At 42.0% G+C, this 286,652-nt stretch overlaps 10 protein-coding genes, 2 long non-coding RNA genes and 1 pseudogene across 17 annotated transcripts in view; 6 read left to right on the forward strand and 7 right to left on the reverse strand.

Annotated features, from left to right (window-relative positions):
• Window positions 1-22,012: 22,012 nt before the first annotated feature.
• LOC142367805 (uncharacterized) lies at window positions 22,013-29,888 on the reverse strand. Its single transcript, XR_012767180.1, has 3 exons — window positions 29,041-29,888; window positions 27,867-27,956; window positions 22,013-22,606 (listed from the first exon to the last, which is right to left on the reverse strand). It is a non-coding gene; the product is annotated as an uncharacterized LOC142367805 (long non-coding RNA).
• A 136-nt stretch (window positions 29,889-30,024) lies between these two features.
• On the reverse strand, window positions 30,025-79,158 carry cfap69 (cilia and flagella associated protein 69). Its single transcript, XM_075449090.1, has 23 exons — window positions 78,602-79,158; window positions 77,378-77,437; window positions 77,235-77,300; window positions 66,793-66,902; window positions 66,633-66,709; window positions 63,747-63,845; window positions 62,520-62,672; window positions 61,861-62,038; window positions 58,396-58,519; window positions 58,241-58,289; window positions 58,026-58,147; window positions 47,857-48,088; window positions 45,342-45,506; window positions 45,144-45,259; window positions 43,713-43,831; window positions 42,116-42,197; window positions 41,769-41,961; window positions 34,869-35,006; window positions 34,599-34,675; window positions 32,129-32,326; window positions 31,894-31,980; window positions 31,713-31,778; window positions 30,025-31,590 (listed from the first exon to the last, which is right to left on the reverse strand). Exons 1-23 carry the CDS (start codon window positions 78,689-78,691, stop codon window positions 31,483-31,485), a joined length of 2,709 nt encoding a protein of 902 aa, XP_075305205.1. The 5' UTR covers window positions 78,692-79,158; the 3' UTR covers window positions 30,025-31,482.
• Window positions 35,127-38,081, reverse strand: LOC142367146 (E3 ubiquitin/ISG15 ligase TRIM25-like). The gene has a single exon (XM_075449092.1). The coding sequence runs from the start codon at window positions 38,079-38,081 to the stop codon at window positions 36,408-36,410; it is 1,674 nt and encodes a 557-aa protein (XP_075305207.1). The 3' UTR covers window positions 35,127-36,407.
• LOC142367148 (uncharacterized) lies at window positions 66,724-75,188 on the forward strand. Of its 2 annotated transcripts, XR_012767027.1 has the most exons (3): window positions 66,724-66,936; window positions 67,590-70,295; window positions 70,371-75,188. It is a non-coding gene; the product is annotated as an uncharacterized LOC142367148 (long non-coding RNA). The 2 variants fall into 2 exon arrangements; XR_012767026.1 differs by having other exon boundaries at window positions 67,590-75,188.
• On the forward strand, window positions 79,011-105,557 carry kdm1b (lysine demethylase 1B). Its single transcript, XM_075449091.1, has 21 exons — window positions 79,011-79,204; window positions 79,493-79,635; window positions 80,003-80,124; window positions 80,199-80,288; window positions 80,397-80,508; window positions 80,594-80,707; window positions 80,792-80,830; window positions 80,986-81,178; window positions 81,938-82,122; window positions 82,250-82,420; window positions 82,519-82,593; window positions 82,682-82,816; window positions 82,896-83,067; window positions 86,047-86,174; window positions 86,389-86,520; window positions 86,612-86,686; window positions 88,415-88,531; window positions 88,673-88,798; window positions 98,187-98,309; window positions 98,698-98,850; window positions 104,552-105,557. The coding sequence occupies exons 1-21, from the start codon at window positions 79,189-79,191 to the stop codon at window positions 104,633-104,635; spliced, it is 2,505 nt and encodes an 834-aa protein (XP_075305206.1). The 5' UTR covers window positions 79,011-79,188; the 3' UTR covers window positions 104,636-105,557.
• A 98-nt stretch (window positions 105,558-105,655) lies between these two features.
• LOC142367147 (uncharacterized) lies at window positions 105,656-112,466 on the forward strand. 2 transcript variants are annotated; one of them, XM_075449093.1, is made up of 10 exons: window positions 105,656-107,178; window positions 108,454-108,588; window positions 108,684-108,791; window positions 108,882-109,004; window positions 109,102-109,245; window positions 109,339-109,485; window positions 109,565-109,702; window positions 109,806-109,955; window positions 111,277-111,423; window positions 111,501-112,466. In XM_075449093.1, the coding sequence occupies exons 1-10, from the start codon at window positions 107,139-107,141 to the stop codon at window positions 111,572-111,574; spliced, it is 1,206 nt and encodes a 401-aa protein (XP_075305208.1). In that variant the 5' UTR covers window positions 105,656-107,138; the 3' UTR covers window positions 111,575-112,466. The 2 variants fall into 2 exon arrangements, with proteins under 2 accessions (XP_075305208.1, XP_075305209.1); XM_075449094.1 differs by having other exon boundaries at window positions 108,684-108,770.
• Window positions 112,467-114,378: 1,912 nt separating this feature from the next.
• On the forward strand, window positions 114,379-132,812 carry LOC142368202 (putative C-mannosyltransferase DPY19L4). 2 transcript variants are annotated; one of them, XM_075450339.1, is made up of 19 exons: window positions 114,379-114,751; window positions 114,863-114,994; window positions 115,919-116,043; window positions 116,153-116,243; window positions 116,317-116,438; window positions 117,782-117,927; window positions 119,953-120,076; window positions 120,147-120,281; window positions 124,651-124,782; window positions 124,900-125,001; window positions 125,082-125,155; window positions 125,251-125,409; window positions 126,915-127,034; window positions 127,130-127,250; window positions 127,359-127,415; window positions 129,063-129,145; window positions 129,236-129,368; window positions 129,750-129,908; window positions 130,674-132,812. In XM_075450339.1, the coding sequence occupies exons 1-19, from the start codon at window positions 114,658-114,660 to the stop codon at window positions 130,836-130,838; spliced, it is 2,274 nt and encodes a 757-aa protein (XP_075306454.1). In that variant the 5' UTR covers window positions 114,379-114,657; the 3' UTR covers window positions 130,839-132,812. The 2 variants fall into 2 exon arrangements, with proteins under 2 accessions (XP_075306454.1, XP_075306455.1); XM_075450340.1 differs by having other exon boundaries at window positions 115,922-116,043.
• Window positions 132,813-133,353: 541 nt separating this feature from the next.
• ints8 (integrator complex subunit 8) lies at window positions 133,354-150,012 on the forward strand. 2 transcript variants are annotated; one of them, XM_075450337.1, is made up of 28 exons: window positions 133,354-133,444; window positions 134,692-134,830; window positions 134,928-135,102; window positions 137,023-137,163; window positions 137,343-137,414; window positions 137,524-137,575; window positions 137,673-137,852; window positions 138,769-138,876; window positions 138,952-139,104; window positions 140,632-140,732; window positions 140,815-140,956; window positions 141,053-141,123; window positions 141,206-141,381; window positions 142,241-142,371; window positions 142,453-142,563; window positions 142,660-142,864; window positions 143,514-143,635; window positions 144,339-144,523; window positions 144,608-144,641; window positions 144,724-144,783; window positions 145,757-145,818; window positions 145,955-146,073; window positions 146,219-146,322; window positions 148,154-148,204; window positions 148,310-148,383; window positions 148,459-148,523; window positions 148,604-148,647; window positions 149,802-150,012. In XM_075450337.1, the coding sequence occupies exons 2-28, from the start codon at window positions 134,698-134,700 to the stop codon at window positions 149,916-149,918; spliced, it is 2,988 nt and encodes a 995-aa protein (XP_075306452.1). In that variant the 5' UTR covers window positions 133,354-133,444; window positions 134,692-134,697; the 3' UTR covers window positions 149,919-150,012. The 2 variants fall into 2 exon arrangements, with proteins under 2 accessions (XP_075306452.1, XP_075306453.1); XM_075450338.1 differs by having other exon boundaries at window positions 134,692-134,821; window positions 149,802-150,011.
• On the reverse strand, window positions 149,942-165,982 carry LOC142368204 (G1/S-specific cyclin-E2-like). Its single transcript, XM_075450341.1, has 12 exons — window positions 165,902-165,982; window positions 161,928-161,959; window positions 161,785-161,842; window positions 161,622-161,672; window positions 161,426-161,544; window positions 156,360-156,489; window positions 154,902-155,048; window positions 154,724-154,819; window positions 153,017-153,130; window positions 152,822-152,933; window positions 151,988-152,139; window positions 149,942-150,536 (listed from the first exon to the last, which is right to left on the reverse strand). Exons 2-12 carry the CDS (start codon window positions 161,939-161,941, stop codon window positions 150,459-150,461), a joined length of 1,071 nt encoding a protein of 356 aa, XP_075306456.1. The 5' UTR covers window positions 161,942-161,959; window positions 165,902-165,982; the 3' UTR covers window positions 149,942-150,458.
• An 8,215-nt stretch (window positions 165,983-174,197) lies between these two features.
• On the forward strand, window positions 174,198-197,403 carry LOC142367852 (T-cell differentiation antigen CD6-like). Of its 2 annotated transcripts, XM_075449867.1 has the most exons (13): window positions 174,198-174,351; window positions 176,567-176,656; window positions 177,944-178,222; window positions 179,963-180,277; window positions 182,189-182,503; window positions 185,955-186,017; window positions 186,180-186,326; window positions 191,690-191,806; window positions 191,969-192,091; window positions 192,292-192,360; window positions 194,293-194,466; window positions 195,310-195,399; window positions 195,477-197,403. In XM_075449867.1, exons 1-13 carry the CDS (start codon window positions 174,297-174,299, stop codon window positions 195,509-195,511), a joined length of 1,872 nt encoding a protein of 623 aa, XP_075305982.1. In that variant the 5' UTR covers window positions 174,198-174,296; the 3' UTR covers window positions 195,512-197,403. The 2 variants fall into 2 exon arrangements, with proteins under 2 accessions (XP_075305982.1, XP_075305983.1); XM_075449868.1 differs by lacking the exon at window positions 191,969-192,091.
• Window positions 197,404-205,279: 7,876 nt separating this feature from the next.
• LOC142367685 (E3 ubiquitin/ISG15 ligase TRIM25-like) lies at window positions 205,280-206,328 on the reverse strand (annotated as a pseudogene).
• Window positions 206,329-261,546: 55,218 nt separating this feature from the next.
• Window positions 261,547-264,565, reverse strand: gdf6b (growth differentiation factor 6b). Its single transcript, XM_075449766.1, has 2 exons — window positions 264,212-264,565; window positions 261,547-262,500 (listed from the first exon to the last, which is right to left on the reverse strand). Exons 1-2 carry the CDS (start codon window positions 264,549-264,551, stop codon window positions 261,608-261,610), a joined length of 1,233 nt encoding a protein of 410 aa, XP_075305881.1. The 5' UTR covers window positions 264,552-264,565; the 3' UTR covers window positions 261,547-261,607.
• A 562-nt stretch (window positions 264,566-265,127) lies between these two features.
• pkhd1l1.1 (PKHD1 like 1, tandem duplicate 1) overlaps window positions 265,128-286,652 on the reverse strand; it is an 82,468-nt gene continuing 60,943 nt past the window's right edge. Inside the window, exons 57-77 of the mRNA XM_075449038.1 lie at window positions 286,403-286,521; window positions 286,186-286,315; window positions 285,919-286,092; window positions 284,720-284,823; window positions 283,251-283,377; window positions 282,262-282,383; window positions 282,075-282,165; window positions 281,827-281,975; window positions 278,982-279,104; window positions 278,419-278,530; window positions 275,890-276,006; window positions 275,637-275,802; window positions 274,305-274,537; window positions 274,000-274,164; window positions 269,521-269,678; window positions 269,298-269,433; window positions 267,998-268,342; window positions 267,762-267,910; window positions 267,534-267,680; window positions 266,053-266,206; window positions 265,128-265,930 (exon numbers count right to left, since the gene is read on the reverse strand). Coding sequence (XP_075305153.1) covers window positions 265,695-265,930; window positions 266,053-266,206; window positions 267,534-267,680; window positions 267,762-267,910; window positions 267,998-268,342; window positions 269,298-269,433; window positions 269,521-269,678; window positions 274,000-274,164; window positions 274,305-274,537; window positions 275,637-275,802; window positions 275,890-276,006; window positions 278,419-278,530; window positions 278,982-279,104; window positions 281,827-281,975; window positions 282,075-282,165; window positions 282,262-282,383; window positions 283,251-283,377; window positions 284,720-284,823; window positions 285,919-286,092; window positions 286,186-286,315; window positions 286,403-286,521 — 3,257 coding nt within the window. The 3' untranslated portion in view covers window positions 265,128-265,694. The remainder of the gene's footprint in view (window positions 265,931-266,052; window positions 266,207-267,533; window positions 267,681-267,761; window positions 267,911-267,997; window positions 268,343-269,297; window positions 269,434-269,520; window positions 269,679-273,999; window positions 274,165-274,304; window positions 274,538-275,636; window positions 275,803-275,889; window positions 276,007-278,418; window positions 278,531-278,981; window positions 279,105-281,826; window positions 281,976-282,074; window positions 282,166-282,261; window positions 282,384-283,250; window positions 283,378-284,719; window positions 284,824-285,918; window positions 286,093-286,185; window positions 286,316-286,402; window positions 286,522-286,652) is intronic.

Below are 286,652 nucleotides of genomic sequence, written 5' to 3' on the forward strand. Positions count from 1 at the left end.
CTTAAACCAGAGGTAGTTTAGTTGCTGCTATTACTGTGTGTAGGTTTAATCATTATATTTTATTGGTATTGATGTTGTAATTAGTAGTATTATTGGTATTAATAATGATAAAGCTGTTTTTAATTATTTTTTTTATTTTTAATATTATTTTTATCATTTTCCAAATGGCCCTGTACAAAGTCAGCCTAGACATATCCATACAGAAAAGTGTGTATAATCTCATATTTTGAGATACAGATATTAAATATGGAATGAAAACATTTCTAGGACCTGTTGGCACTGTTTGAGTCCATCTTTAAGGCCTTTTAGCTATTACAAGCCTATTTCATGTTTTTTTTTTTAAATCTAGGCAAAGGTAGAATAATCTACAGTGATCGTTTAAGAAAAAGTGCAGTTTGCAGGCGTTCCTTCAGGCAAATCACCAGGAATGCTAAGGAGTTAAGGCAGTTAAAATACAATCAGATGCTACGGTAAAGTACAAACATTCAAGAACAAATCATATATATATTTTTTAATACTTTATTGTGTCATAATGATAATGATTACACTTGACACTTTTTTTTGTTATCACCCTGTGAGTGAATGAAAGGCTTGAAATCACAAATGACCGACCAAGGGGAAAAATACAATCAACAAAAGGAAAAAAAAACATAATAATAATAACAGTAATAATAGTAATAATAATAATAATGCACTCTCATTCAAAACTATTCATTAATAATTTTTTTAAAAAGACAGAAAGAAGATAAGTAAACAAAGCATACATATAATCTGCAATCTTTGGCTTTGTTGCATCTTAACTTTGGTACAGGTAAAAGAAGTAAGAGGAAACAGTCTATATACATTGAAATGGCAATTATAGTGAGGATGCAAAAGTGCAAGCACAACCTAAAAGTTGTTTTTTCTGGCCTTCCTGGATGCGAACTCTTCCACAATGTCTTCATAAGAGATTTTCTCTCCAAGGGCATGATTTATGCTGATCACAGCAAGGCCACTGAGCCGCTCCTGTGACATTGTTGACCTAAGATAGGTCTTGATAAGTTTTAGCTTTGAGAAGCTCCTTTCTGCCTGAGCCACAGTGACAGGTAGAGTGGCAGCAATTCTGAGACCAGTCCAGAAATTGGGAAAGATCTCTGCTAGCTCCTCCTCGTGCATGAAAGTGATCAGCTCAAGGGGGGGTCATAGATGCTGATGGCAAGTCAGGAAAGTTCCTGATCTCCTGCACAAGCTCTTTGCCATTCAAGTCAAAGTGCCCCCCAAAATGTAAGGTGGTGGCTAGCGCTTCACACTTGTCTGCCAGCTCCTCGTTTGACAGATTTTCAAAAGCAGTCAAAACACCAAATCTGTTTCCCACATTTTCCAATGTGGAAAATCTTTCTTTAATGGCTGCCAGGGCTGCATCCACAACCACATTGAAAAATCCAAACTCCAGCTTCTTCAATGCGTCACTGAGGGGTTCATCATGAGATTCATATGAGAAGTGGTCCTCAGCCTCTTTTGTTTTAAAACAGCCTCCACATTCATTGCTTCACACATGTCTTTGGCTGCCATCTGTGCTGCTGCAAAGCCACTTGCCCTGTAGCTCTGGAGATTTTGCTCTGCCTTCTCCAGAAGACTAACAGCCAGGCCCACCTGCATGTTGGGAGACTGCATCAGTTTGCTGACATGCCGCGTTGTGGATAGTATGTCATACCACACAACAGTGCAAATGCTGAATCGGTATGACCCCACCTCCTCGGACAACGATTGAGCCTCTGCCCTTACTACTGGGTCTGTGGTGGTGTTCCGCAGCTCCAACAAAGCCTCTCTCACTCCAGCTCCCTGATATCTCATGGGCTCAACACTCTTTATTTTGCTTTCCCACCGTGTGTCTGCCCACATCTTCAGGGTAATTGTGGCATGTTTTTTCAGTTCTGCCCACCTTTGAGTTGAGCCTGAGAAAAGAGTGTACAGCTTCTGTAGGACACCAAAGTAGCTCATGGCATCCGTAGAGTACTTTGCAGCATCACACAACACCAAATTCAAAGTGTGTGCCCCACATGGCACAAAAAGAGCCCTGGGGTTCTTCTCTAGGAGCCTGGCTTGAACTCCCTTTGATTTCCCCTTCATGTTGGCCCCATTATCATACGACTGTCCTCTGCAATCTTGAAAGGGTATGCCCAGTTCTTCGAGTCTGTTGAGGATCATTGATGCTAAGTGCTGGCCTGTGGACTCCTCTGCCTCCAAAAATCCAAGAAAGTGCTCCATAATCTGTGGTGTGCCCATCAGTGAGACCACCCTAATCACCACCGATAACTGTTCGATGTGGCCGATGTCTGGTGTGCAGTCCAAAATGATGGAGAAAAATTTTGCTTTTTTAATGTCCGTCATGACGGCAGACATGATGTTGTCACTTAGCAAACCAATGATCTCGTTCTGCACACGTTTCCCCTAGGTAGCTGTTGTGGTTTGCTCCTCTCTCAATGTGGTTAAGGTGGTCTTTCATTATCGGGTCAAACTTTGCCATCAGTTCAACCTCTTTAAGAAAGTTTCCATTTGAGGGAGTGTGCAGTGTTTCCGTGTGCCCCCTCAGAGCAAGATTTCGAAAAGCCAATGACTGCACAATAGCAGTCAGACGGGTAAGGACTGCTCTCCATCTTGCACTGGATGGAGCAGCATGGTGGGGTGACATGGCCTCTTCCTCAGCAGTGGCACTGGATGGAGCAGCATGGTGGGGTGACATGGCCTCTTCCTCAGCAGTGGAGCAGGGTTGTTGTTTATCTCCAGCCATTCCTAACAGACACAAGATAGTAATTACTAAAAGTATATAATAACAGTGTAACTAACTCATACACATCATAAATCATACATTACATTACACAATACATTAATCGTAGATAATACATATACATAATAATAATAATAATAATAATAATAATAATAATAATAAGAGAGAGAGAGAGACCCACCTGACAGCTGAGATGAATAGGCAAGTTGGTGTTCTTCAATGTCCTGGCTTTCTTCTTGGTGAGTGGTGGGGGAGAGGGTTGGTGGTCTGTCCACAAGGGTAGAGGTGGAAGACTCTCCAAAATACTTCAAAAGAGTCCCTGAAATCACAATGGAATGGCAATTTAAATTAATAGCCATCAAATGACATCTGTCAGTGTGTCATCACCAGACGCTAGCGGCTAAGTAGTCACGAAATGGGCGCAGCAACAGCACGCCTGTGTCCATCACTCCTGGGATAAGATGCCATTTTTTATTTGAAATAATAGGCATTCGTGTTTGTTTGTGTCCATTATTATAACACTGTCTAGCTTGCTACTGCAAACCATGTGCAAGCATGCCGCGATATTTGAAATGACATTTATTTGTACCAGTAACACGCTGTCAAATAATGCTCCCCCTTCTCAATGCATTCATTCACAATGATGGAGCAGAGTCACCTAAATAAACAGAAGTGTCCCAAATACAAAAATCAAATGGTGAATGACACCCCATTTGTGCATGTTAAGATAACTGCTTGTTAATACAATAAGTGTTTTATTTCTTCCAAAGAGAAAATAATCAGAAGCAGGGTAGCAAAACATTATGGGAGTGAAAACGAAACTTAGAAAATCGGCTCGGCGCATGCACAAAGTAGTAATTCTCGACAAGTAGGAGAAATCGACTGAACACCGGCGTCTATGGTATTTTCCAAACCAAGAGTGACCCACTCCCCTAGTACGGCAGCCTCAGCAGATGCATGCGTTCCCAATAGAAACTGCGCTCGCGCGTCCCACGCATATAATAATTTGGCGCCCCGCGAAATAGATGGTAAAGTTCCTCATTTATCATCGGCCAAGCCGGCTAGTGAGTTTTTTTTAATACACGCCAAAAATAACTTTCACCCGCATTTGGCGGGTGTTAATTTAGAGCCCTGCGTACAGGACATACACAGGATTGAAATTACCTTTCTCTCAGACTCAATAGTGCGGCGGTAACATGTTGTTGTCCGTCCGATTTAGCAAGATTCACTTGCCTAGGCTAATTCGTCATATCACACTCACTATTAATCAATACAAACATAACTCGATACATACCTTTTTCCTTTGCTCTTTTCTCCTCTTCTTCTTTCTTTTTCTTCCGAAATTGGGCACCCGATGGCTTAGTTCGTTTCCTATGAATCCTATCCATTATGATTATGTCTGTGTCTGTCTTCAGTCGTTTATTGACCAACGAACACCTAACCTGACTCAATTTATCTGGCTGCTTTCACCAACTACACGCGGGGGCGTTCCCTTTCCTCACACAGCCATCTGAGGAGACTGGGAGTCAGGTAAACGAACCCCCCCCCCCCCTGCAAAAACTCTGCACTGTGCTGCTTTGCTCAACACGAGAGGTGAGATGCTCACGAGGGGAAGATGGGGGCGCCGTTAAACGTGTATTGATGATGTGTATTCTGAGTCTGGCCAAGGGGAAGAGCCGAGGGGAAGGGCCGAGGGTAAGAGCCGGGGGGAAGATGGGGGTGCCGGCGCCGCCCGCTTTGCGTAACCACGAATATACACCCCCCCCCCCCCCCCCCCCCCCCCCCCAACAATCTCTTTTTTTTTTGGACTTTTTTTTTTTTTTGGACTTTTTTTTTTTTTTTGGGGGGACAAGCCGCGATGCCGCCCCGGGCGCCTGCCCTGTCTGCCCGTCCCTAGGGCCGCCCCTGTGTTTAACTCTCAGATAAGGAGTTGGCATCAAAAGTTTCTCATGAAATCTCCCTGAAATTTTCCGTTTCGATTCAATTCAATTCAATTCATTTTTATTTATATAGCGCCAAATACAACAAATGTCATCTCAAGGCACTTAGATAATAGAGTCCAATTCAAGCCAATTGGAATTCAATTAATTGTAATCATAATTATTAAAATAATCCAATTCGTTCATATAGAGCCAATTCAAAAACAATTTCCTAGCTAAGGAAACCAACAGATTGCACCGAAACTTGTCTTCAGTCCAATCTCCCGGCCTGAGCGTGCCTGAGGCGACTGTGGAGAGGAACGACTCCCTTTGAACAGGAAGAAACCTCTGGCAGAACCAGAACCAGGAAGGGTGGCCATCCGCCTCCACCAGCTGGGGTTTGAGAAGACAGAAAAGAGGGGGAAAAACCACTGTAGCACCATTCAAAGGATATCTGTTGGAACAGGGAAACACGAGTTAAAGGATAACTCCGGTATTTTCAACATTAAGCCTCTTTTCTGAGTCGTCTGCAATGTTTTAGAACCCCCCTCACCGCTTTTTTGATGTTTACTGCTGTCTCCGGTATTTGCCTAATTTTGATTCATCTCAACCTGCTTCAGAACGGCAAGTCATGTGCATGTCTTAAAAGGTCCGTAAAAGCACAATAAACGTCCGTTTTCAAAATCATCAACTCACGGAGTGGTTACTGGTGTGCACTGGTAATCCATATCAAATTTCGTTGCGAAAAGTTGCTTCTGTCGTGTTTTATTTGACATTTTGTAAATCCCATTGAGTTCTATTGAAGACTGGATGCTCGTTGATATTACTCCGCCATCAAGTGGTGTGGAGTATTAGCCTGGGAATTCCCATACTGCTTTGCGCTCGATTTCATTCTCACTGCAAAGTCAGCCTGGAAACCACCGCCCTTATTTTTGCCTGAGTTTGGGAACCAATCACAGAACGGGGGGGGGGGGGGGGGGGGGGCGGGGCAGCAAGACGATGACGACGTCTATGCGCTACACCGAAGCTTGTAGAGTGTTAAACCAACATGGCAGCGGACACAACGTTACCGTTCGATGCAGCCTTAGTAAGTGTTTCGGAGTAGATTCACCCTTGGGTCATTTGAACCGTGACATCCAGCCAAGTAGCCCACCCGAAGTTTTTTCGATATTGGCTGAACATCAGCCGAGTTACTGAGTTATCCCGGATAGCTTAGTACAAGCGCTAACGGACCCTGGCAGTATCTCCAAAATTACCACACTAAAATCACATGCCATGACACCAAACTTCTACAGTAGTACAAATATGGTCTGTACTCACAAAACGATGCATTTGGAAGTTTGTACATAGTCCAGGAGTTTATTATTATCAACACAAGCCTGATAGCTTCTCTGCTGCTAAAGCTGCGTCAACGTCACTTCCTTGATCTGGGAGCTTCAAAGTAAGATGAGGGTTGATCTACTACTGTAGACAACAAAGCAAGGCTGCTCAATTTCTCCATTGATAAAATAAATTCAATACTCTACAACATAAAAATTCATGTAGAATATGGCATATATTATATTATATTATATTACATATTATTATTATAATATTATCATTATTTATGTCTGTGGCATGCGCTCACTTAACATAGGCCTACCCAGTCCTACAATAACAAGATATTTACAGTTGGTTTATTAAAAATGCTTTTCAGTAAAAGTTAACAACAATAACTCTCATAACAAATGATCATTTAATTCAAAATGTATTTATTCAAAATGCTTAAGTTAACTATTCCTGTAATGAATGAATAGCACAATGAAAGAAATAATGTCTCATCTTAACAGCAAAAGTTAACAATAACTCTCAACTCCAAATAACACACGATAGGCCTACTCACTTAGCCTCTGTAATGAACAAAATTGTTATGGACTGGGGTTTTCTGTTTTGTTTCCGTTTTCATATTATGTGTTGCTGTGTATGTTTTGGGGTTGTTTCCTGTCTGCCTGCAGGGCAGGTGCTGGTTCAGGGGGCGGGGCTGACCTACTTCCCAGCGGAGCTAGGAGCACAATGGATCACACCTGAATCATATCCAGTAATCACCTCACCACTCCAGAAAAGCCTGGTTCACCTGGGATTGAAGGAGCTAGCTTAGCTAGAGGACGGACGTGACGTGGAGTGGATTTGAAATCGTAGTTCGGAGGAGTTGGAGGTTTGGAGAGACGTGGCGGTAGGGCGGTTGGCATAAACTGATTTGTGACTGGATTGTATGGCGTCTCAGGGTGAAGATGAGGGAGATGATGAAATGGAAAATGGAGATTGGAGTCATGTATGTGGTAGTGGTAGGTCAGGAAAAGAAATAAGGACAAAGGAAGATAATATGAGGGGAACGCAAAGTAGTAAGCGAAGTTTAGAAGGAAATAGTTCAGACGAAAATAATACAGTGTGTAAGAAGGTTGTCAGGGAGGAAACCAAAATAATGATAAAATTCAGGAAAGAAGATGAGGGTATTCAACTAAGTCCATTAAATTTATCGAGGGAACTAAAAAAGAAGTTTGGTGAGTTGATTATGGCTAAGATTCTGAGCGATGGGAATCTTTTGATTATTGTTGGGAGTGAAGAGCAGAAAAACAAAGTGTTGAGTATTCAGAACATTTGCAAAAAAATGGTGAATGAGACAAAGATATTGGGTGAAGCTAAAATAGCTAGAGGGGTCATTTATGGAATACCGGTGGAAGAAGATCTAGAAAAATTCAGACGTAGTATTAGTGGAAATGAGATAAACAAAATTAAAAGATTAATGAGAACAGTGGAAGGAAAGAGAGTGGAAAGCCTGTCAGTGATGTTAGAATTTCAAGGAGAAGTTCTTCCGGAAAGGATCAGAGTTGGATGTATGGTCTTTCCTGTTAGGCCATACAATTCTCCTCCGGTAAGATGTTTTGAATGAATTGGATATTATATGTATTCAGGAAACTTGGCTTAAACCTAGTTTAGATTTTGTTATTAAAGGATATGAAAGTGTTAGAAGAGATAGAGAGGGAGGGTCTGGAGGAGGATGTATAATATTTATAAAAAAGGGAGTTCAATTTAAGAGTAATAGCTAAAGGAAAAGAATTAGAATTAGGGATGCAAATGATTAATCGATTTTAGATTAATTGTCGATCAAGAGGTTGCTCGAACAAAATTTATTAATCACGATTAATCGTGAAAAAAAAAACACGATTAATCGCTAGAGGGCGCTACTGTCTGTAGTAACTTGAACAGAGCGTGAGAACGAGAGGTGAACAGTGATCCCTCGCGAGATGTGTTCAGTGAACACATCTCGCGAGGAACCAGGGTTGAAGACAAAATGAAGCGGGCGAAAAGAAGTGCTGTGTGGGACCATTTCAACATTATTAATGCAGGCAAAGAAGTCAAATGTTCGCTGTGTCATGCGGTATTGAAATACAACAGTTCAACTAGCTCACTCAGTTATCATTTGAACACCGTGCATGGAGCTGTCCTGCATGGCACCCGTGCACCTGGTCAACCTACAATCAAAGCTACACTGGGAAGGCGAGCGTGTGATGAGAGAAGGGCGGAGGGCATTACAGAGAGCATATGCAGCATGATCGAGAGAGATTTGATGCCAATCAACACAGTTGACGGTGCAGGATTTCAGGATCTCATTGCGATCCTGGAGCCAGGCTACAATATCCCTTCCCTTAATTTATTTCTTTTTTTTAAAAACATTTTTTATTAAAGAATGTATTTTGTTATACCATAAAAAAACATGTCTGCTTTCTTTTCCTAATGCATAATTACTTGAGGAATATGTAATATAATATAATACAATATAATTATCATAATATAATATATACTTTTTGAATTCAGTGTTTTAACTAGCTGATATTTTTAAAGGCCCTATTGAAACACTGAAATTCAGGTGAAAAACGCCGCTTATCAATTAATCGTAAGTCGATCGATAAGATCAGTCAACTAATGATTAATGAATTAATCGATAATTTGCATCCCTAATTAGAATATATTATTATTGAAATTTGGACAACAAAAGGGAACATTAAAATAATAAATTTTTATAATCCATGTAAAAAACTATCTTTAGAGTTAATGGAGGAATTTGGGAAGTATTTAGAGGGTAAAGTGATTTGGTGTGGGGACTTTAATGGGCATAACTCATTATGGGGCAGTCATAATGATCATAATGGGGAAGTAATTGAAGAAATAATGGATGTCAAAAATTTGGTAGTATTAAATGATGGGAGTGGAACAAGAGTTAATTTTAGAAATAATACAGAGTCAGCCATTGATTTAACAATAGTGTCAAATTCTTTAGCAGGTAAAAGTTTATGGAAAGTACTTAATGAAACAACTATAGGAAGTGATCATTACCCTATTATGATAGAAATTAAAATGCATATATATATATATATATACATATATATATATATGTGTATATATATAAATTAGTGGTGGGCCGTTATCGGCGTTAACGTGCTGCGATAATTTGAGAGTCTTATCGGGCGATATAAAAAATATCGCCGCTAATCTATTCTCAAAGTTGGGTTGGGAACTGGGTTAAAATAGGTAAGCAAACTGTGATGACTTTTACCTTGATATTTTAGCTAGGGTGTAGGCCGATGTACTTTGTCTGCCGTTATGAAAACAGAAGAACGCCACTTTGCAGAAGCCTGTGCTAGGCAGTTTATGGAGGTCGGGGATAGTTCAAGTGTCGTAAAATGGTGGGACATTTCAAACACAGTCCGGCCAATGCAGACGAGCTGAAAGTCCAGCAAACCTCCCTTGGGCAAGTTCAGGAGCCGCTCGTGCAAGATGTTCCAACACGGTGGAATTCCACCCTCGAGATGATCAAGCGCGTGAGGCGCAACAGAGACGCGCTGCACACAACGCAACAGCAGCACCACCTGGCCCTCCCAACAACTGTTATGTAATGATCAGTAATTTTATTGGAATTGTATAATCGAATTTGGGAGGAGGGAGACTTACCAAAAAGTTGGAAAGAAGCTGTGGTTATACCCATTAGAAAGCCAGGGAAAGATGAATCAAAACCAGGAAATTATAGACCAATAGCTTTAACATCCAATATATGTAAAATAATGGAGAGAATGATAAATGAAAGATTGTTATATTATATAGAAAGTAAAGGACTTATATCAAGGGTTCAAAGTGGATTTAGAAAAGGGAGGAGTACAATGGATCCAGTAATATGTCTAGAGCATGAAATTAGGAAGGCTCAAGTAAATAAAGAGAGTGTAGTAGCAGTATTTTTTGATATTGAAAGAGCGTATGATATGATGTGGAGGGAAGGGTTATTAGTTAAAATAAGAAGAATGGGTATAAGTGGTTGCATGTTTAAATGGATTAAAACATTTTTAGAAGGAAGAAAAATACAAGTGTGAATAGGGAAGGAATATTCTGAAAATAAATTTTAATATAGAAAATGGGACACCACAAGGAAGCATAGTAAGTCCATTATTATTTTCTGTGATAGTCAATGATATGTTTAAGGAAACAGAAGGTGGAATGGGTTGTTCACGTTTTGCTGATGATGGCGCAATGTGGAAAAGAGGAAGGAATTTAAAATTTATTGTAAAGAAGCTACAGGAAGCAATTTCAATGGTGGAAAAGTGGTCATATAAATGGAGATTTAGGTTTTCAGTGGAAAAAACTAAAATAATGTTTTTTACAAGGAAAAGAGTGGATGGAGAAATTAAGTTGAAAATATATGGTCAGGAATTGGAAAGAGTTAAGCAATTTAAATTTCTTGGGTTATGTTTGGATGAAAGAATGACTTGGGGTGTACACATTAAGAAAATAATAGATAAATGTAGGAAGGTTTTGAATATAATGAGATGTTTAGTTGGTACTGAGTGGGGGGCTGATAGAAGGTCATTGAAAGCTATGTATACAGGTTTAATTAGGTCAGTATTGGATTATGGGAGCATAGTATATAATTCAGCTGCAGATACAAATCTACAAAAGTTAAATACTATACAATATCAGGCTTTAAGAATATGTACAGGTGCCTTTAAAACATCTCCTATAGCAGCATTACAGGTGGAAATCGGTGAAATGCCTCTAAAAATGAGAAGGGAACAGTTATCTTTAAACTACTGGTCAAAATTACAAGGACAGAAAAAAGATAATACAACAGTAAAAGTATTAGAAACAGGGTGGGAAAAAGAAAAAATTAAAAGTTATGGAACAATAGTAAATGCTAAAATTAGGGAAAAATATTTAGATAAAATAGATATAAGTCAAACGATTCCATTACATACAGTTCCACCATGGATAATACCTGAAGCAAAAGTAGATTTATCATTATTAGAAAAGAAGAATAGAAATAATTTTAGTTTGAATAAATATATTGGACAGGAACATATAAATCAATATTATAATTATGTACATATATATACTGATGCATCAAAAACTTTAGATGATAGGATAGGGATAGGTATGATTGTACCGCAATTTAAAATTAAAGTGGGGAAAAGGGTAAGTGATGGAGTATCAGTATATACTGGAGAAATGATTGCGGTACTTTTAGCAGTTCAATGGATAGAAGAGGTTAAACCAATAAAATCAATTATATGTTTAGATTCAAGTTCTTCATTAGTTAGTATTCAAAATAGTAAGTCAGAAAGTAGACCAGATGTATTAATAGAAATAGAACAAACGCTATATAGAATTAATATGATGGGGCTTATAGTTCATTTTATATGGGTACCAGCGCATTATGGAGTTGAGGGAAATGAAATGGCAGATAGAATGGCAAAACAGAGTGTAAAACGAGTAATGATTGATATTAATGTAAGAATGAGTGTAAAAGAGGTAAAGGGTATTATAAAACAAAAAATGGAAGAGAGATGGCAAAATGGGAGGAAGAAAGAAAAGGACGTTGGTTGTTTAAAATACAAAGGAAAATAGGGAAAATGAGAAGAACAGAAAGAAATAGGAGAGAGGAGATCATCATAATGGATTAAATAAAAACCTATATATGATAGGAAAACATCAATCAGGGAAATGTGAGTGTGGGGAAGATGAGACAATAGAACATATTATGATATATTGTAGGAATTATCAGGCTCAGAGAAACAATTTAATTAGAAATCTTAGTAGGATGAAAATGAAATTAGATATAGTAGATTTATTGCAAAAAGAATCAGGAAACAGATGTTATCAGGTAATTTTTTATTATTTAAAACAGTGTAGGTTATATAATATAATTTAGTATAGATAAAGTATATAAATGAGGGTATATGAGTAGGGAATATGTAAAAGTGTAGGCATAAGTAGAAATATGGGTGTATAGATGAGTGTTTATGTATAGGTATATATATATATATATATATCTGTATATATATATATATACAGATATATATATACAGAAGCCTGTGCTAGGCAGTTTATGGAGGTCGGGGATAGTTCAAGTGTCGTAAAATGGTGGGACATTTCAAACACAGTCCGGCCAATGCAGACGAGCTGAAAGTCCAGCAAACCTCCCTTGGGCAAGTTCAGGAGCCGCTCGTGCAAGATGTTCCAACACGGTGGAATTCCACCCTCGAGATGATCAAGCGCGTGAGGCGCAACAGAGACGCACTGCACACAACGCAACAGCAGCACCATCTGGCCCTCCCAACAAGTGCTGAATATGAGAAGTTGGCGAAGCTAGAGAAACTGCTGGAGCCATGCATGTGAATAAGCTGGGTTAGTGACTGGTAGAAGAAGGAAAAGTAGCGCTTGGACTGATTAACAAAAAGCTACTGATGTAAACCTTGTAGGCTTACCGTACTCATTTCCATGTTTAACTGAATAACCCGTTTAACACAAGTACATTTTATTGAGCATGTTTTTTTTTTCTTCACCAAATATCAAAGTAGAACAGCTTTCTCAAGCAATCAGTGATGGGTTTTGGAAACAGGAAATGAGCCCCTGGTTTAATGCACCCCCTGTATTAAGAAACCCTATCTCAAAGACTGATTTTTAGTCATTACTTGGGTAGCACGCATATTCTGAATGAGCCATTTTAATCTAGATTAATTTCAAGATTTCAGTGAGATTAATCTAGATTAAAAAAATTAATCTATGCCCACCACTAATATAAATATATATTGAACGGGTTTATATAAATATAGGGATATAGATAAATGTCATGTGATCCACACTCCATATCAGTAGGTGGCGGTAATGCTACTAAAAGTTGTTTGCCAACCGCCATTAAAAAAACCGAAAGAGAGAGAGAGAGAGAGAGAGAGAGAGAGAGAGAGAGAGAGAGAGAGAGCCTGGTTCACCTCCACAAGCCCCGTCAGATGATTCAGTCTCCAACCCGTGCCTGAAGCCTTCACCGCCTGCACTGACCCGAGCCCCGCGTTTTCGTGATTATTATTATCCTGAGAGGAAATCCACCACACCGCTCCCCAGCAGCTCTTTGAGTTTTTTGGATTACAAATAAACCTTTGTTTTTGAACTACTACCTGATCTCCTGCCTTTTGGGTCCTCCATGCTCACAAACCATCACAAAAATAATGTCTGTTCTGTAGGCTATTGGGAAAAAAAAAACTCAAAATGTACCAAAAAATATCAATAGACCATCTTTACTTTCCTACTTAATCCTTGTCTTCCTCTTCATCTGGTTTTTCCTCCTCGTCCTTCTTTGCCCATTTATATTTTGCTGTAGAGCTGATCTTTTTCAGCAGTGTCTTGTGGCTCAACACGTACGTATGAAAGTCCTTGCAAGACATATTTTTGAAATTGTGTTGCACAAATAGGATCCCTTTCAATGATTCAACTGGGAGCTGGTTCCTCTCCTTTGTCCACTGGCTCTGCATCAGTGAAAAAACTCTCTCCACATTTGCATTGTGAGGAGGAAGTGCAAAGACAAACTGTGCAATCTTCAGCAGTTCTGAGTAGTATGCAATACTTTTGGCCTTCTCAAAGTATTTGGTCCACTTCTGGTGCACCTGCAGGCCCATGAAGTTGTCATCACCACTGCAGCTTTCCATGAATTTCTTCAGGTTGGCAACTTGGTCAAAGCATTTAACGTCATCAATTGGCACCCCCTTCCCTCCAAGGTACTTGATGCAGGCTTCCACATCATTCCACTTTGGTGGCTCATTCATGTCCATCCACATGAATGGTGAGAACTCTTCCATAGGTGTCAACCATTTCTCCAGATACTCCAAACATGAACTATACATGCCTAGCATATCAGCCATGAACTTGTCACAGCCCTCTCCAAGTCCTCCTCTGCGGTGTTCGGCCAGCAGTCCCTTAACTTTGAGTATCCCTTGAAATCCCATGATCATCATGGGTGGCTTTTCCTAAGATGAAAAGAATGCTTTTAAAGCAGGGAACATCTGCACCATCCTCTCTTTGCCGGGGAACAGAGAGAGCCACCTGGTCTTGCTGTGTGACAGCATCCTCCTGTATTCAACATCCACAAAATCGCAGTACTCTGAGGGACTCTTGTGCACACAGTGTAGATGTGGAAGTACTGGTAGATTTTAAAAATTATATTTTCAATGTCCACATCAAGTCTGTCTGCCCCGTGATGGACACAGTTGTTAAGGATATGTGCTGGGCAACCCACGCCAATCAATGTTTTGTTTTGTAGCATTCTCTTCAAATTTGCAAATACATTATTTCCCCCTTCGTTACGCCGGGTTCCACCAAAATTAGTATTACAATTGTCGCCGGTAAATGCGACGCATTTGGAAGCCAAATAGTTTTTTGCCAATGTTTCCATCAGGTAATTGGCGATGGTGGTTGCATTCTCGTTGGGTGTATCTTGCACTTGAATTAGTTTACTCTGAACACCACCCTCCTTCCAATCAAAATACTGAATAATTATGGGGAAGATTTTCACCGCACCATGATTGCTCCCATCAGTACTTACACTGTTTCAGATCGTGCTTTATTAGAATGCCCACAATGCAACCGTACAGCCTTTTTCTACCCTGGTGTAATACAACATGACCACAGGGTGGCAGTGTCAACACTAGTAACTTCCATAACATCTCCCTTTCTTTAGATTACAGTTCTGTTAAAGCTGCAGTCTGCAAGATTTGTTGTTGTCATACGTAAAGTCCTACTTTTTGGCATTTTAAGAGTTTACATGATCTATCAGAACGCTTGAAGTTGAAAACAGTGACCTCCGTAGTCGCAAAATGCAAGAAATGCTTATTTTTTAACCGAAAAATAAAAAGTTATTCAACTTCCTGTCCCGCCCCATCAAAACACATGAGAACTCGTGCACATAGACGTGCACGCCAGATGCGCCTACACGACTCCTCCTTCATCAACTCACCTGTCATTTGCGATCATGGAAGACACAGTAAGTAGACTAGGCCGTAATGAAGTTCAATAGTCCAGATAAATAAGCGTGGGGACGAGCCTACCTTGTATCGCGCGTGCACAATCGGTGATTGACAGGCAGCAGAGCCCAGCTCGTAAACCTGATTGGTTACCTTTTACCGGTCCGGTCTGCAACTTTGTAAACAAACCTGCTGGCTTTGGAGGGACCTAGCGGGACATATAGGGGACCTAGAGAACTCTTTTTTTTTGTATTGGGGTATTTAATGTACTACTTTCAGAATCCCCGGACAGTTCCAGGCATTATGCTTGAAAAAGAGTTGCAGACTGCAGCTTTAATAAAGGGAAGTTCCTGAGTCCTAGCAATAACAATATAACATATATAACAATATAATCTAATATAAGATATAGCAATTAATTACTGGCAAAACATCTTTAACATCAGTCAAAACTAATCGCAGTAATCACTACACTTTACCATTAACATTAACTCATCTTCCAACTCTTTTTTTTTTTTTTTTTTTTTTTTTTGTGGTGCGTGCAGTGGTGGTGCGTGCGTGCGTGTAGGGCAGTGGTAAGGGCAGCGATCCGCCTACACCCTAGTAGAGCCCGTGTTTTCATGTCATGTGTGAGTGTAGTGTTATGTGAAACAAGTCACCAGTTCAGTCTTTGTGGTGGTCGCGAGATGCGCCCACTACGCCTGGAGACTGTGCGACTTGGTGTGCCATTTTGCCTCTTTGGCGTCGGGCACAGCACAGGGCGAGGTGTGCTCGGAGCTGGATTGCTTGGGGTGTGTGGCACGTTGGTACCCTCTGGTTCGTCGTGGTACGAGCCATGGCCGGTATCAGCTGGGGTAGGGCTCTCAGCAACGCGTCCCTGTTCTGGCCGCCTCAGCTCCAGTCTGTTGGCTGGCTGCGCCTCCGCCGAGCGCTCTGCCATCCGAAGATCCACCCGATTGCACCTGTAGAGCGTGCCATTGACCTCCACGACGAATGACCGGGGGGCCACTTTCTGAACGCATTGTCCTAACTGCCACCTTCCGGTGCGGTCCCCTGGCAGTGGTTTCATTCTGATCCGGTCCCCCGCGATTAGCTCTGGGAGATCTCTGGCGGATTTGTCGTAGGTCGATTTCGCCATCCGCCGTTTCCACTGCAGTTTCTCGGCCACTCCGGCCACTACTTGTGGTTGCAGCAGGCTGTCTGCCACTGGCAGCGAGGTCTTGAGTCTGCGTGACATTAAGCGCTGAGCAGGGCTACTGTCCATGCCTTCCTTGGGCGTGTTGCGCCAGTGGAGAATTGCCATCCATACATCTGTCCCGTCTGCTTTTGCCCGCTTGCCGAGTGATTTCACTATCTTCACAGCTGACTCGGCCTTGCCGTTTGACTTTGGATGGTAAGGGGAGGATGTGACGTGAGTGAACCCCCAACTTGACGCAAACGTCTTGAATTGCTCGCCGGTGAACTGGGGTCCGTTGTCGGTGATCACCTTGTCAGGCTGCCCATAGCGTGCGAATTGTGCCCTGCAGCGCGCGATAAGCGTGTTGGCGGATAGGTTAGGAAGCATGTCGATTTCCCAATAATCCGAATAGTGGTCTACTATGATGAGGAATTCCTTGCCCGCGTAGGAGTAGATGTCCATACTCACGGTTTCCCAGGGGCGCGTGGGTATCTCATGTGACAGCATGGGTTCTCTCTGCTGATTCTTCGCGTACTCATTGCATGAAGAACAGCTGGCTACGAAGTCTTTAATTGCGGCCCTCATGTTTGGCCAGAAGAGCGTGTCCCTGGCTCGCCTGTAACATGCTTCACCACCTATGTGGCTTGTGTGTATGCGCTTGAGGAGTTCTGCTCTCAGTGCCTTTGGGATGACGACGCACTGCCCTCTGTATAGCACACCATGCTGCACATTTAACTCGTCCAGGAAAGCCCAGTATTCCCGCACTGCCAACGGGGTGTCCTCCTTGAAGTCGGGCCAGCCGGTCATGAGCACGGTCTTCAGCTCTTGGAGTGCGTCATCCGTATCTGTGTGTTGAGCTATTTGACGGAGTCTGAAATTGGTGACATTTAAATGCTGGGCTTGGTCGAGCTGTGCATACTCGGCTTGAGCGGCGAACACTGCATGACGCACAGGGGTTGTGTCGGGCCCTCGGTGCGGTAGAGTAGCACGGCTTAAGGTGTCGCTGACGTACATTTCTGGCCCGGGCTTGTACACCACGTCGAGGTTGTAACACTGGAGCTGCATCAACATCCCCTGGAGATGTTTCGGTGCGCTCAAGAGAGGCTTCTTGAAGATCGTGATTAGTGGCTTAGTAGGAAGCCAGTGCTAAGGTCTCTGCACTGGCTTCCTGTCACTCAGAGAATAGACTTTAAAACAGCTCTGCTTGTGTACAAGTCTCTTCATGGTCAAGCGCCAAAGTACATCTCTGACATGTTAAAGCCATATGAACCAACTCGGGCTCTGAGAACCTCAGGGAGGGGACTCCTGCTGGTGCCCAGAGTCAGGACTAAACAAGGTGAGGCTGCGTTTCAGTTTTATGCTCCTAACATCTGGAACAGTCTTCCAGAAGATGTGAGACAGGCCTCAACTCTGACAATGTTTAAATCCAGGCTGAAAACAGTTCTATTTAGCTGTGCATATGACACCTGAAAGTATTTTATCTGCAATCTTCACTTTTTAATTAATTAATGACTATTTTAATGGGTTTTTAATCTATATATATATTTTTATTTTTAATTATTTCTTTTTAATGATTTTATTGCCTTGTGATTTTATGTAGCTGTGAAGCCTTGCCTTGCCTTGTGGTCTGTCTCTGCGGTGACCGTGTCTCTGCCGTACAGGTATTGATGGAATCTGTGGCATGCAAAGACTATGCTCAGGCACTCTTTCTCAATTTGCGCGTAATTTTGCTCTGTTTGGCTCAAGGCTCTCGATGCAAACGCCACGGGCTGCCCTCCCTGCATCAGGCAGCATCCCAACCCATTCATGCTGGTGTCACTCTGGATAGCGTCGGTGGGGGGTGGCATCTCCAACACCGCCTGTGTCTTCTCTGGATCGATCTTAAGCCCTTCGGAGGATAGGATGTGTCCGTGGAAATTGACCTCTCGCCGTTTGAACTGCAGCTTGCGTTCGCTCAATCTCAGCTTCACGGCTCTGCATCGCTCCATGAGCGCCAGTAGGTTGTTGTCGTGGTCGCGTTCCGCCTCCGCCTCTGTGTCGCCGCACCCAACCACCAGGATGTCATCGGCTATTGGTTCGATGCCAGCCAGACCTGCCAGTAACTCATGCTGTTTGCGTTGGTAAATCTCCGGTGCTACCGACACACCAAAAGGAAGCTTGAGCCACCTCATCCGGCCCCACGGCGTCCAGAAGGTCGTCAGTCGGCTGCTTTCCTCATCAAGCCTACACTGCAGAAAGGTGTCGCGGGCATCCACCAGCGTGAAGAGGCGGGCTTTGGGCAGTTTGTACAGTACATCCTCCAAGGTTGGCATTTGGTAGTGAGACCTCAGTAATGCCTGGTTGAGCGGCTTAGGGTCGATGCATAATCCTATTCTGTCGGGTTTAGCGACTGTCACCATGTTGCTTATCCAAGAGGTGGGCTCACTCACCGGTGCAATGTTACCTGCTTTAATATGTCTGTCCAGGTCACCTTTGACTCTCTCTCTCAACGCAACCGGAACATTCCGAGGCACGCATTGTACGGGAGTGACGTTCGGGTCCAGCTCGAAGTGTATCTCACCTGGGACTGACTCAATGGGGTCAGTGAAGACGTCGGCGTAGGTGGCAAGTAGCTGTTCTTTTGCAAGTGGCGTGCACTGGTCTGCCTCGACTTTATGTAGCTCCTCCGGAATGGTGAATGTCATCAAGCCTAGGCGCTGGCACGTAGCCCCGGAAAGGAGAGGCTCCTGCTGTGTCTCCACTATCTCGAAGACCAGGCTGTGCCCTCCTCCTCTGATGACACAGTCTGTGTGAAATCTCCCCTGTGTTCGCATTGTTTTGCCTGAATAAAGTTTCAGTCTAGTTGTGCTTGGTTGGAGCGCCGTGCCCGGTGACAGCTTCTCCTTAATGTTGCAACCCATGACATTACAAGTGGCGCCGGTATCGAGCTGACATGCTTGTCTTTTCTTGTTTAAACGTAAGTGCACGAACCACTTGAGCCCTTTTGAGTTCATGCTGCTGACACATTCTGAGGCTAAAAACATGTCGTCTGTATCGTTTTGCTCAGACTCTTCCATAACATTGATTTTCTTTGTTTTGCTAGCTTGGCACACTTTAGCGAAATGATTTGGGACGCCGCACGCACGGCATCTCTTGCCGTAGGCGGGGCATTGTTCTCTGCCCCTCTTGTGGCTGTTCCCACAGTACCTGCAAGCCTGCATATCTCGCCCTCGTCTGTCTTGATATGAACGTCTATCATTGCGCTTGTCTGCAGCGTTCACAGTCTATCAGTGTATGTGGGCTCTCCATCTCTCTCATCCGGCTTTCGTTAAGTTCCGCCAGGCGGCATATTTCAATAGCCGTTGGTAGCATTAGCTCCCGTTCACGAAGCAAGCTCCTTCGAGTGTTCTCGCTAGCTACACCTAGCACGAGCTTGTCTCTTATCATTTCGTCCTTGAGCCCTCGATATTCACATGACGCGGCGGCTACTCGCAATCTAGTCAGAAAACTATCAATAGGTTCATCATTCTCTTGTTTACAGCATCCAAACTAGTATCGCTCATAAATAAAAAATTTTGCTGGCTTGAAGTACTCCTCCACAGCGTTAAGTATAGCAATAGGGTCTTTCTTTTGCTCATCTGTTAGCATGACATTGTGCATGTAAATGTGACGGCATTCGTTACCCATTAGCCTCCTCAGCGCGGCTGCCTGCACTTCTCCAGACTTCTCGTTCAGTCCTGAGGCCAACACATAGTCCTCGAACTCCGCCCGAAAAAACTCCCAGTTTTTCGCCAGATCGCCGGACATCTGCATGCCGTCCGGCGCTGGAATCGAATTATTGTATGCCATTTTTTGTCTTTCTAGCAATTGCAGCTAGACCACTTCTGACACCATGTTTCAGATCGTGCTTTATTAGAATGCCCACAATGCAACCGTACAGCCTTTTTCTACCCTGGTATAATACAACATGACCACAGGGTGGCAGTGTCAACACTAGTAACTTCCATAACATACACCACAATATGGGATGTCTTTTAGCGCTTCGTGCGCCACTTCTACAGAATGCGGTGCCACCATCAACAATAGCCTCGGTCTTAGTTCGGGCACAACTAAACTTTTTGGCAGTGTCTGAATCGGGGAGGGTCTTTTTTCAGCAATGAACTAGTGCAGTCCATGGATCTATAACTGTTGTGGTGTTTCACTGTGTGAAATGACCATGCAGCCTCCGCTGCATGCACTGCATCCTCGTTCCCTGGTTTAACAAAGTACTGTGTGATCGAGCCAGCACTACTCTCGCCTCGGACAGCTGTTTTGTGCTTCTCGGTGTTCAGGTGGCTTTTCAGATCTCTTGCACCTCCATTGGACACCGAGATATGTGCCCACAGGGGTCTCACAATGAAAAAAATTAACCCGGTAGCTAGCCTGGCTCTCACGCAGACCCTTCGTGCTTCGTGCATCTTCGTTACACTTCGTGAGCTCGCACGAGGATCTGGGCGCGCCTTGTTGAGCCCGAAGTCTTCGGTTACCCCATAACCGGGCCCGCCTCTATGCCTAGATCCAATCACAATCGTGGGGCGGGGTGTTAACAGATTTGCTGCTGCTAGCTCCTGCTTTGCTCGCTGCTGTTGTGTTTTGTTTATTTTCCACCACAGACCGAGAGACTGGTCGCGCTCCAACGCGTCACGTCCGCTTTCGATATGATTGGTCGAAGTAGTACGTGACACACACATTGAATTCTCCAATCAGGTTCGAGAGGTTTTTGAATACAAGCCCCGCCTACTCACAGCAGAGAACAGCTAGGCAACCGACAAAATTCCAGATGGATGAGAAACATCCATCTGCGTGAGAACCAGGTTACCCGGTAGCTGCATCTACCCAAAATTTAATTTAGCCTAACCCATCAGCGGAACCAGCGGAAATGTCATTTTTCCGTTCCGCCACTAATTCGACTGAGATCGAGACTCGTCAGACCAGGCAGTTTTTTTTCCAATCTTCTACTGCCCAGTTCTAGTGAGCCTCAGTTTCCTGTTGTCAGCTGACAGAAGCAGCACCCGGTGTGGTCTCCTGCTGCTGCAGCGCAGCTTCTTCACGGTTCCACGTGTTGTGCGTTCAGAGATGGTTTTCAGCCCGTCTGGCACCAACAACATCGCCACGTTCAAAGTCACTTAAATCCCCTTTCTTCCCCAGAAAAAGGCTGCAAAGTGTTGCTTGTTGTCCAAGGATTCTATTAATTCATTCTTAGGCCAGAAATTTACCTGCTTTTTGATACTGCGGTCACGCCATCTGCGCAGCTACACTTGAAAATCTAGTGCGCGTCTACACCGTGTCGTACGGTAAAGCGTTTGAGCCCAATGCACGATGATTTTCAAGTTCTTTCACTGCATCTTTTTCTAATAAACTGATGTCGAAATCATTCCCAATGCATGTATATGGCTAGATTAAAAAAAATCGTTTAAAAAAAATCAATTTAAATTGTTTTCTGCAAATTCCACCAGATTCTTGTTCTACATGTCCCCAGCTACCTTTGTTGTGATTTTCAAGTTCTTTCCCTGCATCTTTTTTTTAATAAACTGATGTTTAAAAGAGGTTCAAACTGATCCGTTTTTATTGTACTTTATGAACTTTTCTGAAGGGAAGGTTTCTAATTATTTGTGGTATTTCCTTCCTACCACAGAGCAATAAACTCTCGTCTCCTGTCACACGAGCTGCTCCATGCAGACTAAACATTTCCCACAGAGGAGGCGTGAGAAGCACAGAGAACTCTGACAACACCAACCTGCACTCAGACTCAGATAATGTGAACATATTTATTTGTGTTTTACAAAATCCACTGAGAGCTGTGAGACTTATTCCTCTCTATCTGCAGACATTTTTCTTGCATTAACGTGAAATTAAAGTCATAATTTAGCAAACATGGTGTTTAAAACAGCTGCTGGGTGAATCCTAAAAACATCATTTACATGCAAACTGGAAACATGAGCGTATCAGTATCAATCAGAACAGTAATTTCTGACAAACTTTTCTGTAATTTTTTGTTTTGTTTCACTGTAAGTTGCAGGAAAGATTACAACTATTGCTTGTTCATTGCTATACAATAAAATCCCTCATTAGAGATGTCCAAAGTACGCAGTCTTTATCTTACAGGCTCATATTCACATGCTAAATATCTTGATTCAGAAACAGCAATCCTGTTGCCCCGGGCAACAGCTGGCCCTCTCCCTCTGAGACACCCACAAACATCCCACCTGTCGGCCTTCAAACATTCTCTGACGTTCACAAACATTCACTCTGTCACATCCCACTGAGCTGCTCCGTGATCTCCCGCGTGTTTGGCTGTCATCTGCCTGGCGCTGTACAGAGACACGCCCATCCCCACCGTGGCCATCGCCACGGCGATAGGCTCCATGACGCTGCTGTACAGCTGCACCCGGACCTCACCTGACATCTGCCTCTGCAAACAGGTGAAGGCAGGTTGTTAACCCTCTATGGTACGACGTTGCCATTTGGCAACAAACCCATTTTAAGCCTTCTACTCATAGACAATACATATCCAGTTATGATGCAATGCATTAAAAGAGAGGTGGGGTTCTAAGTAAACCAATAGCAGTGTTTAAATCTGTCACATGACTTTCTGGAGGCTATTTTGAACCCCTTTTCTGCAGACATCTTCACAGGGAGGAGCCTCAACAATTGACTCCTCAAAAACAGCTAAAAAAAGTGTTTTAATGACATTTTTCAACTGGTAAAAAAATATATATTCAATAAAAGGCGAGTTAAGTTCATTATTCTGTAGTTTATTGCACTGTACTTGATCATTAAATAATAGAAAAATGTTAAAATGTGTATGTTGCCATATGGCAACACCGTACCATTATGAATTGCTAGCCTGGCATGTTGATAACATTTTGTATTTAGTTATAGGCCTATATTGTTCAAAAGCATCAATCAACCATCAATTTGACAGATACACATTTGACTATTGTAGTAAAGTCAATAGAAATTTCATTGGTGTACACTGATCTTCTATAGTCTACTATAATAATGCACTTTGTGAATCCTTTCGGCATTGCATATTATGATATTTGACACATCTTTCTTCACATCTTTCTTCCATTTACATAATGAATGCAACAATATTTTATGGTTTCTCACGGGAGAAAGCAAAACTAGCCCTCCCAGTAGATGGTAGTGAAGATGAATTAGGATTAAGTGTGCAAGTGGCAACATCGTTTTACGACTTGCGAGCATAATCCCAGACAACCAGTCCCACAAGCTGTTTTTTGATAACTGGTTCAGCAGTGTAGATCTCCAAGTCGCTATTGCACACAGTGATATAGCACAAAAATTTGAATTAAACTATGACAAATGTCTTTTTAAATGGTTTTTACTTTCAAATGAGATGCATTCTTAACTATTCAGGCTACTGGGGATTGTTGAGACTATAACATGAGTTTTTAAATAAGTGTTATTACAATTTTAAACAAAACTCTCTTGTTTTCATTACTTTCCACTATTGTACCATGTTGCCGTATGGCAACAAACCCTAAAAACTACTAAAAAAATAATATTTTTTAAAAATGTCTCTTGATTAAGTTTACTTGGTCTATTTTAAGACAAAAAAACACCCAAAACATTTTTTTACCAACTGGGATCATAATGCGTACCATAGAGGGTTAAAGCCACCCTGTTCTCACTGAAATACTCAATTAAGTTACTTTTTTTGTCAGGAAAAATGCAAAAAATTATAAATGTTTTCACGCCAGCAGACAGAAGTAAAAAAAATTCAAGTAAAAAAAACCACAAAACTGATCAATTCAGTTGAATAAAAACAGGAAAAATTTAAAAATGATAAATGTTTTCACGCCAGCAGACAGAAATATTTAGCGTTTTGGAATTCAAATAAAAAAAACAACAACACAAAACTGATCACATCAGTTGAATAAAAACAGGAAAAATGTAAAAATGATAAATGTTTTTACGCCAGCAGACAGAAATATTTAGCATTTTGGAATTCAAGTAAAAAAAAAACACAAAACCAGTTACACCTGTTATATTTTAATGTTTAAGATTGTTTTACTGGTGCACAATTATTTAATAAATAAGTAATTCAGTACGTTTATATCTGTTTATTTGTCTTTTAAAAAATAGGAAAGAAATGTTTAAGTCAAGTCTGATGTTGCCTTGCACAAAAGAATGATCCCAGTCCTTTCCACACAATGAAACTTACGTTTGTTACCATAATTCCACGCCGTTTTTCAATTCAATTCAATTCAAAAATACTTTATTTATCCCAGAGGGAAATTAAATGTTGATGTAGCTCAATTAAATCAAAGAGTTATTATAGATGCTGATGGCTGTGGGCAGGAAAGATTTCCTGTAGCGGTCCGTTTTGCATCCAAACTGAAGAAGCCTTTGACTGAAGAGACTCTGTTTTCCGATAACAGTCTCATGGAGAGGATGTTCAGGGTTGTCCATAATTCTCTTGATTTTATGCAAAATCCTTCTTTGCATTATTGTCTCCAGAGGTTCCACAGTCGTCCCCAGAACAGAACCAGCCTTCCTTATCAGGTTGTTGAGTTCTAGAATGCGCTGCTGAGGGTGGCAGCACGTTGGAGTAGCTCTGTACCTCACATTGAGATTTTTCTTTTTTTCTAAATTTCATTCCTGTTATTTCTTGGAAGAAATTGCATTTTTTGGACAACTGTTCCTTCCTGCCTTGGATGCTGTGCAGCTGGATTAATTTTTCCCAATACTTTTGTATATTTTACTCTTTTGTCATGATGCATCACCATAGCAACAAGGTGGTTTACAACAGGGAGCAGCTGAATAACATTGGAAAAGCAGAAATAATTCGACAACTGAAGCCAGAAATCCCACTGGAATTGAAAAGGAGGCGTCGTGGATGCAGAGCAGGAGCAAAGAGGAGAGAAAGAAAGAAGAAGAAGTTCAAACCATCTCTGCCATCCTGCATCATGGGAAATGTAAGATCGTTAGCTAACAAGTTGGATGAACTTTTAGCCTTGATAAGGACTCAGCAAGAATATCGGGAATGTAGCATTATGTGTTTTACTGAGACATGGCTACAGGATCATATACCCGACTCCAGCGTCTCTCTGCCGGGCTTCCTGACTGTACGAGCAGATCGAGATTTAAATAGTAGCAGGAAAAGGAAAGGGGGTGGATTGGCAGTGCTTGTCAACAACAGATGGTGTCACCCAGGACATGTTACTGTGAAGAGTCGTATCTGCAGTCCTGACATTGAACTATTGGCAGTAAGTTTTCGTCCATATTATTTGCCAAGAGAGTTCACCAGTGTTGTTTTGGTGGCTGTTTACATTCCACCCTCAGCTGTTGCCGACACTGCATGTGATGTCATCAGTTCCGTTCAGTTCTGGTTCTGATGCTGCTGCCCCAACAGATGACGCAAGAGGAAATGACGCTCTCAACAACAGACTTGTAGAAGATCTGCAACATCTTGTTGCAAACCTTGAAGGACCTTAGCTTCCTCAAGAAGTACAGTCTGCTCTGTCCTTTCTTGTAGATTGCTTCACTGTTGTGTCTCCAGTCCAGTCTGTTGTCCAGATGAACACCAAGGTATTTATATTCCTCAACCACCTCCACTTCTTCTCCCATGATGGAAACAGGGTTTGATCTGACCCTGTTTCTCCTGAAATCTACAATCATCTCCTTTGTTTTGTTAACATTCAAGATGAGATGATTGTTCCCACACCATGCCACAAAGCATTCCACCAGCTCTCCGTACTCAGCTTCTTGTCCATCTCTGATACACCCGACAACTGCAGAGTCATCTGAATATTTCTGTAGATGACAGGAGTCTGACTTGTACTGGAAGTCTGAAGTGTACAGAGTGAAAAGGAATGGGGAGAGTACAGTCCCCTGTGGTGCTCCTGTGCTGCTGATCACCTGGTTAGACACACAATTCTTCAGTCTGACAAACTGTGGTCTGTTTGTCAGGTAGTCATTAATCCAGGTGATTGTTGAGGCCTCCACCTGAGTCTTCTGGAGTTTCAGACGAAGCAGATCAGGCTGGATTGTGTTAAATGCACTGGAGAAATCAAAGAACATGATCCTCACAGTGCTGCCTGCTTTATCCAGATGACAGTGGGTTTGTTGAAGCAGGTGTATGATAGCGTCTTCAACTCCAACTCCATGGCGATAAGCAAACTGCAGGGGGTCCTGATATGTGCTGGTTTGCTTACACAGGTGGGTCAACAGGAGTCTCTCCAGGACCTTCATGATGTGGGATGTCAGTGCAACAGGTCTGTAGTCATTGATATCTGAAGGGTGAGTTTTCTTTGGTACCGGAACCAGACAGGATGTCTTCCACAACAGTGGTACCTTCTCTTGGGTCAAGCTAAGGTTGAAAAGGTGTTGCAGAATCCCACAGAGCTGCTCTGCACAGGCCTTCAGGACTCGGGGGCTGACACCATCTGGACCTGCAGCCTTGTTCCGGTTCAGTCTCTCCAACTGCCTCTTCACCTGACTTCTAGAAACAGAAAAGTGGGAGGGGGAGGCAAAGGGGACAGCAGCATCTCCTGATTGGGTTGATGACAAACTAGTGGAAGCAGAAGTATCCATGACTGAGGTGGAGGTGGAGATGTTACAGGAAAGCTGTGGGTCAGAGGAGGGTGGGATGTCTCTTTGGCTGGGAACAGGAGGGGAGGATGGTGAGCTTGTTCCTGAACTGAACCTGTTGAAGAATGTGTTCAGCTCATTTGCTCTGTCCAGACTTCCATCCATCCGATCCTCCCTCTGCTTGAGGCCTGTGATCTTCTTCATTCCTGACCACACATCTCTGATATTGTTCCTCTGCAGTTTACTCTCAAGCTTCTTTCTATACACCTCCTTGCTCTCTCTGATCTTGACTTTGAGCTGAGGGCCTCGACCTCCTAGCTGGTGGCCGGAGGGTTAGCTTCTAGCCTTCCTAGTGTGTTTTCCAGAAACCCCAGGCGGCTCTCAACGTTGCTAGTTCGGTTAGCGATGTCGGCTAGCCTACTCTCTGTGGCGCTTGTTGTAATGCAAATCTCTTCAAGTTTCTTATCATGGCTGTCCGATTTCTCCAGCATAAGCGCAGTAAGCTTAGCCAGCTCCCGTGCTACCTCACCAGGTACACCGGGAGGCTCCACCGCGGGCGCCGCCTCCATCTCGGAGCGTGGTGGAGAAGAGGGAGGTCTTTGGTTAGCATTAGCCTTAGCTTGACTCGTGCCAGCGACCTCGGAGCATTTAGTGCTCCCAGTTCCTGTATTTGCGGCCGGTTTGGTTGTGCTTCTGTGTTGTTCGGCATAGTAGCAATAAAAAAGGGTACCATGTGTATTATGGTCGCTCCTCGTTGCATCAAAATGTAGAATCAGGTGCGGGAAAGGCGTAGAGCGCTCTCAAGCAGCCATACTTACCAAGCGCGTCACGTGACTCCTCCCCTAAACTTGTTTTAAAAGGACTCACAAAGCAACAACACAAAGATTTAACCCTGACCGAGGTGTCAGTCTACCTCTGATACATGTTCATCTCTCCTGAGGTGGGGTCAGCCGGTTATATAAGATGAGCTCGTCAGCTCTCTGTGAATAAACTATCTTCATGAAAAATGCATTAATTCAGAGTACAGGCAGCATCTTTCCAGAGATGGTTAAATAAAACATGGTTGTAGATGTAATAAGGAAATCATGGCATCGCCGACACAAACAGACTCTCACCTGGAGGAGCCGGAAGTATCCTGGCGTCAGTCTTCCCAGTCTGATCATCATTCCTGTCGCTGGAGCCTCTCAGACGAGTCAACGAGCTTCCTGCGCGAGAGGAGGGCCGTCATTACTCCTCCAGCATCACGAGGGATCGTCTTAATTCACGGTGCCTTAATGAGCTGGTGCTTCTCACTCATTTATACAAAGATCATGTCTTCATTAAGGCTCGAAAAGCCTGAAAAGATCAAACTGTGACACATTCTGTGGCTCCAGATGTGTTTTTGTTTTCTATCCCGTTCATCATGACGGGATGCCGCATAAACAAATGATGCAATGAGTTTGAAATCTGGGATTAATAAGGCACAGTTGAGGTACATCTCTGATGTTCATGTAGCTTCTCTACTTTTATTAATACTGTATAAGAATTCCACAGAACACAATTGTTTGCCGTGTCATCCACTTTAAAAAGCTACTTATGAACTTTTTCTTGCTATAATCCACCTTATTTCTCATATCTGACATCTAAAACACATCCACACTGGAAAAAATCTAAGTCTTACCAAGTATATTTGTCTCATTTCTAGTCAAAATATCTCATTACACTTAATATAAGACACATCTGCCTAACAAGTACCATTTCACCCAGATATATGGTGACTTGTTTGAAGACAATACATCTGGAATATCTTGTTAAATGAAAAAGTCTTGAAAACAAATTGTTTTGAGTTGGATTTCATATGAAACAAGCTTTCTTTTTACATTTGAAGAGGTTTTTAAGCTAATTTCAAGATCACTTTTATCTCAAAAGTCCCAAATATCACATCTTATTTCAAGAAATCTTGACAAGCCGATTTTCACTAGTTCCATTGGCAGATTTATTTTGCTTATTTCAATTAAAAACGTCTTGTATTTGTTGTTTTTTTACTTATTTTTGGATAAGTAAGCATAAGCATTTTTTCCAGTGCAAGGTCTCGTTATCGTTGTTTTCGCCTCATCACAACAAACACAGATAGGTTTAAAACCCACAAATGAGCCAATAAAACAAAAGTGTACCTAGATAAATAATCAAAATATTCTTGTTTCTGTTTCTAACTACATTACAGAGTCTCAAACATCACATATTAATGACTTTAATAAACATAAAGAAGCTCCACAACATCAACAACCTTCAGGTAAGACAAAATCTCACGGTTTTGTGTAGTTTCCAGCTGCTCGGACAGGTGCGTCCAGTCTGGATCCAGGAGAAGATCCCACGCTCGTCTTCATCGACTGCTGCAGCCACAGACAGACTGACCGCATGTGAAGCCCCTCATGCTGCACTGGGACGGTCCCGTGTGTCCCTGCTCCTTTGTACAGTGTGAACGTCCCAGTGAAACGGCCTCAACACACTAACACAATCACTGACAAAGCTTCATGAAAAGCTCCAGCCTGTCATGGATGATTTGACCATCCAGCCGGTAAAATGGGAAGAAGAAGCGGCTCTTTGCAGCGTGTCGCACGCTTGAAGGAACATGTGTGTTAATGTGCTGCAGTGACTTATGTAACCTGGAAAATACTTTCAGAACTGTACCAAATTTAGAGAAAAAACAGCTGCTGAAAAAACGACTTTTACTGGACATATTCAGGTTTTTTTAAGAGATAAAACCTCTGCTGTGATGCAGTGTTGATTGTTCAGGGTGTCACTGTTCAGCATGTTGGAGGAAGAATCCTCGAACAAACCTAAGAAGGGGGGAAATTTTATATTTTGTAAGGCTGGGCAACGATTAAAAATATAAATCTAATTAATCGCACGATTTTCCTGATTAATCGCGATTAAGCGGATTTGTACGCAAAATCCAAAAATGAATCCAAAAGTAGTGTATAGCTTTCAGCATTTAGTTTTATTTTAAATGTGCTGCCATATGAATGAAAGTGCCATAACATTTGTTGTGCAAACACACTTTTAACATCAGCATCTTTATGTAGTTCTTATGTAGAAGCCTCGCTCCACTGTCTGTTTCCTTGAATGACTTGCTGCTATCAGTTGTGTGTTTTGCCTTTAAGTGATATTTTAGACTGGAACTACTACGCTGAGAAGACAATTCAACTTGGCAGTGTTTACAGATGACTTTGGTTCTGTCGACTCCGCCGTCTGGAAGAACTTTAAAATGAAAATGGCCGAGTAAAAGTTCCGTACCCTTCTCCGTGTTTGGTGGATCCGCCGATTACTTTCTTTTCCGGTTCCACAGCAGACAGCAACAGACTTTTACAAAATAAAAGCCTGTGAGCAGCAGACTTTTACAAAATAAAAGCATGTGAGCATGCGTGCTGTGTAAACCGTGCAGACCGAAGTGCAGACCGAGCAGTCCCCTGCTTCTGAGCAGTAAACACCTTAACGGGTGTGGCTGTCGGCAGGTGGCTGAACGCATTGATATGAAGGGAGAGAAAAATAATGCCAAGCGATTGTGAGGTCTGACTTTTTCCTGGAGAACGATTTTGTGATGCAAATGTATTACTCTTTTGAATGCATATTGTTTTGAGAAGCAAGACGCTTTATTTTTGTGGCCCCAGGCTCACAGGACGCAGCAGGGGGTAAGAAAATGTTCAATAATGATGTTGCTAATATGGGATGTCATACAGCTTCATGCCAACAGAGGCAAACTATCCCTTTAAGGCTACAGCTAAATAATGGTTAAATTATGCATCTGTGTCACACGTCTTATTCAGCTGAAGTCAGTTTAAAATGGCCGCCTCTGCTCGCCGCTCTGGTGGAACAGTGGAGGTGAATGGAGGCCTCAAGTGTGCAAAGTGGGAAATGAGATCACGGGTTAGCTGAAGGGGATTTACGTGAACGGAACAGACCATAAACAGCAAGCAAGAACTGTTGTCCTTGCCTTTCTGTAAAAAAATAGGTGATGTGTTTTGTTCCTCAGGGCCACCGTACCATTGGGTGAAGACGGCGTTTAGCATCAGCTCATGAATTATGTTCAGGTATAAAGAAAGCTCGTCAGAGTTTGAGTTATTCTCCAGAAAATGAAAGTGAGACAGCGTCATGACCTCTGATGTGATGGAAGCTCTCTGTGTGCTTGTTTCAGGGATGAGGACCAGACAACAAGCTTCTGATTGTGCACATCGAGTGACGTCGTGTCTGTATTTTCAGCCAGTTTACTCAACATTTACAGTGAGAGGAAACAATGTGCTCTAAAGTTCAGTCTGTTTTTGGATGTCCAGTACAATTATAAACATAAAGAGGAGCGATGATCACTTAAAGGTGTCAAACTGAAGCTAAAATAAGCTAAGCTAAAATAAGCTAAGCTAAGCTAAGATAAGCTAACCTAAACTAAACTAAGATAAGCTGACCAAAGCTAAAATAAGATAAACTAAACTAACCTAAGATAAGCTAAGCTAAAATAAGCTAAGCTAACCTAAGATAAGCTAAACTAACCTAAGACAAGCTAAACTACCCTAAGATAAGCTAAGCTAACCTAAGATAAGCTAAGCTAGCCTAAAATAAGCAAAGCTAAACTAACCTAAAATAAGCTAAGCTAACCTAAGATAAACTAACCTAAGCTACAATAAGATGAGCTGACCTAAGATAACCTAAGATCAGCTAAACTAACCTAAGATAAGCTAAGCTAACTTAAGCTAAAGTTCATGTTGCTGTTTCAGCCCTGATCGGAGCTCTGGCCAGCGTCACCTTCACCCCTTCAGGACCCTGAACACCTGTGCTCTCCACTGCCACGATGTGCCCGATGAAACGCTGAAACACAGAGCAAAACACGGCTCCGCTAAGGTCTAAATTCTAAGCACTGAGATGAACTCCTCAGTGATGAACAACACACGCGTTTCACATGAAATCAGATAAAAACTATCAGTGGAGACCTCTGCGGGACGCTTCAGTTTGGATCTGGTTGAGTCGACGTATTTCCCCCTCTGAGCTTTTTCTTCCTGTGTTGAAAATGACAGAATTACAGTCGTTATGTCTTATTATAACAGCACAGACTGAGCGGATTGATCCTTAGGATTCGGGTTCAGTCTAAGAATATCTAAAGAGAGATGAAACCTTGAGGATCTCGTAGTTCGAAGTCCTGGAAACGTATTTGTCCCAGAACTTGGCTGTGAGCTCCTGTTGCTTCCTGTGAGACTTCATCTGTGACAAAAAGACACAAAAATACACAAATGTGACTTAAAAACACCACATCCATCTTTTTGATTTTAATTTTAAAAAAAGGCTGCATTTGATGCTCAAATCAAACTTTGTGAGGTTCTTTATACTGGAGAGAGCTGACTCTCAGCACCTCTGTGTACATGAGCTGCTCCTCAGTGCCGTCCTCCTTCTGCTGCTGCTCCAGGATGCTGTTCTGTTCAGCCATTATCCTCTTTGCCTTGTCCTCTGAAATCTTACAGATGGTGCTCATAGCCTCGTCGTCAGGGCTGGTTGGCCTCACCCCATCCAAGCTCAGTTCCCTGCAGATCTCATCCCACACCTCACCAACCTGCAGCACCAGAAGGGACACCTCACTCTTTAACATTTCCAGAGTTTTTAAAAGATCTCTGAGACATGCTTTGGTCAAAAACCGCAGAGATATGGTGCAACAGCGCCTTTTTAAAGCATGTGTTTACAGCTCAGCCGGTTTTAGGAGGAGCAGCAAGCTCGACTGAGCTCTGTCCTACGATCCAAATGTAAATGTGGACACAAATGACCTGAATGAAGCGCATTAACGGTTGAGAGCGATACCTAACCTGAGGTTTTATTCTTGAATACTTACATTTATCTTGTCTGCAGCTCGCCCACAGACAGCTGGTATTGATCTGACCCCTTACTGGTGCATTTTTTTTCATGTTTTAGGGGACGCACGGTCACAAAAACAGGGAGACTTCCACGTGATTAGACTCATCCTGACTTTAAACACATTTTAACAACCAGTGTGAACCTGGTTAGTGTCAGAATGTGTCCATCGAACCTTTTGCAAAGTTTAAATCTGCAACCAGGAATGTTTCGGCTCTGCATTTGATCTTATTTGACTTGTTTTTGCTACTTGAATCAACACACGAGCTGCCTTTCAGCGAGTCAAATTAATATTTGTAGCTCTGCAATGTTAAAATGGCCGCTGACAAATCAACTTTTCAGGGCTCTCAAGTTTCACGCAATGAGCGTGAGACACATGCATTTCAACAAGTTCACACGCTCACACGCCACACATGCCATTTCTCACGCTGAGAAATGATCAACTTCGTCGCACAGAAATTCTAATGGCCTATACTATAAATGAGTCAATGGCAGGTTACTGTGCGCTCGTACAGCTCAGAATAGCTCTGGTACAGCTGTCTTGATTTAGCAACCCATCGGCAAATCACAAAATAGAATTTCTCAGCCAATCAGAAAACAGAATTTCTAGTTGCTGGGGAGGAACAGATTACAGTTTGATAGACGGCATCAGTATCCAATCATTGTGAACGGACCGTTCACAATGATTGGATACTGTTTTTCCTAGATTGTACGTTCTAGAGGCCACTAAAACTTTTCACATTTGTGTCAAAACTTTTAATTAATTGGTTGCAATGGGGGTTTGACGAGTATTTCAAGCAATATGTAAAAAAATGTTCCAGAAAAAAATCCCCTACCCCGCCTTTAATGAAAAATGAAAAATATGTAGGAGTGTAATTAGGCTTCCGTGGTTAATTTTTTCCCAAAGGTGACTGGTATGAGCAGATTCCCAAGGCTATCTACAATTGCCAAACTGGTATTAGTTCTGCCACACTGAAATGCTGATGCAGAGAGGGTTTTTTCCATGGTGGGGCTCAATAAAACCAAGACCAGGAACACTTTGTTTCTGAATGGAACTCTGTCATCCATCATGGCTGTGAAAATGGCTGGGCTTTAAATGGGAGCCCCCAGTATCAGTCATCAAGCATCAAAATCTGCCACAAACACTTACAACAACACTTTGCATAAGACTTTGCATACCTACAACAATTTATTTTAAAATATAGCAGAATTTAGTGTAAAAGTGAAGATTTGTGATTTTGGTATTAATAAAACAATTTCTTTGTTCTTTAAGTAGCTAGTTTATGGCGATGGGATACTGCAAGGGACCAGCCCCCCCCTCAAAACAGAATGCGGTCAAAAGAGTAATACATTTGCATCACAAAATCGTTCTCGATGGAAAAAGTCAGACCTGACATCGCTTGGCGCTATTTTTGCCTCCTTTGATATCAATGCGTCCAATGTAAACTGTGCAGACCGAAGAGCAGACCGAGTACTCCCCTGCTTCCGAGCAGCAAACACCGTAACAGGGTCGGCTGTCGCTAGGTGGCTTGACGCATTGATATCAAGGGAGGCAAAAATAGCGCCAAGCGATGTGAGGTCTGACTTTTTCCATCGACAACGATTCTGTGATGCAAATGTATTACTCTTTTGAACGCATATTGTTTTGAGAAGCAAGACGTTTTATTTTTCTAGCCCTAGCAAACTAGCCGGACTACCTTCGTCAACACCAAAACGAGGCTGGAACTCTGCTCACAGGACGCAGCAGGGGGTAAGAAAATGTTCATAAATGATGTTGCTAATATGGGATGTCACACAGCTTCATGTCAAAAGAGGCGAACTATCCCTTTAAGTTGGGCTCGTATCCCTCTGTTGGTTTTATCTCATCATTAAAATAAGACCTGATTTGAAGATACCTAAAGAAATCCGATTTTTTCCAATCCATATGTATCCGAAATTTTCTGAAAACAAGGATCTTCATCCTTGTCGATCATTGTTACCTTGAAGTCCAGATATCTCTTGACAATGCAGAGAGTCACATAATCTTCTGTTGACAGTCCAGGAAGCTCCTGAAAACCTGACGGTATGTAAGCGAGTCATGAATCAGATGAGTCTCAGCAGTGTGATGATAACAGAATAAATAAGAGGCTACATTTCCAGAAAACATGTGAAATAACATTCAGTTGTACATCGTTCTGATTATTTAATGCCTGGGCTGAAGTTGAACTGCACGGATGTTCAAATGAAAACAGTTCTTCAGTCACTCTTACCCAGACAGCAGAGGATGGAGTAGATCTTTGCCCGCTGGTTCTCTGATATTTCCGTCACCGCTGCACTTGGCATGTTTGCAGGAAATGACAAACTGCTGTCGTCCTGCTGGAAACGACTGAGGATGGGCCTCTGGGGATCTTACAGATAAAACAAAAAAAGATGCCAAACGTAATATTCAGTATGTTGTATGAAAGAAGAAAGGCAAAGAAAACTCTTTGTTGGACACATTCAAAGAAAACTGGACTCGTTTCTCTGTGATGAAGCTGTTTTATTGAAGGAAGTCAAAAGGACAAATATTTCCTGCTCTGAACATGAACTCTGGACTTTGTGCTGTTACAGGAAAACTGCCTCAGTTAGGCTACATGCCCACGACAACGCTCTGAAGCATAAACGCAGATGTCCGTTTTTTTCCTCCACAATTTATCTGCGTTCTCATGAGCGTCTTGGGGTGGATATCTGTCTATCCATGGGAACAGGGAAAATGTATTAAAATCGCAGTTTGCCGATGTAGTATGCACGCCCCGGACGTAGGTGGCAGTAGCAACAATACCTTTGGTATTGTTATATGAGTTATATATATTAATAAATATGAGAAATGCCTGTTTTGTGGCTACTTCCTCCGCGTCAGCAGCAACAACAGTACGCCTTCAAACTTTGTTTGGACAGATGATGAGGTCCAGTTGCTCCTGAACATGACACTGAACTACAAAGCCAGGAAGGCAGTGGATAATGTGGATTGGGAGAGTGTCCAAAATAAATATAGTGAGATATGTGAGTCGTTCATGGAGAACTACCCACTTAACGTGTGCAAAAAACGCACTTCTGCGTTTTGAACTGTTCCTACGGCGACGAGAGGTTGGATCGTTTTCAAGATCTCCACTCTGGAGGGCGTTTGCGTTTTCTCCGTTTTGAACTCCTAAAAACGCCGTCGCCGTGTGCAAGATAGGCACATCTGTCGACATGTTCTGCGTTTATCTGTCGTTACCGTTGTCGTGGGCACGTAGCCTTAGACCCTCATATCAATTTGACATTTTCTCCATCAGATTTCACAGAAACTCTGAAATGAAGACAAAAGAAAACACTTTGTTCCTTCCTTCAGAGTCGTGTTTGCTGTGGAAATCTTCACTGGTTCTCACATTAAAGCTGATGAAGGATCTCTGATTCCTTCTGCTCCTGGAAATGACAGTTTCTGAACACCTCAGAACAGACTTCCTCATCTGTTGGTCGGTTCAGAAAACAGCAACAACATTTGATCTCTGAAACAAACTAAAGGAAAGGTCTGCTGATTCCTGTGTTGGGCTCCATGAAGTGGAAGAGAAACAACAACATACAGACACACCAACACCAGGATCCGACTGATATTTAGAGCTCAGAGAAGTTTAGATTTTCATGTGGAGATATATTTCTGTGAATCAAACTCCTCATCAGCAGTGATATCCTCCATGGCTGCACAGACACAGGAAACGGCAGCAAATAAACAGCAGAACAGCAGAGACATCACAGCAACCAGCTGTCAGCAACAAGCTGACTAAATACATTTATTTCACTTTACACAACTCTGCTGAGGATCCAGAAGAAGAATAAAGCCTGATCCCAGCACAGAGCGGCTGAGTGAATGTGGTCTGGACTCTGTGGAGGAGAGTCATGGTTCCAGAGACGCTGTAGAAGGACAGAATACCTGCTCTGTGGTCCAGGTACACTCCCACTCTGGAGGCCCGAGGACCTGAGATGGAGGTTTCCATGTTGTTGTACCTAAATGAATACCTGTTTGGGCCACAATATAATGCCCAAGATTTGTCATTATATCCAAATATACCATCATCCCCACCTCCTGCTCTCCTGATGTTCTTGTATGCGACTGCTACACCAACTCCTCCTCCTCCCATCTCCACCTCCCAGTAACAACATCCAGTCAGACTCTCTCTGCTCAGGACCTGAAACCATCCAGTGAATCTGTCTGGATGATCAAAATAAAACTGAGGATAATTCATTAATGTCACTTTTCTCTTCCCCTCTGACAGTAACAGCAGTGTATTTGCTGTGTTTGGATCCAGTGTGATTTCACATGAATATCTTAAGAATCCAGCTCTGCTCGTTGGTTCTGGTTCTGGTTGTGGCAGTAAAACATCCACTTCAGCGACTCTCAGTGAGATGTTGGTCCATTCCTCTCTCAGGATGTCCTGTAGTATATCTCTGAGCTCTGACACAGCTGCTGTCACATCCTCAAAGTGCCTCAGAGGACGGACATCGATGCTGGATGAGTGTGGAGACCCCCTGAGTGCTGCCACTGAGGGGCAGCTGTGCAGAAACTGGCTGTGATCCTCTGTGTGTGAGAGCTGCTTCAGCTCAGCATCTTTCCTCTTCAGCTCAGTGATCTCCTGCTCCAGCTTCTCCTGAAGCTCTTTGACTCGACTCCCTTCAGCTTCCTGCTGGGATCTGATCTGCTGCTTCACATCAGAGCTTCTTTTCTGGAGGAGACGGATCAGCTCATTGAAGATCTTCTGGCTGTGCTCCACTGTTTTATCAGCAGACCGATGGATGGCCTCCACCTCCTGCTGAAGCAGCTCCGAAACTTTCTCTGCGTCCTGGATTCTCTGCTGGATCTGCTGCCGACTCCCCTCCAGCTCTCTCTGCCTCTCAGTCCTTTCTGCTGCAGCTGACACTGTGTCGTGGACTTTATGTTCCTCCACAGAGCAGAGATAACAGATGGACTTCTGATCAGTACGGCAGAACATCTGCATCACCTCACCATGAACAGAGCAGATGTTCTCCTGGAGCTTCTTGGAGGGCTTCACCAGCTTGTGTTTCCTGAATGGAGCTGAATCATAATGAGGCTGAAGGTGTTTCTCACAGAAAGAGGCCAGACAGATTAAACAGGACTTGGTGGCTTTCAGTTTTCTCCCAGAGCAGACATCACAGGCCACATCTTCAGGTCCAGCATAGCAGTGATCAGCAGGAGGTCCAGTCTTCTTCAGCTGCTCCACTAAATCAGCTAACATGGTGCTTTTCACCGGGACAGGCCTCGGTTTGAATGTCTGCCTGCACTGAGGGCAGCTGTGGATTCCCCTCTGATCCTCTCCATCCCAGTGGGCTTTAATACAGCTCCTGCAGTAGCTGTGTCCACAGGGAATAGTCACCGGATCCTTCAGCAGATCCAGGCAGATCGAACAGGAGAAGCTTTCTCGGTTCAGCTGAACTCCTTTCTGAGCCATTTCTCCTCTCAGATCAGCAACTGACTGAGTTTCACTTCCTGAAAGCTGAAACTTATCTCAGCTCTGATATGCAAATCATGTGTCAGTGCAGAGAACAGAACCGGTCGGTTCACCTGTGTTGGTTAAACCCATCATGAGCTGCAGATCTGAAGGGGAGGGAACAAGGAAACATGTGGGCAGAGCGGAGCTGCTGTGTGTGAGAGCAGGAAGTGCGTTGAAGCCACCATTCGAAGGAGCCCATTTCTGATGAGGCTTGGGCCAACAGCAGATGGATCAGCTGTATTTGGCGCTCAGTTGTATTTGGCGCTATATAAATAAAAATGAATTGAATTGAATCAGCTGAAGGTCCAGATGCATCTCTCAGCTCCTGTGTCAGGTCTTTGCTGGATTTTTTCCTCTTTCTTAAGGACATCACTTTCAGATCCTGTTCATCTGCTGGAGATAGTTCTTTAGGCCTGACACTTCTTCTTTTGTCCTCCACTCGTCCAGTTTCCTCAAATGTTTTAAGGACACACTGCACACCATGCTGAGATGCCAAGTTTTCAGCTAACAGCTCTTTGGGAATCACCTTGTTGCTGCAGAAATCTTGTTTTCTGTCTGTCAGACTGTATTCTATTTCATCCTTACTGACCGCCAGAGGCGGTGCTTTCAAGCACTGAATGATACATCTCGCGCATGCGCAGGTCGTTCCGTCGGAGCTGCGAGCTGCTCGCCCTTCAGAGACCGCAATGAACTCCGCCGAAAGGTCTGTAACTTTGTTTATTCCTCGGCTGATGAAGTGTACTGCCGGTTGTTACAAGTGTCGGTGCAGGCAGCATGTTCGCTCCTTCTCCCGGTGCTTTACAGCTGTAAGTAGGTAACAGTTTTTTGCTTATAGTTACGTTGTTGGTGAAGGCTGTGTGTTCGCTCCCTCTTCCGGCATCTGTAATCTGCCTATGTTGATGTTCACTCGCGGCCAACTCGGTTGTGCCGTTTTTTTCTCTGTTGCAACTTCTGTTTGCTGCTCTACTGTTCTGCCCCTCTCCTGGTGAAGGCAGCGTGTGCACTCCCCGTTCCCAGCACAGGTAGCCTATAGTTGTTTATCGGTGAAGGCGGCGTTCTCTGCCCCCCTCTCCAGGGTCTTTCAGACGAGTCCTGCATGAACTGTGGTATCTTGCCTCATGCAGTCAGAGTGGCTAGGCTGGCCGAGGTAGAGCGCCTGTCGGGCCCTCCTTTGTCTCCCCAGTTGACCCCTGACCAGCGGTTGGCCCCGGTTCGGTCTAGCCAACCCCGGCGTCGGCCTGCTGAGACTGCAGGCCCCACCTCCGGGAAGAGGGCTAGGGGGTCCGGGCTTACCTCCAGAGTGGATCAGCTGACAGCGGAGCTTGACAGCATGAAGTCCCTCCTCCTGGCCCTCCAACCTGGGACTGGGGCAAGCCAGCCAGGTGCTCTTGTTCCTCCAGCGGTCTCCTTCGGGTCGGAGGAGGATGCGCTTTCCATGGCAGCTTCGGCTACTATGTTTCAGGACTACGCGTCGGACGTGCTCCCGGAAGACGAAGCCTCCCGTCCCTCTGCAGAGGGCTCCCGTTCTCCAGCCCGTAGCTTAGCTGCAGGTGTTATTGAGGACTGCTCTATGGGAGCCGCCATTCGTACGGCTCTAGCCAGGCTGCAGCTGGATGTACCGCAGGCTCGGCCTGCTTCGGCCAGTGCCTTTTTAGGCACTCCCCAGCCCCCGCTGACTTCACCGTGCCTCCATCAGAGGAGTATCTGAGGGAGTTGCAGACATTCTGGAGGGACCCTAGGGCCCCTACTCATCCAACAGCTGGTGGTCGGACCCTAGCAGCCATGCAGGACGCATCCGAGATTGACCTGGACCGCATGCCAGCGGTTGAGCCCACTATAGCCGCCCTGATCGTCTCACCCGATGAGGCTCTGAGACAGGAGGCGAGGTGTCCTCGCCCCCAGTGCCGGGTTACTGATGATTTGCTGGTCGAGGGCCTATGATGCGGCGACACGCATGGCTCGCATAGGTAATTCCATGTCCCACCTGCTGCTCGCCCTGTCATCATCCCTGCAGGAGACTGAGCTGGACACTTCTGTCCAGTGTTACTGACGCCTCTCTACAGGCCTTTGCACTGATGTCTAGGGAGTTGGGGCGGGTAATGTCAACTCTTGTTCAGGCTCGCCGCCAGGTCTGGTTGGCGCAGTCCCCTCTCTTGGAGGCCTGCAGAAGAACCCTCCGCAGTGTTCCGGTGGAACCGGGGGAGCTGTTTGGTTCTGCGACGCTGGAAGCTCTCGAGCGCACGGTCCAAGCTGGAAAGACCCGACAGCAACTGTCTGGGCTTCACAGAAGTGCGCCGCCTCCTGGCAACCCTAGGGGCCCTCCAGCTGCCCCACAGCGCAGCACCCGCTCACAGGCCAGGGGCCTCCCTAGGCCCCAGTACTCACGCCCACAGCCTGCTCAGCGACAGGCACAGACCTTTCGGGCACCTGAGCGACTGCCCCTTGGGCAACCTCAGGTTTCACGTACTGCCCGTCGTACCCCTGGACAGCACCACGCCTAGATCATCCAGGATTCATAGAACCGTAGTTACATACGTAACTTTCGTTATCTTTGCTGTTTTTCACAGATGCAGCTAAAGAAATGGGAACAAATGATGTGTCTCTGTGACCGGCTGCTGGGAACAAAGTGCCTAAAGATCCAGTTTAAAATGGCTTCTTTGCTAAGTTGTTTGTTATGGACTGAAAATTAGTGAAAAAGCAGAAAATGTCCAAAGAAAAACTTTGAAAGACCTTCAGAAAGCTGGAGAACTATTGATCAGGACCACTTTAAAAGTTAATTAATTACAGTAAAGGTTGAAAGAAATGAGGACTGGATCAGGACTTTTGCACTGAACATCTTGCAAACTAAATTTAAAGGTTTAGGTGAATCACCTTGTTGCTGCAGAAATCCTGTTTTCTGTCTGTCAGACTGTGTTATCTTTGCTGTTTTTCTAAAGAAATGGGAACAAATGATGTGTCTCTGTGACAGGCTGCTGGGAACAAATGAAAAAACTCAAAAAGACCTTCAGGAAGCTGGAGATTTATTGCTCAAGAACACTTTAAAATATTAAAGGAAGTCTGGCTGCTTGGAAGGAAAATATAAAGAAACGAGGCTGGATCAGGACTTTTGTTATGGTAAATTCGATGTCTGCTAACCTTTTGTCTCTTAGATGACACCTTGTTGTAAATCCAATATCTGCAGACCATTCGTCTCTTGATTAACACATAGACAATAATCATTTAAATGACCATTGTCTCCAGATTCTGCATCTCCCCAAAGTGCGAGACCGTCCCCGGGGGGTGGGGGTGGGGTGGGGTGGGGGGGGGGGGGGTGGGGGGGGTGTGTGGCAAGGAGACAGTTGAAGAATACACACCTGAAAGAATGAAACCCTTCCTTTTTCTGTATAAATGCAACTGATTTCCATTGTCCTGGGTCTTTCTTCACCATGAACGCTGACTAGTGAGGACTGACCCTTCTGCCAGAAGAAAATAAACACGTGGCCGGCCGGCAAAAACGACAGAGGTCTCTATATTTCATTTCTCATCAGAGGTATTAGAAAGCAAGGGAATATTTTTCCACGATACTTTGTACTGTCTCATTCAGGAGAATCCTCCTCACAGTCTCATCATTCCCTCTTTGATTTGCACTTAAAAACGCAGTCTTACCTGTAATCCCTCCGCCTGGGCTCCGGCTCACACCCAGATCCTTTTCCTGCTCCCTCCACAGCTTCAGCAGGAGTCTTGGAGCCGTCTGACCGGCGGCGTCCCTCCAGCTCAGGATGTAAAACTGAGTGTTTGGGTTGTCACAAAGATCCAGCAGGGTGGAAAGCACGATTCCGTGCACACATCTGGGGCTCGTCTAACAAAGAGAGACAAATTATTTCATTTGGATTTCCAGTAAATGCGATCACAACTATAATTCTTTACACCGAGCAGCTGACAGCTCTCCTTTCAGTCGGATACGACTTCAGGAAGTGCGGGTCTCTCTTTGACCCGAGTAAACAACTACTTACACTGAGAAAGTTGAGCAGAAGAAATGCACCTTCTCTTGCCAGAAAGTAATCTTCTGTGGTGTTGCAGCCCACAACACAGGACCTGATGGGATGAAGAGCACAGGAACTGCCTCACTGTTCAGGACCCACAGAGTGGTTTACAATGAGCTAACTCGAGCATTTTAAGAAGATCACAACTGAAAAACCATGATAGTGTGAAACATTAGACCTGGGATGTTAAAATGGAGTGAGGGTATAAGTTTTTATGCATTTTAGACATTAAAAGCATATTTTGTGTGTATATTTTTAAATGTCTCTATATTTTACTCAATTACATCTTCAGAAGAGGCTTCTTACTTCAACATTTCAACATCTGTGACGATCCTGTGGTGTCCCTATCAGCACATGACAGACCTAACAAGTTCATTTTCCTTCACATTAAAGGGATAGTTCGCCTCTTTTGACATGAAGCTGTATGACATCCCATATTAGCAATATCATTTATGAACATTTTCTTACCCCCTGCTGCGTCCTGTGAGCAGAGTTCCAGCCTTGTTTTGGCGTTGATGAAGGTAAGTAAGTAAGTAAGTTAGTAAGTAATTTTTATTTGTACAGCGCCTTTCACAGACCAGGGTCACAAAGCGCTTTACAGGTACAATAGAAAAAACACAGTTTAAGAAGTACATAAAAGTATAAGTTTAAAAAGGCCAAAGCAACTCAGTGACAATCATAGCAGCCCAAGACAATTAAGAAAATTAAGAAAATTAAGTAAGTTAAGAAAGTTAAGAAAGTTAAGAAAGTTAAGAAAGTTAAGAAAATTAAGAAAAAACCTGAACAAATAAAAAGGTCTTAAGTTGCCTTTTGAAGGCGTCAACAGACTCCATCGAGCGCAGAGAGAGCGGAAGATCGTTCCAAAGCCTGGGAGCAATAGCCTGGAAGGATCAGTCTCCTCTGGTCCGGAAACGCGTGCGTGGCGCCATCAGAAGATTCTCATCCACATGTAGTCCGGCTATTTGGCTGGGGTCCCGAAAATAAAGCGTTTCGCTTGGCCCTATTTTCTCTCCCTTCGTATCACTGCCTGCTGCCGCCTGCCGACAGTCGCGCCTGTTACGGTGTTTGCTGCTCGGAAGCAGGGGACTGCTCGGTCTGCACAGCAGGCAGTGATACATAGGGAGAGAAAATAGGGCCAAGCGATTGTGAGGTCTGACTTTTTCCTGGAGAATGATTTTGTGATGCAAATGTATTACTCTTTTGAACGCATATTGTTTTGAGAAGCAAAACGCTTTATTTTTTAAACCCCAGCAAACTAGCCGGAACTACTTTCATCAACACCAAAACGAGGCTGGAACTCAGCTCACAGGACGCAGCAGGGGGAAAGAAAATGTTCATAAATGATGTTCCTAGTATGGGATGTCATACAGCTTCATGTCAAAAGAGGCGAACTATCCCTTTAAAACATCTGGTCGACTTTTGTGCATTTCAGAGCCTGTACTTCCTGACTTTGACTTAAATTAATAAGTGGGGATAGATTGTACCTCTGCAACCTCCTGCAAATGGTGCTGGATGTTTCTAGCATGATGTACAAAACCAACAAGATAAATCCTTTCGTCAAACTGACCACACACAGTCGACTGTGGAGAGGACGAGCTTGTTGTGTCCCAGACCGCTGTAGAACCTGCCGGCGCCTTTCCTCAGGAAGTGAACGGCCATTTCAACTCCCTCTGATCCGAACAGCTCCTGAAACGTTACAGAACGTCGCAGAAACAGACGCACAGCGAATTATTTTCTCTTTTTCACACACTTTAAGATAAGAAATTGTAATATAAAATAAGCTGGCGGCGTCACACACTCTGGCTCCTTTCAACGAACTCTTGGTTGCATTGTAAGCACAGCTAACCTCCTTCTCCCAGCTCCTCCATGAGGATGGTGAGGGGTTCCAAAGCCTGCAAGAGATATAATCTCTCCAGCTTGTCCTGGATCTAACTTGGGGCCAAAACTTTGCACATCGTTCAGAGGAATCATAACCACCCGAGCCACGTCAGCTGGCTACTTTAGATGCAGATGAGCAGCTCTGAGCCAGTCATTTCAGCCACTCCAGGATCTTAACCACTCTTCACCGCGCTCACAGCTAAAGATAAGAGTGAGGGTCAGTAATTCAACTGCGTGTCTTCATCCCTGCAGATCCATTCCAAATATCATCGTCTTATTGTGGTGGAAGAGGCTGAGAACCTGTTCTTTGGTGAGGTCTCTGAAGGTGAACTGGGCCAGACTGAGCACGACTGGGGTGGCTCCTATCGAAAAGGCAACAAGGAACCAAGAAACCTCGTCCAGGAAAAGGACGATATTGAGTTTGTAATTTTCCTGGTGGACGCTAACACCATTGTAGAGTTGAGGGGACTAATTTCTTAGGTTTATTAACAATGAAACTGAAATTCTCAACCATTACTGATGACTTTAAACTCATGGTATGTCTTCTAATATATAAAAAACACCAAATAAAAACCTGATGTTTCACAAGTGGCAGACTTTAAGCCTTTTGTGTGCGATACTTCTTCAACTTTTTCAGTGTGCTTATAGTTGAGTTTATATTTTTCTTTTTCCCCTCTTCTTTGATTGCTTTTAACTGCATTTTAATTTTCATTCTATTTTTTTTATTCTCTTTAAATTGCTTGTTTTTCTTTTAAATGCCTTGTCTTTATGTCAAGCACATTGAGTTGCCTGTGGTATGAAATGCACTGTATAAATAAAGATGCCTTGCTTCTTATATGAGAAATTACATTACATTACATTACATTACGGTCATTTTGCAGACGCTTTTAACCAAAGCGACTTACAATAAGTGCGTTCAACATCGGTAGGCAAAAGAACTTCAGGTCACAAGAAATCATAAGTGCATTTCTTTCCAAAACCAAACAGCTAAGAGCAAAACTAGTGCTAGAGTAAGTGCGATAAGTCAGGTACCTCAATCTGAGCAGACGCGTGTGACACAAGTTATAAAGCAACTCATCAACAAATCAAACTGCTCGTCTCCCAGAGACTTCTGCTCTACCTTTCTGTGCGTGTCCGTCTCGCACAGCGCTGAAAGGATCAGCTGAATGTCCGACATTATCTCCACGGCAACTACATCCTCCTCGTCAGAACTGGCTTCCATCCGGATCAAAATCCCTGAGAAAACACCACAGCTCCCACTGTACTGGATCTGTAACCGGCGACAGCTAAATGTGTGTTCAGTTTAAACTGACGTTACCCAGGAGCTGGTGGATGGTTCCCTGATCACACAGGTCCTGGTTTACAGCCTCGACTCCTCCAGATGTCACAGATCTCAGCAATCTGATGCAATGCCGCATCTGAGCCTTTTTGCTGCCTCTTCCTCCAGTGGCGTGGAAGCTGTGACCCTGGCTGAAGTAAGGATCTGAAACACAGGGGCAACAGATGAGAAAGGCCTTCTAATATTCAACTCATTTACTATGAGAAGCAGCACTGGAAAAATGCCCCTCCAAAAATAATAAAAACAACAAATACAAGACATTTTCGCTTGAAATAAGCAAAAAAATCTGCCAATGGAACTAGTGAAAATCGGCTTGTCAAGATTTCTTGTAATAAAATGTGATATTTAGGACTTTTGAGTTAAAAGTGATCTTGAAATTAGCTTAAAAACCTCTTCAAATGAAATAAAAGCTTGCTTCATGTGAAATGTGACTCAAAACAAGATGTTTTCAAGACTTTTTCACTTACAGGGACAGTTCGCCTCTTTTGACATTGTGAGGTCTGACTTTTTCTGTAGGGACGATTTTGTGATGCAAATGTATTACTCTTTTGAACGCATATTGTTTTGAGAAGCAAGACGCTTTATTTTCGGGACCCCAGCAAACTAGCCGGAACTACCTTCATCAACACCAAAACGAGGCTGGAACTCGGCTCACAGGACGCAGCAGGGGGTAAGAAAATGTTCATAAATTATATTGCTAATATGGGATGTCATACAGCTTCATGTCAAAAGAGGCGAACTATCCCTTTAACAAGATATTCAAGATGTATTGTATTAAAACAAGTCCCTATATCTGTCTGAAATGGTACTCGTTAGGCAGTTGTGTCTTATATCAAGTGTAATGAGATACTCAATGAGACAAATATACTTGGTAAGATTTAGATTTTTTCCAGTGCGAGCTGGCATCACGTCCCTTCTGACAGTTTCTTTCACATTAAAGGGGCACTAGGTAGCATTTTCACCTAAAATTATAGCCTTCAGGAGTTTACCAAAGGTTAAACAAGTCAATGGTAAGCGAATGAAGCCTGTCTCGCTCCCAACAGGGGTCTGTATGCTGAAAATCCCATGTGTAACTTCTGCAGGAGCGACCCGCTTCTGAAGTGTCGTGATGCGTGAGAAGAGTCGTTTGTGTTTACGGCACTTAGCTAGGTACTGTATGCTAGCTGTAGTTGTAGGCTATGTGTTCGCTTGCGTTGAAGAGCCAACACCAAGCGTTTCATATTCTGCCTTTCACAGACTGAATATGAAACGTTCGATGTTGGCACTTCCCATCTTTGTGAAATTTCTCCACGCGTGATCTTGTTCATCTACCATAGTGATCTGCGTTTTAGATCGTAAAGAGACAGGTGATGACGGTGCTCTAATTCCTCCTGAGTTCGAGACGTAGCCTGGCTTCAGAAATACACGGACTGACCTGATTAGAATAAGAATAGCGTTTTGATCCGAACAAGAATTGTTATCTACACATGAAAATGGATTAATTTGTTCGGATTATGAGTGTAATCGGAATAGTGTAGAGCTAGTCTACGTTTATTGCGGCGTGTATGTTGGTAGTGCCTGTGCGCATCTGTCTAAGATGTAACTTTTGTAAGTGTCTGCTAATACAAAGGAATCACTCCACGAATACACCATGATGAGGGAAGAATCCCATTCAAGATCATCCATACATCCATACATCCATTATCTTCCACTTGTCCGGGGATCGGGTCGCGGGGGCAGCAGCCTGAGCAGAGAAACCCAGACGTCCCTGTCCCCGGCCACTTCCTCCAGCAACAGTATTATAAAATATTATCTTGAGTTCTCTCTACAGAAAATCTCTGATTATAGTATCTTACGTGGGCAGTCTACACTTGTGAATCAGATGACCTAACTGCACTGACTAAATAACACAACGGCAGCATTCGCCACGATGTTTAGTTAGTGGATGTGTATAATACAAAGGTGGGCATTTTTACGACAGTGTAGAATTTCAGGTTGACCAATAGAGATCGCTATACTGCCGCTAAACTACCTTGTATCCCTTTAAAGCAATACAATGTAACTTCTCAAAAAGCCCATTATGGAGCTCCCCCTACAGGCTTGGAGGTAATGTACGGTTACACTGTCGTAAATACAACATCCGTTCGCTTTCACGTTTCACGTTTGTTGACGAACCGGCGAGGAGTCAGAAGGTGCAAGTTATGTCGACCGAGAAGGTAAGAGTAATCAAATGTACCTGGGAGCGTGAGAGGGGTCTATTTGTTTTTGCGGTAGGAGTGCCAGAAAGCAAGTCGAAGTACTTCCGCTCAGCTCCCGGGCCGCTCCAGCAAAGTTACATAGCGCAGTTTTTCCAACTCAGACCCCCAAAGGGCATAGGAGACAGGCCAATCGTAATATTAAAACTCATTCTAGCTGCACAATTTTTTTCAAGCTGTTATTTTAAGGTAGAAATGTTACATAGTATTGCTTTAAGAGGCAGAGGAGTGTGAGTTTGAGTGTCTTTCTGTTCGCTGACCTGTTCCGACGCACCAGTCCAGCAGCAGCAGCAGACAGGCGTTCCCCTGACTGGACATGTAGTCGTTCAGCATGAGCGGAGCAATGCTGGCGAGGGTGTCCAGCGCCTGCAGCTGGAGCTCCTCCTGCTGGACGATGGACCAGTGATGCGAACCCGACCGGTGCTCAGGCGGGGCGGCGGGCGGCTTCACGAGCTCCAGCAGGAACAGCATGACCAGTTCATCGTTATAAAGCTGGAAGGAGAACAGCGAGACTCATTATGCAACGCTGCTGCCCGTCTTTTAACCAACACCAACAGACGTGTGCACATCACTCCTGTTCTTAACTCCCTCCATTGGCTTCCTGTCCTTTATAGAACTGATTTTAAACTTTTAATGTTTGCTTTTAAAGCTCTTAGCGGCCTCGCCCCATCGTATTTATCTGAGCTTTTAACAGTCCTGGTAGAGCTCTGAGGCAGGGTTGCCAACTTTTCCAAAAACCTTGGAGTGAGATTTCAGCGGGTCGTTCGCGACACGCATCTCAGAAGTTGTTCCACAGTACAGATATATATTGTCATGGTCTCTCCCCTGGCTCCTGGTAACAAGCACTGGTGCTTTCAATTACTCTCACACACAGGCACCTGGACACCTGGCACCTGGAGCACAGTGGATAGCACACCAGCCTGCCAAGCCAGCAACCCGAGTTCGATACCAGAGTCGGCCCCAACTCCCTTTCCCCTGAAACTCCAATAAACTGTTTAAAACGTGACGCATTTGTGGTCCTCCTCTGTCTGGTCCTGACATACATACATATATATATATATCTGTGTAGATACATGTATACATTTTATGAATATGCAATAGTGCAGAGTGTGGGGCCTTCCTCTAGAAAATTTTGCATTTCTTAAAGGGGACATATTATGCAAAACTCACTTTTTGCAGGTCTTTGTGTTCATATTTGGTCTCCTTTAAACAAGGGCGAAAAAAACCCCCCTCCATCCATTTGCTGTAGGTCAGTAGAAAGACTTTGGTGTCAAGTAAAAAATGCTGCTGTGAGCCATTTGGATGGCTCCCTTATTGTGACGTCACAATAAGGGAATTTGCATATACCTGTCGAGTCCCCACCCTCTACATTAGTTGAAGATCCGCCATCGAGCATAGGAGCGCAATGGCTACGAAAGGAAAATCACACATGAAGTGTTGTGTTGTTGGCTGCACCTATGGTGCGTTTCTGGAGACCCAGGTGTCCAGCAGCTTCAGTCTCTGCCGGTGATACCTCCCGGTGGTTTTCTTTTTTTTTTTCAAAACTTTGTTTATTGAATTTTCATCACATAAATGACAGTTACAGGAAAACAAGTGTCGAGTTTTTCATTAATATTATCATCACCACATTCAAATGGAGACAGACAATGTACAAGACACTTGTATATAAATATATAAACAAACAAACAAAATGATAAACCAAACAAAAACAACAACAAACAAAACAAACAAACAAACAAACAAAAAAAAACAACAACAAAGCAGGTCACCTATATTAAATGAACAATTAGACAGTTATACAAATGGCATTAAAGTCATCAAAGTCACATTAAAGTATCACATGTATCTGTACAAAGCATGTCATTAAAACAGATCAGACCGTGGACAGAGGTTGTTTGTCAGTTTGGGATATTAGGAAAAGTCAACTTATTTGCATACTCAAAAAATGCCCCCCATGTTTTCCTGAAAGCAGCGGATGATCCCCTCAGTGTACAACGAATTTTCTCCATGTTAATAAAGTAAAGAATGTCCTTTATCCATTCATGGCTAGTTGGCGGGGTCCTGGATTTCCATTTCATAAAAATAAGACGTCTAGCTAAGAGGGTTACAAAAGCTACCAGGCTCTTCTTATAATTTGGTACAGCAGGTATGAGGGTGACCCCAAATAGGGCAGTGACTGCAGACGGTGTAAAAGAGACTGAGGTGATCTGTGAGATAGTATTAAAAATCTCCAACCAAAAGGTATTCAGTGAAGGGCACGCCCAAAGCATATGAAAATAGGTGGCTGGGAGCTGGCGACATCTATCACAAATAGGATCAACATCACCATATATTTTAGACAATCGGACTTTAGTAAAATGATAGCGATGAAGAACCTTACACTGTAGCAACCCATGCCTAGCAGATATGGAGGAAGAATGGACTCGCCGCAGACACTCATCCCAAACATCATCCGCAAGTTCACATTGTAAATCATTCTCCCATAGCGTCCTAATAGTACGGAGTGGGGCTGGGTTTAAAGAGTGAATGAGATTATACAGCACCGAGATCATGCCCCTCGTAGCAGGCAGCGGGGTCAAGAATGGGTCTAGGCCAGTAGGTTCTGGTAAATTAGGAAAGCTGGGGTAAACATTTCTAACAAAACTACGGATCTGTAGATATCTGAAAAAGTTATTTTTAGAAAGAGTAAACTTCTCTGAAAGCTCCTGGAAAGATGAGAATATGTCATCATTATACAGGTCCATGATTGTTCTGATACCCCGCGCCTGCCAGGAAGGGAACGCTCCATCTATTAGTGAAGGGTGAAATAACAGGTTTGGTGCCAGCGGGGCCAGTCGAGAAGGAGCCTGAAGGCCGAAATAACGTCTAAACTGTCTCCATATCTTTACAGTAGATTTAACTATTATACTTTTTGAATAGGGTGAAATGGGGTGACTTACAGGAGCATGAACAAGTGCAGACAAAGAAGCTGGTTTGGCAGACATGGATTCCATAACTATCCATGTTGGGGGAGAAGTGGAGCCCTCAAAATGAAGCCAGAACTGGATTGCTCTGAAGTTACAGGCCCAGTAATAAAATCTAAAATTTGGCAATGCCAGACCCCCCTGAGATTTTAGTCTCTGAAGCAAGGATTTGCGTAGTCTCGGGGGCTTCTTGTTCCAGACAAATTCAGCTATCAGTTTATCAATCTTGGAAAAAAAAGACTGCGGGAGAAAGATGGGGAGACATTGGAATAAATAGGAAAACTTTGGGAGGGTGTTCATTTTGATAGAATTGACCCGGGCTGCGAGGGATAAATTTAATAGAGTCCAGCGCTCAAAGTCATTTTGCATCTTAGCAACCAACGGGAGAATGTTAGATTTAAATAAATCCTCAAATTGAGCTGTGACCCGAACACCTAAGTATACAAAACTATCTGAGGCGACTTTAAATGGAAAGTTGTGCAGTGGGAAACGTTTTGCTGCCGGGTTCAAAGGAAAAATCTCACTTTTGGTCAGATTAAGTTTATAGCCAGACACCTGGCCAAAGGAGGTAAATGTATCTAAAATAGTCGGGATTGAGATTGAGGGGTCCGAAATGTACACTAAAAGATCATCCGCATAAAGCGAGACAGTATGCACAACACCATACCTAAGTATGCCTCTGATGTGGGGGTGAGACCGTAGGGCAACAGCAAGAGGTTCGATCGCAATAGCGAACAGGAGGGGACTTAAAGGACAGCCCTGCCGGGTGGAGCGGTGGAGAGGAAAAAGTTTAGAGAGGATGTTATTGGTTCTAATGGACGCTGTGGGTGAAGAGTATAAAAGTCTCACCCAGGAAATAAACTTATTGCCAAAACCAAACTTCTGTAGGGTATAGAAAAGATAATCCCACTCCACCCGGTCAAAAGCCTTCTCTGCATCCAGCGAAATTAAGACTTCTGGTGTGCATGACGAGGAGGGATTGTATAGGATGTTAAAAAGCCGCCTGAGATTAGAAAAGGAATATCTACCACGAATAAATCCTGTCTGGTCGGGAGAGATTATGGAAGGGAGAACTGATTCAAGGCGCGTGGCAAGGAGTTTAGACAGAAGTTTTAGGTCCACAGATAACAAACTTATGGGTCGATAACTTGTGGCTAGCAGGGGGTCCTTATCTTTCTTTAAAATAAGTGAGATTGTAGCCTGCATGAGAGTTGGTGGGAGTTTAGATAACAAAAAAGATTCATTAAACATGTCGATTAAAATTGGGGCTAACTTGTCAAAAAATTTCCTATAAAATTCTATTGGAAATCCATCTGGACCTGGACATTTCCCCACTTGCATGGAAAAAACTGCTTGTCTAAGTTCAGCAATAGTGATTGGTTCTTCCAGAGTTTTAACAGAGTCAGGATCTACTCTAGGAATATTAAGAGAGCTAAAAAAGTGGTCGAGGGCATAAGAGTCAGTGGCATGTTCAGAAGAATATAAAGACGTATAGAATTGTCTGAAGTGTTCATTTATTAATTTAGGATCTGATGTAACACCTGATGAAGTTCTAATTTGTGGGATTTGGTGAGAGGACGCTGCCTGTCGTAAAGAATGAGCAAGTAGTCGACTTGCTTTATCCCCATGCTCATAGTATGTGGATCTGGATTTCAGCAGGAGGTCTTCAACCTGAGCAGAAGCGAGGACATCATATTCTGCTTTCAATGAAAGCCGTTCTTTAAATATATCAGGTGATGGGGAAGTAGCATAGGCATTGTCAAGCTGGACTATCTGTTGCTTCACTTCAGACATCTTTTTCCTCCTAAGCTTGCTTTCATAGCTTGAAAACGAAATAATTTCCCCCCTTAAATAGGCCTTCATAGCCTCCCAAATCACAGACATGGAGACATCGGGAGTCTTATTCAGCGATAGAAAATAATCTATTTGCTGTGAGATAAAACTCACAAAATTTTCATTGGACAGCAACCGTGTGTTCAGACGCCAAGGGGGACGCTCAACATTGTAGCCCTCAAATTGAAATTCCAAAATAACAGGAGCATGATCCGAAATTACAATAGCATCATAAGAGCAAGCATGTGCTGACGATAAGAGATTGTTATCCAACAGAAAGTAGTCAATTCGTGTAAAGGTGTGATGCACATTGGAAAAAAAGGAATAAGCTCTCCCTGAGGGGTTAAAAAGGCGCCAGGGATCTGACATGGAAAATTCATCCATAAAGGACTGAATGACTTTGGCTGATTTCGAAGTTACTACATTTCTAGTGGAGGAACGATCTAAAGCTGGGTTGATCCAACAGTTAAAGTCACCACCAAGTATGGGGAGGTACGAGGGCATGTTGGTCAATTTAGAAAATACCAATCGGAAAAAGGCCTCATTGTCCCAATTAGGACCATAAATATTAATGAGAGCAACAGGAATATTACATAACTGGCCAGTAACAATTATATATCTTCCGTTAGGGTCAGAGACTATATCAGAGCAAGTGAAATCGATTGACTTTCGAATCAGTATTGCAACACCTCTGGCCTTACCCTGGAAAGATGAATGAAACGTTTGTCCAACCCACCTACTTCGCAGTTTGGCATGATCTGATACCTTTAAATGCGTCTCCTGAAGGTAGACAACATCTCCTCCTAAGTGTTGAAGATGATGGAGTACTTTGCTACGCTTAATTGGATGATTAAGACCCCTACAATTCCAACTTATAAATTTTAACCTCCTCCCAGACTGACAGAACTGGTTATTCTGAGCCATTGCACCTACCGATCTTGAGGTAAATATGTGTACAGATATACTCAGTGACAAATAGATAGCCAATATAAAAACTAAAGTGAGGTGACCTAATGACATAAACATGACATAACAACAGAACGGAACGAGTAACCAGGAACAGGAGAACGACCCCTCCCACACACCCCACATCCCCTTGCATAAGCGTCTCCCCAAACGAGACGCGCGCTAGTCCCATCTTCTACCTAAACTCTCTGCTAAACCTAAACTAAAGCTCCGTCAGAGATATGTGACATACCACTGGGCTATTCGCTAAAGAGCGACAATATTCTAAAGGAAAACACTGTGTATTGTATCACTGATGATACCAAAATAGGAAGAAAGAAACAAGAAAAAAAAAAAAAAAAAAAAAAAAAAAAAAAAAAACGATAATAATAATAAAAATAAATAAATAAATACAATAAAATAAAATAAAAAGACAGAGAATTAAAATATATAAGTAATACAAATTAACAACCAAATAGAAATAAAAATCAAACGAAAGTGGCGCTATACCTTAGACCACAGCATCTGGGGTAACTGACTTCTTAATACTCGCATTGACAAAGTCCATGGCTGAGTCCGGATCATCAAATGTGTGCGTTGATCCGCCTGGTAGAGTTATCTTCAGGACGGCCGGGAAAAGAAGTCCAAACTTAGTACCAGGGCAGGAGTGGAGCTGTCGCTTCACCCCTGCAAAGGCAGCGCGTTTCTTTGAGACGGATGCAGTGTAGTCAGGAAAGATGAAAAGTTTTTTCCCCTCGTAGAGAAGCGGGGAGGCACGGGACATCTCACCCGCACGCCGCAGAATATCATTACGGACATGGAAGTAGTGGATCCTGATGATGAAAGGACGGGGCGCCTCTCCGGCTTTAGGTTTCGCACGGAGGGTGCGGTGAGCCCGGTCAAGCAGTGGTATCTCATCCAACTTCAACATGTCCTTAAGGAGCTGTGCGATAAAGTTGGTCGGTCGAGGGCCCTCCACGCCCTCCGGGACACCAATCAAACGGATGTTGTTTCGCCTCGATCGCCCCTCTAGGTCCTCACATTTGTCATTTAGTAGTTTCACCTGGGCTTTAAGGGAATCCACCGTGGAGTCCAGCCTGGACAGCTCGGTGCCGTTATCAGTGCATGCGCGCTCCAGCTCGAGCATGGTCTGGTCATGGGCGTTCAGGCGCTGCAGCATCGGCTCAACTGTATTCTCCAACTCTTGTTTTACCGACGATATCTCAGAGCGAAGGTCAGAAGCCAGAGAGTCAATTCTTCCACATATGTCGCCTTTCATGGAGGCGAGCATTCGCTCGAGCCGGTCCCAGTCGGGAAAGTTAGCATCTAGCTTTGGCGGGGAGCCTGGGTCAGTCGAGGGCGAGGTCTTCGCGCGGCCTCCCCGTGCTGACTCCGTCTTCGGCCGAGTAGAGGTCATAGTCAACTCGGGAGTGCAGAAAGTTTTCCAAAATCAAGTCGGGGAAAAATAACTTAAAGGTATCAACAGGTTTCTATTAATAAAAGACGCTCAAAAATACAAAAATAGTCACAAACTCCAGGAGCAACGGAGAAACACGTCTCACATGGCGACGGTCGGACACGCCCCCCCCTCCCGGTGGTTTTCACAGCCACGAACAGGTCAGCCTGTGTGAGCTGCTCCACCGGGGCCGAGGGGGAGCGCTCCTCCGCGCCGGGCCGCTCACCTCTCCCGGGCCAGCCGCCTGAAATAAGTTGAGAAAACATCCGCGCACCCTGCAGCCGGCAGCTCCTTCTGGTGTCTGCCAGTGAGCACTCGCATTCCGGCCGCCAGGTGACCGCGGCGACAGAAGCGCGAGGTCCCGCTGAGCTGAAGGCGAGCCTCGGTCCCCCGGCAGGCTTCCACATGTTCACTGCGTGGATGGGTTCACCACTTCTCTCATGGAGGACAGAAAAGAAGTGTTTTCTCAACAGCGGGACCTCGCGCTGCTGTCGCCGCGGTCAACTGTCTGCTGGCGGCCAGAATGCGAGTGCTCAATGGCGGACACTAGGCGGCTGGCCTGGCAAAGGAGAGCGGTGAACGACCCGGCGCGGAGGAGCGCTCCCCCCTCGGCCCTGGTGGAGCAGCTCACACAGGCTGATCCGTTCGTGGCTGTGAAAACCACCGCGAGGTATCGCAGAGACTGGAGCTGCTGCTGCACACCTGGGTCTCCAGAAACGCACCACAGGTGAGTCAGGCTGGAGACTGCAGAAGCTCTGCACTGAAAACAAATGAACCTTTAATTCATAGGGAATAGATAGATTGATAGATAGATAGATACTTTATTGATCCCGAAGGAAATTCAAGCATCAAGTAGCAAGACATAATAAAGCAATAAAAATGTTTATACAATTATAAACACTTTAAAAACAATCTAAGAATTTAAAAAAAAACAGTTTAAAAATACACTCTCAGAAAATAAAGTACAGAATTGTACCTTTAGGGGTACGATGGCCTGTCACTGGGGCAGTACCCTCTGAAGGTATAGTTTTGTACCCTTATACTGAAGTAGCCTAACACAGACTGTCTTTTGTACCCCAGCATGTAGAAAAAAAGGTACATAAATGTACCTTTTACCACTTGAGTACATATATGTACCTTTTGGACCCAAAACAAAAGGGTAAACAGTACATGCAGCCGGAGGCTTCTCATGAGCGGGGCGGGGCGTGGCCAGCAACAGCTTATTTGCATAAAAGTGACAGAGCCCTTTAAACGGCTCAATTTGGGAGAGACTGAAACTGGCAAGAATAAGAGCTGGGGAAATCTCTTTATGTGAGAGTGATTTTGTTCTCATGAACATGTTTTGTATAGCTCATAGACCAATTCTAACTTGTTTAAATAGGTAAAATATGTCTCCTTTAAATGCAATTTCTTCCATTCTAGTTGATTTTAGGGTGACTAGTTGGACATGGCAAATCCTAAATCCACATCTCATTCATAGCCTACATCCTCAGCTGCCCTTCAAAAGACAATGTTGTTTAACAGAGAGAAACTAGTTTGGGCTGGTTCAACAAATTTCAAGGCAAAGGTGAGATGGTATATGTAGATTTTTAACCATAAAAAAATAACCATTCATCAGGGTTGCTGATCCATTTTTTTGTTTGCCTTTTCTTGGTCTCTTTTTTTTTCTTTTTGCCTCTTTTTTTTTTTGCCTTTAATGTCCATATCCAAAGTATCTCTCTTCAATTTCCAACTCATACAGTACAGTCCCCTCCAAAAGGCTACCAGGCACACACACACACCACCAGACAGACAGACAGACACACACCACCAGGCACAAAAAAACCCAGAAGATATCAGTGTGTGCATATCTAATCGTCACATCGTAAAGAACTGTCATGGCGGGTTGTGGCAGACTTTGCGTCTTTCACTATCTGAGCCGGGGGCTCATACTTGTAGCACGGCTCTAGGTGGTTCATTTTTATGCACACAATGGAAGAGAGGGTACCATCGAGTGAAAGCTTATTTCTTGTATTACCTTACTGATTTCGCGGCTTCTCAGTGAAGTGGCAAATTCTGTCCTTCCCCTCAGACTGAACTGGCCGCGCTCACTCGAATCGAATAACACTACATTGCTGTAGTGAGACAGCGCTGCGGTCAACAGATCAGTTTCTGTTGAAGTGCCCAGGTCAGAATACAAACCCTGGGGTGACTTAGCCTTTTCCCAAAGCTGCCCCCAGGCTCTGGAATAAGCCCCCCGTCCAGCTGCGTGTTACTTCTGACCTGGGCCTCTTCAGATCTAGGCTAAAAACCTACTTATTTAGGATTGCTTTAATACCCAGTAGCATGATGACACTTTTATCTTATTTTATCTTATTCGATTTTGTTGTATTTATTGCTTTCACTGTTGTTTTATTGTTTTTATTTGTTTTTACTTATTCTTCTCTTTATTTATTACCTGCTGTAAAGCACTTCGGTACATCGTAATGATTGTTTGTGAAGAGCTGTATAAAAAAAATACATTTACATTATTCTGAGCAATCTAAACAAAGGCTCTGACTGAGACACTCTCAGTGTTCGAAACCGCATACTTCTCCTACTACTCCTACTACTCATACTTACTTTTTTCCCGGATGCATACTAGATTCTCCGAAATGTTGGGTATGCATCATGAGGTTACTACTCGTACTCAAACTACCCAAGATGCAATGTAACGTGACGTCGCCGATCTTCTTTTCCTGTCAAAATGGCAGTTTCAAGCTAGCTACAACGAGGGAAGGTTCACTTCCTGTTTTCAAAACAAAAGCACCAATTGTATCGTAATGGCTTTCCCTATGATAAAAGGCAACGGGTATTTTATTTTTGTGAAAATAACCGGAAGTGCGTTGCTCACTGCGGCTAGCTTTAGTAGTGCCGAATTCGTGGGAACAAAATTGTAAATAGCCGGTATTTTGTCAGGTTTTCAACACGTTGGGAATCTAAACGACTACCTTCTCGCCTGAAAATGTTTCAAATGTTGCTAAAGTTTACGGAGTTTAGAGCTTAAGCGAAATCAGCTTCAGGCCGGCTGATTTCGGCTCGGGTAGGAGCTAAATGCATTGTGGGTAAACGCTCTGCATACTGTCTGATTGATGAGTATGCAGTATGGTAGTATGTAGTATGTAGTATGCAGTATGTAGTATGCAGTATGGAAGTATGCAGTATGTAGTATGCAGTATGTAGTATGCGGTTTCGAACACAGCACGTGACTGACCTGCAGGGCAGCAGAATCTCTGGACATTAACACCAACAGATTCAGCAGCAACTTCCTCATCTTCAGGTCTTCGTTACTGTAGCTGAACTTGAAGTTTTGGACCAAAGGGCTGCGACTTTTCACTGAAACATAAATGGATCTGTTCAGTTTTTTTACAGGAAGTGCATTCAGGATGAAAATAAAACTGAAATCTTGTGTAGAAAGAGAGGCCTCACGCTCTGGAAATGTGACAAAACCCACAAGCTGTTTGGCAAATAAACTCTCCTGAAACGTAGAAACATGTTGTCAGACACACTGAAACACAAGAAAGACGCACACTGGGCAGAAGATGCCACTTTTTCATGTTTTTTTTTAAAGGGGCCGTGCTCACAACAAGGAGAGAGTTTGGAATTTCAGCGATGAAAGCTGTGATGGCGAGCAGGTCATTTCTGAGCTGGAGGTCAGAGTGTTGACGAGCGTTCAGCAGCAGGTGACAAAAGGCTTCTTTCAGAGATCTGGAACACAAACCAACAAAATGGTGGTGAGGATGGAATGTCCCCGATCTGGAAAAAATCTAAATCTTACCAAGTATATTTTTCTCATTGAGTATTTCATTACACTTGATATAAGACACAACTGCCTAACAAGTACCATTTCAGCCAGATATAGGGACTTGTTTGAAGACAATACATCTTGAATATCTTGTTAAGTGGAAAAGTCTTGAAAACTGTCACGCCATGGACTCATGTCATGAGTTTTATGTTTTAGGTCATGTTTTGTTTTTTAGTCATGTCTTAGTTTTGTTTTCATGTTTCAGGTTCAGGTCTTGTGTTTAGTTCATGTCATGCCATCAGCCTCACGTCCCTCACCTGTGTTTTCCCCTTCAGCTGCACTCAATCCCTAATCATCCTCCACAGTATTTAGTTTCCAGGTTTCCTTTCATTCTTTGTCAGATTGTTCCCGTCATCTATGGTCCATGTCAAAGTAAGCCACATATTTATTCATGTCATGTCATGTCATGTCAAGTCAAGTCAAGTCAAGTCAAGTCAAGTCAAGTCAAGTCAAGTCAAGTCAAGTCAAGTCAAGTCAAGTCAAGTCTTTTGTTTGTTGGTCAGCAGTGACGGACTGCGGTAAAAAAACGGCCCTGGCATTTTGCACCCACAAGCGGCCCCGTAGACCAGCATTTGCCAACAGCCCCGTCCCCCCCCCACTTCACCACATGACGCATACTGTAAGCATTTATTGACGCGCAATGTCATACTACATAAATAGGCAAAGAAGATGGAATGATGAGGCGATTCGCAGTAGTAATTACTTGAAACACACAGACATATATAAAAATGGGGACGCGCACCTTCAATATAAACTTCAAACTAGAAACAACAGGCACTGGGCATCAAACTTGCCTGCACGCACGCACGCACAGACATACGCACAGACAGACACGCACAATCGTCCACTTGTTTTTGATGTCCACTTCCTCCTGCACCCTGTGTTTATATGCAAAAGTCCCTTCTTTAGATCGCTGTCCACTCGAGAGAGACCCAGCTAATACTTCATGACAAGACAGTTATGGTAGTCCAACTTCTATGCTAACCAGTCCAGAGCTAAATACAAAGCAACATGGAGATACTGTAAAATTGTCAGCAAGACAAGCCGTCAAATCGAGAACCCATTACCAAGTCATGGAATAGGAATAAGAACAACTACAACAGCCCTGCCATAGATTACCAGGCAGTTACCACAAGCTAAACAGGTTTACACATCGTGAAAAGTGTGCCTTAAGTATTAAGGCTGATTCATACTCGGCGCAACCTCGCTCATACTAGCTAGTCGCAAATGGCGCAAACGGTCACGTGTCCCAAAATTCCGCCACGCCCCCCTTCGCAAGCTAGAAAATCCTCGCGCGGCGCAAGGGCGCGCACACAACTTTTTTTCTGACTTCGCGCACGCTCCACCGGAAACAGCTGACCAAGAAATAGAAAAAATGAACACTGCAGAGACCGCGGTGACCGAGAGGATGCGCCTCTACAAAATCTGTATGACACATCTATGAAGTTACACTGGGACAACGCTTGACAAAGTTCGTCTTGTTGCAAAGGACAAACATTCCATCTTCTCTTCTGTTTTTGCCGCAGCCGCTTAGCTCTGAGATACATATACAGTTCTACACCCAGAGTAAATTCATTCCGCATCAGATGTGCCAGCCTCTGCTGACGTGACACCACAGGTGGCATTGTGTATGCTTTCTTCGTGTGCTTTTCAGCTTGTTTTCTCAACAGTGACGCTCGCTGGTCTGGAGAGAACTGCAAATGTGACGCATACTCGGCGCAAACTGCGCTTATGAGCTGAAGGAACTGTGAAGGGGCTGGCGCTTTCGATGACGTCATTAATGGTTCTCGAGCCAGAACAGTTGCGCGTTTGCGCCGAGTATGAATCAGCCTTTACTCTTTAGGTTAGCCAGACTAGCCACAGACTAGCTTATGACAGTAGGCTACACACTGATTTAGAAAAGTGAGTGACAATACAGACAGACCCTACGTGAAGGAGATGAGATGAAATATTTAAAAAAAATAGTGCCACGGCGGACACAATGATTAGTGGAAATCCTTCGGCCCCTACCTTTTCTTGTTCGTAGCGTCTGTGCAACACATCTTGTTAATATCCATATTTGTGTAGTTGCTATTCCATTGTGAACGTATTTCTTGGCGATTGCAGAGACAAAACTTCGTCATATTCTTTTTTCAAGCAAGCCAAGAAGGCATACTACAACATAGATTATAACTTATTTATATTTACTTAGTTATAACTATAACTCAATTCAATTTGTCCCTCTTTTTCTCCGCTCCCCCCTTCTGTCGTTTAATACTTCCTCCTGGTCCTCGATTCATTTTTTTAAATTGTTGTAAGTAATCCATCCGCTACCGTCCTTGTTTATCTGTTACTTTGACCTACAAGCTACAGAATGTTGAATCTTCTACGTTCTATTTTTTTTGGCGGGAGCTGGTAAATGAAATTCCCACAAGGCAGTGCTTTACTGCAGTTGTCTCAAACACATACAAAATGTAGATAGATATACATTTCTTTTATTTTAAACATTTTTACATCGTACGAAGATATATTCAGATAAAATAAAATAATGTAATGTAAATTAACCATAATAAAACACATCATCAAGGTCCCACCGTCAGTGTGTACTGTATGGCGATTTCAGTGGTATAAATAGCGAAAAGATGCCATTGAAAGGTCAGTAAGAAGGAACTTTTAGGATGACGAGGGAGCGTGATGACCGACCGTGACTGCGTGGCCGCGATGGGTATTGTCAGGGCCGCGGCCCTTCGGGCATGTGCCCGAATGCCAGACCGCTCAGTCCGTGCCTGTTTGTCAGTCACAGTCTTGTTTTGTTCACAGTCATGTTAAGTTTTTTGGTATCCGGCTCGGCCGCATTTTCTGTTAAAACCTTTTTTTGAGAAAATAAATTAAGTTTTAAGTTACCAAGAAGTCCGCATCCTTCTCCTCACACCCACACCTCGCTGACAAAAACTTTTTGTTTTGAGTCATATTTCACATGAAACAAGCTTTTTTTTTTCATTTGAAGAGGTTTTTAAGCTAATTTCAAGATCACTTTTAACGCAAAAGTCCTAAATATCACATCTTATTTCAAGAAATCTTGACAAGCCGATTTTTTTTTTTTTTTTTTTTGCTTATTTCAAGCAAAAACGTCTTGTATTGTTTTTTTTTTTTACTTATTTTTGGAAGGGCATTTTTTCCAGTGCGATCTGCACCACAGAAGTACTTCAGTGTGATGACTGCTAAAATGAAGCCACACTGAAAACATTGCAGAAGACACACTTACACGACACACTCCATACTACTGAGCTGGGCAGCGACCTCCTGCTTGCTGCTCCTCTCCAACAGGTTCCAGAGGATTTCCGAGGAGCAGGAAAGAACCTGACCGGATGTGTCGGGTTCGTTCATGTGGAGACAGATCATCTCAGCTGCTCGTGCATGCAGCATGGAAGAACAGTTCACGTCTGTGGATGCAAAGAGACAAAGATACAAGACGTTTTTGCTTGAAATAAGCAAAAAAATCTGCCTATGGAACTAGTGAAAATCGGCTTGTCAAGATTTCTTGAAATAAGATGTGATATTTAGGACTTTTGAGATAAAAGTGATCTTGAAATTAGCTTAAAAACCTCTTCAAATGAAGAAAAAAGCTTGTTTCATATGATATGTGACTCGAAACAATTTGTTTTCAAGACTTTTTCATTTAACAAGATATTCCAGATGTATTGTCTTCAAACAAGTCCCTATATCTGGCTGAAATGGTACTTGTTAGGTAGTTGTGTCTTATATTAAGTGTGATGAGATATTTTGAGAAATGAGACAAATATACTTGGTAAGACTTTAAGTTTTTCCAGTGTGTCGTCTGATTATTAGTCAGCAATGCTCATAAAATGCTGTTAACAGCTCCCACCCCACGTCCCTGCATGCACTGTGATACCAGCAGCTGACCAGAAGAGCTGGAGAGGATCTGAAGGGTCCTCAGGAGCTGCAGCTTGATGGCAGGCTGGTTCTGCAGAGTGGCCATGGAGAGGAGCAGCGTCTTGGGGAGGTCACTGCGCTCCAGCAGCTGCAGTCTGTAGCCTGGAGAGGTCGAGTGGAGCGCTGCAGGGACAGAGCCGGAAGATTACCAAAGAAAAGAGTAAAGGCTGGAAGCCCTCATTTCTTTCTGTTTCCTTCCAAGCAGCCAGACTTCCTGTAACCTTTAAAGTGTATTTATCAACAGTTCTCCAGCTTTCTGAAGCTCTTTCAGAGATTTTATTTGGATATTTTCTGCTTTTTAACTCATTTTCAGTCCAGTTCAGGTGTTTTTCCTCTTTGTTAAGCCACTTAACTCTGACCTATGAACCATTCAGGCAGGAAAAAGGCTCCTAAATCAAGGGATGAACCAGTGTTGTGTCCACACAGAACAGACAACTTAGCAAAGAAGCCATTTTAAACTGGATCTTTAGGCACTTTGTTCCCAACAGCCTGTCACAGAGACACATAATTTGTTCCCATTTCTTTAGTTTGTTAAATCAATTCTTTCATTAGATGCTCAAGAACAAGCCGGAGTAATCTCAAGTTAAATGAAATCTTTATTTGTGGTGACAAATGGAGTATATCAGCGCTGGACCCAGTATGACAGACCTCTCCCAGGAAATCCGTCAGACAGAGCCTTGATTTCCGGTAACATTTTGTATTTATATTCCTCATTGTTTCACATAGGTTGGACTCATTGTCGACCAAATATGATTGGACATGAGTAGGTTCAACATGCTTCGTCATATTCTCTGACTAAGCCAAATAATGTCTCTGAATAAGCCAAATAACGTGTGTGTGAATCTTGCACCTGCTTTCCCAGGCTAATTGTTTTGTCTCCCCATTCCTGGATCAGTTAAGGTCATGTCTCGTGTCCATTGCGGAAAAGTACAGCATTTAATAAAGCCAATTTTAACAAGTTGCATCTGTGAAAAACAGCAAAGATAACACAGTCTGACAGACAGAAAACAGGATTTCCGCAGCAACAACGTGATTCCCAAAGAGCTGTTAGCTGAAAACTTGGCATATCTCAGCATGGTGTGCAGTGTGTCCTTAAAACATTTGAGGAAACTGGACAAGTGGAGGACAGAAGAAGTGTCAGGCCTAAAGAACTGTCTACAGCGGTTGTGAGAGAGGAAAGTCTGAGGTGATCCGTACCTTCGAGCTGCTCCGTTTGACCCAAACTCCTGTAGAACCACTTCACACATTCAACCACGTTCTGCTTCACTTCAGGATCAGACACCCTCATCAGAAACCCTGCCAACAGAAACACATGTGTCACAGTCTGTCTGATGGCCTGAATTATTTCATCTGTTGATCTTTTTGTATCTTATCACTAATGAAATGTTTTTTTTATATGGAAACATCAGCCTCGGCAGAAGATCTCCACAGTTTTCCCTGAACTGGAGGATTGTGTTACGGAAGTCTAAGACATCTGGAGGCACACCAGATGTGTCCTCAGTACTTATTCTGCTGTGTGCGGCCTGTTAACGTGCACACTGAGCTCTTTAACTGTGTATAAGCTTCGTTTCCTTCAGAAACACCGTCTTTCTGTGCTGTACTCCACCTTATTAAAGCCATTAGAATTAATCTATGTATTCGAATGCACAAACATTTGTTTGTTGTAATACACTGGAAAAAATCCAAGTCTTACCAAGTATATTTGTCTCATTTCTAGTCAAAATATCTCTTTAAACTTAATATAAGACACAACTGCCTAACAAGTACTATTTCAGCCAGGGACTGGTTTGAAGTAGCCTGGCTGACGCGTCCATAATCTCGATGAGATGGTGGTCTGGGAACTAGGTGTGCATTTTCTCGTATCTGAGGCATGGTTTACGAATGCTGAGCCGTTTATTGGGCGCTACGAATGTCTATCAAATGGCGTCTGGTTCTTCCCATGCTGCTTTGCGCGCGATTCATAGCCAATTGTATCACTTATACCAGATGACGACAGAAATTCGACGAGGAAGAAGAAGAAAAAAAAGTAAAATAAAAGTAAACTTGCGCTCTAAGCTACATAAAGTGATGGTTCGGAGTAGATTCACCCTAGGGTCATTTGAACCGTGACATCCAGCCAAGTTTTTCCGATATTGGCTGAACATCAGCCGAGTTACTGAGTTATTCCGAATAGCTTAGTACAAGCGCTAATGGACCCTGGCAGTATCTCCAAAATTACCACACTAAAATCACATGCCATGACACCACACTTCTACAGTAGTACAAATATGGTCTGTACTCACAAAACGATGCATTTAGAAGTTTGTACATAGTCCAGGAGTTTATTATTATCAACACAAGCCTAATAGCTTCTCTGCTGCTACAGCTGCGTCGACGTCACTTCTGGGAGCTGGGAGCTTCAAAGTAAGATGAGGGTTGATCTACTACTGTAGACAACAAAGTATATGCTATATTCTACATGTTTTTTTTATGAATTTTTATGCTGTAGTTGTGAATTTATTTTATCAATGGAGAAATTGAGCAGCCTTGCTTTGTTGTCTACAGTAGTAGATCAACCCTCATCTTACTTTGAAGCTCCCAGATCAAGGAAGTGACATCGACGCAGCTTTAGCTGCAGAGAAGCTATCAGGCTTGTGTTGATAATAATAAACTCCTGGACTATGTACAAACTTCCAAATGCATCGTTTTGTGAGTACAGACCATATTTGTACTACTGTAGAAGTTTGGTGTCATGGCATGTGATTTTAGTGTGGTAATTTTGGAGATACTGCCAGGTTCCATTAGCGCTTGTACTAAGCTATTCGGGATAACTCAGTAACTCAGCTGATGTTCAGCCAATATCGGAAAAACTTCGGGTGGGCTACTTGGCTGGATGTCACGGTTCAAATGACCCTAGAATGAATCTACTCCGAAACACTTTCTAAGGCTGCATCGAACGGTAACGTTGTGTCCGCTGCCATGTTGGTTTAACACTCTACAAGCTTCGGTGTAGCGCATAGATGTCGTCATCGTCTTGCTGCCCCCCCCCACGTTCTGTGATTGGTTCCCAAACTCAGGCAAAAATAAGGGCGGTGGTTTCCAGGCTGACTTTGCAGTGAGAATGAAATCGAGCGCAAAGCAGCATGGGAATTCCCAGGCTAGGTTTGAAGACAATACATCTGGAATATCTTGTTAAAGGGGAACTCCGGTATTTTCAACATTAAGCCTCTTTTCTGAGTCGTCTGCAGTGTTTTAGAACCCACCTCACCGCTTTTTTGATGTTTACTGCTGTCTCCGGTATTTGCCTAATTTTGATTCTTCTCAACCTGCTTCAGAATGGCAAGTCATGCGCATGTCCAAAAAGGTCCGTAAAAGCACAATAAACGTCCGTTTTCAAAATCATCAACTCACCGGAGTGGTTACTGGTGTGCACTGGTAATCCATATCAAATTTCGTTGCGAAAAGTTGCTTCTGTCGTGTTTTATTTGGCAGCTCGTTCATGCTCGCACTATTTTCTTAGCGGTGGCGGAGTAATATCAACGAACATCCAGTACAAAATGTCAAATAAAACACGACAGAAGCAACTTTTAGTGAAAAAGTCTTGAAAACAAATTGTTTTGAGTCACATATCATACGAAACAAGCTTTTTCTGACATTTGAAGAGATTTTTAAGCTAATTTCAAGATCACTTTTAACTCAAAAGTCCTAAATATCACATCTTATTTCAAGAAATCTTGACAAGCTGATTTTCACTAGTTCCATTGGCAGATTTTTTTTGCTTATTTCAAGCAAAAACGTCTCGTATTTGTTGTTTTATTTACCTATTTTTGGAGGAGCATTTTTTCCAGTGTAAACATGTCCCTTTATCACAGTATCTATGAGCCCTGAAGCTTGATTTGAATCATTTCCACCAATTGAAAGCAATTCAACGAAGTCCAACACTGGTTTTATTCTTTAACTTCCTTAGATAAGTTTTCCAAACACACTGAAAGAATGGAAATCAGTGTCTATCAGAGCATAAAAATCCACCCGAGCACGATTATAAATAAAGTAGCTAGGATTTGAAAAGTAGTGGAAGTATCCCTTTAAAGACTGAGGACGTACCGATGTGAGAGATGAACTCTGTGGCGTCCTGGGCGTAGCTCAGCTCGTCGGATGCTCGCTCCTTCAGGAAGGGCAGCCTGGGATGTCACAGAGCGACGCTGGGATGATGACATGACCTCATCAGGACAGAAACAGTCTTGCTGAGTCTCGAGTTTCTTACCTGCAGATTTTAAGAGCTTCACACAGAGCGGGCACATATTCAGGGTGATCCTTCGCCTTCTCTGCACAGATGTCGAGGACTCGGGATAAGGCTGTCAGCTCCCTCAGAAGCTGGAAATGCTTTAAGAAGTTTTAACATTGTGATGTAAGTGTTTGCTCAAACAGAGGCGGATAAATCCTGTGAGGAAGCTAAAGGGAAGCTCCGTGAGGTCAGCTCTGGGCGAGGAAAGGCTTCTCTTAGTGTGGATTCCTTTTTTCTTGTCTTCTGTGTATTGTTTCTCTTCTGTTTTCTTTATTCTGTTATTTAGTCATTGGTTTAAATCAGGATGTATCCTGTTTGTATTTGTTTAGTCTTGTTTTTTGGGGTTTTGAATTATTTCTGAGTTGTTTCACCTTTTTTTTGTTTGAAATCTGTTTTTTTTTTGTCTTTTTTCCTGTTATTTGGGTTTCTATGGTTTATTTATTTCTTGGTACCTTGGTTGCTCTTTGTCCTGTGTTCTTAGTTTGTTTGAGTTTATACTTTGTATTGCGTTTTAGATTCTGGTTCTGGTCGTAACTCCCAGTTATCCTCGGCTCCACTCAATCAGCCGCAGTCACTTCCTCGTTAGTTTTCCTCAGTATACGTTCCCCTCGGTTAATCTCAGTCTTTGTCAGATCTGTGCTGTTACAACCTTCCAGTTTTTCTTTTGTTTGTTCCCTCAGTTTAGTTCACGGTTTTCCAGCTCAGTTTCTTTCTTAAACTTCCTTCTGCCTCCGGTCTGCTGTTCTACAGTTTGACTTTTTCTGTTCCGACTACAGGAGCTCAGCACCCGGGGACCTTAGTCAATCTTCCACAGACACATGAGCGACATTAATTTGCAAAGAAGTGGGATTTCTTGAAGAGAGAAGTCAATACTTTTGACAGAAGATTAAATCCAAAAGTACACATACACTGTAAAAAAATCTAAATCTTACCAAGTCTGCAGGCCCGGATGGTGTGAGCCCTCGGGTGCTCAAAGCCTGTACCCCCCAGCTATGTGGAGTCCTCCACAGCATCTTCAGCCTGAGCCTGAGTCTTCACAGGGTCCCCGTGATGTGGAAGACGTCGTGCATCGTTCCTGTGCCGAAGGTGCCGCGCCCCAGTGGCCATAAGGACTACAGACCCGTGGCACTGACGTCACACATCATGAAGACCCTGGAGAGACTCATCCTGGAACAGCTCCGGCCCATGGTCAGACCACTTCTGGACCCCCTCCAGTTCGCATACCCCGACTAGGAGTGGAGGACGCCATCATCTACCTGCTCAACCGTGTCTACGCCCACCTGGACAAGCCAGCGAGCACTGTGAGAGTCACGTTCGTTGATTTCTCCAGTGCATTCAACACCATCAGGCCGGCTCTACTGGGTCAGAAACTGACGGCGATGCAGGTGGATAGCCCCATTGTGTCCTGGATTGTGGATTACCTGACTGGCAGACCACAGTACGTGCGCCTGCAGCACTGCGAGTCAGACAAGGTGATCTGCAGCACCGGGGCCCCGCAGGGGACTGTCCTCTCTCCCTTCCTCTTCACCCTGTACACCACAGACTTCAGCTACTGCACAGAGACCTGCCACCTTCAGAAGTTTTCTGACGACTCTGCAGTAGTTGGATGCATCAGCAATGGTGATGAGACGGAGTACAGGGGTGTGGTGGACAATTTTGTCACTTGATGTGAGCAGAACCATCTGCAGCTCAACGTGGCAAAGACCAAGGAACTGGTCGTAGACTTGAGAAGGAGTAAGGCCCCAGTGACCCCTGTCTCCATCTGTGGGGTCAATGTGGACATGGTGGAGGACTATAAATACCTGGGGGTGCACTTGGACCATAAACTGGACTGGACTAAAAACACAAACGCCCTCTACAGGAATGGCCAGAGCCGTCTCTATTTTCTGAGGCGGCTTAGGTCCTTCAACATCTGTCGGACAATGCTGCGGATGTTCTATGAGTCTGTGGTGGCCAGTGCCATCCTCTACGCTGTTGCATGCTGGGGCAGCAGACTGAAGGTGAAGGACGCCAACAGACTGAGGAAACTCATCCGCAAAGCCAGCCACATTGTCGGAGAGGAGCTGGACTCTCTGACAGCAGTGTCAGATATTACATTACATTACATTACATTACGGTCATTTTGCAGACGCTTTTATCCAAAGCGACTTACAATAAGTGTGTTCAACATCGGTAGGCAAAAGAACTTCAGGTCACAAGAAATCATAAGTGCATTTCCTTCCAAAACCAAACAGCTAAGAGAAAAACTAGTGCTAGAGTAAGTGCGATAAGTTAGGTACCTCAGCCTCTCACCAACTGCACACCAGTCACAGCGGGGTGGGGATCCAAACCCTGGTTCGGGTAGGGGAAGAAATAAAAGAGGTAAGAAAAGCAGGAATGGGATCCAAACCCTGGTTCGGGTAGGGGAAGAAATAAAAGAGGTAAGAAAAGCAGGAATGGGATTCAAACCCTGGTTCGGGTAGGGGTAATGAAAATATAGAGGGTGCCAGTGGTGGAGGAAACAATAAGTGCGTAAGGAACTAGGACGGAGCAGGTGATGTCCTAAGAGGGCGGATCTGGGTAGTGTTTCCTGAAGAGGTGGGTTTTCAGCCTACGGCGAAAGATGGGCAGCGACTCAGCTGTCCTGATATCAGTCGGGAGATCGTTCCACCATCGGGGTGCCAGAACAGAGAAAAGCCGTGACCGTGTCAATCTTGCGCAGGGACCCCTGAGTGACGGGGCAGCCAGGCGCCTGGTGGCCGCAGAGCGAAGTGGTCGGGCGGGGGTGTAGGGCTTGACCATAGCCTGGAGGTATGAAGGAGCTGTTCCTTCCACTGCCCTGTAGGCCAGCACCAGAGTCTTAAAGATGAACTGAAACGAATGTTCATCTATCATTCAAATTAAATTTTTGTCGTTTTCTAAAACCATCAATTCAACTTGAACTAAATTTTCCAGGCATAACTTGTTAAAACAGCCATTTAAAAGTGTGAATTATGTGGCCTTTGGTGCGAAATTGGCCACGTGACCGTGACGTCATAGGGTTGACTCCCTTATTTGCTAGTATGGCTGGCTGCGAAAACAACATACATTTGATGGACCTATATCTCATAAAGGAACCAAAATTCTGATACAAACATCAGCAGGTCGAAAGAACACACCTCTAACATTATGTGGAAAAACTTTCATTGAATTTAAGCCACACAAATCGATTTAATATCTATATTGTAGAGGCTCTCTGCACCTCCCGTATGGGTAATGGAAATTAAAGAAAGTTACCATTTTCGGCACAGGATCGGCGGGCACAAAACAGCCATCGCTCCTACTACACGCTGATTATTATTAATATGTTATCAATCAAATGACACAATAGTGTATGTTTGCTGTGGTAAACTGGAAAAGATTTGAACATGCCTGTTTCGCAGATATGGCGTTCTGCTGCGCTGTCTTTGACACGTTGAAACCTAACGAAGGGGCACTTTGAAATCCAGCCACTTAAAAAAAACGTATGTGATAATAACATGGTTTTAATGTAAGCTTAATAAACAATGGCGTGGATTAACGGGTCGGAAATCCTCCAGTGCGCGGCCCCATCTGCGGATCCTCACGGGTCGGCGGCAGGGAGATGGGCACCCGGCCTCGGCACGACTGACAGCAGCCATCGGTAGGACTGATCCACGGAGCCTCGGATGTCGTAGCCGGCGCAATCACCGGAGAGACCAGACAGCAGATGGCGAGCGTTGTTGGTGGAGGGCAAAGCCAGGTGGGCTTTCAGCCGGCATATTACTCCACCTCTCTTTCCACGTCTTCTGCGACGGCTGTTGCGTGGCAACCGACCAGGTAGATGCCATAGGTAAGAGGGTACAGACGCCAAAACAGGTGGCGGTGGTGTTATGGTAAATTCGATGTCTGCTAACCATTTGTCTTTGAAATGACACCTTGTTGTAAAATCCACTGTCTGCAGACATGTGTCTGTTGATTAACACATTGACAATAATCATTCAAATGACCATTGTCTCCGGATTCTGCATCTCCCCAAAGTGCGAGACTTTCCCCCTGGGGGTGTGGCAAGGAGACAGTTGGAGAATACACACGGTGTGTTCTTTCAGGTGTCACCTGAAAGTCCAAACCCTCCTCTTTCTGTATAAATGCTTCTGATTTCCTTTGTTCTGGGTCTCTTCTCACCACGAACGCTGACTGGTGAGGTTTGGCCTCTTTTGCAGAAGAAATAAACACGTGGCCGGCCGGCACAAACATTGAAAGTCTCTATTTCACTTCTCATCAGATGTAATAGGAAGGTAAGCAAAAACTTAATAGGGAATTAAGACAATAATTCCATAACAATTTGGCGTTGTCTCGGCAGGATTCACGCGCAATCGTCCGGGGCAAAACACGGGAAGCGATTGGCCGTCCTGAATTATATAATTCAGCCTCTGAACGTCTGTTTAGTTTTTAAGACGGGAGGGCTTAACCGTGTATTTGTCCTGAATCGTTGCCGCTGAAGTCCAACGAACATAGATCAGCGAAAAACCATCTGGTGAGTACTGAAATATTGACTTCTAAATTATTATTTCAAATTTGGGTTTTAGCATTTCCATTTCTCATGATCTTAGCAGGTGGCAAAGTTTTTTGCTGCTTGTAAACTTAAGAAAGACGAAGCAGAGGATGTTAAATGTTCGTAAAACGTTTGTCTAATGTAGTTTTTTGCTGCTTGTAAACTTAAGAAGACGAAGCCGGAGTGAATGTGTTTGTACGTTAAATGTTGTAAATGTTTGTCTAACGTAGTTTTTTGCTGCTTGTGAACTTAAGAAAAACGAAGCAGAAGAGTGAATGTGTAATGGTGAATGTGTTTGTTTGTAGTTTTTTGCTGCTTGTAAACTTTAAGAAAAACGAAGCAGAGAAAAGTTAAATAAATGTAGTTTTGTTACTACTTGAAGAATAGTCAGTCGTACGACGCTTCCTAGTTGGGGTGGGAAGCAGGGTCCCCGTTGAGGAGCGCGGCCTCCGGGGAGGGCCACTTGTTGACGTTATGAGAAAAGAAATGTGGGGGGAAAAAGGTTAAAATATCTAAATGTTTGGGTTCCCAATAGGGGGTCCCTTAGTTTAAAAGACATATCAAAGTTAGAAGAAAAACTGAAGAATAGAGAACAGGAAATAATAAGACAGAACAAAATTCAAAGAGAGTTTACTAGAAAAAAAAAAAAAAAAAAAAAGGAAAAGTGACATCTGTGTGGAAAATCCAGCTGGTAACTAAAAGCACTTCTAAAAAACTTTAGTTGTTTGTCCAAAGAAAACACTGTACTAAAACAGCCTTACAGGAGATCTCCAAGTCACTGTGGACTGTCGGTAAGTATGATGTTTTTCAAAGTTTGTGAAAATGTTATCATCACTCCAAAATCAGACTTTAAACTTTGTAATTCAGTTAAACAAGAAGCCATCGATGGAAAACCACCATTCTTTGAGTCTCTTAAGACAGCAGGAGTCATTGTCTCAGATGATGATTCTCCAAAACACACACCTTTATTTCCTGATAAGAAGATAGAAGAGATAAAAAATCAGCCAACACAGTGTCAGCCAACACAGTGGTGTGTTTTTCAGGGTCTGCAAGCAGGTAATGCAGCCAATTAATACAATATTTGTATCAATGGTCAACTTTTTCATACATCTAATTTGAGGCTCCAGGTTTACACAGGAAGCTAATTCTGGTTTGCTTTCAACTTCAGCACACGAGGCCATAAATTCACACGTCTGTTTCAAGAATACTGTGAAAGCCAATGAAGCGTTCAGACAGTCTTGAATCCTTTGTTTTCTCTCCAGACACTACTTCGTTACAATATGCTGATGACCTAAAGATTTGCATCCCACTTTGCAGGTCTATTCTGATGTTGATATTCTATTCTCACACTAACAACTCAGATCCTGTCTCTTTCAGGAAATGCAGGCGAGGATGCCGCTGGCTGCAAACAGAGCGACATTCCAACACACTGATTTTGTATCAATTCCTGTTACCATTTCCAACTTTCTGAGCAAACACAGCCCTTCGCCACACCACAGGAAAAGACGCTCCAGTGCCACACAGAAAAGGAAGCTGTGTGATGTGGACCTGACGATAAATCTTTCCTGCCTAAACATTTCTTTCCTCACTTGGCATAAGTGACACATGGGTTGAACCATGTGTCAAAAGGGGGGAAGAATAATGCTATAACCCAACACTGTTTTCACTAAAGGATTTTCAGATTTTCTTCAAGTTTCATCAATCATGAACGGTTTGTGCAACGCATAACAGGTAAACAAAACGATCACACCCACTCACCCACCACAGACAGACCATTTGAACACCTGACGATAGATTTAATAATTGCTTAGTAATAGATCGACATGTGGTCGAACTGAATTGAAGTATTCCCAGCAAAATACCAAAAGAGGCTCTGCTAACAGAGATTATTCCCAGCTCACTTTGTCAATTCTGCAATAACCCAAATTAATACATTTCTTGCTATTAACCTCAAACAACATTGTTTATAACACCCTGCCAGAAAATGACACTCTAAAATCAAATTAGCGTAGTGTTGTGAGGAAACAGGACTGCCAGGGACAAAAGCCTATTGTCCTTATGCATATTAGAATAAGGAAAACATTTAACATACACATAGACCTTTTGCAATTCTTTTTGTAACCAGGCCACTCCATTCCACTCACACAAGGAAATATGTTAAAATATTGCAAAACTTATTCTGTCTATCTGTGTCAGCAGGTAAAATCACCACCAGCTTCCACTTCACGCCATGATTGCCAGCCTGACGACTGAGTGGGGGTGGAGGGCCTGAGAAGGAAGCACCGGCCTTCCAAATGATGACAGAGAACGACGCGGGTCCACGCCAACCACGGAAGGAAGATCCCCGAGGCAACGGAGGAGCCAAGCTGCCAACCGGAACGACAGAGGAGGAGCAGATGACACATGGACGAACGGCACAAGGAGGAACACACGCCGAGGAGGAACAACACGAGGACGAATGGTGCAAGGACGCACAGACGCCAAGGAAGATGGATGACATCAGGAACGAATGGTGCAAGGACGCACAGACGCCAGAGAGGACGACGCAAGGAATCAACTCAATAAACGCCAACTAGACGTGTTTCAACAAACTACACCATGGCACGTATTGGTGTGGAATTAAATATCCAAGCTCGGGTATACACAAACAACTCAGTTTTAGTCAATGGGTCACTCGACCCACATGGCTCCCAATTTAACATGCTGGTAGATTTTAAGACGGTCAAGCGGACCTCTGGAACTGAAGACAACCATTCTGATGAATATGAGAACATTACCAGCATCATCAAAAATATGCAAGATGCCATTCAACCCCCACTAGCAGTGAATGACTTTCTAGGCTAAAATCTTAGAGCCAAGGATGGCCATCACGGTTTTTAATAATTGTTTTCTTTTTGCTCTGCATCTTAATTCCATGCGTGTTAAAATGGCTGTTTGATGTGCTCATAACAAAGATGATTTACTCCTCCACGTATGTTCATGTGTATGCCAATAAGGCCGACCAAAATTCAACCTCTGTTCACATTCCTGAAACCAAATCAGACTTTGATGATAACATTTTGTAAATGTTTATTTTTATTTTCTTTGTTTTGCTTTGTTGGTTTGGTTTTGTTTGTTTGTTTTTATATTCCCATTATTTTCTCTCTTGTAGACAACCGCCAGGATGATATATTTTTCAATCTGTGTGAATTAGTGATAATAGTTATGACTATTTTTAATTTTGTTCCCTTTCATTTTTTTAATTCCTTTTTATTTTTCTTTAAGGTTGTTTTGTTTTCTGTTAGTGATTAGTTCTACTCAATTGAAAGAAAGTGGTTGGTGATTTCTAATTTTTATCTTTTTAAAATTCAATTTCAATATTGTTTTCCTTTAGTTTTTACATTATTTCATTTTATTCTTCTTAGTTTATTCTTTTTATTTTTTCTTAAGTTTGTCTCCTATCAGTGATTAATTGAATCAAAAAGGGGGGAATGTTATGGTAAATTCGATGTCTGCTAACCATTTGTCTTTGAAATGACACCTTGTTGTAAAATCCACTGTCTGCAGACATGTGTCTGTTGATTAACACATTGACAATAATCATTCAAATGACCATTGTCTCCGGATTCTGCATCTCCCCAAAGTGCGAGACTTTCCCCCTGGGGGTGTGGCAAGGAGACAGTTGGAGAATACACACGGTGTGTTCTTTCAGGTGTCACCTGAAAGTCCAAACCCTCCTCTTTCTGTATAAATGCTTCTGATTTCCTTTGTTCTGGGTCTCTTCTCACCACGAACGCTGACTGGTGAGGTTTGGCCTCTTTTGCAGAAGAAATAAACACGTGGCCGGCCGGCACAAACATTGAAAGTCTCTATTTCACTTCTCATCAGATGTAATAGGAAGGTAAGCAAAAACTTAATAGGGAATTAAGACAATAATTCCATAACAGTGGCTTTGTCTGATCGTTGACGTGATCGATTTAATGTCCACAGAATCTCTGATTTTCAAGAGACTCAGGCGATCATAGTGATGAAAACGATAAAAACATGACAAAACACAAAAAAAGCTAGCAGAGGTAGACGGCCAGCCACTCACAACGTCGCCAAATTCTAGCTGGATATGTGTGCAGACCGAAGTGCAGACTGAGCTGTCCCCTGCTTCCGAGCAGCAAACACCGTAACAGGTGCAGCTATCGGCAGGCGGCAGCAGGCAGTGATACGATCCACCATGCTCTTGTCTTTGCCTTCTCCTTGTCAGCCTCAGTTCCAGTATTTTTTAGTTTGGGAAACATGTGCAGAGAGATGCCTTCAGTGAAGCTGCTATTTTTGCAACTAACACCATTTGGCCAAGCAACACAATATTTTCCACCGTGCTTTGATGTCTTAGCCATAGACGCCGCCATTACAGTTAGACTACCAGAACTTCTGTGTCAACCCTATGACGTCACGCATAAAAAAATGAATTCGCACAAAAAGACAAAATGTGGCTCCTTTTGAGCCCGTTTTAACATGACTTCCCAGATAAATTATTATCCAGACAATATCTCATTTTAATCGCAAGGCTTGGAACCTTTAGAATCAGCAGCAAAAACTGTGAAATTCCAACAATTAAAATTCGTTTCATAAGTCCTTTAAACTGGATGCGAGCAGCTACAGGGAGCCAGTGTAGAGAGCGGAGAAGGGGAGAGGTGTGGGAGAACTTGGGGAGGTTGAACACCAGACGAGCAGCAGCTTTCTGAACCAGCTCCAGAGGTCTGATGGCAGAAGCCGGGGCGCCAGCAAGGAGGGAGTTGCAGTAGTCCAGGCGGGAGATGACAAGAGCCTGGATGAGCACCTGAGCTGCCTTGTCGGTGAGGAAGGGGCGAATCCTCCGGATGTTGTAGAGGAGGAATTGGCAGGAACGGGTCACTGATGCGATGTTTGGCGAGAACGACAGTTGGTCGTCCAGGGTCACACCCAGATTCCTCGCAGACAGAAGGATGCTGTCCAGGATAAAATCCATGCTGGACAATCCTGCACATCCTCTTCACAATGTGTTGGTCAGCCACAGAAGCACCTTCAGCCAGAGACTTATTGCACCACGCTGCACCACAGAGCGCCACAGGAAGTCATTCCTGCCTGTGGCCATCAAACTCTACAATTCCAGTGTCTGACATTACTTCACCATGTGCAATAACCCGGTCATGTGCAATAACAATAATAATTAGCTACTGAGTAGCATTGTAAATACTGTTTATTGTTTATTGTATTTTTGTACATTATTGATATTTTTATTTTTTTCCCCTATCTTATTCTTGTTAATCTTTCTTTTTCCTGTAATGAGAGCACTGCAACAAAGGAATTTCCCGCAAGGGATTAATAAAGTTATTCTGATTCTGATATTTGTCTCATTGACACAATTGCCTAACAAGTATTTCAGCCAGATATAGGGACTTGTTTTAATACAATACATCTTGAATATCTTGTTAAGTGAAAAAGTCTTGAAAACATCTTGTTTTGAGTCATATTTCACATGAAACAAGCTTTTTTTTTCATTTGAAGAGGTTTTTAAGCTAATTTCAAGATCACTTTTAACTCAAAAGTCCTAAATATCACATCTTATTTCAAGAAATCTTCACAAGCCGATTTTTACTAGTTCCATTGGCAGATTTTTTTGCTTATTTCAAGCAAAAACGTCTTGTATTTGTTGTTTTTCTTACTTATTTTTGGAGGGGCATTTTTTCCAGTGTATTATATATGAGTCTACATGTTTAAGAAGATATATACATTGGTCTTTTAAAAAAGAAAAAAAAATTATTTGGCCTTGTGGGAGTGGGTGGGCGGGATTGGTGAATTGTTTTGTGTTCTGTAAATTGAAAAAGGTCTTTAAATAAAGTGCTTAAAAAAAGAAGATTAAATCCAGAATGAAGGATACAAAACCACTGTGGTTCCTCTTCAGCAGTTTCTTCAGGACAAAAAGGTGCCTCTCCTTCAAGTTTGTCTGTCGTGAAAACGGGTGAATTACATGCAGAAAACCTCAAACGGAGAAGAAAATGACCAATATTCAAGTTCACTTACAGTCAAGGGATCCTCAAAAAGACGAACCACCTTACTGAGGTCAAGACTTTTAGCAGTGGCCTGTTGAGAAATCACAAGGCAACGCTGACACTTTACACAGGGTTTAAAATGTTGGTCTCACTGTGATTCCTCTGGATACAAAATTAATTATTCTCCACCTAAGCTTTGCTAAAGTTATCCTTCTAATCCCTCCTCATGAATGAGATCATTCACCATTAATGCATTAATATATTAACAGATTGTGGTTTCTGTCCTCACGTTAACAGATGAAGAGATATTAATGTAAAACAGATGATCTGTGATGGATTAAGTGGGATTTATCCCATCTAAACTGAGGTAGGACTGTCACATCAACATGAAAACTGAAACTTGTTAATAACCTCAAATACAAACTGAATGGCACAATTAAACAGAAATGACTGTGCTGTGTATTAGTCGAGTTTTAGTTTGTGTACCAAAGAACTTGTAAATCAGTGCATTCGTTTTATTTTCACCCGCTGCTGACAAAAACTACAGGAAACTTTCAATCAATTTCTAAACTGTCTTTTCAGGTTAAACCCATTGCCGTAAAGATATTTTTTCTGAATAATTCCAGCGTTATTAACAGTTTCCAGTCTGATGTTAGAGCGTCCCACTGATGACTGCAGATTGAGATGATAACTCAAGTCTGGGCAGTTTCTCAATGTCATGTAATATTTGATAAAAACAAACCACAAGACTTCTGGAACCTTTGGACAAACCAGAACAAAGTGGAGATGTTTGCTCATAATGCACAGCAGCACGTCACACCAGCTGTCAAGCACGGTGGTGGAGGGCTGATGATCTGGGCTGGTTCTGCAGCCACAGGACCTGGGCACCTTGCAGCCATTGAGTCCACCATGAACTCAATGAATTCTCTTTATGTCTGATAAACTTTAGAATATAAAGAGGATGAACTTTCTTATTCAACTGGATGCATTTGCTCATTTTTGTGGTTTTTAAACCTATCTGTGTCTGTTGTGATAAGGTGAATACAACGATAATGAGAAATTGGATGTGATTTAGATGTCACAGATATGATAAATAAAGTGGATTATAGAAAGAAAAACTTCATAAGTAGCTGTTTGACGTGGATAGGATTTTCTTTTAACTTTAAAGTCTTATTTATTTTTTCCAAAGATGCTTTACACGAAGACATTTATTGTTATGGAACAATCAGGTGATAAATAAAGGAAAGTACTTTACCTCCTGAGTATGCTGGCTCTTGTGTTCTTCTCTCAGACTGATTACAGGAAGATCGGGCTTTCTTCTGGGCACAACTTTGCCTGAGTCCATTCCTAAATACGGATTAATCTTCCTTTGAGATCGTCGAATAATTTCAATTTTGCCTCAACAAATGTCCCCTGTTGCTTTTTAGTCAATAGCAGTTTTAAAAACGATAAATGTGAGTATTTCTTAGTTGTTAACAACAAAAAAACTGTCACAAAAACTTAACTTATCCTGAACCCGAGCTGTTTCTGTTCACAAACTTCAGATAAAACTTCATCCATCATCTCCCTGCTTTGCTCCGTTTGCGCTGACGGTGTCCTGCTGTTGCTATGGCTACAGTGCAACACCTACGGAGAGCGGCGAAGTAAAAAAAAAAAAAGGTCCAAGGCGAAAAACGCCCATTTCCTCTGTAACACAGGAAGTCGCGCTCTTGTAACAGCGGCGCATTGATTTCTCCCCACAACAATAAAAGGGAATCGAATTAAAAGGCTCGTTAAACCGTTTAAGAAGCACACGGACGCTAAAGAGCTCCGGTTGTACAGAGAGAGGAACGGCTGGCGGCCATGCTGTCGGACGCAGGTCAGTGTTAGCGCTACATGCTACATGCTAAAGTGACAGGCTGACAATTGTTTGGCTGATTTAAAGAGCTGGATAATGTGTACGTGTCGCCACCTGTGCTCTGTTTACAAACCGATTCACCCCGTGTTTAGCTCGCTTTCGTTAGCATTTTTTTTTTTTTATATCTGCGTATATTATCCATGTTGCATGTCATTAAAAGCCTTTATCAGTGACTACAAAGGCCTGTTTTGAACTGAGCTGCATTGTTCTGCCTTCTGTAACACACACCGCTTGTTATTGTCACTATAGACTATCCCGGGAACGCCTCTGGTGCACGGAGGGCCAAGAAGAGGAGCTCCGGGGAGTCACCGGGGGACAGCCAGGCGCTGCGCTCCTCTGGGAGGCAGATTAACGTCCGGGTGAAGCGCACCAACAACCCGCCACCTGGACAGGTGAGCTGCAGAATCAGATTATATCAGCGTCTTCAAACAAATCATAAACCTGGGTTTTTATTGTCATAGCAAATATGTTTAGTCCTGAGTGAAAACGCACTCCTTCAAGTGAGGAACAGGTTTCAGAAACAGTGGCCCCTGGGCACATGGTCCCCACTGCCTCTGGTCAAATGGACTTTTTGTTGAGGATGTTTTTTGGCAGATATAAGATTGTATTTCTGCATCAACACGGCGATTTAGAAAACAAATCATTGTAAAAACCCAGACAGATGTATTTACTGTAGATTTTTCAGGTTGCTGATGCAGTTAATTGATCCTGATTCAGCTTTATAAGTGGCCTGATGGCACATTTTTGGTAATATTACAGAGTAAAAGAAAAGCCACAGACACGGAGGAGGAAGACGAGCAGTCTGAGAAGAAGTACAGAAAATGTGAGAAGGCCGGATGCTCTGCCATGTACCCCGTTTGTTTCGCGAGCGCATCAGAAAGGTAGTGTAACAGAAATCGGTTCAACACTGAGTCACCTGTGATCATCATTAACAGCAGCGCCTCTATCTTCTCAGGTGCGCTAAAAACGGATACACATCTCGCTGGTATCATCTGTCGTGTGGCGAGCATTTTTGCAACGAGTGTTTTGACCACTACTACCGAAGGTAAAAGAACTGTGTTGGATTGTTGCACTGATTAACTCAAACGCAGCACATTCATGTTTTATGATGTCAGTGATTTGATTTATAATAATTCTGTTGGTTTGTCTCCAGTCACAAAGATGGCTACGAAACCTTCGCTTCGTGGAAGAAGGTTTGGACTTCTAACGGAAAAAGTGAGCCCAGTCTTAAAGCCTTCATGGCAGACCAGCAGCTGCCGTTCTGGGTGCGTGCAGGAAGCTTTCCTCATCCAAGCTGAGAGTTTTAATCAAGTTTTGAATTAAATGTCCTCGCTGATTTGTTCCCTTCAGGTTCAGTGCACCAAACCAGACTGCAGGAAGTGGCGTCAACTGACGAAGGAGATCCAACTCACCGCCTCCATGGCAGCAACGTACCGCTGTGGAATGAAGTTCAACAACATCAAGGTGAACAAAAAGCAAAAATCGGCCATTTACTGAGTCATTTTCTTTATTTTTTTTATGATTTAAATCGTGTTTGTTTACCCGCAGACTGAGGGACCCGACCATTGCTCCCAACCAGAGGACTTGGTAAGCTGGTTATATGTGTGGCAATATTCAGCCAACAGAATCACCAATTTTCACCGTGCTGGTTTAGAGTTGCTGGTTGTGCATTAACTGATTAAGGCCGTCTCTTTTGGGCCAAGTTGTTTCCATAGATCTGATTTGCTGTCTCATTCCCACAGAGAGTGGCTGAGGTGACTGACAGCTGGTGGCATTCGATGCTGATTTTGCCGCCGCTGTTAAAAGAAAGTCCCGCAAGCCCGTTCCTCGCTTCCTACTACCCCGACTGTGTGGGAATGAGTCCATCGGGCTCCCCCAGCAACGTGTCCCTGAATGAGCTGAGGGCAGATCACTGCAGAGCCGTGCAGCAGCAGAGTAAGAACACGATGAGTTACGGGCTGAGCCGTGGAGCTCGGTCTCCGGTCCCCATTACGTGGGGTATTAAAGGGATAGTTCGCCTCTTTTGACATGAACCTGTATGACATCCCATATTAGCAATATCATTTATGAACATTTTCTTACCCCCTGCTGCGTCCTGTGAACCGAGTTCCGGCCTCGTTTTGGCGTTGAAGAAGGTAGTAAAAGACTAGTAAAAATAAAGCGTTGTGCTTCTCAAAACAATATGCGTTCAAAAGAGTAATACATTTGCATCACAAAATCGTTCTCCAGGAAAAAGTCAGACCTCACAATCTCTTGGCCCTATTTTCTCTCCCTTCATATCACTGCCTGCTGTGCAGACCAAGCAGCACCGTAACAGGCGCGGCTGTCGGTAGGCGTCAGCAGGCAGTGATACGAAGGGAGAGAAAATAGGGCCAAGCGATCGTGAGGTCTGACTTTTTCCTGGAGAACGATTTTGTGATGCAAATGTATTACTCTTTTGAACGCATATTGTTTTGAGAAACATAACGCTTTATTTTTGTGGCCCCAGCCAACTAGCCGGACTACCTTCGTCAACACCAAAACTCGGCTGGAACTCGGCTCACAGGACACAGCAGGGGGTAAGAAAATGTTCATAAATGATATTGCTGATATGGGATGTCATACAGCTTCATGTCAAAAGAGGTGAACTATCCCTTTAATTAACATATTCATTGACATGTTAACTATCCCTTTAACTGTGATTGTGTCCCTCAGTTTCAGGCCTGTGTCCGTACTTCCAGCCCTTCTACCAGCCTAACGAGTGTGGCAAGGCTCTGTGTGTGCGGCCGGACATGATGGAGCTGGATGAGCTTTACGAGTTTCCAGAATTTTCCCGTGACCCCACCATGTATCTGGCTCTGCGTAACCTCATCCTGGCCTCCTGGCACAAAAACTGCAAAGTACGCTTCCACAGCAGTGACTGACGAGTCGCAGCCAAGCGCGCTGCTCTCCTTTTTAATATCACGTGTTCTCCAGAACGCAGAAAACTACCAAAACTAAGCTTTCTTTTTCTTCCTTTCTCTAAAGGAGGTGCTGACTGCTCAGAAATGTGCTCAGCACATCGTCGTTCGGGGGTTGGTGCGCGTGCGCTGCGTGCAGGAGTTGGACCAGGTGCTCCACTTCATGACCAGGAAGGGCCTCATCAACACCGGCGTGCTGGCAGTGAAACGGCCTCTGCTTCCTGAAAGATTCTGCTCCGTGAGTGTCTGCAGACACAGCAGCATCTTCCCCTTCACGTAGATCTTTATTCATCTTTCATTTCATCCACGGGCCTCACATCTTATCATTTTCTGCAGAAGAAGGTCATCGTCATCGGAGCCGGGGCCTCGGGACTGGCGGCTGCGCGGCAGCTGCAAAACTTCGGCACTCAGGTAATTTCAATCCCTGCTTCAGATCAGCTTTTACCCGTTTTCTCGTCACTGTGCTGTTTTCACACTCCTCCCTTCTTTTGGCTTACAGGTGGTGGTGCTTGAGGCGAGGGAGAGAATTGGCGGTCGGGTGTGGGACGATTCGTCTCTGGGTGTCACCGTGGGTCGAGGTGCTCAGATCGTCAACGGCTGCGTTAACAACCCCATCGCCCTGATGTGCGAACAGGTAACGACTCGTGAGAGTAACCGCAATTTTCTTTCATTTCGCCTCATGTGGGACACGCATTCATGGCGCTCTGCTGCAGATGGGCATCAAGATGCACAAGCTGGGGGAGCGGTGTGACCTCTTTGAGGAGGGCGGACAGGCCACTGACCCGGCCATCGACAAGCGCATGGACTTCCACTTCAACGCCATCCTGGATGTGGTGTCAGAATGGAGGAAGGACAAGACGCAGAACCAGGACACACCACTGGGAGGTGCTCGGCTGTTGCCACTAAATTATTCTCTTCTTTAAACCAGTGCTACTCTCTATTTTACATTTTACTTCTGTTAGATTAATCTGAGGTTTCATACCTGAGTGTTATTGGTCTCAGTTGGCAGCTTTAAATTGTCTTTGTTTTCTTTTTTTTGATTGTCCTTTGCGCCTCAGTTCTTTGGGGCCCCACAGGGCTCACTTTTTAGACCCTTTGATTTTCTTAACACTTTTGAGGCACCTGATCAAATATTTTGATCTGCTTTGCACAGTTTTGACGTCTCTATATTCTCTTCTTATTAAATCGGTTTAGTTTTTCCTCTGAATCGGGTCCCTTGTACAGTCCTCCAAACTCTTGGCTCAGTTGCAAGTCAAACAAGAGCCAGTACTCCGTTTCATGTGTAAAGTTTAGGGCTGGGAAACGATTAAAATTTTTAATCGAATGATTTCCCTAATTAATCGCATTTGTATGCAAAATCCAAAAATGAATTCAAAAGTAGTGTATAGCTTTTAGCATTTAGTTTTATTTTAAATGTGCTGCCATATGAATGAAAGTGCCATAACAATTGTTGTGCAAACACACTTTTAACATCAGCATCTTTCTGTAGTTTTTATGTAGAAGCCTCGCTCCACTGTCTGTTTCCTTGAATGACTTGCTGCTATCAGTTGTGTGTTTTGCCTTTAAGTGATATTTTAGACTGGAACTACTACGCTGAGAAGACAATTCAACTTGGCAGTGTTTACAGATGACTTTGGTTCTGTCGACTCCGCCGTCTGGAAGAACTTTAAAATGAAAATGGCCGAGTAAAAGTTCCGTACCCTTCTCCATGTTTGGTGGATCCGCCGATTACTTTCTTTTCCGGTTCCACAGCAACAGACTTTTACAGAATAAAAGCCTGTGAGCAACAGACTTTTACAATAATAAAATAAATACTAGAAAGAGCTGTTCCTGCGAAACAGCTGTGAGAATGCATGAGCTGAATTACCTTAATAAAGAAAATCTTAAAAAGCTAAAAGATTTGAACATTTTAAAATTTGAATGGTGTCCCTAGCTGAAAGTATGCTAAAGTAGTTAAGATTTGAAGGATTTGAAGATAAAATTAAGCTAGAAACAGTTGAAATGGCTGAAAGTATGCTTAAATAATTATAAAAAAAAAAAAAAAATTATAAAGTATGATTTGACATGACGGGGATTGAACTCGGGCCACCTGCACGAAAGGCTAGAAGTATTACCATTAAGCCATTTCGTTGTGTTACATCCGAAGTGCATTTGACCTACTTACAGACTACACAGACAGACACAGAGCTAGCTGCTGCAGCCGCGGGACAAATCTGAGGCGCAGACTGTCTTCTAACACGTCTTGTGAGAAAAGTTGAACAGCTAGAAAAATAATTTGAACACCATTAGAAGCAGAAGGCTTAGAGGAACTTAGCAAAGTAGTTTTACATCTGTGGAGTCAACTATATTTAAATCGAAGCAGTTTGAACACACACAACATATATGGAGAGATGAGACGGCCGCCCGCCGATCAAGGGAGAGAAATGATGCCGAACACTGACTTCAAATACGTTTTGTGAGAAAAGTTGAGCAGCTAGAAAAATAATTTCAACATCGTTAGAAGCAGAAGGCTTAGAAGAAGTTAGCAAAGTAGTTTTACATCTGTGGAGTGAACTATATTTAAATGGAAGCAGTTTGAAACACTTGAAGCTGATTCAAAAATGACAGATTTCGTCAGAATTTGAGAAGTTGTTCAAGCTTAAAGGCTCATAGTTCAAAATCTGTCCATGTGAGCTCTTTAGGAGTTACATTGGCTGAAAGAGGACAAGTTTTCCTACATTTTAAGGTATAATTTGTTTCTCTCAGTTAAACTGTATGAAAGTTATAGTAATTTGTTTGAAAAGTTGAAACTTATCAGCACTGCTGAATGTCTCACTCTAAAATCCAAGAAGGAACTTCATTTTCATAATTTTTAAACTGTCATATTTCAAAATTGGCTGAATATTTTTAAAAGATGAAACAATTGGTAACAGCTGAATGTCTTATGAACATTTTAAAATTTGAATGGTGTCTCTAGGTTAAAGTATGCTGAAGCAGTTACGATTTGAAAAGATTTGAAGATTTTGAAGGATTTGAAAGAATTTGAAGATAAGGATTTGGAGAACTTAATTTTCATATTTTTGAAACTGTCATATTTCAAAATTGGCTGAATATTTTTAAAAGATGAAACAATTGGTAATAGCTGAATGTCTTATGAACATTTTAAAATTTGAATGGTGTCTCTAGCTGAAAGTATGCTGAAGCAGTTACAATTTGAAAGGATTTGAAAGGATTTGAAGAATTTGAAAGGATTTGAAGATTTACCATTACTTTTAATGGGGAAAAAAGTTGAACAAAAAGCTTAATATCTTAAAAAGTTGAAAAGTTAGAAATACCAGAAATAATAGCAGTCATGTGCTGAATGAGCTGAACATTTTGATACCAAATTTGTTGAAATAGCTCAAAGTATGCTGAAGTAGTTGAAGGACGAAAAACGGCGGAAGAATACGGAATAATAATAAAGAGAAACAGGAATGTAATAGTGAGAATGCTTAATGCATTCTCACAATTAAAACAGGGGTAATAACGAGTTAACTCGCCCAGCCCTAGTAAAGTTGGCCCAAAACTCATCTTTCAGGCCTTGAACAACCTGACTGAAGTGAACTTGTGTAATCATTCCACCCTTCAGGTGAAACTTAAGGGACTTTGTTATCTTGGGCTTCAGATTGTGGAAGAATCTCCTCTTTTCAAGGTGCTTTTGACCCATCAGGTTCATCGTTGTGCTTTGTGTTTCTTCTTTAAAATTGTCCTTTTGCCTTTATTCTCACGTGAACTACCTCAGCTTTGATGTAAATGTTTATAGCAAAGCTATTGCATAAAAACAGAACATCTTGATGGAAATACAAAACATTTGTCATGTGATTTCAATGTGTTTTGTCCCCACAGAAAAGGTTCAGGAGGTAAAGAAAAACTTTCTCCAGGAGTCTGGGATCCAGTTCAGTGAGCTGGAAGAGAAAGTTCTCCAGTTTCATCTCAGTAATCTGGAGTATGCCTGTGGAAGCACGTTAGACCAGGTCTGAAAAGCTCTAATCCTCTTTTCTCCTCATTCTGTTGATTAAGATCTGCTAGAATGTGCTTTATTGGTCCAATAAGGGCACGAAAAGTAGGATTGAAAGCTGTTCTCTGAGAAGAAATACTCAGGTTTATTGTTAAAGAAAAACGGATTGACCAGGTAAACATTCTCTGTTCTCAGACCTTGTTTTTGTGTGTTTCTTCACTTCTCTGAAGGTATCAGCAAGATCCTGGGACCACAATGAGTTTTTCGCCCAGTTCTCAGGAGACCACACTTTACTCACGAAGGGCTACTCCGTTTTACTCCACAAACTGGCCGAAGGCCTCGACATCTGCACAAAGTGTCCGGTTTGTCAGCCACGTATTTAAATTCAGGGTTTACTGTCGTAAATGAGTTTTACAGCAGATAAATCTCATCGTCTCGCCTTTTTTATTCCAGGTTCAGACTGTTGACTACTCAGGTGACATCGTAAAAGTTACCTCATCTAATGGGTCCCAGTGGACAGCACAGAAGGTAGAAGTGGACTCATCGCTGTGATACTTCGTGATTGGTGCCAAACGCATTGGGCCTCCTGCAAGAACATTTTCGTATTTTTATTCTAAATTTCTCTTTTTTTTTTTTTTTTTTCGTACGAACACGCCACGCCAGATTCAACAAACGACCTGCGTAAATGATGAATGCCACCTGTGTGTATTTAAGTACATGTGGATAGTAGTTTTGCATATCCTTCACCTGTTTCGTCCCAGCGCCTTACGCACTTATTTATTTTCTAAATTGTCTTCCCATTTATCTCGGTACCTAACTTATCGCACTTACTCTAGCACTAGTTATGTTCTTAGCTGTTTTGTTTTGGAAGGAAATGCACTTATGATTTCTTGTGACCTGAAGTTGTTTTGCCTACCAATGTGGAACACACTTATTGTAAGTCGCTTTGGATAAAAGCATTTGCAGAAAGACCGTAATGTAATGCATACTCCACGCCCAAAATAATACCAATTAAGGCTGTGCTTCCTCTCTCCTGTGCCAGGAAGTGTTGAGTCATGAGAATGGCATCAATGGCGCATAAAGAACAACTTTAAAGGCTCTGAGACTGAAGTTCTGCTTTCAGAGATCCGAAAAGGAAAATCTGTCATTTTTAGCAGTGTCAGCAGTGGAATTACGGGACCTGCTAAAGCCAAGAAATGGAGAGCAATTAGGAGTGCTGTTAATTCCATGTAACCTGTAGTTCGTAATGTTGCCGAAATAAAGAAGAAATGGTCTCGCCATGGGCAGGCGCTCGATGACTGCAACTAAAGCCGTGCAATCAGTTGTTGCCTCATCATGATGGCACTTTGATGGGGCGGTCCATGAGGGGGTCTTCTGGCACCACACCTTCTGGTCTGCCTGGGCTGGTTCAGGTGGAGACCCTCGTTCATGGCAATATTGTGCAAATCTGGCATGCCTTCTCTGGGCTATAGAGCAGTTTGCCCCCCGCGGTATCGAGACGCACCCACCTGGCCTTCAGCTCAGAGCGCTCAACAACGATGCGTATGTGTGCAGTCTATTGCTCCGATTATGTTTGGCAGTCCAGCCACGGCATGAAAGTCCCTCTTAATTTGTACTTGTTGGACAGCGGTGTATGGGAATTTGATGTACCATGGGTGATAAACTGATGTGCGCTTTGATGACCAAGGGGAGCGCACGACTCACAGAGGACTGGGGCACCCCCGATCTGTCTCCAATCTCCCTCTGAAAGGTTCCAGTGGCCAAAAATCCAAAGGTGGTGAGGACCTGGGCGTGTGGTGGTATTGGGTTTTATCGGCGTGTTTCTCTCTGGAGTTGTGGCTCCAGCAAGCTGCATATTTGCAGCAGCACAGTCCTTGGCAATCTAAATCGCGATGTCAGCCATTCGTCTGTCTCTGCAAGGATATCTACACGGTCTCGGAACACACGCTCTCTTCCAAGAGCCTGACACGCTAAGGCAATTAAATATACAATCCATTTGTCATGCAAACTTGATTGGAATAACAGCGGACTATTTATCGAAACTCCTACGACAGGTCTGGATCACTCGTAAATTCTGTTCGTACCTGAAAGAAAACGTAAAATACGAAAAGATTGGGGAATGCGTAAATTCTCTCAAATCACTCGTAAGCATGACTTAGGAACAAATCTGTGCGTACGAACGGTTGTTGCATGAGGCCCATTGAGGTTTTCGTAAACTTCTCATTTCTAAAAGTGTTGAACATCCTCTTCTTTCAGGTTCTCGTTACTGTTCCGCTGACTTTACTTCAGAAGAATCTTGTGCATTTCAACCCCCCGCTTCCTGAAAGGAAAATGAAGGCGATCCACAGTCTGGGAGCTGGCATCATAGAAAAGGTATTTCACAGGCCTGTTAGGTCATTTTTAACCGGAAACTGATAAAACATCTGCATTTATTCAGGAACAAAACTAGCAAAAGGAGTTAGAAAGATGATTATTGGGAGATTTTTGCTAAAATTTGGTAAAAACTTCCTGCAGATTGCTCTTCAGTTCCCGTATCGATTCTGGGAAAACAAGATCCAAGGAGCCGACTACTTCGGTCACATCCCACCAGCTCCTGAAAACAGAGGCATGTTCAGTGTCTTTTATGACCTCAATCCACAGGTTTGTTGTTCCTCATTTTCTCCCACATGTCCAGATGCATTACTGATGCGTTTCAAATCATTTATTCAAACAGATGAGATATATATATATAAATAAAACGCTGAACAGAATCGCAAAGTTTAGTATCAGTCACGCAGCGGACTCACTTTATGCTAAAAATAACTTTATAGAGGCGATGCGCACATTTTCATACCCACACAGATGTAAACTAACTGTTTTGCAATGATAATATAAATGATAATAGCTCATTTTTATTTAAAATGTTGGTTTTTTAAACGGACGTGTTTAACACATTAAGTCCTTTAACTGTAATGTTTTTTAATTTTCCTCTCTCCTGTGGAGTCCCTCAAGGATCTATTCTTGGCCCTATCCTCTTCTCATTGTACGTGCTACCACTTGGGTCAATTATAGCCATTCTTTCCACCGTTATGCAGACGATTTACAAATTATTTTTTTTTTTACAAATCTTTTTATTAGATTTTTCGTTCATATACAGCAGTACTTGACACATTATGTATCTAGGTAGACATATTAAAAGGTAATAAGAGGATTGTCATACCACGTATGCTGAAAAAACAACAACCAGGTTAACTTAAGCCAGAACGGCTTTAGTGACTGAACTTTAGTAACCCATTATCCCTTCCCACCCACTGTTAGTTAAGGAAACGAAAGTAAAACACGGAGAAAGGAAAAACAAGAAAAAAAGAAGGGGGGGCAGGCATCTAGTCACTTTCTGGTTAAATAGTACTTCTGTCCAGATATTCAATAAAGGGCTGCTAGGTTTCGTTGAAAACATTATCAGAACCCGCAAGTGAGAATATAACCTTCTCAAGTTTGTGAGTTAGGACCTCCCTAAGCCAGCTGTTGTGTGATGGGGGGAGAATATGTTTCCACTTAAACAAAATCAGGCGTCTGGCCAATAGGGTTGTAAAGGCCAATACCCGGCGCTTTGTCACTGGGAGATTAGGTGTTGTAAGTGGAGGGGAACCAAACAGGGCCGTGTAAGGCTCAGGAGTAAAATCCATCTTAAGCACCATTGCAAGTGTATTAAAAATTTGGCGCCGGAAGCCAGAAAGGTTTGGACAGGATCAAAACATGTGTGTGTAATTGGCAGGTGATTGTTTACACCTATTACAACTGTCACTGGTGCCTGGGTAGATTCTGGCCAGCCGAGCGTTTGTGTAGTGCACTCTGAAAAGAACCTTGCATTGTAACAAGCCGTGCCTGGCACACATGGAGGACGAGTGAACCAGCTTGAGAATTTGGTCCCACCGGCTGTCTGATATAGGTACCCCTATCTCTTCCTCCCAAGTCCGCCTCAGGCGAGTCGCTTGGTCAGGGTTAAGGGAATCAATGGAGTTGTAGATCACAGAGATGGAGCGTCTTTGGGCGGGGTCGAGGGTGAGCAAGGAGTCAATCAGAGACCCAGGTGGGTGGTTGGGGAAGTGAGGGTAGGTGGTTTGGACAAAGTGCCTGACTTGGAGAAAACGAAAAAAGTGAGTGAGGTAATTCGAGCCTAGCTGCAAGCTCTGTAAAACCAGTAAAAGTGTTGTTTTTTTTTGTTTTTTTTTGTAAAGGTCCCTGACGTGTAGTAGGCCTTTGTTTCGTCAGATATTGAAAGTAGGGTCTGACAGGGAGGGCGGAAATAAATGGTTTTTAACAATCGGGGCTAAAGTTGAAGGTTTGTTCAAGCCGTAATGCTTACGGAATTGCATCCAAATTTTTCAGGGAGTTGGTAACAACAGGGTTCTGTGAGATATTATGAATCTTGAGAGGGAGTCGCGCGGTAAGGAGGGATTGTAAAGAAAACCTTGAGGACCGCAGTTCTATCTGAGCCCATGAGGGACCTGTGTCAGCTCCTCTGTCAAGCCAATAAAGAAGTTTGTTAATGTTGCATGCCCAGTAAAATTGGATGAGGTTAGCTAGTGCGAGACCACCCAGCTTTTTGGGGAGTTGTAAAGCAGCTTTCTTAATACGGGGTGGCTTATTCGACCACAGAAACGACGACATTGTCTGATCTAGCTGCTGAAAAAAGGATCTTCTCATAAAAATTGGAATATGCTGGAACAAATAGAGGAATTTAGGGAGAATCACCATCTTTACCAGGTTAACTCTGCCAGTTAGGGAAAGAGGGAGAGAGGACCAGCGAGTCATATCAAGCTTACACTTATCAATAAGAGGGCGAAAATTTTTGTTGAAAAGGTCTTTGAAAGAAGCAGTGACAAATACGCCTAGATATCGAAACCCCTCTGAGACAACCTTAAATGGGAAAGAGGACGCTGGCATCTCCCCAGACAGGCGGTTAATAGGGAGAAGTTTGCTTTTACTAAAATTTAATTTATAGCCAGAGTATCTGCCGAATTGGGTTAGAATGTCTGTAATAACAGGGATGGACGAGGCCGGGTTTGACACATATAATAGCAAATCGTCCGCATACAGGGACAGCTTGTGGGTGATATCATTCCTGGTGATACCCTCGATCCTCTCCCCGAAGCCAGATGGCCAGTGGTTCGACAGCTAAGGCAAATAGAAGGGGGGAGAGGGGGCAACCCTGTCTGGTGCCCCTATGAAGGGCAAAGGAGGGCGACCTCACACCATTAGTAAGGATATAGGCAGTTGGGGAGTCGTAAAGCAGTCTAATCCATGCAATAAAGTCAGAGTTGAAACCAAATTTTGATAGGACGTAGTACAGATACTCCCACTCGACCCTGTCATATGCTTTCTCAGCGTCTAAAGAAATTACCACCTCGGGTATGACAGGGTTGGGGGAACTAATAATATTGAGAAGTCGTCTGGTGTTAAATGACGAATTCCTTCCAGCCATGAACCCAGTCTGGTCAGTGGAAATCAGGGCAGGCAGGGCTTGCTGCAAACGAGTGGCTAGGACCTTGGCGAGAATCTTTTGGTCCACATTTAAAAGTGAGATGGGCCTATAGTGGCTACATTCAAGGGGGTCCTTGTCTTTTTTTAATAAAAGAGAAATGTTAGCTTCAGATAGGGTTAGAGGCAATCTGCCACTAGTAAAGGACTCATTGTAGACATTGACCAAATGTGGGGCTATTAGGTTCGAATTTGCTTTGTAAAATTCTCAGGGGCGCAAACGGCGCGCCTTTTGGTGGATGCCGCCTTTTTCACAGCTGTCTGGGGGACTTGTGTGAATCGTGCAGATCCGATGAGTTTTTTTTTTTAGGGGGTGGGGGGGGGTGGTGTTGTTGTAATGTCTGATTATAATTTCATCAAAGTTCAGCCCCGAATCTCTCTGGACTGACATGGAGACCAATAAAAGAAGCGGGAGAGTATTTATTTTATGTTTGCATCGGTAAAGTTTAATGTTCCTGTTGCATTTGAATGCACCGCACAGTTCGTATGACCCCACGTGGGGAGTGCCTCAACACCCAGGTGAACTACAGGTGCACGATTTTTACGTTATTTTCTGACCTTAAAGCTATGGTAGGTAATCCTAGAGAGCTAGCAAGAGAGCTAGCAAGATTCGAAAGTGTCCCCTCCTCTAAGCTCCACCCCCCCCTCCCCATTCCGTCAGTGCGTCATCCAAAGCCGGTAGAACCGCATGCGCACACGGAGCAGGGAGCCGACAGAGGGGGGCGTAGGCAGAAAGCAGAGGCATCTGATTGGTTTTTGTAGGCGCTCCAATCCGAGATCAGCGGGACGCTGATCTCGGATTGGTCAGCTTTTTCTCAGTCCTGCAGCTGCCACAGAGGTCTGATTATTTTCGTCCCTTTTTCTAAATACATCTTGTATAGATTTCTCTCAGGACAGACGGACCATTTCACCCAGTATTACAAAATGTGTTTCTGAACAGGATTACCAACCATGCCTTTAACCAGAGAAGTAAAGCGCAGCTACTTGTGAAAAGGACAGAAAAAGGAGAAAAATCCCGAGTTACACTGAAAGAAAGTCAGAGCACATACCGATTGGAAGTCCGGAGACAAGTACGTCGGTAAGACGAGTCAGTTATCAAAATAAAGGCTTGTTAACGCTTACCATCGTCCATGCTAATGCTAGCTCTGTGTCTAACAGGCTAACACTCACCTGTCACCTGTAGAGCCGCTGCAAGCTCCGATATCGGCGTAATTTGAAATACAGAGAGCAACGGTGAGAAACTTGTCTTTTTAGCTGCTCTGAGGCTATTTTTCTGTTGTTTCTCGCTGTGCTAAAGAAAGTTGTGGTGATATAAAAGTCTATGAGAGTGAACTGAGGTTGTTAATGGTGTGATATTTTGGAACTTGTGTGTTTTGAGTCATATTCAAAATGTCAGACTTTTTCAAAAAAATGGAAAAAAAGGGGACATGCCAAATGTTTCCAGCGTTGTCTCAGTATTCTTTACTTTTAAGAATTTCCAAGGAACTGGGACAGTGTATTTTCATATAAAGAACATTTTTGTGTGAATAGGGTGAGCCCTGGATGGCAGAGGTGGTGGCAAAATGTAATTATATGATAATTCCTGCGGGGACGTGGGCTTCGATAATCTCACTCCTTTTTGACCATACCTCTGTTTGCACCCCTGATTCTACTACAAACCCGTCTGGGCCAGGGGACTTGCCATTTTGTAGCTGTCCAACTGCCTCCTGCACTTCTACCAATGAGATAGGAGTGCCTAGTTTGTCAGCCAAATTACTGTTGACTTTGGGATATATGAGCAACTCTAGGGGGTTGTTGTAGGTCTTCCAGATTTCGGGCGAGTACTCTGAAGTATACAGATCAGAATAAAACTTTAAAAGCGCGTCATTTACTAATTTGGGGTCTGCGACCACTGCTCCCGAAGGCAATTTTATCCTGGGGATCAGTCTCGAGAGAGCAGCAGTTCTAGCCTGATGAGCAAGAAGTTTGCCCGCCTTATCTCCCATTTCAAAATAGCATTGCCTTGTTTTTAACAATTTAGTTTCAACCTTGGACGTTGACAAAAGGTCAAAGTCAGCTTGAAATTTAAGACGTTGGTCATAAAGAGAGGGAGTGGGGGAGGCGGTATATTGTGTGTCAATTTTCAATAGTTGATCCGAGAGCCAGACCAACCTTTCTGTGTCTGCCTTTTTCTGCCGGGAGGCAAACGAGATCGCTTGTCCTCTCAGATATGCTTTACATGCCTCCCATAGAGTGCTTCTCGTGATGTCTGGGGTGTCATTTGTCTGAAAGAAGTTGGCTATTTCCACCTGGAAGAATTTTTGAAAACGTGAATTATTAAGTAAAAAGTGGGAAAGTTTCCATTGTATATGTGGAGGGCTGCGGTTAGGGAAAGTTATGACAACTGATGTAGGAGCGTGGTCTGAGATCACTATACTGTGATATTCACTTGAATTGACCCAATGCAATAGCCTATTATCGGCAAGAAAAAAGTCAATTCTTGAGTATGAACGTGGGAGAAAAACGAAAAGGCTTTGGTGGATGGATGAAGAGATCTCCAAGGATCATTTAGGCCAAGCTGGTTTATAAAAGACTTCAATGTAGTAGCAGAGTTGGACAGAGTGAAGGGTCTAGAGGAGGACCTATCTAGAGGGTCCTGAATAAGGTTGAAATTTTCACCTATAATTGGGAAATGACTGTCTATGTCAGGAAGGGAAGAGAAAAGATGGGTGATAAATTTGTCATCATCCCATACAGGGGCATAGGCACTCACTAAAATAACTGGGATGTCAAACAGCCTGCCTGATACAGCCACAAAACGGCCATTAGGGTCCTCAATGAATTTTGTTGGTTGAAATGTTATATTTTTGCTAATAATAATTGCCGCCCCTCTCGCTCGCACGGAAAGCTTGGAGTGGAATACATGACTCATCCAAGGTCTCTTAATACGTGAAACCTCAGAGGTCTTGAGGTGAGTTTCCTGAAGGAAATAAATATCCCCTCCGAGTTGTCTCAAGTGTGAAATCACTTTGTCCCTCTTAATTGTTCCATTGACTCCCCTAACATTCCACGATACAAACCTGCAACCCTGGTTTTGAGGTGTAGTTGTGTTATACATTAATCACCCTTTGTTAAGTGAAGATGTACAGTGACGATGCCTTTTTTGGCAACACCAAAAAAAACTAAAACCTATTAACATTTAAAACCCCTATATAGCTTCCAGTTTTTTTTTTTTTTTTTTTTTTTTTTTTTTTTTTATTAATATACTCACAAATCCCCATAACTTCACCACTCCCGCAGGACAAAAAGTAATCCTTAAGCACTAACAGTCAGGCAATAACCAAGATAGGTTTAAGTGCCTCCCACATTGCAAGGTATAGAACCAAACTGCTCACATGTGAGCATAAACAAATGCAACAGACATTATTGAAAATTCTCCCAGAGTATTTTTAGAAAAGGAGATAATGCAAGCCTTCCCGCTATGCCATCCCTTTAGAGCAGTAGGGGGCGATATGCTCCAGGAACAGAAATCAAAGGCATAAATAGAGGCTGCATCTTCATGTTCCATTAAAAAAAAATAAAATTAAAACATTCATCAGAACTCCAGACATCTTTGTATTAAACGTTTAACCAATATTACCCCTAATAAATAAAAGATAAAACGTAACACCGAGGGTTAACCAATGTAAACCGGGGCAGACTCTGTATATAGCATCAGTTCAACAAGCCCAGACTGAGTTTTATAAACACTAAAAGAGTTCCAGTGTTAAAAAAGCATCGTACGATGCTGGTAGGAGTTCACAGTCATTGTGTGATAAATGTTATTGTGTCAAGACACTCTTACCGGGTGGGCAAGTCATCCCGAAGCCCGTAACGGTGTTAGTGTTAGCCGCTAGTGAATTAGCCCGAACGCTGACTGCAAAGTCGAAGCAGAGAAGCAACATCATGGGGCGGGTGCAGACCTCACGAAGGCAGTGGCTTCTTCAACTGAGGAGAAACGTTTCTTATTGCCATCTCTCTTGGTGATTTGAAGCTTTGCAGGATAAAGGAGAGCTGGTCGGAGTCCTAGGTTGTACAGCTTAGCCATGACATTGCGGTACACCATGCGTTGCTCCAAGACGTCGGGACAGTAATCCTCGTAGATGCGGACCGGTGAGTCACGGTACTTCAGGTCATTCCTCCGTTTGCGGGCCTCGCCGACTATCAGCTCTTTGGTCTGGTGTCGGTGAAAACAGTCTATCACAGACCTGGGTCTGTCTCCCTGTCGCGGCTTAGCAGCTAGGGAGCGGTGGGCCCGGTCTAGCTCTGGTGGGGTTTGTAGCACTTGGTCCCCGAATATCTCCATCAGGACTTCAGAGAAAAGGGTCGTGGATCGTGGACCCTCTATGGATTCTGGCAGGCCTACAATCCTGACGTTGTTACGCCGGTTTCGTCCCTCTAGCTCGATGTTTTTGGTTTTGAGCTTAGCACAAGCCTCTGTTAAGGTGGAGCATGATGCTTCGAGGGCCTGGATACGTCCATCAGTTAAATTGGCGTTGGTCTCCAAACTCGCGATTCGTTCACCAAAGTCATTCACTGTGGCCTGTACTGTGTCTAGTTTAGCTTCAAGAGAGGCAAACGCTGACCTGAGCTCAGCAGACAGCGCTGTCGATATGGACTGGCAGTGCTCCTCCAGCAAGCTAGTTAGGGCAGGCATGGTGATCTGGCCAGCCACGACGGACGGGTTGTCTCTTTTGGTGTCTTTTTCCTTATTCTGCTTGTTTTTGGAGGCCATGAATCATGTAGGAGATATTACTCACTACTACTTGAGAGTCGTATCGGATTTGGGCTGTAAAAAGTTAGGTTTTTTTCAGGTCAGTGCGGGAGAGCGGTATGCATGCGTCTATTCCATTCCTCTCTCCACCGGAAGTCCTCACGATTTACAAATTTATCTACCATTGAAGCCAAACAGTAACTGTGCAGAATGTTCTTTCTTTTAATTGTATTGCTGATATTAAGCAGTGGTTGGCCCAAAATTTTCTTCATTTAAATGACAAAACTGAATTCATTGTGTTTGGGGACACTGTGACGGCTGGCTTTGGCACCTTATCTTCAAAGCTTAGTTCAACCGTCAGAAATCTGGGAGTGACCTTTGACCTTTGGATCTGAGGTTGGACAAACAAATTAACAATGTCGTCAGGACTAGTTTTTCCCAGTTGCGTCTAATGGCCAAAGTCAAAATGTTTTTAAGTCGTCATGACCTTGAGAAAGCCATCCATGCCCTAATAAGTTCAAGGTCAGACTATTGCAATGCGCTTTATGTCAGCGTCTCCCAGTCTTCTCTCAGTCGCCTTCAGCTGGTGCAGAACGCTGGTGCCCGTCTTTTAACCAACACCAACAGACGTGTGCACATCACTCCTGTTCTTAACTCCTTCCATTGGCTTCCTGTCCTTTATAGAACTGATTTTAAACTTTTTATGTTGGTTTTTAAAGCTCTTAACAGCCTCGCCCCATCGTATTTATCTGAGCTTTTAACAGTCCTGGTAGAGCTCTGAGGTCAACAGATCAGTTTCTGCTGGAAGTGCCCAGGTCAGAATGCAAACCCTGGGGTGACCGAGCCTTTTCCCAAAGCTGCCCCCAGGCTCTGGAATAAGCCCCCCGTCCAGCTGCGTCTTATTTCTGAGCTGGGCCTCTTCAGATCTAGGCTAAAAACCTAATTATTCAATTAATTTTTATTTATATAGCGCCAAATACAACAAATGTCATCTCAAGGCACTTAGATAGTAAGTCCAATTTAAGCCAATTGGAATTCAATTAATTAATAATAATCATAATTTAGGATTGCTTTAATACCCAGTAGTATGATGACACTTTTATCTTATTCGATTTTGTTGTATTTTATTGCTTTCACTGTTCTTTTATTGTTTTTACTTATTCTTCTCTTTATTTATTACCTGCTGTAAAGCACTTTGGTACACCGTAAGGATTGTCTGTAAAGGGCTGTATAAATAAATAAAGTACATTTACCTTTAGTCGTTGGTGGAGATTGAAATCGCTCAATCGATGCTTTAGTTTCTGACCCACGCATTCGCTACGTTGCTCCTGTTTTCTGATTAAATGGGTGTTTTCTGCAGCCAATGAAAACACTGCAAACTGTGATGTGTGCATGAAGGCAATTTGTTGTTGTGGCAACACCACAAACATGTGAAAAACCATTAAAATAGAAGCAGCCAACACTCCCTACCTTAAGCAAGCTTGCTAAGAAACACCTGGGACTCATTGCAAGTATGGAGCCTGTATTTAATAATTTATTTTATTACATTTTCGCTAACAGACGGGTTGAATGTTTCCTGCTGAGCTCACTTCATGCACTCAATCATTAAAAACAAACCAGCTGTTGGTAAACAGTCTGAGCAGCTAACATCGGTCAGTTATGACACGGTAACTTTAAGTGTTATGTCTCCATGAATAAGAGCAAACTTCAGCGGTGAGATGACAGAGAGATCAGGCAGAAAAAGACGTTATTTAGCTGTCCTTGTGTGTGTTATAGGGGAAGCAGGCCGTGCTGATGTCCGTCATCTCCGGTGATGCGGTTCCTGCCGTCTGTGACCTGGAGGACAAGGAGGTGGTGGAAGAGTGCATGAAAGTTCTCCGGGAGCTTTTCAGAGAGCAGGTAATGACATTAGCGCTGATGAGTGAACAGGAAACGCTCACATTTCCACAGAGCCCCGCCTGTCTGTTTATATCCCATAACAGGAGAATCTCTACAGTTTAATAAGTCCGACAACTCTCATCCTGGACGTCACCTCTTTGAGCCGATACAAAACTTTGTTTGCTCTGATTATCGACACACACTCGCTCAGTTTAACACTGCACCTGGTACCGAGGTGTAGAACAACCCGAACTCCATAAGACATTAAACACTGTAAAAATGTAATTGATCGTTTCTTTCCTCAGTTTCTGTATATCTGGCCTGTGTAGTTGGTTAGACTTTGTATATGTAAGCGTTCACCATCTGTCAAACATCTGTTCTTCTCACGGTTTTTCTTTGGTCCTGACAGGAAGTCCCAGAGCCTTCGAGCTACTTTGTGACCCATTGGAGCAAAGACTCGTGGTCTCAGATGTCCTACAGCTTTGTGAAGACGGGGGGCAGCGGAGAGGCCTACGACATCCTGGCTGAAGACGTGCAGGGAAAAGTGTTCTTTGCTGGAGAGGTAACGTTACTTTTCTGTTTTTTATTTATTTAATTGGGGACCGAGCAGTGAAACTGCAAGGACCCTATTGTATCTGTAAGGTTTATTATTATTATTATTCTTCCGAATTATTCTTTGCAAAAGGTGCTCGAAAACTCTTAAAATTTTGCGAGCACCACCTGCCAGTTGACGACATGAAAGAATCTAAACTTTATATTTTTGGGAGTCGCTCATTGACTCTGTAGCGCCCCCTATAATGCATAAAAATGGTCCCTGCATTGGGGTTAGTTTCATGGGGAACGACAAAATTCGTTACACTCATTCACCATGCCCAGACAAACAAAAAAGTCTCTTGCCTCTATGCTCCCACGTCCACAGAAAGGCGGCCATTTTGGATGGAAAGTGTGTTTTCGTGCCATTTTTGACCGATTCCACTTTTAGCGCCGCCTGCTGGTGGTTGGAAACATCTTTTTTTTTTTTTTTTTTTTTTTTTTTTTCCAAACCTCGCATTTGTGAGGGGAACTCCGGGGCATTTGAAGCGCAATCCCATTGCTAGAGGTTGTCAAATACTGACAGTAGGACACAGACAGGTGCAAATCGGCGCTCCCTGTGCGGAGATTGCGCTGTTTGCGCAGCCTGTCATGCTAGCCAAATACGTGGTGGCCAACGGGCAATAATAAACCTTCCACGTAAAACAACAACTTGCACACTGCAGAAACGTCACACCACTTTATAACCCATCCGACAATAAAGTCACAAGCCTTACCATCAAAACCATATGCATGGTTCTCACATTACTGGCATGGGGACATTACAAAACAACTTTATAAACAGCATGTCACTTACCTCTTGTCGGAATGCTCGCGCATGTGAAAGCCCAAAAGAATCAATGGACGATACTCCCACATACAAAACAATTAATCTTCTCTAGAAAAACTGTGTTCAAGTATTTAAAACATTACAACAATACATGCCCAGTAATAATGTTGTAATGTTTTAAATACTTGAACGCATTTTTTCTAGTGAAAATAATTGCTTTGTATTTGGGAGTATCGTCCATTGACTCTTTTGGGCTTTCACATGCGCGAGCATACCGACAACTGGTAAGTGACATGCTGCTTATAAAGTTGTTTTGTAACGTCCCCATGCCAGTAATGTAAGAACCATGCATATGGTTTTGATGGTAAGGCTTATGACTTTATTGTCGGATGGTTTATAAAGTGGTGTGACGTTTCTGCAGTGTGCAAGTTGTTGTTTTACGTGGAAGGTTTAGCACTTGCCCCTAGCCACCACGTAGTTGGCTAGCATGACAGGCTGCGCAAACAGCGCAATCGCCGCACAGGGAGCGCAGATTTGCACCAGTCTGTCCTACTGTCAGTATGTGACAACCTCTAGCAATGGGATTGCGCTTCAAATGCCCCGGAGTTCCCCTTAAGACGTGGGGGGGAAAATTCATGGAGAAACTTTTCCAAACTGAACGGTGTGGGCGTGGCCAGGCGGTGAAAATCGTGTGATGGCGTTTGTGATTTGAAAGCCTTATCATCATCGCAAAGTCATGAAACTTGGCACACACGTCCACCCTGACGACCTCGTACGAATGTAAAGGTTTCGTGTGTGGGCGGAGCAAATTCGCTCATTGGCGCCCCCTACAATACTTAAAAATGGTCCCCGCATTGGGCTTACCGTATTTTCTGCACTATAGAGCGCACTGGGTTATAAGGCGCACTGTCAATGAATGGTCTATTTTCGATCTTTTTTCATATATAAAGTGCACCGGCCTATAAGGCGCATAAAGCTGTTACCTGGCAGTTCAGTGATGATTCGAAAACGAAACTTATAAAAAAATCGGCTCGGCGCATGCGCAAAACCACAAAGTAGCAATTCTCGACAAGTAGCACAAATCGACTGAACACCGGCCTTCGTGAAAGCTCAGACCACAGTTGAGACTGATACCTTAGCCCAGGCATCCACGATCCATTGGCAGATAGTAGCGAAAGTCGCCCGGCGCTGTCTCCCTCCCTTGATTAATGTGTGACCGCCTTCTGTCATCCACTGCTCCCACGCAGCTCGCAGTTTAACTTTGAACGCCCTGTTGACACTGATATTCATGTCCCGTGCTAACGCTGTTGCCTTCAGTCGAATAGAGACGCTTCTACCCGCTGCTCTCTGTTCAATAACCCACTGTTCAATTTTGTTATTATTATGGTGAATCACAATATAAATTACTCCGCTACGCTCATGACTACTGTAGCCGCAATGCTGCGGTGCGGCTTTGTAGTTTACCAAAGTCTTACTAAAACATTTTGACAGAGCGCCGTGTACCACACAAAATCGCTTCGGGGTCCGTAAGTTAACAAGAATAAATCCATATATAAAGCGCTCCGGGTTATAAGGCGCACTTTTGTTTTTTGAGAAAATTATAGGCTTTTAAGTGCGCCTTATGGTGCGGAAAATACGGTAGTTTCGTGTGGGACGACGAAATTCGGTACACTCATTCATCATGCCCAGACGCACATGCTGCCATGGTCCCATGTCCACAGAAAGGCGGCCATTTTGAATGGAAAGTGCCACGCCTTGCATATGATCGAACTAGTTCATTATTTTATTTCAGCAACACCCCAAAAAACCTCTTCTTTGTTTAAAGTTTAGCTGGAACTGGAGCAGCTTATTTTTGTAAGCTAACACTGATGCAGACCGACAGACTTTATTAACGACTGAAATGCGCAGTCCGAACTGAACCAACGGTTGGGTCAGAATATATGTGATTTATTTACTTGTTGTGGTCAGTTGCTAAATTGGTGAAATCTTAAATCTTATTCCCTTTTTTACAGGAACCGTTTGAGCATAAGTTTATTTTTAAAAACTAGTAAAAGTTTTTACTCCACCGGCTCCGTAGTTTAAGTGCATGTCGTACGGAGCGGGTTCAGTATTTCCAGGATCTCTTTAGCTGATCCGGTCCAACTGACAGTGAAGATCCAGCTGAGCAGCACTGCGACGTTAGTGATCAGCTCGGTAAATTAGCCCAGATGATCAATCACGAGGATATCAGACTGAAAAGCAGCAGTTGCTGCAGACAAAGCAGGAAGGAAAGATGACAGAAAAGCATTGTGATTAATAATCTGATCAATATCACGGCCACGTCATTAAAGCTGCCGTCGGCAGGTTTTCAAAATTCAGAGTCTAAAGTCGGAAAATTCTAGCTGATACAACTTTCAGGTCCCTTCCCCTCTGTGGACGAGGTTGTGCACGTGAGTTCACACCAGTGTGCGCGCACACAAGCTGGGGGCAGACTCACGCTCAGCATGGAAGACGTGGTTGGTGACTGTTCTGCTCAGATAATAGATAAATAATAAACCTAACGTGATTGGTTAAAAACAGCCGGCAGCGCTCGATTTTTGCGAGCACGATTACAGGCTTCAGAGGGAGCTACAGAATTCGGGATTTTTCCTAAACAGCCTATTTAATATTCTCCTTTCAGAATCCCATGACAGTTCAAGCTAATATGACAAAAAAAAAGTTGCAGACGGCAGCTTTAAAGCAGCAGTCGATCGATTTCTATTAAACGAATGTAAAGTATGTAGGAAGGTTTCAGGTGTTCTAAATGCTCTTTGCACCAAGTAGAGAACAAAAGTTATTATTCAGGCTCTAAAATGCTGAACAGAAGGGTTTTTAGAAGGAATACGACCGTAGATGCACTGATACTCGTATAATTTGTGAGGAAAAAGTCAAGAAAATCTTCTATATTTCAGTGATTTTGATGAATAAAGTCAGCAGGATCGAGCTTCAGAGGAATCAGCCCAACGGAGACGATAAGTCCTGTAAAAAAAAGGACACGTCTGAGTGAAAGTTAAACGCTGTATTAGGACTCGAGTCGGAGTTAAACAGAGACTCTCACTGTTAACACACGACTTCTATTTTACTTCTTTATTCTCTAAGAGGGGGGGGGGGGGTTACGTGTGTTGATCTCTCATCTGGAAACTGAACCAGCTCCGGGACACGTCGGGTTTTCAGATGAGAGATCGTGGAGATGCAACCTGGTAAAAAGTGAACCAGCTTTGTGATGCTGAAACTCCTGAAAACCTGAACCTGAAGCTGCTAATTCTGCCCCTGAGGTGTGTTGCTGTGGCTCAGACTTCCTCAATGCGTTACACATTCTGTTTAAAGGAATAGTTCACCTCTTTTGACATGAAGCTGTATGACATCCCATATTAGCAACATCATTTATGAACATTTTCTTACCCCCTGCTGCGTCCTGTGAGCAGAGTTCCAGCCTCGTTTTGGCGTTGACGAAGGTAGTCCGGCTAGTTGGCTGGGGTTTAAAAAATAAAGCGTTTTGCTTCTCAAAACAATATGCGTTCAAAAGAGTAATACATTTGCACCACAAAATCGTTCTCCAGGAAAAAGTCAGACCTCACAATCTCTTGGCCCTATTTTCTCTCCCTTCGTATCACTGCCTGCTGTGTAGACCGAAGCGCAGACCGAGCAGTCCCCTGCTTCCGAGTAGCAAACACCGTAACAGGCGCGGCTGTCGGCAGGCGGCAGCAGGCAGTGATCCGAAGGGAGAGAAAATGGTGCGTTGTGGCCACTTATGTTTGTAAATCATAAGTTCTATCAATTTAGTTTTCTTTGGGCAGTTAGAATATACCTTAGTTAGTTTGGAATCAAAATCTGTAATTCATTTTTATATTTGAAGTTGTTTAGATTATTTTGGTAACTTTTAGACCCTCCCATAAATCAGAGAGATTAAGAACACGTGTTGGAGGAGCTTTTTGTTGGTCAGATGTCCGCTGTGAAGACGGGAGGTTTTGGTAAAATAATTTTTTGAGCTCGTAAAATCAGATTAGGTTAACTTTTGTTTTTCATCTAAATTGTAAGAGATTTTTAGTTGTTGTTTTGTTCATATTTTTTGTTGGAAATAAACTACATATATTTTTTTAAACAATCAAGTCGAAAGTGCAAGAATCAAACCACCTGTTGCCCCCCACGGTCTTTCTTAGAAAATGTAGTTTGGAAACTTAGTAGGCTGCGATATAGGGCCACGCGATTGTGAGGTCTGACTTTTCCTGGAGAACGATTTTGTCAATCAATCAAACTTTATTTATATAGTCCTTTACAATAGCCAACTCGTACTCAAAGTGCTTTACAACAGGATAAAAACAACAATGCATAAAACAAAACATAAAAACACGATTCAGAAATGGTAAAAGAGCTGCAGGGCATTAAAAGCCTTCCACAAGTGCAATAAAATGAATTGAATAAAATTTGTATAAAATTAAGATAATTAAAAAAGAGCGGATAGAATGGATGCATAGTGGCCCTAATCAGAGTTTGAACGCCAGTCTAAAAAGGTGGGTCTTAAGCTTCGATTTAAAAAGGCCGAGATCGGTGATGGTGCGGATGTCAGGGGGCAGTTTGTTCCACAGTCCATTTTGTGATGCAAATGTATTACTCTTTTGAACGCATATTATTTTGAGAAGCAAAACGCTTAATTTTTTAAACCCCAGCCAACTAGCCGGACTACCTAAATGTTTTTAACCTGGATTTAAAAATGTCAACGCCAAAACGAGGCTGGAACTCGGCTCACAGGACGCAGCAGGGGGTAAGAACATGTTCATAAATGATGTTGCTGATATGGGATGTCATACAGCTTCATGTCAAAAGAGGTGAACTATACCTTTAAAAGCTCATTTTAATGTATTTGTTGTTTGTTTTTTGCTCCCAGGCCACCAACAGGCACTTTCCTCAGACTGTGACGGGAGCCTACCTCAGCGGGGTCAGAGAGGCCAGTAAGATGGCTGCTGTGTAAGCTGAAAACCCCAAAGCGCTCACAAACACCAGCACAGACCCACCGGTCGCACGAAGCGCCAGCGCTGCTCATCGACTCGCACTGCGTCACCTGACTCGCTCCATCAGAAGCTGATCAGCAGGACGCCGTTGGTTTGTTTTCAGTAGCAGGGGGTCAAGTAGGGCTCTCCAGCACCTGGTTCTACATATTTAACACCGGAGAAGGTGAAGTGCTTTCTATTTATATCAGAATCCATCAGGTAAAGTGCGGTTTGTTAGTGACGATATGCAAAAAAAACGTGCTGAAATTTATAATTCTCAAATGAAAATTACTTTAAGAATTTGTGTGAAACTTTGATAAAACTCTGAGTCATCTAATCATGAATAAGGTGAAAAGGTTTAATCTCCCAGCATTAGGTTGGAAGAGATCATGTGATGGTGTTTCTAATGTCTTCTTCTTTGAGACAGCCGTAATGATGTTGAGTTCTCCTCTCTGTGGTTAACAGTTGGTGGTGTTGAATGAGTTAGAGGTTAGATTTATAGATGGAGTCCTTCTTCGATAGCACTTGTTTTAGAACGGTTAGGAAAATAAAAGGAATTCTGTGACCGTTTGATCCAAACACACCAGCCTGCTTCCCCCCTTACTTTCTCAGGGATGTTATCAAGCAATTAAAAACGAAAGACCACACAGCGAGAAAAGAACAGAACGCAGAGTTTTAGGGATGGCTGTGGGGGAGGGGATAGGGGGAGAAGACCTCCGTCTTTCTGGGAGTCTGGGATTAAAACGACGCCGTCACTGAGATGTCGTGTGGATTCATATCCGTGTCCGCTTCAGTGTGTCTAGGTGGTCACATCCTGTTTGTCTGATGTTTCATGGCTTGTGTATTTATCTTGTTACGTGTCTAATTAAACTGAGCTACCAAGTGCCGACGTGATCGGTTTCAGTTGTGGTGAAATGCTTTAATCCTTCTTTCCTCCTCCTTGAAAAGACGAAGGGGGACTCCGAGTATGCGGGTCCCTCTCTGCTGTGCTTCAGCCTCAGATGACTTCATGTGTGCCAGTATGGCCGGTAACCATGGCGACTGTCATTGACCTCAGATTAAAAACGCCTCCTGGCCCAGGTTCTTTTATTTGAGTTAACGTGCTCTGCTTTAAGAAACAAACATTATAACAACGCTTAAAAGTCAGAATTTGTGAGTTGAGTTAGAAATTATTATTTGGGGAAAATTAAAGGACTGATTTAAATCATTTACAAATGTGAACACAGCTCGCAATCCTTCCTAATCTTTATTTATAGGGAAATTGAGCATTTGGGGGCTTTTTTCCCCCCATGTTTAAAACAATTAAGATGAAAACATCAACCCTGGGAAACTGTGATCTTCAAATAATCATAAATGATCAATCAACTGAGAACAGAAGTTAGAAAAGTTAGCTGTTCTGAGCCTTCAGAAGATGAAGTTTGCCTGGTTTAGATGAGCATATGTTTAATTCTTATTCGGACTTCGAGGTTACTTTCCTCTTCAGGTGGTTGTCTCCAGTCTTGAGAAAAAAAAACACCCGTTTTCCATCACTTTTGGTGTAAAAAAAACAACAAAAAAACCCCCCATATTTTGTCATGAGATAAAAAGAAATCGGAATAAATAAAAGAACAGAGAAAGAGACCAAAATAAAAGACAAATATCTTCTTCCTCAGCATTACAGAAGGAGCATTTTACATTGCTGTCACCTGTACTAAGGTTTTGGTGGGAAACAGTCAATGAATACTTGTAAAAGAGATCTCATCAACTTTTTTTTTTTTTTTTAATACAACTTTATTTTGCTTTACAAGATACAAAAACAGTGCAAAAACATGACAAGTATAATTAATAATAAATGAGGAACAAACAAGCATACCAAAATAAATACATAAGTACTTTAAATAATAAAGAGAGGGAGAGAGAGAGAGAGAATACACCAGGGGACATGAACAATGAGGATTACACTGAGTTAAAGATTTCAAAGTGGGAGACTAAATTTATAGTTTTGATAGCTTTCTTGTTATTAGAGGAGGAAATTGACTTGAAATACATCTGGCGTTCTATCATGAAAGCAAAAAAATTGGGTTTCACTTTGGCAAATTTACATTTGTGTATGTAATACTTAGCAAGAATTAAGATGAGATTAATTGATCTCCATCAACTTCTTGGGTTCTTGTTGTTGCGAAGCAACCGAAAGTCAGTTGACCAATGACGCGGTGTTACGTCATCAACACTCGCCCTCTCGCGCCTTGCTCTAAAACTAAACGGAAGAAAATAATCCAGACGTTAACGGTGGTATTCTACCTCGCCCCTCTAACCCGGAGAAACCTTTTTCAGGTTAGCTGGTCCCTGGCTGCTTTTTGACGGATCGAATGGTGACAAAAAATTATCGACAAACCAGCTGAAACAAACCGCCAATTTTAAAGGATATTAACTGAAGAAGGAGAAGAAGAAGAAGTGGCTAACGGCTGTTCTGGATGCGGAGCGTCATTAACTAAATGATTCACAATGGACTGCAGCACCGATAACGTGGCTCGGGATTCTGCGGGTAGCTACGTAATTATAATGCTTTGTTACTCTGGGTTTTTATCTGAGGACGCAGACGTGTTAGAACTACGAAGCTAACGGCTACGTTAGCTTCTACCGTAGTAATAAACTGTAATAAACTTTACTTTGGCTGTGTTAACTTTAAAACACCGAAGATTGATAATCGATGAGCAAATCTAGAGAATTCAGGGGTCTGTGATAAGTCTTTGGTCCAATAATGTGAAAAAGAAAGTCCACCCTCTTTTAATTTTAAGATTTAACATGTCAGGACGTGATAAAAAACAAACAAAAAAAAAACACAAACAGGTAAATCCGACCTCAGAGAACAACACGTGGCATATTACACTGCTATTAATTACTGATTAAAAATAAGACCAACCAGAAGCAGTGTGTGGACATTTTATAAGCAGCCGGGTGCTGCTGATCAATGCTCTGATTAACTGATCATCAGTTAGTGTGAGCAGCTCTGTAAAAGCTGCAGCATTCAGGTGTGTGTTAACACGATGCCAAGGAGGAAAGACATCAGCAACAATCTTAGAGAAGCAATTGTTGCTGCTCATCAATCTGGAAAAGGGTAATAAGGCCCAGGAGTTGGAGTCCCTGCAAGTTCACCCTAAGGTCAAAAACCGAAGAGCTACATCTCAGACTCTACAGGCCTCAGTTAGCATGTTAAAGGTTAAAGTTCATGACAGCACAGTTAGAAACAGGCTGAACAAGTATGGCTTGTTTGGAAGGGCTGCAGGAGAAAGCCTCTTCTCTCTAAAAAGAACATGGCAGCACCTCTTAGGTTTGCAAAGCTGCATCTGAACAAACCACAAGACTTCTGGAACAATGTCCTTTGGACAGACCAGACCAAAGTGGAGATGTTTGCTCATAATGCACAGCAGCACATTTGGAGGAAACCAAACACAGCATATCAGCACAAACACCTCACACCAGCTGTCAAGCACGGTGGTGAAGGGCTGATGATCTGGGCTGGTTCTGCAGCCACAGGACCTGGGCACCTTGCAGCCATTGAGTCCACCATGAACTCCTCTGGATACCAAATGTGTCATGTGTTCATCTGAGGCTGTTTTACATCATTTAATCATTTTTATAATGTCCTGATGTGTAAAACGTTTATCGACATGTATTTACTTTTAATTGTCAGCCTGTACTGACAGGAAAATGTGTAACGAACATAGTTTTATTACCTTGTTGTTATAATAGTGGCATGTTTTTATCAGTCCAAACTTTACTTTTGGTCATTAGTCCATTTTTGTTTCTAATCAATCAGCGAAGGACAGCTCCGGCTCTGACGAAGATGACTTCATCCCTCTGTCAAAGCTGCTGATGAGGCCGCAGAGTGAAGGGAAGAAGTCATGTGACAACACTCACAGCTCCAACTCCAATTCCAAAAAAGATGATGCAGGTGAAGACGGCTGAAAAGATAAAACCAGCTTACTTCTTGAATATTTTCCAACAGATTTTGAGCTGAATTTTGTTTGACTTTGTGTTTTCTTGCAGCTTTGGATGACTCGGATGATGAGCCGCTGATAAAGACAAAAAAAGTGGAACAAGACAAGAAGGAAAACACCCCTCCCAAACCTTCTGGTAAACAAGCTAAGACGGCAGGTGGCTACGTTACCGCACGACACTGTTCTTCTGCTGTGTTTGCTCATTAGTGTCTGGATAGAATATTCTTACTATGTCTTATTGCCTCAGATTCTGACACAGACGACGACTCTGACAACGAGCCTCTGATAAAAATGGCCAAAGTGTCCTCCAAAGCTACGAGGAAACCCAGCTCGGCGACACCGAAAAAATCTGTGAACAGGAAGAAGAAAGGTGAGATTGTTTTCTCTCTTTGGATCTGCAGCATCACACACATTTGCTGCTCTTCATGTTTAGGGTTTGACTCCCCTTTTTCTCCATGTTCGCGCAGCGTCACTGGACAAGGATGAAAGCTCTGACGATGAACCTTTGAGTGAAGTCGCCAAGAAGCTTAAGCCCCGACATCAGAGAAGGGCTTCTGCTAAGAAAGCAACCCCGATTTTTAAATCCAAAAGAACCGCATCGAGGAAAACTGGTGGGTGTGAGACCTGGAAATCTGAAGCTGGAAGCTCACCTAAATATTATCCTTGTTGCGCTGATAAGGAAAGTAATTATCCTCTTGTTGCAGTTAAGTATGTTGAGACCTCCAGTGAACACAGCTCAGAAGATGAGCCTCTGGCAACGATAAAAAAGAAGAGGACGGATGCTCCTAAAGGGCAAAAGACCTCACCGACCAAGAGAACGATAACAACACGAAATGATAAACTACTAAAAGGTTGGAAGACTCTTCATTTTGATTGATAAACACCTTTGATTACAGGCACTTCAAGTACTAACTTCTTGGTTTTCGTAAGACCCTTCATCCTCAGACAGCAGCTCCCACGAGGACGATGTACCGCTGGCGAACCTCGTTGCCAAGAAGAAGAAACCAGTGAAGAAAAACACAAAGAAGAGCACAATATCACGAGGCAGGGCATCAAAAAAGAGGCAAGGTACTTCAGCGGTGACCACGACTTGAACGAAACATTGTGAATCTGCTACTGAAAACATAAGAAACCATTTTTGATGTCTCCCGTTGTCACCGTTGTTTGGCAGAACTGTCTGATGATGAAAGCTCTGATGATGAACCTCTGATTAATCTCGTGAAGAAGAGTCGCACAGACAAACAAACTAAAAGCAAGACGAAGGCGCCGACTCAGAAGAAGAACGCAGCTACTAAAAAGCCAAGAAAGATCCCAGCTCCAGGTAAAGACCCCGAGCTTGCTGCTGTTCGCTCACACTGATGACCGAAACTTTATGATGCAGTTTATCACCTCAGGTGAGTTAACTCACTTAAATCTGCAAGTTTGAGGTGCAGATGGAGGTAGAGTCATGAGTGAATAACACAAAGAGGACCGGGCTTAGCACGGCGCCCTGTGGGGTTCCTGTGTTCAGGATGAACGTGGAGCAGGAGCTGTTGTGTATTCTCAGTTTTCTAAGTCTGTCTGTGAGAGAGTTAAATATAAAAGTGGTCTTAAAACTGACCCCTGTGGGACACCATATTTTACCGAAGAGAAACTAGACCTGCAGCTACTGACTGAAACAAAAAAAAATGTATTTGATAAGTAGGACGAGGACTGCTGTAATGCTGTCGCTAATGTTTCGACTCAGTAGCTCAGTTTATATAAAAAGCAGCAGGAAGGTCCAAAAGAATCAGAATCAGAATTACTTTATTAATCCCTTGCGGGAAATTCCTTTTCTGCAGTGCACTCGTTTACAGAAAAAAAGATGAAGTCGGGAAATACAATAGAGCAAAATAAATATAGTACAATAAGACAAAATAAGATAAAGTAAAGATAAAGCAAAATTACAGCCCCATACAGTAAAATTACACCCCTCCCATATTAACAGTGTTGAAATAAGATATAAGAATAAGAATAAGATAAGGAAAATCTCAGTATATACAATAAATAGTATTTACAATGCTGCTCAGTACCTAATTATTATTATTATTGCACATGACCAGAACCAGAACAGAACACAAACCATTAGAAGATCATTAGTTATATTAAGAGGGACGTTTGTTTACAGAAACCAGACTGAAACATCTCAAAGATGCTCCTGTTTTCTTCTCTTCTTCTCTTCTAAAGTCCAGACTGAATACAAATGCAGCTCCTGACGCCTGTTGTCACCTGAAAAATCTCGCCAATATAAAATAAATGGTTTTCTGAGCTCATTCAAACTAATTTGCCCATTTTTAAAACCCGTCTTAAAACCCATTTTTATTCCCTGGCTTTTAACCCAGCATGAGACTCTGTTTCTGTTATTGTTTTGATATTGTTATTGTTTATTATTGTTTTTACATTGTTCTTATGTTTTAAGCCTTATATTTCGTGTTGTTACTCATGTACAGCACTTTGTTTCAGCCACGGCTGTGTTAAAGGGCTTTATAAATAAAGTTGAGTTGAGAATTTTAAATGTCATTCCTGCCACTGTTAAATATGACGTTTGACTATTCTAATGTTTCTGTTGTTTAAAATCTCAGAAGCCGCGCTTTTCTTGTTTAATGAGAGGTTTTTTTTTTCAGATTTATCGAGCAACAGTTTAGACGACGAAGCCGTGACTAAGACAGCGAAACACCCACAAGTGACCAAAATGCTGACGATCCTGCTGGAGAGGTGCGACGTTGGCGACGCAGGGTCGGCAGCGAGTCTGAAGAAGAAAACCAGAACAGGTGCTGCGTTCATTCCGGCCGTTAATGGTGCTGCAGAAAAGTCTCAGATGGACTAACGGTGTTGTTGTTGTGCACAGGACAAACGCAGGTCACTGACAAACCCACGAAAGACAACTCGGAGGGTTCGGAGGAATCATCGGAGGAAGAATAAGCGAAAGAAACGAGGCTCAGGCTCCTCTGTCGGACACCACCGTCGTTAGCATCTAGATTCATAAGTGTGTTTTATCAACATTCATTTTAATCCAACCCATTTTCAGTCTTAGTTTTTTAGGTTTGGGACCACATTTTGCAGGTTCTTGAAAGCTTATATGCATGTTTTTATGTCATTGGTCTCTACTGTTTGTGCAGATTTGTTTGCATCGGCTGTTTCTTCTGTTTTTTAAGAGAATAATTTCAAACTTTAAGAGTTTTTTGCTCTCACGCTAGCTGTACCCTGTGCATGCAGCTGTGGAAATCTGATGTGTTGATGTAAACTTTCACAAAGAAATTCCTATCTGACGAGTCGGTCTCTGTTTCAGCTGGATCGTCCACACATTCATCACCCCGTTTTTATCCCCGTAGGGCTGAAAGTCACAGTGGTTGTATTTATACTCGGAAGGTTTCCTAATCTGTTCATCAACAGTCCAGAGGAAGCGTTTACTGATCGTTTTAGGTGATCAGACGTCCCCTTCCAGCTCTCAATCTGGCATCATTTGTGGTTAACGGCCTTCTTCAGATGTTCCAGCTGCTAAGAACTAGCACTGCTTTTACATGTTTTTACTCTTAATTGATCAAACCAACTTATTTTGTTTGGTTAAAGTTTGTTGTTATTGCTGAAGCATGGATTGGGCAGCAGAAAGCCAGGTGGGAAATAGAACCTGTTTACACCTGGTAATAAGAAGGATCTCGGGCAGTAAGAGCACAAAAGGATAGACCCTGAACTTTACAATAAAGAGAAATGAACTGATCATACTTATTTGGTTACCTTTTCCTGAAGATTACTGTTTAAAACCTTCAAAGAACTTTATAGGAATGTTTTCCTTCGAATTAAAGACTTAAATGTGGTCCTCTTGGTTGAAAAGCAGCTGTTGTTATTCTTTATGGAACCTTTTACAAAGTAGAAAGTCGTGTTCAGGTTCCACACATTTAAAGCAACAGTGATGACCAAAGTGCTTCACAGCTGGATAAAGTAAATAACTCAGAACAACAATAAGAATCCAATAAAACACAACCCAGCAGTAAAAGACGATCAACAAAGTATAGGCAGAGCATCGAATGCAAACGGCTAAAAGGATCTCATCCCGTTTAAAACCTTCAAAGTTAGCAATAAAATCTTAAAATCAATCAGAAAATGGACTGAGAGCCTATGAAGGGAAGCTGAGACCGCAGTTATGTTTTTCAGGCTTTTTAACGCCATTTAAAAGACAAGCTGCCAAAGTTTTGAAGACTGATTTATGTCCGAATACAAATTGGTAAATAAAACCTAGTACTTATTTCGTAGCTGTGTTGTCCTGTTTGAGATTTGGGAGTAAGCAGCAGAATTAGTGCCCTAATTATCTCATGCAGGAACTGGACCAACACATTAACTGAAAGGAACTAGTCCCAGATGGGCAGGTCGGGCTTTTCCCTTCCAAAAATGTACTTTCCAGCACATCAGAGTTTTGGAACCTGCTATATTCGATGATGATTGAATATTAAGTGGGTGTACTCCATATATCCACATATATACAACTGATGATGTTCCTAACAATGTTTCTGTTTGTGTAAAGCCACATAAAAATGAGCGCCGTCATGTTTTTATAACCCCAGAACAAGCCGTTTTTACACCAAGAGTCGCCTTCTAACAAGGTGACAGTGTAGTGTAATGTAGTTTAGAGCAGCTACATGTATAACATTAGTAAGGCTGTTAACTTGGCTGTTGTACTGATAAAGTTCCTGTTGCTGAGGAAATATATCTGTAGAAATTATGCTGAAATCAGGACTGAATAACTACAAAAACAATGTCAAATCCTCACTAGAATGTAACAATTATAACATGTGAATTAAGATGAGAGATAATAATAAATGCTGACAAAATTTCTACAAAAATCTGTTATTTTGACTGACTGCTCATCCTCAGGTTGGACTGCATGACGTCATCATACAGTAGCTCAAAAGGATCAACCCAAACACCAGCTCCAGTGGGTGCATTTGTGCATTTTGCAACCACTGCAGTTTAGGGATTGTTGGTGGGAATTCAGTGGGTCTCAGCTGGCAGATTTAGCCACTCTTGACATTTGAAGTTAAGTTTCTGTGCAACTTTTAGTTGACCTTCAGTGACTGTTGATGGAGCATTCTCTAAAGTTTATACACATTCACATTCATCATGAGAACAAACCTACTCCTAACAGCTGCTTTTGAGGCAGGAATATTTTTTCAGCTGAAGCAGAAGAAGATGACCTCAACGAGGGTCAGAATGTGAAAGTGTAGTGTAGTTTTAAAGGTTCACAAACTTCTTCTGTGTTCCTCTCATATCCACAATTGTCGACAGCGGTTAACGGGGAGCTGAAAAGGGAGCTGGTGCTTCCTAACAAATTGTTTTTTTCTCTTTATCGCGTTTGAAAATATGTTGTATGTGTGTATTTTAAGATTTTTTTGTAGTTTTGCAAAAAATTCCATCCTTGTACGTCGGTTTGTAACATTTCTGTATTGTTAATAAAGTTTAGAAAATGATTTCTTAGAGCGGCCAATCAGCATCAAGCAGTTTCTTCCGCTGCATTCATGGGCAACTAAGAACGTGAAATTTCCGATATTCAATTACCAAATAAATTAATCAAAACGCAAGGAAATGTCTTTTGAAACAAATATCACATGAATTATAAACCGAAAACAGAAAATACAAAGGCAGGCTGATTAACCCCCACTTTTAGCGCTGAACTCGAAGAGGTATAAAAAAATCCCAACCTTTAGGAGTGAAGTGTTCTCATTTCCGAGGTTACCGAATGCAGCATCACTGAACGCTACAGCCGCGAAGAAGAGCTACAATTTCAGTGAACATCCTCGCAAAAACTTCGCCTGTGCTGCTTTTTATGTGCTGGTTCCAACAGGAGGAGAGCCTGATTAAAAGACCACAGACTGTTAACCCGACAGCTCAAAGCCAAATGATATTTTAAAGGCGTTCCGGTCAGCTCGCTGCTCGTTAGCTAGCATGCTGCTTCCTCATCACATCGGGCTGCTTCCTCATCACATCGGGCTGCTCCTTCAGGGTTAATCATCATGACTGAGTTAAGATGTCGGAAATCGGAAACTTTGAAAGGAGACACCGAAGAAGAAGAAGAGCGACAAAATGAGCCAGAGCTGCAAACTAAACGTAGGCTGAGACGATTGAGCTGTTTTGCTAAGTTGAACATCTGTTAAGATCCAGGTGTTAACTGCGGATGTTCTGACATGAGATCGTGTGTCTGTTGTTCCACCTGAACAGGTGTGGACACGGGGGAAGAGGTGAAGGGAGGAGGTGAAGGTGAGGACGGTCAGCATGAAGAAGAAGAAGAAAAAGAAGAATCAAAAAGACCCCAGTCACCTGCTCCAGGAGCCAAACCTAGCTCATCTGGATGTAAGTGTAACTGTTTAGAGTCTCCTGTGGGGGGCCAGGACTCACCTGGGGAGTCTCATCCTTGTTTAATGAAGGTGAACAAGTTTTCAGCTAACAGCTCTTTGGGAATCACCTTGTTGCTGCAGAAATCCTGTTTTCTGTCTGTCAGACTGTGTTATCTTTGCTGTTTTTCACACATGCAACTAAAGAAATGGGAACAAATCTTAATTCCAGTCTAAAACCCACAAAGAGCTTCTACGGTAGATTATTCATTGCTGGTGGCATAAAACAGTTTAATTATTTAATTTATATTAATTGTTCCATAATTAGTCATTAGATTATATATTATATTCCTTTTTTAAGATTTAAAATGAATCTTATTTACTTTTTCTTGACGTTGAATAACATAAAATTCTTATTATTGTCTGTTTTTTTTACTACTTTTCTACTTTTAGACGTGATAACATAAATTTTTTTGGGGGATTTGGATTTTTTTTAAACTGAATTTCTTATATTAATTTGACTCTTTTGGTAACTGAAAGCAGTTTTAACGTAAATGTACAAAAAAGTTGAAACTATGAAGTTGTTTTTCAGAGATGCAGCTAAAGAAATGGGAACAAATGATGTGTCTCTGTGACAGGCTGCTGGGAACAAGGTGCCTAAAGATCCAGTTTAAAATGGCTTCTTTGCTAAGTTGTCTGTTCTGTGTGGACACAACACTGGTTCATCCCTTGAGTTAGGAGCCTTTTTCCTGCCTGAATGGTTCATAGGTCCGTTTGATCATGCCATACACAGTTTTGTGTGGGTGCATGTATTCACACAGGCTTAAGTTTATCATCTTGAACGTTTTGATCCACTTGATGTGGACAGAGAGTTAAAAATGTGACATTTAATATCCACCCTGCTGAATGAAGTTGAGTTTAAGGCCGTGTTTCTGCTCCTCAGCAGGTTTCCTGCAGTGTCTGGTTCGGGTGTTATTCGGGTGTCTGGCAGCAGTTGCCTGTGGGATGCTTTATGCTGCTTATCTGTCTGCATATCATGACAGGAAGTTTTGGTTTTCAACTAGACAGGTGGGTGATTTTTTTTTTTCTTTTTTTTTCTTTTCTTTCCCTCCACGAGCCTCTTTCTGCCCCTCATCTGGCTCACAGCTCTAAAGATCCCTATGTTTCCTCGTCTCAGGAGCTGGAGCGTGAAATCTCCTTCCAGGGAGGCAGTGGACTCTATTATTACTACTACAAGCACATGCTGGCAGCCCCATCCTTTGAAAGAGGTACATCTATCTACCCTCTCTGCTTTTTGTGAAAGAGGTCACAGTAGCTGACGTCATGCGTTTTGTTTTTCAGGGTTTTATGAGCTGACTATAGATAACAAGACGATTTCAGGCCAGACCATCAATGCAGTGGAGCGTTTATTTCTTTATCCAGAACTCATCACAAGCTTCATTTACAGAATCACCGACAGCCAGGTGAGGATGTACTTTTCTTTTTCTCTGCTTTTGTAGTTTTCAGATGCGCTTTGTGAGGCTTCATCATTCCTGAGTGAAAGTTCACCTTCTTCTCAAGGTGACAAAGTTTTGCTTTTAGGCGCAAATTTTCCTTAAAATACCACAAAGTCCCCAAATTCATCGGTCAGATATCTTAAAACAGATACATCGACACTTTGCAGAACGGATAAGGCTCGATAGTGCCACCTTGCTGTCTCTTTTTCATAATTTTACTGGACAGCTGTTGTACACATCGCCTCCTCTGAAGTCTTCCATCTTTTTTCTGTTGTGGTTGTTTAAGTTAAAGGTGACATTTTCTGTAAAAATCCTTCTTCCTGTTCCTGGGAGCAGATATCAGAGTGTCTGAACTCCCCCAAAACACAACCCTGGTATTTATTTAGTTCCCCTTTGTTTAACGAGCCGTTCTGATTTTCATTTCTAAAGTACGTCACTCCTTAAGTTGACTCCGCCTCCTCTGCTAAGCCCCGCCCACTCACATCCCCCCTGCTGGGCGGATGAAGCCAGCTTCTGGTGGAAATGTTCTGCTGTTAGCTGCACTGAGGAGCATGCATCTTCCATCCAGCAGCAGGCCCAGAGGATGAACTCTATCTGAGGCTAATGTTCCAGCAGAGTTAGCTAAAGACTGTGGATGTGCAGCAGCCACTTTTCATCCGACTGTTTCAACAACTTGGTCCAGTTCAACGCTGGACTGAAGAAGCTGAGCCACAAAGAGGGATCAGCTCCAACTCTCAGAGCCTGAACTTCAGAGCAGGGAAATGGAAGCATCTGAGAAATAACTCCTCATGGTTTATTTACTGAGTTATTTTATCCTTTAGCAGCAGCTAACGCTAACAGTTTAGCTAATGAAGGTGACGTACACCAGCTTCTAAGGAGTTATTGCTGTTCCTTTCTGAAAGATGAACATTATTGTTCCCACATCACTTTGTTAGCTGAACCCTTCTAGCTGAACTAGCTAGCATCTGCTGCTAACTGTCCACAGCAGCATGACAGCTTGTCCTCAGCCGACGTCCTAGCAAACAGAAGCTAACCCTCACCGATGTCCTGTTGCAGGCAGCCTTGTCGGTTGAACCTCTGATATCTCCTTGACTCCTTTTCAAACTGATATAATTCATACATCCCAATAAGACCTCAGAAAACTGTTCCAAATGGTAAAAAAAGTGTGTAATATATCTCCTTTAAAGTGACGGTTCAAACATATATATCATCATACATCATCATTTTTCTCACTGTTTCAGTGCTTTATTATTATTTATTTATATTTATTATTTAGCATTAATGAGCGCGTGCTGTGTCTGATGAAACAGGACTTTGTGGAACCCGTCTACTTCTACATCGGAGCGGTTTTCGGCCTGCAGGCGGTCTACGTCACCGCCCTCTTCGTGTGCAGCTGGATGATGAGCGGCAGCTGGGTGGCTGGCATGCTGGCCGTGTCCTGGTATGTGATTAACAGGTGAGAAGAAATCCGTCAGTCTCTCTCCCTTCGTGTCCTCGTGTCTTTGAAAGCAGATCTATTTTCAGATAATTAAAGCCAAAGTAATACAGTGGTTTGATCTTTTTCTATTTTTTTCACTTAACAAGTTGCAATTTGAATAGATTTTTCTAAAGGAATTTATGTAAAATATCTACAAAACCCCTGAATAAGTTCTGGTCCAACGAATTACCTTCAGAGGACACATAATTAGTTAAAAAAGGTCCACCTGTGTGCACTCTAAGGAAAGCCAACTTCCTGTAAATACTTCCTGCTTGGCAGCACACAGCTGGGTCCAAAGTGTCCATCCTGTGAATAAACCCGGCTTTTGCTGCGGCGGTCTTTATCATCTGGTAGCGCGCCACATTTCAAAGTCCAACATGAATCAGTGTCATGAGTTAAAGGAGCTGAACACCAGCAGAACCCATCAAGCTTAAAGGGATAGTTTGCCTCTTTTGACATGAAGCTGTATGACATCCCATATCAGCAACATCATTTCTGAACATTTTCTTACCCCCTGCTGCGTCCTGTGAGCCGAGTTCCAGCCTCGTTTTGGGGTTGACGAAGGTAGTCCGGCTAGTTGGCTGGGGTTTAAAAAATAAAGTGTTTTGCTTCTCAAAACAATAGCCGCATTCCCACTGTAGGAACCTTCTGCAGTTCCTAGAACCTTTTCAGGAACGGGGCCGTTTTTTCCCTCATTCGGACATACAGGAACTCAGGACCATCGCCCTCAGTTCCTGGAACCATTTCAGCTCCTTCTCCTCAGCTGGGTCTGTTCTGATTTCCGTAGGAACACATCTAACGGAGGTGTTTGGTGTTTGGTAGCTCCGCCCCTTGTCATTGTGTCAGGCTGAAATGTTTCCTCATACGACACGGACACAACCTTGGCGTGTTTAATAAGTTAAACCTCCCCGTTGTCTCCTTTGTCTGTGGCGCTCTGCTCTCCTTCCTTCATGAAACCAAGAAGGATGGCCTGCGCTCCATCCTTCGTCTCCTGACTCTCTCTGTGAGCTCTTCCAGCCTCCATGTTAAACGCCTGATGTGATCGTCCATGATTAATATCACCATCATGCAGACCATGAACACGGTGGCCTCCCCGCTCTCCATGTCAGCTTCTTCTTGGTGTTTTCTTCTTCTCTCCTTACTTTTACCGGGTTTTGTTTTGTTCTGTTTTGTTGTTGAATGTGCCGCTAAAGTAACACGTCGCTGTCGCAGACGGCTGCGTCGCATCAGTCTCTATCAAGGTCCGACTTATGTGGGAATGCAAACTGAAACCGTTCCGCTGGGGAAGGGCAGCTATCAGAACGGAATTTGAGGAGGACCGTTCTTAGAACTGCTCTGTCCGAAAGCGGCTTATGTGCGTTCAACAGAGTAATACATTTGCATCACAAAATCGTTCTCCAGAAAAAGTCAGACCTCACAATTGCTTGGCCCTATTTTCTCTCCCTTCGTATCACTGCCTGCTGTGCAGACCGAAGTGCAGACCGAGCAAACCGAGCAGTCCCCTGCTTCCGAGCAGCAAACACCGTAACAGGTGCGGCTGTCGGCAGGCGGCAGCAGGCAGTGATACGAAGGGAGAGAAAATAGGGCCAAGAGATTGTGAGGTCTGACTTTTTCCTGGAGAACAATTTTATGATGCAAATGTATTACTCTTTTGAATGCATATTGTTTTGAGAAGCAAAACGCTTTATTTTTTAAGCCCCAGCCAACTAGCCGGACTACCTTCGTCAACACCAAAACTCGGCTGGAACTCGGCTCACAGGGCGCAGCAGGGGGTAAGAAAATGTTCATAAATGATGTTGCTTATATTGGATGTCATACAGCTTCATGTCAAAAGAGGCGAACTATCCCTTTAAAGGCTGCTGAACACCAACAGATCCCATCAAGCTTAAAGGAGCTGAAGCTCTCAGAGACAAACTGACTTTAGGGGGTTTAAAGTTCTCTGTTTTTAGAGCGTTTTTATTCCGGTTCACCAGGTTTTATAACATCTTCTCGTCTTCTCCTCAGACCCGATACCACCAAAGTGGACCATGCCATTCCTCTGCGGGACAACTGGGCTCTGCCTTACTTCTCCTGCCAGGTCGCCGCTTTGACTGGATTCCTGAGCAACGGCATCAGCTCTGCCGCCGAGGTGGGCGGCTCTTTCTCTTAACGACACTCACGTGTCAGCGAACCCGTTGACCAGCTGTGTTTCTCTGCAGATGTTCTGCTATCTCACCATGAGTGCCACCACCTTCACCTTCCTCCTGGTGTGGGAACACGGCCACTACGTGCTGTTTGTGCAGGGCCTCTGTCTGTTTCTGCTGGACTCCTTTGACATGGTGCCGCCACGGAAGGTAAAGATGATGCGGCCGCTTATAAAGCCGTATAAGCCTCACGATAACACCCAATGAAAGAAGGCAGGTGTTTGTGTTCCTTTAAACTGGTCAAAATGGAGGGATGTGGTGAGTCTTTGGTAGAAAAAAAAACATTTTTATCGTCCATCTTTGCAGCAACAGAACTGGGCTGCCTTACCTTGTTCGTCCAGATCTTCATTAAACTCTGTTTTTAGTGCACGGCTGCAGGTTTTGTCTTGTTTTGAGGAGCTTTAGAAAACCGGTTCTGCTAAAAACGAGCAGCCGGGTCGTTATTTTTATTACCGTTAGTTATGGTCAGACCGCTCAGGTGTTCCTTTGAACAGAAGAATTTAAGAACAATGCAGCAGAGACTTTGCAGTTAGTTTGTCTGTGAAGAAGAACACTTTATTATGTGTAGTTTGCAGAAAACACAATTTTCTCCTGATATAAACGCATCTAAAGCTCCAGGAAACATCTCCAGCTCTCTGAGATCTCATGAATAAATGAGATATAATGTGCTCATTAGTGTGTGTTAAAGGTGCTCGTTGGTGGATTTTATTTGGCAGAAGCTCTTAAAGGGATAGTTCGCCTCTTTTGACATGAAGCTGTATGACATCCCATATTAGCAACATCATTTATGAACATTTTCTTCCCCCCTGCTGCGTCCTGTGAGCCGAGTTCCAGCCTCGTTTTGGCGTTGACATTTTTAAATCCAGGTTAAAAACATTTCTTTTCTCATGTGTCTATGCATGCAATCTGCAAGATATCTTTTAATTTATTTGGATTTTTATAATTTTTTATTATTTCATTTATAATAATTTATATTTAAGATGATATATTTAAATAAAATATATTTAATTTATATTTTTTATTTTTATAATTTATTTGCTTTTTTTTAAATGAATTTAAATTATTGTGAGAATGTTGTTTTTCTTTATTATAATTCTTAGTTCTTCCGTACGTTTTTTGAGGTTTAACTACTTCTGCATACTTTTACCAATTCCCACAATTTTGGTATCAAAATGTTCAGCTCGTTCGGGAGATGGGTGCTATCATTTTTGGTGTTTCTAACTTTTGTACTTTTTAAAATATTAAAGCAATACTATGTAACATTTCTACCTTAAAATAACAGCTTGAAAAAAATTGTGCGGCTAGAATGAGTTTTAATATTACGATTGGCCTGTCTCCTATGCCCTTCGGGGGTCTGAGTTGGAAAAACTGCGCTATGTAACTTTGCTGGACCGGCCCGGGAGCGGCCCGGGAGCTGAGCGGAAGTACTTCGACTTGCTTTCTGGCACACCTACCGCAAAAACAAATAGACCCCTCTCACGCTCCCAGGTACATTTGATGACTCTTACCTTCTCAGTCGACATCGCTTGCATCTTCTGACTCCTCGCCGGTTCGTCAACAAACGTGAAACGTGAAAGCAAAAGGGTGTTGTATTTACGACAGTGTAACCGTACATTACCTCCAAGCCTGTAGGGGGAGCTCCATAGTGGGCTTTTTAAGAAGTTACATTGTATTTCTTTAAGGTTTTTGTGCAAGTTTTCCTCCCTTTAAAAGTAATGGTAAATCCTTTCAAATCATTAAAAAAGCTTCCTCCTGTTTCAAACTTAAAGGAGAACTGCGGTATTTTCAACATTAAGCCTCTTTTCTGAGTCGTCTGCAATGTTTTAGAACCCCCCTCACCGCTTTTTTGATGTTTACTGATGTCTCCGGTATTTGCCTAATTTTGATTCTTCTCAACCTGCTTCAGAATGGCAAGTCATGCGCATGTCCAAAAAGGTCCGTAAAAGCACCATAAACGTCCGTTTTCAAAATCATCAACTCACCGGAGTGGTTACTGGTGTGCACTGGTAATCCATATCAAATTTTGTTGCGAAAAGTTGCTTCTGTCGTGTTTTATTTGGCAGCTCGTTCATGCTCGAACTATTTTCTTAGCCACCTCACAACCGTGGATAAACTTCCGCTCAGCAGTTGAATCTGACTTGCTATACTCCACACCACTTGATGGCGGAGTAATATCAACGAACATCCAGTCTTCAATAGAACTCAATGCGATTTACAAAATGTCAGATTCCTTTAACTTTCTTACAGTTTAACTGACAGAAACAAATTATACCTTAAAATGTAGGAAAAATTGTCCTCTTTCAGCCAATGTAACTACTGCGTGCTGTGCAGACCGTGCAGACCGTGCAGTCCCCTGCTTCCGAGCAGCAAACACCGTAACAGGCGCGGCAGCCGGCAGCAGGCAGTGATACGAAGGGAGAGAAAATAGTAGCCTGATTAACATAGACTTTCAAATATCTTCGAGATTCTGGTCTGACCAAGACCATAACGAATACGATTCGAAATGGCCTGGTCAACCCGCCTCCCTCGGGTTGCTACTGGTTGAGGCCAGAAAAGGCTGTGCCTAAGCTTAAGCCAATCACACCACTCTTTCCTCTGACGTATGATTTAGCTACCAGCGGGGCTAACTGGTAGATTAAACTCTTACCAAAGCCAGTAGGGAGCAAGGCGAAAACGTCTTTCCTGTCAAGAAATGATTCAAGGGCTGTTCTTTGCTCGATTTTTAACGAGAATCTCCCGTCGAACACTTTCATTACAGGATCTACAGCAGTGTCAAAAGCTTGACGCTGCTCCATGTTGATATTGAATGAAGCGCTTCCGTGTACAATCCATGGGTTGAGTGGAAGTTCAACCACGTCACTACCTTGAACACGCCTCTACCCTGGGCCGTTGGCGCTGCTCAAAGTTGATTGCTTCCTCACAAAGTGGGTGGAGTTCCCATTTTTTCGGGAACTCGAAACCACCTGAATGAGCAGTTTGCCTGAGTAAGTGTAGCAGAGCCGAAGGTGTTGCGTCACTGCGAGGGCGGAGCCTGGGTAAGAAAATAGTGCCTTGTGGCCATTTATGTTTGTAAATCATAAGTTCTATCAATTGAGTTTTCTTTGGGCAGTTAGAATATACTTTAGTTAGTTTGGAATCAAAATCTGTGATTAATTTTATATTTGAAGTTGTTTAGATTATTTTGGTAACTTTTAGACCCTGCCATTAATCAGAGAGATTAAGAACACACCGGGGGGGCGTGTTGGAGGAGCTTTTTGTTGGTCTGATGTCCGCTGTGAAGACGGGAGGTTTTGGTAAAATGATTTTTTGACCACTTTTTGAGCTCGTAAAATCAGATTAAGTTAACTTTCCTTTTTCATCTAAGTTGTAAGAGATTTTTGTTCATATTCATATTTTTTGTTGGAAATAAACTACATATATTTTTTAAACAATCAAGTCGGAAGTGCAAGAATCAAACCACCTGTTGCCCCCCACGGCCTTTCTTAGAAAATGTAGTTTGGAAACTTAGAAGGCCGCGACACAGCGCCAAGAGATTGTGAGCTCTGACTTTTTTCCTGGAGAACGATTTTGTGATGCAAATGTATTATTCTGTTGAACGCATATTGTTTTGAGAAGCAAAACGCTTTATTTTCTAAACCCCAGCCAACTAGCCGGACTACCTTCATCAACACCAAAACGAGGCTGGAACTCGGCTCACAGGACGCAGCAGGGGGTAAGAACATGTTCATAAATGATGTTGCTGATATGGGATGTCATACAGCTTCATGTCTAAAGAGGCGAACTAGATTAAAAAAATATGGGACATCTACCAGATGGAGCAAATTACATACTCATTAAGACTTCAGAAACCTATTTTTATTAAACGACGGAAACCTGTTATAGCTCTGCTAATACAATAAGTGTATAGCATAAGACTTCTGGTTAGGTACTAAATACATTCACACCACCAGTCATTTGATACATAGTACTTTCCTTTTCTTTCTTTCTTTTTTTTCCTCTTTCCTCCCTCCTTCTTTCTCTCCTTCCATCATTTATTTTTTCTACTTAGATTATTTCTTTTTTTTCCCTTTCAAATTATCACTACTATTAAAATTATCATTATTTTTTTTCTAAATTATGTTCAGTTATTTGTCTTGATTTAATTTTCACTTCAAATCTGTGTAATTGGTCCTATGTATTATTAGTTTTCATTTATTGAACTACTATATTTCATGGCTGTTAATTTTGCTAAGATGTTGTGCAGCTGTAAACAGAGGGAAAACATGTGCATGAAGGGAAATTTGACTTGTCATGTTACCATTGTGAAAAAATGAATAAAAATTAAGTTATAATAAAAAAAAAAGAGGCGAACTATCCCTTTAATCACAGAACCAACAGGTAAAGTCAGAAAAATGCTCGAGCCGCCATCTTTTTTTGCTTTAGTCGGCTTTAAACGCTGAATCTGTTGATGAGTAGCCGTTTGCATGCTGGTGGGAGGAGCTGACGCCTCTCTCCTGTCCCACCTTCCTTCATCGTGCAGATGGCCGACATTCACAAGGTGTACCTCAGCTCCCTGTTCCTGGCCTACCTGTTCCAGTTTCAGAACGCCACCCTGCTCAGCTCGCCTCTGCTCTGCCTCCTGATTGGCTCAGTGCTCGCGAGGTACTTCCAGGTAGAGTTAGCTTACCCGCCCACACCAGACCTCCACAGACAGATTAGTGAACCACCGTACGGACCAAATACTCATCGTCGAGTCAAGAAAACTTTTATTTTTGTGCGTCTGTTCCAGCAAAAGATGAAGATGGGTCCTCTGGTGGCCAGAGTGATGAAGCTCTTCCTGCACTTCCACCTGGTTTTCACCACAGGCATCACCTTCAGCTACCTGGTCAAGGTAACCTCACTCTGCTCATTGTGGTTAGTTAACAGTATTCAGTGGTAGTTGGTTACTAAGTAAAAGTTGTTTGTTGGCAGAAACTTACTCCTGTCAATGAGAGCGACTTCATATTGAAGTTCCTTGAAGTAAAGTTTGGGCTCAACACAACAACGTGAGTCACTGTGCCATCCGAGTTATTTTCACTCTATTTTCTGTCTTTTTTCTGTTTTTTACATCACTTAACGGCATCGTTTGTGTCCCTGCCAGCGACTTCATCACCAACTTCCTCTTGTGCCAAGACGGCCTTGAAACACCCGGTCAGGACTTATTCCTGCGGCTGACGCAGGCCTCGGTTCTTCCCTTCTACCTGCTGGTGCTCGCTGTTTGCCTGCTGTCCACGCTGCAGGCCATCTACAGGAGACTCAGGTGAGACGCTCGGAGCAGACGGCGTGCTGAAAGTGACGCGTAAAAGATGAACAAATTGTTTAAAGACACTTTAATTCGTGGGCTGTGAAAAGCAGGAAGTAAACCAACCGCTCTTTGTTTGGTGGATGATTGCTGCACCCAAATATTGTAATAAATAACACGTTCTGCGCAGCTTTTCAAGGCCGTTTATGAAAAGAACCGAGCAGAGGATGCTAAAGGTGTGTCGGGGCCGCCTGTTAAATCATGAATAATGTGTGTTTAGAGTAGGGCTGGGCAACGATTAACATTTTTAATCTAATTAATCACATGATTTCCCTGATTAATCGCATTTAAAGGGATAATCCGGAGTAAAATGCACTTTAGATCAATTTACGGGATGTTGGGAGTACATACGTTGAGTTGACATCAAAATCATGTCATTCGGATGTGTTTTGAGAACTTCGATTTGACCGTTTTTAGCCAAAAGTCGTTAGCCTGGAAGTCAGAGGGGCATATCGTATCGCCGCTACAAAACGCTATTTTTATACCTCTTCTACAGCTCCAAACAACATAACACTTACGTGGTAGTGAGTAGAGGGTCCCTAAAGCCAAACCGAAGTGTCCTGAGGTCTTCATGTGGTCGGATATAGAGTCCAGAATGAATTTAATCAAGCCAGTACCTGCTCTCAATCAGAGCCTCTTCCATCAACAGGAGGCTATCTCACGCGAGACATCACGTCACGTGACATTTCAAAATTCCAACCTGTTAGTAAGCTAGGCTTTGCTGTTGCATACAACTTCATTTCACTTTCGAAAGAAATACTGGACTATGTTTGTAAAAAAAACGGCAACTGTGACTCCAGAGCGAGTTACTCCACACTTGGCAATCAACTACGGACTCACGTGATGTTCTCCATGTTTGGTGGATCCGCCAATTACTTTCTTTTCCGGTTCCGCAGCAGACAGCAACAGACTTTTACAAAATAAAAGCCTGTGAGCAACAGACTTTTACAATAATAAAAGCCTGTGAGCAGCAGACTTTTACAATAATAAAATAAATAATAAAACAGGGGTGGTCCGTGGCGTAGTGGGTTGAGCTGGCCCCGGTTCGAGTCCCGCATCAGACGGCCCTGTGCTGCGTGTTGTTCCCCCTCTCGCTGCCCCCTGCTTCCTGTCTCTCTGAACTTTCCTATCCATTAAAGGCACAAAAGCCCCCCAAAAAAGTTATAAAAAAAAAATATATATATATAAAACCTGCGTTAATGCGCAATAAAATGTTTATCAGCGTTAAATAATAATGAGTTAACTCGCCCAGCCCTGGTTTAGAGTTTAGGATGCTGTCTCTGATGGTTGTTTCCAGCACAAATCTGAAATCCTGCTTGTTGAAAAGTCTCATCGGCCAACAAAATGAAGACGTTTGCCGATGAATCTGAGGATTTGTCATTGCTAAGTTTGTGTTGGAGGCTGCAGGAAGCGGTTATCGTGCCTGGTGTCATGACAACAACAGTGTTTACTCTCCTTCCCAGCGGTCAGCCAATGAACACCACCCACAGGCTCGAGGATGGACGAATAGGAGAGCAGCCTGCGGTCATCTACCATGTTTTCCACACCTTGTTTTTCGGAGGCCTGGCTCTGCTGTTCGACGGGTGTGTTCATCAGCGTCACACGCGTCTTCTTGGGTACGCTTTGGTGACTTTTCTTCGGCCCAACTCAACGTTTTCTGTCTTCTTTTGTCGCGCAGGATGAAGTATTTGTGGACGCCGTATGTCTGCATGTTTACAGCCTTCGGAGTGTGCTCTCCAGACCTCTGGATGACTGTGTTTAAATGGCTCAAGCTGAGGTTTATCCACCCGGTAGTCTTGGTGAGAACACTCTCCTCTTACACCCTGTTGGTAACAACAAATGAGGAATTGTTCCTGCCGTTCCTGACGCTGTGTTTTTGTCGTCTTATTTCCCCTTTCACTCTCCAGTCTCTGATCCTGAGCACAGCCGTTCCCACCATCATCGGCTTCAGTTTGTGGAGAGAGGTGAGGCATTTAGTCCTTTTTCTGGAGAGATTTACATTTATTCTGTTGGCAGATAAATTTATTTAAAGGGCAAAGTAGAAGTGGGACAGGCGAGGAAGTACAAAGTAAGAGCGAGTTGGGTTTGTTTGAGGTGAGATCGTTGAAGGTGGAGGCGGACGGGTTTGGGTTTGGGTTAGCTCTGCTCTGATAGCATTTTGTAGCTCGTTCCACAGTCGTAGAACCACAAATAAGAACAGTCTGCAAGAGGGTTCCTAACGGAGAGAAATGACCTCGAAGTGTCTGAACATCAGACATGATGAGAGCTGTTTGAAGAGCTTACATTACATTACATTACATTATATTCATTCTGCAGACGCTTTTATCCAAAGCGACTTACAATTAGTGTGTTCCACATCGGTAGGCAAAAGAACTTCAGGTCACAAGAAATGATAAGTGCATTTCCTTCCAAAACCAAACAGCTAAGAGCATAACTAGTGCATAACTAAGTTAGGTACCTAGATAAATGGGAGAAAAAAGACAATTTAGGAAACAAATAAGTGTGTAAGGAGCTGGGACGAAACAGGTGATCTCCTCAGAGGGCAGATCAGGGTAAGGCAGGTTTATCTGTACAGCACAATTCAACTACAAGGTGATTCAAAGTGCTTTACAGAGACATTAAAACAGTAGAAATAAAAAGCATGATTTAAATTTTAAACAAAAAAGAAAGAAATAAGAACAATAGATAAAAACAGTAGTTAAAATGTGATTAAAGTTTTGAAACTCAAGCTTCAGATTTGGAGCTTTATTCAGATGCAGCTGAAAATAGGTGTGTCTTCAACCTGGACTTAAACACACTGAGTGTTTCAGCTGATCTGAGGCTTTCTGGGAGTTTGTTCCAGACATGTGGAGCATAGAAGCTGAATGCAGCTTCTCCATGTCTGGTTCTGACTCTGGGAATTGATGGAAGATCGGATCCAGATGACCTGAGGGGTCTGGAAGGTTCATTCTGGGTCAGGAGGTCACTGATGCATTCTGGTACTGGACCATTCAGAGCTTTATAAAGCAGCATCAGAACTTTAAAGTCTATCCTCTGATGGACAGGCAGCTGGTGTGAAGGGTAGTGTTTCCTGAAGAGATGGGTTTCCAGCCTGCGGCCAAAGATAAACACCAGCTCAGTCTGGTCCAGGTTGAGCTTGAGGTGGTGCAGCGACATCCACCCCGAGATGTCTGCCTCCACTTGGGTGCCAAAGGGGGGAAAAGCTTTAATGATGCTTTTTATTATCTCCTTTAGCAGATAATACACAGAACCATCTTTTACGAGACATTCTCTCCCAGAATTCCTTGCAGCTGATTATTTTCATGCAGTCTTACGTACTGTGATTCACGTGGATAAATATGAGGACAGGAGGGTGTGTTTGAGCCACCTTTGAGAACTTTATACTTCACTGACGGTGCGGTGATAAGAAAAGCCGTGAGAGTGGGTAAACTGTTCAATGGAAAAATGAGGGGCTCCGTCACTGAGCCTTGGGGCGCCTCTGTGGAGAGCTGATGGGATGTGGCTGTTTCTGCTTTATGAAACGCAGCTTGAGGCAGGATTCAGACCAAGAGGGACTGATTTTAATCAAGGAAACCTGAGACCAGTTTGAAAAGTTGGTTCCTGTGTTTCAGTACTACCCTCGAGTCCTGGCAGAGCTGGCGGATCTGCAGGAGTTCTACGACCCGGACGCCTTTGAGCTGATCAGCTGGATCAGGTGGCTCACCTGGTTTTTCTCTATTTATAATGATTCTGACTTATTAAGTGCATTACTGTGGAATTAAACGTTTTTTTTCTTCCCCTCCAGGTCACAGGCTCCAGTGGCGGCTGTGTTTGCAGGCAGCCCTCAGCTGTTGGGAACGATAAAGTTGTGTTCTGGTTCTGCCGTTACTAGTTTACCGCTTTACACGGACATCGACCTGCTGAAGAGGACCGAAGATGTGAGTGAGATGAAAGATTTCACAGAAAAAAGGCTTAAAAATGACATTTTTTGCATCTTTTTTTTTTTTTTAACAATTAGACAGTTTTCTGCGGTCTTGTGCAGGCTTCTACATAAAAACTACAGAAAGATGCTGATGTTAAAAGTGTGTTTGCCCAACAAATGTTATGGCACTTTCATTCATATGGCAGCACATTTAAAATAAAACTAAATGCTAAAGGCTATACACTACTTTTGGATTCATTTTTGTATTTTGCGTACAAACGCGATTAATCGTGATTAATCAGGGAAATCATGTGATTAATTAGATTAAACATTTTAATCGTTGGCCAGCCCTAAATATATCATGACCTTAATATGCAATTATTCCCCGTACTTGTAGACGTACCAGGTGTACGCGATGAGATCCGCGGAGGACGTCTACAAACTCCTGACGGCTCAGAAGACGAACTATGTGATAATTGAGGAGTCGATCTGCAACGAGCTCACGTTTCAGAAGGGCTGCAGGGTCAAAGACCTGCTCGACATCTCCAACGGACACGTGAGTTTCCGCACATCCAGATACGAGCTGTGGCGTTCGCATCCTGTTCGGAGCACACGTAGTTTTTTAAAGGGATAGTTCGCCTCTTTTGACATGAAGCTGTATGACATCCCATATTAGCAACATCATTTATGAACATTTTCTTACCCCCTGCTGCGTCCTGTGAGCCGAGTTCCAGCCTCGTTTTGGCGTTGACGAAGGTAGTCCGGCTAGTTGGCCGGGGTCGCAAAAATAAAGCGTTTTGCTTCTCAAAACAATATGCGTTCAAAAGAGTAATACATTTGCATCACAAAATTGTTCTCCAGGAAAAAGTCAGACCTCACAATCGCTTGGCCCTATTTTCTCTCCCTTCGAATCACTGCCTGCTGTGTAGACCGTGCAGACCGTGCAGCAAACACCGTAACAGGCGCGGCTGTCGGCAGCAGGCAGTGATACGAAGGGAGAGAAAATAGGGCCAAGCGATTGTGAGGTCTGACTTTTTCCTGGAGAACAATTTTGTGATGCAAATGTATTACTCTTTTGAACGCATATTGTTCTGAGAAGCAAAATGCTTTATTTTTTAAGCCCCAGCCAACTAACCGGACTACCTTCATCAACACCAAAACGAGGCTGGAACTCTGCTCACAGGACGCAGCAGGGGGTAAGAAAATGTTCATAAATGATGTTGCTGATATGGGATGTCATACAGCTTCATGTCAAAAGAGGCGAACTATCCCTTTAAGATGACACCAGTCCGTCAGAGCCTGAATGTTCTGTCCCCTTCAGGTCGTCTACGACAGAGGAGAGATGTACTCCTTCTCCAAGCACGGACGGTTTTGCCACGAGATTAAGATGAACTACTCGCCCTACACAAACTACTTCACCCGCGTCTTCTGGAACCGCTCGTTTCACGTCTACAAAGTGAACTCCGTCATCTCCTTTCAGTACTGACGGCGGCCTCCGCCCCCCTGCTGAGGCTCCGCCCTTCCTCGTGTTTCCGCCACGTTCGCAGACGCCCGAGTGCTGTCAGACGTTCTGAATCTTTACGTTCACACCTGCAGGGTGCAGCTGAGTTTAAACGCGCCACATTAATCACTGGACTGCAGTTTTATAAACCACCCGTTACTGTTACTGAGGTGAGTTTAATGAGGGGAGACATCTGTGTTTATTTATATTCTTCATCTTGAGATTTGTGGCCACGTTAGCAGCGGTGTCGGTCGGGCTGAAACATCTCAGCTCTGTTTCTGCTTTGTTTCCGTGAAATGTTTCAAGAGATGTTAATAATTTACACAGATTCAAGTCTTCTTGGATCACTGCAGAGTCTTAAAGGGATAATTTGCCTCTTTTCACATGAAGCTGTATGACATCCCATATCAGCAACATCATTTGTGAACATGTTCTTACCCCCTGCTGCGTCCTGTGAGCCGAGTTCCAGCCTCGTTTTAACGAAGCTGCATTTTGTGATGCAAATGTATTACTTTTTTGAACACATAATGATTTGAGAAGCAAAACGCTTTATTTTTTAAACTCCAGCCAACTAGCCGGACTACCTTCATCAACACCAAAACGAGGCTGGAACTCGGCTCACAGGACGCAGCAGGGGGTAAGAACATGTTCATAAATTATGTTGCTAATATGGGATGTCATACAGCTTCATGTCAAAAGCGGCGAACTATCACTTTAAGTGACCTCCAGGCGCACGCACGTCAGTGTCGGCGAGTAGAAAAGCTTTGACGCACTAATCCGACGCACATTCGACTCTGGAGGCGGGGACAGTGTCTCGTGTCTCCTTCCAAAGATACAAGATTACTGCAGATGTTACAAAAACATCAAAACCTGCTTCAGGTTAAACGGAGAAGTTGAAACTTTGCAGTTAAAGTTTGAATGATTTGGCTCCTATAGCGACACCTACTGTTTGGGAAGAGGCTCTACAGTTGAATCTGTGTTTATGCTCGACACGTGGATTAGTTTGTGAGTGAACTGCGACTTCAACACAGCGCCAAACCCGTTTAATTCGGCGCTTTTGGCTCGTTTGACTCATTAAACTGTTATTGTAACAGCCACCAGTCTCAGAGTACTACAGATATACAGGTAAAGGTGACGAGATTATCCACTCAGAGGAGGAGAGACGTCGTTGTTTAGGATTAAACCCGACAGCGTGTACACGGAGGAGGATTCCCTCCTCTGTGGTTTCCTGTTCTGAGTTCTGAGGCTTCAGTTTTGGACTCTTTCCAAGTTGTTTGGGACTCAGCTGGGAAACAACACGAAGCCGCCACACACACCACAGTCGCGTGAAAACATCTCAAAGAAGCTTTTATACTCGCTCCATCATCACATTTAATCTTTCATTTAGAATTTCATAAATATGTTATTTTTTAAAATATGTTTGGAGCAGTTTCTTCCATTCATGTAAAACCAGAAGTTTTCTTTGTGGAGCTCAATACTAATGCTGAAATGTAGAATCGGGACTTGAGCGTTATTCTTTCCAGAGAAGATTTTCTCCATTTGAAGTCCTCACATTTAGTATTTCATATAAAATGTTAACATTTTCTTACCATTAGAGGCTTTTTATAACACAAAGAGTTGCTTACAGTGATGTAAAAATAAAGATTAATTGTTACATCTGGAATGCTCGAGCGTGAGTAAGTAGATAAAATCAATTATCATGGGTGAGATCTCGGGTCGTGTTTTCTGTTATACGCCGGTGTAACGTGAAATCTCTGGCCAGGTTTACATTTCTTTTCCATTTTCTTTCCTCATTTAGAAGATTTTAATTAAAAGAAAGTGCATAGAGACTGTAAAAGTACAAACAAAACCTCTCTCGAGGGGATTTCTGTCTGTTTTGAAGAAGGTTTTATGCACATTCGGGGGAATTGAATCAACTTTGTGAACCTGACCTGAAAAGATTAAAATGATTTGACACACCAGCTGTTTCCGTGTGTTTTTCCATCCCAGATGTGATGTAATATCCCAGATACTCCCAGAAAAGCATTTAATGAGGAAGACATATTTTCTTTTGGGGATGTCCACCACTGTTGTTGTTTGTTTTTACTCAAGGTGAGTTTCAGTTCAGAAAAATTATTTAAAAAAATCTGTATTTTGTCTCAGAAAGACAGAATATGAGTCCCAGAGCTGCTGTAGCAGCTGCCCACGAGAGCAAAGAGTAAAAAAGTAACTGGATTATGTGGACACAAATAAAAAGAAAGCAATAATAAAGCAAATGTTAAGTAATTTAAAATAGAAATCAATTATTTTGGGTTGGGAAAAGCGTTGTTGATTTAGAGGCGAGACATCGAGTCGTGAATGGTAAAACTCCGAGCCTGAAATCTGATTACTCGGATCGTAATTAAGGTTTGAACGTCATAAATATGCGCAATTGAAGCGCAGTTTGTGTGTGACGCAGCGGAACCGGAACCGGAAGTACGGACGAGATATGGCGAGGCGCAGAATTAATTATGTGAGAATCAGTCCGTGTAGCGGCTCCAGCACCTTATTTTGAGTTTTTTAACGCACATTTATTCCTTTTATCCTCTGAGTGTTGATTCGGGTGTATTCAGGTAAGACAGTTTATCACTGTGTGAACGGGCGAGGTGGAAAACTTTAGCTCGTTAGCCTTAATATTAGCCGAAACATTACCGCCTCTAAGCACAACAGAGAATGGGTGGAGAGGGTACGTTTGATTTATACCCCAGAGTGGCTCAAACCTCGGTGGGTCGTGTATATTCACACAGTTCTGATGGAGAATGTTGAAATCACCGCCCAGTCGGTATGTCAGGAAAATAAAATGCAATCTCCCCGATCAACTCAGCAGCTACTAATAGCTTTGACATTAAAAACATTTAAACTTAGCGTCAAATAACTAGTATTTATTTAAGATGTTTTTGTTTAGAAACATTTTTTAACATGCAAGCGTGTTTTAATCACCTAAATGTATTTTAAGGAGATTTTTTTTTTTTTTTTTTTTTTTGCAGAAAAAAGTAGCAATACAGCAGTGAACGATCCCTCTCATCAAAATAAATATCTCCACATTGTTCAAGTTAATACAGAATCAAGCGTTAAGGATTTGCAAACTATTGAAAATAATGTGCAATCTGTAGCTGCTGCATGAAATGTCTTATAATTTGTTTGTAAAAGCTTAAATTTCGTGGGTACTTTCAAATTCATATGCAAAGTTAGGCTATACGTGTGCTAACATGGTGTCTGAACAGTAAAGAACCAGAATACACTTTGATAAACAGGTAAAAATGTTTATTATAAAGTACCCTGACACTTGAGACTGTGATCCACACGATGAATATAATGACAGTGCTGTTTGTTTTTAAGCTTTTAAGATAAATAGAATCATAACTTACTCTAACATGCATTACTGCATCTTTAAAAAGTCCTGGAAAAGCCTTAAAAGCACCTTGTTTACGTGTTTCCAGGTGGGTTGTTTATATTTACATTCCAGTACATCATGTTTTATTTTTTGAATGTGATTTATGGATCTGATATGAGTTTCAATAACTGGTCAAAAAAGGTGTTTTTATGACATTTTAAACGGTAAAATCAAACTATGAGACTGTCCCACAGCCCACAGTTTATTTAGAAAACCTTCTGTAGTGAGTTTGTAATATCCCTGAAATATAACTCTGTTGTATAAAAGTATAACTTAACGCAATAATTTGTCAAACTGAAGAAAACCAATCAAAGGTGTTTTATTTGAATCATGAATTCAGAACTCTGTGACTCAGGACCTGCGTTTAGACTCCCTCACGGTTGTTAAGTGGCGGCTTATTTTCCCGTCTTTGTCGCTGCCCTTCAGGGGAGGATGAGTGCTGAGGCGGCAGACCGGGTGGCGGCTGTGACCAGCGGTCGGCCCACCACGCCTCTTCAGGTGTCCTGGTTCGAGTTCCTCCTGGACGGCAGCCTGCTGGAGAACCACCTGCAGAAATGTAATTCTGGTCAGTCTTCTACAACGAGCTGCAGAGGGTTCGTGACTTCAACCACACGCATGTCTGTTTGGGTGCTGGCCTTTAAAGAGTGGGCGTGTTCCCACAGATCCGACGCCGGTGCCGCTGATCATCCAGTTCCTGGAGCAGGCGTCCAAGCCGTCGGTGAACGAGCAGAATCAGGTGCAGCCGCCGGCCGACAACCGCAGGAACCGCACCCTGAAGCTGCTGGCGCTGAAGGTGGCCGCGCACATGAAGTGGGATCTGGATCTACTGGAGAAGGGGTGAGCGGAAGCCAAACACTTAGACTGTGTTCGAAACCGCCTACTACATACTACATACTTCCATACTGCATACTCATTCGATCAGACAGTATGCAGAGCGTTTACCCACAATGCATTTCGCTCCTGCCCGAGCCGAAATCAGCCGGCCTGAAGCTGATTTCGCTTAAGCTCTAAACTCTGTAAACTTTAGCAACATTTGAAATATTTTCAGGCGAGAAAGTAGTCGTTTAGATCCCCAACGTGTTGAAAACCTGACAAAATACCGGCTATTTACAATTTTGTTCCCACGAATTCGGCGCTACTAAAGCTAGCCGCAGTGAGCAACGCTCTTCCGGTTATTTTCACAAAATAAAATACCCGTTGCCTTTTATCATAGGGAAAGCCATCACGATACAATTAGTGCTTTTGTATTGAAAACAGGAAGTGAACCTACCCTAGTTGTAGCTAGCTTGAAACTGCCGTTTTGACAGGAAATGACGATCGGCGACGTCACGTTACGTTGTATCTTGGGTAGTTTGAGTATGAGTAGTGACCTCATGATGCATACCCAACATTTTGGAGAATCTAGTATGCATCCGGGAACTCAAAAAAAGTTCAAGTTAGTATGAGTAGTAGGAGAAGTAGGCAGTTTCAAACACAGTCTTAGAAAGCAGTCAATAACAGCTGCCATGTTGGGTGTAGCAGGCGAGCTAACGGCTAATCTGTCACGTTTTCTGCCTTATTCAGACTTTATGTAATCTCTGTATTTCTATGAGCCAGAATCGGCTCGTTAACAGCGTGTTTCCTTCATGTTTTTATCAGCTGAGGGAGACATTCGGTCTCATATTCCACCAGTTCTGGTTTCCTTTCATTGGCTCCCGGTCAGGTTCTCTGAGCTCCTCCTCTGAGCTCTGTGAGCAATGTGAAGATTTTAAAAAAGCTTCTTAAAACACATCGCTGTAAACTGTATTGTGTGGTACGCTTCATCATTCTCTGATGTTGTGCTTTTATTATGATCTTTTATGTCAATTTATGTGAAGCACTTTGTGACAAATGTTCTTAAAAAAAGGTGCTAAAGTTTAAAAACTGTCTTCTTTGTGCAAATTTTCCTTTAAATTCTTCCTTTCTTTGTTTTCAGCTGAAGCAGCAAAATGTTTCCGTCTGTTTCAGCAGCTGAAAAACATTTAAACTGTCCTCGGTCTGCACTTTAAAACAACTTAATTTCTGAAAGGGGACATTTTTGTCACCTTTTAAAACAACTTAAAAACATCGTTTTTTTTTTTTTTTTTTTTCATAGATCTTTTATTCCACTTAAGTTCTCATCATAACTTAAAAAAAAAAAAAAAAAAAAACCTCCTCATTCGGATAAATTTTAACACAGCGTCTGAAGCTCCCTTTCAATCAATGTTGTTGCTAATCATTGACATATCCCAGACCATAATTATCCCTACTCAATAATTCCACTTTGCATTCCATATTTTGTAAATACTGGCACCTAAAGGCTTAAAATTTGGGCTAAAAAGTTCAAATTGGCATCTAAAGGGTTAATTTTTTTTTTTTTTTTTTAAATAATTGAAAACTTGGTAGTTATGATCAGAACTGAAGTGGGATAAAATATTTATGAAAACAAAGTGGAAAAAAATATTAATGTATGATGTTTTTAGGTCGTTTTAAAAGGGGACAAAAATATCCCTTTTCAGAAATTAAGGAGTTTTTTTTTTTTTTTTTCTACACAATGAAAAATTGCATTGTACATGATGTGTGTTTGAAATTCTAAAAAATAGTAAAAATGCATAACTGGACCAAATATGATGAGTATCACCATTTCCAGTGTGAAATTAGAGGAGAAAGTACACCCCAAGTGGAGAAAAATGTCCCCTATCAGGGATTAGGGTTAAATCACATATATTCTGATCACCTGACCTGCTTCCTCTCTGCCAGTTTGACCATTCCAGTCTTAAACATGTTGCTGAACGAGCTCCTGTGTGTGAGCAAAGTGCCGCCGGGGGTGAAACACGTGGACCTGGACCTCTCCACCCTGCCGCCCACCACCGCCATGGCGGTCATCATCTACAACCGCTGGTGAGAAAACGCACTCGGAGTAAATCAGATGAACGATAAAGAAGAACTATGAATGAAGAAGGAAATAATCTCCTGATGTTTTGAGCAGTGAAATGTTTAAAAAGCTTCTAAATGTCACTACTTTGTCGTGCACTTTATAACAAAAAGACGAATTTAAAGGGGACCTTTGTCTGTTGAAGGGCGATCCGAACCATCGTCCTCAGCAGCTTTCCTGAGAAGCAGACCAAACCAGGACCTCACCAGATGAACATGTAATAAACCCACTCGTGTTCTCCTGAAATCTTTGTACCAACGAGCAAGACAGCGAGTCGGCTTTGATCTGAAAACACTGAACTTCTGCTTCTGTTTTTTCTTGTTGAGGTTGAACATTGTGCAGCAGGAGAAAGAAATGACTGAAAACATCCTCACTGTGGTGGGTGGACGTCCTTGAATAGACCTTCACACACTCAGAAATACTGGACGATCTGAGTAAATGTGACTTTGACTAAAAGCAAAAGTTTTCTGTGCAGCTGAAGGAGCAGGCGACCGACTCCATCAGCGTGCTGGAAGGAGCTCTGCGGCTGAAGAAGGACTTCTACGTTCACACCCTGAGGACCCTGGACCTGCTGGCGGCCGATGCCGCAGCCAACGGAGAAACCGAGTCCTCCACTGCGGGGCTTCGCATCGGCACCAACGAGCTGCACTGCCAGGTGGGCGGGCGCTATGACACTATGAAGTTATGAAGCTATGAGGCTGTGAAGCAATGACGCTATGAAGCTGTGAAGCTATGACGCAATGAAACTATGAAGCTATTGCGCTATGACGCTATGAAGCTATGACGCTATGAAACTGTGAAGCTATGACGCTATGAAACTATGAAGCTATTGCGCTATGACGCTATGAAACTGTGAAGCTATGACGCTATGAAGCTGTGAAGCTATGAAGCTATTGCGCTATGAAGCTATGACGCTGTCCCTCTGGCATCTGTCATTGGGGGCCTAACAGCGAAACTGTGCAATAAGATGATGATAAGGCTTTCAAACCACAAACGCCATCACACGATTTTCACCTCCTGGCCACGCCCACGCCCTTTGAGGTTTGGAAAAGTTTTTCAATGATTTTTTTTTTTTTTTTTTTCCCATGTCTAGAGTAACCTGGCCAAGGTTGAAGCTTGTAGCATTAAATCTGTAGGACGAGTTTGATCATATGCAAGGCGTGGAATCGGTCAAAAATGGCACGAAAACTCACTTTCCATCCAAAATGGCCGCCTTCCTGTGGACGTGGGACCATGGCAGCGAGAGACTTTTTCGTGCGTCTTCAGACCAAGCCATACAAAAGTTATCATGTGGATTTTTTTTATTTCGCTTCCGTTTGCCCGTAGCAGCCAATCAAACTCTACGCCGACGCGCAAACAGGACGTTTAACACACGTTACGCCGTATCCCTGCGATGCATTGATGTATCGATGCCAAACTCGGTGCATGGACTCATGACGCCTTCCTGAGCAGCCATAGCCTTGCCTATTGTGCCATGCTGCTAGGCCCCCCCATCGCTGCTTGCAGCTATATTTGGCATTAAACTTGGCTCATGTTGTTTTTTTGCCCTGAACTTGTGATTTGTGTTGCAGGTTCATTATGATTTAGGAGGTATTTTCTTCCAGCAAGGCTGCACGGACCAGCCGAGCTACGAGAAAGCTCGAGATCACTTCAGACAGACGAAGGAACTCTTAAAGAAGGTGCTGCAGCGCAACGTTTGCTTCTCTCGTGTGGAGTTTCAGTGACGGACGTTTTCATTGTTTTCTGTCTCTTAGCTGGACGTGACTGTGCACGTTCACCTGGATGAGAAGCGTCTGGCCGGCTACTGGAACGCCTGCAGGGCTCTGACCGGAGACTGCGACCCCTCCGACCCGCAGACGACACATTACGACCACATCAACAGCCTCATCCGAGCTCACAACTACCAGGTCGCTGTACAAAAAAAACAAGTTAGATGTTCCTTCATGAATGAACAGTAATGGGATCCAAACAGTGGGGTGAATGAGAGGAGCCTCAAGTCACCCAACCCTCATTTCTCTGTATATTCACAGGAAAACAGGAAGTAGTTGCAGAGATTCACTGAAACATGTTCCAACATGAACATAAACCCAGAGTCTGAGTCAGAACCAGAGTTAGTTCAGTTCTGAGCAGCTTTAAAGTGAATATCTGCTCTGAGCTCCTTTGTCCTCCAACTCAGCCTGAACCCTCTCAGACGAGCTTTCTGTCCTTTCTTTAAGGAGTCTTCAGGAATAGTTCTCCAGGCTTCTTGAAGGACATCCCAAAGCTCTTCTTTGGATGTGGGCTGCCTTTTGTTCCGTTCTCTGCCAACATGATCCCACCCTGCTTCAGTAATGTTGAGCTCCGGGCTCTGGGGAGGATTCATCCCTCCATCAGACCTGCTGCCACTGATTTTCAGCCCACTTCTTGTGTCCTTTGGCACAGCTCAGCCTTTTCTCCCTGTTTCCCTTCCTTAAGAACGGCTTCTTGACAGCCACCCTTCCATGGAGCCCATTTCTGATGAGGCTCGGGCCAACAGCAGATGGATCAGCTGAAGGTCCAGATGCATCTCTCAGCTCCTGTGTCAGGTCTTTGCTGGATTTTTTTCCTCTTTCTTAAGGACATCACTTTCAGATCCTGTTCATCTGCTGTAGATAGTTCTTTAGGCCTGACACTTCTTCTTTTGTCCTCCACTTGTCCAGTTTCCTCAAATGTTTTAAGGACACATTGCACACCATGCTGAGATATGCCAAGTTTTCAGCTAACAGCTCTTTGGGAATCACCTTGTTGCTGCAGAAATCCTGTTTTCTGTCTGTCAGACTGTGTTATCTTTGCTGTTTTTCACACATGCAGCTAAAGAAATGGGAACAAATGATGTGTCTCTGTGACAGGCTGCTGGGAACAAAGTGCCTAAAGATCCAGTTTAAAATGGCTTCTTCGCTGAGTTGTTATGTGTAGACACATAGTTCATCCATCTTTTGTGCTTGAGTGATTCATAGGTTAGTTTTAAGTGGCTTAACAAACACAAAAATAAATTGCATTCCTCTGAAAATGGTCAGGTACAAGGACTGGACAAAAAATGAGTGAAAAAGCAGCCAATGTCCCAAGAAAAACCTTAAAATATCTTCAGAAAGCCTAAAGAACTATTGCTCAAGACCACTTTAAAAGATTAAAAGAAAGTCTGGATACTTGGACACCAAATAAAAAGTATTTTTCTCAGCCTTTTTTTCTGCCTCAATGGTTCATAGCTCAGAGTTAAGTGGCTTAACAAAGAAAAAACACATTCCTCTGAAGATGCTCAGGTACGAGGATGGAAAATTCAGCTTCAGAAAGCTGGAGAACTGTTGATCAGGACACTTTAAAGATTACCTTCCATAAACACCAGGAAAAAGAAATAAATCATGAGTTTCTCTTCTTTTTTTTTTACTGTAAAACTAACTAATAATGTCACCTTCCAGGCCGTCATTGAAGCCTTCATCAAAGACAACGCCACCCGCAGTTTGCCAAACTACTTCCGACGGTCGGTTCTCAGGGAGTTCTTGTACAAAGTACAACAAGGGTGAGACCGCTTTAAACAGAGCGGCATCACATTTAATTTCCACTGTTAAGATGATTGCTCAATCAGCCCCGCCTCTTCGCAGGGAGTCTGGCCTGGACGAGGTTTGTCACAAGCTCTGCGTCTGCAACGCCGTCAGAGACGTCCTGGAAGGAGAAATCCTCAGCGTGCGTTTCCAGCAGCTGCTCCTCAAGCCCAGTAAACGATTGGTGGACTTCCTTTTGGAGGTATTCGAGCTCAAATCACCCCGAATACTGTTGGGAGGATCCAGCACAAAAGGGGGTCTTTGATCAGATAACGACTTGTTTTTATTTGTCCTGAAGGTGTGCGCACGTTCTCTGGAGAGGGACTGTCCGTCCGAGACGTCCAGGAGACACATGGCGCATTTCATGAAGTGAGCGCCGCGTCGCGCCAGCATCCCGCCGTGCAGATAACCGTGAAACCGATGGGCTTCTGAAGTCTGAATCTTTGTGCAGGACTCTGTGCGGGAGCCTGGAGGAGCTGCCGCTGGTGTTTGTGGTGTCGTCTCATAAACTGTTTCTGGAGCTGCTGACGGAGGAGGAGAGGAAGGTGCTGGTGGAGCAGATGAGGAAGAGGTCGGCCACCGTCAACCTCAGCGCCAAACCGCTGCCGTCCTTCTACGACATCCCGGGTACGGAGCAGAGCGCCGCAGAGCCTTCACTTATCAGGCCCCTCTCTGTGGAACCAGCTGCCAGTTTGGGAGGCAGAGCCTTCAGTTATCAGGCCCCTCTCTGTGGAACCAGCTGCCAGTTTGGGAGGCAGAGCCTTCAGTTATCAGGCCCCCCTCTGTGGAACCAGCTGCCAGTTTGGGAGGCAGAGCCTTCAGTTGTCAGGCTCCTCTCTGTGGAACCAGCTGCCAGTTTGGGAGGCAGAGCCTTCAGTTATCAGGCTCCTCTCTGTGGAACCAGCTGCCAGTTTGGGAGGCAGAGCCTTCAGTTATCAGGCTCCTCTCTGTGGAACCAGCTGCCAGTTTAGGAGGCAGAGCCTTCAGTTATCAGGCTCCTCTCTGTGGAACCAGCTGCCAGTTTGGGAGGCAGAGCCTTCAGTTATCAGGCTCCTCTCTGTGGAACCAGCTGCCAGTTTAGGAGGCAGAGCCTTCAGTTATCAGGCCCCTCTCTGTGGAACCAGCTGCCAGTTTGGGAGGCAGAGCCTTCAGTTATCAGGCTCCTCTCTGTGGAACCAGCTGCCAGTTTGGGAGGCAGAGCCTTCAGTTATCAGGCCAAGTTTCTGTGCAATCTGTTGGTTTCCTTTGCTAGGAAACTGTTTTTGAATTGGCTCTATATGAATGAATTGGACTATTTTTTTTTTTTAAATAATTATGATTACAATGAATTGAATTCCAATTGGCTTGAATTGGACTTTATTATTCAAGTGCCTTGAGATGACATTTGTTGTATTTGGCGCTATATAAATAAAAATGAACTGAATTGAATTGGTCGGCCTGTCCTCCTGCTCAGAAGTTGTTCAGATTGTGACTTTTCCCTCCACAGCTTCGGCCAGCGTGAACATCGGGCAGCTGGAGCAGCAGCTCATCCTTTCTCTGGATCCTCGCAGGGTCAGACAGATCCTGATCGAACTCCACGGCATCGCAGAGCGACCCTTCTGGAGAGTCAACAGCAAGGTCCAAGGAAAAAAAAACAGGCATCCGATTCACGGTGCAAGATGCTCTGAATGAACTAACGTGTCGTGTCTGTGTGTGCAGTGGGAGGTTCCTCCAGACTACATCAACGTGATCCTCGGCATTAAAGACAACCTGACCAAAGACCTGGTGTACATCCTCATGGCTAAAGGACTCCACTGCATTTCCATCAAGGTCTGATGACACCACCAGGGCTCAGAAGGGTTAAAACTGAATCTTAAACCAAAACCGTGAGCTTGTAAGTGAAGATTTTTTTACATGTTGCCTCAGGACTTCGTCCACGCCCGGCAGCTTTTCTCAGCCTGCCTGGAGCTCGTCACGGAGTTTTCCCCGAAGCTGAGGCAGGTGATGTTGAACGAGATGCTGCTGCTGGAGGTCCGCGCCCACGAGACGATGACGGCCGAGGGCAGCAAGGAGCGACCGCCTTCCGACCTGGTCAGCAGGGTCAGGGGATACCTGGAGATGAGGATCCACGGTGAGTCAACGGCTGTGTTCGAAACCGCATACTTCTCCTACCACTCATTCTAACTTTTTGAGTTATTAAGCGAGTTTGAGTAAGCGAGAAGGTCCCGGATGCATACTAGATTCGCCGAAATGTTGGGTATGCATCATGAGGTTACTACTCATACTCAAACTACCCAAGATGCAACGTAACGTGACGTCGCCGATCGTCATTTCCTGTCAAAACGGCAGTTTCAAGCTAGCTACAACGGGGGTAGGTTCACTTCCTGTTTTCAAAACAAAAGCACCAATTGTATCGTGATGGCTTTCCCTATGATAAAAGGTAACGGGTATTTTATTTTGTGAAAATCCGGGAACTTCTCGCTCACTCAAACTGGCATACTAACTCAAAAAGTTAGTAGGAGTAGTAGGAGAAGTATGCGGTTTTGAACACAGCCTGAGCCTTTAGAAAGAGACCAAAGCAAAGCATTTCCTCCACATGGAAGCTGTAATCCTTCATTTTAAAGAAGGCATTAAAATACTTCTGGTTTATTCATCCTGCAGAGAAATGAGTCGTAACTTAAAAAGCACAAAGATTGCTCCTTATATTTAGATATTTCACTCGTTTATCTGAAACGGCGTTCATCATCCAGACTAACGAGCGTCCCGGTGTTTGTCTCCAGATGTGCCCCTGCGTCAGGTGGTGGGAGAGGAGTGCGTCGCCTTCATGTTGAACTGGAGAGAAAACGACTACCTGACTCTGCAGGTGCCGACGTCTCTGGTGATGAACAACCCGTACGTCAAGGTAACGTCTGCTTTAAATGGCTAAAAGAAGGCGGTTAACGACTCTGAAGGCACGCTCACATTATCTTATCAGGTCCAGCCTGAGAAACCTGGAATATCAAACGGAATAATCGGTCAAATATGATCCCCAAGTGCTCTGAAGTCTTTTTCCCTCCCGTGCTGCTTGATGTTTGCAGATGATGTTTGCATGCTCTCTCTGTGGTTGCATGTTTTCTTTGGGTTCACTGACTTCCTGCCACAGTCAGAAACGTGCATATGGGTTTAACTAGCGACTCCTCCTCCGTGGGCCACCTGTGCAAAGATGAAAGGGCTAAAAAAGGCTGAATCTGCCAAAGAAAATGAATAAAAACCTTAAAGAATAATCAGAAAATGTAGGTGATATATACCAGTAAATGCTGGACCGTGTTTTCAACCTTTATTTAATGCTTGAGATGAACGAAAAATGTGAATATTTTGTGTTATTTCCAGCAAAGAGTGAAGCTCGTCTGATCCCTGAGCTGGAGAAAATGAGTTTGCAGCTCTTTTGTGGCCCTTTTGTCCAGAAAACCAACAGATCCCAGTTTTTAATCCACTGAGTAGCTTTAAAACACCAACATACGTCCTGTGTTTTCTTTCTTATTCTCATAATCCTGTTGGACACCTCAGCAGGTTCAAGCCTCTAATGGTGGATATGATCTGGTGTGTTTATAACCTTCCCTCCTTAGATCGGCCAGCTCCTGGCCTCCACCTGCAAGGAGCTCCCAGGTCCTAAAGAGACCCGGCGCACCGCCAAGGAGCTGTGGGACGTGGCGGTTCAGATCTGCAGCGTCTCCATCCAGCACAAGAGGAGCAGCGACGGCCGGGTGGGCCTCATTAAACACAGAGAGTCCTCCCTGGGCATCCTGCACCGGTTTGTCCCAAACGATCACCGACCAATGAACCCTTTCACATCTTTCTGATGCTAATTCTGTCGTCTCTTATTGTTCTAACGCAGGAGCAAATTCATCACGTTCATTAAGAAACTTCGAGTAAGTAACGACGAGATGAACTCAACAGTAAAAAACGCTGAAGCTGTTGTTTTTCATTGAGGTTTCATCTTATTTCTCACAGGAGCCGCTGGTGCTGACGACGCTCATATCTCTGTTTGTGAGGCTCCACAGTATCGTCAGGGTACGTTCGCAAAGCCTCAGTTCATGCTTTAAATCTAGGGCTGGGCAACGATTAAAATATTTAATATAATTAATCACATGATTTCCCTGTTTAATCACGATTAATCGCATTTGTACGCAAAATCCAAAAATTAATCCAAAAGTAGTGTATATCTTTTAGCATTTAGTTTTATTTTAAATGTGCTGCCATATGAATGAAAGTGCCATAACATTTGTTGTGCAAACACACTTTTAACATCAGCATCTTTCTGTAGTTTTTATGTAGAAGCCTCGCTCCACTGTCTGTTTCCTTGAATGACTTGCTGCTATCAGTTGTGTTTTGCCTTTAAGTGATATTTTAGACTGGAACTACTACGCTGAGAAGACAATTCAACTTGGCAGTTTTTACAGATGACTTTGATTCTGTCGACTCCGCCGTCTGGAAGAACTTTAAAATGAAAATGGCCAAGTGAAAGTTCCGTACCCTTCTCCATGTTTGGTGGATCCGCCGAGTACTTTCTTTTCCGGTTCCACAGCAGACGGCAACAGACTTTTACAATAATAAAAGCCTGTGAGCAACACACTTTTACAAAATAAAAGCCTGTGAGCAACAGACTTTTACAATAATTAAAAGGGGGGGGGGTCCGTGGCGTAGTGGGTTGAGCAGGCGCCCAAGTACAGAGGCTACAGTCCTCGCTGCAGCTGGCCCCGGTTTGAGTCCCGCACCGGACGGCCCTGTGCTGCATGTTGTTCCCCCTCTCTCTGCCCCCTGCTTCCTGTCTCTCTGAACTTTCCTATCCATTAAAGGCACAAAAGCCCCCAAAAATGTTGTTTTTAAAAAAATTTTAATTGAAAATAAATAAATTAAACTTGCGATAAAGTATTTAATTGGCGTTAAATAATTAACGAGTTAACGCACCCAGCCCTATTTAAATCACAGGAAAGGATCAGATATCTTCTCTGGTTTCTAATGGAAGTGTTTCCTTCCTCTCCAGGATGACATTGTGAATGAAGTGACGGCAGAGCACCTCTCCATCTGGCCATCCACTCTACCAAAGTAAGGAGCTTTTTTTCCTGCCTATTTTAAACACAAACCAGGCTGTGATGGCGGCTCATCTTTACACGTTCGCATCAACCAAAGGGAGCTTTCCATTTTAACCCGTCCGTTGTAAATGTTTCCACGTGTCGAGCAGCATTCAGGCGGTGGATGTGGAGGCGGTGGCCGTCACCGTCAAAGAGCTGGTGTCCTACGCTCTCACACTCAACCCCAACAACCAGTCGTGGCTCATCACACAGGCAGACATCTACTTCGGTGCGTGTGTCTGCATCTACATTTAAACCTCAGTGAAGAGCTAAAGTAAAGCTGACAGTAGTCAGCTTGAATAGTTATTTACTGGTTATCTACATCTAACAGGCTGTATTGACCCGTAGTTGGTTAAAACTCTTCTTTTTTGTAGTGACCAATCAGTACTCTGCGGCACTGAACTTTTACCTCCAGGCTGGAGCCGTGTGTTCAGACTTCTTCACCAAGCCTGTTCCCCCCGATGTCTACACGGACCAGGTAATTCAGTTCAGTAAAGTTTTATTAATCCCCAAAGAAAGCTCTATAGCTTCAGTATTAATTATTATTATTATTAAAGATCAGCTGTTGTTGCAGAAAAATAAGGAATTAAAATGTAAATCAGCTGACAAACGTGTAGAAAGCTGAAGTGAAACGGGGTGTGGTAGAAACCTTCAGAGCTCTCCATCAGTGGGTTGGGGTGGTATATGTATATGTGGGAGTTATAAGCGACTTCATTTTTTATGGCGTCGCCATGGCCACGCCCTTTGAGGCTTGAAAAAGTTTCTCCATGATTTTTTTGCCCCCAAGTCTTAAGAGTAACCTGGCCAAGTTTGAAGTCTGTAGCATGAAATCTGTAGGACGAGTTCGATCATATGCAAGGTGTGGAATTGGGCAAAAATGGCACGAAAACACACTTTCCATCCAAAATGGCCGCCTTCCTGTGGATGTGGGACCGTGGTGGAATGAGACTTTTTTTGTGCGTCTGGGCATGATGAATGAGTGTACCGAATTTTGTCATCCCACGCGAAACTAACCCCAATGCGGGGACCATTTATTAAGCATCGTAGGGGGCGCTACAGAGTCAGTGAGCGACCCCCAAAAATATAAAGTTTAGATTTTTTTTCATCTCGTCGACTGGCAGGTGGTGCTCGCAAAATTTAAAGAGTTTTCGAGCACCTTTTGCAAAGAAGAAGAAAGAACTCCTACAGAAACAATAGGGTCCTTGCAGTTTCGCTGCTCGGTCCCTAATAAGCTCCAACAACAGTCTTTCTCTTGAGTTGGATAGCGACGGAGTAGCATACCGAGGCCTTAAAGCTGAGCAGAGAGCTGTTAGAGCTGTGTCCTCATCAGGGCTCCACTCTCGTCCATTTCATCCACCAGTGATCTCACATAAAAGGATGAAACTTCCTCCTCCTTTCTCTCCATCCATCTCTGCATCCTAGACTTCTCCTCTTTAACTAATTTTGATTTAGGGTCTTATTCCAGCAGGATTCTGTGTTTTCACAGAAAAACCCTCAAATAATGCAAAGAAAGACAGAATGTCCAGAACCGCCTTTTGGGGCGGCGCCGTTCTGGAAAGTTAAAACACGGGAAGGATACCTCTGAACCGAGAAAACATCCCACCTGAACACAAAGAGCCCATCCCCTTAGACTTAGTTCAAAGAGTGAATAGTGAACCTTTAAACCAACTTGAACCAGATTCTGGTGCCGGTTCTGACTCTGTTTGACTTGGTTAAGAATCAGAACTGTGTTGTTTGATTACTGTTTACACCTAAAGTGGCTCTTTGAATCATTCTGGAACCAGTTTTTCTAGCCCAGAGGTGGTTCCTGAAGCCGTCTTTAGGCCCTCTTGAAAGTGAATGGCTGTGTTTGAAACCGCATACTCCTCCTACTACTCAAACTCGCTTACTAACTCAAAAAGTTAGTTTGAGTAAGTGAGAAGTTCCCGGATGCATACTAGATTCTCCGAAATGTTGGGTATGCATCATGAGGTTACTACTCATACTCAAACTACCCAAGATGCAACGTAACGTGACGTCGCCGAACGTCATTTCCTGTCAAAACGGCAGTTTCAAGCTAGCTACAACTAGGGTAGGTTCACTTCCTGTTTTCAAAACAAAAGCACCAATTGTATTGTAATGGCTTTCCCTATGATAAAAGGCAACGGGTATTTTATTTGTGAAAATAACCGGAAGTGCGTTGCTCACTGCGGCTAGAGGAGCGAAATGCATTGTGGGTAAACGCTCTGCATACTGTCTGATCGATCAGTATGTAGTATGCGGTTTCGAACACAGCCTATGACTTCCCTCATGACTCCTGTCACCTGCAGGTCCTGAAGAGGAAGATCAAGTGCTGTTCGATGATGAACTGCCACACACAGGTCAGAGGTCAAACCGCTCTTTATGCACTCTGCAGTCACGGTTCCGACCGGTTCAGACTTGACACAACGTTTGATTTTTTTTTTTTTTTTTTCTTTTTTCTTCAGGTTGCTGTGTTGTGCCAGTTTCTGAGAGAAGTGGACTACATGACAGCGTTCAAAGCTCTTCAGGAGCAGAACAGGTGCGACTCTGGTGGAGACGCTACATTATGGGCCAATCAGAACCACCGCTAACCTGATGTGTAATGTCTCCACAGCCATGACGCCATGGACTCATTGTACGACTACATCTGGGACGTCACCATCCTGGAATACCTCACTCGTATCCTCTCTGTCGGCTGAGGTTTTTCATGACTGAAGCTTGTTTTCCGCAGTTCTTCTTCTTCCTTAGCGTGTACTCAGATATTCACCACAAACGGGGCGAGACTGAGAAGAGGCAAATAGCGGTAAGTCAATGAAACGTTTAGGTTGGCAACACAGGGAGTTCGGTTAGAGTTTTTGTTGCTGAGCAACAGAACTCTTAAAAAGGAGGCTTTCGGTGACATTTAACCGCAGCAGAGCTGAGTGAAACATGTTGTAGTTGCACAAAAAAATGACAGAAATCAACAAGAAATGTTGTCGAACGTCATTTCCTGTCAAAACGGCAGTTTCAAGCTAACTACAACGAGGGTAGGTTCACTTCCTGTTTTCAAAACAAAAGCACCAATTGTATCGTAATGGCTTTCCCTATGATAAAAGGCAACCGGAAGTGCGTTGCTTCCTGCGGCTAGCTTTAGTAGCGCCGACTTTGTGGGAACAAAACTGTAAATAGCCGGTATTTTGTCAGGTTTTCAACACGTTGGGGATCTAAACGACTACTTTCTCGCCTGAAAATGTTTCAAATGTTGCTAAAGTTTACAAAGTTTAGAGCTTAAGCGAAATCAGCTTCAGGCCGGCTGATTTCGGCTCGGGCAGGAGCGAAGTGCATTGTGGGTAAACGCTCTGCATACTGTCTGATCGATGAGTATGAAGTTTGTAGTATGCGGTTTCGAACACAGCCTGTGTGTGTTACTGCATTAAATTACACAGCAGATGTCCAGGTGTTGATGACGGCTAACGTGCAAACATACAGAAACTAACCCTTCACCTTATTGGTTGAACCTCCAGCAGCTCACTGACTGGTTCAAACTGATATAATTGCAGTTTGGTCAGAAAGTCGCTTTCTGTGACTCCACCCTGAAAGCAAACCGTTAATAAAGAGGTGTTAAAACTGGGCTGAGACGGAGAGCCGCTGAGCTTAAACCAACAGGTATTTTAACCCGAGCCCGTCTCATACATCTCAATAAGACCTCAGACAAATGATGTCACCTTTAAAGCAAGTTCTGAGTATTTTTAGTTGTAGTTACTCCACTTCTGAAAGTTTGGATGCCCCAAAACATTCTCGGTGTCATCAGTTAATTACTGCTTAATAATCCGTGTTTAAAGCCTTCAAACGGATCAAGAAGCTGTAAGAAAAGTGTTGAATTTCATGAGGAAATGGCAGTAAACGGTGAGATCAGACTGAGGTTGGGAAGATGTGGAAAGCTCTACTTTAAAACCCGGTGGTGTCCCACGTCTGCAGATGAAGGCGATCGGACAGACGGAGCTGAACACCAGCAACCCGGAGGAGGTTCTGCAGCTGGCTGCGCAGAAGAGGAAGAAGAGGTTCCTGCAGGCCATGGCCAAACTCTACTTCTAGTAAAACACGAGGCCCAGCCGGACTCTGATGGGTGGGATGTACATTTTATTTTGTGGTAGAAAATAAACTTCTAAATAAATACATTTTGCACTTGTAATTCTTAAAAAAAAAACACCCTGAGTTACAAACACTGGTGAAGAGAATGCACGTTTTACATGCAGCGCATCCCCACACTGAACTTTACAATTTATGTTTTAATTTCGACAGTTTAAGGAATTATATTTAACATTTCACTTAATCCTGAAGCAGTATTTAAAAAGGTGTCTGCAGTGGGATACAAACATATTCAATATGCTAAAGAGAGCAAAGGATTGCACGTGACATTTCTTTGAAATGAATATTTACATCAAACATTTTTAATTCTTTTTCTCTCTCCCTTAAAAAAAAAAAAAATCGCTAAAAAAAAGCTAAAAACATTAAGACTAGAAGCTTTGGCTGAAACCAGAGTCTAAAATACGGGATGTTTGTTCCCAGTTCATGCTCCCAGGTTTCACACCGACGTCCTCTCCCAGGTTACCGTCCTCTGAACCCGTTTCCAGTTCACTCTCTGCTGCTTTTCTCTGTGCTGTTGGGAGGAGTCGGGAAGTCGCCTTTTACCGCAGTTTGAGCCGCATCGTCCTGGTGACAAAGAAAAGTTAGTTTAAGGTAAACGAATAGTGGCATTTATATGTTTCTAGAGTTTTAATCAATTAGTCCTCAATAAGCAAACAGACTTCAGGTTGTTTTGGGGGAGAAAAGGGATGATTTAGTCTAACCTGGGGGGCCACGCTGCCCTCGTGTTGCACATTAAGCTCTTAAACTTTTAACCTAACTTCGCCGCTGGAGTTCAACCATCCAGTTTACATGCGTTTGTGGCCTTGGAGAAAGTTTACTTTACTCATATGCTCAATACTTGGAGAATAAAGTTGTAATTGGAGCTGGGCGAGTTAAGTATTTAACGCCGATAAATGTTTTATTTAATTTTTTTATTACATTTAAAAAAAAAAAAATAAATTTGGGGGGCTTTTGTGCCTTTTAATGGATAGAAAAGTTCAGAGAGAAGGAACAACACGCAGCACAGGGCCGCCCGATGCGGGACTTGAACCGGGGCCAGCTGCAGCGAGGACTATAGCCTCTGTACATGGGCGCCTGCTCAGCCCACTACGCCACAAACCACCCCCGTTTTAATATTTATTTTATTTTTGTAAAAGTCTGCTGTGGAACCGGAAAAGAAAGTAATCGGCGGATCCACCAAACATGGAGAAGGGTACGGAACTTTTACTCGGCCATTTTCATTTTAAAGTTCTTCCAGACGGCGGAGTCGACAGAACCAAAGTCATCTGTAAACACTGCCAAGTTGAATTGTCTTCTCTTCTCAGCGTAGTAGTTCCAGTCTAAAATATCACTTAAAGGCAAAACACACAACTGATAGCAGCAAGTCATTCAAGGAAGCAGACAGTGGAGCGAGGCTTCTACATAAAAACTACAGAAAGATGCTGATGTTAAAAGTGTGTTTGCACAACAAATGTTATGGCACTTTCATTCATATGGCAGCACATTTAAAATAAAACTAAATGCTAACAGCTATACACTACTTTTGGATTCATTTTTGGATTTTGCGTACAAATGCGATTAAACGTGATTAATTAGATTAAACATGTTAATCGTTGCTCAGCCCTTGTTGTAATACTTCAAGATTAAAGTCAAATAATTCAGATTAAATTCAATAAAACGTGTTTCAGAATGTTTCACTGTGATAAGTATAAATACTTAGAAACTGTGTGTTCAGAAGGAGAAACCAAACACACACTTTTCTTCAACCCGAAATAGATGGACAAATCAAGCGTTTCCATGGTAACACCTGCGCAATGTTGTTATTAATGTTTCCACTTTATTCTCCAAATGGGAAACTTAAAAAAGAAAAAACATCCTTATTTATTCCTTAGTGTGACCCGTCAGAATTTCAATTTATTTAGTTTTTGTGGAGAAAAAGGGATGAAAAGGGGGATGAGAGAATCTAAATGAGCTGAATCTTTTGGTGTTTTGATGGTTTTAACAGCTGAAAGTCAGAAACGAGGAGAAGCACGAACCAGCATGGTCATGTAGTCCGCGTGCGTCTGGATGTTGTGTCTGTCCTTCGTCTTTTCGAAGCCCTGCGGTGTTGCGTTGCCAAACCGGCCGACCGACTCGACGAAGGGCGCCATCCAGCTGACGCAAGGCTGCAGCTCGTCTTTGGACAGACCTGGAAAACAAAAGGCGGGTCGGCTTTGGGTTGGAGCGGTGAACTTAAAGGGATATGCCACCCCCAGGCCAAATTAAGTGTATCCCCGCATTCCCGAGACATAAATAAGTGTGTGGGAGCGTTTTCCTGGCGACCCAGGCATTGTCCAAATCTCACAGCACTGACCACTGCTTGGTTGCGCGTAATACATACATGCTAGCGTAACCAATCGAAATATTTTGCCCAATTGCTTCACGCTGGTTTGTTTGAGGAAGTCGGGGGGGGGGGGGGGGGGATTCCCAATGACGTAGCGGGAGTGTGCTTCGGCTGTGTTTTCCGCACCGGAAACTAGTTCCCAAACCGACATGAGCAAAGCAAGCCTTCCGTGTAGATTTACACAGTCATTTGCACTCGATGTGAAAGTACAACACTCACACAGTAATTAGAAGGTAAATCAAGTAAATTAATTCACGTTGGGCGAAATATTTCGATTGGCGACGCTGGCGACGCTAGCATGTATGTATTACGCGCAACCAAGCAGTGGTCAGTGCTGTAAGAGTCGGACAATGCCTGGGTCGCCAGGAAAACGCTCCCACACACTTATTTATGTCTCGGGAATGCGGGGATTCACTTAATTTGGCCTGGGGGTGGCGTATCCCTTTAAAACCCTTAATATGCTCCAGAAAACAGTTAAAAATCTTACCTGAAACCTTTTCCACCGTTTCCAGCTGGATGAAATGGGACAGGACCGACGCAGCCAACACGCGGTGCTGGAAATCCAGCGAGTTGATGTGGAGAACGCACAGATCCAACAGCTGGAAAACACAGCAATGCAACTCTGACTCGAATCAAACGTGACGTTTAATGGCGTTGCTTATGGGCTGAGTTCCACACATACTCGTATCATTAGCAAGTAATCGTCCTCAGGGAAGCTGGAGCTCACTGATGCCGTCTGAAAGTAGAGATTAAGCCAGGAAACGGTGGTTTCAGGACACAGGTTCCAATGCAGCGCCTGTGAACACCAAGAGGAAAGAATTCCGTAAAAAAAAAACAAGGCCTTTAAAAGGGATAGAAGGTAGTACGGCTAGTTGGCTGGGGTTTAAAAAATAAAGCGTTTTGCTTCTCAAAACAATATGCGTTCAAAAGAGTAATACATTTGCATCACAAAATGGTTCTCCAGGAAAAGTCAGACCTCACAATCTCTTGGCGCTGTGTCGCGGCCTTCTAAGTTTCCAAACTACATTTTCTAAGAAAGACCGTGGGGGGGCAACAGGTGGTTTGATTCTTGCACTTCCGACTTGATTGTTTAAAAAATATATGGAGTTTATTTCCAACAAAAAATATGAACAAAACAATAACTAAACATCTCTTACAACTTAGATGAAAAACAGAAGTTAACTTAATCTGATTTTACGAGCTCAAAAAATCATTTTACCAAAACCTCCCGTCTTCACAGCGGACATCTGACCAACAAAAAGCTCCTCCAACACGCCCCCCCCCCGGTGTGTTCTTAATCTCTCTGATTTATGGGAGGGTCTGAAAGTTACCAAAATAATCTAAACAACTTCAAATATAAAAATTATATTTTTAGACCACTTCGGTCTGCACAGCAGGCAGTGATGCGAAGGGAGAGAAAATAGGGCCAAGCGATTGTGAGGTCTGACTTTTTCCTGGAGAACAATTTTGTGATGCAAATGTATTACTCTGTTGAACGCATTTTGTTTTGAGAAGCAAAACGCTTTATTTTTTAAACCCCAGCCAACTAGCCGGACTACCTTCATCAACACCAAAACGAGGCTGGAACTCGGCTCACAGGACGCAGCAGGGGGTAAGAACATGTTCATAAATGATGTTGCTAATATGGGATGTCATACAGCTTCATGTCAAAAGAGGCGAACTGTCCCTTTAAAGCTGAGATACTCACTGCGCGGCTCCTCAAGCTTTAATAGGCGGCTCGCACTCGCATAGTAGCTTATAACAATATGGTAACAATAATAATACATTTTTTTCAAATAACATACAGTGAATACCGCACAGTATTAAGTATTTTTTATTAAGTTTGCGATTTTGTAGTATTAAGTATTTTTATTAAGTATTAATTAAGGCTTAATGGTGTTTCCTAAAGGGGGCTTTGTTAAACCTGGCAACACAGCCCGCTTAAACCACCGTCACACTTGACCACAGAGCACGCTAGCTCCTTTAGCCAGCGCGAGATGCAGGCACAATGGATCGGTTTTTAATTAAAAAAGGGCAAAAACCAAACAAAAATCAGCACAAAAAACATGCTCATCCTGAATGTCTCACTATGATTACAACAACAAACTACAAAAACAACATGAAGAAAGTTGAGGACATGCACGCCAGCTTCCGCTCATCCCAGTATTAAGGTAAATGTGGTCTTAATTGAAAATGTATTGGCTGTGTTGTTTCTTTTTTGTGGGATGTTTTATATGTAGAAATGCATATTTGCAAAAGGGGACTTTAGTATGTTGTGGTAAAAGTGGCTCTTCCCTTGATTTTGCTCTGCCAATGTTGTTCTGGTGAAAAAAAATAGTGAGTATCACTGTTTTAAAGGCTAAACGCACTGTAAATCAGTCCAAAGTACCTTCAAAACGATCAGCTCCATCTGGAGAATCTCTTCCTGGTAGTAGGTGCCTGCGGTCACGTCGGCCATGTGGGCGAGCTTTGGAGGAGAAGCTTCCTACAACAACACCAAAGCAGCGTTTATTTAAGCGTGGAGCGCAGCGCTCCTCAGACGCCTCCTCGTGGCCTCGCTGCTTTACCTCCATCTTTGATGCTATGAAAAGACAAGTGATGCCGATCAGCTGCAGCAGGTTCTTCTCCACGTTGCTCTGCGTCAGCATGAAGCGGTCGAAGTAGTCCTGAGCCAAGTAGAAGGTCTGCCGGTGGAGCGAGTAGGCGTCACTCACCTGAGGAGACCGGCGACACAAAGGGAGACTTTATTTTCCTAACGCCCAAATGGAAAAGCCAAGAAAAGAACTCCGAGCAGAGACCCTGCGGCCTCAGTGGGAAAATGTTCAAGCTCGAGTCCAGGACGCAGAACGTCTCAAGCTGATCTTAACCTGCGTTTTACACCTTAAAGGGATAGTTCGCCTCTTTTGACATGAAGCTGTATGACATCCCATATTAGCAACATCATTTATGAACATTTTCTTACCCCCTGCTGCGTCCTGTGAGCAGAGTTCCAGCCTCGTTTTGGTGTTGATGAAGGTAGTCCGGCTAGTTGGCTGGGGTTTAAAAAATAAAGCGTTTTGCTTCTCAGAACAATATGTGTTCAAAAGAGTAATACATTTGCATCACAAAATCGTTCTCCAGGAAAAAGTCAGACCTCACAATCTCTTGGCACTATTTTCTCTGCGTTGTGGCCATTTATGTTTGTAAATCATAAGTTCTATCATTTTAGTTTTCTTTGGGCAGTTAGAATATACTTCAGTTAGTTTGGAATCAAAATCTCTAATCTAATTTTTACATTTGAAATTGTTTAGATTATTTTGGTAACTTTCAGACCCTCCCATTAATCAGAGAGATTAAGAACACATCGGGGGGGGCGTGTTGGAGGAGCTTTTTGTTGGTCAGATGTCCGCTTTGAAGACGGGAGGTTTTGGTAAAATGATTTTTTGACCACTTTTTGAGCTCGTAAAATCAGATTAAGTTAACTTTTGTTTTTCATCTAAGTTGTAAGAGATTTTTAGTTATTGTTTTGTTCATATTTTTTGTTGGAAATAAACTCCATATATTTTTTAAACAATCAAGTCGAAAGTGCAAGAATCAAACCACCTGTTGCCCCCCCACGGTCTTTCTTAGAAAATGTAGTTTGGAAACTCAGAAGGCCGCGACACAGCGCCAAGAGATTGTGAGCTCTGACTTTTTCCTGGAGAATGATTTTGTGAAGCAAATGTATTACTCTGTTGAACGCATATTGTTTTGAGAAGCAAAACGTTTTATTTTTTAAACCCCAGCCAACTAGCCGGACTACTTTCATCAACACCAAAACGAGGCTGGAACTCTGCTCACAGGACGCAGCAGGGGGTAAGAACATGTTCATAAATGATGTTGCTGATATGGGATGTCATACAGCTTCATGTCAAAAGAGGTGAACTATCCCTTTAATGTGTGTTTTACACCTTAACAGATCGAATCAGAAACCCCCAACACGGATCTACACGACCGTTCCACTCCGTTTGGATGTCTGCAGACGACAGAATGAGATGGAGAATTACCTCTATTAGCCAGTCGAGGAGGATTGATCTCATCTTGGGTTGAATTCTGGGGTGTCTCTGCATGAAGTCTGTGCTGTGCATGTTGTTCTGCTCCTCGCCGACCATCTTCACCCGAACGTCTTCAGAGGATCTGCAACACGAGGAGAAAGAGAGCTGAAAGTCAAGTGAAAAAAGGTTTGATTCTTTACTTCAGCGTCTGGAGGAAGTAAACACCAGGATGAGAGAGAGTCTTCTACAGTTAAAGGATAAGACCGGTTTTTTGACATTGGGCCCTTGATTTCACATTATAACATGATGTTCTACTCACCCCTGCTTGTTGTTGAACATTTGGAGCTGTTCCGAAGATATTCGCGAGGCGTCTGGCTGCTCTCTTGAGATATTCGGCCATGAAACGGTTTCATATGGGCAAGCTATAATTTATTAATTACTCTACACTAGCACTGATAACGTGGAGGTGCGTCGCTTACTTAAAAAAAATCCGGGTTACTGTAATTTTGATTTTTTTGTCGTAAAGTGGGTGTTACTGACGTCCTCGTGGTGCTACTGCCACAGACAGCCCACAGACCTGCTGCCTATTTATTCATTCGGCTAAAATTCAAAATTAGTAACCCGGATTTTTTCAAGTAAGCGACGCACCTCCATGTTATCAGTGCTAGTGTACAGTAATTAATAAATTATAAACAGCATAGTTTGTGCCTGTATAAGCTTGCCCATAGGAAACCGTTTCATGGCCGAATATCTCAAGAGAGCAGCCAGACGCCTCGCGAATATCTTCGGAACAGCTCCAAATTACCAACAACAAGCAGGGGTGAGTAGAACATCATGTTATAATGTGAAATCAAGGGCCCAATGTCAAAAAACCGGTCTTATCCTTTAAATGAAGACCAAACTGAGATCATTCTGTTTGGGAGCAAAGAGAAGAGGGTCAGCGTTGGTAAATATCTTGAGACTCGGGACCTTACAATCACTGACCAAGTTGGTAACCTCGGAGTTCTCCTCTACAACATCCGGAGGATTCGCCCCTTCCTCACCGACAAGGCAGCTCAGGTGCTCGTCCAAGCTCTTGTCATCTCCCGCCTGGACTACTGCAACTCCCTCCTTGCTGGCGCCCCGGCTTCTGCCATCAGACCCCTGGAGCTGGTTCAGAAAGCTGCTGCTCGTCTGGTGTTCAACCTCCCCAAGTTCTCCCACACCTCTCCCCTTCTCCGCTCTCTACACTGGCTCCCTGTAGCTGCTCGCATCCAGTTTAAGACTCTGGTGCTGGCCTACAGGGCAGTGGAAGGAACAGCTCCTTCATACCTCCAGGCTATGGTCAAGCCCTACACCCCCGCCCGACCACTTCGCTCTGCGGCCACCAGGCGCCTGGCTGCCCCGTCACTCAGGGGTCCCTGCGCACGATCGACACGGTCACGGCTTTTCTCTGTTCTGGCACCCCGATGGTGGAACGATCTCCCGACTGATATCAGGACAGCTGAGTCGCTGCCCATCTTTCGCCGTAGGCTGAAAACCCACCTCTTCAGGAAACACTACCCAGATCCGCCCTCTTAGGACATCACCTGCTCCGTCCTAGTTCCTTACGCACTTATTGTTTCCTCCACCACTGGCACCCTCGATATTTTCATTACCCCTACCCGAACCAGGGTTTGAATCCCATTCCTGCTTTTCTTACCTCTTTTATTTCTTCCCCTACCCGAACCAGGGTTTGAATCCCATTCCTGCTTTTCTTACCTCTTTTATTTCTTCCCCTACCCGAACCAGGGTTTGGATCCCCACCCCGCTGTGACTGGTGTGCAGTTGGTGAGAGGCTGAGGTATCTGACTTATCGCGCTTACTCTAGCACTAGTTTTGCTCTTAGCTGTTTGGTATTTGGAAGGAAATGCACTTATGATTTCTTGTGACCTGAAGTTCTTTTGCCTACCGATGTTGAACGCACTTATTGTAAGTCGCTTTGGTTAAAAGCGTCTGCAGAATGACCGTAATGTAATGTAATGTAATGTAATGTAATGTAATGGAGTGTTGATAGACTCAGATCTGACTTTCAGCAGCCACATCAAAGCTGTCACCAAGGCAGCTTTTTACCATCTCAGAAACATCAACAGAATTAAAGGTTTCCTCTCCCAAAAAGACCAGGAGAAACTCATCCATGCATTCATCTCCAGTAGACTCCATCACTGTAACGCTCTTCTAACTGGACTTCCCACAAAGAGCATTAAACATCTGCAGCTCATCCAGAACGCTGCTGCTGGAGTTTTAACCCGGACTAAGAGATCTGAACACATCACAGCAGCTTTAAAATCTTTACTCTGGCTTCCAGTCAGTCACAGAATAGATTTTAAAAGCCTGCTGATGGTTTACATCTGTGATATGTTCAGAGAATATAAAGCCAGCAGAGCTCTTAGATCCAAGGACTCAGGTCAGCTGGTCCAGTCCAGAGTCCAGACTAAACATGGAGAAGCAGCATTTAGCTGTTATGCTGCAAACAAGTGGAACAAACTGCCAGTGGAGATTAAACTTTCACCAAATGGAGACATTTTTAAATCCAGGTTAAAAATATTTCTGTTCTCATGTGTCTATGCATGAAATCTGCACGCTTTCTTTGAACTTATCTGGACTGTTGCTGGTTTTTAAATTTATTTAAAGTTTTTATTTCTTTCTCTTTATATTCTTTTATGTATTTCTAATGCTTCTTTCGCTGCCTGCTGCAATGCTTTTATTTTATGTGAAGCACTTTGAACTGTTTTGTACATGAAATGTGTTACAAATTAACTTGACTTTGACTTTTGGGTTCAATATGCCAACGAGCTGCTTTTCCTTTGGCTTCAGTTACAGGAAATGGAACATTTGCAGGTTTCGGACTGCAGGGTGAGGTTTTAAAAACAAATCATCAGAAAAGCCGTTTTCTGGACGGGGACAAACTGTCAGCTTCAGTCCAACAGAAGAACACCGATATCAGCCCGACCCGGGCAGATCAATACAGCCAGTATGAACCTTAACCTCACATGAACGTCACATGCTCCGAGACCGAAACGCATTTGAAAGCCACTCTTGGTCTTCTTCCACATCCTCCAAAGAAAAGTGGCGTTTATTTTACTGTTCCCTTTAAACTGTACCTCCATCTGTTCCGAGCTGTTTCAGTATGTTGGAATCGGCTCCGAAACTTCCAGAATCTTTTGCCGTTTTTACACCAAAAACATCGGGTTGAAAGGTTTTCTAAAACATGGGACATGACATGACATCCCATATCAGCAACATCATTTACGATGTGCAGACCGAAGTGCAGACCGAGCAGTCCCCTGCTTCCGAGCAGCAAACACTGTTACAGGCGCGGCTGTCGGCAGCAGGCAGTGATACGAAGGGAGAGAAAATAGGGCCAAGAGATTGTGAGGTCTGACTTTTTCCTGGAGAACGATTTTGTGATGCAAATGTATTACTCTTTTGAACGCATATTGTTTTGAGAAGCAAAACGCTTTATTTTTTAAAGGAAAACTCCGGGGCATTTGAAGCGCAATCCCATTGCTAGAGGTTGTCAAATACTGATAGTAGGACACAGACTGGTGCAAATCTGCGCTCCCTGTGTGGAGATCGCTCTGTCCGCACAGCATGTCATGCGAGGCTAATACGTGGTGGCTAAGGGGCAAGAGCTAAACCTTCCACGTAAAACAACAACTTGCACACTGCAGAAACGTCACACCACTTTATAAACCATCCGACAATAAAGTCACAAGCCTTACCATCAAAACCATATGCATGGTTCTCACATTACTGGCATGGGGACGTTACCAAACAACTTTATAAACAGCATGTAACTCACCGGCTGGTTGTAGGCTCGCGCATTTGAAAGCCCAAAAGAGTCAATGGACGATACTCCCATATACAAAACAATTAATCTTCTCTAGAAAAACTGCGTTCAAGTATTTAAAACATTACAACAATATTACTGGGCATGTATTGTTGTAATGTTTTAAATACTTGAACGCAGTTTTTCTAGAGAAGATAATTGTTTTGTATATGGGAGTATCGTCCATCGACTCTTTTGGGCTTTCACATGCGCGAGCGTACAACTAACTGGTAAGTGACATGCTGTTTATAAAGTTGTTTTGTAACGTCCCCATGCCAGTAATGTGAGAACCATGCATATGGTTTTGATGGTAAGGCTTGTGACTTTATTGTCGGATGGTTTATAAAGTGGTGTGACGTTTCTGCAGTGTGCAAGTTGTTGTTTTACGTGGAAGGGTTAGCGCTTGCCCCTTAGCCACCACGTATTAGCCTCGCATGACAGGCTGCGCGAACAGCGCGATCTCCACACAGGGAGCGCAGATTTGCACCTGTCAGTGTCCTACTGTCAGTATTTGACAACCTCTAGCAATGGAAACGCGCTTCAAATGCCCCGGAGTTTTCCTTTAAACCCCAGCCAACTAGCCGGACTACCTTCATCAACACCAAAACGAGGCTGGAACTCTGCTCACAGGACGCAGCAGGGGGTAAGAAAATGTTCATAAATGATGTTGCTAATATGGGATGTCATACAGCTTCATGTCAAAAGAGGCGAACTATCCCTTTAATTTGTCAAGTGAGTCCAGCTTCTTAGAGGCAGAATCATCTGGCAGTAAATTGTTCAAATCGCTCATTTCCACCTGTTTCTGATGACGTGACAAGATGCTCCTCCTCTAATTCTGATGGTTTTGTTGATCATCTCTAAACATGCTTATATTTAGTGTATTATTATACCTACTGCTGATCTAAGCTGCTTCCTGTTTAGCTCAGGATACTCTTGAAAAAAAAAAAAAAAAAAGATTTTAAATCCTGAGTCTCGTCTCCAGGTTAAATAAAGCGCTGCAGGTGAGAACACGGCCGCCTGCTGATGGCGGTGGGAACTGACTGACCGAGCCCACGCGTGAACCCAGCTGTTCGCATAGTGCTTCGCCTCCTTTGCTCTGACCAGACATCCCTCCGGAGAGTTTCCAGCTGTGCAGAACACATTTCCACGCATGTGAGCAGAAGCCCAGACCAAATACTCCAGAAACTCTCTGCTTTTTTCGTGTGAAAATGACTTCTGTCACACTCACCTAAGAAGAGGCAGAAGAGACGGTTGAATCGTGGAATCTGTGGTCGTGACTCCCTTGTCGGGGGTCTCAGTGGGGACAAAAGGCTTCGGGACTCCTTCCAGTCGCAGCTGGTTCTGAAACTAAATTAAATTCAAAGGTGTTTTAGCTCCATTTTTCAGCATAACTGATGTTTCTGATGTGTTGATGCAGGCTTCACCTTCTCACACTCCAGCTTTGGCAGCGGCTGATGCTTCCTCCTGATGCGCTGCTGCAAAATATTAAAAAATAATATTATTAGTTTCATGTGACTGAATCCACAAAATTCAATGATTCGATTAAAAGCCATCAAATCCACTCATGAATGAATGTTCATCTCTTACTTTTGTGATTTTGCCTTTCTGTCCAGATGAATTTTCAGACGCTTTCTGCAGGTGACCGCTGCGAAGACGTCTCAATAAGCTCAGTAACGAGTCATCAACATGATCAACAGTCATCACACAGTAATATCTCAAGATTCTGTTACCTTCGTCTGGTCATGGTTTCAGCTGCGTTTATCTGAAGAAGAGGAAACGTCGGCGTTAATGAACCAGTTAACAGAAAAAAAAAAAAAAAAAAAAAAACAGGAAGCTGGAAGCTGGCCCTCTAATAGAACTGACAGGCGTCAGCCGGCAGCCATTTTTTGATTAGATAAAAACCTCTGATGTTTTAAACAGGAAAGTATGCAAGTATCCTCACAAAATCAATTTAACATGTACAAAGATTTCTAAAAACTAGGGCTGGGCGAGTTAACTCGTTATTATCGCATTAACGCATTATTTATTTAACACCGATAAATATTTTATCGTGCAGTAACGCTTTTTTTTTTATAAATTAAATTTTTGGGGGCTTTTGTGCCTTTAATGGAAAGTTCAGAGAGACAGGAAGCAGGGGGAAGAGAGAGGGGGAACAACACGCGGCACAGGGCCGTCCGATGCGGGACTCGAACCGGGGCCGGCTGCAGCGAGGACTGTAGCCTCTGTACATGGGGAGCCTGCTCAACCCACTACGCCACCGACCACTAGGGCTGAACGATATATCGTTATCGTATCTATATCGAGATATGAACATTCAAGAAAGTAATTTTGAAAAAGCAACGATATAAACGATATATTTCCCCCGCGCTCGCCCTGCTTATACAGCTCCGGCAGTCACCATAAACATTACTTTTAAGATTGCGCTTGAACGCACCCCACCGCCAGCCAACCACAAAGCTTATTTCACGCTTGCTGTGGATCGACAGCTGAAGCCAACCAATGACAAACATAAGAGGGTGGGAGTGAGGGAGAAGTAGACTGAGACGCACACAGCCACACACATTCACGGGGAATTCACGGCGAAATCAAAACGAAAGAAAAGTGACATGAGCACGGAAGATAATTCGGCCGGTGGCGGTGCAGAATCTAATTTTGTGCCAAAACATAAATCATCCTCCATTATTTGGAGGTATTTTGGATTTAGAAAGGATGATGTCGACCAGAGCGAGGTGTTGTGCAGGTCGTGCTTGGCGAAAATTAATCAATAAAACTGCACTCTTTTGTTTTATGATGTTTTTATTTTGCTGAAAAATGCTTGGTTTTCACCGAACCCGTAGTCATATCGTAATCGAGATATCTGGCATGAATATCGAGATATGAAATTTTGTCCATATCGTTCAGCCCTACCGACCACCCCTGTTTTATTATTTATTTTATTTTGTAAAAGTCTGCTGCTCACAGGCTTTTATTTTGTAAAAGTCTGTTGCTGCGGAACCGGAAAAGAAAGTAATCGGCGGATCCACCAAACACGGAGAAGGGTACGGAACTTTTACTCGGCCATTTTCATTTTAAAGTTCTTCCTGACGGCGGAGTCGACAGAACCAAAGTCATCTGTAAACACTGCCAAGTTGAATTGTCTTCTCAGCGTAGTAGTTCCAGTCTAAAATATCACTTAAAGGCAAAACACACAACTGATAGCAGCAAGTCATTCAAGGAAACAGACAGTGGAGCGAGGCTTCTACATAAAAACTACAGAAAGATGCTGATGTTAAAAGTGTGTTTGCACAACAAATGTTATGGCACTTTCATTCATATGGCAGCACATTTAAAATAAAACTAAATGCTAACAGCTATACACTACTTTTGGATTCATTTTTGGATTTTGCGTACAAATGAGATTAATTGTGATAAATCAGGGAAATCATGTGATTAATTAGATTAAACATTTTAATCGTTGCCCAGCCCTAATAAAAACTGATCTAAAGCAGCTTTATTTCTGCCTTTTGTTCCGTTCTCTGCCAACATGATCCCACCCTGCTTCAGTAATGTTGAGCTCCGGGCTCTGGGGAGGATTCATCCCTCCATCAGACCTGCTGCCACTGATTTTCAGCCCACTTCTTGTGTCCTTTGGCACAGCTCAGCCTTTTCTCCCTGTTTCCCTTCCTTAAGAACGGCTTCTTGACAGCCACCCTTCCATGGAGCCCATTTCTGATGAGGCTTGGGCCAACAGCAGATGGATCAGCTGAAGGTCCAGATGCATCTCTCAGCTCCTGTGTCAGGTCTTTGCTGGATTTTTTCCTCTTTCTTAAAGTGATAGTTCGGAGTAGATTCACCCTAGGGTCATTTGAACCGTGACATCCAGCCAAGTAGCCCACCTGAAGTTTTTTCGATATTGGCTGAACATCAGCTGAGTTACTGAGTTATCCCGAATAGCTTAGTACAAGCGCTAATGGACCCTGGCAGTATCTCCAAAATTACCACACTAAAATCACATGCCATGACACCAAACTTCTACAGTAGTACAAATATGGTCTGTACTCACAAAACGATGCATTTGGAAGTTTGTACATAGTCCAGGAGTTTATTATTATCAACACAAGCCTAATAGCTTCTCTGCTGCTAAAGCTGCGTCGACGTCACTTCCTTGATCTGGGAGCTTCAAAGTAAGATGAGGGTTGATCTACTACTGTAGACAACAAAGCAAGGCTGCTCAATTTCTCCATTGATAAAATAAATTCACAACTCTACAACATACAAATTCATAAAAAACCATGTAGAATATAGCATATACTTTGTTGTCTAGAGTAGTAGATCAACCCTCATCTTACTTTGAAGCTCCCAGATCAAGGAAGTGACGTCGACGCAGCTTTAGCTGCAGAGAAGCTATCAGGCTTGTGTTGATAATAATAAACTCCTGGACTATGTACAAACTTCCAAATGCATCGTTTTGTGAGTACAGACCATATTTGTACTACTGTAGAAGTTTGGTGTCATGGCATTGGATTTTAGTGTGGTAATTTTGGAGATACTGCCAGGTTCCATTAGCGCTTGAACTAAGCTATTCGGGATAACTCAGTAACTCAGCTGATGTTCAGCCAAGATCGAAAAAACTTTGGGTGGGCTACTTGGCTGGATGTCACGGTTCAAATGACCCTAGGGTGAATCTACTCCGAACTATCACTTTAAGGACATCACTTTCAGATCCTGTTCATCTGCTGTAGATAGTTCTTTAGGCCTGACACTTCTTCTTCTGTCCTCCACTTGTCCAGTTTCCTCAAATGTTTTAAGGACACACTGCACACCATGCTGAGATATGCCAAGTTTTCAGCTAACAGCTCTTTGGGAATCAGCTTGTTGCTGCAGAAATCCTGTTTTCTGTCTGTCACACTGTGTTATCACCATCAGTGCCAGGCTTAATGTGGGTGTAGCTATTAGCTGCTTCAAAGTGGCTCAATCTGGTATTTAACACAGAACTTTCATGTCCACACAAAGCCATCCCGTTTCAGAAAAGTTAACCATGTTACTGTATTTTATTATTAATAATGAGCGATGAATCGACCACCAAAAAGTACAGAAGAGTATTAGGGCCAGGCATAAGAAAAACATTATATATATAATTATACAATTATATTTTGCCTGTCGAGAATAAAGTCGACATGTCGAGATTAATGTCGAAATGTCGAGAATAAAGTCGACATGTCGAGAATAAAGTCGACATGTCGAGAATAAAGTCCAAATGTGGAGAATCAACATTTTGACTTTATTCTCAACATGTCTCAACAAAGTCGACATGTCGACATTATTCTCGACAGGCAAAATATAAATATTTTTTCTTATGCCTGGCCCTAATACTGTTCCGTAAAAAAGCGCCTTTAAAATCACACAAAACAAAACAGAAAGTGAACAAAAAGGCGGTGGAACATCTGGACATTAAGGCTCCTGGTTGTTCCAGGGAGCAAACAGTGTAAATCTAACACCAATCACTTTATCAGTTAAACCTCCGGCTGGTGTTTGGTAGTTTGATCAGAAAACGTTCACTAAATCTTCGTTGTTCACAAAGAAGAACTCCCCACAGCCGCGTAATGTTAGCTGAACACAACGACGAGTCGGAAATAACCCACTTTACAATTTTATCAGCAAAAAAAACTAACAAACAAGTTGACGCCGACCCTTAGGATGTTCGTTAACTCGACATTCAGCTTACCTTCTGTAAGAATCCGAGCCAAAATGACACCGAAAATACTCCGATTAAACCCCTTGATTACAGTTGGCGCTCAGACTTGAGTGCGACGCGTTGCGCATGCGTATTAATACCCTTTGCTTTGGTTTAAATCGCTTTCCTGCTACCAGCACTTTTACGCTAGCGACTACATAAAGACTTTAATATATGAAGGCGAAGACAGAGAACTCACTTCAGATACTTCAAATAAATATATTTATGTCTTCGCTGTCCTTAAATGTGACTGAAAAGCACGATGAATGTGTCGTCTTTTCCTTTTTCTCACAGTTAAATCTTCCCGTTTTTAACACGGTGGGCGGGGCTACACATCAGGGGAACCAATAGGAGAAGGAGTTGGATTTAGCGCGTGCTTCTGCAGCAGGATGTAAACAAAGCTTTTTTTTTTACCTTTAAATGAAACTTTATTAACTACCACTTTAAACAGGAAGTTAGAACGGACGGAGAATTTTTTGTGTTGTTTTTTTTCAATAAAAAAAAAAAAAATTAAGAACTTTATTTGCAACAAAGCAGAATAACGACATATAAATGTGTATACATAACGTCAAAGAAAAAAAAAAAAAAAGCCAGCCAAGGGGAGCATAATGATAAGAATAATAATAATAAGAGAGTGACAATCACAAAACTCTTGCAAAAAGAAAACTATTGAACAAACTGACATATGTGCCAAGGAGTCTCGTGTAAAAAAACCCCAAATAAAACAAAGATTTAGGACAACAGTTCGTCCATAATCCCAAGTTGGGAACAAGCCCATATTGTTGTTTTTGCTTTATGATGAGTTGAAGGTTTAATTGTGAGCAAGTATTGCTTTAATTCAATAAAAAAAATAACATAGAAATTTGGTTTTGTTTTAAAAAATTTGCATTTGTGTATGTGAAATTTAGCTTTGATAATCAATAAATTAATAAAGAAAACCTTCGGATTCATTTTGCCACTTAGTTGAAACCCAAACAGGACATGTTCCCTGTACAACTGGAAGCTTGCTGATATTTTTAAGTCAACAAAATTACAAAAATGTTGCACGGTTGGAGAAGTGTAAAAGTATTCAGATAATTTACGCAAGGACAAAAATAAAGAAAGTCTCCCCTGAAAAGCCTTAAATATGAAGGTTTGTTTACGGTTTAGAAGATGTGATAATATGATTTAATTCAGTGATATGACTGAAGTGATGGGCAACACTGATGTTGTTTAAAAACAATCTGAAACCACCGTCTCCATGGTGACATCTACTGGTCATTTTTTATGTAATCACGTCTTAATTAAGTTCAAGTTAAAGTGTTTGTTTTAATTTTTTTATTATAATTCTTATCTATGAGGCTATTTCTGCTAAGTATCTCAGTTCTTTGTCTGAGGCGTGACCGTCAGGAAGATAATCTATTTACAAAAGGTTGTGTCTTATCCACAGCAGAATGAGTTACAGTTTTTCTCCATTGGTTTGGCTCATTTCTTGAAACAGAAATTACATTCTCAAAACTCTAAGATCATTTGGCATAACACTCTTATAGTTCAGCACAACACCATAGCTAACCTGCAAAAGCACATATCTCTCCCAAAACTGTTCACCCATGCTTCAGACCTGATTTCTTTCCCATGTAAAGAGTCAGTGCCACCCAAATTGCAAAGATCTTTCTCAGTTGCCTAGGCTCATTTCTTGAAACAGACCGGACGTTTTCAACACTCTTTAGTACTTTTTGCAAAACTAAACTGAATGGTTCAGCAAAACACCATGGTTCACCAGCAAAAGCTCAAATCTCCCCCTAAACAGTTCAGCCATGTGTCAAAATGAAGTTTCTTTCTCATTCAAATAGTCAGTGCCCCCAAAATGCATTGTCCTTTTGGCATTGTGTGAGCACTACAAGTCAAAATGTTTAGATGTTTTGTCACTATGGCATAGGACTACCTAACAGAATACAATAGTGTATAAAACTGAAGGAAAAAAGTTTCACAGTAAGAGTAGCCTCAAAGCACACACAATACACTCATACCCACCATTTTTATTCACACAAATACTGTGAAGTGCGTAACTTCCATACAGTATAGTACTATAGAAGGAAAAGAAAAATATACATAGCACACATATACTGTAATAAAAACACAAACAAAAAACAAGCAAAATGATGTGGCCTGCAGTACTGTAAATAAATCTGCAGCTTACAGAAAACACTATAGCAACACTTTACTGGTCGCTGTCGTCCCCCTCCCGCTCACCCTCCCCCTCCCCCGCCCCTCCCTCATGACCACTGTCCTCACCCTCCTGGCCGTCCAGACGTTGCTGTCTGTCTGGCCACAGATTCTCATCAACATCGCAACGTATATTTTACTTTGCAGTGCAAAGCGGGAAGAAACACCGTGCATGCCACAACCATCCCCTATATTGATCTCCTGTAATGTCTAAACATGACAAGATCTTTGGTCTTGAGCATGATGCTCATACACTCTCCACCTCCAAGCAGAGAAAAACTCCTCAATAGGATTAAGGAAAGGGGAATAAGGTGGGAGCAACTCCATCATCATTCTTGGATGCATAGTGAACCAAGCCCTGATGAGTGGACCACGATGGAAGTTGACATTGTCCCACACAATCACGTAGCGTGGTAGGTGAGAGAGACTCAAGAAGACCTCGCTCATATTCAGGGACCAAATTAGTATAAAGGTGGTCCAAGAAGAAGAGGAGCTTCTGTGTGTTGTTTGGGCCAAGAGTGGGGATGTGAGTGGCCACACCATTCTCAGAAATGGCAGCACACATAGTTATATTGCCCCCTCGCTGGCCTGGAACATCCACCGTGGCCCGGTGGCCAATAATGTTGTGGCCACGTCTTCGCCCCTTGGCCAGGTTGAAGCCGGCTTCATCTACAAACACGAGGATGTGAGGGGTCTCATTTGCTTCCAATCCCATTATTCTCTGCAAAAGTTAGAGTAAAAAAATTACATGTACCCATCTGTGCTTTTTAGCTGTTTTCACACACTGTTTTTATTTACTTCTTTTACTCTGTAAAGCACACTGAACTGCTTCTAAGCATGAAATCAATTATTCAATTACTGTCATGAATTTATCAAACGTTACATGAGATTCTATATAGTATTGATGGTATCATGTTCTTGGCCCATTTTGACAATTGAACAGATTATTGTGCATGTGATGACTTATACATTGAAATCATGCTGACATATTTTGGATAGAAGAACCATTAGACCAAGAATCAACTAATCAGTTCAGATCACCAAAATCTATTCACTTGGAAAATGTGCTAAATGTAGGCAAACTGTGCCAACTGTAGGCTACTTGTACTTAATCTTTTGCAGAGATGCACTGAAACAATTGACACATGTATTAAGACAATTGCAATTTGATGAAAGCAATGAGAAATGCCATTCTGTTGTGAACAATTGCGAGGTGGTTTGGAGATTTGTCCATGTTATTTTGATAATGTAATTTCTATTGAGCCAAACCAATAGAGAAAAACTGTAATGTAGCTAATCATGCTAAATTAAAACGAATAAGGGTAAATCAAGAATCAGCGTCTCAGAATTGTTATATATGAATAAAGTATTTTTCTATTCTATTCTACTTCTACTCTATATAAGTTCCTAAGTTCCTACTCTTCCCGGGTTTTAAGAAGACTCCCCAAAGCAGGACTTTTAAATCTTGGGTCCATCAGTGTGGCCAAATCTAACACCTAGAATGATTCATTGTAGTTCCACATCTGGAGTGCAGGTCATCAGGCAATCAGTAACAAATGAACACATTCATTGTATTCAATAATATGTCATTTCTGATCCGTTACATGTACATTGTTATCAATGCAGCCGACCTAATTGTACGGCTGGCACTCGTTTTGCACATTTAATCTCCCCGGTGAGTTTGTCCTGTAGCATTCTTTATAGTGAGAAAGGTTTTGTTGCCAACAGTCTCTGTTCCTCTGATAGTTCTGGTTTTTTTTAGCCAGTTGAATGGCTTCGGAAGGGTCGAGCCTTTGCAGCATGGTCTCTACTTCCTGTATTAGTTTCTGTGCAGGTTTCTTCTCATTAAGCCCAGAATCTCAGTGACTTTGTCCTTGGATCTGAATAATAATCCAACTATCTTTCTTGCTTTGTTACGGCTGTCATTGATCACAGGTGTTTGTTCAAGGGCCTTCTTCACAGTGAGATTCAGACTGTGGGTGGAACAGGGTACATGGCAGAGGTTCAGGAGCTGGGAGTTTTGGACATAATACCCCACTTAGCCATGATCACACTTTTTGCCTCCATGACATGACAGGTGCTTTGAACCACACTTCGGAGCAGTGTTTAGAAACGTGAGCGTCCCATCCCTGGTGGGACTCCCTGGGCTGTTAGTCTGTGCAGAGAGAGGGAGTGATAGATAGATAGATAGATAGATAGATAGATAGATAGATAGATAGATAAGTACTTTATTCATCCCAATTTTGGAAATTATTGTGTTGCAACAGTGTACAATAAAAGATATGTAAACAATCAAAATGAAATGATGATAGGCAGGTGCGTTTAACTAGAGGAGATGAAGGCTTTAATGAAGGCCAGACCTGTTCTGCACAGACAAGATTCAGGATATTGTGTTAGTTATGTGTCCTTCTTTTCTTTTAAAGTATTTGTACGTTTTTATAGGCCGGCAGGTTTCAACTATCTGGAAAGATTAGGGGAGATTTTGCAGTTTTATGAATTCCCCTAATTTGAATGAGCTTCTTGCCCCCAGAGGAGAGTGTTGGGACTTTAGTGTGGATTACTTTGGACCAATAGTCTTTTTTGCTGTGTGTTTAATCGGTGATCATTGTTGGAAGCATTAACTGTCCTGGAAATGGAAACTCTTATCCTGGTTGGATCCCTCTGTGGTGATTATTCAAAGGGGTTCACTTCTGCAGCTTCTGGGGATGGAGCTTGTACTGTTTTATCAGCAAGAACACACTTAAATCTGGGGTAAATACACAGTTTTAATATTTAATGATGTCTTATAGTTTTAAGATTGTTCTTTTTTCCCCCCAATTGTATAAAATCTTAAAAGTACCAGGTAATTAAAGCTGTGAAATACATGTAGCTGTGTAGAAAGTTGTGGAAAAATCCCTCTGACATGTGGTGAAGTGGAAATATAAAGGAGTATAAAATGGATACACTGAAGAAGATGAAGTACAAGTTCTTAAATACAGTTCAGTTTTAGTTTAGTTACTTTCAGCCATTGATCTGACAAAGTACCCCCCCGTCTGACGGGTTAAAGACAGAATTAGGTGCTTACGAGCTGTTAAATGAACTAATTGACTAATTTAATTCCATATGTTAAAGATATTTTTATGGTGACAAAAAGAAACAAAAACAAAGATTCCCTTTAGAACCTACAAGTTACACCTGTTTCTGTAGTTCTTCAACATTTCATGCTTTACATGGGAAAATACAACATAATGGGGCTTTCTTCACAACATCACAGAAACAGGTCGGCTCCTCAGATCGGGTGTTTATTACACACAAACTTTGCAGTTTTTCTACACCTGCACGTCAGGAGAACTTTGAGTTCAATGCACAGAGAACAAATATGTCGAACAGCTCTCAGCCCCCACCAGCACAGTGAAATGGTCCCATTTTGTTTGCATGCAGGCAAACCGCAGCACATCTCATTCAGCGTCTGAGAAAGATTTCAGCATGCGGCTCGGGGGTCCGTCGTCCACATTCTGCAGAATCAAACAGTCAGTAGTTTGACAACAGTTTGGATTGGTGGTGGTGGAGGAGAGACACCGGCTGGGAGCGACACATAAAAGTGGCTGAAACTGTATTAAATGTAGAATATACGGCAGAAAAGAAATGAAATTAAAAGTAGCTGCAATGAATGCCCTCTGATGCTCTCTTTTTGGGAAAAAGTGTTGAACCTGGCCAGTCGAATCACTGAAAAAGAAGCACCTCTCAAACTAAAGTTTACTAAATATTCACCCGGACAACTTTGTGACCTCCAAAAATGAAAAATCCTTACTCAATATTTGTTTTCTGGAAGCTAAAAGATGTATAGCCTGGTCATGGAAAAGGGATAAACCTTGTACTACTTGGCAATGGTTAACAGGGAAGTCTTTTAACTTGGCTTTAGAAAAGATGAGCAACACCACGAAAAATAAGCTTGACAAGTTTTGGAAAATCTGGAAGGTTTTCTGTAATTTCCTTGAGAAAAATTATATTGAAGTAGATGGAATGAAAATCTGTCCATCTTTTCATATTATCTTGATTTAGTATACACATTTAGACCTTTACATATATGTATATGTGTGTGTGTATATATAGATATACGCATTTATTTATTCACATATTTTTCATTTATTTAGCTCTCTACCACCATGATTCTTACACAAGCAATGATATTTTGTTTTGTGGTTAAAAACGTCCTTTTTTCTTTTCTTCTTCCAGTTATTTATTTAATGTTATTTTAATAATTATTATTGCTATTATTATCGTTGTTTTTTCCCTTGTATGTACCTTCTTGTTCTATGTTGTTCACGTTTGTAAATTAACAAAATGTGCAATAAACATATGTTTTTAAAAAAAAAAAAAAGTAAAAAGGAAACCAGTTTAACACAGTTCTTTAGCCTTAAAGCAACACTAGAGAAGTTTGTCAACCTTAAAACTGTGAACTCATCAGGAAGTGCACGACCTTTGTAGTGCACTACCTTTGTGGCGCACATGCTCAGGCCTGAAACTACCCCAGAGCTGCCGGATGCTGAGCTGCACCGCAGGTCACGGCTTCGGTTTGCAGCCCTGCTGCACCGCAGTGTTTTTATCTTTTTTGTGGGCTTTCGATGGCGTTTCTGTGGCCTCTTCCACACATTCATGTGTGTGGCTGAATACATGAGGATTATTGTCATGGCGACGGTGTTACATCCCACAACTGTAGGAGAATCCGATGATAACAGCATGTTTAAAACTTATCGAATGAGCTCATTGTACCCTTAAATGAGGGCAAAATACATTTGAACTCATACACAGAGGCGCACCTTGTCAACAGGCAAGACAGGCAACTGCTTGGAGCCCCGAGCCACTAGGGGGCCCCCGAGAGCTGAGGTGCATTCAATCAAAGATTGTCTAGTTACTTTATAAACTGTCTCAAACAGTGGCGAACGTTTGTGGTGAACATGTTTTCTTTGAACAGTTAAATTTAAATGATTTAGTCAAAGATTGTCTAGTTAACATGCCATTCTATAATTCCATAATTGCATTGTTGACTTCGTCAAACTCACGTCAAGTTCCGCTGTAGGCTATGTTCGCGGAGAACTAGCCCCTCAAAGTGTTTGCTATTGTTGGCAACGTTCGCCGGAAATTCAAGGCTAGTGGAAAATAAAAACCATTCAATTTTTTTGCTTAGGGCCCCCACAGACTCTAGAATCGCCACTGCTCATACTTACAAGAAATATGAAATCAAATAGGTATCTTTTGACAGAAATAAAATCATGAATGCCTCACAAACTCTGAAGCATCTACACTTGCATATGAAGTGACTATAGACGCACAGTTAACACAGCCATACAAGTTTACAAGTTTATTTATTTAACAAAGGGACAGCATATATTACTAGTATTTAAAACAAAATGCAAAATATACAAGATTGTAGCCATAAGGCTAATTTCCATCTTTAGTCCCTTGACAGGTTTGATGTTCCTTAAAAAAGAAATAAAAAACAAGTATTGCACACAATTGTAAAATTAAAAAGTCAAAGATATCTCCCTCATTTTAAAGTAAATAATACAAAATACAAATACAAAGTTCAGTACAACAATAAGTTAAGAACAACTGCCAGTACAAACTATATAGAATTATGTTGACAGTATTGTTTATCCAGTAGCCATGATTTTTCCTGTTTACTAAATTAATTTAATGTTGGCAATTCTCTAATTGTGCTGGGAATCATGTTCCAGGTGTGAGAGGCTCTGTGGGAGAATACAGCCTGACTAAAAGCGCTCTTCCTAAATGGGACAGAGCAATCCCCCCTGGAACTGGCTCTGGTAACCCTGTTTGTGCTTTTTGTAATAAATTTCCTTGGAGGAGGGGCCAGGCCATGAAGAAGTTTGTAAAGTAAGCCTTCCTGTGCTGTAATCTGGCCTTGAGTATTTTCCTCTGTTTGCTTTCAGATTTTTCTTATTTTCCAGTCTGACATTTATGTCAGAATGTGTGCATCTGTCACGAGGCCTTTCAGTTTTCACTTCCTGCTGCGATTCGACAAATGGTAAACTTCTCTTGGTGTAATGTCACATGGGGTCGCGGGAGGAAGCCAGGCTGTGTAAATAGGTTTGGCTGCTTTGAGTTTGGCAGTTTTTTTGCAGGTTTGAGTTGCAGCTTCGAGCAGAGAGTCTGGAACATTTCCCCTCGTTCTGCCACCAAAATGAAGCTGCTGAAATCCCTTTTAATTATCCAGCTGAGCGGCTGTCTGTGTCGAGGTAACGTTCACACTTTTATCCACATAAAATGTTCACAAACGGTTTTTCAGTTTCTATATTTCTTTCAAATTTACACCTCTTAGTAACTCTGGTAGATGCAGATATTGTTTTGCATTTGTTTTCATTATTTTAGAAATATGAAATGAATTTTTTGTTAAGAACAGAAACTTTAAGGTAAAGCTAAAACATCACAAGATCTTCATGGATGCATCATTTTCATGAGGAAAACCGTTTTCTTTGTAATAATTTAGAGATTACAAACATGAAAAATAGTACAAGTTGAACATTAAAGGATGATGACAATTTAGAAAAGATTTCTTCAGATTTTTCTCTAAATTCAATCTTGTGATTTTGTTTTTTCTCTCCATCTATTCTGTTTAATTTTAACCACAAGTCTTTAAAATAAGCTTATTGCAATATTACATATTGGTGTTGAACTATTTTAGTCCTTTGATTTGGAAAATTTGATAGTAAACAGAAAGAGTTTTTATTTTTTTATTTAATTGGATTTTTTTTTTGTATTTTCCTTCCAAGCAGCCAGACTTTCTGTAACCTTTAAAGTGTCCTGATCAACAGTTCTCCAGCTTTCTGAAGCTCTTTCAGAGTTTTTCTTTGGACATTTTCTGCTTTTCTACTCATTTTCAGTCCAGTTCAGGTGTTTTTTTCTTTGTTAAGCCACTTAACTCTGAGCTATAAACCATTCAGGCAGGAAAAAGGCTCCTAACTCAAGGGATGAACCAGTGTTGTGTCCACACAGAACAGACAACTCAGCAAAGAAGCCATTTTAACCTGGATCTTTAGGCACTTTGTTCCCAGCAGCCTGACACATCATTTGTTCCCATTTCTTTAGCTGCATCTGTGAAAAACAGCAAAGATAACACAGTCTGACAGACAGAAAACAGGATTTCTGCAGCAACAAGGTGATTCCCAAAGAGCTGTTAGCTGAAAACTTGGCATACCTCAGCATGGTGTGCAGTGTGTCCTTAAAACATTTGAGGAAACTGGACAAGTGGAGGACAGAAGAAGAAGTGTCAGGCCTAAAGAACTATCTACAGCAGATGAACAGGATCTGAAAGGTCCGGGTTACTGTAATTTTGAATTTTTGTCGTAAAGTGGGTGTTACTGACGTCATCATCGTGCTACTACCACAGACAGCCCACAGACAAACACACACAGACTTTACGACAATTATTCAAAATTACAGTAACCCGGATTTTTTTAAGTAAGCGACGCACCTCCACTTTATCAGTGCTAGTGTACAGTAATTAATAAATTATAAACAGCGTAGTTTGTGCCTGTATAACGTTGCCCATAGGAAACCGTTTCATAGCCGAATATCTCAAGAGAGCAGCCAGACGCCTCTCGAATATCTTCGGAACAGCTCCAAATTACCAACAAAGAGCAGGGGTGAGTAGAACATCATGTTATAATGTGAAATCAAGGGCCCAATGTCAAAAAAACGGTCTTGTCCTTTAAGAAAGAGGAAAAAATCCAGCAAAGACCTGACACAGGAGCTGAGAGATGCATCTGGACCTTCAGCTGATCCATCTGCTGTTGGCCCAAGCCTCATCAGAAATGGGCTCCATGGAAGGGTGGCTGTCAAGAAGCCGTTCTTAAGGAAGGGAAACAGGGAGAAAAGGCTGAGCTGGGCCAAAGGACACAAGAAATGGGCTGAAAATCAGTGGCAGCAGGTCTGATGGAGGGATGAATCCTCCCCAGAGCCCGGAGCTCAACATTACTGAAGCAGGGTGGGATCATGTTGGCAGAGAACGGAACAAAAGGCAGCCCACATCCAAAGAAGAGCTTTGGGATGTCCTTCAAGAAGCCTGGAGAACTATTCCTGAAGACTCCTTAAAGAAAGGACAGAAAGCTCGTCTGAGAGGGTTCAGGCTGTGTTGGAGGAGAAAGGAGCTCAGAACAGATATTCACTTTAAAGCTGCTCAGAACTGAACTCTGTTTCTGCCTCAGATTCTGGGTTTATATTTAAGTTTGACCATGTTCAGATGTGTCCCTGCACATGTTTCCCATTTTTCTGCAAAAAGCTGTAAAATGTTGAGGAAACACCGGCTTGATCTCCAAACGTTTCTCTTCATACACACACTTAAACCCAAGATTGTGGTTTGGTCACGCCGTTGTGCATTGAACTCCTTGTGGTAAATGTTTGATGTGGTGTTTTGGTGTCCGACAGTTAAAAAAAACCTCTTCTTTATTTCAGCTTTTCAGAATTCAACCAGTCAAACAGACCAACCTGAAGTCAGCTCGACAACAGAAGGAAACAAAATAAAGCCAGAACAGGAGTTCAGCAGTAAGTGGCACCTTTCGTCCTCAGTATTCTTACATATTCACTCATTCTACACATTATTCACTAATCTTTTCAGAGAATTCACGACTGTTCATCTACAGTCTGGTGAAGCACTTATTGTTTTTTTTTCTCACAGAGGATGTATGAGAGCATTATTGCCACAGGATGTGGGGGTGACATGCTTATGAAATGCATCTTGGTGAATTTTGCAGGTGCAAATCAAACTGATATACCAAAGCGCGCTGTCTCCCACGCAGACCCTGCTTTGCTCTTCAAACCACCTTTTCTGCTGCTTGTGTCTGCACAAAGCTGCAGTTTTGGTGCAGAAATATCACCGCCCGATAATCCTGCTCTCAGAAACGGGTGTATTTTTTTAGACGTAACGGTGGTAATAGATGATGTTAAATCAGTTCTATGTTGAAATGGGAAAATTTTAAATCAATTTTAGCTTTAAAAAGATAAAACATGCAGATGATTTTTACAACAGATACAAAAAGGAAGTATTAAGGGAAAAAGAGGTCTTTGAAAGCTCCTGGAAGTTCTGTAATCCCACCCTGAAATATACTAACGTTTAGTTATAGAAATGCAGCTGAGTCACACTTTAGAAAATCTCCTGATTATTTAGAGCTATCAATAAACAACTATTTATTTAAATGAATAAATAAATTGGCAAATGTAATATAGGTAGAAATGACTTTGCAAAACAAAATATATTCACTATTTTCTATACAAAGTCATGTAATGCTGAAGAGAAGGTATCAGGGTGTTCCTCAGGGATCGATCCTGGGACCACTTCCGTTGTTTTAAATGTTTACGATCTTCATCAAAGTGTCTCTAATAACAATTTCCTTTTTTTTTGCCAAAAATACGGCGTCTACACGCTCTCCGTCGGCTCCAGAGAGCCCGATAAATTTAAAATAAAAGCCACTGAACCTTCCACCTGTCACAACGTTTCAAGGCTTTGTGGTGAAGTTTGTTGTTTAATTACAAATACTTATGTCGTCTAATGGATAGTTTCACAAAAAAAAGTAAAGCCTTGTTTGTCCTTTGAGGTTAAACAGATGCTCGTCTCTGCTGGGTTATAATGATGCCATATATGCAGTCAACCATTGAGGTTTATCTCAAATCTGAAGTTTTTTGTATGAGTTGGATGGTCATTTTTAATTTGTTTATCTAATCTAGACTAAAATAAAGGGCATTTTGATACGATCTTTAAAAAAATGGAAAATGGGAAGTGTTGAGTTTTACTGGAAGGATTATCATGAGTTGGTCCTTTGTTTGTCCCTTCAGACGACCCTTACGTTCACCGCCTGGCTGCTAAATGCAGCTGGACTCTCAGGATGCCTGGAAACAGGAGCGGTGAAGCGGTGGCACTCCCACCAGACGCAGATGAGTTGGTGGAGCAGATCTGCCAGGATCTCAGCTGTGGCAGCGTTTATCACGTCAGCAAAATCAGCTCATCTCCCAATGCCAGCTGCTTTCACCACTGCTTGTACCAAGACCAGCGTCTGCAGAACTGCTCCAACACTGTGGGAAGCAACTGCTCTGTGATCGAGCAAGTGGTCTGTGGTAGGTTTTCTATTCATTCAAAGCGTTTGCATCAAATGACACCGGGATGACATGATGGAACATACAAATTACAGCTTTGAAATGAAAGGTATTTGTTTTTTGTAAGGTTCATACTTTGATCAGATCTCCCACGCAAGAGATTTTCATTTTAAAAGCTTTCATGAATAGATAAAAAATAAAATATGAAACAATTATATTCTCCTTAGAGAGAGAAACCTGAAGTCCATTTGAGCAGCACCTTTGATTTTTGGAAATCCATTTTAACAGGAATAAAGACCAAATAATTTTTTTCAGTTGCTATTTTAAACATACGTTACATGCTATTTGGAAACTTCTTTTAAAGTTATCCTCTTATAGATATATATGTATCCGTTAACGTGTTAAATTAACACTTTAGCGGAAGTAGCGGAAATGGAATTTTTGCATCCCCTGGTTGGAACGAGCGCTTATTGGAGTCCCTGTTGCCTTCCCATCTGGAACCAGTCTTCCCATTCTCCTCTGACCTCTCACACCAACGAGGCATTTTCTCTGGATATTATCTCTTTTTCGGACCATTCTCTTTGAACCCCAGAGATGGTTGTGAGTGAAAATCCCAACAGATCAGCTGTTTCTGACACACTCAGACCACCAACAACCATGCCACGTTCAAAGTCCCTTAAATCCCCGTTCTTCCCCTTTCTGATGCTTGGTTTGAACTTCAGCAGGTTGTCTTGACCACCTCTACATGCCTAAATGCGTGAATCTGCGGCCATGTGATTGGCTGTTTAGCTTTTTGCATTAACAGGTAATTGGACAGGTGTTCCTGATAAAGTGGCCACTGAGTGTAAGTGACAAATTAAAGGAAAAATCCCTTGAATAGGCGCCACCAGAACAGCCTCAATGGATCCGGTTATCGATTCTATGACTTTATAACTCTACTGGACTCTGATCCTTAAATAAGGTATTGCCTAAACACCGTATATGTGTTTTAATGGTAATGGAGATGATAAATCTGTGGTGTGAAGGCCACTAATTATTTTATTTACATTAAAACACATTCAGAGCCAGCTGCCCTTTACTGTAGCTTCATGTAAACCTAAAAAAAAGGCTGCAAAGTGTTGCTTGTTGTCCAAGGATTCTATTCATTCATTCTTAGGCCAGAAATATACTTGCTTTTGATTATGGATACACGTGTTTATCCCGGGTGCCTCTTTGTTTGGAGCATCCCTTGTGCACATCCTTAACAATTAGCGCTACGCGCTTGCAATTTTCTGCAATGGCAAAAGTCATTTTGCGTAAAAATGGTAAATTCCAGTTATTTTGCAATCGAAAGTGGGCGTGGCCAAACTGCTCTACAGCGCCACCTAACGTGAGATACATCGTAGAGATCTGAAACGCGGTATGTATGTAGAGCGCCTCAAATCAAGAACAAAAGTCTCTTGGACGTATGCTCTAAAATGTACAAGGAGGCGGCCATTTTGGGTCAAAGGGCAAATTTTGGCCATTTTTCAGATTTACACTACACCTTGTATTTGAAAGAACTCCTCCAAGGGATTTTGAGCTCCAGACTTCATCTTTGGTCGGTATGCAGTTAAGGCATGGGGGAGCAAAAGTTATTAAAATCTTGTTTGGTTTTATTTTTGGTCTGATATGTTCGCTTCAGGTCGTATTCTCCACGTGTGAAACTGAAAAATCGGTGTGTGTCGTTCAGTAGGAAGTTCATCAGCGCAGTCGGTAACATGATGATGATGTCGTCCTCAGGTCACCAGTCTGTGCGGCTGGCAGGAGGCTTGGACCGCTGCGCTGGCCGGGTGGAGGTGTGGCGAGATGGGAGGTGGGGCACGGTGTGTGACGATCAGTGGGACCTGAGGGACGCCAACGTGGTGTGCGCCCAGCTCGGCTGTGGGTACGCCCTCAGTGTGACGGGTCAGGGCGGCATCTTCCCCCCGGGCGGAGGTCCCGTCCACCTGGATGAGCTGAACTGCACCGGGACGGAGGAGAACCTGTGGGCCTGCCGGTCCGCTCAGAACGAGTCCGACTGTGGACACAAAGAGGATGCAGGGGTCGTCTGCTCAGGTCAGGTCACAGTCTCATACGTGCAGAGTTGATGCACACAAATGGTTCAAATTCTTGTGGCATCCTGCTCGACTTTCCGTGTCTGCTTCGTGTTGCAGATGAGGTGAAACCTGTTACTGCGGTAACCTAGAAAAAAGAAAGAAGAAATCATTTAAAAAAAGCCTCCTCACTGGAAACACTTCTAGGTTTTTGTTGTTAAATCAGTTAAACTGAGCTTTGTTTCATATGTAAGAAACATTTGATAAACAGTATAAAGTTTTTATGCTCTTTTGAGGTTTATTTAATCAAATCAAATTTATTTGTAGCACATTTCATGTACAGAACAATTCAAAGTGCTTCACATAGAATAAGAGCATTGCAGCAGGGAGTGGAAGAAGCATTAAAATACATAAAAGAATATAAAGAGAAACAAATAAAATCATTTAAATGAATTTAAAAACAGGCAACAGTCTAGATAAATTCAAAGATATCGTGCAGATTTCATGCAGATTTCATGCATAGACACATGAGAAAAGAAATATTTTTAACTTGGATTTAAAAATGTCTCCATTTGGTGAAAGTTTAATCTCCACTGGCAGTTTGTTCCACTTGTTTGCAGCATAACAGCTAAATGCTGCTTCTCCATGTTTAGTCTGGACTCTGGACTGGACCAGCTGACCTGAGTCCTTGGATCTAAGAGCTCTGCTGGGTTTATATTCTCTGAACAGATCACAGATGTAAACCATCAGCAGGCTTTTAAAATCTATTCTGTGACTGACTGGAAGCCAGAGTAAAGATTTTAAAGCTGCTGTGATGTGTTCAGATCTCTTAGTCCGGGTTAAAACTCCAGCAGCAGCGTTCTGGATGAGCTGCAGATGTTTAATGCTCTTTTTGGGAAGTCTTATGTGCATTAAAAGCCTCTAAACCAGTTTCACATTCAGTGCTGAAGAGGACCAAAAATGCGAGCTCACAGGAGGCAGGTGGCCGTGGAACAATCGTAAACTTCAAAAAAGCCCTAAAACCCCTGGTTGGAAAAAACGGGTTACAAAGATCTGAGTTAAGCTAAGAAAACCAGGACGTGTATAAGAATATAAGAAGAATGTAAGATATATGTATATATTTTTATACTTTTTCTAATCTGAGCAAGTTTAAATGAATGCAACAGTAAATCTGTATGATCTGTACACAAAGTGATTTATTTATTTATTTAAATAATAAATCACATTAATTATTTACATACAAAATCAATGGGCCCAGCACTGAGCCCAGTGGAACCCCACAAGGAACCTTTACTAACTGCTCTAAAAAAACAGTTTACAGCACAAACATTCAGTGTTATTTCCTGAAAAAAATGTGCATTAGGGCTGCGTGAAAAGCCTCTAAACCAGTTTCACATTCAGTGCTGAAGAGGACCAAAGTGCGAGCTCACAGGAGGCAGGCGGCCGTGGAACAATTGGAAACTTTTACAAAAAGAACCGGAGATCCAACAAAGCCCAAAAACTCCTGATCAGAAAAAAACAGGTTACAAAGATCTGAGTTAAGCTAAGAAAACCAGGAAGTAACTAACAAACAGACCATGACAACAAGGTAATCCAAACGAGTCTAATGAAGCAACATTTCAATTCAGTTTGGCTTCATTTACAAAGCGCCACCTTCAAAGATGCAGCTCATTGTAATCCAGTCATTAAATTACAAATTAGGCCAATTCATAAAAAGTTATCTAGCAAAGGAAACCAACAGATTTGTTGTTTCATATTTGCTTTAAGAAGCTGAAACTTGGAACTTCCTTTTTGACTTTTTAAGGCTGCTGAAAGCAGCTGAAGATGGTTCAGAGATGGATGTTGAGGGGGAATATTTTGTTTGTCACACCTTTGTCATGCTTTGATTCCCTCAAATATTCTCACAGTCCTCATTTTCTGTGTCTCCGAGCAGAGATGAGAGATGTCAGACTGACTGGAGGTCTGGATAGCTGCTCTGGGAAAGTGGAGATCCACCGTAACGGCAGCTGGGGATCAGTGTGTGATAACTGCTGGAACAAAAACATGGCCTCCGTGGTGTGCTCCATGCTGCAGTGCGGTGCCGAGCCCCAGAAGTTCTCCGGGTTTCCTCATCCTTTCACCCACAACGAGGAGACACCTTCGTACTTTTATGTTTGTTCCAAAGATGAGAGCCTCTGGCAGTGCACAGAGTACATCAACCACCCTTTTTTATGCCGCAGCTCAAAACCTTCTGGTGTCGTCTGTAATGGTGAGTGTTTGTGTCGCTGACGCGATTCAGTTTTATTTATGTATTCGTTTCATATTTAGATGAAAATGGAACACTGGAAAAAAATGCCCCTCCAAAAATAAGTTAAAAAAAAACAACAAATAAAAGACGTTTTTGCTTGAAATAAGCAAAAAAATCTGCCAATGGAACTAGTGAAAATCGGCTTGTCAAGATTTCTTGAAATAAGATATGAGTTAAAAGTGATCTTGAAATTAGCTTAAAAACCAATTCAAATGTCAAAAACAGCTTGTTTCATATGATATGTGACTCAAAACAATTTGTTTTCATTTAACAAGATATTCCAGATGTATTGTCTTCAAACAAGTCCCTATATCTGGCTGAAATGGTACTTGTTAGGCAGTTGTGTCTGATATTAAGTGTAACGAGATATTTTGACTAGAAATTAAACAAATATACTTGGTAAGACCTTGATTTTTTTCCAGTGAAGAATACAGGCATGTAGGTTTTATTTTGTTTGAGCCCCCCCCCCCCACACACACACACACACATAAACACACATAGCTGCTAATTTACATGTTAAATCTACTTTATTAATCATATTTGTGGCTGAAAACTCCTCTAAAAGTCCAGGTTTTAGATATTCTGAGAAGAGAAATGAAATTCTGCTGTTTGAATAAATTAAGTAAAAAGTGTTCAGACTTCTTAAAAGTTAAAATTCAAAAAGAAATATAACCTTTACTATAAGATTCCCACAATAAAACAAAGTAGAACATGAACAGCTCTAAACGTCTTTACCTTTATTCTGAGTAAACAACAACAAACTGTCACCCCCTCTTTCTCTTTCTCTGCTTCTACCTGCTCATCTAATTTAACGAATGATAATTTAACACGTGCAGCTTTCATGTTGTACACGTTTTTATTAAAATAAAGTACAAATTTGCTTTACATCAGATTCACTAAATTATTTTTTTCCAGCTTAAAATTCCTCTAAAATCAAAAGGAATCTGTTAAACTTTTCATTCTGCTTAAAACATAACAAATCTTTTACATTTAAAGTGTTTGTTTACTCAAAAATAGCTTTTGTTAGTTGGCTGAAAGTAGTTTTGATGACAGTTCTTATGGAGAACTGGATCAGTGTTTGTTTCATATTATTTCCCCACGTTTTCATAAAGGATTGTAGAAGAAGCATAAAAGAATATAAGATGTATGTATATATTTTTATACTTTTTCTAATCTGAGCAATTGTTGGTTTAAATTAATGCAACAGTAAATCTGTATGATCTGTACACAAAGTGATTTATTGATTTATTTAGATAATAAATCACATTAATTATTTACATACAAAATCAATGGGCCCAGCACTGAGCCCAGTGGAATCCTACAAGGAACATTTACTAACTGCTCTAAAAAACAGTTTACAGCACAAACATTCAGTGTTATTTCCTGAAAAAATTCTGTAAGTGCAAAGTTAATGTTTTTATTTGAAAGCATATTGCTCACTACTTGTTTTGTGATGGGATTTAGTATTTTGTAAGATATTTTTTACATTGATCTATCAGCTGAGTCTGTATCAGTTCTACTCAGTGGCGGCTCCTGACATTTTTTTTAGGTAGTGCAATTTCCAGTCTGCGAAAGCTGCATCAGAGTGTGCTGTGCGAAGCTGAACCGATTGCACTGATGCAAACCTGTTATGTTCCCACACAGGAAATAAAATGTCCAATCGTCCAGAAACTCCTTGTCTTCTTTAAATAAACACAACGCAGAGTCGAGGGGTTATTTGGTCTGCCAAATAACCAAAGTGACTGCAATTTCCCCCGTTATGTCCATAAGTACCATAAAAGTCCATAGGACTGAGGTATATTTGTCTAGGTAGCATAATTTATTGTAATAATTTTTAATAATTTTTTGTTATTTTTTTGCATAATTTGCCAATCAGTTAATATTACACCTTAACCATTATTTATTTATTTTCCTCATATTGTTCCAGGATTCTATGAGATAAGTAAACACATAAGCTCTTAATGATAAGATTCATTCAATTTTCATTCTAAAGAATCTAATTAAAATGACAGCATATAAATCCAAGTCAAGTGTTTATGGAAGTTTTGGAAAATATGACTTAGAAAAGCATAACCAATTGTCAAACATGGTTAAGTGCAGCTTACTTATGTGAGATTTCTCTCTTTTTTAAATATAATACTGCACCATTAACAATGAATGTGTCATTATACATTCTGCTATCATTGTCAACATTATATTAAAGATTTCAATCATTACAAGTCAATGATTGAGCACAAAAGGTTAAGTTAATTAGCTACATCAAATACTACCTGGAAAAATACCAGGGTTGGTGGAGCCCTGGGTTTCATCTTTGCCTCGCAAGGCGAGCTCGAACATCCCGCAAAATTCTTCCAAAGTTCCTTCTCTGCATTAGTACGACGACTAAAGGGTACTTCTTTCACTACCGTATAGTTGCACTCGACACTCGCCATCTTCTTCGTAGAATGTTCATGGTCCCGCGCAACAGACATATGACGAAAGCACGTCGTTTGTGCGAGCACATAAACCCTCATAGAAAATGCATTGGGAGCAGGATTTTTGAAAAAAACCGAGGTCCCATTCATGTCAATGGGAGCTTCCTGGTGCAAATTCGACCCTGACCGAAATCACACAAAATGGGCGTAGCAACACCAGGCGCAACATTAATCTGATTGGACAATGACATATACAACCAGTTTGCCTACAGCAGATCAGTCCCACCTTAGCAACTAGATTTAAAAAAAAAAAAAGAAAAAACTCCGTGTTTGGTAGTGCGTCGCACAAATCGCCCCTATGGAGGAGCCGCCACTGGTTCTACTGTAAAGTTACACATTTTGTGAAATTCTATTTATTTTTGTCTGAGATTGATGTAAAATGTACTTATATATATATCTCTATATATATAAATAAGTTTAAACATCCTTATTCACTGTAAAACTGATTGTGCATCAAATTCACGGCTATATTTGACAACCAGCCTCCTCCTGATGGCTGTATTCTGACATATTGTTCAACATTAATGAGTCCAAGAGAAGGCAGAAAGTCTAACGAAGCTCCTCATCACGATCATTAGGACACATTCAACAACTAGAATTTAATTAGCACACATATATGACAAAGTCTGGATAGACGAATGATATTTGAGGTTGATGGTTTGACGGTTTCTAACCAATCAGTCTCAAGGGTTTAAATGAAAACTACCTGTTGTGACATGACATAGACCGACCGGCTAAGTCCTCCGAATTCAAACTCAAAACTGTGGGAAACATGAAATTATTTACTATTAATACTCGATACTGTGAAACTACACGACTGAGTCTTGCTGTTTAGCATTCACTAATATTCTAATTATGTTTTTTTCCCAGTAAAAACATGAAAATTCACACTGGATCAAGGTGAACTTTTAGTCTCTTCTCTGCTTTTTGTGCTGCAGGTTCCCTCGGGCTTCCTAATCCTACCACAACTGATGGAAATGCGATAACAGACATGACGACTGGTAATATTTCAGATTTAATCCTATTAAAAAAAACGAGATAAATGCTGCCTAAGCACGTTTTCTTTTAGAAACTCTGAGAAGCATAACAACCTCCTCTGTAAAAAGTAAAATAATAACCATAAAATGAAGTATTTGACGTGTTTTCCTCCTCTGTTCACCCAGAACAAACGACCTCGGTGGCGGCTACTGCTGCCGCCGGTTTGGCCTTCCTGTCTCCAGAGCTTCTGAGCAGCATAGTTCTGTCTCTCGTGCTCCTCGTGTTTCTCATCATAAACACTGTGCTCTGCTGCCTTTACCGAAGACGACACGGTTAGTTCTCATCTGAAGTCTGACTGCTTTCATCTGCAGTACGGCTTGGGTTTCAAGAAGCATTTTAACACATCCAGAAGAGGAAGGATGCGTCTGCTGGTTTCACATGCGGCAAATTTTAGTTTAACTTTTACCATTAAGATTTAAGGCGAGACACTGCAGGTGAATAGGGTAATATTTTAAAACGATAGATATCACCATGAAACTTCCGCAGTTGATTACTTATACAAGTATGAAAAAAAAATGTATTACAAGTTTTAGAAATTTGTATGTTTAATTATGCAAATGAGGCATGATCTCATGATTAAATATGCGTACATTTGCATATATTTCCGGAAGATGGATCTGAACATGATAAAGCCAGGTGCAAAATTCTTTTTACATTTTGTTTACACACAAAATGAAATGAAAATTACAGAGGGATTTCAGGATATCTGCTTTAATTTCCTAGGAAATCAAAATATACTGCCCATAGCCTAAAAAACATCAATTTTCGCCATATTTTTTTATTATAATGTCAAAATAAATCAGGCCAGGAATGATTAATCAACAAATCCTTCTGTAAATATCTTCAGAATACTGCTAAGTGTATGAATGGAAAGTTTGGTGTTAGTAGGTGCTCCATAGTCTGAGATATGGATTCTGGAAAAATACAAAAAACTGATTTTGAGAAAACTGCATTTAAAGATTTAAAAAGGGGAATTCATTTTGGTAAATTTGGGCGAAACGTACTGCAGCGATTAAACAAAATGTTTCATAACCCAATTTATATTATATATTAACCCAATTTATATTACCGCATTTATGTTACTCTCAAAAACACTAGTGGAGTTGTAAATCTACACTAAATGATTAATTCAGTAGTCTTGCATTGTGGTGGAAAAACTCCTGTTTACACTGGAAAAAACGCCCCTCCAAAAATAGGTAAAAAAAACAACAAATACAAGACGTTTTTGCTTGAAATAAGCAAAAAAAATTGCCAATGCAACTAGTGAAAATCGGCTTGTCAAGACTTCTTGAAATAAGATGTGATATTTAGGACTTTTGAGATAAAAGTGATCTTGAAATTAGCTTAAAAACCTCTTCAAATGTAAAAAAAAAAAAAGCTTGTTTCATATGAAATCCGACTCAAAACTATTTTTTTTCAAGACTTTTTCATTTAACAAGATATTCCAGATGTATTGTCTTCAAACAAGTCCCTATATCTGGCTGAAATGGTACTTGTTAGGCAGTTGTGTCTTATATTCAGTGTAATGAGATATTTTGACTAGAAATGAGACAAATATACTTGGTAAGACTTTGATTTTTTTCCAGTGTAGTTTGCAGATACTTATTTTCCAGATGACAGCAGGGTGGGTTCGTGCATACCTTGGGCTCATCATGATCTCACTAATACTCGTTAGATACATTCTGTGCAGTTTTAATCATCTACTGCAGAGCCTTCCAGTCAGGGCTAGTTCATGATGTTTCCAGTTAAGATGCTCTCTGTTGCTGTAAAGTTTCAAAGAAACGGGATTTGAAGAGTCATTTCAGACTTTCTTAATGGAGGTGGAGATGTGCGACGACCATGCCAGGTTCTCTGTGAAAAACCTAAAACTGTTCCCTTCGGCTCCTTGGTTTTATTTGTGCCAGCTTGTTCTCTGTTCTCTGCAAGATTGCAGATTTCCTGCCAAGATAAAGTCTTTATCATTTGATCAGATGTAGGTAGTGTTGTTTGGTTGTACAGCAGTTAGTCTACAGATTCTACAGGAGGACCACTTTAAGACTGTGTACTCATAGTTGGAGGGTATTTCCCTGCTTAAAAGGCGACTACTCATTCAACCAAGGTGGTAACCCCACATAAATCTCCATTAATATACAGTATATGTGTCACACCATTATGGCATGCTGGGGTGGGAGCACTATCTTGTAACAATAGCTATTGTTGTTTCCTGCTTCTAGTTTTTGTTTTATGGCTAAAAACAAGCAAATCTGGAGAAGAGATGTAAAAAGAAAAAAAACAGACAGAGAAGATGGACCTATTCGCAAGTAATTTAATCGTGCCACTGAAAGCAAGATCTGCTAATTAATAAGCAGGTATTGAGCCAAATACCATCTCCCATAAAATACAACCACCTTTTTTAGCCATAAACCTATTTGAAAACCTCGAAATACATGAAGGAATATGATATATATGAAGCAAAGTTAATGTTTACTGTTATGGGTCACTTGTTTACAGAGATGGGGACTCGGCACTTGACTTGACTTGAGACACGATGACTTGAATGACTTGAGTGTTATTCAGTTCATGTTTTCAGTTTGAATATAAAATTAATAAATTAATAAAAAAATGATTACCCAGTAGGAGACAGACAACTTCGAACTTTGTTCGTCATTTGAAGATCCATTCTGACCAGTAAGTGCTTGTCAAATTAGCTAATATTATCCTGTTAGCCTAGTCGGTAGTTAGCTAACGTTAGCTTGATATGATACGGGGTGGACAGGTTGGACACATTGGCCAATGATGTTTACTGACAGTTACTTATATCTTGTCTTTTCACTTTATTAAGATCAGATTCTGCAGGTAAAATTGCAATAATAAGGTGACTTGACTTGCCCAAGAAAAAAATACTTGGGACTTACTTGAGACTTGCACATGTGTGACTTAGTCCCATCTCTGCTTGTTTATCACTTGTTTAGCTCTGCTCGCGTCTTGCGTCTTGCGTCTTGCGTCTTGCGTGAAGTTTAGAAAATTGAGGTGACACACGCAAGCACGCAAGGGGGGGCTTGCAACCGCGCAAGGGCTTGCGTTGCGTCTTGCGTTACCGACTATAAACCAGGCTTTACCTGTACCACAGACATATAAAGAATTTCTCTTTATAATGTTTATGATCTGTAAAGCCCCAAATCACAACAAATGTCATCTCAAAGCACTTCAAAGATGAGGTCCAGTTCATTGTAATCCAGTCATAATCCAAGAAAGTCTAATGAATTAAAATCCAAATTAGTCCAATTCATACAATAACAATTTAAAAAAGAAAGTAGCCCAGCTAAGGAAACCAAGAGATAGCATTGGAACTTGCTTCACTACCTTCAGTGAACATGGCTTATTCTGGAGTAGACTGGCTTTGGCAGGAATATAGTCTGTAACCACAGCTATATGATGTAGTTAGGTCAAAAGTTGCTGAAAGTGTTGCATCTCTCACTGCCTGAACTGTGCTTCATCTTTAAATTGTTTGGATGGCGGTTTTGTCAGATTGAGTTATTAAATCAGAATTTTGTTAGAGCAGAGTGACAGACTCAAAGGGCTTTGATAATCCGTCCACACTGGAAAAAATGCCCCTCCAAAAGTAAGTAAGAAAAACAACAAATACGAGACGTTTTTGCTTGAAATAAGCAAAAAAATCTGCCAATGGAACTAATGAAAATCGGCTTGTGATATTGTGATATTTAGGACTTTTGAGTTAAAAGTGATCTTGAAATTAGCTTAAAAACCTCTTCAAATGAAAAAAAAGCTTGTTTACTGTGAAATATGACTCAAAACTAGCCTGGGAATTCCCATGCTGCTTTGCGCGCGATTTCATTCACACTGCAAAGGCAGCCTGGAAACCACCGCCCTTATTTTTGCCTGAGTTAGGGAACCAATCACAGAACGGGGGGGGGGGGGGCGCTACACCGAAGCTTGTAGAGTGACTGTTAATCCAACATGGCAGCGGACACAACATTACCGTTCGATGCAGCCTTAGAAAGTGTTTTAAGTAGCTTAGAACGCAAGTTTACTTTGATATTACTTTTTTTTCTTCTTCTTCCTCATCGAATTTCTGTCGTCATCTGGTATAAGTGATACAATTGGCTATGAATCGCGCGCAAAGCAGCATGGGAAGAACCAGACGCCATTTGATAGACATTCGTAGCGCCCAATAAACGGCTCTAGGCTTTCGTAAACCACGCCTCAAATACGAGAAAATGCACACCTAGTTCCCAGACCACCATCTCATCGAGATGTGGACGCGTCAGCCAGGCTAACTCAAAACAAGATGTTTTCAAGACTTTTTCACTTAACAAGATATTCCAGATGTATTGTATTAACCCATTGAGGCCAGGAAAGCATTTCCGTATTTCTACCTTTAAAGCCGGGGGCGCTGTTGCGTTATTCTACCTTTAAGGCCGGGAAAGCGTACACGTCTTTTTTCATGTATAAGGTTGTTTTGCACCAATTATTGACCTCTGCGCCAATTAAATGCATTATAATAGACACCTGAGAGTGTCGTCATGTTCCTTGTGTCATTGTTTTTGAAGTTAAGTTATATCGAACAAGCATGGAGGACTTTCAGTGGGAAGACATTTCAGATGGTGGCGATTGTGAGGAGTTTCTTGGCTTTGATGATGCTGATGAACGTGCTGACCCAGTTGATCGAGATTTATGGCCGCACATATGTTTGAAGATGACGATAACGACGAGGATGATTTTGAAGGGTTGGAATGTGAGTGGAAGACTGACAATTACCACCGTAATCGACGGAGAGATTTCAACCGCACACCAGTTGAGGAGCTTTGGGCGCATCTCGTTTCCGAGACGAATAGATACAGTGAGCAGGTACTTCAGACTCCAGCTCGAGCAAAGATGGCAAGGTGGTCACACGTAACTGTGCCGGAGATGGAAACGTTTATTGGAATGTGTATGGGCTCCTTGTGCTGCCAGTACGAAGAGATTACTGGCGATAAAATAAATAAATAATTTAAAAATAAAATTCAATTTTATTTTATTTTATTACTGTTTTCTAAGTGTTTTGTTTCTATCTGCTACAGAGGCTGAGAAATCAATCATTTAGTAGGCGTTTGAAGTTTTTCTGGAAATTCAGCAATTGTGTCAGGTTTTAGGGGGTCTTTCTGAAATCGCCCATAGGTTTTACAGGCATTCTTTTCCAGGCGTTTTAGGCCTAAATGGGTTAAAACCAGTCCCTATATCTGGCTGAAATGGTACTTGTTAGGCAGTTTTGTCTTATTGTATATTAAGTGTAATGAGATACTCAATGAGACAAATATACTTGGTAAGATTTAGATTTTTTCCAGTGCAGGCTGCTGTTTCACTGTCTGATAAGAGAACTTTAGTGGGAATTTGGTTGTATTAATATACAGGATGTTAAATTCACTTTGAATCAGATGAATTAGATTTTTTTCCTTCATTGTTTTAAAGAAGCAGCAACGTATTTCAAGAGTTTTGTTTTTACAGAATGTAAAAATTTCTGCCTTTTCTGTATATAAAAGACACACCAAAACCTCCACCTCAGCAGGGACAGCATGTTAGCCATCAGTGTCTTAAACAACAAGGACAAACCATATTAAAACAAAAGTTCTCTGCCTCTTCTTTTATGTGTTTGTAGCTTTCTTACTCCAGCAGACGCGCACCAACCCGCGACCTTCCAGCGAACATCCCCAAAACAACTACAAAGATGCTGTCAATCTGGTGAAAGTCACCGCCAACGCGCAGCACGCGGATGGTCAGTGGTCTCCAAGAATAGAATTTACTGCCTTTAATACTAATGATTTCTGCCTTTTTCTTTCATTATACCCTGCCTGTTGAGTCATTTATGCAGCATCTACAACACACCTCATCAAGTCATTTGATTTTTTTTTTTTTTGTGTGTGTTTGTCCCTAAAAGTCCCCTCCAATGCCCGGCATCTTTGGACCCAACTTAGTAGTGTTGACAGCACATCAGTAGATACAGACTATGAGCAGTATGACCCAAGCAATGACCCATCTGTCAGTTTATCAACTTTTCGAAGTGAGCCACTTCTTTTTTTTTTTTCCCCTCTCCATTTGTTTCTCAGTCTTTGCTTCTTGTGCATCTTGCATTTTGCGGTTGAAGCCGCTCTGCTGTATGTGTGTGTATGTGTGTGTGTGTGTGTGTGTGTGTGCAGATCAATACAATTTGCAGTGGATGCTGTGTGATTAAACTCTTGCATCATGTCTTTTTGTACGCAGATTCTCAACGGTACAGAGCAGACGTCCCCCTTTTGAAGCCTTCAGGTCTCGACTGCCTCTCTGAGGAAGGTAAGTAACTTTTTTTTTTTTTTTGTAAATATGTTTTATTGATTTTCTGGACATTTTTACCCACAAGAATACAGCACATGTACATGTTATTTCCATTTACACAGTCATTTCCAAAACACAGGGTACAATGTTCAGTTACATTGGACAGTTGAGTTCACCCTATCCTTCTTAAACCACCCCCCCACCCCCCACCCATAGGGCTACAGGTTCCCAAACACACTCAATTTACTTAAGCATCCAAATGAAAACTAGAAAAATAAAAGAAGACAATCAGGAAAAAAAGAAGGGAAAATAAATACATACAAACTTGAAATAATAGAAGGGGGGAAATTCCACCAATGCAAAAGGTCATGTATATGTTCAAGTCTACTCATTATCAAGGGGTTCTTGTAAGGAGTCATAATAATCAAGAAAGGGCCTCCATACCTTGAGAAATGATTGGGAAGATCCTTTAAGTGTGTACTTGATTTTTTTCTAACTTTAAGAAGTACATGATATCTTTGACCCAGTGAGAAAAGGATGGAGGTGTGTGTTGCTTCCATTTGAAAAGAATCAAGCGTCTTGCAAGTGTAAGTGAAAGCTATGACAACATAAGCTTTAGTCGGTAGGGCAGCTCGAGATTCCTCAGACACTACACCAAAGAGGGCACAAATTGGGTCGGGACCTAATCGGGTTCCAAACATCTCAATGAGGGCTTTAAAAATACTTGTCCAAAAGGTAGAAAGGTTCGGACATAGCCAGAACATGTGCATTAAATCTGCTGGTTGACCCCTACACGGAGGGCATAATGGGTCAAGGTTCGGATAAATCTTTGCCAACCTAGCCCTGGTAAAGTGAACTCTGTGTACGACTTTCAGTTGGATTAGGCCAGATGTTTAGCAGATGTAGATGATGTATGTATCCGATTTAAGACGGACTTCCAATGATCATCTCTGAAAACTACTCCAAGGTCAGAATCCCAGGCCTTCCTTAAGTTTTCCGTCGAGTGTGGGTCAATTTTCTGAATTAGGTCATAGATCTGGGCGATCAGTCCTCTACTGTCTGATTTCAGTCCTAGAATACAGTCTGTATGGGATTTTATGGGTTTGGAAGGTAAGTCACTTTTAATCAGACACAAAGGCGTTACTACAGCCAACAGTACATTACTGTAGTTTGATTATTCAGAGCAAAGAGAAGACTTAAATTGAACTGATTAGGTTTTATTGTGTGATAATCTGTATGTAAAATGAAAATAAAGCACAAAATGAGATGGAATCAATAAAAATAACTTTTTTTTTACAGAAGTTAAACAGCCAGCCAGTAAATAAAACTTCTGATGATCATCATAAGTCTAAACTAAAAGAGATGACGACTATTTGACTGTTGATTGTTTTTAAATTCATTTAAATGATTTTATTTGTTTCTCTTTATATTCTTTTATGTATTTTTAATGCTTCTTCCACTCCCTGCTTTTATTTTATGTAAAGCACTTTGAATTGTTTGTACATGAAATGTGCTATACAAATAAATTTGATTTGATTTAAATAAAACAAATTTTTTTACCTGGGATAAAAGGGAAAGAATTCACCTGAGAAAACTAGATGATTAATAATGGTCAAGTATAATTTATTTTCTAAATAAAAATGTTATTTAGTCACATTCAGCCACTCTTCCTATTTCCACTTTATTAGAAAAAATAAACATTTTTCTCACCTGTTTTTGGATTAAATAAGATTTCGGTTATTTTTTTTTTTACACAAAACGGCCACAAATATAATTTCAATAATATCACTAATACACCCGGTTTATTCTTGGTTTAAACATTTTAATGGTCTGGACTTTTAGGGGTTTATACATGTGATTTGTTAGGACTGTATAACCATTTAGTTTTATTATCTGTTATTCTACAAGAGGTCAGTGTTTGATTTCATGTCTGTTCTTTTTACATTTTAGGCCCAGAGGCTCCAAATGAAGAAATGGGAGCCTTTGTAAACCATAATGGAGGTGTCGCAGATCCTCAGTATAGCAGAGTGTCAAAGATTTCTGTGGACTCGTTCGAAAGCTCCAGCACCTCCTCTGGCGAATGCTACCAAAACATAAATCCCAACTACATCAACGTCACTCCAGGTTGCTCTTTCCTGCTTTTTACTGCTGTTTTTCCAAGTGTTTGTTATAAAATGAAGGAATTGTTGCTTAAAGGGTTAGTTCGCCTCTTTTGACATGAAGCTGTATGACATCCCATATTAGCAATGTCACTTATGAACATTTTCTTACCCCCTGCTGCGTCCTGTGAGCCGAGTTCCAGCCTCGTTTTGGTGTTGACGAAGGTAGTCCGGCTAGTTTGCTGGGGTCCCGAAAATAAAGCGTCTTGCTTCTCAAAACAATATGCGTTCAAAAGAGTAATACATTTGCATCACAAAATCGTTCATCCAGAAAAAGTCAGACCTCACAATCGCTTAGCCCAATTTTTGCCTCCCTTCATATCAATGCGTACAGCTACCTAGCGATAGCCGCACCTGTTACAGTGTTTACTGCTCGGTCTGCACTTCGGTCTACACAGCAGGCAGTGATACGAAGGGAGAGAAAATAGGGCCAAGCGATTGTGAGGTCTGACTTTTTGCTGATATGGGATGTCATACAGCTTCATGTCAAAAGAGGCGAACTATCCCTTTAATGTGTCCATGAATTGATTTGTAATCAATACAAAGATTCTTTTTTCTAATGAGAATAGTATCAGTGATCTTGTTTCTTGCATTTCATCCCAGTTTACACACACATTTAGCTTTTTTTTGGTTAGTAGTTAAATGATATATTTACTGTTAATGAAGGGTTGATAGTTACAGCCTGAACAACGTGTGGGTGGTTGTAGCAAAAGAAAACAGGCTGAAAACTTGTTGTTTCACTTTGCTTTGCACGGGAGGATGGTGAATATGAAGACTTATCGCACTGTTGTGCTCTTATTCATAACAGATGCTGGACTGGAGCACAACACCTTCGACTTTCCAGTGTACCCGAACAGCCTCCTTCCTTCAGGGCGACAGGCAATGCTGCAGAGTTCAGGTAAACCTCGCAAAGCAGACGTTACACGTGCGACACGTGGGGATTTCTGACATTTGTTTTTATTGCCTGAACAACAGATGATGACGATTACGCCCCCGTGAGCCCCGACTGAAACCCTTCGTCCGAGGATGACGACGATGACACTTTATAACAAGCAGAGGAGGAGGAGGAGTCCCAGAAACTTTAAGATCAAACCGGGTGTTTAGATTAAAGCTGGGCTCCAAGTCCAGCTGAAAACATCGCGGCACTTAATTCATTTAATTCTTCCGGCTGTGAGAAACGGCTACACTGAACCTCTGCAGGACACCTGTTTAAAACTGATTTAACTCAAACTCTGAAAATCAAACTTAGATGCTGTAATGGATTGTGTCAGATTGTATCAAACTTGCTAACTCTAACATCAGAAACATTCATTCTTGCGGCTGCAGTAGCTTGCAACATCATTTTATCTTGTCTGTTTACTCTTCTAAATGGGTATAAACATGCGTCTCCGGTAACCAGGGGCCTGAACTACAAAGCAGCTTCAACACATGCAGGATTTCTTTCTTCTTCTGGCATAACTAACCCGAACAGGACCTCGCTTTACTGTACTACGATGCTGGTTTTAACCTTGTAGCACCCAAGCATATGAATAATCATTTTGGCTCCTCTTGCATCTTTTTGGGTGGGAATTAAACCAATATTTTTGGAATTGGGCTATTTTTGATCATTTTAGGCAATGTTGCATATTTGCAACTGTGGGCTTTCCTGATTAATTTTGTTCACAAAACCAAGTCATTCTCTGCAGATCGTTTGGCAAAAAAGGTATAGTGAAAGTTCACCAGTAACTGCTGCAACCACAATAAAATGTATATAATAGACCTTCATTGAACATTCTTAATATAAAGTGCGGAATGCAACCATCATGAACTTTCCATTCAACAACAAATCAAACAGATTTCACAGATCTTTGTTGTGAAAAAGTGAAGCACATATAAAATGCAAAAAATGTAATGTAAATAAAAACATACACATGAATTTAAATCATGTAATGTAAATAAATAAATGTAATAATGTAATGTAAATAAAAAATGTGCACATGAAGCTAATAAAAAAATGCAAAAAAAATAATCATAATAATACAATTTGGAGACCTGACCTCCCCTTACCGCTATGAAAGGTGGACAAAGCAGATCACACCAAACGAGACCAGAACGAACTAAAACAGACCACCGCAAAGCAGAGTGTAATTCACTGACCCAAGAAAATGATTTCTGTGACAACTGTCGGCACATAAAATGTAATGTAAAAAAATATTACGCATGAATGTAATAAATGTATGTAAATTTAAAAAATCAAATAATGTAATGTAAATAGAAATAGAAATAAAAATATAATGTAAATAAATAAAAAGCTTGTTGCATTTCTGCAACTGTGGGTGCTACAAGGATAAACCCAGGTTTCCTGGCTCAGAGCATGTGCAACAGGTGGAGTTGGTGTCAAATGACCAATCAATTCAATTCATCCCCAAAGCAGTATTAATCATTCTTAAAGATGCGCTAATACTATAGATAAATAATGAAATTAAATGTATATCAGCTAGTAAACATGTAGAAAGTTGAAGTTAAGTTTGTTTTTTGGTTTTTTTTAGCTTGACAAGAACTTAGCTGATAAGTGCACGTGCAGCAGGAACAGCTGACAAAATAAGAAAAACTGACTGTATGAATGTTTATTATCAATCAATCAATCTTTATTTCTGTACCACTTTTCAAAGTGCTTTAAATAAGCAATAAAAATGGCAAATTTCCCAAACCCACAAGCATACCTGAACCCCTTCTGTCATTACTGAGGGGAAAAAAAGAATAAATAACAATCCAGGTATGTTAAACGGTAAGAACAGGATGGAAAAAATGTCGTAAAAATGTCGGGTGTGAGAAAAGTCTCAAAACGCTGGCTGTTGGTGAACGATCTTTTGACATGAAGCTGTATGACATCCCATATTAGCAACATCATTTATGAACATTTTCTTACCCCCTGCTGCGTCCTGTGAGCCGAGTTCCAGCCTCGTTTTGGTATTGATGAAGGTAGTCCGGCCAGTTGGCTGGGGTTTAAAAAATAAAGCGTTTTGCTTCTCAAAACAAACGCTTGGCCCTATTTTCTCTCCCTTCATATCACTGCCTGCTGTGTAGACCTTGCAGACCGAAGTGCAGACCGAGGAGCAAACACCGTAACAGGCGCGGCTGTCGGCAGGCGGCAGCAGGTAGTGATACGAAGGGAGAGAAAATAGGGCCAAGCGATGTGAGGTCTGACTTTTTCCTGGAGAACGGTTTTGTGATGCAAATGTATTACTCTTTTGAACGCATATTGTTTTGAGAAGCAAGACGCTTTATTTTTTAAACCCCAGCCAACTAGCCGGACTACCTTCATCAACACCAAAACGAGGCTGGAACTCGGCTCACAGGACGCAGCAGGGAGTAAGAAAATGTTCATAAATGATGTTGCTAATATGGGATGTCATACAGCTTCATGTCAAAAGAGGCAAACTATCCCTTTAATATTCAGTAATTAACCCAAACAAAGTACAAAGAGCTGTTTGGGTCACATTACCAGTTTCACACTAACCGATCCACAGTCTCTTATTAAAATGAACTACTTCATGTTTATTTCTCTCTTCTTCTGAGCTGCTGAAATACCCCCTCATCTGGGACACAGCTGCATGCACATCTCTGCATACATCTTAATAATAACCTTAACAAAGGACCGAACTGTGATTTAAACTGCTTATAGATAAAGCAAAGGCCCTTCACTCTGTTGCATGCCGGGATGAGAGCGTCGTCTTGTAAGGAGCCGCCTCCCGTTGCCTCAGTTTGCATAAGAAAAGATTCTTTAGCATAAGAACGTGGTCTGAGGCTGATCCCATCTCCATGCGTTTCAAAGTGCTTCTTCACTCATATCAACACACGTTAGAACCAGGTGTAAACCCAGCACAAAGACTGGGAAATGCTGAGCTGATACAAGGATTCATTGTGTTGGATGTAAACGTAACTGAATGTAAAAGTAACTGTAATATACACTGTGAAGAATTTCACCGTAAAAAAACAGTAAAATACTGGCAGCCGGTATTTTACTGTTATTTTACAGTGCAACTACTGTTATTTATCAAACAGTTTATTACCGTTTTTTGGATTACAGTATATGACCATAGAATAATGGTAGGTGTTGTGGTTATTTTACAGTGCAACTACTGTTATTTATCAAACAGTATAATACCGTTTTTTGGATTACAGTACATGACGGTAAGATAACTGTTTTAGTCATTTTACAGCACATCTACCATCATTTATTTAACAGTATAATAACGTATTTTTGATTACAGTATATGGCAGTAGGAGAACTACAAATACTGTTTTATGCTGTCAAATTACAGTTATCTACTGGTATTGTTAAATAGAAATAGAATAGAAATAGAGAATATACTTTATTCGTCCCCCAATGGGGGAAATTCAAATTAGTCAAGTAGCTCAAAAAAATTATAAATATTTACAATGATTGTATATTAACAACAACAACAATAATAATACCAATTCTAGTAAAAAAATACTACTGCTAACTAATAATAATAATAATAAAGGATTAACGATGTGCTTTGTTTGTTTGGTTACCTGAAAGTACACAATAAGCCAGACAATATGCAAACATTTCACTGGTCAAAGACATCTGGTGATGTTGGGAAATATAACTCCTATCTATAATGTTCTGTTCCACTTGGGTCATGCTTTAGCATTATAATAGGATTACAATAAATGTATTCAATGATTCTCTTCAACAATACACCATTTTGTCTTTGTTACACTTTTGATATTCACCTGAAAAGCTGTTACAGATGTGGGCTGCCTTTTGTTCCGTTCTCTGCCAAGATGATGCCACACTGCTTCAGTAATGTTGATGGCTCTGAATTTTCTTCGCTGTTAAGGAAAAAATATCAGAACAACGGAGCTCACAGAATAATAACTGATCATCTGAAGCATGTGGATCAAATCTTTCTGAGTGAGAGACGGAGGAAAGAAAATTCTCAGTTGGACACATTCAAAGAAAACTGGACTCGTTTCTCTGTGATGAAGCTGTTTTATTAAAGGAAATCAAAAGGACAAATATTTCCTGCTCTGAACATGAACTTTGGACTTTGAGCTGTTACAGGAAAACTGCCTCAGTTAGACCCTCATATCAGTTTGACATTTTCTCCATCAGATTTCACAGAAACTCTGAAATGAAGACAAAAGAAAACACTTTGTTCCTTCCTTCAGAGTCGTGTTTGCTGTGAAAATCTTCACTGGTTCTCACATCTCTGATTCCTTCTGCTCCTGGAAATGACAGTTTCTGAACACCTCAGAACAGACTTCCTCATCTGTTGGTCGGTTCAGAAAACAGCAACAACATTTGATCTCTGAAACAAACCAAAGTCAGTGTAAGTCCAGGATTATTTTCCCATTTCCAAAGTGATGAGATCTGAAAAGAGTCTGTGATAAAGGAAGGTCTGCTGATTCCTCTGTTGGGCTCCATGAAGTGGAAGAGAAACAACAACATACAGACACATCAACACCAGGATCCGACTGATATTTAGAGCTCAGAGAAGTTTAGATTTTCATGTGGAGAAATATTTCTGTGAATCAAACTCCTCATCAGCAGTGATATTGAAAGTTACGTATGTAACTACGGTTCTATGAATCCTGGATGACTGCCAGAGGCGGTGCTTTCAAGCACTGAATGATACATCTCGCGCATGCGCAGGTCGAGTGTTTATACCAACAAAGTCACTCGTGACCCCCTGCTGACCCCGGAGAGCCTATATCTTCCGGCAACATCAGCAGATCGGTTCCTACAGAATCTTCTCGCGAGTACACGAGGATTCTGAGTGACAGAACGCTCTGGCGGTCATCCAGAATTCATAGAACCATAGTTACATACGTAACTTTCGTTCTATTTCATCCTTACTGACCGCCAGAGGCGGTGCTTTCAAGCACTGGATGACTCATACCAGAAAAGTCACGAGGAATCCAGCACCTACTCACTTTACTGAGAGGAAGCAGCAGAGTCGGGCAGCAGGACCACAGCCAACGGGTGGGGAGTGGCAACATTCACTCGATAGAACCTGGAGAAGGTACTTGGTGACGCCCATGACGCTGCCTCACAGATGTCCTCCAGGGGAACGCCCCGTAGGGCTGCCCATGATGTCGAGACAGCTCTGGTGGAGTGGCAGCTCACCCCAGCTGGCGGGGGGTGCCCACTCCCCTTATATGCCTGGGTGATGGCGTCCACCACCCAGTGGGACAGTCGCTGTTTAGAGAGCGCACAGCCCCTCCGAGGGCCACCATAGCAGAGGAAGAGCTGGTCCGACTGGCTGATACCGGCAGTCGCGGCCACGTAGGCTCTCAGAGCCCGCACAGGGCACAGTAGTCATAACCTGTCCTCCCCCTCCGGGGGAACAAACTGTGCCAGGTGGATAGGTCTGTTGAGGTTCGACGAAGACAGCACCTTCGGTAGAAAGGCGGAGTTTGGCCATAGGGAAACCCCCGAGCCATCCGAGTTCCACCTCATGCAGGAGTCGCTCACCGACAGAGCATGCAGCTCCCCGACGCGCTTCGCTGATGCGACAGCGAGGAGAAAGGCAGTCTTAGCGGAGACCCACCTCAGCCCTGCCTGAGCAAGGGGTTCAAAGGGAGGCGAGCACAGAGCGCCGAGCACCAGGTGCAGATCCCATGGCGGGGTGCGCCGCACTCGTGGGGGGTGCAACCGCCGCGCACCTTTCAGGAAAAGGGACACCAACCTGTGGCTCCCCACTGTGCCGTCATCCACTCGAGCATGCCGAGAGGAAATGGCCGCCACATACACCCTCAGGGTAGCGGGGGACCGGCCGCCATCCAGGAGTGACTGGAGGAACTCCAGAATCCTAGGGACAGGACAGTGCACAGGGTCCTCACCCCTGTCCAAGCACCATGTAGCGAACAGCCGCCACCTCTGTTCATAAAGCGCCCGGGTAGAAGGCGCCCTCGCGTTTAGGATGGTATGGCAGACATCGCCAGAGCACTCAGTCAGCAGCGGGTCGGGCCCTGCAGTGGCCAGACCCACAGCTGCAGGCGGGAAGGGTCGGGATGCCAGACCCACAGCTGCTGTCGGGTCTTCCCAGCTTGGACCGTGCGCTCGAGGGCTTACAGAGCCGCGGAACCAAACAGCTCCCCCGGTTCCACCGGAACACTGCGGAGGGTTCTTCTGCAGGCCTCTGAGAGAGGGGACTGCGCCAACCAAACCTGGCGGCGAGCCTGAACGAGAGTTGCCATTACCCGTCCCAACTCCCTAGACATCAGTGCAAAGGCCTGTAGAGAGGCGTCAGTAACACTGTGGACAGAAGTGTCCAGCTCATCCTGCAGGGATGATGACAGGGCGAGCAGCAGGTGGGACATGGAATTACCCATGCGAGCCATGTGTGCCCCCGCCTCATAGGCCCTCGACAGCAAATCATGCCGGGAGAGGGAGCCGCAAACGGTGCCTTCACCGACAACCACTATAGGCCACCTGTGCCGGGAGCGGGGGGCGCACGCGCTGCCGTCACCAGGAGAGGGACTAGTGTAAGTTTTATTAGCTATAGGTGGATGCCGGGAGAGGGAGCCGCAAACGGTGCCTTCACCGACAACCACTATAGGCCACCTGTGCTGGGAACGGGGGGCGCAAACGCCGCCTTCACCAGGAGAGGGGCAGAACAATAGCAGCAACAAACTCAAAGAACCGGCACAACCGAGTTGGCCGCTTAACATAGGCAGGTTACAGATGCCGGGAGAGGGCTAGCAAACACATAGCCTTCACCAGCAACGTAACTATAAACAAACTGTTACTCACGTGCAACGCACAGCACCGGGAGAAGGAGCGAGCACGCTGCCTAGACCGGCGCTTGTAACAGCTGGCAGTACACTTCATCAGCCGAGGAAAAAAAAGGTTACATACCTCTCGGCGGAGTTCGTTGCGGTCTCTGAAGGGCGAGCAGCTCGCAGCTCCGACGGAACGTCGCGAGACCACCAGCAGCGAACATCCATCCATCCATCCATTATCTATACCGCTGAATCCGTCGGTCGGGTCGCGGGGGGGGCTGGAGCCTATCCCAGCAGTCAATGGGCGAGAGGCAGGGTACACCCTGGACAGGCCGCCAGTCCATCGCTGGGCCACATAGAGACAAACAACCATGCACGCTCACACTCACTTCTAAGGACAATTTAGAGATGCCAATTAACCTAACATGCATGATTTTTTGGACAGTGGGAGGAAGCCGGAGTACCCGGAGAGAACCCACGCATACATGGGGAGAACATGCAAACTCCACACAGAAAGGCCCCAGCTGGGTGTTGAACCTGGAACCTTCTTGCTGTGAGGTGACAGTGCTAACCACCACACCACCGTGCAGCCCCAGCAGCGAACAATGAAGCAATAATATGGTTTTAGAAATTCGTCTCGTATGCAGACGCGGTAATACTTGTGAGCGAGAAGATGAAAGGAACCGATCTGCTGATGTTGCCGGAAGATATAGGCTCTCCGGGGTCAGCAGGGGGTCACGAGTGACTTTGTTGGTATAAACACTCGACCTGCGCATGCGCGAGATGTATCATTCAGTGCTTGAAAGCACCGCCTCTGGCGGTCAGTAAGGATGAAATAGAACCTCCATGGCTGCACAGACACAGAAAAAAGCAGCAAATAAACAGCAGAACAGCAGAGACATCACAGCTACAAGCTGTCAGCAACAAGCTGACTAAAGCTGACTTCCATTCTTGCTCTCGGTGAAGGAGGACGCATTTTCTCTGTCTCCCCACCCTCCCTTTTTTGCCCTGCTTCAGTGTGTCTGAGTTTTGTCTTTTGGAGCCTCTCTTTACATATCGTACAAATTCAAGAATTATGGATCTGGTCATCTGGTCTCTCAACGCAATTGATCAAATTGCCCTCATGCCCTGGCGGCACATTCTTCGCTGGATACTCAGGTTACTTAGGTTCGCAGGCTGGCTGAGGTTCCTGGACTCAGAAGAGAAATGGAATAAATCTGGGAGAAAGTTGATCGCTCGGACCGGGCGGAAAGGTCCTGGAATTTGGCTGTACATTCCACAATTTGGCTGTTTGGATTCGCCATTGAGACGCACCAGCAAAGACTTCAAGGCAGGTGGAAAAATTAAGAGTCTGTCTGACCCAAACAATTTTGTTATCTCAATCTGGCTCCCCTGTGCTGGCCTTGGCTGCCAGCTGCAACTTCTCCTGGATGTTATGTAAACAGATGCTCTGCCCCCCTATGTGCGCCCTCCCCCTCCTGAGGACACCTGAGGAAACTGTTTAGGCTGGCTGATAAACTTTCCATCGCATTATCAAGGACAATGGCCTCTGAGACAGTGCTTCATGGACTTACTTGCACACACTCACACGCACACACACACATGCTCAATGATTAACATACGCAATTCCCACACCTCCTCGCTGGTCCCAATGCTTGATGGTGTGTGTATGTGTTGCTTTTTCTTTTTTGTGCTGAGGTTTTTCTCCTCCTCTCCCCTAATGTGGTATTTCTTCTGTCATTCTACCCATATCTTATTAATGCTTCACTAGGAGGAAAACTTAGTCATATTCAAATGGTCTATTAAGACCTATTATCACTGTATAAACCTTAATATTTCCTCTCAGATGAAAGTTTTTTATCCAAGTTAAATAATAGACCTTAAAATATTCCCATTAATTTATAGACCATCGAACTGCTTTTTAAATACTTCCTCTTAGAGGAAAGCTTATCCATGTTTCTGATCTTATTAATACTTCACTAGGAGGAAAACTCAGTCATATTCAAATGGTCTATTAAGACCTATTACCACTGTATCAACCTTAATATTTCCTCTCAGATGAAAGTCTTTTAAAGATTTGTTATCATTCACTATATCAACCGTTCTGTTATTAGCTATATTTTTAAATGCCTCCTATTAGAGGAAAGTTTATCCATGTTTGTTAGTTTTTGTTAGTTTACTTAATACTTAATTACCTGTTATAGTTATACCAATCCTACGATTAGCTAAATTTACCTGATCGCTATTCTGTATTTCTGTTTGATTTTTCCTGATTGTTGTTTCTGTGTTGCAAAGCACTTTGGATCACCTTGTTGCTGAAGAGTGCTATATAAACTTCACTTCACTTCACTTCACTTCACTTCACTTCACTTCACTTCACTTCACTTCACTTCACTTCACTTCACTTCACTTCACTTCACACTAAATACCTTTATTTCACTTTACACAACTCTGCTGTGGCTCCAGAATCATAAAGCCTGATCCCAGCATAGAGCGACTGAGTGAATGTGGTCTGGACTCTGTGGAGGAGAGTCATGGTTCCAGAGACGCTGTAGAAGGACAGAATACCTGCTCTGTGATCCAGGTACACTCCGACTCTGGAGGCCCGAGGACCTGAGATGGAGGTTTCCATGCTGTTGTACCTATATGAATAATTCTCTGGGAAACAATATATTGCCCAAGAATTGTCATTATATCCAAATCCCCGTCCTGTTCTGCTGACGTTCTTGTACGCGACTGCTACACCAACTGCTCCCACTCCCAACTCCACCTCCCAGTAACAACGTCCAGTCAGACTCTCTCTGCTCAGGACCTGCTGATATACAGTGAATCTGTCTGGATGACGAAAATAAGACTGAGGATGATTAATAAATGTCACTTCTCTGTTCCCCTCTGACAGTAACAGCAGTGTATTTGCTGTGTTTGGATCCAGTGTGATTTCACATGAATATCTTAAGAATCCAGCTCTGCTCGTTGGTTCTGGTTCTGGTTGTGTCAGTAAAACATCCACTTCAGCGACTCTCAGTGAGATGTTGGTCCATTCCTCTCTCAGGATGTCCTGTAGTTTATCTCTGAGCTCTGACACAGCTGCTGTCACATCCTCAAAGTGCCTCAGAGGACGGATCTTGATGCTGGATGAGTGTGGAGACCCCCTGAGTGCTGCCACTGAGGGGCAGCTGTGCAGAAACTGGCTGTGATCCTCTGTGTGTGAGAGCTGCTTCAGCTCAGCATCTTTCCTCTTCAGCTCAGTGATCTCCTGCTCCAGCTTCTCCTGAAGCTCTTTGACTCGACTCCCTTCAGCTTCCTGCTGGGATCTGATCTGCTGCTTCACATCAGAGCTTCTTTTCTGGAGGAGACGGATCAGCTCGGTGAAGATCTTCTGGCTGTGCTCCACTGTTTTATCAGCAGACCGATGGATGGCCTCCACCTCCTGCTGAAGCAACTTCACATCTTTCTCTGCGTCCTGGATTCTCTGCTGGATCTGCTGCCGACTCCCCTCCAGCTCTCTCTGCCTCTCAGTCCTTTCTGCTGCAGCTGACACTGTGTCGTGGCCTTTATGTTCCTCCACAGAGCAGAGATAACAGATGGACTTCTGATCAGTACGGCAGAACATCTTCATCACCTCACCGTGAACAGAGCAGATGTTCTCCTGGAGCTTCTTGGAGGGCTCCACCAGCTTGTGTTTCCTGAATGGAGCTGAATCATAATGAGGCTGAAGGTGTTTCTCACAGAAAGAGGCCAGACAGACTAAACAGGACTTGGCGGCTTTCAGTTTTCTCCCAGAGCAGACATCACAGGCCACATCTTCAGGTCCAGCATAGCAGTGATCAGCAGGAGGTCCAGTCTTCTTCAGCTGCTCCACTAAATCAGCTAACATGGTGCTTTTCCCCAGGACAGGCCTCGGTTTGAATGTCTGCCTGCACTGAGGGCAGCTGTGGATTCCCCTCTGATCCTCTCCATCCCAGTGGGCTTTAATACAGCTCCTGCAGTAGCTGTGTCCACAGGGAATAGTCACCGGATCCTTCAGCAGATCCAGGCAGATCGAACAGGAGAAGCTTTCTCGGTCCAGCTGATCTCCTTTCTGAGCCATTTCTTCTCTCAGATCAGCGACTGAGTCGTCTGTGTTCCTGCTATAAAGGACTCCTCACAGCTGGTACTCTGAACACTTTGGACTTTAACTTGTGTTATCAGGCTCTAATCTTTCCAGGAAGAGGAGAAACTTGAAATAATATCCAGTAAGTAATAAAAACTGGGTGGTTTTATTCATCATAAAGACATAAAAACAGCACAAAGTCCAACTCATTGTGTTGTTTGGATCTGATTTCAGAGAACGAACTGATAAACTTTTCTCAGATGATTAACAGTCTGAGCTCTGATGTGTCGGTGCAGAGAACAGAACCGGTCGGTTCACCTGTGTTGGTTAAACCCATCAAGAGCTGCAGATCTGAAGGGGAGGGAACAAGGAAACATGTGGGCAGAGCGGAGCTGCTGTGTGTGAGAGCAGGAAGTGTGTTGAAGCTGTTTCACAGCAGTCTTCATGGTTAAATACGGGTCGATTCTTCTTTTAATCCCTTTGGAAAGAAACTTCACTTTCACAGTGAATCATGATGTTAAAGCTCCAGTTCCTCGTCAGCTTCTTTCTTCACAGAACTTTAAATAAAGCAGACGAGCTTCTCCTGAAATGATGGAATCAGCTGCTGCACATAAATCCAACATGTTGCTGCTTTGGATCCTAAACTGCACTCTGTGGCTGTTTTTTCACAACAAAATCAAAGAGTGAAGTCTGAAAAAATGAGTGAAAGTCACAACAGAAGAACTTTGTTCCTTCAGTCATCTCTCAAGCTTTCAGCTTTATTTCATGGGCTGCTGGAGGGGCCCAACCAAGAGGCTGAGGGCCACTAAGCGGGGCCCATTTACCTGAAGAACGATCACTTCTACGGGCTCTGGGGAGGATTCATCCCTCCATCAGACCTGCTGCCACTGATTTTCAGCCCACTTCTTGTGTCCTTTGGCACAGCTCAACCTTTTCTCCCTGTTTCCCTTCCTTAAGAACGGCTTCTTGACAGCCACCCTTCCATGGAGCCCATTTCTGATGAGGCTTGGGCCAACAGCAGATGGATCAGCTGAAGGTCCAGATGCATGTCTCAGCTCCTGTGTCAGGTCTTTGCTGGATTTTTCCTCTTTCTTAAGGACATCACTTTCAGATCCTGTTCATCTGCTGTAGATAGTTCTTCAGGCCTGACACTTCTTCTTCTGTCCTCCACTTGTCCAGTTTCCTCAAATGTTTTAAGGACACACTGCACACCATGCTGAGATATGCCAAGTTTTCAGCTAACAGCTCTTTGGGAATCACCTTGTTGCTGCATAAATCCTGTTTTCTGTCTGTCAGACTGTGTTATCTTTGCTGTTTTTCACACATGCAGCTAAAGAAATGGGAAGAAATGATGTGTCTCTGTGACAGGCTGCTGGGAACAAAGTGCCTAAAGATCCAGTTTAAAATGGCTTCTTTGCTAAGTTGTCTGTTCTGTGTGGACACAACACTGGTTCATTCCTCGAGTTAGAAGCCTTTTGCCTGCCTGAATGATTCATAGCTCAGAGTTAATTTGAGAGTTAATTGCACCATCCCAAAAAGAAAAAGCACTTTTGCACAAAACTGCTTCTCATATAAAGCTATAAAAGAATGGAATGAACTCCCCCAACACATAAAGTCCTGCATAAACATCAAAGATTTCACCAAACAAATTAAAATGCACCTACTATTAAAACAGACGTGCCCCCACAAGACTTTTTTAAAGAAAATGAACAAATTAAAATGATTAAAATAGACCCACTGGTAATTAGGTTGTTTTTAAATAAAGAAAGGAAAAATGATAATAATTGTACTCCTTACCCCATCCCCCTTGAAGGACTACGAATGGAAAATAGCACTCCTGCTGAATCCAATGTAACCATCTTGTTGTTGTTGTTCATGAAATGGCAATGATTTATGCTCTCTCAGAAATAGGCGTACAGTACGAGTCCTTTTATTGTCTCCTGAGGTACAATCTATACTAATGTACCTCCTAGGGTTAATTATTGGACATAAAGGTACATATATGTACCTTTTTGAGGGTCCAAAAGGTACATATATGTACTCAAGTGGTAAAAGGTACCTATATGTACCTTTTTTTCTACATGCTGGGGTACAATAAGACAGTCTGTGTTAGGCTACTTCAGTATAAGGGTACAAAATTGCCACCAGAGGTACAAGATTGGTCTCTGTAAGGTACAAACCTATACCTTCTGAGGGTACTGCCCCAGTGACAAGCCATCATACCCCTAAAGGTACAATTCTGTACTTTATTTTCTTAGAGTGTGGTATTGCATGCTGTCCTTTAAATAAACTCATTCATTGATTCATTCATTCAATTTCATTACTCGGTCATCAGAAAGTTACTCAAATGTGTCCGATATTATGATGTGCTGCTGTTTTCCATTTCTACAAAAGTAGTCAAACTTATCAGTTCTACCACAAGGAGGCACTACAAGCTTGCTGGTCGCTGTAGATTAGATTAATGTCTGTGAGAGCTGAGATGTCCTGATGCGTAAAACCAAAGAAAAACAACTTCAGACTTTAACACTTTGTGACAAATACCTGAGTGTGACGTTGGAGGGACCTGCGTCCTGAAGACACATTTCAGGGAACCCCCTGGATGCTGTTCAGGGGCCGACACAAACCATCAGACCTGGCTCTGCTTCTCTTTGTCTGGTGCATCTGCAGCGGGATGCCTGGACTCAAAAGGATGTCTGTAACATGACAAACTGCTTCAAAGGTCCGTAAAACTTTTGATAGGGTGTAGCTGTGTTGAGTACAGGGATAAACATGGATTAGCTTTGACTCAGCTATCATGAGCGGTAGGAGTGATGATGCATTCGACTGATAACCTGCTGAATGGGGTTGTTTTTCAACTGGAAAGTATTTGGCAAAGAGGAGGAGGAGGAGGAGGAGGAGAAGGGTGTGTGTTGGGTTGTCGAGGGAGAAGAAGAAGCTGTGGAGGAAGTCGGTACAGATAAAAAGCGTTCAGCAGAATCACTACATTACACTCAAATTTAGTCCAGAGCTCTGCGTGGAGATAAACAGTCGAATTAACGGCCAGATCTCCTTATGAAACTCAAGCTCTTTCACATGCCAGAGAATTCAGCGCACACACCGACCACTTAACTGAGATTCCATCTGAAAGTATGCGGCATGATACATCACAGATCCTCCTGCAAGCAAGTTTGCTTTTGTTTTACGCCGCTCAGCACGATTGATAAGTCAAAATCTTAAAATATGTGGATTTACGGTCCTGATTAACATCAAGGGAAGGAACTACATTGCTCACCAGTATTTCAGGTAGCTCAGAGTTATTCGCAGGATTAGAAGATCAACCCTCTGTTTTTACTTTGTTCATGAAATCAGTTACACACATAGGATTAGGGCTCCGTAAGCCTGTAAGTTGCTTAAAGTGGCCCAACACCAGATCCTGCCCGAGTTTAAACTTTTGAACTCGGTTTGGTGCAGCAGGCCTGGAGACCACGGTGCCTGCCTGCAGACGGACGTGCCTCAGATTACAGCTGCAGCCGTATATAACAGAAACAGCACTTAGGCCCAGAGATACGGAGATGCTGCTAATAATTCAACCAGTATATGTTTCTGGGATTAAATGCCGGCCTTCAGAAACACAGCTTCATGCGCAAATGCTTTAATCACTTAAAAAACAAATGACCTCAACCTCTGGCAAAAAAATAAACCCCAAACAGAACCACCACTTTGGATGTTTATTCAGCTGTTTTTTGAAGGAAAAAACAGATATGACACAAAACTATTTCAACAGCTTGAACATTTTGGCTTCGTAAAACTGAAAATGATCTTTTTTTTTTGCTCAAGTCGAGGGAAAAGTGATTGATTTAACTTGTAATGTGCATTTATAAAACTAATTCCTGCATAAGTCTAAATATTCAAATGAGTCTGCAGTTCAAAGAGAGTTCTTTCAGAGTTTAATGAGGAAACATGACAGGAAACATGGTCCCAACAAGGGAGCTGTCAGTGGAAACAGTGGAAAGGATTATAAAACTCCTCCAGGAAGGTAACTCGGCTCAGAGAGAGGCAGAAGATGCTGGTTGGTCCCAGTCAGCTGGTCGGAAATCAGGAGAAAGAACAAACAAAACGGGAAGGCTGTAAAAAGGAAACATACAGGTCAAAGAGTCGGGACCGAAACCTCAAAGTGTCTGAAAACAGAAACAGGAGCAAACTGTGAGAAAGCAGCTGAAGGAAAATGGGATTTCCATCCAGAGAAGCCAAACTTAAAGCATCAGAAGACACCTGAAGAGAAGAAAAGCAGGTCTGAAGAGAAGCAGCCATGGACTGTGGATGGTTGGATGGAGGTGAGACTCAGAGATGGATCACCAAGGAGAAGATGCCGGAACTTTGGTTTGGTCCAATGAAACACAGAAAGATGACCGGCTGAAGGAAACCAGCACATTTCCACCATCAGTCAGTGGGGTCACATGGCCCTGAAAGGATCAGATTATTGGCTAAATTACAATAAGAATGAGTTGAGCAAGGGTAATTCTCCTTGGATATATGGCGGTGAATGAATGGGATCAGAGGCACAAAGCGTGTCATACCCCGGTATGATAGGTGGTGCTGTACCCATTCCAGCTATTGCTAATAGAGCTACTTCCTGTTCACTTCTTCACCACCAACAACAACAACAACAAACTCAGGCATTGGAGAAAGATGGAGAACGCAGAGCAAGATGAAGCTACGCCCCTCTACATTTGGTCTGTGATGAGCTGCTTGTTGCACAAACGCGATGCCCAACGGAGCATTCTCCATCGCGTTGTTTGTTTCTTTCTGACGGCGACAACAACAGTAATATCGTCTCCTTTGACTTCCGACCTTAAAAAGTCACATGATTAGTGAAATGAAGTCCACCTGTGTGCAGTCTTAGTGTCACATGATCTGTCAGTATAAACACACCTTTTCCAAGCAGGAGGCATCACACCAGGAAGACCAAGAAGCTCTCAAAACAGGTTACAGGCTACACTGTTAAGGGTTGCAGTTCAGTAGAAGAAGTAGGAAACAGCAAAATGGAGAGAACTCTTCTTTATGGATTGCTTTAATCTCTCTCATACCTGGGATCATATCTGGGATCATATCTGGGATTATATCTGGGATCATATCTTGGATCATATCTGGGATCAGATCTGTGATTATATCTGGGATCATAACTGGGATCATATCTGGGATTATATCTGGGATAATATTTGGTATCATATCTTGGATCATATCTGGGATCACATCTGTGATTATATCTGGGATCATAACTGGCATCATATCTGGGATTATATCTGGGATTATATATGGGATCACATCTGGGATTATATCTGGGATTATATCTGAGATCATATCTGGGATTATATCTAGGATCATATCTGTGATTATATTTGGGATCATATCTGGGATCATATTTGTGATTATATTTGGGATCATATCTGGGATTATATCTGGGATCATATCTGTGATTATATTTGGGATCATATCTGGGATTATATCTGGGATCATTTCTGGGATTATATCTGGGATCATATCTGGGATCATATCTGGGATCATATCTGGGATTATATCTGGGATCATACCTGGGATCATATCTGGGATTATATCTGGGATCCCATCTAGGATCATATCTGGGATCACATCTGGGATCATTTGTGGGATCATATCTGGGATCATATCTGGGATTAGATCTGGGATTAGATCTGGGATTAGATCTGGGAATATATCCGGGATCATTTCTAGGATCATTTGTGGGATCATTTCTGGGATCATATCTGGGATCATATCTGGGATCATATCTGGGATTATATCTGGGATCATATCTGGGATCATATCTGGGATCATATCTGGGATCATATCTGGGAGGACGCCGGTCAGTTAAAACAGAAATGGAAACCTGGTGAATGATTTAAAATTAAACAAAGGTCAAACAGTAATTAACCTTTGAGACAATTTCTATTTACTGTCTTTTATTTGTAATTTGTGGTGATATTATTCTGGGCTAAATGAAAGAAAAAAACTCATTATTCTTCAATGAAAAAAGAATAGCATCTTATCCCAGGAACTCACATCTGGTCTGATTCTCTTTATTTTTCTACATTTTTATTTATTTTTATTGCATAATTGAACATAACATATAAACAGGAAAATATTACATCACAATAGGACAAAAGGTAGTTACAAAAATAAAATATATTTCACCATTTTAAATTAGAGATCCATAAACAAAAAAAGTGAAAGAAAATAAAAATAAGTAAAATAAAAGAGCTCGAGGTATATGATTTAACCTTCTTGTTTTGCTGGCTTTAGAATTTATACAATTTTCCAAAGATCCTAAATAGGATGAAAAGAGTGCTTTAAATACAAGGTTTGGATGCTGGTGTGTAAATTTAGTACAATGAATATGAAATTTAGCAAATATTAAAAGAAGGTTGATAATATAAAATGTGATGTTCGGTTTGTAATCGAAGTCAATTTTGTTGTTTATAAAATTATTTAGGTCAATCCAAAAGACATGAGAGTACACTGGAAAAAATCTAAATCTTACCAAGTATATTTGTCTCATTGAGTATCTCGTTACACTTGATATAAGACACAACTGCCTAACAAGTACCATTTCAGCCAGATATAGGGACTTGTTTTAATACAATACATCTGGAATATCTTGTTAAGTGAAAAAGTCTTGAAAACATCTTGTTTTGAGTCATATTTCACATGAAACAAGCTTTTTTTTCATTTGAAGAGGTTTTTAAGCTAATTTCAAGATCACTTTTATCTCAAAAGTCCTAAATATCACATCTTATTTCAAGAAATCTTGACAAGCCAATTTTCACTAGTTCCATTGGCAGATTTTTTTTGCTTATTTCAAGCAAAAACGTCTTGTATTTGTTGTTTTTTTAAACTTATTTTTGGAGGGGCATTTTTTCCAGTGTAGGTGCAATCCCAAAATAAATGACATATTGTTTAATCTACACTTCCACAAAAGGAACAGTATGTGTCAATATTGATCTTGTATTTTACAAGAAGGGTCTTGACTGGATAACATCTGTGTAGTAATTTAAATGTAACTTCTCGTACCTTATTTGTAATAAAAAAAGTTCCTTGACAAGATCCAAGTGAAAAAATCCAATCTATGTCATTATAAACGCTCCTGCCTCCCAGTTTGGAGATGTGAACAGTGTTAAATGTGACTGTACTTTACCTGTCTAAAGGAACTGTGGACAGTTTGGATCCGTTCATCATTCGTCTGCTCATGAAAATCAAGCAGCAGTCCACGAATGACTCACTTTGTTACCATAAGCTCTTCTGGCGAGGTTTCTGTTCCATTACACCAATAATAAAAGCACAAACTCAAATGTGCCAATTAGTGTCTTACCTCATTGTGATCTTGTTGTTTTTTTTGTTTTGTTTTGGCACCGATCCGATTGCCGGGGACACGTTGGCGTGAAACGCAGTGAGGTCATCTGTTTAGCTGCAGCCCCAGATGCCTTCGGACCTGGATGAAAATTCACCCTAGCTCATTAATCAAAGCGTTTTTTTTTGTTGTTTTTTTTCCAGTGACAGAGATTTATACTAAAGCCATTAAATTCACCAATATTGCCCCGTCCTGATTAGTCACCCTCACAGCGAGGCGGGCTGCAGGTCGGCCGTAAACGACATTACAGCCTGCTGGCTGAGGCCCGGTAATAGTGTTGATTACTCGTCACTCATTAGGTTGCTTTCACTGCTGCTGCTAAGCCCTCATCAGGAGGGTTTTGGCTGAGAGGCTGGGGCCCTGATCCAATTCACCTTTAAAGTTCAGTGGACCTGTCTGGGTTGTCACGGGTCAGCGCTTTGCTCTCCATGGTGTTCACTCCCAGAGAGGCCCTCATTACCTCATTTCCTGCTCCCACTGTACCAGACCAGCGCTCGGACTCGGTTTGCTTGAGTTTGTGGTGTTTGTTGCAGACGGTACGTTAAAAACTTTTGGATTTGCTAACGAACAAATGGTGGAATCCATCTTGGCTGGTTGTAGCTCAAAGAAGAACGCAGAACAGAGACTAAACCACCACCACAGGAAAAAACATGGACCATGGCAGACGGTCAATGAAAAGTGAGGTCAGACGGTGTGAACACGGCACAACCTACACTCTAAGAAAATAAAGTACAGAATTGTACCTTTAGGGGTACGATGGCGGCAATTTTGTACCCTTATACTGAAGTAGCCCAACACAGACTGTCTATTGTACCTCAGCATGTAGAAAAAAAAGGTACATATAGGTACCTTTTATCACTTGAGTACATATATGTACCTTTTGGACCCTCAATAAGGTACATATATGTACCTTTTATCACTTGAGTGCATATATGTACCTTTTGGACCCTCAAAAAGGGTCCAACCTTTTTCAACCTTTTTTCAGTGATGTACCACTTGTAAAATATTTTTTCAGCCAAGTACCCCCTAACCAGTGCAAAGCATTTTTTGTTGAAAAAAAGACGTAGAACACTGTGTCAACACTGTCTGTTTTATTAAACATTGCAACTGCAAATAAACTGCATTCTCCTCAACTGTTTGCAAATGAAAATATATAAAAATAGCTTAAGATCTTTAAAAATAATAATAATGATAATAGCTTAGTTATAAATAAAGATTTGTGCACAAAATATAATCAACTTAAAGTGTCCTCTTTTAGGTCTGTGTTTAAAACTGAATTTATAAACTCAATTGTTTACAAATAAACACATAAAATCATTATATTTGAGCACAGAAAATGTTCACAAAAATGAATTTATGTATCTAATGTTCTTTAAGGATCAAAATAAGACTGACATGTCAAACTTACAGACTGTCAGCACTGATGACTGCATTGTTCTAGTGAGTGCAGTAGAACGCCGCATTTGGGTACCTGCCCCGCTGCCAGCTGTGTTTGTAAACATACCTGAACATACATGAACTTATATTAATTGATATTTATAATGACTTTTGAATTGATGCTATTTTTTAAATATATTTTTCAAAATCTCAAGTACCCCCTGGAGTGCCTCCAAGTACCCCAAGGGGTACGCGTACCCCCATTTGAGAACCACTGCTTTAGGGGGTACATTAGTATAGATTGTACCTCAGGGGACAAAAAAGGACTCGTACTGTACCCCTATTTCTGAGAGTGTACAGAATTGTACCTCTACAATTCTGTACAATTCTGCACCTATAGGTGCAGAAGACCGTAGAACCAAGCAAAGTGTCACTGCTCACAGATGAGCCTCCAGCTCAGCTGAGAGGTAGCCAGAGGGTTAGCCGGGAGTTGCAGGAGCCAAGAACGAGCTGAAGTAATACTGGGCTTAGCAAGCCGTGACTTTGGATGGCCAGCGGGGATCTATCCGAGTTGGAGATGGAAACCATCTAAAAGCCCTTCCTCCAACGACAACAACAAATTGCATGGGATCATCACTCTGAAGACATCTGTTCTCCTGTGATTATTTCCTTTCAGGGAAAAATCTCCCTGGTGTTTCTCCGTCACCGATCCTAAATGGTTTTTGTCTCTTTGTGTCTGTTCTTGCGTAACATAATAAGTTTGATCCTCCATTTCTCAAATGTGTTCCCGCAAATTTGTCACAAAACAGCATCTGTAACCACTGATTCCTTCGGTTTCTTCTTCTTCTGTCTCCAAACACTTCTCATAGGCTGTGTTCGAAACCGCATACATACTTCCATACTGCATACTACATACTCATCGATCAGACAGTATGCAGAGCGTTTACCCACAATGTATTTCGCTCCTGCCCGAGCCAAAATCATCCGGCCTGAAGCTGATTTCTCTTAAGCTCTAAACTCTGTGAACTTTAGCAACATTTGAAACATTTTCAGGCGAGAAAGTAGTCGTTTAGATCCCCGTGTTGAAAACCTGACAAAATACCGGCTATTTACAATTTTGTTCCGACGAATTCGGCGCTACTAAAGCTAGCCGCAGTGAGCAACGCACTTCCGGTTATTTTCACAAAATAAAATACCCGTTGCCTTTTATCATAGGGAAAGCCATCACGATACAATTGGTGCTTTTGTTTTGAAAACAGGAAGTGAACCTACCCTCGTTGTAGCTAGCTTGAAACTGCCATTTTGACAAGAAATGACGATCGGCGACGTCACGTTACGTTGCATCTTGGGAAGTTTGAGTATGAGTAGTAACCTCATGATGCATACCCAACATTTCGGCGAATCTAGTATGCATCCGGGAACTTCTCGCTTACTCAAACTCGCATACTAACTCAAAAAGTTAGTATGAGTAGTAGGAGAAGTATGCAGTTTCGAACACAGCCTTCTTCTTCTGTCTTTGAACACTTCTTCTTCTTCTGTCTCCAAACACTTGGGTGTCCCAAACTGTGCACAAAGGCAGCACAAATACGGCCATTCTCCCGTAGAGATGAACCTGATTCACAAATAGATGGTTTGCTTTAGGCTGATTAAGACATAATTCATCTAGAAAAACAATTAGTTACTAAAGTAACCTAGTTGTTGATGATTATTTTGGTTTCTCTCAGACCTCCTCCAACAGAACGGGGCCAGTCCTGGACCACAGCGACTCTATTAAACTCAAACCCAAACTCATACCGGTCATACATCAGGCCCAGAGTTTGGTTGGAACTGTAAAAACCACAAAATTAGATCATTTTTGTCACATTTTTTACAATCTTAACAGGTTTTTTTCTCTATGTTTATATCATCCAGTTAATCAGCGCTGACACATCTGCGCCATAACTTTCAGCCTCATTTAGTAAATCACTAATCAACTGTGAATAAGAACTTAGGAAGAAACTTAACAAGTGAGATGCTGCTCAGACTTTTTAAAAGATTGTGTTCAGTGAGTGTTTCAGCCACCGTACGTTTCTCCAGAGACACATTTATTAGTCTGTGTACAGAAACGAATCCCAACTTGAAAGCCGACCTGCAGCGCAGCGTTTCGCTCATTAACTTTCTTCTTCTTCTTCTTAGCACCTTGCTGCAGTTAACGGTCTGTGGCCTCTTCCCCACCAAGGCACATTCATGCTGCTGCCAGTCGGGTCAACGCTGCAATTAAGCCGCTTTAAACTTGCTCAGTGGTGCTTGGAGGCTGTAAAAATACTTCCGTTTGAGCGTCAATGGGAGCCTGTGATGGTTAACGCCGCATTCATGGGAGAATACTTTGTGTCTAGTTAATGTAAGAAGCCTGGTCAGCGGGTCAAAAGGGCAACACGGCTGAAGGAGGCGAGGAGCTGGCTGGGAGGAACTGGGCCGGTTTGATCAGACTTCTCCTCTTCTTCTTCTTCTTCTGTCTCTGAACACTTCTCTTCTTCTTCTTCTGTCTCTGAACACTTCTCTTCTTCTTCTGTCTCTGAACACTTTTCTTCTTCTTCTGTCTCTGAACACTTCTCCTCTTCCTGTCTCTGAACACTTCTCTTCTTCTTCTTCTGTCTCTGAACACTTCTCTTCTTCTTCTTCTGTCTCCGAACACTTCTCTTCTTCTTCTGTCTCTGAACACTTTTCTTCTTCTTCTGTCTCTGAACACTTCTCCTCTTCCTCTGTCTCTGAACACTTCTCTTCTTCTTCTGTCTCTGAACACTTCTCTTCTTCTTCTGTCTCTGAACACTTCTCTTCTTCTTCTGTCTCTGAACACTTCTCCTCTTCTTCTGTCTCTGAACACTTCTCTTCTTCTTCTGTCTCTGAACACTTCTCTTCTTCTTCTGTCTCTGAACACTTCTCCTCTTCTTCTTCTGTCTCCGAACACTTCTCTTCTTCTTCCGTCTCTGAACACTTTTCTTCTTCTTCTGTCTCTGAACCCTTTTCTTCTTCTTCTGTCTCTGAACACTTCTCTTCTTCTTCTGTCTCTGAACACTTCTCCTCTTCTTCTTCTGTCTCTGAACACTTCTCTTCTTCTTCTTCTGTCTCTGAACACTTCTCTCCTCTTCTTCTGTTTCACTTATTTTCCTCTTCTTCAAACTTATCAGGCATCTAAGAATTTATGGACACGTTTCTTTGTTTGTCTGCGACCAGATGGACTGAGTTTTACGAGTGTGTGCGGTGCATGTCAGACAGCGACCTCTGGCTCCGAGCAGCAGTCAGTCAGGACAGGCGTCATCAATCTTCGCTGCGCAGTGAATGGCAGATTGGCTGCCATAAACCGGGCCTGATTGCAGAGCGCGGTTCCCAGCGGAAGAGTTTTCAGTCCAGAGGAGGCATGGAAACAAAAACCTCCAGATACAAACGATGTGTGCGGCACACTGTGTGCAGACCTACATGCTCACAGGGTACGCTGTACACGCTGAAACTGCACACACATGCTCATTCGTTTTATATTTCTTATCAGAACGTTCTTCTAACAATCTGTTACGCATTACATCACCGATGTTTCTCAAAAAAGTTTAACACAGATGGATAAAATTAGAGGGTAATGACAGAAAGCTGAAACATTACACTGGAAAAAATGCCCCTCCAAAAATGAGTTAAAAAAAAACAACAAATACGAGACGTTTTTGCTTGAAATAAGCAAAAAAATCTGCCAATGTAACTGGTGAAAATCGGCTTCTCAAGATTTCTTGAAATAAAACTTGGAAAAAAATCAAAATTTGACCAAGTATATTTGTCTCATTGAGTATCTCATTACACTTAATATAAGACACAACTGCCTAACAAGTACCATTTCAGCCAGATATAGGGACTTGTTTTAATGCAATACATCTTGAATATCTTGTTAAGTGAAAAAGTCTTGAAAACATCTTGTTTTGAGTCATATTTCATATGAAACAAAGCTTTTTTTTTCATTTGAAGAGGCTTTTAAGCTAATTTCAAGATCACTTTTATCTCAAAAGTCCTAAATATCACATTTTATTTCAAGAAATCTTGACAAGCCGATCTTCACTAGTTCCATTGGCAGATTTTTTTTGCTTATTTCAAGCAAAAACGTCTTGTATTTGCTGTTTTTTTAACTTATTTTTGGAGTTAAAACTTTTGAGTTAAAAGTGATCATGAAATGAGCTTAAAAACCTCTTCAAATGAAAAAAAAAGCTTGTTTCATGTGAAATATGACTCAAAACAAGATGTTTTCAAGACTTTTTCACTTAACAAGATATTCCAGATGTATTGTATTAAAACAAGTCCCTATATCTGGCTGAAATGGTGCTTGTTAGGCAATTGTGTCTTATATCAAGTGTAATGAGATACTCAATGAGACAAATATACTAGGTAAGATTTAGATTTTTTCCAGTGTATGTAGACTTTAAGCACTTTAAGGACGTTCAAAAAAAACACTCTGACTTCAGAGCTTTTTACACGACGTTTAGTATCAAAAACAAATGAAATGTTGGAGATATTTAGAGAAAAATAAGTTCTCAACATTGATTAGTTTAAGAATTCAAAGCGAGTGATAGCATCTCTGCTTTAATGCAAATGGAGAAGAAAAAGCCAAAGTTGAGTCTGAGCCCTTTGATGGTTTGCAGGTTGAACTCCACATCAACGCTGGCTCGTTAAAAATTAAAAAGCCGTTTAATCTGCTGCTCAGAAACAATGACCGGATGTCATTTGTTACCGAGTGAAAGCGTGGCGTCCAGTCTAAATCCCTCCAGCGTTCAGGCTGAAATCAGAAAACTGTCGAGGCGAGCGGACGAAGAGCAGCTGTTCGTTGCTTTTATCATATTATTACCACCAAACCATTACGCTGTATTGTGTGGAAAAGCCTTATTTAGATGGCAGTTTGTCTGTGATTAGATAAATCTGACTGCTGAGTCAAACTGCAACTCTCCATTAGGGGAAAAACCTTGTATTTAGACTTGTTTTCACACGTTATACATGACTAGACCAGTTACCAAACTCTGAGCTCCATCAATGAACCAGAGGTTGTGGTTCCAGTCCAGAAATGTGAGAACTGAGAGCTGAATTTGTGTGTTTGAATGTAGAAGTCTGTGTGTGTGCGTCAGTCCTGTGGCTTCAAAGCATGAATAATAAACAAAACGGTGGGTATATATATCAGAACGGGGGGTTCACAGAGTGGCTGATCCTCAAATCCATAAAACCTCATATCCACAGCAGAATGTAACAAAGAAGATGACATGAACGTCCCAGCAAGGTCACCCCAATGTCAGAAACCCAAAGAGCTACATCTCAGACTCTGCAGGTCTCAGTTAGCATGTTAAAGGTTAAAGGTCACCCCAAGATCAGAAACCCAAGAGCTACATCTCAGACTCTGCAGGTCTCAGTTAGCATGTTAAAGGTTAAAGGTCACCCCAAGGTCAGAAACCCGAGAGCTACATCTCAGACTCTGCAGGCCTCAGTTAGCATGTTAAAGGTTAAAGGTCATGACAGTTAGAAACAGACTGAACAAGTATGGCTTAATAATAATAATATATTTTATTTATAACGCACTTTACATCAATTTAATGACCTCAGAGTGCTACATTTTAAAACTAGCAAAAAACAAAAACAAAAACAAAAACAAAAAAAACAATAAAATAGTATTAAGATTTTTCATGTTCATGTTCAGGCTTGTGTGGAAGGGCTGCAGGAGAAAGCCTCTTCTCTCTAAAAAGAACATAGCAGCACAGGTTTGAAAAGCTGCATCTGAACAAACCACAAGACTTCTGGAACAATGTCCTTTGGACAGACCAGACCAAAGTGGAGATGTTCACTCATCATGCACAGCAGCACGTTTGGAGGAAACCAAACACAGCATATCAGCACAAACACCTCACACCAGCTGTCAAGCACGGTGGTGGAGGGCTGATGATCTGGGCTGGTTCTGCAGCCACAGGACCTGGGCACCTTACAGCCATTGAGTCCACCATGAACTCCTCTGGATACCAAAGTGTTCTAGAGTCAGATGTGAGGCCGTCTGTCCGACAGCTAAAGCTGGGCTGAAACTGGCTCATCAACAGGACAAAGATCCCAAACACAGTTGAAGATCTACAGCAGAATGTGTGAAGAAGAGAAGAATCGAGGTGTTGCAACGGTCCAGTCAGAGTCCAGACCTCAGCCTGACTGAGATGCTGTGGTGGGACCTTCAGAGAGCTGTGCAGAAACCAATGCTGCAAACCTCAATGAGCTGAAGCAGCTCTGGAGAGAAGAGTGGGCCGAGATTCCTCCAGAACCAGAGAGAGACTGAGGTGCTGTTTACACATACCCGGGCATTTTGATAAACGAAGACCTTTCCCTTCGTTTGTGCCTTTCGTTTATACACAAAACGAAGCTAAAAAAAAAACTCCGGCAAAAGTGGAGATTTTTTAAAAACTCCGTTTAGCGTTTGTGTGTAAATTGGTTGAAAGAGACAAAAACGGAGTTTGAGAATGAGGAGTTGTCGTCATAGTACAGAGCCCCGCCCCTATCCGCCATGTTGGCAGGATGCTAGCGTGAAAACGCCATTCTCTCCGTCCATTGTTTATCTAGCAAGCATGGAGGTACTAGCAGCATTTCTGTTGTTGAGAGCTATACTCGCTTGTGTGATTTTGAAAATTACAGTCATACAATGTATTGAACAACAAAGACATTTTTCACGGCTTTAGCAGTTTTATAGTCCAGCGCAACGTGTAAAAGTAGCTCAGTCTCGCTATCAGTCCACACACATGAGCCTGGCGCCATATTTTCTTCTTGAAAAGGATCCGGAAGTTCTACCTGTCAGCGGATCTCTATTAGGCTTCTGATTGGCTTGTGTGGAATTCCCATTGTTCTAACACTGCCACCGTCAGGCTTGGCGTAATTTAACAGCTCTTGATAGCGTATTTATGCGGATCAATGTAGACGTGTTTTTTTTAAAAAACGGGGCTGTGTGCACCTAGTTTTTTTTGCAAACGAAGGTTAGAAAATATGCGTTTATCAAAATACCCGGGTATGTGTAAACAGCACCTGAGAAAGTCCCACAAGAAACCAGCTGCTGCATCAGGGGTTCACTTAGTTTTTCACTGCTGCTACCAGCTGCTGGATCAGGGGTTCACTTAGTTTCTCACACACTGCTGCTACCAGCTGCTGGATCAGGGGTTCACTTAGTTTCTCACTGCTGCTACCAGCTGCTGGATAAGGGGTTCACTTAGTTTCTCACTGCTGCTACCAGCTGCTGGATCAGGGGTTCACTTAGTTTCTCACACATTGCTGCTACCAGCTGCTGGTTCAGGGGTTCACTTAGTTTCTCACTGCTGCTACCAGCTGCTGGATAAGGGGTTCACTTAGTTTCTCACTGTTGCTGATACCAGCTCCTGGATAAGGGGTTCACTTAGTTTCTCAGTGCTGCTACCAGCTGCTGGATCAGGGGTTCACTTAGTTTCTCACTGTTGCTGATACCAGCTCCTGGATAAGGGGTTCACTTAGTTTCTCAGTGCTGCTACCAGCTGCTGGATCAGGGGTTCACTTAGTTTCTCACTGCTGCTACAAGCTGCTGGATAAGGGGTTCACTTAGTTTCTCACTGTTGCTGCTACCAGCTGCTGGATCAGGGGTTCACTTAGTTTCTCACTGCTGCTACCAGCTGCTGGTTTAGGGGTTCACTTAGTTTCTCACTCACTGCTGCTGCCAGCTGCTGAATCAGGGGTTCACTTAGCTTCTCACTCACTGCTGCTACCAGCTGCTGGATCAGGGGTTCACTTAGTTTCTCACTCACTGCTGCTACCAGCTGCTGGATCAGGGGTTCACTTAGTTTCTCCCTCACTGCTGCTACCAGCTGCTGGATCAGGGGTTCCCTTAGTTTCTCACACACTGCTGCTCCCAGCTGCTGGATCAGGGGTTCACTTAGTTTCTCACTGCTGCTACCAGCTGCTGGATAAGGGGTTCACTTAGTTTCTCACTGTTGCTGATACCAGCTCCTGGATAAGGGGTTCACTTAGTTTCTCAGTGCTGCTACCAGCTGCTGGATCAGGGGTTCACTTAGTTTCTCACTGTTGCTGATACCAGCTCCTGGATAAGGGGTTCACTTAGTTTCTCAGTGCTGCTACCAGCTGCTGGATCAGGGGTTCACTTAGTTTCTCACTGCTGCTACAAGCTGCTGGATAAGGGGTTCACTTAGTTTCTCACTGTTGCTGCTACCAGCTGCTGGATCAGGGGTTCACTTAGTTTCTCACTGCTGCTACCAGCTGCTGGATCAGGGGTTCACTTAGTTTCTCACTCACTGCTGCTGCCAGCTGCTGAATCAGGGGTTCACTTAGCTTCTCACTCACTGCTGCTACCAGCTGCTGGATCAGGGGTTCACTTAGTTTCTCACTCACTGCTGCTACCAGCTGCTGGATCAGGGGTTCACTTAGTTTCTCCCTCACTGCTGCTACCAGCTGCTGGATCAGGGGTTCACTTAGTTTCTCACTCACTGCTGCTAACAGCTGCTGGATCAGGGGTTCACTTAGTTTCTCACTCTCTGCTGCTACCAGCTGCTGGATCAGAGGTTCACTTAGTTTCTCACACACTGCTGCTCCCAGCTGCTGGATCAGGGGTTCACTTAGTTTCTCACACACTGCTGCTACCAGCTGCTGGATCAGGGGTTCACTTAGTTTCTCACTCACTGCTGCTACTAGCTGGCGGATCAGGGGTTCACTTAGTTTCTCACTCACTGCTGTTACCAGCTGCTGATCAGGGGTTCACTTAGTTTCTCACTCACTGCTGCTACTAGCTGCTGGATCAGGGGTTCACTTAGTTTCTCACTCACTGCTGCTACCAGCTGCTGGATCAGGGGTTCACTTAGTTTCTCACTCACTGCTGCTACTAGCTGCTGGATCAGGGGTTCACTTAGTTTCTCACACACTGCTGCTACCAGTTGCTGGATCATGGGTTCAATTAGTTTCTCACTACTTCTACCAGCTGCTGGATAAGGAGTTCACTTAGAATCTCATTGCTTCTACCAGCTGCTGGATAAGGAGTTCACTTAGTTTCTCACTGCTGCTACCAGCTGCTGGATAAGGGGTTCACTTAGTTTCTCACACATTGCTTCTACCAGCTGCTGGATAAGGAGTTCACTTAGTTTCTCACTGCTGCTACCAGCTGCTGGATAAGGGGTTCACTTAGTTTCTCACTGTTGCTGATACCAGCTGCTGGATCAGGGGTTCACTTAGTTTCTCACTGCTGCTACCAGCTGCTGGATCAGGGGTTCACTTAGTTTCTCACTCACTGCTGCTAAAGGCTGCTGGATCAGGGGTTCACTTAGTTTCTCACACACTGCTGCTACCAGCTGTTGAATCAGGGGTTCACTTTGTTTCTCACTCACTGCTGCTACCAGCTGCTGGATCAGGGGTTCACTTAGTTTCTCACTCACTGCTGCTACCAGCTGCTGGATCAGGGGTTCACTTAATTTCTCACTCACTGCTGCTACTAGCTGCCGGATCAGGGGTTCACTTAGTTTCTCACTCACTGCTGTTACCAGCTGCTGGATCAGGGGTTCACTTAGTTTCTCACTCACTGTTGCTACTAGCTGCTGGATCAGGGGTCACTTAGTTTCTCACTCACTGCTGCTACTAGCTGCTGGATCAGGGGTTCACTTAATTTCTCACTCACTGCTGCTACTAGCTGCCGGATCATGGGTTCACTTAGTTTCTCACACACTGCTGCTACCAGTTGCTGGATCACGGGTTCACTTAGTTTCTCACTGCTGCTACCAGCTGCTGGATCAGGGGATCACTTAGTTTCTCACACACTGCTGCTACCAGTTGCTGGATCACGGGTTCACTTAGTTTCTCACTGCTGCTACCAGCTGCTGGATAAGGGGTTCACTTAGTTTCTCACTGCTGCTACCAGCTGCTGGATAAGGGGTTCACTTAGTTTCTCACTGTTGCTGATACCAGGTGCTGGATAAGGGGTTCACTTAGTTTCTCACTGCTGCTACCAGCTGCTGGATCAGGGGTTCACTTAGTTTCTCATACACTGCTGCTCCCAGCTGTTGGATCAGGGGTTCACTTAGTTTCTCACTCACTGCTGCTACCAGCTGCTGGATCAGGGGTTCACTTAGTTTCTCACTCACTGCTGCTGCCAGCTGCTGGATCAGGGGTTCACTTAGTTTCTCACTCACTGCTGCTACCAGCTGCTGGATCAGGGGTTCACTTAGGTTCTCACACACTGCTGCTACCAGCTGCTGGATCAGGGGTTCACTTAGTTACTCACACACTGCTGCTACCAGCTGCTGGATCAGGGGTTCACTTATTTCTCACTCACCGCTGCTACCAGCTGCTGGATCAGGGGTTCACTTAGTTTCTCACTCACCGCTGCTACCAGCTGCTGGATCAGAGGTTCACTTATTTCTCACTCACTGCTGCTACCAGCTGCTGGATCAGGGGTTCACTTAGTTTCTCACTCACTGCTGCTACCAGCTGCTGGATCAGGGGTTCACTTATTTCTCACTCACTGCTGCTACTAGCTGCTGGATCAGGGGTTCACTTAGTTTCTCACTCACAGCTGCTACCAGCTGCTGGATCAGGGGTTCACTTACTTTCTTATTTTTTACATATAATATTAATAAAAAACAGCACAACTCAACATAAACATATTAATATAAGTTATGGCAGCTGGATGTTTTTTTTTGCTTCCTCTGATACGTTCTGTTTATTTTTACGTCGCCATAGTTTCAGGATGGGTGTTGTTTTTCAGAGCGGATGACATCACCGCAAGTCTGATAGCGTTGCCACGGTGACGACGGTGATTGAGCTTGACCAGCTTTGAGTCAGACGCTCCACACCGCCGGCTTAACCCCTGGATTCCCCACATTCCAAACCAAAGTCAGGCACAAGTCTCGCCGCCGGTCCGTTTAAGGTGATTGACGTTATTTGCTACCATTAGGCACTACTATGTAATTGACCTTTGACCCCTGCAAGCGACCTGTTGAAACAGCTTTAAACCAGATCGTCTAATCTCCATGGGAAAAGCCCTCAATCTGGACTCAGAGCCCTGAAAGCAATCAACACCTAAAGGTGAAGGAGGGGAGCCGGGGTCGCTGCCACCGGAGCGCTCTGACCCGGTCGGCGGCCGCTGATGATGATCATTTCGCTCAGACTCACTGAGCCGCATGCACGCCATCAGAGGAAAACCCCGAAACTCACTTCCACAACGTCTCGTGCACATTTGCATGGCTCTAAATTCAGTAATTATCAACCAGAGTTTGTTACTTATTTCCCAACCCGGAGAGAAAACCAACACAATTTCGTCCCAGCAGAACGAAGAACAACCTCATTTTATAAGATAAAAACTATTTATTTAACTTTTTATTTTACTATTTTACTTTTATGTAATATAAAACCTATTTTATTTACTCATATGAACGTTGTTTTTTTACACCTTATTACTCTTTAAAGTGATTTTAAGGGTTTATATAGCAGAAAGTCAAAGAAAACTGACTTTGCAACCGAGAAAAGACTTAAAAACAACCGAAGATTTACTGATTTAAAAAACAAATTAAAACATTTTCATTAAAGTTTTTCACATTTTGTAGTGAAATTAGTTTATAGGTTTATCAACATAAACACGCAGGTTATAAAAAACATTTTTTTCATGTAGCATATACAATACAAAACAATATAATATAATGTAAATCATCCATATACCCTATATTTCTTATTGGTTCAGTCTGCTCAGTTACATTTATTTTTACCTTTATTGTTAAATGTACAAATCTGTTTTTATTTAGTTAACTGATGTTCATTATTATTACTATTATTATTATTTACCCTACTCTTCATACTGATTTGTTTATAGCTGAAGTTTATTCTCTGTTTTTATTCTATTCTATTTGCTTGTTTTTCCTTTAATTGTTTACATATCTTTTATACTGTATGCTGTTGCAACACAATAATTTCCCAAATTAGGATGAATAAAGTATCTATCTATCTATCTATCTATCTATCTATCTATCTATCTATCTATCTATCTATCTATCTATCTATCTATCTATCTATCTATCTATCTATCTATCTATCTATCTATCTATCTATTAGCATCTGATTCCTAAACTTAAACTTTAACAACACAAATGCCGAACTTCAGCCTTATGATAAAAAATAAAGAAATAAAAACACAGGATCTGCTTCACAGAATAAGACAGATACACATTTATTTATTCTGAATTGGCATTTTTCTTCTGTCTCCAAAGCTCTTCACAAAGTTAAAATGCTAACTTTTTTATATTTATCTTGCACAAACTGAACCACAAGATCTATTTTACAGTTTTTCTTTATTGGTTTGGCTCATTTCTTGAAACAGAAATTACATTCTCAAAACTCTAAGATCATTTGGCATAACACTCTTATAGTTCAGCACAACACCATAGCTAACCTGCAAAAGCACATATCTCTCCCAAAACTGTTCACCCATGCTTCAGACCTGATTTCTTTCCCATGTAAAGAGTCAGTGCCACCCAAATTGCAAAGATCTTTCTCAGTTGCCTAGGCTCATTTCTTGAAACAGACCGGACGTTTTCAACACTCTTTAGTACTTTTTGCTAAACTAAACTGAATGGTTCAGCAAAACACCATGGTTCACCAGCAAAAGCTCATATCTCCCCCTAAACAGTTCAGCCATGTGTCAAAATGAAGTTTCTTTCTCATTCAAATAGTCAGTGCCCCCAAAATGCATTGTCCTTTTGGCATTGTGTGAGCACTACAAGTCAAAATGTTTAGATGTTTTGTCACTATGGCATAGGACTACCTAACAGAATACAATAGTGTATAAAACTGAAGGAAAAAAGTTTCACAGTAAGAGTAGCCTCAAAGCACACACAATACACTCATACCCACCATTTTTATTCACACAAATACTGTGAAGTACGTAACTTCCATACAGTATAGTATTGTAGAAGGAAAAGAAAAATATATACATAACACACATATACTGTAATATAAACACAAACAAAAAACAAGCAAAATGATGTGGCCTACAGTACTGTAAATAAATCTGCAGCTTACAGAAAACACTATAGCAACACTTTACTGGTCGCTGTCGTCCCCCTCCCGCTCCCCCTCCCCCTCCGCCGCCCCTCCCTCATGACCACTGTCCTCACCCTCCTGAAGAACCATTAGACCAAGAATCAACTAATCAGTTCAGATCACCAAAATCTATTCACTTGGAAAATGTGCTAAATGTAGGCAAACTGTGCAAACTGTAGGCTACTTGTACTTAATCTTTTGCAGAGATGCACTGAAACAATTGACACATGTATTAAGACAATTGCAATTTGATGAAAGCAATGAGAAATGCCATTCTGTTGTGAACAATTGCGAGGTGGTTTGGAGACTTGTCCATGTTATTTTGATAATGTAATTTCTGTTTCAAGAAATGAGCCAAACCAATAGAGAAAAACTGTAACTTCCATGAACTAACTTTTATCAGCAGATTTATCTGCGCGGTGTTAGTTTTAAGCATAAGATTTAAAACAGGAGGAATGTTTTAATGCTCAGTGTGAGTCTTCTTATTGTAAACACTCATAAATACAATAAATAAATATAAAGTCACCACTTTTTTGTGATGGAAGTAAGACGCAGACAAAAACTATGGATATAAAGCCGATCTATCACAGCTCTTTCTCTTTGGAAAAATAGCTTTAAATAGATTTATTATCACCTTTTCAGGCTCTATGCAACACTTGTTGCCTCCAGAAAGTGCACGGCACGAACTTGGTTTAATCTTTGCTGCCAATATTCAGAAAATACATGTTTTTGTTTTATTTGCTTTGTTAGTTTATTTCAGGTTTCATATTCTATTTTCAATTTGTGGTGGAGATGTAGAACATCTTTTTATATATATTTAAAAAAGAAAAGGTATAAATGAGTTAAAGTGGGGAAAACGATGCATGTGAATCAGATTTTATTTGTGTGGAACTTTTCATACGAATGGAATAAAGCACAGAGACCTTTTCTTTTAGAGTGCAAATACGAAAACCTGAGAAAACTAATAAAAGGAGCATACATTAATACATACGGAGCTGAGAAACTGAGGAAATGTTTGTGTTTCCACCTCAAACTTCTCAGGTTTGTATGAGGAGAAAAAGTTGTTAAATTCTAAATTTTAGACTTTATTATTATTGTTGTTATTGTTATTGTTATTGTTATTGTTATTATTATTATTATTATTGGACCACAGTCACCAACAAAAATAAATAAATGTGTTAATTAAAGACATGGTTGGTAATCCTGTTCAGAAACACATTTTGTAATACTGGGTGAAATGGTCCGTCTATCCTGAGAGAAATCTATACAAGATGTATTTAGAAAAAGGGACGAAAATAATCAGACCTCTGTGGCAGCTGCAGGACTGAGAAAAAGCTGACCAATCCGAGATCACCTCTGCTTTCTGCCTACGGCCCCCTCTGTCGGCTCCCTGCTCCGTGTGCGCATGCGGTTCTACCGGCTTTGGATGAAGCACTGACGGAATGGGGAGGGGGGGGTGGAGCTTAGAGGAGGGGCCACTTTCGAATCTTGCTAGCTCTCTTGCTAGCTCTCTAGGATTACCTACCATTGCTTTAAATTAAATCAAAATATAACAGAGAAATTACGGAGCCATGAAGTCTTAATTCGGGATATTTTTGTAAATATTAATTTAAAAAAACATTTATTTATTTTATCGGGCCGCAGGGTGCTGTGGTGGTGTACCTCTCACCCAGTCCCCCACGCGACCTTAAATTGGATTATTCTGTATATTTATACACTTTCACTGTTTTTTTTCCTTTATTTGACTTTTGTACTTTTTTCTGTGTATAATTTACTTTCCCTGGTTTCAAACTAGCAACCTACTACTTAAAAGTAAACATTTCTCAGGACAACAAGGATAAAATACTCCCACATTCGTTCTTTAACATATTCTTTAGTATTATATCCTTTCCTCCTTCATAGTTTTAACCTGTTTTTGTCGTTTTTAATGACTGAAAGATATTTGATGCAGATGTGATGCAGTCTGAGCGTTTGGAGGGATCAACAGAGGGTTGACAACATTTCAGATGATATTGATCAAAAGTTCCCTTTAATCCTGTTAATTAGAGTAAAAAAAACAACACTGAGAAAGTCTACGACTTAAAAGAGAAGCTGGAAGATTACCATCTTGTCTGCTAACACCTCATTTTTCTGATGTGGCCGCCGCTGATTGACGAGTTTATCAAAAGGCCTCAGGAGTGAACCTGCTTTATTAGGTGAATGCTCGCATGGTGGGAGGTCCGTCTGACTGGGTGTTAATGCTCATAAAAGCTGACCTCTCCCAGGCCATGCGCCTCCCAAATCCAGATATGAAAAGTGGCTTACAGATCAGAACAAGCTTTCAGCGCCTGAGAGAGGATGGAACACAACCGACGTTTTCTGCAACCACACTGAGAATCATGTCCGACACGTCGATGGATTCACAGCAGCTGCAAAACAGGACGATTTGGGAATTTAGAACAAGTGGAAATGTGCATTTCAATAACATTCTGCTGCTTTAAAATCAAATTTTGATTGTCCGAAACTCTAATATATTCATGAATATATATATTCAGCAAATCCTCACATCCGAGAGGCTGAAACCAGAACATTTTTTGTTGGTAAAATCTCTGAGATTATCAAAATAAATCTATTTATCTGCCATAATTTGTTTAAAGTCAGTTTAAAATCCATAAATGTGTTAAAAAATGTGTGAAATTCAAATTGCACATACACAAACTAAATTTGAACCGGTTTAGTTTGATTGGTGTTTATAATAGATAATCGAAATACATCATTACAGTAAAATTCTTATCTTTAAAATGTAGGCAAAACACAAAATGGTACATGGAAACCATATGTATATATATATATATATTGGAAATATATATATATATACTGTAAATATATATATATATATATATATATATATATATATATATATATATATATATATATATATTATTTACATTCATTCTTACATTATTCAGCCTGAGAGGTTTGCAGTCTCAAACTGCTCTTGTTCAAATGATTAAAGATAAATATCTTTACTTTTTTACTCTTTAAAGCAACTCTGGAGAAGTTTGTGAACCTTTACTTGTTTTAAAGTGCACAAACTTTAGTTTTGCACACTCCCGAACCTGAATGCCTTTTGGCAGAGGCACCACAGCTCACAGTTTTGCTCTCCAGCCCTGCACATCACTGTTTTTGATGGTGTCTGGCTGTGCGTGTTCAGGGTTCACAGAGATTTCTCTTAAGACAGTTCCATCCATCAACTGTAGGGGGAACCGACGAGCCAAATTCTTTCCTAAACGTGACATATCAGAGGATTAAAGCCTTGAATTGTTTATATTTGAGGCACAGCTGATTCTTCAGAGCCTTAAAGTGCAGAAGCACTGATGGATCCCACTCAAAAAGCAGCAAAATCTCTCTGAATTACTAAGTCAATACAAGTTATTTCTGTGTGATTAGCTGAATTCTTCTTCTGCTTTTTTAAATATAGTAAACTAGGGCTGTGTTCGAAACCGCATACTTCTCCTACTACTCCTACTAACTTTAACTTTTTTTAAGTTCCCGGATGCACACTAGATTCTCCGAAATGTTGGGTATGCATAATGAGGTTACTACTCATACTCAAACTACCCAAGATGCAACGTAACGTGACGTCGCCGATCGTCATTTCCTGTCAAAACGGCAGTTTCAAGCTAGCTACAACGAGGGTAGGTTCACTTCCTGTTTTCAAAACAAATGCACCAATTGTATCGTAATGGCTTTCCCTGTGATAAAAGGCAACGGGTATTTTATTTTGTGAAAATAACCGGAAGTGCGTTGCTCACTGCGGCTAGCTTCAGTAGCGCCGAATTCATGGGAACAAAATTGTAAATAGCCGGTATTTTGTCAGGTTTTCAACACGTTGGGGATCTAAACGACTACTTTCTCGCCTGAAAATGTTTCAAATGTTGCTAAAGTTTGGAGAGTTTAGAGCTTAAAGCTGCGGTCGGCAACTTTTTTTTAGTCATATTAGCTTGAACTGTCATGGGATTCTGGAAGTAGAATATTAAATAGGCTGTTTAGGAAAAATAACGAATTCTGTAGCTCCCTCTGAAGCCTGTAATCATGCTTGCAAAAACCGAGCGCTCCGGCTGTTTTTAACCAATCAAGTAAGGGTGGAAGAATCCTACCTGTCAATCACAGCTTGTGCACACGCTGCTGAGCGTGAGTCTGCCCGCAGCTTGTGTGCGCTCACACTGGTGTGAACTCACGTGCACAACCTCGTCCACAGAGGGGGAGGGGTTTGGGGGGCGATTCGGAGCTTGTTAGAGGTATGTAGTATGTAGTATGTAGTATATAGTATGCGGTTTGTAGTATGCAGTATGTAGTATGTAGAATGTAGTATGTCGTATGTAGTATGTAGTATGTAGTATGTAGTATGCAGTTTGTAGTATGCAGTATGTAGTATGCAGGATGCGGTTTCGAACACAGAAACACCGAGATGACAGCAGCCAGATGCTAAACTAAAGGGATTCGAAATTCTCCAGATGTTACATTTGATTCCCTCCCACCTGTAACCAGAGTGGAGACCGCGAGGAAGGCGGCGAAGAGGCGAGTTAACAGGTGTTTCATGAAATTAGACTTCCTTTTTTCAAGGCCACCATCAACAACCCACCACTGGGTTATGATCTGTCAAAAAAGGTGCTTAAAACAGCATCTAAATCTAGTTATGAATAACTTTACAGTGCAGATTTAAAGTGCAACGCCCTCCTTATGCATTAAAGATGCAAGGCAAGTTTATCTGTACAGCACAATTCAACTACAGGCGATTCAAAGTGCTTTACAGATACATTAAAACAGTAGAAATAAAAAGCATGATTTAATTTTTTAACAAAAAAGAAAAAAATAAGAACAATAGATAAAATCAGATAAAATCAGAAGTTAAAACAGGCAAAAGGTACACCTGTGCATCCTTCCAGCTCCTCCAGGTGTTTAACATGAACCAAGGCAGGACTCAAGATGTTTTACAGGGATCAGTTTGTGGGTCACCTGAAAAGGTGTTTTCAAAGAAGATTCTCGTCTCTAATTTCTATAAATAACCCACATTGTAGAATCATATGCTTCTAATCAGCAAGAGTATTGAAAATCAAAGCATTTTTAAGAGAAAATCTCCTTTATCTCCACATTTTCTTCCTTTTCTGGGCTGCAGTCTTCCCGCAGAGAGGAAACCCAGATACGGCCGTTTATAAAAAAGTACAATGCTTCTCTATTTCATCCGTGACATGTGAAATATTTCCTCTTGAAGTCACCACACACTTCCTCAGACTTGCTTAAAAGCCATAATTGGAACCAGGCAGCTTGTGTAACTCTGAGTCACAGTAGCCCGAAATATGTTTAAATCTTTATTATTCGCTTTCAGTGCGGCAGAAAGACGGGATTTTTTTTTTCAGACTTTAGTCAAACCTCGGTGGGAGATTTAAGCATTTGAAGCCGGTGTTTGTGCATATGTCTAATTTCAAGATCACTTTTAACTCAAAAGTCCTAAATATCACATTTTATTTCAAGAAATCTTGACAAGCCGATTTTCACTCGTTCCATTGGCAGATTTTTTTTGCTTATTTCAAGCAAAAACCTCTTTTATTTGTTGTTTTTTTACTTATTTTTGGAGGGGCATTTTTTCCAGTGTAGGTGCAATCCCAAAATAAATGACATATTGTTTCATCTATACTTCCACAAAAGGAACAGTATGTGTCAATATTGATCTTGTATTTTACAAGAAGGGTCTTGGCTGGATAACATCTGTGGAGTAATTTAAATGTAACTTCTCGTACCTTATTTGTAATAAAAAAATGTCCTTGACAAGATCCAAGTGTTCTCCCAATCTATGTCATTATAAACTCCTGCCTCCTACACTGGAAAAAATGCCCCTCCAAAAATAAGTAAGAAAAACAACAAATACTAGACGTTTTTGCTTGAAATAAGCAAAAAAAATCTGCCAATGGAACTAGTGAAAATCGGCTTGTCAAGATTTCTTGAAATAAAATGTGATATTTGGGACTTTTGAAATAAAAGTGATCTTGAAATTAGCTTAAAAACCTCTTCAAATGAAAAAAAAAGCTTGTTTCATGTGAAATATGACTCAAAACAATTTGTTTTCAAGACTTTTTCACTTAACAAGATATTCCAGATGTATTGTCTTCAAACAAGTCCCTATATCTGGCTGAAATGGTACTTGTTAGGCAGTTGTGTCTTATATCAAGTGTAATGAGATACTCAATGAGAAAAATAAACTTGGTCAGATTTAGATTTTTTCCAGTTGAACAAATTCAGACATGAAACGCTGACATATTGAAAGTTAAGCTGCATCTACTTAGGAAACAAGAATAAAGGAAAGCTCAAGCTGTTAAACTGCAGTGTTTTTATGTAGCTGTAACACATTCTGGCATGAGATCGTTCTGGATTTATATGCAGTTGTTTTCATGTGTACGTAGCAAAAGAGACAAATCATTACAGAGTCAAATTTCTGTGAAACTGTTGAAAATATGTGATATTTAGGACTTTTGAGTTCAGAATCAGATCAGAATCAGAATAACTTTATTAATCCCTTGCGGGAAATTCTTTTGTTGCAGTGCTCTTATTTACAGGAAAATAAAGATTAATAAGAATAAGATAGGGGAAAAAAAAAAATAAATAAAAATAAAATAAGAATAAAAATATCGATATGTACAAAAATAGAATAAACAATAAACAGTATTTACAATGCTACTCAGTAGCTAATTATTATTGTTATGACCGGGTTATTGCACATGGTGAAGTGATGTCAGAGACTGGAATTATACAGTTTGATGGCCACAGGCAGGAATGACTTCCTGTGGCGCTCAGTGGTGCAGCGTGGTGCAATCAGTCTCTGGCTGAAGGTGCTTCTGTGGCTGACCAACACATTATGAAGAGGATGATCTTGAAATTAGCTTAAAAACCTCTTCAAATGAAAAACAAAAAGCTTGTTTCATATGAAATGTGACTCAAAACAATTTGTTTTCAAGACTTTTTCACTTAACAAGATATTCAAGATGTATTGTATTAAAACAAGTCCCTATATCTGGCTGAAATGGTACTTGTTAGGCAGTTTGTCTTATATTAAGTGTAATGAGATATTTTGACTAGAAATGAGACAAATATACTTGGTAGAATTTAGTTTTTTTGCTTATTTCAAGCAAAAACGTCTTGTATTTGTTGTTTTTTTACTTATTTTTGGAGGGGCATTTCTTCCAGTGCGTTGCCAGCTCACAGTGGACGCTCCCTGTGAATAAACGCATGAATTAATGACTGCGTGTGTGTGTGGCATAGCAGCGGGGCTTTTCCGTCTTGTCAATGGAAAACATTAGTGTCATGCCCCCACAAAACCCATCCGACCCCCCCCCCCGGGTCCCCTCAGCCCTTCCCCCCACTTGTTTAATTCAGTCCATCAACACTTCCTCCTTCAGCCTGTTAGTGTCACACTGCATTTCCTCTCCGGCCTCAACCACACCGACTCGCCACAATCGGCCCGGTTTTGGGTTTCCTCTCAAACGGCAAAGGGCTTCAAAGTCAATAACGGCTTTTTTGATTTTTATCGACCCAAAAACTCACAAACCCCCTCTTTTTGCCACACCTCACCCCCACATTTCTTTAAGGGGAATAAATTACAGCGAGGAGGGAGATTGTGCTGAAAAGAGCTGTGGTCATTACCCTTTATTTTAAATTTTTATTAAACTTTCACAGAATGGAGACATTTTTAAATCCAGGTTAAAAACATTTCTTTTCTCATGTGTCTATGCATGAAATCTGCACGATATCTTTGAATTTATCTGGACTGTTGCTTGTTTTTAAATTCATTTTAATTATTTTATTTATGTGTTTCTCTTTATATTCTTTTTATATTCTTTATATGCTTCTTACACTCCCTGCTGCAACATTTCTGTTAAAACATTTCTTTTCTCGCGTGTCTATGCATGAAATCTGCACGATATCTTTTAATCTTTTACTGATGTTCATTATTATTACTTTTATTATTATTTACCCTACTTTTCATTCTGTAGATTTGTTTATAGCTGATGTTTATTCTCTATTTTTATTCTATTCTATTTGCTTGTTTTTCCTTTAATTGTTTACATATCTTTTATACTGTATGCTGTTGCAACACAATAATTTCCCAAATCTATCTATCTATCTATCTATCTATCTATCTATCTATCTATCTATCTATCTATCTATCTATCTATCTATCTATCTATCTATCTATCTATCTATCTATCTATCTATCTGGACTGTTGCTTGTTTTTAAATTAATTTAAATTATTTTATTTATTTGTTTCTTTTTATATTATTTTATGTATTTTTAATGCTTCTTCCACTCCCTGCTGCAATGCTTTTATTTTATGTGAAGCACTTTGAATTGTTTTGTACATGAAATGTGCTATATAAATAAATTTGATTTGATTTATTAGTTTATTAGCCGAAATTCATGAAAATTGGAGAAATGAGCGAAGGAGAAACCGCAAATGCTGAAACCGGCTGCTCCTGACATTCATTTATGAGGTGCTAAAAACTTCTGAAGAGCCCCGAACGTCTGAATTTCGAACCTGATGTAAAATAATCATAGAGAGTGGGAGGCTTCTTCGACGTCGGCACCACGTTTGTGTCTTTTGCAGATGGAGACGGGAAAAGCAAGCTTTGGAGCATGTGAGAGGGTTGCTTTTTTCAGGTGGCTAAACCCAACAAGTGATAGCAAAAGTGAAAGAAACCACAGGAAACACTACCCTGGACTGGAAGATGTTAAAGCAGCTTTTTCTACGAATTCACTTAAAAATGGAATATTTAAAATCGGACTGTAAATATTAATTTGTGACGTGTAAGTAACTTCATATCCAAAGCTCTCTTAATCAGACTTTTATGTGATGGCACATCCATGGTAGCAGATTAATTCTACATTGTTTTTTAATCACATGATTTCCCTGATTAATCATATTTTGTAATGTCTAAATCCAATGATGGACATTAACTTAAAACTAGGGCTGGGCAACGATTAAAATGTTTAATCTAATTAATCGCATGATTTCCCTGATTAATCGCATTTGTACGCAAAATCCAAAAGTAGTGTATAGCTTTTAGCATTTAGTTTTATTTTAAATGTGCTGCCATATGAATGAAAGTGCCATAACATTTGTTGTGCAAACACACTTTTAACATCAGCATCTTTCTGTAGTTTTTATGTAGAAGCCTCGCTCCACTGTCTGTTTCCTTGAATGACTTGCTGCTATCAGTTGTGTGTTTTGCCTTTAAGTGATATTTTAGACTGGAACTACTACGGTGAGAAGACAATTCAACTTGGCAGTGTTTACAGATGACTTTGGTTCTGTCGACTCCGCCGTCTGGAAGAACTTTAAAATGAAAATGGCCGAGTAAAAGTTCCGTACCCTTCTCCATGTTTGGTGGATCCGCCGATTACTTTCTTTTCCGGTTCCGCAGCAGACAGCAACAGACTTTTACAAAATAAAAGCCTGTGAGCAACAGACTTTTACAATAATTAAATAAATAATAAATACAGGGGTGGTCCGTGGCAAAGTGGGTTGAGCAGGCGCCCCATGTACAGAGGCTACAGTCCTCGCTGCAGCTGGCCCCGGTTCAAGCCCCGCATCGGACAGCCCTGTGCTGCGAGTTGTTCCCCCTCTCTCTGTCCCCTGCTTCCTGTCTCTCTGAACTTTCCATTAAAGGCACAAAAAATAATTTTAAAAATATATATATATATATTTATCGGCGTTAAATAAATAACGAGTTAACTCGCCCAGCCCTACTTAAAACCTAACCATGTACAAGGGTTATAAATTGACACTCAACTCAAATAAGTGTGTCTCATCCATGCATTCGTCTCCAGTAGACTCCATTACTGTAACGCTCTTTTAACTGGACTTCCCAAAAAGAGCATTAAACATCTGCAGCTCATCCAGAACGCTGCTGCTAGAGTTTTAACCCGGACTCAGAGATCTGAACACATCACAGCAGCTTTAAAATCTTTACTCTGGCTTCCAGTCAGTCACAGAATAGATTTTAAAAGCCTGCTGATGGTTTACAATCTGTGATATGTTCAGAGAATATAAAGCCAGCAGAGCTCTTAGATCCAAGGACTCAGGTCAGCTGGTCCAGTCCAGAGTCCAGACTAAACATGGAGAAGCAGCATTTAGCTGTTATGCTGCAAACAAGTGGAACAAACTGCCAGAGGAGATTAAACTTTCACCAAATGGAGACATTTTTAAATCCAGGTTAAAAACATTTCTGTTCTCATGTGTCTATGCATGAAATCTGCACAGTATCTTTGAATTTAAATTCATTTAAATGATTTTATTTGTTTCTCTTTATATTCTTTTATGTATTTTAATGCTTCTTAAACTCCCTGCTGCAATGCTTTTATTTTATGTAAAGCACTTTGATCTGTTCTGTACATGAAATGTGCTAAAAATAAATTTGACTCGATTTGATTTTGATTTTGGTTTCTTGGTCTCAGCTCCTCTTTGGTATTTTCTTTGAGCTTTATTCCTTCTGGTTTAGCTTTCAGTCCTCAGTGTTAGATTCTGTTTTCCTGTCTTTAGATGTCCTCAGTTATCTTGTCCCCTGGCCTCATTCACACCTGATAATCACTCACCTGTCGTCACTCAACCAATCAAACCTCCAAGTATCTACAGCTCTCTGGCCACCTCAGGCCATCCTGTGGTTCTGTAGTCACTTAGTCTGTTTGTGCACCGGGTTCTGTTAGTATTTTCTGTCTTTTGCCTTTGATAGGCTGCCAATGAGCAAACAAAGTGCACCCATCTGTCCAGATCTACGTCCGTGATTACACCGAGCATCACTGCAGCTAATGATTTGTGTCAGGAGGTTTGCTTTTAATAGAACAGCTAACATTTTGCGTTTGAATGTTCAAAACTTTCCCAAACATCCTCCTCACCCTGACAGTCATCGGTAAAAACAGAGCAGGAACGTAAGGAGTCACGAGTGGGAGTGGAATTAGAAAAGTGCAAGTAGATGGCAGCTTTTTGCCATCCCCGACTTCCTCTTTGCTAACATTTGTGGCCAAATCATAGCTAGCAAGACGTGGAAAGTGGATTCTACACTGGAAAAAATGCCCATCCAAAAATAAGTAAAAAAACAACAAATAAAAGACGTTTTTGCTTGAAATAAGCAAAAAAATCATTATGATTGATAACCAAACTGAAACATGAGAAATTGATAGAAAGCTTAATTGGTCTTTACCTATAAAAAGGAAATCGGGGCCAATCGATCGGCCGATTTCCTTCATTTTGGGAGATCGGCGATCGGCCGATACTCCCATGTGAAACCAAACTTATCTACCTCTGTAAAGGTCTGAAAATCAGCTGCTGTCCCTTTTTCTCTAACAGGTATTGTTCAATGTTTTTCAATAAAATAATATTGAAAATTTTTGCTGTCAGACTGACCTGATAACACCTGAGAAAAAAATCGGAATCGGCAGGTCACACTTTTTAAAGATCGATGACCGCACCCCTATCTTTTAGGCTAAATTGTTGGCGTTTTTTCAGTTGTAGATGGTAAATAAAAGATGGATGTTGTCACTCGGGGCCCAAAGTGAAGCCAAAGAGGAAACTTTAAAGATGCAGTTCTACTAACGACCGCGATTGGCTTCCAAACATCCCCAGACTGACAAAACTACCATTAAAAAAACAACTTCTCATGAAATACTGAGTCCGTACATTAATGGTGTCGTTAGATATAGTCAGCGCCTCGTTCCTTAATCGATTCAACACCAATTCAATATGCGGTTATCAACTCAAACAATTCAGTTTCAGAACAAATTTGGCCATAAAAATGTTCTTTTCATATCCAAGAAGCCGCCACACATCTGCCTTCAGATGGAGCTGCTGTCAGAGTTGCTGCTTCTCTCAGTTTCTCAATGAGATTCCAACTCGGATGATGCTCGGATAGAAATGCCTTGTGATTTTAATAGGGCTGGGCAACGATTAAAATGTTTAATCTAATTAATCACATGATTTCCCTGATTAATCACGATTAATTGCATTTTTACGCAGAATTCAAAAGTAGCGTATAGCTTTTAGCATTTAGTTTTATTTTAAATGTGCTGCCATATGAATGAAAGTGCCATAACATTTGTTGTGCAAACACACTTTTAACATCAGCATCTTTCTGTAGTTTTTATGTAGAAGCCTCGCTCCACTGTCTGTTTCCTTGAATGACTTGCTGCTATCAGTTGTGTGTTTTGCCTTTAAGTGATATTTTAGACTGGAACTACTACGCTGAGAAGACAATTCAACTTGGCAGTGTTTACAGATGACTTTGGTTCTGTCGACTCCGCCGTCTGGAAGAACTTTAAAATGAAAATGGCCGAGTAAAAGTTCCGTACCCTTCTCCATGTTTGGTGGATCCGCCGATTACTTTCTTTTCCGGTTCCACAGCAGACAGCAACAGACTTTTACAAAATAAAAGCCTGAGAGAAACAGACTTTTACAATAATAAAATAAATTAAAAATAAAAAAACTGTGTTAATGCACGATAAAATGTTTATCGGCGTTAAATACTTAACGAGTTCATACGATAATACCGTTTGTAGTGGCAATTTGTCCATAAAAAACAAATTAAACTTAAAACAAACAAAATCAAAAGACCACTGATGCACCATGGGGGGTGTGGTTTAACAGGCAAAAGAAGATGAATGTCCAAAATGAATTCTTGCGTTTTCTGATGATTTATTTCCAAACAATAAAACAAACAAAAGAACAAAAAAACCATGCCTGCTGCCCTCTCCTTTTCCCTGGTAAAAAAAAACATTGGCCCACCCAGGTACATGCTGGTCCTCCAGGTGACCAGTGTGACCCAATTACCAAAAATATTCTAAACAAATAACTAACAAAGAATATTAGCAAAAAATCTAATCTAAATAAAGCACTGAAATCAAATAAGGTTTCTCATAATTAGCTAATTAAATTTACAACTAGAACCAAAAAACAAAAACTAACTTTACAAATAGCTCCTACAAACGAGTTAACTCGCCCAGCCCTAGATTTTAACCCAGCCTTACTTATCAGTGGGTTTAAATGCCTCCAGCTTCATCCTCTCGTCCAAATATGTTCACCTCAAACTGCAGTGGCTCAAGCTCCACTTCTTATCAACTGTTTATGCAGATGTGTTTCCCATTGATCCGTTCTAATGCAGGGGAGCTTCCATGCGACACTCTGGGACTCCAGACAACCTGTGATAAATGATAAATGATAAATGATTAACGCTGCATTGGATTCATGGTTGTCTTTAAGCACATTTCTACACCTTTACTACTTCTAATTGACTTTTAGAGCTGAGAAAATCCTCTCACTTCTGGAGGCTGTTGTGAATCTTTCAGCAGCTTTTGGGACATTTGATGCTGTCGTTTAATCAAAACTGTCTTTGTTTTTATTCATGGATTTTTTTAGCTGAGTCTTAAAGTGTAGTTCTGTGGTTTTTAGAGCTAAATGTTGAAGTTTCCAGCCTGGAGGTTTCAGCGTTTTCTTGAAGAAGTGTCCTACAGTTTGTGGGTTTATGCTTTGGTACAATTCAGCTCAGGCTGAAGGGAGTTTAGAGGAAAAAAAGGTTTTCACTTGGTGAACATATGAACATATGCATGGTAACCTGAATCAAGCCCAAAGTATTTAGTTAAGCTGCTGTTATAGACTTATCTGATTTTACACACATCTGTTGCTTTATATTCTCACTAGTTTTTCAGGTAAATATTTGTAAATCCAATAAAATATTAACTCTGTTGTTCACCAGCCAGATTTTCATATCAGGACATAATGAAAAAAAATCATCTGGTCCTTTAAAATGAGGTAAAACAGCCTCAGAGTAACAACACACATCACACTGAATCATTATTTAATGAACAAAAACACAGAAGCAGTGTGGGAAAAACTAAATGAACCCCTGATTGTGGAGGAATCTTGGCCCACTCTTCTTTCCAGGAGATCATGGTGGACTCAATGGCTGCAAGGTGCCCAGGTCCTGTGGCTGCAGAACCAGCCCAGATCATCAGCCCTCCACCACATTGCTTGACAGCTGGTGTGAGGTGTTTGTGCTGATATGCTGTGTTTGGTTTCCTCCAAACGTGCTGCTGTGCATTATGAGCAAACATCTCCACTTTGGTCTGCTCTGTCCAAAGGACATTGTTCCAGAAGTCTTGTGGTTTGTTCAGATGCAGCTTTGCAAACCTTTAACCTTTAACATGCTAACTGAGGCCTGCAGAGTCTGAGATGTAGCTCTTGGGTTTCTGACCTTGGGGTGACCCTGCTGGGACGTCCACTCCTGGGAAGATTGACAGCTGTCCTGAATGTTTTCCACTTGTGAATAATCTTTCTCTCTGTAGAATGATGGACTCCAGATAGTTTGGAAATGGCCTTATAACCCTTCCCAGGTTGATGGGCAGCAACAGCTGCTTCTCTGAGATCATTGCTGATGTCCTCAGATATATATATATCTATCTATATATATATATATATATATATATATATATATATATATATATATAGATATATGTATATATATATATATATATATATATATATATATATATATAGATATATGCATATATATATATATGTCCAGGCTTCCTCACTGGCACAGTCTTGTCCATGACTGCTGCTGCCATGGAAACAAAGTAGATAATGAAACTCTGCTGTGTTCGAAACCGCATACTACATACTTCCATACTTCCATACTGCATACTCATCGATCAGACAGTATGCAGAGCATTTACCCACAATGCATTTCGCTCCTGCCCGAGCCGAAATCTACCGGCCTGAAGCTAATTTCTCTTAAGCTCTAAACTCTGTAAACTTTAGCAACATTTGAAACATTTTCAGGCAAGAAAGTAGTCATTTAGATCCCCAACGTGTTGAAAACCTGACAAAATACCGGCTATTTACAATTTTGTTCCCACAAATTCGGCGCTACTAAAGCTAGCCGCAGTGAGCAACGCACTTCCGGTTATTTTTACAAAATAAAATACCCGTTGCCTTTTATCATAGGGAAAGCCATTACCATACAATTGGTGCTTTTGTTTTGAAAACAGGAAGTGAACCTACCCTCGTTGTAGCTAGCTTGAAACCGCCGTTTTGACAGGAAATGACGATCGGCGACGTCACGTTACGTTGCATCTTGGGTAGTTTGAGTACGAGTAGTAACCTCATGATGCATACCCAACATTTCGGAGAATCTAGTATGCGTCCGGGGAAAAAAGTCAGTATGAGTAGTATGAGTAGTAGGAGAAGTATGCGGTTTCGAACACAGCCATCGTTTGTCGTGGCAATTCAGAAACCCGGTTTTCGTCCACACAGTAACTCTGAATACAAAGTTTCTAAACATTTAAAATCGAGACGGATTCCTCTAAAAGATCAATCTTCAGTGACAAAAAAACACTTGGAATCTTCTAATCTCCCTTATAAGTTTTCCATGCATTCTGAGGTCTGTTTTTCTGTATCTTTCTCAGTTTCGGTCCACGAGCAGCGTGTTCTCCACGCAGTAGAAGTCGGTGTCCGCACGGCAGGAGTTCTCTGCACTAACAGACCAATACGAATGCCTCAGCTAACCACCACACATGTCTTCATACTGTAGGAATCCCATTTTATTCTCTGCAATGAAACTGATACGTTGGCTGAATGTGAGATCCGATGAGGCATCGGATACAATCGTTACATAACCCGAGCCCTGTTCGGATTCTGTGTTTTTAAAGGTGGAGAAAGAACAGACGGTCTGCAGGTAATCAACCACCAAATGACTGCCCTGTGATGTTTTTTTGGGGGGGGGAATCGACTCACTAACGGCCCGCCTTGTGCCCTGTGTCATTTCCTTTTGATGTGATCGGGCAGCGATGATCAGTGATCTGGCTGCGTGTAGTAAAGAGCTCTCAGCAGGCACTTTTAATTACCGGCGGGACTGATTTTGGCCACGGAGCCCGCCTCGTCTGGTTTTTATTTCCAACTGCAGACTGACTGTAAAACAACACTGCCAGCGCTGTCACCCAAAACCAAAGCTGTTCGTGTACAAAAGCGGCCGAGGCCCTGATTATCATTCTGCGTCGGGGCATGTGAGCGACAGTTGCTCTGTTTTTACTTACAGCCCCCTCCCTACTCTCCTCTGCCTCCTCTCTTTTGCCCTTTAAGTATCTTTTTGCACACATAAAAACCCATGTCAAGTGCACACGCTACATGCTCTATCTCAGACAAAATCAGAGCCAGGTGTGTCCGTAAGAGAGAGAGCGAGTTCACATTAGGGAGATATTGCAAACATCTGCGTGTTCTGCATGTCCTCATCATTTAGATCCCTGTGTGACAGTAAAAGGCTGCAGAGAGGAGAAGAGGGGAACACCCGCTAAAGACTAACTCTGCCCAGTTTGTTCTGCTGCCAAAAGGCCTCATTGAGGGGGGCTCTGCGGAAGGGACAGGGAGCTCTCACACACACATGCACAGCTGGCTTTTCATCACTTCAGAAGACTTATATTCATTCAATCATTATTACCCCCAACCTTAAACCAATGTCTTAACCTAAAAATAATTGCATAGACTGCAGGGACTCGCTCTTCTGTCCCCAGATGTGAGGTCACGCACCCACAATGTCGCCATGTTAACACAGTTATGCCTCCAACTGCTTTGATAAAACAAATAAACATAAAAATAAACAACCATATACTTTGTAATCTCTAAATCCAATGATGGACATTAACTTAAAACTAGGGCTGGGCAACGATTAAAATTTTTTATCTAATTATACAAAAACGAATCCAAAAGTAGTGTATAGCTTTTAGCATTTAGCTTTATTTTAAATGTGCTGCCATATGAATGAAAGTGCCATAACATTTGTTGTGCAAACACACTTTTAACATCAGCATCTTTCTGTAGTTTTTATGTAGAAGCCTCGCTCCACTGTGTGTTTCCTTGAATGACTTGCTGCTATCAGTTGTGTGTTTTGCCTTTAAGGGATATTTTAGACTGGAACTACTACGCTGAGAAGACAATTCAACTTGGCTGTAAATGCAGGAGTTTTTTTTTAAATGTATTTTGAAATACGTGCTTTTATGTTGAAACAAGTAAAACAGGAAGTAGCGCCGGTTAGCTCCGTGAGCTTCACACAGAGACCGAGGAGCAACTGTAGCGGTGATGTTACCTGCTAGTTTATCTTTATTTTATTCCTCCATGCTTTGTGGTGTTTGCTGTAACTGTGTGAATGTGATGCATTCAACAGACTTTTACAATAAGTATGGTGTGGTGGTTAGCACTGTTGCATCACAGCAAGAAGGTTCCAGGTTCAACACCCAGCTGGGGCCTTTCTGTGTGGAGTTTGCATGTTCTCCCCGTGTATGCGTGGGTTCTCTCCGGGTACTCCGGCTTCCTCCCACTGTCCAAAAAATCATGCATGTTAGGTTGACCACCTGCTGGTGGTGGTCAGAGGGGCTGATGGTGCCGGTGCATGGCAGCCTCGCCTCCATCAGTGTGCCCCAGGGCAGCTGTGGCTACAATCCAGTAGTCTGCCACCATCAGCATAGCACTTTGAGATTCCGTATGAAATGAAAAGTGCTTTACAAATGTAATTGATTATTATTATAAAATAGTTAACAAGTTAACGCGATAATAATTTTGTGTACAAATGCGATTAATCGCGATTAATCAGGGAAATCATGAGATTAATTAGATTAAACATTTTAATCGTTGCCCAGCCCTGATAATTTAGCCAATAATCCGATCCTTTCAGTGCCATGCAACTCCACTGAGTGACACCCGCTAGTTTTCCAAAGTTAAATCAATCTTCTCATTTTAACCCTCGTTAAAACGTCCAAACATCCTGTTCTTACTGTTAGAAAGATTGACTGATGCAAAACATTTTCTGATGCATTGATCAAGGCGGGTACAAAACGGCACCGTCACAACCAAAAGTGACAACAATCAGGGCAACTCCCCGATAAAGCCTCCTGATAATCCGCTGAAGAACACGGTTTCCCAACAGTCCAGCTCAGGAAAACGGTTTTCTAACATGGAACGTCCGCTCATTATGTAAGAAGCTTAGACTGCGTTCTGGATAGACTTTAGAGTTTCTGAGGTTAAAGTGTGCAATAAGTGACACCAAAACTTCATCCACACTTCAGGACTGGGGAGAGGGAGACACTCGGTGTCCTTTAATTTCATCCCATCTCGGCTCGGGATGAAATAAAACTTTCCCGTGTCCAGTGCCTTCAGAAAAAGCTGTGAAACATCCATTTTATGTCTTACTGGCTTCCAATTTGAACTACAGTTTGTAAAAGCATCGGGCTGTGGTCTGATTCTGTGACATTTAAAGCTAGAAAATGTCGCGATTTATGGCCTGGATGGAAATATCTCAACAATTATTGGATGGACTGCAATGAAATCAGGTGCAGACCCTGTTAGTGTTAAACTTCTGTCTCTTTTCCCCTCAAAACGAACCCGTTTCCATCCCATTACCCTGACTTTTCCTTGTAATTAGCCATCTCTTTCTTCGGTTTTGCACTCACACCCTCCATGACTTTTATTCCTCTCCTTCGTGGACACACTCCCTCGCTGGCTCGTGTCCTCTCCCCCCTCAGGTGACTCCCTGAGATGAAGGACTTATTCAAATGTTATAAAACGGGGGGGAAAAATGTTGGGATCCTCGCCCGCTTGCCCCTAATGAAACCGTCACCCGAGGCCAAAAACTGTAGGAAAAGATCAAGTATGGAAAGTCAGCCGGAGGATCCCGTTCAAAGTGTGGAAACACAACGTGAATCCAAAGTACACGTGCTGAGAGACCGACCCAGAATGAGGGAGAGTGGGGTTACAGCGAGGGGAAATACAACCCAGAAAAGTCAGATATGAGGTTTCAGACAGATGGAGGAGAGTCGGAGTCTGTTTTGTTTCAACAAGGGAAATCTGATCTGAAAGCTTTAAAATGCAGAAATTACTGGAGCACAAATAAGTGAGTGAAATGTATTTATATGGCAGTTATCACAGTTCAATTATAGCTACAGTTGGGTTATGCTCCTTATTTGAGCAAGGGTAATTCTCCTTGGATATATGGTGGTGAATGAATCGAATCAGATGCACAAAGCGTGTCATACCCCGGTATGATAGGTGGCGCTGTACCCATTCCAGCTATTGCTAATAGCAGAGATGGGGACTCGAGTCGCTGTTTTGATGACTTGTGACTTGACTTGACAAAAAATAAAAGACTCGAGACTTGACTCTGACTCGGAAGTTAAAGCAATACTATGTAACATTTCTACCTTAAAATAACAGCTTGAAAAAAATTGTGCGGCTAGAATGAGTTTTAATATTACGATTGGCCTGTCTCCTATGCCCTTTGGGGGTCTGAGTTGGAAAAACTGTGCTATGTAACTTTGCTGGACCGGCCCGGGAGCTGAGCGGAAGTACTTTGACTTGCTTTCTGGCACACCTACCGCAAAAACAAATAGACCCCTCTCACGCTCCCAGGTACATTTGATTCCTCTTACCTTCTTGGTCGACATAGCTTGCACCTTCTAACTCCTCGCCGGTTCGTCAACAAATGTGAAAAGTGAAAGTGAAAGGGTGTTGTATTTACGACAGTGTAACCGTACATTACCTCCAAGCCTGTAGGGGGAGCTCCAGAGTGGGCTTTTTGAGAAGTTACATTGTATCGCTTTAAAGACTCGGCACTTGACTTGACTTGAGACACGATGACTTGAATGACTTGAGTGTTATTCAGTTCATGTTTTCAGTTTAAATATAAAATGAATAAATTAGTTTAAAAAATAATATTGATTACCCGGTAGGAGCGCAGGCTGAGAATGGCGTCATGATTGGATCCCTACCCTGTCAATCAGTCAGAGACCCGCCCTCTCATATCAGATATGCATCAACATGTCAGCGGGACCGAGAGTCGTTGTCTTTGGCTTTCGTAATGACCATTTTGACGGCAAAAGACGAACAGCACAGTGCAATACATGCGGCATAAACATCTCAGACAGCCAGACGACAACTTCCAACTTTGTTCGTCATTTGACGATCCATTCTGACCAGTTTGGGCTTGTCAAATTAGCTAATATTATCCTGTTAGCCTAGTCGGAAGTTAGCTAACTTTAGCTCAATATGATACGTGGTGGGGGATAGTTACTTATATCTTGTCTTTTCACTTTATTAATATCAGATTCTGCAGGTAAAATTGCAATAATAAGGTGACTTGACTTTGACTTGACTTGCCCAAGAAAAAATTACTTGAGTCTTGAGACTTGCACATGTGTGACTTGGTCCCATCTCTGGCTAATAGAGCCACTTCCTGTTGACCTCTGCACCACCAACAACAACAACAAACTCAGGCATTGGAGAAAGATGGAGAACGCAGAGCAAGATGAAGCTACGTCCCTCTACATTTGGTCTGTGATGAGCTGCTTGTTGCACAATTTCGATGCCCAACGGAGCATTCTCCATCGCGTTGTTTGTTTCTTTCTGACGGCGACAACAACAGGAATATCGTCTCCTTTGACTCCCGGGAAAAAATCTGGAGCATGCACAGAACGCAAAGTCTAATTCACCACGTGCTTCAGCGTCTACAAGCAGGTTTAGAGTGACTTTCAACCCAGTTATCTCGGGGTCTTAATCCGATCCAATCCAATTTCTTGTCAGATTAAGGTGTCTACATAGCCTGGCTGACGCGTCCACATCTCGATGAGATGATGAAATTGCGCGCAAAGCAGCATGGGAATTCCCAGTCTAGTGTCTACATGCACTTAATAACTTAATCTGATTGTAATTTAGCCAATAATCCGATCCTTTCAGTGTCATGTGACCCCACTGACTGATATAAGAGCTTGTCTGAATAAAAATGTCTTTTTAAAAGAGTCAGCTGAGTCTGTAAGCTACGGTGTAAAGACGAATGAAGAGAATTCCAAAACCTTGGTTCCGATTCCTGAAACTCACGATTTCCCCACGAGTTTTAACAGAGTGCGTGCGGCCAGCAGCAACCTCTGACCCGATGACCTCAGAGCCCGGGTTAGAGCCCGGGTCAGGAGGAGGAACGAGGTCTTAGCAGGTCAGAGATACACCGGGGAGCTTGATCATGTTGGGTCCTAAAAGCTAAAACTGTGATTTTAAAATTAATCAAAGAAGAGAAACGAGACTGGAGTGATATGTGACCTGATGTGACCTGATGTGACCTTCTGTTGGTGCCAGTCTGAAGTCTGAAGGTGATCCCACGCTGATGTGTTCAAACAAGTAAAAAAAAAAGCTGTTAGAAATACTTTTACACACCAGAGATGGTGAGATGGTGGTATCTTAATTACTGTGACAAATAGCTCAGAAATAAACCGTATAACCAGATCAAAGAATTTTAAGCCTTTTGTCGTCTGGTTTGTTGGTTTTATTCTTGATTTACCTGCTTTCATTGTTTTTATTCAGCTCCAGTTTGTTGCCTGGTTCACTCTGCAGAGCCTCGTTCCTCAGGTTTTTATTCTCCATGTTCAGAAAGTTCACTTCTGACATTCGTCACCTCAGCTTGCTGAAAGGCTCTTTTTAACATCAACAATAGATTGTTGTCCTAAAAATATTAGATTTAGTTTTTATTTTAGATCATATTCTAAGGTAAGTTAACTTTAAATCCCATAGTTCACCTCTCAGATCTCTGTTGACGCTCTCTTCCCAAAGTTTGGGTGGCTCCCATCAGGCGGGTTTCGCTGCCCCGTCAGCAGACCCCAGAAGAGCAAAGCCACCTTTGTGCTGCTCCTAAACTCTAAACACCCACAATGCACTCTTCACTTCCACTTTACCCACGACTGATTGCATTTCAGAGCTGTGACGCATCTACCTCAGGCTCTGCACGGCTAATCCTTACTGCACCTTATCTTGCCATTTTGCACCCATCATGCTGCTCCCCAGCACTCAGTATTTAGTATTTTAGAAGTTAGAAATTAGTTATCATCGTGTTTCCCGGTTCTACTATCTTAGCTTTTTAACATTAACCCATAATTGTGCAATGACTATACTTGTTTTAGTGGCTGTGTTCGAAACCGCATACTTCTCCTACTACTCATTCTAACTTTGTGAGTTAGTGTCCGAGTTTGAGTCAGCGAGAAGTTCCCGGATGCACACTAGATTCTCTGAAATGTTGGGTATGCATCATGAGGTTACTACTCATACTCAAACTACCCAAGATGCAACGTGACGTGACGCCGCCGATCGTCATTTCCTGTCAAAACAGCAGTTTCAAGCTAGCTACAACGAGGGTAGGTTCACTTCCTGTTTTCAAAACAAAAGCACCAATTGTATCGTAAGTATGTAGTATGTAGTATGCAGTATGCAGTATGTAGTATGTAGTATGCGGTTTCGAACACAGCCAGTGTTTACATTGTTGCCTTGCTTGCTGCTCTATGTGCCTTTAATTGCCCCTCGAGGACAAATAAAGTTTTTTTTTAATTGAATTGAGTAGTAATGAGAACGCTGATGTTTAGCTCCGTCTCATTTTTTGTTTTAGTCTGAAACTCCAGTCAGAAATAATGACTAATGGATAATCTTCCCATTCAACTGAATCCAAAATCATGAACCATTGTGTTAATCCTTGCCTTTAACTGTGTTTAAATTTTTATTCTATTTATTTTCTCTTTAAATTGCTTGTTTTTATGCTGCTTTATGCTGTTCTTTTAAATGCCTTGTCTTTATGTAACCCACATTGAGTTGCCTGTGGTATGAAATGTGCTTTACATAAAGATGCCTTGCCTTGCCTATAAAGTTAACTGATCATATGTTTGGAATCTCACTTAAAAGGTCCACTTTACCACCTGTTCCCTGTTCCTCATTCACTCACCTGCATCCACTCGGCTCGTCAGCCCCTCCAGTATTTAGTCTCCTCTCTTTCCTCCTCCTCAGAGGTCATTTTAGTGCTTTTGCTGGAGCTGAACTGAGAAGGTTTCAGCTGCTCCTTTGGCATGAATATGATGAAAGTAGATAAAAACAAATCTGTCACTTCTTGGCTTTTAGATAAACTAATCTGAATACTCATTGTAGATGCTCGACTTTGCCCCCCAAAATGAAACGTTTGTGGAGTAACGCTGCTGGTTGCAGCTCAGGAACAGACAACCGATGCATAACCATGATATTAAAGCCATAAAATGGACCCTCTCACATTGTTTTTTTCCATCATGTTCTAGATAAAGAGATAAATAAGTAAATAAACACTAAAATGGAGGAGAGCTGTGCTTGAATCGAAGGAGAGATGAAGGAATCTCTTCTGTTTAAGAGCACTTGGAGTTGAAGCGTAAGGCAGATGGAAACCGCATGTTTTCAGCATACAGAGGGTGCGTGGGGTCTTGGCTAATGGCCTCGTTCAACATCTGTTTATTAGCCTGTTCATCCTGAACTGGAGCATCACAGGTGAAACGTCTGGAAGGCCAGAGCTGGTTTCACTACTGGGCCACGATGAGTCTTCAGCCTTTAATGCACTCACTATGGAAAAAGTGACAAACTCAGGTGGAATTTCCACAGAAAATGCTAAGATGCACAAAAACAAAGGAGGGGGAAACTCCTCACAGCTGATGCGGATTACAGCAGAGAGCATCCGGCAGCAGAAACATTTCCCTGAAATTTCTTCTCTCTGTTTTTAATTTGAAGAAATGCAGCAGGTTTTCCAGCATCTCCTACATTAATCACTTCTTGCTTCATGTTTGTTTCTTAATCTCATTTTTCATAAATCTGGACCCCGAGTAGCTTTTGTTTTCCAAGGAAACACTGTTTGCTGCTCCTTCTCCTCCAGATCCTCCAAAACTCGCTCGTGTAACCCCTCCTGACACTAAAATCCTGTAAAAATAAAAAACCACCCGTGTTTTGTGTTTATTAAATATGTCACAAAACTTTATTTAACAGCTGAAAGTTATTTTACTTTGTTAAACACACCTCAAACATTAAATTAAACTCATTTCTAAAACAGACACCTATAAAATTTTAATTTTCAAACGAGTCTGCATTTAAAAGAGCGTTATTTCAGAGTTTAATGAGGAAACATGACAGGAAACATGGCCCCAACAAGGGAGCTGTCAGTGGAATGTTATTTTATAGAATGTTATTTACTGTTAAGTTTCCTCTTAAACCTGCTACACATAATAATGAATACTTATATGCAGTAAAACCTGATTTTTATGGTTTTCTGGGCAATTTAGTTGAAAGTATTTCAACATATTGTAGTTAAAACATGCTCCTTTTTTTTAGGGCTAGGCAAGTTAACTCGTTAATTATTTAATGCCGATAAATATTTTATCCCGCAGTAATGCAGGTTTTATTATTTATTTATTTATTAATTTTTAATTTAATTTTAAAAAACATTTTTTGGGGGCCTTTTGTGCCTTTAATGGATAGGAAAGTTCAGAGAGACAGGAAGCAGGGGGCAGAGAGAGGGGGAACAACACGCAGCACAGGGCCGTCCGATGCGGGACTCAAACCGGGGCCAGCTGCAGTGAGGACTATAGCCTCTGTACATGGGGTAAAATTCTGTTGCTCACAGGCTTTTATTTTGTAAAAGTCTGTTGCTGTCTGCTGTGGAACCAGAAAAGAAAGTAATCGGCGGATCCACCAAACATGGAGAAGGGTACGGAACTTTTAATCGGCCATTTTCATTTTAAAGTTCTTCCAGACGGCGGAGCCGACAGAATCAAAGTCATCTGTAAAAACTGCCAAGTTGAATTGTCTTCTCAGCGTAGTAGTTCCAGTCTAAAATATCACTTAAAGGCAAAACACACAACTGATAGCAGCAAGTCATTCAAGGAAACAGACAGTGGAGCGAGGCTTCTACATAAAAACTACAGAAAGATGCTGATGTTAAAAGTGTGTTTGCACAACAAATGTTATGGCACTTTCATTCATATGGCAGCACATTTAAAATAAAACTAAATGCTAAAAGCTATACACTACTTTTGGATTCATTTTGGGATTTTGCGTACAAATGCGATTAATCGTGATTAATCAGGGAAATCATGTGATTAATTAGATTAAACATTTTAATCGTTGCCCAGCCCTAGTTTTTTTTTTTAAATAATGCTTAAAAATTACTTGAATATCACAGGGAACGATGATTAAAGTAAAAGCTGCTGGGATCAGAGCAAAACCCTGCAGCAACACGTCAAAATAAGACGTCACCACAATTTATTTGACCAGCAGAAGTCACTTCTTTTGTGTGTCGGGCTCCATCTGACTCCCACAGAGGATTTCCACAGAAGGCCTCGGACAGGCTGCGTTTAGCAGAGCAAACATTGGGGTCAAGGTGACAAGACTCTTCACTTTCACTTGAAAGCAAACAGGCGAGACACGTGTTGGGATTATGCAAATCCTTCCAGGGGGAAGGCATCTCATCCTTTATCCTCCGGCGGTCTGAAGCTCTCTGGAAACATCTCGCTCCGGATCTCAGCCCCCTTTTTCCTGCACGCCGCACTCTGGACATGTGTGAAACATTTCAGGGAAGTCGGAAAGAAAACAGAAACCTTTTTCCCCCCTCCTCGGATAACAGGCCCGATTCCTGCCCTGGATTTACATCCGTCTTTGTCTCCCCGGCAAATATTTCGCTCCATCTCACAGCAAATCTGCCAAAGGGAGACACAGTGCAGGAACGCCTCAGTATGCCGCTATAGAGACGCCACATTCCAGGCTTTTGTCCGGGTAGCTGCTCCGAGCAGCTGCCTCGAACCCCCCTTTTTTTATATCTCACCTTGTTGTTTGGTGGATCGACAGCGAGGCCCTCCAGGAGCATCGCACACATTCCTCGCCCTCACCCTCCTCCTTTCTAAAGGGATGTGTACGTTGTTTAATGTCCACAGCCCCGAGAGACAATGGGCCACTTGACTTTTGACCCCACAGATGAAAAGGAGGGCATAATCTGATGAGGAGATCCTCCACCGCCATTGTCTGACGAGCAGGAGAGCCAGAGCAGCTCGAGACGAAAGGGGAGGTCTTTCCTTACATTTGCACATTTATTTGTCTGTCACATATTTCCGTCTCCTCGACCTCCAGCACACACGGAAACGGAACTTTCTACTCGTCTGCTCATCCCGTTTTCACCCTGCAGACTAATCTGATTACTGCCGTGTTCATACTCAACCCAGACTTCTAGTTTAACTCATTTATTGGCATTCTCTCAAATAATTTTCACACGTTAGACTCGATAATCTCTCACAGAAGGGCTGTAATCCTGCAACATGTGGTTATTGTCACTGTCATTTTCATTATTAATGCTTTTTTGCTGGTGGAAAGTGGCTTAAAATATGGACTCCCTGCAGCACTAATAACTCCCATATTGTTTATTTGCAACTTTTAGACAGCACTGTTATTTCTCTCAGCTGCTTAATCTAAGTTTTCAGTGGTAAATATTAGGGCTGGTGCAACGATTAAAATGTTTAATCTAATTTATCGCATGATTTCACTGATTAATCTAATTAATCGCATTTGTATGCGAAATCCAAAAATGAATCCAAAAGTAGTGTATAGGTTTTAGCATTTGGTTTTATTTTAAATGTGCTGCCATATGAATGAAAGTGCCATAACATTTGTTGTGCAAACACACTTTTAACATCAGCATTTTTCTGTAGTTTTTATGTAGAAGCCTCGCTCCACTGTCTGTTTCCTTGAATGACTTGCTGCTATCAGTTGTGTGTTTTGCCTTTAAGTGATATTTTAGACTGGAACTACTACGCTGAGAAGACAATTCAACTTGGCAGAGTTTACAGATGACTTTGGTTCTGTCGACTCCGCCGTCTGGAAGAACTTTAAAATGAAAATGGCCGAGTAAAAGTTCCGTACCCTTCTTCATGTTTGGTGGATCCGCCGATTACTTTCTTTTCCGGTTCCGCAGCAGACAGCAACAGACTTTTACAAAATAAAAGCCTATGAGCAACAGACTTTTACAAAGTAAAATAGATAATAAAACAGGGGTGGTCCGTGGCGTAGTGGGTTGAGCAGGCGCCCCATGTACAGAGGCTATAGTCCTTTCTGCAGTTGGCCCCGGTTCAAGTCCCGCATTGGACGGTCCTGTGCTGCGTGTCGTTCCCCCTCTCTCTGCCCCCTGCTTCCTGTCTCTCTGAACTTTCCTATCCATTAAAGGCACAAAATCCCAAAATAAAAATATGTTTAAAATTAAATAAAACCTGCGTTAATGCGCAATAAAATATTTATCCGTGTTAAATAATTAACCAGTTAACGCGATCATAACGAGTTAACTCGCCCAGCCCTAAAAAAAATAAGCATGTTTTAACTACAATATGTTGAAATACTTTCATCTAAATTGCCCAGAAAACCATGAAAATCAGGTTTTACTGCATATAAGTAGTCATAATTATGTGTAGCAGATTTAAGAGGAAACTTAACAGTAAAAATAATGTTCATATTTGGGAATATTTTTGACAAATTAAAATTAAAAAGTCAACTAAGTGTGTTTAAAAGTAAAAGTATCTTGAGGATTCAGTCATACTTTGTACTAAAATATTTATCGGCGTAAATATTTTTACTGCCCCATATTGACGATGCCAACCTTTTATCATTTTTTTTATTTTTAAACCGCTTTTGAAACATTTAAAATATTTAACGTCTACACAGGAACAAGCCTGACTTGCTCTGATTGGTCAGCTCCAGGTGCCTGATCAGGCCCACCAATCCACATGACCTCAGCTCATTGGATGATAAACTGGTGCAGGATGAGTCATCAACATGTTTTTATTGTTTCCAGGAAACAACAAACTCTAAAATACCACAAAGAATAACTGATGACTTTTTGCTGTTTGTAATGAAGAGAAAACTGAATTTTATTGGTCTGATGTGTCCCGGGCCTTTTAGGCCAGAGATATACAACATTTTAATCATGGATACATGTGGTTATGATGGCTACCTGGAGTATTCTGCGTTTGTTTGGAACGTCACGTGTGCAGAAATTAACGCTACGCGTCTGCGACCTGCAATATTTAGGTGACCTGTAGGGGGCAGTGTGGGAACTTAGCTGCAGCTTCTTGTAAAAACGAAGCCGTACTTCTCGTTGTCTGTTCTGGTTTTTACTGATACAAAAAAAGACTATCACAGGACAATAAAACAACGACAAAATTTCAACTCGAAATAGAAACGTTATTTTTTCTAACTGAACTTTTTCTTCTTCTTCTATTCGAACCTTGACCTATTCTCAACTGACATATAGACAAAGAAATGCCCCCTTGTGGTCTAAACATGTAACACCACATACAAGAATAAATTAAATCAGGTTTAGAAATAACTGTTCTTTTTATAATATCTATCTAATATTGAAACTAAATCTGAATGTAAATAATAATGAATAAAGATACAAGAGGCAGTGTAGCGCTAAATATGACTGAATGAAAGGTCATTGGGTCGGCAAATAATAATTGATTAATTAGATTAAAAGCAAAGAGTGCAGAAAAAACACTTTCAGGTGTCACATGAGCAGCTAAATAAGTGAGACTTTAAAAAAAAAAAGAATTATCATTTTTTATTATTTTTATTTATTTAGTCATTTATTATTATTATTAGTTAGTAGTAGTATTTTTTATTAGAATTTATATTTTTATTTTTGTTGTTAATATACAATCATTGTAAATATTAATAATCTTTTGAGCTACTTGACTAATTTGAATTTCCCCCATTGGGGGATGAATAAAGTATTTTTCTATTCTATTCTAAATAGAACCGTTTTCAGTAGTCTAACCTGCTGGAGACAAACGCATGGATCAGTCTTTCTAAGTTTGGTTTAGACACTATTCCTTTGATTCTGGCGATGTTTTTTAGATGGTAAAAAGCTGCTGATGTTACTGATTTAATATGGCTGTTAAAGTTCAGGTCTGAGTCCAATATTAGCCTGAGATTTCTAACTTTCCCACAATCCCACAAAGTAAAAGCATTATTCCTCTTTTCAGGCTTCCGAAATCTGGCCAATCAGAGGAGAGTGGGCATTTCTTGACATAATGAGAATGCATGAAGAGCCTTTAATAGATAATAATAACCCTGAAATAAAAACAATGAGCTGAAAATGAGTAAAACTTTAAGAACAAGCACTGTCCCTAATCATGTTATTTGCAGTAAAACGGACAAAAATAAAGATAAATTCAGACTTCAGAAACATTTCAAGTTGAAGTTGTTTTAATTCGCCTGTTGTTCTATACATCTTACACTTCATACATTTTATAAGAATAAATTCGTTTGGTTAAACAAGCTGATTATTTTATACTTTAACATAATGTGTCACATCATTTGATGCTGGATTCCAAAGAGAGGTTCAAATAAAACACAAACATGTTGTGGCACGACACTGAACTATTCCTTCATTTCTCTTTTTTTAGTCGACATGTTACTTTTCTTTATTCCGGTTAATAATTTAAAACACAGGTATGAAGTTAAAATGTGCTGCTAATCGTTTAAAACTGCCTTTTTTTTTAGATAAATCCACCAAACAAAACACGATTTTTTTTCTTTGGTGATTAATTACTTCCTATTTATATATAAATCAAAGATACAGATAGTTTCTGATATTTCACAGTGTGCCAGCAGAGGATTTTTGTCACATTTCTAGAACAAAATATGGCCCGTATGTTTTTATTTGAACCTGAACATCCAGATGTGTCACTCGTGCCGTCTGGAAGTTGCAACAGAACTAAGTGGACAACATAAAAGCAATAACTTATTCACAGAGCATAAATTATTATTCCCATATCAAATATTTACACATGGTACCTCTTTTCAAACATCAGTGCAATGCAGAGAAAATTACTGAATGTATGCAATCTCACACAAAAGTAAATGGTTGAGAAACCCTGCGCTGGTTCTGGCGTTGATGCTTGGACAATGGTTTAATCTGAAAAAGTGTGTTTTTGCGCGCCTCCCTGAGTCATCAGCTGTGTCAGGTCCTGAAACCTGCTTCCCTTGAGGTTTCCATTATTGGAAAAAAATGTCTACCTGAAGTTCATCATTTAGGCTATGTACACACGTAGCCGGGTATTTTTAAAACCGAACATTTCCCCCCCCTCCGTTTATAAAATAATTTGTATCCACACTACCTCGTTTTCGAAAAAAAATCTTCCACACATAACCGAACATCTGCGTTTTCAATCACTGACAATGTTTGAGACCACCTGTCTTGACAACCCAAATGCATTTGCTGTTTTGCGTAATCTGCCCTCGTCAGCTAAATAATAAAGTGTGCACGCAAGATTTTTGAGCACACTGACAGGTGATCGCATGTATGACAGTGGACTGCCCCTCGATATGAGGACGTAATAATTCGGACAGCAACAGGAGTGAGGACCGGGACGTGTGGAAATTGTCACGCCATTCCTCTGGGAGTACGACTTGGGCGTTTAAAATCAAGGCAGTAAACAGCGCCTGCACAATAATAACCACCACAGTTCTCAAGACATCCATGCTTCTTCAGTAAACAAAGGTCGCACGTTTGACGTCAGAGCAGATTTGTTGTTGTTTTGGCGCATATTGTGATGTTCGAAAACGCAAAACTCCGGTTATCTCTGTCTACACGCAAATGCATAAACGGAGTTTTCAAAAATCTTCACTTTGCCCGGAGTTTTTAAAAATATTCGTTTACGATGCGTTTTCATGTGGATGACAGGTCCAAACGTAGAAAAATATATTTGTTTTAGCAGATACCCGGCTACGTGTAGATGGGGCCTTGGTTTACAGAAGAAACCGAGTATAAAAGGTCAGTCGGTTTGGCCGGGGGGGAATATTCGCTGGACAATATTCAATCCTTTTGAGTGAAATCTGACACAAATTCAGAATGACGGCTAAACTGCGACACTTCTTTGAAAGAAGGGGGAGACCTGAGTGTTTTTAGTGGACAAACTTCTTCAAAAGTTGTTTGCTTTTAGTGTTAGCAGTCCAAAACTTTACACAGTGTTAATTAGGAATGGGAATTGATAAGATTTTTACGATTCCAATTCCATTTTCGATTCTGCTTAACGATTCGGTTCTTTATCGATTCCCTTATCGATTTTCATTTGGGGGGAAAAACGGTCGATTGGCATCAACTTTGTTCAGTTTAGAAGTAACACGAGTCATGACCTTACAAACCCAACAACGGTGAGGTCCACATTGGTCTATCATGGCCTGGGTAATTGAACTCTTCCCTGCTCTGGTGAAAGGAGAAGCTGGAAGTAGACGTGAACTGGGGGTAGTACCACCAGCCTCTGGCTCTGAGCCAGTCAGGCTCTGTCTCTCATGATTTCATGTAAATGTAATGACTGAGAAGGCATTCATTTAACCTTAACCGTTACTAATAGCAGGTTTTACGATGAGGCAAATGTCACTAACATGATAGGCAGTGTTTGTTAGTCACCTGCAGTGTTAGCCGAGGACATGCTAACGTTGCTGCTGCTGGGTTCAGATTCACCAACGTTAGTCCGGAGCAGATCGAAAACGCGACATTCATTCATTGTATTGCATGTTGGTAGTATTTCCTCCCTTTGGTGAAATATTCACTTTGCAAGTTGCCCTGTTGTCGTCTTTTTTAGGAAAGTGTAACCAAACCTTCGAGCGTTTGTACCGCGCCATGTTTACTGTTGGCTGCACTGGACGCCATTCACACCCACTGGAATCGATAAGGGAATCGTTTGCAAAATTGCAAAATTGCAAAATGATTCCAAGGAATTGAAACACTGGGAACCGGTTCTCAACAAGAACCGGTTTTCGATTCCCATCCCTAGTGTTAATGCCTCAAAGGAGGAAGAGCAGGGGGGTAAAAGACTGCCCCAAAGAGTTATACCTTTTGCACTAATGATGAAAGGCTTCTCCAAAGGTGCTTCTCTAAGTCAAGGGTACTTCCTGGGTAGGACGGGACCTTCAAAGTCTGACCCGTCTTTAGCTAAGAGAGACTTTTCCTTGCATTCAGAAAACACGTTAGAAAGGTCCTAACCAGCATAATGTAACGCCAACAGTTAGCCAATTACACCCGAGTCACACAATAATGGTTTAAAAAAAGAAACAAAGCAAAAAAAAAACAAAAGCATGCTAACTAGCTTATAGCAATTAGCTGGCTACTTAGCAGCCATTTATGCTGGTCATTTATATTGTGCTGTGCTTTGATGGAGTACATTACAATGGTGAAGACAAACAAAAGAAATTTAAATGCACATTGTATCTGTCAATTTTTGGTCTGCACCGTCTTGGACATGTGCAAAAGGATTGTGATTGCTTTAAGAACACCAAAGCCGGACAGATGCATCTTTTAAACTTCACAGAACCAAAGACTTAACTTTTTCAAAGAGTCCTTAATATTCGAACAGTCGTTTTGAACAGTGAGGTTTTAATAAGCTGGCATCCTGGAAACAGTTAGTAAGGATCCTTTCTTGACTTTGAGAAGCCCATGTGGAGTATCAGGTGTCTCCTTTAAAGTGAGACATTAGCATGTTAGATTACACATCTTAATGAGTGTTTTTTTTTTAGAAAAAGGAGGCCACTCTCATGTCTTCCCATGGATATGATGTCAGAGGAAGCAACACTGCAGTTTTCTGAGCTTCAAAAAGAACCAAGCTAGTTGCCCCCTCTTAAACCCCAATGTCCCGTCTTTATGCTATGCTATGCTAAGCTAACTGGCTGGCTGCTGGGGTTGGAAAGCATTGTTTCGAATGTTTCTTTTTTTTTTTTTCTCACTCTGTTAAGCAACTTGTGCAACATTCAATTTGGATGAGAAGTGCTATGTAAAGAAAGGCTGAAGGATTAAACAAGTCTTTCTACATGCAGCTCCACTTCTATGAGTTGCCTACATGAGTTACCCTTTAAAGAACTTCACTCAGTGGGGTTACATGGCACTGAAAGGATCGGATAATTGGCTAAATTACAATCAGACTGAGTTATTAAGTGCATGTAGACACTTTAATGTGACAACTGGGTTGAAAGTCACTCTAAACCTGCTTGTAGACGCTGAAGCACGTGGTGACTCAGACTTTGCGTTCTGATCCCATTCATTCACCGCCATATATCCAAGGAGAATTACCCTTGCTCGACTCATTCTGATTGTAATTTAGCCAATAATCCGATCCTTTCAGCGCCATGTAACCCTACTGACTGTACCCTCTTAAGCCTGGCTGCATCCGTCCACCCCATGGCTCTGCATCTGAATGTGAAGACACGAGGGTGGCCTCAATCTTCTTATTCAAATCTTTGCAAAAAAAATTTGTCCACAAATTAGTAGGAAATGTTGCCTGTAAGGTGACCAGATTGACTTTCAAGACGGGAAGATGCAAAACAAGAGTCTGAGATATAAAGAACAAACCTTTCAGATGTGTGGGTTTAATGTGAGTCCATATTTCAGGAGCAGCCTCATCAGAACACAAACTATGATGCTGTTTGATTCCCACTAACCGAAGAGCCTGATGAAGAGGAGGGGGGGGAACCACCACCACACCTGTCAGATCCACTACCTGCAGCCACAGGACTCCACCACCATGTCCTCGTACTGTTTGTAGACCACGTTGTTTCCTGAGTCGATGTACAGGATGCTGATGGGGCTGAGTTTGGACGGGGCGCAGCAGCTGGGTGGCATGTTGCTGGGGTTCATGGAATTCATCAGAGTCTGGATGATGGCGTGGTTGGTCGGCTCCAGGTGGGAGCGCAGGGGGAAGTCACAGACGCCCTCGCAGTGGTACGCCTCATAGTCCAGCGGGGCGATGATCCAGTCGTCCCAGCCCAGATCCCTGAAGTTGACGTGCAGCGGCTTCTTGCTGCACCTGGACTTGGACTTCTTCCCGTGCCTCTTCCCGTGGCGGGTTTTGGACGCCGCCGTCCTGCGTCTCCTGCTGGTTTTGCTGCCGGGGCCCTTCTCTGTGGTTTTCCTCTCGAGGCCCAGCAACGCTCGGCCCTCCCTCCTCTCACTGAACAGGGTTTGCCTCTTCTTCGACCTGGTGAAGACCACCAAGATGGCCTTCTTCTGCTGCGGCCTCCCGTGCCGCTGCAGGCCCAGGAGGCGCAGGTCCAGCTCCCTCTCAGGGCTGTCCGTCGTGGCCCTGAGCTCCAGACAGAAGTGCTTCCCGTGGCTGAGGTGCTGTCGCTCTTTGAATATTTCCCACACGTCCAACACCTCCCACTTTGGCCCGTGGGAATCCTGCAGGTCCAGGCTTCTGGAGTCGAGCAGCTGCCGGTCGTGGCAGGAGAGGAGCTGGACGTCGACAGGCTCCGTTTCCGATATCCTGAAATTCCCAGACACTTTGGTGTATATCCTGAGCTCTGCCCCCAGCACCTCTGCTTTTTTAGAGAGGGTTGAGACGTCGAACAGATACTGCTGTCTCCTCAGAGGGGAGAGTGGGAGGTCATCTGTGGAAAGGATTAAAACGCCAGGGTCAGATGAATTCTCATGGAGATGATATACATACCAAAGAGATGTGGAATCTAACAGGAAAAATCCCACTATTGTCTGCACTGATTTAAAACAGGAGACAGAGACTGACTCACTTCCACACACACTCACATACAGGCAGCAGCAGGTTAGACTGACCCCAGGCCACGACACAAACTGCTTCCAATCCAAATAAACTGTATTTCATTCCTAAAATTAACATAGACATTTTCGCTAACAGTTTTACGGTTAATTACCTGAGGAAGAAGAATAAGGTGGAAGAACGTGCAGAGCAACTACAAGACTTCTCTGATTAATAAGAAAATGAGTAAAATACATGCAAAATCAGTTTTAAGTGAGAAGAAAATGATCCCAAAGTTCATAAAAACCCCCACGAAATATGAGTAAAAGAAGATTCAGCGCAATCAAAGGACTAATACGATGAAACGGCTGCTAAAACTGCACAGAAAGGACTATTTGAGCCAAACAGAGTCGTCGACAAACAGCAGGTATAAATAGATTTAGAGTTCATGATGAAAATCCAGATGTGTGAAAATAAATTCATAAAGATGGGAGCAGGGCCGGTTCTTGCTATGGGCAATGTGGGCGACCGCCCAGGGTGCCCTAAAAAAAAAGTAGACTGATCCCAGGCCACACAACACAAACTGCTTCCAATCCAAATAAACTGTATTTCATTCCTAAAATGAACATAGACCCATAAACCTTCATGTAATTAACTGGATTACATAGAAAATGTAAAACATAAAAAAATCTGTGCAGTCATCTCCGTGAATGTGTTTACGTCACGTAACTCCGGTTGATTGACGGGTGAACGGACGGCGTTAATGGGAAAAGCAAAGGTAATGTGGAGTCATCATGGATCATCATCATGGTGAAAGACCAAAGAAGCTATCAGGTGCCCAGTTTAGAAAGAGAAGAAGAGGAGAAACGGGTAAAAGATAAAGGGATGCAAATTTCTATGAGTGACGTAGGCTATAGGCTATCTGTTAGCCTCATGCTAATATTTTGCTATTAGCCACGACTGTATTTGATTTTTAGTTTTGCTGAACTAGAATTAGAATTGAGGCATCATGTCATGCAGCTAATTTCACCCAAAGGCAACCTGGACTGGTTTGTGTTTGCAACACAACAAGAAGTCCCGACTGTGGATTTTTTTTTATTGTTATGAGCTATATGCGATATTCAATAACTTAAAAAACTTCTTATAGAAAACAGACACACCTATTTTCAGCTGCATTTGAATAAAGCTCCAAATCTGAAGCTTGAGTTTCAAAACTTAATCACATTTTAACTTCTGATTTTATCTATTGTTCTTATTTCTTTCTTTTTTGTTTAAAACTTAAATCATGCTTTTTATTTCTACTGTTTTAATGTATCTGTAAAGCACTTTGAATCACCTTGTAGTTGAATTGTGCCGTACAGATAAACTTGCCTTGCCTTGATATACATTGACGTGGCACCTTGTAAGCTACATGTGGTATCTTTTTGTACCTTTTTGTATTTAAGATTATATATAACAAAATAATACAAATAATATAATATGTTGTTGTGTTGGTGGTGGGGAAGTTTTTTTTTTTTTGGGGGGGGGGGGGGGGGGGCATCAAGGGATGGTTCGCCCAGGGCGTAAATCTAGCCAGGACCGCCGCTGCGCAGCACAGCTCCACGTACCTTGTCCACTGTCCACAAAACTTGAAATAGTGTTTGCAGCTTTTGAAGACCGAAAAAAACTCGCATTGAGTCCCAGTTTCTCCGCGGTGGAAAAGGTTTTGTAAATCGACAGCATGTAATCGTGAGGCTCGATGAAGTCCTTGGACGTGGTTTTTCTATCCAGTGACGGCGGCGCGTAAAACTCCTTAGAGTACTTGGACGCTTCTTGCCCTTTGAAACCTTTCGGCATCTTGTTGCTCTTCGCGGCGGCTGGAGGGAAAATAGCGAGAGTCTGGAAACAGGGGATTTCCCACACAAAAACAAGAGCCCCGCAGAGGAGAGCGAAGAGATAGAAACCCATCCTCTGGTCTGAATCAGAGCCGGAGCCTGAGCTTTGGCCTGGGGACCAGAACGCTGCATCTACTCCGCAGCAAGTGGCGGCTCCGCCAAGTGCGCGCAGCTCGGGAGGACAGGCGGTGCAAAGTTACAGAAAAGGGGGCGAGAGCACGCCCACATTACGCTGTTACCAGGAGGGCTGAAAGCAGGGAGCAAATTAAGGCTGTAAAACTAATTGTTCCTCCGTCGCCCGACGCCTCCCTTCTGTGCGGAAAAGGCAGATGTACGCAAAAAAAAAAAAAAAAAGAAGAAGATGCGGGTCGATATCTGCAGCCTTTAAACACTTATTTTCTAATAAAACCCTCTTAAACACAACCCAGATGAATATCCACAGTGAGACTTTAATGTTCAGGTGTTTTTTTTTCTGTTCAGGCAGCAGCTTAAATCTCACAGCCGGAGCCTTAATGTGCAACGACAGGATGCTCTCTAGTGGACGAACAGAAATATGGTTCTGGTGTGAAAACAGGAGCCACGCAGCCAGCCGACGTCCTTCAGCACCGTGGACAGCGTCCACACTGTCAAAACATTTGACACACTGATCGATCGTGGAAAAAGATTTATTGAACAGAGAATTTAGTTTAAAACAATCAATAAAGTGCAACAGTGTTAAGGACAGTGTCAAAACTTCCTGATTTCCTTCAGATTCAGGTGGACTATCACACCTGTTGGATCTCTCTCTCTCTCTCTCTCTCTCTCTCTCTCTCTCTCTCTATATATATATATATATCTCTAGAGAGAGAGAGAGTTTCTATATGTGATCAAAGCAAACACACAGAACCAAAAAGTACCCAAAGAAATAACAACAAAAAACCTCATCAAGTTTTACCCAGCAGAGTACTTCATTTGAATATAAGTTGAGATATCCCTTCTAAAACCCATTCAAATCAAATCAGATTTATTTGTAGCACATTTCATGAACAAAATAATTCAAAGTGCTTCACATAAAAATAAAAGCATTGCAGCAGGGAGTGGAAGAAGCATTAAAAATACATAAAAGAATATAAAGAGAAACAAATAAAAAGGATTTAAATGGATTTGAAAACAAGATAAATTCCGTGCAGGTTTCATGCACAGACACATGAGAAAAGAAACCCGTTTAACTGAGGAGCTAACACATGGGGATGCTGCCCGAGCAGCACGCCACCTCGTAGATGACGCTGATGAGACACAGGCTGCCGGCGGTCACCGCGGCGCTGGAGCTGAAGATGCTGTCGTCGGTGGTGGGCTGCTGCTCCGTGGTCGAGCCGGTCGTCGGGGCCGCCGTGGAGGGAGCGTCCCTGACGGAGAAGGCGCTGGACTCGGCGTCCCACTCCGTCAAAGTGAAGACGACGGTCAGGTTCTCCCCTGCGGGAATACGAGGAGCGATTATTGACAACATGTTTGTTTTATTAAATCCATCTTTGAAGTTTTCACTTCACAACACATCAGATATTCTTTTTGGGGTTGCCGAGGAAACGTGAACGCACCGGCGCTGAGAATGGACAGGCCGGTGAAGTTGGCCCAGCAGGTGCTGAACAGGATGTTGGTGTTTCCCTGCAGCCCGTCCACCATGTTTCCACCGGCATCCTTCAGAGTGGCCGTCACCGTGAGAGAGGTCACCCCCACAGAGACGCAGTTACCCTGCAGACAGCAGCACAGCACAAACTCAGACCCTGCTGGAGAAAACATTCCTCTTTCTTCTTTATCCTACACTCCCGCAGACCACTGGATCTGCTGAGGGCATCCCTCACACCTCAAACCTGCTGGTGTACGAAACAGGATGTAAACGCCCAACATGGAAAGAATAAGAGGTAAATATTTGGTTGATGTTACAGAGAAAGTATTTAAAAAACAAAAAAAGCACCTGAACTGAGGACATTATCGCCTAAAACTGCCTCACCTTCAAATTGCATCTGGCGTACTTTTAGTATATAGTTTATTATTTAGTAGATTATATATATTATATTTGTATATCATTCATTTGTATTTGTATTTTTATATTATAGTATTATATATATTAGTATATTATATTAGTATATTTAGTATAAAGTTTTAGTATTATTATAATTTTTTTTACTTATTCTTCTCTTTATTAATTACCTGTTGTAAAGCACTTTGGTACATCGTAAGGATTGTCTGTAAAGGGCTGTATAAATAAACTACATTTACATTTATTAATTTCTGAAGAAGCACACTAGGTGGCCATCAGAAAAACACAATTAAAACCCCAAATTAAAAGGAGGTACACTCCCAGCCTGACTCTCTGTTTAAAAAGTGGATTTCTTAGCAAACTCTTTTTTAAAGGAGTTTTTATCCTGCCCAATCCAGGTAAAATCTAATTCTGAACACGTTTTCACACTACAAGTGTCTCAGTCGTGTACTTTACTTTTCCCCGGTTTTACTCTCTATGTAAATGTAAATATACTTTATTTATACAGCCATTTACAAACAATCATTATGATGTACCACAGTGCTTTACAGCAGGTAATAAATAAAGAGAAGAATAAGTAAAGACTAATAAAAACAATAAAAGAACAGTGAAAGCAATAAAATACAACAAAATTGAATAAGACAAAATAAGATAAAAGTGTCATCATACTTTACTGAACCATAGTATTTATTCCTGATTATGTTGTGTAAACGATGGCTTAGAATCATATAATAATTAAGGGGAAATGTTTTTCTATTTAAACCAAGATGTAGGTTGATTGGTCTTGTTCGCATTATTTCAGATGCCTCCAAATAACAATAATAAAGAAAGCATGTAGCAGTGAAGCAGTGACAAATGCAGACTTCCTATATTGGATCGAAAAAAGCTAAAAATGGCTTTTTTTATAAATATAATTCTAAGTAAATGTTAATAAATTATGAAAAAGTCCAAAAAAAACCCTTAAAACCCCAGTTTTAAAGATCAGCTTTCACACCAGCTGTGCTGATATGTCTGTTTGGACTGGTATGGGGGTCCCACCTGCTCATCCACAGCCATCAGACTTGGCTGCTGATGAAGAGGACCAACAAACTCGCCAGCTATTGGCTCGTCCACCAGCAGCAGGTTGGCCAACCTGGACACATAGTTGGTTTTAGGTTCTTCTCTCGTCGCTTCATCTGTTGCCACCTGAAGTTTAAAGTAGATAATCATCAGTAAAACACAATTTTCAGTTTTAGCTTCCAGAGAGCAGATGTTGCTCTGGTTCACCTCTTTCCAGCTGGGGTCTGAAGAGGGTGGAGGAGGCGTAGTCATGCCCAACGAGGAGACGTTAAAGCCAATGGACCGACTGAGGTTCCCAGAAACTGCCGCCTGACCCAGATCATCAGCGATGCTCTTCAACAACAGGAAGTCCTCGTCTGAAAAGACAGCCACCGTACAGAAGGGATTTCCACGTTTTCTGCTGAACTGGCGCATCTTAAAAGACGTTTCCTCTGGGTACTAACCATTGGTGCTGTTGGTGGCCTGCTGCACAGGAGGTTTCTGGATCTCTACCTCCACCGACACGCCGGTGGATCTTTTCCTGCGCCGTGCCCCTCCATCCTCCCTGATGATCTTGGTGATGCGGATCATGTTGGAGGGAATTTTGAGGAAAATGGCAAGGTTCTGGACCAGGTTATCGCCAAAAAACTCATCCTCAGACATGGCAGGCATGTTGAAGGCCAGGATGAGAACTGGAGAAGTTCTGATCTCCACTGGTGTGGACCCTCTCAGAAGGACCTTCAGCATCTTGTAGTCCTGATCAAAGAAGTTGGTGCCCAAAGTGGCGTTCATCTGAGGAATGTACTCATCTGGAGGAAAGAAAACCGAGAAAAAGACTTTATAATCTCAAGTTTTAGTAGGTAAAGTGCTTAAAGCATAGAGACATATACAAACTAAGCTCAATATTTTAATCAGTGGTGATAATCGATCCAGTCTTATGTCTGTAACTGTACTAAATCTGAAGTTACACCCAACAGTGTCCCAGCCTAGCATAAGACTGTAAATGGAGACAGATAGCTGGCAAAGCTCCAGCCAAAGACAAACAAACACTCAAATAAACAAATAAACGGTTTGGTTTTACAGGCTTTGTGTTCTCTGTCCTCATGATAAGTTAAGCTAAATTAATGACTGTACTAAGCTAAGCTAACAACTGTACTAAGCTGAGCAAACGGCTTTACTAAATTCAGTTAACAGTTGCACTAAGCTAAGCTAACAACTGCACCAAGCTAAGCTACTGGCTGCACTAAGTTAGGGTGACCATACGTCCGTATTTCCCGGGACATGTCCGTATTTCACGGGACGCCCGGGACAGGAAGTGAAATACGGACGTGTCCCGGGAAATACGGACGTATGGTCACCCTAACTAAGTTGAGTTAACAGTTGCATTAAGCTAAGCTAACGACTTCCTTAAGCTAATCTAACAACTGCAGGATTTAGCTTCATATTTTAGTTTAGGCATGAGAGCTGTGGGATCCTCTTCAACCCTCAACAAGATGTCAGAAAAATAATATTTTTTAATTTAGTCAAACTATTCAGCAGATATTTGCCAAAGATGCAAAGAATATGGGACACACTGCCTCAAAATGCTTTCATTCATATGGCAGCAGATTTGAAACAAAACTAAATGCTAAAGGCTATACACTACTTTTGGATTCATTTTTGGATTTTGCGTACAAATGTGATTAATCGTGATTTATCAGGGAAATCATGTGATTAATTAGATTAAAATGTTTTATCGATGCCCGGCCCTAGTGTAACGCATACTTGGGTGCGTTGGTTTCATCAGGGTGTAGTCGGTTTTGTCATCGTTCCAGTCGGCATTAGTTGGAGCAACCAGCGCGTTGTCGACATACACATCCAACCTCTGAGGATTGGAGTAGAAGACCGACACCAGGACACTCTGCACATGTTCAACAGAGAGACGCTTAGTTAGAAGTGAAAGACCAAAAACGAACCACAGCGGAGCAGCACTGAGGTGTGCACTGACCTCAGATGGGTCAGAATTGAGCATCATGAGGCGGAGTTTCTGTGGGCTGACGCTGGTGAAGAAGACGTCGTAGGCGTGGCCGGTGGCCATGATGCTGTGGAACAGAGACACTCTCTTCTGGCAGGTGTAGCCTGCACACCAGCCGTGATCCTGAGGGCCTGGACACACACACGCAAATTCAAAACGTATTCCGCCCGTGTTCCTGAGCAGACTTAAAGGGACAGTTCGCCTCTTTTGACATGAAGCTGTATGACATCCCATATCAGCAACATCATTTATGAACATCTTCTTACCCCCTGCTGCGTCCTGTGAGCAGAGTTCCAGCCAAGTTTTGGTGTTGATGAAGGTAGTTCCGGCTAGTTGGCTGGGGTTTAAAAAAATAAAGCGTTTTGCTTCTCAAAACAATATGCGTTCAAAAGAGTAATACATTTGCATCACAAAATTGTTCTCCAGGAAAAAGTCAGACCTCACAATCTCTTGGCGCTGTGTCGCGGCCTTCTAAGTTTCCAAACTACATTTTCTAAGAAAGGCCGTGGGGGGCAACAGGTGGTTTGATTCTTGCACTTCCGACTTGATTGTTTAAAAAATATATGGAGTTTATTTCCAACAAAAAATAAGAACAAAACAATAACTAAACATCTCTTACAACTTAGATGAAAAACGGAAGTTAACTTAATCTGATCTTACGAGCTCAAAAAGTGGTCAAAAAATCATTTTACCAAAACCTCCCGTCTTCACAGCGGACATCTGACCAACAAAAAGCTCCTCCAACACGCCCCCCCGGTGTGTTCTTAATCTCTCTGATTAATGGGAGGGTCTGAAAGTTACCAAAATAATCTAAACAACTTCAAATATAATTTCAATATAAACACAAGAAACTTGTGCTAAAGAAAATAAAAATAAAATAAAATAAAATAAAGGACCAGACTCAGTGAATAATTCCCTACACTCCGTATTATATAGATCAATGAGCAGTGCTGACCAACATATCATTGGGGTCATCAGGTGGGAACCTCCTTTCATCAGTGTTTCGTCTAGTTGGGCCCACGACACCTCTAGGAGGCTAGACAATGACCACTGGCGTCCCAGAGTCACCCCCCTAATGCCAGCCAACACTGCCCCTCACACCACAATGACCATAATCTACCTCAGCCTCTCACCAACTGCACACCAGTTACAGCGGGGTGGGGATGCAAACCCTGGTTCGGGTAGGGGGAAGAAATAAAAGAGGTAAGAAAAGCAGGAATGGGATTCAAACCCTGGTTCGGGTAGGGGTAGTGAAAATATAGAGGGTGCCAGAGGTGGAGGAAGGACAAGACACACTAGCAGATTCAGCAGACAAACTCACCTAAATAGTCCTATAATTAGTGATGTGGCGTTTGAAGCGAGGCCTCGGAGCATGTGTCGAGCAAAAAGGGGCGAGCCAGATGAAGCGTTGGTTCGAGGCTTGTATCGTTTCCATAAAAATCACGTGACTGATGACAAAGGAGGCCTCGGATTCAGTGTACACGTCACTGATTCATTTTGAGCGTCACTATCGCATTAAAAGGATTTGAACCTTGCGGCACTTCGAGGGTTTTGAGTTGGCGTTTGGTATTGGTGAGAGGTAGAGTGTGCGTTGGTTGTATCAGAGTTAGTGGTTAAGTTCAGTTATTATATCAGTCATATCATCTATTATTATTATTATACTGCATTAGAATATATCGTAATTAGGTTAGAATGGTGTTAGAATAGTAATATAGGATATGAACCCTCGTTTTTCGCGGGGGTTACATTCCAAAAAGAACCCGTGATAGGCGAAATCCGTGAAGTACGGTAGTAACCTTTATTTTTTTTTTCACAAATAACTACTGTAGGCCTACTGTAAAATAATAATTTGAATCATCAATACGAACTGAAGGCTTCAAATTGCGGAGATCAGCACCGCGACCCGAGCCATTGGATTAGAACGGGAGAAAATGAAAAATGATTATGAAAAAAAAATACAAAAAGGCTACAGTAGGACAAATAGTGACTCGCGTGTATTTCACTGCTCTTCTGACTGAGCCGCTGCATCCTGACTCAGCGTTTTTTTTCTACTAAAGCCCGCGGTGCAGGTGTGTTTATTCGAGAGAAGAACATAGTTCGGTAGTTGTTGTCGCTCTTTTTTCTTCTGGGCATATTAAACCGCAACGTTATTGACACATTTTTTTTAAATAAAAACCAATAACTTATATTTGTCTTGTTGCCCATACTGCTCTGTTACAGTTTATTCCTGACTCCCGGTCCCATAAGCACTTTCATACTCCCAGTTCCATAAGCACTGTAGTCAGTGTACATCATTGATATATTTCATTTGAGTGATCAACACCATAGCACTCAATAATACTTCCATATATGCAGTTTTCACACATTTATTTTCATTGAGACACAGTGACAACAATTGTTTATTTTATATTGCAGGATGCTCTAACTCAGGGTTAATTTAGTCTGTCATATATTCCTTTTGCACAGCAGGTGTCACTAGAGAGACCGTTTCAATGAGGCTTCGGGTAATGAACCTTTTGGCGAACCTTTGGGCTGGAAAGCCTCATTGGTTCACAAAGCCTCATTTTGCCATCACTACCTATAATCACTAAAATACCAGCAAAAACAAATCCATACAACTCACTCCAAGCCAACTCACCCAAAATGGCCGCCTGGTTTCAAAAGGATCACATGTGCCAAACCCTCCACTTAAATAGCTTGAACTTCTTCTTTGGTTTTTCAAAAGTCTGTTTACCCTAAGTGCTCCCCCTGCTGGGCCCCCAGCTGCTATTGCATCTTCTAATCCAAATCCACTGGCTGGATTGTAATGCTTTATCTGAAACCTCCTGCACTATTTTTCTCACACTCTGTCCACTTACACCCAGCTCCCTCAACAATGAGACAACAGACTTTGCAACAAATCCTCTACATCCTACTTCCACTGGACAAATTCTAACCTTCCATCCTCGCTGCTCTGCTTCTGCCCCCAACTCCACATACCTAAGCTTTTTCCTTTCATATGCTTCCTCTACCATTTCCTCCCAAGGAACAGTCAGCTCTATGAAATAGACTCTCATTCTACTCCTAGACCACAAGACTATATCAGGCCTTAGATGTGTAGAGGCTATCTCCTGGGGAACAACGAGCTTATTTCCTAAATCTACCTGAATCTCCCAATCACAAGCATCCTCCAAGCTGCCGTGCCTCCTTATCGTCTTTTTAACTTTCTCCCCCTCTTGAACAAACTGAATTGCAACTCTCTGTACCTTGGACCCTCCTAAGTTTACCTGCCTTCGTTTATCTTCAATACCTGCAGCTAAACTTCTTAATACTTGGTCATGTCGCCATGTATACCGGCCTTGTGACAGACTTATTTACAGATTTTGATTCCAAACTAACTAAAGTATATTCTAACTGCCCAAAGAAAACTCAATTGATAGAACTTATGATTTACAAACATAAATGGCCACAAAAAGCACTATTTTCTCTCCCTTCGTATCACTGCGTGCTGCCGACAGCCGCACCTGTTACGGTGTTTGCTGCTCGGAAGCAGGGGACTGCTCGGTCTGCACTTCGGTCTGCACAGCAGGCAGTGATACACTGAAAAAAGTGACTTTTTGGCGAAGTAAACTCTATTAGAGTAACTGTCATAGTTTCTACCTTGTATTTTTAAGATTCAGTAGAGCTTCTTAAGTAAAATTAAACATTTTATTCACGTAATACATGAATTATGGGGGAAGAGTAAGTTTTACTTTGGTTTCCTCATACAATTTAAATGTTTAATAGTTGTATGTACATAAACCTAGAAATACTACATAACCTTTACTCTGAAAGTGTATCGTTATCTACTAAGTTACTTCATAACAGCAAATACTACAGATATATTACATTTACTTAAAATTTTGAGTAAAATGATGTTCCTGCCTATGAAAAAAAGTAGAGTTTACTTAATTTGTTTAAATAAATATAACTTAAAACTTAGATGTAATTAAGTAAATGTTACTTAATATCTTCAAAACTGTTATGTTTTATGGTAAGTAAAATTTACTTGATACTGGCAAGTGAGTGTTACTTGATATTGCAGCATTAAGTATTACTAAAATCATTTGAGTGCAAATACTTACAAAAGGTTTTTTAAGTAAATCTTATGAGTTGTTTTTTTCAGTGTACGAAGGGAGAGAAAATAGGGCCAAGCGATTGTGAGGTCTGACTTTTTCCTGGAGAACGATTTTTTGATTTGATTTATTACTCTTTTGAACGCATATTGTTTTGAGAAGCAAGACGCATTATATTTTAAACCCCAGCCAACTAGCCGGACTACCTTCATCAACACCAAAACGAGGCTGGAACTCTGCTCACAGGACGCAGCAGGGGGTAAGAAAATGTTCAGAAATGATGTTGCTGATATGGGATGTCATACAGCTTCATGTCAAAAGAGGCGAACTGTCCCTTTAAATCCCGTTGGAACCTCACCGTTGATCAGATCCACGTAACCGTCTCCGAGCACAGCGACGGGGGAGAGGCGTCTGGTCTCTGTGTCCGAGTCGAGGCTCTCGATCGCCACCATCCTGTAGTTCAGCCCGAAGCACTTATAGCTCTGCCAAGAGCTCACGTAGGTGCAGTTTTTCCTGATCACACCTGAAAACATCATTTCAGGAGTTTCATTTCTTCTGATAATGTCGACGATTCACTGAAGAAAGCTCAACACATGTTGTTCTTCTGCTTTTGTTCCAGCTTCAGCCCAGTTAGGAGACGTCAGAATCCAAATATTTATTTACCTTTCTGAGGAGCGATCTGTTCCACCGGGATCCGGCTGCCGTTGGGCGCAGTGAGCATGACTTTGGGGATGCGATAGTCGCCCAGGCCCCTTCTGGGATCTCCTCCCCATTCGTACTCGGACTGAGGCACCACAGCTCCCACTGCTCCCAGGAACGACCCGTCGAGGTCCTTCAACAAGGTCTTCTTCTTCGCATCGCACTCCATGTCCACACAGTCAGCTGGGTTCACTTTCCTGAGGCGGAAAAATGCAAAATTTACAGATTTTTACTTCATTTCATTCAAAATTTCATCAAACACTTGAGTAGATAGATAGATTGTTTTATTTTCGGACATTTATAGAAAAGAAAATGTATGTAACTATTTGTACATTCAAAAGAAAGAAAAAGTGAAATTAAAAAAAAATTCAATCACATAAAGTGCTAATACATAACAAAACACCACACATTGTTCGAAAAAGGAATGGGAAGAAGTACAATACTTTTTTAAGTAAGTAAGTTTTTTTAAGTTTGTAAATATCGTAACTACAATACACCTATATAAATATATGCCATATTTACACTTCCTAAATATTTAAATAAATATATAATCACAAAATAAATATATACTACACACATATCCCTGTAAATATAAATGTAAATATGAATATATTTATATTTCTAATAAAATTACAATATTTTTTTTAGATATTTACATTTAATTTCTAATATATGTAATTGTAATGTAAATGTTTTTATTTATACAGCCCTTTACAAACAATAATTATGTTGTACCAAAAGCTTTACAGCAGGTAATAAATAAAGAGAAGAATAAGTAAAAACAAATAAAAATAAATAAATACAACAAAATCAAATAAGATAAAAGTGTCATCATACTACTGGGTATCATCTATATACATATATATATATATATATATACATATATATACATGTATATATATATATATATATATACATATATATATATATATATATATATATGTATGTATATATATATATATATATACATATATATATATATATATATGTATGTATATATATATATATATATACATATATATATATATATATATATATATATATATACATGTATATATATATATATATATATATATATATATATATATATAAATAAAAAACTATCCCCATAAATAAATATATAGCATATATACTAATTAAATTACAATATAACAATTAACCCTATTCTATTCATAGATCGTCCTCCGTTAACATACGTCCTCTTCCATGTACTTGTTTAAAAAACAAAAAACAGCAGAAAAGGTTCAGTGAATTCCTTCAGGTTTAAGGGGTTTACGTAGACGTGTAACAACTGACCCCACGTTAGCCCTGTGAACAAAGACTTTGGCGTCCTCCGTGCTGCCGACCGCCTTCATGCCTGAGACGTGCACGGGGTGCTGCAGGTCCTCGTTCAGCGGGTTGGTGAGGAACATGAAGTTCATCTCATCGGAGCAGACGTCGCGGAAATTGACGAAAGTCGTGTCTAAAAAAAGGGAGGAAGAGGAACGTGATGCAAAACGGCACAAAGGGCTTTTTTTTTTAAAACCCCCCCTATGGAGCCTGAACCCACCCGTGACTCTCATCAGGCCTTTGATAGCGTTGTAGTTCATGTTCAGGTGATGAGGCTTCGCTGGAGCGGTGTTGTGTCCAGACTGAAAGTTTGGCCAGCAGATGCCGGATCTGCCTCCTGAGGAGAGTAAGAAATTGAATTGTTTTTTATTAACAATTAACATGCAAATATTCACGGTGTTTGTTAATTTTTGTGTTGCAATTAAACCTCCGGCCACTAGTCGGCGCCAAAGAAACAATGAAATCCCGCGAGATCAGTTCTCACAAAAACATGTAACAGTTCACCGGCGATGGCTGAGGACGAGAGGCTAAAGTAGCTTTTAAAGCTGATGTTTGGGCATATTTTGGTTTCAAAACAAAGGAAGGCAGTTACGACTACGACAAGAGCCATGCGCTGTGCAAACTCTGCAACTCTGCCAGAGTCAAGTACACAGGCAATACTACAAATTTGCGAGCACATTTGGCGAGACACCACGGCAATGTAGCATTACAGGCCAGAGATGGGACCAAGTCAGACACGTGCAAGTCTCAAGAAAGTCTCAAGTCTCAAGTAAGTCTCAAGTCTTAGCTTTCAAGTCTCAAGTAAGTCTCAAGTCTTAGCTTTCAAGTCTCAAGTAAGTCCCAAGTCTTAGCTTTAAAGTCTCAAGTAAGTCTCAAGTCTTAGCTTTCAAGTCTCAAGTAAGTCTCAAGTCTTAGCTTTCAAGTCTCAAGTAAGTCCCAAGTCTTAGCTTTCAACTCTCAATTAAGTCCCAAGTCATTTTTTCTTGATCAAGTCAAGTCAAAGTCACCTTATTATTGCAATTTTACCTGCAGAATCTGATCTTAATAAAGTGAAAAGACAAGATATAAGTAACTGTCAGTAAACATCATTGGCCAACGTGTCCAACCTGTCCACCCCGTATCATATCAAGCTAACGTTAGCTAACTACCGACTAGGCTAACAGGATATTATTAGCTAATTTGACAAGCACTTACTGGTCAGAATGATCTTCAAATGACAAACAAAGTTCAAAGTTATGCTAGATGCTTAACACTCAAGTCATTCAAGTCATCATGTCTCAAGTCAAGTGCCGAGTCTTTAAAGGATAAGACCGGTTTTTTGACATTGGGCCCTTGATTTCACATTATAACATGATGTTCTACTCACCCCTGCTTGTTGTTGATAATTTGGAGCTGTTCCGAAGATATTCGCGAGGCGTCTGGCTGCTCTCTTGAGATATTCGGCCATGAAACGGTTTCCTATGGGCAAGTTTATACAGGCACAAACTATGCTGTTTATAATTTATTAATTACTGTACACTAGCACTGATAACGTGGAGGTGCGTCGCTTACTTAAAAAAATCCGGGTGGGTGTTACTGACGTCATCATCGTGCTACTACCACAGACAGCCCACAGACCCACTTTACGACAAAAATTCAAAATTACAGTAACCCGGATTTTTTTATGTAAGCGACGCACCTCCACGTTATCAGTGCTAGTGTAGAGTAATTAATAAATTATAAACAGCATAGTTTGTGCCTGTATAACGTTGCCCATAGGAAACCGTTTCATGGCCGAATATCTCAAGAGAGCAGCCAGACGCCTCGCGAATATCTTCGGAACAGCTCCAAATGTTCAACAACAAGCAGGGGTGAGTAGAACATCATGTTATAATGTGAAATCAAGGGCCCAATGTAAAAAAAAAACGTCTTGTCCTTTAACTTTCAAGTCCGAGTCGAGTCTCAAGTCTTTTATTTTTTGTCAAGTCAAGTCACAAGTCATCAAAACAGCAACTCGACTCGACTCCAAGTCACTGTGACTTGAGTCCCCATGTCTGTTACAGGCTAACGTGAAACGAGTGGATCCTGCTCAACAAACTATTCAAGATGTTAACTTTTCCAAACTACCAGCGACCTCAACTCTAGCAACCAAGATAACACAGTCAGTACTGTCTTTTATTTGTCTTTAACTGTCAATAACAGTTTACTTTTTTTGTTAATATTTTAAGAACCCTACAAGCACTTTCATATTTGATTATAGAGAGAGTTTATACTAATTTCTCTGTGGTAACAGACAGAAAAAGTCTTATGACCTTTGAAGGTATAGAGACCATATTTTCTTTTGATACTTTTGATCTTCTCACTGGTTGTGAACCTCTAAGCAGATATCTTAAAATATCTACACCTTTAATATAACATTGTTTACATATGTTTTTTCTTCAATCCTGCAAATGTTTGTATTTCTTCAGCAAGCTGATGCTAAGAATATAGCATTATTGTGTGTACTATGTGCTACAGTTTTCTTACAATTAAATTCTTTCAAAGAAACTCAATATATCGTTGTTCCTACAGTATCGCAATATATTGTATCGTTGCCCCTTTATCGTGATACGTATCGTGTCGCCAGATTCTTGCCAATACACACCCCTATAGGAGAGAAGCGTTTATTTGTTTAAAGAATGCAAACTCTTTTCCACAAGCAGAGGAATTAAATGGTTAAATTATACAAAAAAAACTAATTTAATGCAACATAAACACGTCTCTACTCCACCTGTTGGAGGTCTGGGAGCTCGATGACTGGAGCTGGTTTCCAGATTAAAGTCAATGGAGCTCAAAGTGTCTGAACAGTTGAAGCTCGGGCTACTGCCAACAATCCAGGAATTCTGGGGAAAAAAAACGAGGAAAATATAAACCCGGAAAAAATGGCCGAACTGAGGAGCTACAACAGGGATACCCACATCCGGTCCTGGAGGGTCGCTGACCTGCAGGTTTTAGGTCTTTCCCTCCTTCAGCACCTTAAAATGAGCTCCATTTATGCTGATGATGCACTGATCTGAAGCAGGGAAACATCTAAAATCGGATTGCACTGGAACTTTTTTACTTAAAATTTGACTATTTTTATTCTCTTGCATATTGTCTAGATATCCTTATACTGTGTGCCTTATTTCTTTTGTGTATCCAAAGCCAAGAGCTCCTGAACTAAATTTCATTATGCCTGCATAGTGACAATAAAGATTCTTGATTCTTGAAAACCTGCAGGACAGCGACCCTCCTGGACCGACTTTGGACATCCCTGAGCTACAAACATCAGAGAGTCAAAATGAATCCTCTTACCTGAACTTGAACCGACTTATCGGCGTATGCGTGCGACAGAGAGGGCGGGCCATAGATGAGAGGCATGACGCCCATCCCGTTTTCCACCAGGGTGACGTTGGAAATGCTGACATTCATGGTGACCTGTTTACGGGCAGAGGGAGAGGAGGATCTGTGGTCACCTTCTGTGAATAATCTGGATTAATTTGCATTAATCTGCATCTTTAATACTATCTACACCTTTGTAGATTTAAAAAATAAATAAAAATAAGGTAAATAACACAACTTATTAATCAAACCTGACATTTTTAAACATTTTATTTACACAAACAGACCCGTGGGGGATATTTATTCCAACGAATGAAAAGTTAAACATGTCAGATGTAGCATGAACAACTTAAATATACTCTCTGTGGAGGTTAACGGATGATAAATACAACCGGCACTTTGTTGCACCATTAGCTCTTTTAATGAAAGAGGCAACAGTCTAAAGTCCAATGAAAATGTTGAAATAACCTTTAATGATGTAATTTGTGTTTTTCTTATGTTCTTTATCTTCTTTTATGTATTTTTAATGCTTCTTACACTCCCTGCAGCAATTATATTTTATGTAAAGCACTTTGAATTGTTTTGTACATGAAATGTGCTACAAATAAATTTGACTCTGACTTTTATTTAATCTAATTGATGACAGAAATCAGGACATTTTACACTCCTCTCCCAGAAAACTCAGGACTTTATTGTGGAAAAATAATAAATAAACACATGCTGTTTTTAACCAAGCTTTATCGTATGTCTTAAAGGTTGATGGGTCTCCTGTGGCTCCAAAAATTATGGGACAGGAACAAAAGTACCTCCAGAAATCAAAGGCTTTCAGTTATCTGAATCCCACCTGAAACGTGTGTACTTTTCCTTTAATTTCCTCATCTCATCTTTCGGCATATTAAGCGGTTACAAAGTACTGACAAATACACCACTCCTCTAATGTAAATGTAAATGTAAATGTATTTTATTTATACAGCCCTTTAGAGACAATCCTTACGGTGTACCAAAGTGCTTTACAGTACAGCAGGTAATAAATAAAGAGAAGAATAAGTAAAAACTAATAAAAAAATACTAAAACTATATACTAATATATCAATATATATAATACTATAATATAAAAATATAATATATATATAATATACTAATATAATAAATATACTAAATAATAAACTATATACTAAACTACTAAATACTAAAAATTAATACTAAAAGTACGCCAGATGCAATTTGAAGGTGAGGCAGTGTAGGCGATAATGTCCTCAATTCAGGTGCCTTTTAAAAAAAATACTTTATAACAAATATATCTATACTTAACAAATAAAAACAATAAAAGAACAGTGAAAGCATGAAATATAACAAAATCGATTAAGATAAAATAAGATAAAAGTGTCATCATACTACTGGGCAGGGCTGTAGTCAAGACCACCTTTGTCGAGTCCAAGACAAGTCCAAGACCAGGACCGGTCGAGACCAAGTCAAAACCGAGTCCAAATAGGTTCAAGTCCAAGACAAGACCGAGTTCAAAAGACTCGAGTCCGAGTCAAGACCGAGTCCAGGACAGAAAAGAACAAGTTGTGTGCATGACAGTATAAAGTCAATAATTTTTGGTTATTATTTGTTGATCTAAAAGCAAAAATAGTGTCACAACACCCAGGATTTGTAAGTATAACCATTCCCCTTGATATCACATAATCTAATCTAAAGAAAACAGAATGATATAAGGTGATACCTATAGTTACAACTGATACAAACACCAATCCACTACTATTACCACTGCTTGGTACTAGTACTGAGCATTTGAGCAACTAAATTACAATATAGCTTCACTCCAGATATAGACAAGAATGACCAGTATTACCAGTGTACTCCTATGGTTGGTTTATGCCTTCCCTGGAAAAACAATATTGTATCATTTTGTTATTTAGATGTGCGCTAATGAGAAATAAATAAAGACGCCTGGACTCGGTCGAGACCAAGAACCATATTTGGCAAGACCAGTGGCCGAAACCGAGACAAGTCCAAGTCAAATACCAGCGAGTCCGAGACAAGTCCGAGACCATAAAAATCCGGTTTCGAGTCCAAGACCGGACTCGAGTACTACAGCCCTGCTACTGGGTATTAAAAGCCATCCTAAATAAGTAGGTTTTTAGTCTAGATGTGAAGAGGCCCAGCTCAGAAATAAGACGCAGCTGGACGGGGGGCTTATTCCAGAGCCTGGGGGCAGCTTTGGGAAAAGGCTCACCCCAGGGTTTGTATTCTGACCTGGGCACTTCCAGCAGAAACTGATCTGTTGACCTCAGAGCTCTACCAGGACTGTTAAAAGCTCAGATAAATACGATGGGGCGAGGCCGTTAAGAGCTTTAAAAACAAACATTTAAAAGTTTAAAATAAGTTCTATAAAGGACAGGAAGCCAATGGAGGGAGTTAAGAACAGGAGTGATGTGCACACGTCTGTTGGTGTTGGTTAAAAGACGGGCAGCAGCGTTCTGCACCAGCTGAAGGCGACTGAGAGAAGACTGGGAGACGCAGACATAAAGTGCATTCCAATAGTCTGACCTTGAACTTATTAGGGCATGGAGGGCTTTCTCAAGGTCATGACGACTTAAAAACATTTTAACTTTGGCCAGGAGACGCAGCTGGAAAAAACTAGTCCTGATGACATTGTTAATTTGTTTGTCCAACCTCATGACTTTCAAAGATATTTGTTATCAATAAAGATATTAATGGGTCATAAGACCTGTGGAGAAGGGGCTTTGACTGCCTTTAATCACGAGTCACGAGCCCTGAGTAAAGAATCAAGTATCGGAGTCTGTTTTTCTACCTGGAAGTAGATGCCGAAGTCGAAGCTCTTCCAGATGAAGAAGTTCTGGATGAAGCTGCAGCCGGGCAAACCGTCCTTGTTGAGGTAGACTCCGTACAGACCGCCATGAGCCTCATTATGAGCCCAGGCCTCGTTGTCATTCGAGAACCCTACACAAGCAGAAAAAAGACGTGTTCTTTTAGTCCTTTTCACGGCTTCATATGGAACACTTTCAGGTGGATGACCTTTATCATACAGGTTTGAGTTACCCGGACACGGTTCGCCATCGATGCGGTACGCCACTCTCTCAAATCCCGCCACGATGTTATGCTGCAGCACGACGTTGGTCCCCTCGTTGACCTGATTTAGAAAAGAAGACAAACGGTCCAGATCGTTACGCTTCGGGATACAGATTTAAATTCAAAGTGGCTGGTTGTGTATTTAGGGAGGACGCACCTCGATGGCAGCGTTCCAGTCAAAGTTGAAGGGCTCCTCTCTGTCCTGGTACGATCCCGGCCACAGTGTCAACATCACGAGGTTCCTCCTCAGTGCTATCTTATTGCCCCAAATCCGGATTCCTGCAAGCACGGCGAATGGTAGCAGGAGGGGAATTCATGGCTGTGTTCGAAACCGCATACTTCTCCTACTACTCCTACTACTCATACTGACTTTTTTCCCGGATGCATACTAGATTCTCCGAAATGTTGGGTATGCATCATGAGGTTACTACTCATACTCAAACTACCCAAGATGCAACGTAACGTGACGTCGCCGATCGTCATTTCCTGTCAAAATGGCAGTTTCAAGCTAGCTACAACGAGGGTAGGTTCACTTCCTGTTTTCAAAACAAAAGCACCAATTGTATCGTAATGGCTTTCCCTATGATAAAAGACAACGGGTATTTTATTTTGTGAAAATAACCGGAAGTGCGTTGATCACTGCGGCTAGCTTTAGTAGCGCCGAATTCGTGGGAACAAAATTGTAAATAGCCGGTATTTTGGCAGTTTTTCAACACGTTGGGGATCTAAACGACTACTTTCTCGCCTGAAAATGTTTCAAATGTTGCTAAAGTTTACAGAGTTTAGAGCTTAAGAGAAATCAGCTTCAGGCCGGCTGATTTTGGCTCGGGCAGGAGCGAAATGCATTGTGGGTAAACGCTCTGCATACTGTCTAATTGATGAGTATGTAGTATGTAGTATGTAGTATATAGTATGCAGTATGTAGTATGCAGTATGCAGTATGTAGTATGCAGTATGTAGTATGTAGTATGTAGTATGCAGTATGCCGTATGGAGTATGTAGTGTGTAGTATGTAGTATGCAGTATGTAGTATGCAGTATGCAGTATGCAGTATGTAGTATGCAGTATGCGGTTTCGAACACAGCCCATGTCTCTGCAGTCACTTTGACTGCGTGTGAAGCAATAACAAGCTCACAGGTTTCTTACCTTCTCCGACTGTGTGGTGGATGACGTTATCAGAAATGTTCAGTCCCTCCGTCCCAAAGACGCCGATCGCCGGAGAGAAGCCGTCATGGAAAGCACAGCCCTGAATGCACGACTCGTCTCCGGAAACCTTCCAACGCAGAACGGATTACTCGTCTTCAGTAAATTCACAAATAAAAACGTGATCTTCCATCTCCGTGAGATGCATTCGGGTGGAATAAGTTTCGGTTCTGAGGACCGTTTTTCCAAACTTTCAACCACCGATCGAAGTTATTTTCTTAAGAGCTGATCTGGTTTTCTTGGATTTCTAATGTTACTCTGATGTCCAAATACTCTTTCACTAATAATTTAAAGCATTTCTTCCCTGGATCATAAGGGGAAATGTGAGATCACTGGAGGATGAAACGGACGAGCTTGGAGCCCTGATGAGGACACGGCAGGAATATCAGGCAGAGACCTGGCTGCAGGAACAGCTCTAACGGCTCTCTGCTCAGCTTTAAGACTATCCGGGCAGACAGAGACTGCAGACAGAGAGCTAACAGGAAAGGAGGAGGATCACAGAGCTGGTTAACAACAGATGCTGTAATCCTGAATCTCTGCACCCCAGATGTTGAGCTGCTGGCTGTGAGTTTCTGTCCATGTTTTTTTTTTAAATTTAAAATTTTTTTTAAAACTTCCTTTTATTTGAATTTTTTTTTACATTACACATGAAACATTTCAATATTATGAAACATCCCCTAACCCTAGGGGATAAAAGAGGTCACAATAAAATATTCAAGTGTTCACAGATATCAACGGTCTTGATCGCTTTCTGGTTGTTTGAGAATTTAATGGAGGTCATGTACTGCCTGAGCTCACCGAGAAAGGCAAGAAAATTTTTTTTTTTCATGAATTTATATTTTATGGATATGAAATTTTGCCATTAAAATTACGAGGTTGACAATAAAAGTTACGTTGGCTTTTTCTTTGGTTTTGTTAAAGTCAGGGAGCCCAAACAATACACTCCTCCAAGATAAATTAAACTCATTATCAATATTGTTAGCGATAAAGTTACAGATATCACTCCACAGTCTTTGGACAATAGGGCAGTGCCAAGATAAATGGGTAACAGTTTCAGTATGTATAGAAGTTTCTGTCCATGTTGTTACCTGTCGACGCTATGTGTGACATCATCAGCTCAGTTGTTGCTAAGCTACAGAAACAACACCCCAACCCACTGATGGAGACCTCTGAAGGTTTCTACCACACCTTCCTCTCTGCTGCACTTCAGCTTTCTACATGTTTGTCAGCTGATTCTTATTTTATTACGTTATCTGAAACAACAACTGATCTTTAATAATAATTAATACTGCAGGGATATGATTTACCTTCAGGGCTTAATAAAGTTTTGTAGATCTGAATTTAACTGAATGTAACAGCACGCTGTGGAAACCTGTAGATTAAGTGGTGTGTGTGTGTGTGTGTCGCTGTACCTCTCCCAGGTTGAGGAAGGCCACAGAGTAGCGTGGGTCGAAGGAGTCGGTCCAGCCTTCCTGACCGGAGTGGAAGAACTCCACGTTCCTGATCTGAGCTTTGCCTTCAGGATGAAAAGATCAAACAATGAAGGAGGATTCTCTGAGTTCCACTGGTGCAGAATCATCTAAGACTCACAACCATCAGCGCTTCTCTCAGTTCCACCTTCTTCCATTGAGTCTGAACATTATCTTAAATCTGGTGTGTTTGTTTCCTCATTATTCAACAGGTATACTACAGATGAACACTGTAATGTAATGCCAACACAAGGATAAGATAAAGTAGAAAATAATGTGCTGGATTCATTGTGCAAACATCTGTAAATGAGCTTCACGTTGTGGAATTTTACAGATGGAGGAAGGAAATCTTTATTTAACCCTAATCCCTGATAGGGGACATTTTTCTCCACTTGGGGTGTACTTTCTCCTCTAATTTCACACTGGAAATGGTGATACTCATCATATTTGGTCCAGTTATGCATTTTTGACTATTTTTTCGAATTTCAAACACACATCATGTACAATGCAATTTTTCATTGTGTATAAAAAAAACTCCTTAATTTCTGAAAACGGACATTTTTGTCCCCTTTTTAAAACTTTTTTTCCACTTTTTTTCCATAAATCTTTTATTCCACTTCAGTTCTGATCATAATTACCAAGTTTTCAATTATCTATCAAAAAATTAACCCTTTAGATGCCAATTTGAACTTTTTAGCCCAAATTTTAAGCCTTTAGGTGCCAGTATTTTCAAAATTTGGAATGCAAAGTGGAATTATTGAGTAGGGATAATTATGGTCTGGGATATGTCAATGATTAGCAACAACATTGATTTTTTTAGGGATTTTTCATTTTTTTGCTATGCCTGATTTAAAAAAAAAAAAAAACTCGTTAATTTCTGAAAAGGAACGTTTTTGCCCCCTTTAAAAACGACCTAAAAACATCATATTTTAATATTTTTTTCCACTTTTTTTTCATAAATCTTTTCTTCCACTTCAGTTCTGATCAGGAGTTCTGATGATTCACAGACTTTTTTTTTAACCTGGTTTAAGGAAATAGATTCCTGTGACAGTTTTAAGGAAAAAGGATCAGATTAATTTTCATTATTTAAATATTTTGTGTTAATTCCAACAGAATCGGGCTCTGAGAGACGGTCCGCTGACCTTTAAAGTCGATCCCCGAGCTGGAGAACGCTCCGACCAACAGCCGGGCTCCGAACGACTCGGACATCATGCCCGGATACTCCTCACCGATGATCTTGATGTTCCTGGTCAGGAGGCCGACATCAGCTGCCAGAGTGTAGGAGAAAGATGCTCCAGACACCGAGTGAGTCTCACCTGCAGACGGAGGGAAAAAGGAGTAAACACCTCTGGAAACCTCTCAGTTTAACAGTTTAAACAGCTTAAAGTTTCCCTAAAAGTGCAGCTGACCGATGTGAGTGTGGCCCAAAGGCTGGTTCAGGGTCAGGACGCGGCCATCGGCCGACACGGCGGCGATCTGACGTTTTTCTGTCTCTGATGCGTTGTAGCTGGTGGTGGAGATGGCGAGCTCATCTCCAACCTGCAAACAGAACAGACGCAGGGTGTAAAACAGGCGTTCGAAACGATGAGAATAAAAAAAAAGGTGGTAAAACGGCGGCTCGCAGACCTGCCAGTCCACGGGCCGGCTCAGAGTCAGAGTGATGGAGCCGGCGGCGGCGGTGGCGGCCAGCTTGGTGTGGTAAACGCTGCGAGGCTGCCCGTACAGCTCCAACGTGCCAAACACACCTGAGGACAGCCCACAGGACAAAGTCATCAGAAACCATCTTTATAGCACGGTGAGCGGGACACAACCCAAGCTTCTGTGGATGAAGCTTCATCAGCATCAGCTGTGGGATCGCACCGCGTTCCTCGTGTTA

Source organism: Odontesthes bonariensis, chromosome 18 (assembly GCF_027942865.1).
Source record: "Odontesthes bonariensis isolate fOdoBon6 chromosome 18, fOdoBon6.hap1, whole genome shotgun sequence".
NCBI classification, from domain to species: domain Eukaryota; kingdom Metazoa; phylum Chordata; class Actinopteri; order Atheriniformes; family Atherinopsidae; genus Odontesthes; species Odontesthes bonariensis.

What these genes read in the sequence shown, in the direction of transcription:
- LOC142367146 (XM_075449092.1), bottom strand. Translation starts at nt 38,081, where the DNA reads ATGGCTCAGAAAGGAGTTCAGCTGAACCGAGAAAGCTTCTCCTGTTCG.
- cfap69 (XM_075449090.1), bottom strand. Translation starts at nt 78,691, where the DNA reads ATGGACTCAGGCAAAGTTGTGCCCAGAAGAAAGCCCGATCTTCCTGTA. An exon ending in TTTTGTCACATTTCCAGAGC is followed by an intron (nt 58,148 to 58,240) that starts GTGAGGCCTCTC and finishes TTTATGTTTCAG; the next exon opens with TGAAAAGTCGCAGCCCTTTG. An exon ending in TTCTGCTCAACTTTCTCAGT is followed by an intron (nt 41,962 to 42,115) that starts GTAAGTAGTTGT and finishes TCTCTTTGTTAG; the next exon opens with ACGAGCCCCAGATGTGTGCA.
- kdm1b (XM_075449091.1), top strand. An exon ending in CAGAGCCGTGCAGCAGCAGA is followed by an intron (nt 81,179 to 81,937) that starts GTAAGAACACGA and finishes TGTGTCCCTCAG; the next exon opens with TTTCAGGCCTGTGTCCGTAC. An exon ending in CCCAGTGGACAGCACAGAAG is followed by an intron (nt 86,687 to 88,414) that starts GTAGAAGTGGAC and finishes CTCTTCTTTCAG; the next exon opens with GTTCTCGTTACTGTTCCGCT.
- LOC142367147 (XM_075449093.1), top strand. Translation starts at nt 107,139, where the DNA reads ATGGACTGCAGCACCGATAACGTGGCTCGGGATTCTGCGG. An exon ending in TTCCAAAAAAGATGATGCAG is followed by an intron (nt 108,589 to 108,683) that starts GTGAAGACGGCT and finishes GTTTTCTTGCAG; the next exon opens with CTTTGGATGACTCGGATGAT. An exon ending in GAAGAAGAAAACCAGAACAG is followed by an intron (nt 111,424 to 111,500) that starts GTGCTGCGTTCA and finishes TGTTGTGCACAG; the next exon opens with GACAAACGCAGGTCACTGAC.
- LOC142368202 (XM_075450339.1), top strand. Translation starts at nt 114,658, where the DNA reads ATGACTGAGTTAAGATGTCGGAAATCGGAAACTTTGAAAGGAGACACC. An exon ending in AGCCCCATCCTTTGAAAGAG is followed by an intron (nt 116,244 to 116,316) that starts GTACATCTATCT and finishes TTTGTTTTTCAG; the next exon opens with GGTTTTATGAGCTGACTATA. An exon ending in TTATCCACCCGGTAGTCTTG is followed by an intron (nt 127,251 to 127,358) that starts GTGAGAACACTC and finishes TTCACTCTCCAG; the next exon opens with TCTCTGATCCTGAGCACAGC.
- ints8 (XM_075450337.1), top strand. Translation starts at nt 134,698, where the DNA reads ATGAGTGCTGAGGCGGCAGACCGGGTGGCGGCTGTGACCAGCGGTCGG. An exon ending in CGAAGGAACTCTTAAAGAAG is followed by an intron (nt 138,877 to 138,951) that starts GTGCTGCAGCGC and finishes TCTGTCTCTTAG; the next exon opens with CTGGACGTGACTGTGCACGT. An exon ending in TCTGGAGAGTCAACAGCAAG is followed by an intron (nt 142,372 to 142,452) that starts GTCCAAGGAAAA and finishes CTGTGTGTGCAG; the next exon opens with TGGGAGGTTCCTCCAGACTA.
- LOC142368204 (XM_075450341.1), bottom strand. An exon ending in AGAAAGGCAAAATCACAAAA is followed by an intron (nt 161,673 to 161,784) that starts GTAAGAGATGAA and finishes AATATTTTGCAG; the next exon opens with CAGCGCATCAGGAGGAAGCA. An exon ending in TCCTCGACTGGCTAATAGAG is followed by an intron (nt 155,049 to 156,359) that starts GTAATTCTCCAT and finishes CGGTCTCCTCAG; the next exon opens with GTGAGTGACGCCTACTCGCT.
- LOC142367852 (XM_075449867.1), top strand. Translation starts at nt 174,297, where the DNA reads ATGAAGCTGCTGAAATCCCTTTTAATTATCCAGCTGAGCGGCTGTCTG. An exon ending in GATCGAGCAAGTGGTCTGTG is followed by an intron (nt 178,223 to 179,962) that starts GTAGGTTTTCTA and finishes TGTCGTCCTCAG; the next exon opens with GTCACCAGTCTGTGCGGCTG. An exon ending in TTCTGGTGTCGTCTGTAATG is followed by an intron (nt 182,504 to 185,954) that starts GTGAGTGTTTGT and finishes TTTGTGCTGCAG; the next exon opens with GTTCCCTCGGGCTTCCTAAT.
- gdf6b (XM_075449766.1), bottom strand. Translation starts at nt 264,551, where the DNA reads ATGGGTTTCTATCTCTTCGCTCTCCTCTGCGGGGCTCTTGTTTTTGTG. An exon ending in TTTTGTGGACAGTGGACAAG is followed by an intron (nt 262,501 to 264,211) that starts GTACGTGGAGCT and finishes TCCTTTCCACAG; the next exon opens with ATGACCTCCCACTCTCCCCT.